The 231,815-nt window shown below is 41.5% G+C and overlaps 9 protein-coding genes and 1 non-coding gene across 31 annotated transcripts; 4 read left to right on the forward strand and 6 right to left on the reverse strand.

The window, feature by feature from the left end:
* Nucleotides 1-9,552: 9,552 nt before the first annotated feature.
* Nucleotides 9,553-40,851, reverse strand: PECAM1 (platelet and endothelial cell adhesion molecule 1). Of its 9 annotated transcripts, none has more exons than XM_033076957.2 (16): nucleotides 40,553-40,851; nucleotides 40,382-40,408; nucleotides 38,940-39,233; nucleotides 38,003-38,302; nucleotides 37,618-37,890; nucleotides 36,988-37,248; nucleotides 35,788-36,069; nucleotides 33,672-33,953; nucleotides 33,128-33,235; nucleotides 32,244-32,271; nucleotides 28,771-28,841; nucleotides 28,052-28,108; nucleotides 26,782-26,850; nucleotides 22,492-22,548; nucleotides 15,779-15,801; nucleotides 9,553-11,135 (listed from the first exon to the last, which is right to left on the reverse strand). In XM_033076957.2, exons 1-16 carry the CDS (start codon nucleotides 40,584-40,586, stop codon nucleotides 11,106-11,108), a joined length of 2,196 nt encoding a protein of 731 aa, XP_032932848.1. In that variant the 5' UTR covers nucleotides 40,587-40,851; the 3' UTR covers nucleotides 9,553-11,105. The 9 variants fall into 9 exon arrangements, with proteins under 9 accessions (XP_032932848.1, XP_032932847.1, XP_032932851.1 ...); XM_033076956.2 differs by having other exon boundaries at nucleotides 9,553-11,138; XM_033076960.2 differs by lacking the exon at nucleotides 22,492-22,548.
* A 7,340-nt stretch (nucleotides 40,852-48,191) lies between these two features.
* On the forward strand, nucleotides 48,192-53,347 carry MILR1 (mast cell immunoglobulin like receptor 1). Its single transcript, XM_033077079.1, has 8 exons — nucleotides 48,192-48,269; nucleotides 48,362-48,406; nucleotides 49,232-49,519; nucleotides 49,765-50,049; nucleotides 50,532-50,645; nucleotides 51,092-51,181; nucleotides 51,995-52,057; nucleotides 52,382-53,347. The coding sequence occupies exons 1-8, from the start codon at nucleotides 48,236-48,238 to the stop codon at nucleotides 52,432-52,434; spliced, it is 972 nt and encodes a 323-aa protein (XP_032932970.1). The 5' UTR covers nucleotides 48,192-48,235; the 3' UTR covers nucleotides 52,435-53,347.
* Nucleotides 53,348-53,828: 481 nt separating this feature from the next.
* On the reverse strand, nucleotides 53,829-58,883 carry POLG2 (DNA polymerase gamma 2, accessory subunit). Its single transcript, XM_033077078.2, has 8 exons — nucleotides 58,373-58,883; nucleotides 57,832-57,979; nucleotides 57,576-57,681; nucleotides 57,031-57,204; nucleotides 55,914-56,054; nucleotides 55,553-55,633; nucleotides 54,898-54,998; nucleotides 53,829-54,028 (listed from the first exon to the last, which is right to left on the reverse strand). Exons 1-8 carry the CDS (start codon nucleotides 58,881-58,883, stop codon nucleotides 53,863-53,865), a joined length of 1,428 nt encoding a protein of 475 aa, XP_032932969.1. The 3' UTR covers nucleotides 53,829-53,862.
* Nucleotides 58,884-60,989: 2,106 nt separating this feature from the next.
* On the reverse strand, nucleotides 60,990-68,318 carry DDX5 (DEAD-box helicase 5). The gene is made up of 13 exons (XM_033076701.2): nucleotides 68,179-68,318; nucleotides 66,622-66,787; nucleotides 66,379-66,475; nucleotides 66,161-66,294; nucleotides 65,973-66,038; nucleotides 65,393-65,534; nucleotides 65,155-65,315; nucleotides 64,861-65,033; nucleotides 64,565-64,675; nucleotides 64,304-64,365; nucleotides 64,166-64,225; nucleotides 62,682-62,906; nucleotides 60,990-62,152 (listed from the first exon to the last, which is right to left on the reverse strand). Exons 1-13 carry the CDS (start codon nucleotides 68,208-68,210, stop codon nucleotides 61,767-61,769), a joined length of 1,815 nt encoding a protein of 604 aa, XP_032932592.1. The 5' UTR covers nucleotides 68,211-68,318; the 3' UTR covers nucleotides 60,990-61,766.
* Nucleotides 68,319-71,861: 3,543 nt separating this feature from the next.
* On the forward strand, nucleotides 71,862-86,739 carry CEP95 (centrosomal protein 95). 2 transcript variants are annotated; one of them, XM_033076518.2, is made up of 22 exons: nucleotides 71,862-72,022; nucleotides 73,127-73,255; nucleotides 74,214-74,321; nucleotides 75,165-75,275; nucleotides 76,222-76,330; nucleotides 76,584-76,693; nucleotides 77,385-77,519; nucleotides 77,993-78,192; nucleotides 78,596-78,665; nucleotides 79,306-79,352; nucleotides 80,462-80,580; nucleotides 80,895-81,015; nucleotides 81,189-81,300; nucleotides 81,659-81,822; nucleotides 82,101-82,193; nucleotides 82,551-82,701; nucleotides 83,788-83,948; nucleotides 84,360-84,434; nucleotides 84,819-84,971; nucleotides 85,970-86,116; nucleotides 86,206-86,277; nucleotides 86,350-86,739. In XM_033076518.2, the coding sequence occupies exons 1-22, from the start codon at nucleotides 72,001-72,003 to the stop codon at nucleotides 86,524-86,526; spliced, it is 2,586 nt and encodes an 861-aa protein (XP_032932409.1). In that variant the 5' UTR covers nucleotides 71,862-72,000; the 3' UTR covers nucleotides 86,527-86,739. The 2 variants fall into 2 exon arrangements, with proteins under 2 accessions (XP_032932409.1, XP_032932408.1); XM_033076517.2 differs by having other exon boundaries at nucleotides 79,306-79,349; nucleotides 80,459-80,580.
* Nucleotides 86,740-88,289: 1,550 nt separating this feature from the next.
* On the reverse strand, nucleotides 88,290-147,004 carry SMURF2 (SMAD specific E3 ubiquitin protein ligase 2). 2 transcript variants are annotated; one of them, XM_033076519.2, is made up of 20 exons: nucleotides 146,621-147,004; nucleotides 120,191-120,229; nucleotides 118,517-118,625; nucleotides 113,344-113,373; nucleotides 111,636-111,769; nucleotides 111,385-111,450; nucleotides 107,695-107,779; nucleotides 106,353-106,436; nucleotides 105,038-105,240; nucleotides 104,792-104,876; nucleotides 102,566-102,724; nucleotides 98,637-98,847; nucleotides 97,092-97,195; nucleotides 96,060-96,174; nucleotides 95,618-95,796; nucleotides 95,042-95,179; nucleotides 94,696-94,816; nucleotides 93,140-93,341; nucleotides 92,154-92,229; nucleotides 88,290-91,884 (listed from the first exon to the last, which is right to left on the reverse strand). In XM_033076519.2, exons 1-20 carry the CDS (start codon nucleotides 146,670-146,672, stop codon nucleotides 91,785-91,787), a joined length of 2,292 nt encoding a protein of 763 aa, XP_032932410.1. In that variant the 5' UTR covers nucleotides 146,673-147,004; the 3' UTR covers nucleotides 88,290-91,784. The 2 variants fall into 2 exon arrangements, with proteins under 2 accessions (XP_032932410.1, XP_032932411.1); XM_033076520.2 differs by lacking the exon at nucleotides 113,344-113,373.
* Nucleotides 147,005-161,205: 14,201 nt separating this feature from the next.
* KPNA2 (karyopherin subunit alpha 2) lies at nucleotides 161,206-166,500 on the reverse strand. The gene is made up of 10 exons (XM_033076765.1): nucleotides 166,389-166,500; nucleotides 166,154-166,291; nucleotides 165,655-165,743; nucleotides 164,608-164,876; nucleotides 163,411-163,505; nucleotides 163,063-163,326; nucleotides 162,214-162,447; nucleotides 161,951-162,133; nucleotides 161,693-161,842; nucleotides 161,206-161,591 (listed from the first exon to the last, which is right to left on the reverse strand). The coding sequence occupies exons 1-10, from the start codon at nucleotides 166,461-166,463 to the stop codon at nucleotides 161,499-161,501; spliced, it is 1,590 nt and encodes a 529-aa protein (XP_032932656.1). The 5' UTR covers nucleotides 166,464-166,500; the 3' UTR covers nucleotides 161,206-161,498.
* Nucleotides 166,501-169,318: 2,818 nt separating this feature from the next.
* Nucleotides 169,319-169,391, forward strand: TRNAR-CCG. The gene has a single exon. It is a non-coding gene; the product is annotated as a tRNA-Arg (tRNA).
* C20H17orf58 (chromosome 20 C17orf58 homolog) lies at nucleotides 169,333-177,616 on the forward strand. Of its 4 annotated transcripts, none has more exons than XM_033077031.2 (5): nucleotides 169,333-169,705; nucleotides 173,018-173,623; nucleotides 173,728-173,808; nucleotides 175,121-175,312; nucleotides 176,544-177,616. In XM_033077031.2, the coding sequence occupies exons 2-5, from the start codon at nucleotides 173,149-173,151 to the stop codon at nucleotides 176,729-176,731; spliced, it is 936 nt and encodes a 311-aa protein (XP_032932922.1). In that variant the 5' UTR covers nucleotides 169,333-169,705; nucleotides 173,018-173,148; the 3' UTR covers nucleotides 176,732-177,616. The 4 variants fall into 4 exon arrangements, with proteins under 4 accessions (XP_032932922.1, XP_032932917.1, XP_032932921.1 ...); XM_033077026.2 differs by lacking the exon at nucleotides 169,333-169,705 and adding an exon at nucleotides 169,717-169,797; XM_033077030.1 differs by lacking the exons at nucleotides 169,333-169,705; nucleotides 176,544-177,616 and adding exons at nucleotides 169,717-169,797; nucleotides 175,887-176,365.
* Nucleotides 177,617-179,380: 1,764 nt separating this feature from the next.
* On the reverse strand, nucleotides 179,381-231,609 carry BPTF (bromodomain PHD finger transcription factor). Of its 9 annotated transcripts, none has more exons than XM_033076507.1 (32): nucleotides 230,952-231,609; nucleotides 219,011-219,833; nucleotides 212,361-212,584; nucleotides 212,006-212,206; nucleotides 211,325-211,513; nucleotides 208,575-208,739; nucleotides 208,244-208,419; nucleotides 207,002-207,357; nucleotides 206,599-206,730; nucleotides 205,920-206,049; nucleotides 205,086-205,221; nucleotides 204,401-204,622; nucleotides 201,722-204,116; nucleotides 201,369-201,493; nucleotides 201,027-201,155; nucleotides 200,576-200,726; nucleotides 199,746-199,788; nucleotides 198,040-198,292; nucleotides 197,445-197,606; nucleotides 196,345-196,493; nucleotides 195,967-196,090; nucleotides 195,168-195,391; nucleotides 193,801-194,023; nucleotides 193,155-193,468; nucleotides 191,851-191,933; nucleotides 189,798-190,023; nucleotides 189,030-189,373; nucleotides 185,676-185,849; nucleotides 184,600-184,792; nucleotides 183,611-183,695; nucleotides 182,852-183,038; nucleotides 179,381-181,372 (listed from the first exon to the last, which is right to left on the reverse strand). In XM_033076507.1, the coding sequence occupies exons 1-32, from the start codon at nucleotides 231,592-231,594 to the stop codon at nucleotides 181,336-181,338; spliced, it is 9,018 nt and encodes a 3,005-aa protein (XP_032932398.1). In that variant the 5' UTR covers nucleotides 231,595-231,609; the 3' UTR covers nucleotides 179,381-181,335. The 9 variants fall into 9 exon arrangements, with proteins under 9 accessions (XP_032932398.1, XP_032932403.1, XP_032932402.1 ...); XM_033076512.2 differs by having other exon boundaries at nucleotides 199,665-199,788; nucleotides 211,325-211,438; nucleotides 230,952-231,232; XM_033076511.2 differs by having other exon boundaries at nucleotides 195,982-196,090; nucleotides 199,665-199,788; nucleotides 230,952-231,232.
* Between the last annotated feature and the right edge of the window lie 206 nt (nucleotides 231,610-231,815).

The raw sequence follows: 231,815 nt of genomic DNA on the forward strand, positions 1-231,815 counted from the left end.
CTCAGTTCATTTCTTTATAATGCCCCCATTAGAATTTCACAGCTCAGGGCAGTTTAAAGCCTCTACTTTTGTGAGAAAAGAACATTACATGAGCTTTAGGGTTCTACATGGTTTTCACAAATCCCATTGCTGTCAGATCCTGGGGAAGACCCAAGAGCTGCAAGACAGCCCTGCTTGCAATTCTATGCTGAGAAGCTTTAAGAGGAATGAAGCAGCAGCTGAACCTGAACGTGTGAATCTTGGCAAACATGGGTTTGTGTGTGAGAGAACAGCTTTACTTTGGTTTGTTTGGTTGTTACCAGTGCAACATTAAATGCAATGGAAAGAAGCTTAGCATGGAAAAAAACCCAAACAAGCCCACCCAGTGTGTGCAGAGCCCAACAAGGACTGCCAGTGCTGGGGCTTCCCAGTGCTTCAGCTGGCTCTGTGGGTATGGGGGGAGTATGAGCTTCCTGAGCTTCCTGAAAGCCACATTCCTTCCACAGCACTTGTGTTCTGCTTGTCAAACACCTCAGTGAGAGTCTTCTCAGCACCTCACAAATTCTTTCTCTGACAGTGGCTTCACTGCTTCTTTGGATCTGAATTGTCTAACTTGCAAATTGCCCATCCTGTCCTCCACCCCATCCCTCCTCCCCACACTGATCCCAGCCCCTGGGCCTGGCTCCTTGCTGGCACAAAGGGGCACAGCATGGTCATACCCTCCCCTGGGAGCCTCCCCAGACAGCTCCCCAAGCTGGCTCCAACTCTGCTTCTCTGTTTCTAAAATCCCACTGGGAACTGCAAAAATCCTGAGCTCTTGTTGCTTCCTGTGCTAGAGCACATTATTCTGGGGTTTGGGTTTTTTTTACTGCTGTTTCATTTTTAAAGCTGAGCTGAGGATAGACCACAGAATCACAAGATCATTAAGGTTGGAAAATATATCCAAGATAATATTGAGTCCAACCTTTGACTGATCATCACCTTGTCAGCTAGACCAGAGCATTCATAACTCCTCAATTGCAAAAGCAGGCAGGTCTCAAATCCATTTGTAAAACAAAATATCCAAAAGAATGCTGGAGAGAAACATTAAAAAATTGCAGGAATTTAGTCCTCATTTGCCTTTGTGATCTTCCTATTTCCATCTCTCTATTTCTTTTTTTAATTTTTTTTTAAAATTAAGGTTTCTAGACTGCTAAGTATCTATGGAGAAACAGCTCTGTGCAACTGCTGCTCACATCAAGTCCTTGCACTCAGAGAAGACATTTCCAGAGCCAGAGGAAGTTCCAGCTTGCACCCGTCTCCAGCAAAGCCTCTGGTGGCTGCCAGGAGCTCAGGTGGATTCTCAGGACAGGCTAAAGCAAGGCCAGCAAAGTGTGCAGAGGCAGAGCCTGTCAAGGTGTGGTGGTGCTGCCAAGGTGACAGCCAGAGCTGTGTCTGTGTCAGGGACAGAGCTGTTCCCAGGGAAGGCGCTTTGCAAAGCAGCCTGGCTCAGGCAGTTCAGTGCTGGGAATTTGCACTGGTTTCTCTCAGATCTGCAGAACATTCTGGATGGTTCTCACATAGGTTTGTCTCTCCGTGACAGTGAATCCTGGCTGGGGAAATGGCCAGAGCACACCTGCAGTGATGCCACTCATCACTGGGGAAGGGGCAAGTCCCTGCGCCACCCAGAACAGCCACGTGCCTGCTGCCAAAGTCACAGCAAGGTTGTATGAGCTGGTATCTGTATTTCAGTGTACCTGGCAAATGTACAAAACTCTAAAAGCCTGAAATCTGATCTGCACATGGTGGAGAAGTCAATACCCCTCCCTCCACCGGGACCTTGGTGAGGTAGGATATTGTGGCGGAGTGCTGGAGCACTCCGGAGTGCAACCGTGGCAAAATCCAAAGCTGGGGGAAGCTTGAGGGATACAGTGGCACTAAGGCTGCAGTTTGTCTGTACAGGTATTGCACCACAAATCCTTGACAATAATATCAGATGCAACAGACAATTTTCTGGTAATCAGGAAAAGCAAAGCACAAAATAAACAGTGAGTCCTGACCTTTCAGCTACCAAATCATTCACCTATTTTAAATCTACAAGTAAATTTAGTTCTGACATTACAGAACAGCTGAAGATACATATTTAAATCAGGCACATACACTGCAAGTTTTCCACATGCACAGGAGCATTAACACCAGGCAGCAGCACCCTCCTGCTCCTGCCTGAACAGATACTATGGTTCTACTCTGATGGGCCTAATTTAAATGCTTAGTTAAGGGAAAAGAGCATTCACTATAGACTAGAAATGAACAGCAGCCTTTATATCCACAAGTCCAAACCAGCTGTCAGGAGGTCCATAATGTTTTTTGGGGGGCAGAAGGACAATCTCTGGTGATTTTATTGCCCCCTGTCTTCACAGGGAAAGTCAGAAAAATTAATCTGAATTAATAGCACCTGTGACTTGAAAGTTACACAAGTGGGTTTTGTTACTCACAGTTAAAGTGGCCTTCATTTGATTTAGCTTTCTTCATTTTCTAAGTAAGGTACACTAAATCAGATTAATGCCACTTAATTCTGAATATTAATATCTGCATAGGTCTTAATAGAATTTAACTAATCTGCTTTAAAATATAATTAAGCTTAGGTTTCCTGAGTGTCCCCTTCAAGGAAAGACTCACATCAATAGACTTAATGGGAATTGTTCCTCGATTGTGCTGGCATGAGATCAAAACATCACTATCATAAAAATAGCCACATCTTGCTTAGATGTCTTTGTTCTGAGAGCATTAACACCCGACCCAGAGCTGAATGTATACCTGCTGAAATGGAATCAGAAATGGCAGCATGAAATGAACTCTTAGTTACAAAAGAGGGATAAAACACAGAGTTTGGTTTCTCCAGCTGAGATGGAGAACAGGCATAGGTGTTCAGGGTCTTTGCCATGTTCTCAAGGTGTAAACAATATGCATTGTTTTCATAAGGCTGATATAATTTAGGCTGTTGTGCAGTTCTAGAGAGTGTAATTTCAAACCTGAATGTTGCCAGAACCTTTATTGACATGAACTTCATGAAGGTGTGAGGAACTGCTGTCTCTGTGACATTAATTTGTAACCTTCCACTGAGCAGCAGCATCTGCAGAATCTGCGCTGGAATAAAAAGTAAACTAAACACATCTAAGCTTTTAGAACATCAAATCCAGATTCCAGACAATATTAAAACCTTCCAGATTTGAGTGAGACTCACCAGCCAGTGCTGCCTTCCGCTGCATTTAGACAGAGAATTAATCTTGATATTCAAAGCTTTCCAAAACCTGCATGTTTTAAAAATATCGAAATTTATTTCTTTTGAAGTATGGGCTTGTTACATCTATTTAGGAACCTCTTACTGAAGTCAGATGGATCTTGAACCTCCCCTGGGGATGGTTTAGATGTCAGTGTTCATCCATTAACAGATTGGAAACTGTCCAGGGCAATATTGCAGGAAAACACACCATGTCCAGGCTTTCTTCCGGTTTCTTCCTCTGTTAAACAAGACTCTCTGAGCAGTTCTCTACAAATAAATCCAAGGTTAAATATGATAAGTAGGGCAAGGAATGCAGAGAAATTCAAATGGATATTAGCAATACACCCTGCTCATTGGTCAAAGGGGTATTTCTCTCTAGTATGAAGTAAAAACACTTGGGCAGTGAGAACCTCTTCTTGTCCCAGTTCCATCACTTGGCCCTGCTCCTTGTCACTGACAATAAGTGTGCAAAGGTCTTAATCTTCATCAGCACAATGCCACGTGCTGAGTGTGGAACCCCAATTGACACAGATTCAGGCAAAAGCTTGTGATACCCAAAGAGGTTTAATATTGCCTTTCACTAAATATTCTTTTGCATAAGAAACAACCAACTCCTCATACACAAGCTGGCAGCTGAAAGAGGAACAGCCACCCTAAGAAGGTAAAAGGGCAAATCTGGAGAAGCTGGTGCATTCAAGGTTTCTGCCAGCTGGAAAATGTAGGCTTGGAAGATGCAGGGAGGAGGGCAGTGCAGGGTGACAGGGAGCTCCCAGCTCCTACAGGAGCAGCCTTCTCTCCAAACCAGGCAAACCAGGTGAACCCTACAAGGATGACCTTGAGAATAAAAAAAGTGCTTCTGGATAAGTGCTGGCTAAAAGGATTGAAATTGCATGCAGAGAAAGAGAATATTGTCTGATTCCTATGATTTTAGAGGAAAGGGAATTTTGTACTTTCTTTGTAAATAAAAGGGCTGCATCAAAGTACCTGAGTGATCAATTTTCCCTGCTATTAGAAACAATCTGCTGGGCACAAAACCTTTTAAGTGCTTTGGTCAAAGACAGGACATAAAAGCTCCATTCATTTCCTCATGGAAAGGCAGCAACTTCATCCCTTTGACTGCAAGTGCACAGAGCTTGAAAAGCATGAAGGGGACATGTGCTGGGGACATGATGATGCTGACACTCCTCTGTCCTCAGCCTCATCTTTCACTGACAGAAGTACAAAGCAAGTGTAGAGCAGCTTTGTAATTTGTGCTTTGTGGAAAGCACCAAGTGATTTTGGACCAGTGAAATGACTCTAGAAGACACAGCAATGAGGAGCACACAGCCCTCTCCATGTTTGTATGCAAAGAAGAAAACACAGATGTGACCTTTGTCAGCAGTCAGTGCACTCATTAGTGTGTCAGAGATAATAACTCTTACACATGCAAATCTGACCTACATATGCTTAAAAAGGGGAAAAGGCAACAATTTTCTAAAGTCTCTATTATACTGTTAATGAGTATAAGCTGAAAAACTAGACTATAATGCAGGAAACTTGTAATTAAAAAGCATCAATTATCATTTTCTCTTTGCAGGGCACATTAGTCAGGTTTGCTTTCCACAGTCCCCTTGGGAATAAAGATAGACATGTAGGGCTGTGTGATTCATTCTGGAACAGTCAGAGAGCAAACAACTCAGTGGGAAAAGATCAGTTTCAAGAGAAAAAAAAAGGAAAAGGAAATGATAATTAAAGACACCCCTTTCAGCGTTTCTTGTTTGACAAAGCACAGGTGTGTGTCAGGTTGTTTCTAACAGAGCAGCCCTTACCTCCCTCCAGCCACGACTAAACTGGATTTCTGCAGTGTACACAATGTTCTGAGGCTCCAGGGCTGAGCCAGCTAATACCTTCAGTCATGCTGAACATACCATCCTTCTGCAGAGATCAGTTGGGCCCCCAGCTCCCTGGGAAGAACACAAATCTCTTCAGAGGGCTACAAATTTCCCCTCTCTCCTGCCTGAAGGTCTCTGACTCCCAGCCAGGGTGGACAGATCATCTGGAGGCTGTTTCAGACTCAGCATTCACAGGTGGAACCAGTTTTTCAACAGTGCCAATGTGTGCTGTAAGCCCATTTAGAGTAGTTCTTGCAGCCCTGAGGAAGTGCCTAGAAAATGTGATCCATCACTTTGTGTGCAAGGGCTGCACTGAGACACCCTTGGCTTTCTGTGCTTCCAGCTCTGCCATGGATCACACTGCAGAATCACAGCTCACCTCCAGCCACCTTTGAGCTTCTGCCTCCCAACAGCTGCTGCAGCTCTCAGCATTCCTAATAAGAATGCTCTTTAAAACTCCTGTTCTTTTAATCAGCATGAAGTTGAAACAAAAATATTTAAAAACCTCAAACAGTAATAAAATCAAACCTAAGCTTTGAGACCATGAGATTTTCATCATGCTTTAAATAATTTAAAATTATTCCAAAGCAATCTATATTTCCTATTGACAAGCTCATGTTAATTTAATAACCTGTGTGGCTGTAGTTTTCATTAATTGACTTATACTCTGACCACATCTTAATAGACTTGACAATTTTTTCTCCTATTACGCTCTCACAGCCTATTATCAAGCAGGGATGCCAAGCTCACCCCTTCCAGTAACACCATGATTCAGCCATGATAAAGATAAAGCTCTCATCTTTGTCCTATCTTTTTCAACTTCTCTCTCCCCTCTGCTCCTGGGACAGGCCAGCAGCCTCTTTATCACTGCCTTGGAAGCATTTCCCACACAAGGCAGAGTTTCCTAAGCTGGCTGCAGCTTGAACCACTCCAGAAAGTCCCACTGTGAGACTGGGAAGGTGGGGAGAGCCCCAGGGAGCTCAGGAGTTTGGTTCAGGTCAATGCCATGAGGACAGCACTCACCCAGGGCTCTGAGCAACACAAGTTCTCAGGAAAGACTCTTCTGCACTTGTAGTGCTGTCTCATTGATTTTCAAAATGAAATTGTGTCACAGTGGAGACTTGGCTCTGTGTGTAGTTAAAAAATGAATAAACAACAAGGCAGTGCAGAGGATTTAAAGCCAAGCTCTCCCCACGCAGAGCTGACAGTGCCATGTGGAAACAGGTGATTTCAGCAGTCACAGCTCCTCTGCAAGCACTCAGCAGGGCTTGGATTGTGCCAGCTGAATAACAGTGTAACAGGATGTTTTCTTTTGAAGCACACATTCCTAGTGCATCACACAGGCCCCTTGGTGCCTCAGGACTCCACATCCCCATCCAGGACTGACACACTGGGAGCAGCAGAAACCTGGCTCACTGGTGCCACTACCTGCAACTGGGCTTTTTGTTAATTTATATATATATTCTGCTTCTCCTAGTGGTCACCTGGCAATGACAAACACACAGGAATGTTTGGGACAAGCCACCTCCACAGCACTGATTCTGTCATGTTCCCCAGAGCAGCACCAACACCATGAATGTGGAGCTGTTAAGGTCTGGAGTGATGGGTTGTTTCTTCCAAACATCCCACAGTCTGGAGGATTTCTCTCCACCAGCCCTGCTCATTCCCCTCTTTCCTTTCATCTTCTTTTAATTTTCTTTCTTCACTGTAATGAGCCTTCATGCCAAGATCTCCTTTTATCTCCTGAATAAAACATTAAACCAAAAAGACAACTACAGAAAAATCAGGGCACTAACCAGAGGACAATGATCTGTCACACTCATCACTTCTGGTTTTGGTTCAGTGAAAAAATTGTTACATTTTTTATCATTGCCTCAAAGGAGACCCTGATTTCATCTCCCACTCTTACACTTTCAGGATTACACAGAGATATATTGCTATATATTCATTTCAGAGGCAGAATCATACAATCAGACAATACCTTTTGGGTCTGAATTTCTCTTAACCACGAGAATGTGGTCCAATCAGTGTGAGTTCCATTTCTAACAATCACCATTAGAGCTTCCCACACAGTCCAGATCCAGGCTGATGGAGGCACAGCCTGAGAGCCTTTGCAGTGACAGCCTTGCCCTTTGCTGCTTTGTGCTCAATCTTTCATTTCAGCTTCATGCTGCTGTTCTGCTTGTCATCAGACTTTGCAATGACTCTCTCCCTGAGGAAATTGTGAATTCTTTTAAAATTTAACTACAGTGATTATTTCCTGCAATGTTGAGAATTTTTTCAGGCTTCCCACTCAGCATGTTTGTGGCTGGTGAGAAAATAAATTACCAATATAAACATAAGTGCTCACATTTAGATGAAACCTCCCATGCAAACTACATTCTCATGACTGCTCAACTCTCTAATGGGAGCACTTGTTATTTACAGTGGAACATTTCTTAGTATGAAGGCAATAAACTCTACTTTTTGTGATTCCTTAGATATGTCAAATTGCTTATTACCTCCCAAATAACTGCAGAAGTGATGTTTATTCTGCTTTCACCTATTCAGAAAGGCCTTGAAATTCTAAACAACAAAATGTTCTGGCATTTTAAATCTGTACTGATATTTTATTGCATTCAGTTTGATTTCTAGTTTAATTGGGGGGGTCCATTTGATACCTCTGTTTTTCTCAAGCTTTTTTTCTCTTCCCTGTGCCTGCCCTCTCCTTGCACGAGATGGGCTGTACTCAGTTTGAGTGTCACCTCCCCTGACCCCAAAAGCTGGGACTCAAGACAGCTCATGATGAACTGCAGAACAAAGAACTTGAACCGAACCAAACTCACAAAGCAGCAGGTGGAACAACACCGCAGAAAAATAAATAAATGCTGAGATTTATCAGGAACTGCTCAAAGCAGTGCCCCAGCACTCACAAACAATTCACTACCCCAGGGGACGCAGGAAGAAGCCACGGTGGGCAGGTTTACACTGCATTTAGGACACGGCTCTTTAAGAGCGCCGGAGGTCGGGGAGAGGCTGACGAGCGCTGCAGGAACAAAAAATTCCCCGGCTCCATTTATCGCTCCATGGGAAAGAGGGGCCGGAGCCCGGCCGGAGCCTGCAGTGCCCCCGCAGCCCAGCAGGGGGCAGCGCCGCACCGGGACCGCGCCGAGCGGGCGTTAAATCCGCGTTAAATCCGCGTTAAACTCGCGTTCAGCTCGCGTTAAATCCGGGTTAAACTCGCCTTAAATCCGCGTTAAACTCACGTGAAACTCACGTTACACTCACGTTACACTCACGTTACGGGGCACAGGCTCTATACAGGGAAACTGGCGTTAAACCGGGAAACTCACGTTTCACCGGGAAACTCGCGGTGCCCCTTGGCTGCGAATGGAAAAGGAAAATAACCATGCAGAGGAGGATCAGGCATTTCTGTGTGTTATCTCTAAAGCCTCTGCTCTGCAATAGGAAAAATATTCCGAAGTTTCCCCCGCCTCGGGGTGGGTAAGGCTCTTCCCGAACGAGCTGAGTGGAAGCAGGGGAACTGCTCATATAGGGAAGGGCACAAGGGACCAGGTATGTGCCATCCCTTTACTCTGCTCAAAAAGTAAATTTTCTTTTTAAATTTAATTAATTTAATTTAATTATTTCATCTTAATTAAAATCTAATTTTCTATTTGCTGAGGTCAACTTGGTGACAACACAGAAATCTCTTTCCTGTTGTTGTTGTTTTCAATAATGTATTGTTTGAGCTTCAATCTGAGCTTTGATTTGTTCAGTTACAGATTCAAGACTTATTTCCCAAATACTTCCAGTGGGATCATGAGGCTTGTTTGGCACCTGCTCATATCAGAACTCCTTGTGTAGGTGTTTACTCGTGGGCCCATTTACCTCGTCTTCACTGGTGACGTCTGCTGATTATTGTGCCTTACTCTGAAATACTTTTGTTATCTGCAAGACAAAACAGAAGAGCTCAAAGCAGTGCACAGCACCCTGAGAAATGGACAGTTCACACATTTCAATAATGCAAACAACTTGTACTAGATAACTAAATCCAAAATAATTTAGGATTATTCCAGACAAGAGACAAGCTGAAAACCAGCAACAAATTCTTCCACTGCTGCTCCATCGTGCCCAGATGATATTCTGAAGCTTGCCAAACACCAGTGTTTTCCCAAGATTTGCTAAAGGCTGGGAAGGGTTTGTGGAGGAACTTTTACCTTTGTAATTTAGTAATAGACTTTTATGAATGCAAGCACTCCCCCACTCAGTTCTTAAAGCAATTTAGTGCATTTACCTGTTGTTAAATGGGTTCCTGACTCCAGATCTAAGAGCCTGGAATCTGTTGCAGAAAGGGCATCTTCCAAATGCCAATCCATAAAATGGATCTGTGGCTCATCATGAATAAAAAAATCTCACAGGCATTAATTCCAACATGAATGTGCAAGATCCAGTGCAAAGTTCAATTCAGAGTTTTCTTTATTAAAATACCTTTTCACATTTCTTATACTAATGCATTTGCATGGACACTCACGGGATGCTGAAAGAACATTTGTCAACAGAAGAGAGCTATGAAGTCAGTCAGTTGTGACAGGCTCATGATACAAACAACATTTGCACAGGGAACAATAAATTAGAGATATTAATCAGTACTGGAGCTTGAAATTTCAAACATTTGGAATGGAGGATATAAACCCCTTTTGTGCTTCTTGCTGGTTTTGCACCTTTGATGCAATGCTTAAAGGAGTAATTTTATATGTGTGTGTGTGTGTGTGTGTGTGTGTGTATACACACAAACCCATGGCCTCTTTTTCACTATTTTCTAATTAAAATGAGGACTTTCTTACCTGTGGCCCAGATGTTGTAGGAATTTAATTTGCAGTAAGAGAAAGAGAGCAACTGCAATGTCAAAGGCCAGCTGGTTAAGGGGTTGGGGACAGTATTTTTTTTTCTCTTTTGTTTTCTGTTTTTTTTGAAACTAATGCAGCTGAGATAAACATGGGCTGCAGGATTAGATCTGTGTCCAAACTGGATCTGTGCTAGTGGTTTATCATACTGCAGAGAAAAAGGATAAGTATGGAATTCCATACTGGACAAACTGGGCACAAGTACAACTTCAGATCTCTCCCAGAATCAAATCAAAGGAATAAGGATTGTACATAACAGGATTTTCAGACTCACTGACCTGGGTGTGTTATATCCACTCATTGAAGACTTATCATAGAACCATCCAAAATAACTGTGATGGACAATCATTTCTTGAAGAACCATCACATTAAATTAACCAACAAACATCAGAACTTTTAAAGGGGAAAAGCTATTTAGCAAAGACTAAAGACAGTTTGTGCCTCTCATAGAAGCACTTGGTAAAGTCTGAATCTCTGAACAGTTATTCAAGTTTTTAGGGAGCCCAGAGCTCACTCTTCCCTCAGGCCCTCCCTGCAGTGTCACATCCCTGTGGGTTATAACTGAGCTGGCTCCAAGCCTGGTAGCAGTCCAGCTGCTGCAGCACAGGGAGCTCAGCACCAGCTGCACCATCATGCCAAGGTGCATCCATGGCTGGCCAGGCTGTGCTGAGCTCTGTTCTGCCACAGTGGTGGCGCTGATAACCAACTTAGCGAGTTTAAAGCAAGCTTAGATATTTCTGTGTCCTACTGGTATCACAGTAGTTGCTGCATTGTAGAAATGTACTTCCTCAGCTGTAGCTCCCCCTTTGTTTCCTTAGAGCATGATGAATTGGAGGCAAAAAAGGCAAAATTGCATTAGCGGGAGAAATTACAGATGAGAACCTGGGTCAGGGGATTCTAGAGCCACTTTCCTATGAGAATTTTTATTTGTAGTTTTTTTCCATTAAATGCTTTAGGAACATCTCTATGGTTTCTCCTAAGGAAATAAACTTTGAAAAGACGAGTCTGGCAAACTCATAAATAACTGCTGCAAAGCCTTTGAAATACTTGCAACATCTTCTATCTTGGTTTGTTTTCTTCTCCCAGCTGATCTTTGAGGTGACTCTTCTAGGTAGCATCAGGATGCCCATATATTCTCTGCTGGCAAAAAGAGCAAAAAAGAAAAAACCAAGGTGTGAGTGTAACTGTGCCCCTACCCTCTGTCCTGCAACACATCCCTTAGAACCCTCCACAGTGAGCTAATAAATACTCACTGTTCTATGAGGAGATGTTGGTATTATCTTCATTAGAGAGAAAAAGAAATAAGACAATGGGAGATTCAGATAAACAATTACAAGCTAGACCACAAAACTGGTAATCACCAACATCTGTAAGTGGGTGCTTACTGATATAAGTTGGATTTTTAAGGGAACTGCTGGCACTTACACACCTGGAAATCAAATCCCTTATTTACTAGATGTTCAGCTGCCACAGTCAGACCTCAGTGTCAGTCCCAGGAGAATGAGAACCTTTCCCCAAGGACTGGTGTCTCACAGGGAGCAATGCAGATCTGACTTCTGGACATTGTGTTCCTGCAGGAGCTGTGCCAGGGGTTATCTCCAGCACCCAGCAGGGGCAGGGTCCTGGCACTGCAAGCACAGAGGGCAGACAGAGCAGTGCTCTCTACCAGCCGGTGGGAATGGGCACAGAGAGAGCCCAAACTCCATTGTTTTCACATTATATGACAGAAATAATTCTGTCCACTGGGGATTCACAACTGTCAAGTCTTTCCTGACATCAGTTGCCAAAGTCAGTCTCCCTCCAGCAAATTTCTGCTCAGGGTACATGGTGGCCTCTAACCTAACAGTTCAGCCTGTCAGCACCGAGGCGCCTAATTCCTTTTGTGGACTTACCCCAAAGGATTTGCCCCATGAGTCAGAGGAATTCCTGGTTTATAATTCAGTGTTTATTTCAGAGTATCACCTTGTTTTTCATATCCTGACTGCCTGAAATCCCCCCCCTCAGTTTTAACTGGACACATCCTTCATCTTCTTTTCCTGTCTCAAACTATTGTGCCATGTTGCTGTGCACAGTTAAACACAGGCCAGGTCCCCCTTTGGAGCTGGCAATGTGAATTCCTTTAACACTGAGAAAATACTTTTGGGATCACCTGAGTAAGATGAGAAAGTAACTGAATAACACCCAGCAATTCTTCCAAAGAGATGTAAATTGTACAGGTTTCTGTCTCAGAGGGCACATGCTGAAGTTAGACAAATAGGCAGCTAAAAGTACACAATGTCCTCATGTACTGCCAGTCCTCCTGAACCCCTAGGACAGAACCAAACAAACAAATACACAGACACGTCTAGGAGGTAGCAGGAGAGGAGGAGATATGAAGTCAGAACACACTGCTGAGGTAAATTTGACACAATACCAATTAGTGTTTGGCGAAGTGGCTATCTCATTGTCAAGATATTTCCTTCAATATGTTTTCAGAGACTGGGACCATTAAATAACTTAGAAAGATTGCCAGCTCTGATTTCAGGAAGGAAACCTCCTCCCAGTTCCTCTCTAAGTAATTCATTTCTTTTGCAAATACTTCCTATGGATTGCATTTAAGATACAAGTTTCTGAAACAGAGGAGATGGAGGGAAGCAACCCCTGACATAAAACTTCAGGTTCCTTTCTAAAGGAAACCTAAAGTTCTAAAAATCCAAAACATTCAGGTTCAGAGTACTCTGGACTGCAAATCAGTCACAACCTGTACTGCAGCTGAGCCCTTATATAGTTCAAGTAATTCAAACCTTGATTATTTTTCTAATGCGTCACCTTTCTCGACATAATACAAACATTTCCAATGCTCCTGTGTCAGTACACAGTGTTTACTAAAAGCCTGAACTCAGTTTTGTGATGGTCACTCAGTGAAGAAGAAACAAAGTTCCTACATTTCCCTGCTGGATTATATTTATTCTGATAGAAACAATGTGGGGGCAAATGCACAAAAGCAGGACTAGCACTAGCAGGACTACTCCACAGTGCAGTTTTCTGTTCTGTCTGTGACATCTGGAAGAGCAGTACAGAACTGAATGTTAACAGACTTTATCTGAGCAGTGGAACACACATTATTTGAATGTAGGGAGTTAAAAGAACATCGGGATCTGAAGAGTCTCCACCACCACTACTGAAATAAAAAGGCTGAGCATCCTCCCTGAAAACAGAGGTCTTAGCAAAATACTCCTCTCTGCTGTGGTCCTTTGTCTGACATTTCTGGAATATCTATTACTTCCTAAACAGAGTAGAATTCTACAAGTTTTCTGACAGGCCCCTCCAGCCAAGTGATCCATCTGGCACTCCCTGTGATTCAGATGCCAGCTGACCAGCCAGGCTCCTGAGGGCCCCTTTCCACTCACAAATAGGAGCAGCAGATCAAATGCAACTTCACCTCTGAGCCAAACACTTAATTTGGCTATCAAGAAGCAGAACAGCTGGTGAGGAAGCTTAAGCCACTTGATCACTTTATAAGAAGCATTTTCCTTTTCATGAGTAGGATCAACAGCTCCTGATTTGGACCAAACCTCTGAGATACATCACAGCTAAGCATGTGTAAAAATGAGCTACTGAAAAAAAAAAAGAGCTGCAAGGAAATTATGATAAAAAGCACCTTAGTAGCTCCCTGCCTCTTCTGTGTTCATCTGTGTGGCCTGTGAAGTGTTGAGAGGCAAATAAAGGGAATGGAAAATCCATGAAGAAATCCATCTGTCCAGTCCAATTTTAGGTCACTTATTTTGAGAAGGGGGTGCTGCTTTTGTCACAGGCTTTATTGGGAACAGAAGTGGGAATTTAAGAAGCAGAAGACAAGGCTCTGTTCTTTTGCTGTGTCCTTTAAAGCACTAATAATTTTACAAAATGAATAGCTACTATGTTAATACATGACAATGTCTCAGACATGAACTGAATAAAGCAGCTTCTAGGAAAACTCAAGCAAGATGCAAGTGTTATAAAACTGACTTTGCTCTGGGGTGTTTCTGAAAATGAGATTAGTTTTACAGAATAACTACTTTTATTACCCTTCTACTGCTAACACGAGAGTAATAAAGGGAACACAAAGAAAGCACTGCCCTCAGCTGACACTTTTCTTCCTTGAATCTGACATTACTTCACAGATTGTCTGGTTTAGCAAGCTTTAATAGCCCAATTAATTATGAAAGTGATTTGAACAGGGTGGCCAGTTTATTTTCACTGACTTTTTATTATACTTCCATGGGGAGGTATTTTACTCACTTTTGGCCACAGGAAAACAAAAAAAATCTTCATGTCCACTAGAAATTATGTAAGCTGTGGAAAAAAAGATACTAAAACCTCCTGCCTGAGCTTCCACCTCGTGTCTGTCACAGCCACCCTTGACCATTTTTTCTTTTGTGTTGGACAGGGACAAACTTTCTTCTGCATAACTCTCCCAGGAATGTCTGGAATAACCCAGGGGAGGGTTCAGCTCAACATATTTTTAGAAAACTGAGAGCAAAGAATAAAAACAAACCTTTAAACTAAGAGAGACAATGACACTATAAACTCTCCTGGCCTGTGTTAATATGAGTCTGTTTATTGTAACACAATCTGTGACCTTCAGTGCACTGCCCAGTGTCTGTAAATAATACAATGGGCTGCCTGTGTGTCCCATGGGGATGGGAGTGCTGATGGAGCCTTTCAAAAACTCAAATGGATGCCATAAGCTGGCGTAGATTGTGCTATTGTGATTCTTATTTATGAGTCTCTCCTTTTCTTCTTTTTAAGTAAAGCCCCAAAGTCACCAAGTGGGTGGCAGAAAAAACAACCGTCTGCTTAGTCTGAGTTGGATTTGATAGCATATCTAACATGCATAAAAGTCCTCCTGAGATGTGAGTTCCCAGATCTCCTGAGAGCAGACAAACAGCTCATTCAACATATTTCTTCCATTTAAAAAAAATCCATATTTTGTCACTGGCTTCTTAGCACTATGAAGCTGTTCACCATCTACAGAACCTTCACAAAACTCCACATTTTCAGCTGAGATCCTCCATATATGCATGGTACTATAGCTGTACCCAGCTATAGCTGTGACCCAGCTATGACCCAGCTTTGTACTCTGCAATAAAAACTGTTTGCCTTCAAAATTTCTTACAAGGTCTCAGATTACTGCCAGCCCTTGGAGTCATCCTACCTGCTCTTCCAGTGGATGAAAACAAACCCAGGAGGAAAGAGCCACAGACAGTGAATAGAAGGGACTTTTGCAAGTTGAGCTGATCATCCCTGCTGGGTTCAGCTGCTCCCCTTAGGGAGGAGCTCAGCTCCCTGGGCACTGCAGGCACAGGATGTGTGTGTGAGCAACCCAAGCACAGTCACTGGCACTGGGCACTGACAGCTGGGGCTGGAACAGCAGCTCTGTCCCCAGTGATGCATTTACTGGTGAGCAGTTTTGATGTGCAAATCTCCACAGCCACCCCTCCCCTCGTGCCATCCTGCCAGCCTCTGTGGCACAGACCCAGCGCTGTGCAGGTGCTGGACACAAACTCCTGAGAGATCATTATCTGTGCACCAGCACCACCAAACTCCAGCCCCTTCCACTGGCTCCTAAAACCATTCTATAGAGGATTGAAAGCCTGATTTGTAAAAATATATATATAAAAGGATTGCCCCATATGTGTCCTGCAAAGGTCCTGAGCAACAAGAAAACCACATCAATTCTTGAACACCATCTCACCAGATGCACAATCATCTCAACCCATGCCATTATATTTAACTGCTTGCATAAAATGCATACTTACAGAATGCCTGTTTTCCATAGAATCTGCAAAATAAAATACAATATATAAATTATGAAATGGCACCTTGCAGAGTGACCAGTTTTATGTTCCACAAAATACAGCTGTAGGTGCTTCAGCCACTTTGCTCACTTTGCAAGTAAAATTCCTACCTACATCTAAGGTTAAAGCTCTGGGCTTTAAGGAGTATCCAAGTTCTTGTTTAATCCATGTACAGGGGTGAGAGCAGACATTTCAAAACCCACATTGAACAGGACCTGTTTGGCAGCTTTCCTGATCATGTGCTAGAGCAGAAGTCTCTACTGAGGGCACAATCTGTTACTGGACAAGACAGTCTTCCTCTCAGAGGCAAGTTCTCATCAGCATTTTACTTCCTAATCCAATTCCTTGCCAGGAAAATAATGTATTGTAGAAATCCAGTAGAGGATATAATTTTCAGGGCAAAAATAACATCTTGCTAAGACACCAGACATTTTATTAATAAAAAGTTGCTTGTTCCTAATGAAAAACCTGAGGGCCAGCAAGCTCCTTCCTTTTAGGGTCAGTGAACTTTAATTGTAGGCTTTTTTTAAAAAACAAATGGATTTAGCTATTCAGAAATTTCACAGAATACATTTAAATACCAAAACATAAATATTTCTTTCCCCTCTCAAAGTAACTCCAGTTTTAGGAGACAACTTCAAGTCTTGTTAAAAGTGCTCATGTATGTGTTCTGTTGAGATATTTCACATGAGGCAAAAGAGCTCAATCTTGGACAGTATTTTCTTGAAAAGTGTATCATGTGAAAAGTGAATCCTGTGATTCACTGGAGAGAAGCTGTGTGAAGGAGCTGGACTCAGTCTCTAGGTTAATCTTGCCAGTATCTTTACATAAATGGGGGTTAGTTTGTATATGCTTTTTCAAATTACATATTTTAATTTTTTTTTAATATATAGCAAATTTAAAAATCAGTATTCCTTCCATAGGCAAAGCACATATGTAAATTTTGGAAAGTTCCCTGAAATCACTGGATGAAGGACATTATGTAGAGTAATGCTACCATTATTAGACCCTAATAAAAGTCTTTTAGAAACTCCCTTGTCAGTCAGCAGAAGCAACAAGGAAACTAAACACAGGTGAAGATCTCTGCCTTGGTACATTCAGAGTTTTCTACCCAGAACTTTTACCTTAAGCAAAGGAATAAAAACTGATCTGACTACAGCACCTTGCAGCAGTGCATGAACTCAATTTCAGTAAAAAACCACCTCAGTGTTTGACAAGATTGATCCACAGATGTTTAGACATAAGGAAACAAAATAAGAAGATACATGGGACACACACACAAAAGCATTTTTTGTGTCCTGAAAGCCAAGAAAAGTGCACAAAACCACTGCTGACCCAGTGCTACATCAAAGCTTGGCTTTAAGTGGACAAAACCATACATAAGGTTTATGAAGTGAGGCATTAACAAGCTGTCGTTTAGACTCTGTCACAATGTATTGTTCTCACAGGAAGGAGGAAATGAGAAATTTTGTGTAAATTCCAGACTTCAAACAACGGGATGTTGGCTACCCAAAGCTTGGAGGTCACAGTGACAGCGATCCTGCCTCCTTGTTACCTGTCACCCACATCCAGAGCACTGGGGCTGTCTAGCTGAGTGTCACAGCTCTGCCAGGAAATGTCACACTCTGTGTCTGGGAAGTGCTGCTGGAAGCCTGGGTGATTTCTACCAGGTACCACTCAGGGCAGCCAGCAGCTAGCCACTAATAAAGGCACAATGATAGCGCTTTTGCTGATTCTTTACTAATGTCAATCTTTTCACAATACTTTTATTTCATTTTTATTTTTTTTTTTAATAAAAAAAAGAAAGAAAAAAAAAGAAAAAAAGAGATGGTTTTACTTTTTTTACTAGTTTTACTGTAGAACTGAGATTTTTCATAACACCTGGCTTTCCCTTGCTGCCAAAAATGGGGAACTGAGAAATGCTGGATTATAGACACACAGAAAAATTGGTCAAACTTCTGTAGAAGCTCCATGTCTTAAGAAAGGAATCAGAGCTGAAGGTCTGATGTTGGTGATTTCTAAAATATTCCCAAGTCTAAAAAACATTGGTGGTTTTATGGACTTCTGATGGATCTAAACTCTTGCTATTGCTTCTAGCCGATGGGATTTTAAATTCAAAGAACACATTTTTACAGGAGTACATACAGCAGGAATTTAAGACCCTGTCACCCCCACCTGCTGTACCATTTCTTGTTGCTAGAGGTTATGGAGAGGAGAATATGTGCCTAAACAGCTGCAATTGCCAATCCACCTCCAAGCCAGCCCCAGCCCTGGTGAAAGCCGAGATGTCAGACTGAACCGAAGGTCTGTGCTGCAGACACACACAACGTCCTGCCAAGCCCTTGAGAGGAGCAGTAGCTTCCATCAGGGAATCTTGGCAGGCAGCTTGGGAACAGCTCTGACACGGGGCATGCACGTAATCCAGCTCTGCATTGGAGGTTCAAGCAAGGTCAGAAGCTCCCTGCATGTCTGTGCCTTACTGAAACCATCTGGCTTTGCCTGATTTTTGGCTGAAGCCATCGTAAGCATTTGGCTCCCGAATCAACGTCTCACAGATCCAGGCCTGAGTCTAGAATATGTCTAGAAACATAAATATCCAAAGAGTTTTTATATTGGAGAGAGGACAAGTTATTTGCATGGGTTTGGACTGCCTGCAACTATCATGTGCTCATAATACCTGAGTTCTGAACAACACAATGAATCCCCAGACGCTGTGAGTTCTTTCTATGCTGGAAAAGGATTCAATGGGAAATTCTGGCTAAGATGTAGGTGGTAAGCCTGAGGCTCAGTAGCAGGAAAGTATTTGAGCAGATTTCCTGATTGCTAAAGCTGATTTCAAATAGATTTGTTCCAAACCTCTGAATGCAATGGGGATTTCTCATGCCTCTTTCCACTGGGACGTATTTATTTTTCCGAAGTACATTGTTGGTTGCTGTAGGACTGTTAGAATTTCCTGTCTCCCTGCTGCAATTGCTTCCAAGTGACCAATTCATTTTTCCAGACTTAGCAGCATAAAGGCTGGCTCTGCATTTTGTTTGTTGGATTTCCACTTTGCAATAAGAAACTGGGAATTGTTATCTTGCAATAAGCCACAATGAGCTCAGCCCAGTGTACATAAGACCAGGGGAATGCCCACCACTGACACACAGCAAAGACAGAGTTCACTGAAGGAGCAAGAATATACCAATAACACAATCTTCCACAGGAAGTGTCCTGGAAAAACGTGAGGAAATCTGGGAGCTGGAGTTGGCTCTAATCCTTCTCAGCAACACGAACAGGACTGTGCTACCCCAAGAACTGGGATCAGCCTTGAGGGAAGGGCTGGAGCTGAGATAAAGAACCAGCGTGGAGATGCTTGGGCTTCCTGCCCCTGCTGCCTCTTGGGAAGATGAAAGGTGTGATGGAAATAAATCATGTGTGAAGGAGCCTCCACCCAGGCAGCTGAACTGGTGTGTGACACATCCTGACCCTCCCTGAGGAAGAGCTGCCAGCCTGGGCTGCTGGACTCAGCACAGCGAGGGAGGCAGCAGGGCCACCGCCGCTTTATCGTTCCTGGCAGTCTGCTGATTTACACAATTGCCTGTTTGCCTCAAGTTTTGGACTATATCACCTCTTTCTGAACAAAAAGCAGCAGCTTTGGGATTGGGTTGGATATTCCTGACTGACAATATGCTTTGGTCTTTTCACAGAGCAACCAAAGGAAGCAGGATTTAAGGGAAATTAGTTTATCCTGGTAAGCTTGAAGGATTTTTACACACAGATGTTACTGACCTGAATGGCACTGTGACATTCCCCAAACTGCCATTTGGATGTAAGGTCTGATTTCAAGCTGAGGCTTGAAGTTTTTGGTATTTTATACAAAATACTAAAGTAACAGCCCAGTGGTCTAGAAAAGGCTTTAAAACAATAGCTGTGTGAACATCCTGAATACTGAATTAAACTAATCTTTCAATAACAATGCAAGGACAACTTCTTATCTCACTGTTGCTTGCAGACACAAAGTGAGCAGCATCCTCCTTAAACTCTCATTACAGCAAAGGAAATCCAGCATCCAACCAACCAGAGACTGACATTATTTGACTTTCAATCAAAACATACCTGACTAGAATGGAATTTCACAAATTACCTCCTTTTCCCACTGCAAATGAGCTAACTGTAGTTAACCACATGCAGGTCTTTTGGGATTTGAAATGTGCATTTGACAGTTTGTTTCTGTCCATCCCTTATGTAAAACCACCTCCTGAGTCCTGGCATTCAGAATAAAACAGCACAGCAGGAAGGATGGGGAGTCTTATCCACAGTGTGGTGGAGGCACTCAAGTGGTAGAAGCAGGAGATAACACAGCCAGCACCAGGGAAATAAAAAGAAAAGGAATAATGACAGATGCTCAGCACACTGCCAGCAGCCTGGGGCTTGGGAAAGCTCAGAGAATTATTGGCACTATGGATTCATGGTGCAGATTTTGGATAAGAACAACAACAGCTATAGAACTCCAAATACAGGAGCTGGTTATGGCATCTGCCTTACTGGGGGGGGATAGCAGTGAGAAAAATGAAGAAAAATGTTTTAGCTCAGTCACAAAGAATTGCATCAGGCATAACTACTGACTGTTCTTCATCTTCCTCTCCAGTGCCCAGACAGCACAGACAGTGCACACACAGCCCCTTCATAGGACAAAATTGCTTATGAAGCACTCAATTCTAATTAAACTACAAAAGTTACCTACAAACAAAAATAATCAAATGTTACATAGATCTTAGGGATTAAATCTGTCAAACTGTGTAGCTGACACCAATTCCCAAACTCATGTGATTTCCCCAAGGACATGTTTGTCTGAATCATTGCCTTCCTGAAGTATGCTGTACTCTTGGGCTTTTGCTCAAAAATATCAAAGAATAGAATGGTGAATCAACTTCTGCACCCACTAGCTATGTTCAACATCTGTCACAATTGGCATAATTTAATACACTTATATTAATATATATTAAAGTGGACAGAATATTTCATAGGGATTGCCCACTGCATTTACACTTCACCACCCCACAAACACACAGGCTATCAAAAATCCAAGGCAGTGTTACATTAACTGCAGCACTGCATTGCTGGGTGATGCACTGCTTATCTAATTGAAACACTTTTCCTGTGTATCAGTCAGGAAAAACAGACATGATTGAAACAATAAACTGGTACTGTGTTTCCAAGAATAACTGAAGCTGTAGAATGTTATGCATAAAAGCAGGTGGACTGCAAGATTAAGGGGTGTTTGCAGATTTTCTGGCTACTTCAGCTCAGTCTTTCAATCATATCCCATTTTACTGCAGTTCCCACCTTATGGTATTACAGCCTTTTAAAATGCTCTTTGAATTTCAGCTCTGCTGTACCAACCTGGAGTTTAAACCCTTACATAACCCATCCTGGTGTGCCAAAACCAGGGCTGGTGAGTCACCCTCACACCTGGGCAGAGCAGGTGAGAGTATACAGCACCTTCTGCAGGGTTTTATAGATCCAGTTCACACTCTGGAGAACATTTCAGAACATTTGCAGCCTTGGGGCTTAGCCCTAAAATAAACTGTGTTTTTTCTCTTGGTGGTCCAGGATGAAGTGCCTGGCCACGCTCTTAAGTGTGAAAGATATTCTGATTTTCACTGCAAGGCTGTGAAAAATGAGTACAACACACAGGCACAGCACCAAGGATTCCTTTGCCACTGTTGTCACCCTCTAAACACTTTGCCTTAAACAGATTACCTAATCTCTCTGTTTATTCAGCTGTAAAATGGAGATAAAAATTGCCATTGAAGTCCTAACAAGGGAAAATTAAGTAATGTTTTCTAATGTACGTGGAGACACTGACATAAAAGATTCCCCAGAGACAGAATATTGTGTCAGAGGTGGGAAATGCCTTATAGAAAAAAATAGAAAATTAAAGCACAACAACCAAAAATTATAAATGGCACACAACAAAGCCTGAATGGGGACAAAATGTGAACGGCTTGCAGCCCTAATATTTACAAATCTAGACTTCCTACCACAAAGAGAGGAGAGGAAATCCCTTCTGATTGAGACTTTGACAAACTATGATGAAATAACCCACTTTTAACCCACTGCCTCTGAACTCATTAGTGCCAGAACATTTATAGACAGTAATTGCCAGCAAGCTGCTACTGCCCAAACACGTCTGTGCTGAAATGATCATATTGCTTTGAAGGCTTTTAGAGTCTGCTGTTGGAGGCTTTAAAGATATTTGTTGGAGTTACACCCAAAGCAAATGGGATATTTTATAGCATGTGACAAACATAATTAAGAGACAAATGTTTCTCTTGAGCAGTTTGAGATAAGAGGATGTAGAATCCTGATCTCTAGCAGGGATCTGGATTCAGATCCAGATGTATGGCCCAAATATTCAGCAGATCCAGCACAAATGGGCTGATGAAGTAGATGTTACAAATATTAATATCACTGATTTATGAGAAGTCATGAAGATGTCATGTAATTTATCAACTTCCGTGATTTTGTAGCTGCACTTTGGTATGTCCCTGTGTGACTTGCAGCACTTCCACTTATGCTCTAAATATTCAGCCTAAATATTATCTTCTAAAATATTCAGTCACAAATTTATCCCTAACCTCTACACACACACTTCCTTAAAGTGTTTAATTTTTCACTAGCTTACTTACCATTATTAGTTTTTCTGATTTCACTATAAACTGTTTCAGTCCCCTTCTGTTCAGGAGCTGGAAAATGTATTGGCACAGAATCAATTTATTTTCTTTTTTTTTTTCCTTTTTGTTTGCTTTTTTGTTTACCTTCTGAAAAGCTCCTTAAACAAACAGAACACACTTTTTTTACTTTCAGAAGCAGCAATGAGCCTGTGGAGTCTGTGAAAAAGCCAGCACAACCTCCTCCCCAAACCCAGCCTGCAAGGGTCTGAGAGAAGGATGTCTCCTATATAAAAATCATGATGAAAATCTGCTTCCCTTTCTAAATTTGACTTCAACATTTTAATAATCTTCTTCTGAACTTGAACCAATATTGCTTTAATTTCACAGAGACATCTACCACTAGAGAACAGTTTCTCTGGATCGCTTTGAAGAACTTCTTCAATTTGTTCTAAGGATTTAGGGATCCTAGCCCTGAGGAGATCTATCACTTGGAAGACTAACTACAAACCCTTTTGGCAACTAGCCTGATTAAATCTTAAGGGTAAAAAAAAATTAAATTGCTGTGCTTTGGGAAATGTCTCAGAAGAATATCTGCAGATTTCACACTGCACATCTTCCATTTATTGCGTCTGGGAAAGGTCTCCTTTTGGACAGAGCCTTGTCTAAAAGCCTGAAAACAGCAAGAATCATCTTCTCTGTGGTCAGCATAAACTTCTGGCTAGTAGGAGATTAGGACAATCTCCTGGATTTATTGTGTGGCTGTAGTTTAAAAATCCCTGGGCAATCAAGGTGCTCCAGAACTGTGCATTTCAAACCACTTTCATAACTTGCTTCATGGATCTCAAAGCACTTCAGAAACACTCATTCATTTCAGTTAAACTGAGCCTCCTAGAAAACCTCAGAATTCTACCAGTATCACCTCTGATTTTTGTGCACCTTCAACAAAAACCAAGAAGTTAAATTTTTCAAGTTAAATTAAAAAAAAAAAAAGTTGCTTCTTCTTCGCAAAAAAAAAAAAAAAGGAAAAGGAAAGAAACTCACATTTCTACAGAATCCTGTGCTTTAGCTATTAAAAACCTCCAACATTTAAAGAATTCAGACAAAATGATTTGTAGACTCAGAGTCATGACTTTTACTGTTTTGCACTGCCCTGAAGAACCCAAGTGTCTCTGGCACCACATTCTGATTTCCCAAAAACGTGTTCAGCATGCTTTAAATGCTGTGAGCTAACACGTCAGAATGCACTTGCAAAACTGCTATTAATTTAAACAACAGCAGCTACACTTCCCCAAGTGTCTAATCACAGCTTTCAAAGTTGCAGGTTCAGCATGAACTTTCTTTGCAAAATAATTTGAAGATCTCGAGGCATATTTCAAATGCTTACAGACTACTGCTTAAATGGTCAAAAAGTGAAGCAAGAATTAATCTTCTTGGAATTTTAATAAAAGGTAGCTCATTTTGTTTAGGACTATTTTTCAGCAGGTTACAGTCCTAAAACCTACTCCTATTGACTCTGTGCAAAGACTTGGTTGGAGGCATTTTCCTTAATTTGCTTTTTTTATTTTTATCATACCCACTTCATTATATTGTGATACAATGCCACTGCCCATGTTATTTCCTTTGTCAATCTTCCAAAAGTCGTCTTAGCACTGAAAAAATGTGCCAGAAGAAATTACTTGGATGATTTGACATTTTGTTCCCACTGATTTTATAATGTTGCCACCCTGCTGATAACTAAGCCAATATAAAAGTAAAATAAGGAGAACATTCTCACTCAGCCATGCTTAGCAGTTTCTGCCTTGTGACTTTAGGGATATTTCCTGATCTGACTTCAGCCCCTGCTTTTGGTTTTGCTCAGATTCACAATAAAGGGTCTAAATCACCTTGCCATCCTTTTTTTCAACAAAGCTTTAGAAAAGATAAGCACTATATTTGTGTCAAGCATCAAACTGGGTAAGTATTGAATTTAATAATTCCAGCAAGAAGTATTCCAGAAATTACCAGATAGCTCAGACTTGAAAAACAGGGTAACCCAGTGTTTTCAAATGTAAGTAATTCTTTACTGATAAAGGCAAGTTGTATATCCTTCTACAATAATTTCAACTTGTTTTGAAGTGACATTCAATCAATTCCAATTCCCAGAAGTGATATTAAGGCAACAGTTACAGCTTAGATACTGCAGCATTTATTGCAGTTGCCTTTCACAGTACACAGAATATGATTCTCCTGCTAACATTAGTATTGACATTGACAACAGTGGCAGGAGGAACAAATGATTGGAAAGATAAATTAAATTGAGGTTAGGCCAGAAAGATCAAAGAAATCTGCAGTTACTCAAAAGGCAGAAAGAATCAGACTCCATGTGTGAGCTGCAGGATGAGCAATGTGTGCCCAGAGAAAAGGTAAATGTGGTTTGCATTGTCTTCATTCAGAAAATAGAGGCATAAAAGGGATTTGGAGCAAGGTGATAATCTGAAAGTTCTGTTCCCTAGGAAGGGCTGGTCACACCCACAGGCAGACATGATAGAATATTATGACTGGAAAAAAACCCTTACAATAACACCAACGTAGCAGAAATATCAGTAACAGTCCTGTGGCCAAATTGTCTCTGTGGGTGTACATGATTATTATAAGGGAATATTAGAAACTTGGCTTTGCTTCTCTTTTCCCAAGAATAAATCTCATCCTGTTTTCATTGTGATAGGCAGTGCAAAGCTCAAGAAATGACTTGGTTTTGTACAACTCCTTCCTCAGAGAGGAGCATATGAAATACTTTCAGTGCAGTTTCCATGCCCATAACCAAAGCTCTCCTCTGTGTCCTGGGGCAACAGAGGAAATCGAGCAGGGAACTGCTCCTATCTCAGTATGCTCAAGCACAGCTCAGTCTTACAGAATCTCTCAGTGTTCTGAGTGCCATGCACAGGTCTGTAGCATGAGGCAGCACTCAATTAAAATAATCTGATCTCATTTGCACACCAGAGTAAACATTATTCTGTGGTTTAATGGGGTCCTGTCTACAGAGCACAGATACTATCTTATTACTTATTCTGATATACAGGAATAGTTTGTATATCAAGAATGGATATATAATGGAAAATGCTGTTTTTATAGATGTTGATCTTGAATTTAATGGGGCTTTTAATTTAAATAATGCACTATCATAACTTACTATTCTACACCATGGTGTAGATTCTACAATTGTAGAATTGTAGTGAACACTCAGGTGGAACAATTATTAGCCCTGTTCTGAAGAAGACAACAACTCCAGTCCTTCAGTGCAGAATTTAGCAGAGGTGGGTAAATTAAAACACAGGGAAGACTCTGTGATGAATGATAGCAGGAAGTGAAAACAGAAAGGACAGCAGGACTGGCTGTTCAGGAGGGCTTGGCTGCCAAGTTTGAAGAGTGAGCACTCTTGCCCAAACATCTGTGCTACCAGCTAAACAATCATGTCTTTGGTCTCTGGAATAAGTGACTAGTCCTTCCTACCAGGAAGAAGGAAATTTATCCATTTCTTCCTCATTCTGCTCCTCATTCAGCTGAAGCAAAGAAGCAAGAGCAGAGCATAAATCAGTCACAGCTACTTGGAGCTTTTTTGTGAATTTCTGAAAGGTTTATCAGCTTTCAACACAAGACCATAATGGCATTGGAGTTCTCCAGATGACACAGAATGACTGAAGAGGGCATTTGGGTGGATAATAAATTTCCAATGGAAATTTTCCATTTCTCCTTCAAGGTTGCAGACATGTACCTCAGCCCCATGCTCTGAGCTCAGGTTACTGCAGGGAGGAGGACAAAGTTATGTGGGCATCAACATCCTCATTTCTCTGTTTACAGTGCCACAAAATCCAGGATGGTCTCCAGGCCTCTCCAGACAAAGAGACTAAATTAACATTGGTCTCCCTTTCTCTATCAAAAGTGAATTACAGCTTTGACCCTTCAACCAGTTCCTTTAGAAAGGAGGAAATTGCATTGGTTTCTGTTCTCGCCATTATCTTACCCTGTGGCCCTCAATGAATTTGGTCTCTTTGACATGGATATTTCACAGCAGGCTGCCTTCTGCTAAGAGCCACAGCTCCAGCTGGGAGCCTTGCTCCACACAGACCTCCTGTAAATGGGAATGATCCCAGGGGAAGGACTGCAAGAACAGCAGCACAGGAGCCACAGCATCATGTAGGAACTCTACTGCCAGGAGACTCAGCACACAAAGCACAGCCCTGGCACTCCCAGGTGCCAATACCAGGGAGCAGCAACATCCCCAGAGTTACACCAAACATGAGCCATAGAGGCTGGACAGTTCATTACCTCTGTGAGGATCAAGCGAGGAGACTTCAACTTCAGTGTAATCCACCTCAGCACTCTCAAGGTCAGGTCCTGCCCCAAAAATATCAACAAGATGTTTCTTTGTAGGACTGCACGCTTCGTTTGAGCTGTGAGCCTGATCCTGCTGCCACTGAAATTAATGGACAAGTCCCAATTGACTTTGATAGGTGCAGGACCAGGCCCTACTGCTGATGGGAGTGACTCTGCTCAGTTCTAAGGCCAGCCTGTTCCTGAGGGTGGTCCCACTCAGGAGGGCAGAGCACCAACTCAAGGCGGATTTCTGAAACTGTGGGATGTGCAAATTGTGCTTGGAACTGCAATGCAACACCTTCAAAAGTGGCACATCACAGAATGGAGTAGGGAATCACCAGAGCTTCTCCCATATTCCTACTCCAGCTGCTCTTCCCTTTCTCTCCCTGCCATGACATCCTCGTTTTCTGTGGCTGCTATGGCAGGACACCTCCCATTCTCCACTTTTCTCACATTTCAAGCCATCTTTATGTCTTTCATGGCCTTCCTCATCACCTCTCATTCTCCAAAGTTTTGCTTTGCCAATTAGCACTTTCAGCAGTTTCCTCCTAAGCTGCCTCCAAGCCCCCCATAAAACACTTGGAATGGAACCCATCATCCTCCTCACAATGCTTCTCTGCCACAAAAGCCACAGAAATTATCAGACATCCGATTTACTAAGATCACTGACTGACAGGTACTGTGGTTACACACAGCTACAACAGACACAAGAAACAGCTGGTGCTTTCTACTCTGTTTTTCTTGGGGTGGGGATGGTTTTCTGCCACATTTCTGTAAGAGCTGGAAGGAACCACAAAAGTCATTCAGATTGAAATCTTGCAGAACTGATTTAGCAGATTATTTTATTCAGATTTCATAGCAGGTTATTTTTAGATTTATTTCTTAAATATTTCAAGATCCAGAGAAGTGAAGAAAGGACAGAGAAGTAAAAGAAGCACAAATCTGTAGAAAACCTTGGTTTTTAAACAAATCTGAATATTTGTTGTATAGAACTTAATATTATGAGTTGTATTTTTATACCACCCATCATTAGATGGCCTGGGATCCAGCACAGCTAATTACACTCCATAATTAAATTGATAAAAGGGTCCTATCAGTGTCATTTTGGACATGGGAAAAAAGGGATGGCCCTATCATTCCTACCTCACTAGTACCATTAGAAATAATCAAGATTTTCAATTATAAAACAATTTTAAAATCTATTCTTTAAGTATGGAATTACCTTTACTCTCATCAGTTGATTTCATGTGGTTTTCATTATCTTCAATGTAACCTGATCCTAAAATATGAAAGCCAAAGTTGAGCTGACAAAATATTTATTGTAACCAATGAAATAAATGAGTTTCACAGCTGCAACTCCTACTGTCATTATCTGTATTTCTATACAACATATTCTACTTTTAGATTCCCACCTAAGGCATTCAGGTGGGAAGAATGTGGCTTTTAAAATAATCAGATAACAAACGCCCAAGAGGCAACTTTGTCTATGTCAGGTGCTCTAAACATCATGTCCACCTGTCATTGTCAAGTGCACTGAGATCCTGCAATGAAAGGGGCCCAGGCAAGTTAACATCTCTGTACTGAGGCCATATCACAGGACCATGTGCCACAGCTCCAATTTCCTCTCTGAAATAATTTTCTTGCAGCTGTGTCAAAAGCAGAAAGTAATTTTCTTTTACCATGATTTCTCCATCTGTGATATTGTCAATTGATTGTCTGGGAGAAGTGTCTGAGCAGCCTTATAAACCAATCTGTGTAAGATGTGCTCATAAAAACTGTGCAAAGACAAAATGACAGAAGATACCTTGGACAATGTTATTGGTATCCCTCTGTATTCCCAAAACCTTGGGCCCCATCCAAACAATTACTATGAAGTTCAAAACTTTAAATAAATATGTAATTAAACCCACTTACTAACAGTCTTATAGCAGAATATCCTACCTGAATAGAAGTTTCCATCACTGGGCTGTCTTGTTAGTTTTTCATTTGTCAGGTTTGGAGCCAAGGCAGAACTGAAAAACAAACCAATAAAATCTGATGCAATTATCCAAAACCAGCCAATAAAACCAACTACACGATTCTGTGCAAAGATCAGTCACTGTCTGCCTACCACCTATTCTTAACCACTGAAACTAATGAAAATTTTGCCTTTGCTTCAGGAGAAGCACAAGGAAACTTCAAGGTCGAAAATGTTCCCTATTGCATTACTCTTCTTTAAGACCTCTGTATTTTCAATTTTATTCCATACTTAAATGCATTCAGATACAGACCTGACATTCTTGTATTCCACTTAGCTGGCCCTTTTTTCTATTTTTAGAGTATTTCCTCATCCTGTTGTTGTGTTAGCAGGTGGTACATGAAGCAGAACCATCTATTGTCTGCAGGTGTGTGCTGTAAAAAGCTATATTCATGTGAAGCAAGGCTTACAGAAATATTACACAAAAATATTGCACCACTATCATAAAGCAGGTGTCGTGGTTTAACCCCAGATGGCAGCTAAATATCACAGAGCCACTCGCTCACAACTCTGCCCTGCCATGGAGGGATGGGGAGGAGGGGTGGAGAAAGAGAAATCCCATGGATTCAGATAGGAACAGGTTAATAATTTGAATAAAGTCAATAATGATAAAAGCAATGAAAAGGAGAGAGAGAAAGAGAGAGATAAACCCCAAGGAAAAGAAGGGATGCCCTGAGCAGCCATCAGCACCTCCCGCGGTCCCGGGCTCGGCGCGGTTTTGCCGCTGGGGCCGGGCTGTGATAGCGACCAGCATCTGCTTTAGTCACACTTCAGTAATCCCACAACAGAAAGGTCTTCCAAGAGGTGGGACCAGACAGCTGCTTCATTTCCTCCACCTCCAAGGCTGCTATACTGAAAGCCCATCAGGATTCTTCTGGGTCCTTGAAGCACCCACTCCTGAGATAGTCGATGCCCATGGAACCTCTGAGCCATTCCCAGTGAGGGACACATTCCCAGTCAGGCTGGTTTCAGCCTCCAGCAGCCACCTCTTGGAATCCCCCTCCAGAAACACCAGTGGGCTCTGGCCCTCCACAGCCTGATTCCATCAGGGTACACTGTGCACCCGTAAGCACAGCCTTATTCTCCTGGGGCTGACGTTTCGGGCCACGTGCTCCACACGGCCCAGTGAACAAGGCTGTCCCTCTCTTCCACAGGGCTGGAGGCACAGCCCCTCTAGTCTTGGTTCATGGGTTTATGCAGCTTGCTTCTTATGAAAATGGAGTACAATTCCTTTCCATAGGATCAGCCCTTCCACTCTGTCTGAGGAACTGCCCACTGCAGCATCAACTTTCCTCCAAGAACCCCCTCTTGTGATTATTTTTCCTTGCAATTCATGTAGGGCTAAGGTAGAATTTCCATCCCACTTCCTCATGTTGTCTCTGCAGGCCTGCAGAAAAAAACAAGGTCTCCCCTGATGTGTACCCTCAATATCCTCCCTGACCAAAGGACACTTTCTGTTACCAGCTGAGATTCTGGACCGCGTATGTGGGGAGTAGAATCTATATCCTCTTTGAGTTGCTCAACCAGTTTCTCCACAGCAGAGACAAGGGAGAAAGATTTTTCTGTGTACTACTAAAGCTGGGGAGCCACTGCCTCCACCTCTTTGTGTCTCCAGTGAGTTGGTGTATGATGATGGTGCACTCTGGTGCACGAATTTCTGATACATGGTATTGGCACATTAGACTTCACCTGGATCTGTGAGGGACTGTGTGTTGTTTGGGTCATAATGAATTTTCTACCTCTAAGCATGGCTAATTCCCTGCTGTACTGGGTACCTCTCTCCATTATGGTCTACTTGCCTGGGTGAAACAACATCTTCCTTGAAGAAATACCTTTCCTTGACAAGAGCTGCCTCCAGAGCCTGAGGACTTGTGTTACTATTCCAATCATCTTGTCAATTCACCCTTCCCTAGAAAATGATCACAGCAGCTTGGCTTCCCTACCCTCTAATTCCCCATCACCAGCCCCATTATCCCAGGATCAGAGCAGCCAGGTGATAACATGCTTACCTGGATGATGGCTGAAATCTTTTTGCATATCCCACAGCTCACTCAGGGATAGGGATCAAGTGCCTCTTGTTTTGCCTCTTCCTCCTGTTCTTCTTATGACCCTACTCTGTCCCTCTTTACTAAACAAGCCATCTTTCCTGTGCATTTCTCTTCCTTTTTTGAGGGCCAAATACTACAGACAGGGGCTGGTCCTCTGGTTCAGCTGCATCACCCAGCCCTGGGGTGAGTAATCACAGTGCTTGCTGCCAGGGTTTGAGTGGCCACAGTGCCTGTCATGGGGGCTGGAGTAACTGCAAATAATTTTTTGATCCTAAACAAGAGCTGAACCATATTCAGCCACTTGCTGATTCCTACCAATAGGACCTTGCTGGTTCCAACATCCCAAGTGTATTCAAAATTTTCCTAATTCTTAAACTCTCTGGTGATTAGGCTGGAGAGGAAAGGGAAGCTGTGGGAAGATGTCTCTCCTCCATAGGCTGGTTGTCCAAGGAATATGGTAGAAGATGTAATTGTGAATAATTCCCAACAGGTGTCTCCCCACACACAGGTGAATGGCAGCGCTGAGACCCGACCAGGTGAACTCAAACAATACCCTGAGCCCTGCCCCGAAGGCAACAAACACAACAGGGAGCAGTAGTGCAAGCTGTGCTGGAGAACACAGCTCTGAGAGCAAACAAATCAACACTGAGACCAGTGGTTATTAAACCACGAGGAATGCTTGTAACAAACTTGTTCCAACATGCACTGGTCAGATCTGTTGTTAACTTCGAGTCCCAGGTTGGGTGCCAGAAAGGGCTGTTGTGGTTTAACCCCAGCTGGTAACTAAGCACCCTCCCTCACCCACCCCACTCCCAGGGGGACAAAGAGGATTGGAAAAAGGTAAAACCCAGGTAAGAACAGTTGAGATAAGAACAGTTTAATGTTTGAAATAAAGTAAAATATAATAATAATAGTAATAGTAATAATAATAGTAATAATAATAATAGAAGGAGAGAGAGAAAGGAGTAAAACTCAGAAAAAACAAGTGATGCTCGATACAATTGTTCAGCACCTGCTGACTGATGCCCAGCCCAGCCCTGAGCACTGACCAGTGCCTCCCAGACAATTTCCCCCCCCAGTTTGTCTACTGAGAATGACACTGTGTGGTGTGGAAGATCCCTTTGACAGTTTGGCTCAACTGTCCTGGCTCGCTCCTGCCTGGCTTCTTGTGCCCCTGCTCACTGGCAGAGTGTGGGAAACTGAAAAGTCCTTGACTTAGTGTAAGCACTACTTAACTAAAACAGCAGTGTTATCAATCTCATTCTCACACTAAATGCAAAACACAGCACTGTACCAGGTACTCAGAAGAAAATTATCCCAGCCGAAACCCAGACAGGAAGGCATCTTACCCAGACATCTCCATGGATGGTCCTTTAGCTTGACAGAGAAAAACAAAAACATCTATTAATAGGTAGTACAAGTAAAGAATTTAAAAGTAAAAATTAAAAACAAAAATCTAGTGATTGTCTACTCCTGTCAGAATAATTTCTCCTGGCTATGACAAAATTAATTACCTGATGTCTTTTATCCTGTTTATCTCCCAGGTCCCTTAACTCTCTTTCACAGAGAACCCTAGATCCCAAACCCCAGATTTTATCCTAGGCAACTGAAGCAATCTGGACATCCAAATGCTCCAAATTTTCCCAAACAATTTGCCATGTACAGCATATCACAGGATAAATCAGATTTACTTATTTTCTGAAATAACTAGATTTTAAAAAATACCTTAATGATAAAAGACAAATCCCTAAATGAAATTGTATTACAGAGTGGAAGAAAAAACCCTAATCCCATAAACTAATAATCTAACTTTGCTTCATGAGGACTAGAGAAGTAGCTCAATTGCACCTGAGTTGGGACCCCAAATCAAATTGTTACAGCTCTATAAGGGATCAGAAGCCTTCTCAGGCCCTGTCTGCCTCTACATTGCCTGAGACTGAATTTCAGACCTGGGACTGCGTGGGAACAGTGTCATTCTGGCCTGTATTTCATAACCTTTGCCTCCCTAGTGCCTGCCCAGCACTATTAGTTTTATGTTTCGCCCAATATGCTTGGAAAGCTTCAGCACATTTGCAGCCTAATTTTGGGTCACCTGGCATTTCTAAGTAGATTCTTTTAATTGTGTTTAGTCATCTCTGAAGCCTCACTCCCACAACCCTTTGCTGCTGAGACAAATGCAAGTTTAACTGTTTTACATTTGTCCCCAAACAAAGAGAAGGGAACCATTCATTACCCTTTTTCTTCTTACGCAAAAACCACCATAAAGCGACGGCTCCTGCTCCTGCCATGGCTGTTAGGACAAAAGCAGCAATGACTCCTTTCTGCCAAGCTGCTAAGATGACTGCAAATAAGAAAAACGTTTAAGAGAGTAGTTAAGTGATGGGTCAACACTTCCAAATTCTGCAGTTCCTGATCCTTCATTTTACTACACATCAACCTTCTAACACACTGGGGAAGATCTTGGAAGAGATTTGCGTGCCAAGCTCCCTAGAGAGCCTCTCCTTTGTGATCAAAAGCTCAATACATCAACAGCTTGTTTTAGTTTGCATCTTGCTCCTTTGGCTTTTGGGCATCCCCTAAATTTTTCTATGTAAGCTGGACAATCTCGGTTTATAGAGACATCTCTCTGTTTAACTTCTGACAGCAGTGGAACAAAAACCATTTGTAAGGTGGAATTAACCACTCCAGTAAGAGAGTTATACTTAGGAACTCTGAAATCAGACTCCCTCACCTATAAAGGTGACAGAAGAGGCATCAATTATCATTAATGAGCTCACCACTGATGGTTATTGGACGGCTCTTCACGTCCACGCTGGCTCGATTCGAAGCCACGCAATAATAGGTCCCTGTGTCCTTCCTCTTCATTGTTCTCTTGTGCCATATGGTTCTGTTTGAATATTCCCTTACTTGATGCAGAAGAACTTCATGATCAGTTTTTTTAAAAAACTTGAAGTCAATTGGCCAAGATCCTTCTTCCACAGAGCAGAGGAAAGCAGTATCACTGCCAATTTCTACTTCTCCAAACGGAAAACTGCCAAAACTGGCATCCCTGATTGGTACTACAGAGGAAAGCACAAAGAAAACAAATATTAGCACTGTTAGAAATAACTTTGATGACAAAATATTGTATTGCAGAAATGCTTGCTTTAATGCTTAGTTAAACGGAGACTGAATGCACAGTATTAATCTTTCTGAACAGCCTCTGCCAGACAGCATCCTCTAGCAAATATTTTTATACACCCAGAAATAGAGAGGGCCTGATAAAGAAACAAAGCAGACACAGGAAGAAATTATATCCATTCCACAGAGGTCAGTCAGTCTCTTTCCTTAAAATCCTTTGGATGCCACTCTGGCCCTAGCCTACAAATGATTTAATTTCCACAAATAATACACCCAGCAGTCCCATTGTGTAAATAATTATGGTGCAATTTATGTAGTTTTGCTTTCACAGTTGTGTAGAGTTGTGCTGTTTTATGCTAACTGTGTGGTAAGTGTATTCTAGTAACTTTTAATATACAATGGAGGATGTCAGGAGATAACAGATTGAGTTCTCCAAAGGCATAAGCAAATCCCAAATTTCAATGGTTACAGAGTATAGCAAACACAAGAGAGAAGTTACTTTACATTTGAACAAGTTGTAAGGTTATAAATAGTCAAACCATAGTTTTTAAGTCTGTTGGTTTACAAATGAAGTGTATGAGCATACATAGAACTAGGCTAGGAGTAGAGATTCAGCCTTTGTAATTACAGGGGTAGAAAATGGCTACACATTGTGGGATGCAAGACATGTAGAGTGTCAGCACCTTTGCAAAATGTTTGGGATATGTTTTGCTAAAATTCCCAAAGAAGAATTCTCTGGGAATATTATAAATGTGATTGGGGGAGGGCTATGGATAACACAAGGCAGATGTAAAGAAATCATTAAAGCAACACTGGTACAGAAGCAGAGGAAGGAAACCAGATTTGATATGAAAAGATGGTGGTCAAGCAAGCTGTATTTGTATTAGGAAGTGGATTCAGATATAAGACATGGGTAACTACAACTGAGCCTCTGACAGAGAGAATTGCTCTGGAACACAGAAGTCCTCTTCCAGATCTGGCACAGACAGAAAGGACACAATACAGAGAATTCAAAGTCACCACCTCACCAGTGGTGGATTGTAGAAGACTGGCCCACCATGCTCCAGAAAATTATCTTCTCTTCAGAACTTCTAAACAGTGCCACAATATATCCCAAACCACAGCTCTGACAGCTGGGATACACCAGTTCCAGCAAAGAAAAACCCACTTGTTAGAGGACTAAGATTATGCTTTGTGTTTGCTATTTTTATCTTGTTATTTTGTAATACCTTGACTTTACATCTCCTTGGATAAAACTCTGAAGAGTTTTATCGCCACTGTTAGTAAATGGTGGAACTGATGAATTTAGGGTGAGTCCTAAGGTGCTGTAGTGTGGGTGAATGCAGATCCTGTATTAAAAGCCCTGTTTGGGAGCTCAGCAAAAGGAGAGTGTGCAACAATCCAACTGACTCAGAAGAAATGCAACAATTCTGGATTTATCTGCTCAAGTCGTACACAACTCAGTGTCAAAACTCAGAAGGGAAACAGTCTATTAATGACAAATTTATCTTATTAAGACCAACACCGTTTGGGTTTAAACCAGGATGCAAATCTGAAAACTGCTTGGTAGAGAGAAATTACCTCTTCTTTTTCAAAGATCAAGAATTGACTTCTGCTCTGGTCCTGGACTACTCTGCTGTGACAGGCAACTATTTTAAGTCAAGTGAGTAAGAACTTGCAAACATTTCACATCTATTTTGCTTAGTCCACCATTTGCTGCTTTCAAAACTCTAAACATGACCTTAGACAAGAAGAAGAGTTAAACAGACTTACCTATCACTGTGATATTTACGATATTGCTAGTTTTCACACCACTGGAGTGATTGTTTCTAGCATCACATTTGTATCCTCCATTGTCATTTAGTCCAGTATCTTCATCCAAGAACGTAGCATATGTGTCATTAGTTACATTTTTCATAATTTCATCCCCTTTGTAGAATGTGAATGTTATTGGTGGTGTTCCCATTGCTGAATGACAGATTAATTGTAGAGGCTTCCCTAATACCACCTCTGGTGAACCGCTGGCAACTGAAAGAACTGGCTTGGAGACTGGAGCTAAAAGGTGAACAAAATTACACTGCATAAGGCCAAAAGACACAGTGTTATTTTGTAGAAAACATAAACATACAATATTTAGCTGGTTTGCACACACAGTCTATATTGGGAATTCTTCCTCATCAGTAGAATGGAAATGGGGGGACTTGAACAAATCAATAGTATAGATAACAGAACATATGTGACTTTAAATAAAGCAGCATACAGGGACAACATGAAGCAAAACAAGGAAAGGATCAGTGACACCGCGGTGGATCATCCAAACTCCAACCAAGGAACAAGTCTGCTCCTTGTATGACCTGAGAGGGACCATGCAGCTCCTCCTCAGGCCCTGCTCCAGCAGCACTGTGAACAATCCAGTTCATCCCTGTGACAGACTGGAGAAGCACTGAGCCTGTTCCAGGAGAGGGAAGGGAGCTCCAGTGAGTGTTCATAGCTGGTGAGCTGGTGAGGGGCTGTTTATAGCAATGAGCCCTTGGCTTTTCCAGAGCAGAGCCAACCAGACGACCTCTGGCTCTCCTGGCTTTCTGCCTGGAGGGGCAGGGGCAGGGATTCAAGGCAAACACTGACAGAACTTCAGATCAAAGTGAAAGTTTTGCTGAACATTCTTGGCCCCTGCAAATGGTAATGAATGAGAGTTTATCTGGTCCCTAGCAGAACCTAGGGACGAGCAGGAAACCAAACCAACTCCCTTCTCTGAGGGCCAGCCCTGGAAAATATGACTTGATTGTATCACAATACAGCAAATCCTCTGCAGCTAAAGCACATCCCACAGAAATGCATGCTGTAAGAACTAACAGACACCCTGCTAAGTTCATGGACTACAGACTGATTCTGTAAGTAGATGTAATTATTTGTAAGCTTCTGGTTTAGATCCTCCCCCTACCCTGGTGGTTCTAAACCTCTCTGTCAACTCACCATAAACATTGATCCTTACACGTTTGCTCTCCTTGACTATTCCTTTTACTTCAGCTTTGCAGGTGTAATTTCCAGTATCATTCACATTAACTTTAATTGTTAATTCTCTAGAATTCTTCAACAGGATGTCTCCACTGGGACTTTTCCGTACTATAGAGAAGTTGGCTCTCTGAAAACCATTAATGCTGCAACGCAACTTTAAATCCTTATTTTCATCCAACTTAGTCATAGAAGCAGACAGCGTTGGCTTGGGAAATAATTCTGCAAGAAAAAAAGAGATTCATGCAAAGTGAGCCTGGAAGAATATGACTACTGATCTCAAAGTATAGAGAATGAAGGACACACTGATAGTTTATAATTTGGGAACAAGACAATTGTGTTATTTTAACATTATTATATTTTCAGAATAGAAATTTAGCAATTACTTGAAACCACTTTTCACAGGTTGTTTGAGGATATTTTAGGTGGGAAGTATAGCTGGGCAAAAATCAGAAACTAAAATATAACTTGCCTTTAACTTACAGAAAATTTACACTTGGATCTGGAGTTACACTTGGATCCTGAATTCTGCCAAATTTAAATTTAAATATTAATACTTTGAGTAAAATCTAAGACAAACAGAGGTTTTACCTGACACAAAGACATTCAGTTTGGTGGTTTTAGACACCGCTCCTTGCTCCACCTTACACAGGTATTCACCACTGTCCTCTTGAGTAGCTACTGTAGAGTATTTCAAAGATTTCTTATCTCGTACACTGTTCAATATTGTCCTGTTTTTCTGAAAGATTATCTCAATGCCACGCATATCAGCTACCTCAGTTGAGCATTCAAATTCTATTTGGTCTCCCTCTGTAACGTTACTGGAGGAGGGCCTGGTGATCAGTTTGGGTTTTATAAACGGTTCTGCAAGAGAATACATATAAACACACAGATAGCTAGATATACATAGAAATATGGGACCCAATTTTATCTGCAGCAAGCTAAGAAATGTAAAAAGAAAAGTTAAGCAACTTACCCTTGACTGCAACAAGTGTGCTGTTGCTGTATTGTGATCTTTCCGATCCAGATCTTACTTGCCTCTTGCCATAGCAATCAAATTGTAAAATATTATCTCCCTCTTCGACATGAAATTCCACTTCAGAAAAATTTTGGTTTTTTTCAGGTACACGTTTTTCTTTAGCTGCTGAATTTGTCTTTATCTTCCGAAAAACAAACTCCAGAGGAGGCACTTCTTCTGGCAGCTCACAACGTAATTTCACAGCTTCACCCTCTGAAACTTCTTTTTTGTTAGCAGTCAGGATTGGCTTGGTCATTCCTTACAACAGAAACCAAGAAAAGAAACAGAACATTGCATATTCCTGAAATAAACAGTATCTTTGATGACTGTGGGAATGATTTATACTGATTAAAAGATGACCCCATAATTAATCAGTGCTGACAAATTCTTTCCAAGATGTTTTTCCAAGAGGAAAATGTCACCTGCAGTCAAGAGCATGTCTAGAAAGTGTGCAGATGGAGGTGCCTCTGTTCTCATAAGAGATGAAAGAACAAGACTGATACAACATTGTCTACAGAAGAGGCCGTGGCTGATGCTGGCTTTGGTGATGGCTCTCACACCCTGAGCATCCCCATATGTTATTTCCAGCATTTCCAGGAATCTCCCCACACCTCACCATGGTTATTGGGGTGGGCACAATTTTCACAAGCAATGCTTTCTCTAGTCTAGGGAACAGAGGCTCAGGAGAGTGGGGATGGTGGCACAGACTGTGTTCCTGACAGCACTGACCTGTTCTGGAGCCTTGGGCTCCTGATTAGTACCAAACCCTTCCAGTACTGTGATGCTGATGAATAAAACACACTTTTACTCTATATCAGTTTAGCACTGACTATGATTCATTCCCTGTAAGGTTCTCTCTCTGTGTCTCATCTGCCATGTCTGACAGAACACTCACCTGCTACCCAAACATCGATGGGGTTACTGAAACCCTTCTTTCCACCTGTTTGCACCATACATTCATACTCTCCTGTATCTGCAGATCTGGCCACAGGTATTTCATACCGAGCATCTTCTTTGTCTGATACAGTCATAAACACAAGCTTCCCATCCTTCAAAAATGTAAAATTATGCTTCAGCTGGAAATCAGTATTTTTGCTAATGTCAGCGTGGCAGATGATTGACATTGGAGCTCCATTCTTCACTTTGACGGACGGCTGAACCCTGATTTCAACTTTGTTGAAAGTAAAAACTTGATAGACAATAAAAAAGGAAAAGATATATTTATTTTAAATTAGTCCAACATAACACAGTTATCTCAAGCTGCTGCATTTAAATTACAAAAATTAATTAAAAGTTTACATAGGAATATTGTTATTTAAATTGATAAGTGCTTTTACAAATAAAGTTCATGGCACTATTTATATAAATATGTATGTGTATATAGAAATGTATGCACGTAGAAATATACTCATAGAAATATACATAGAAATATTTTTATAACCACAGCAAGAAAAATAATTTGTAGCTTAAATGTTCCAACTGTTAGACTCCTGGTATAATTGATATTTATATTCTCACATCTCAAGGAACAAGTATAGAAAAAGATGTATTAGTTCATTCGCTTTGTCTTCCTTTAGAACTTACACTTTTGGGCTATGCCCATTTTGGTCAGGATTTATATTAGAAATTGCATTAGATTGTATTAGAATTGTATTAGAAATTTGTACTAGATATGTGAATAGAAAAACTTTCCTACATCTAAAGAAGTCCCTTGTCCTGAACACTTCCCAGCTATTTAAAATGTGTCCTTGCTAGGGAGAGTCTGGGACATAAAATCAGTGAAAAGCTGCGAATTTCTTTGCATATGAATAATCCACATGACATCAAGGAGCAAACATTTCTCCCAGGTGATGGAAAAAAGGAAGCCTGCAGAATGTACGTGCTGGGAGCCAGCAGGATGATAAGAGTAAAGGTGTGCCTTTCAGAACACAATTTCTGAGCTCTGCTCAGACATGATCAATTCTTTTGCAAGACCAGGAGACAGTGCCCTTAACTTATATTCTATAATTTTATCCCTCCTTCCTTGTGGAAAAAAAAAAAGCTAATTTTCTGTCCCACCTCTTTTGTGGCTCAGTAAAGCAAATTACTCTAGGAAAGATTTCACCCAAACCTTTACTAAGGTATGAGCAGCACATCTCTGATTTAAACACTATACCAAGAAACACCAAATAAACCCCTTTTTTTTTATATAGCCAAATTTCATACTGAGCTATTTTATAGCAAATCTAAATAAACTCTGTTATAGATGTATACCAATTGAGGAATTAGTTAAATTAGTTATATTCAATTTCTACATAAAAACCCCCAGCAAAACAACAAAAATCCACTGTTCCCTACCGTTCGTCTGAGCATAAAGTTCTGAACCTGAGGGAAAAAAAAAGAAAAGAAATGTTATTTTCAAAGCTTACAGATTGAGGGACAGTAATGCAAAACTGTAAAAAGCCTCAACCAACCCCAGACAAACCAGAAACACAGGTATCCACCCAGAGATTTCGTTATCAAACTTACACTGCAAGAAAATCACCAGAAGAGCAAGATACATCTCGTTGCTGAAGAACAGACACTTTAGTTCCAAAATAAAACAATATTCATTATCAGAGGTGATGCCTCCAGGTACCCAAACCACGTTATGCTTTTTTCCCTTGTTGTTTTATGGAAACAGATAAAAATTTGCCATTAAAATTTGTGTTTTCCCAGATCTTCAGCAGAAACTGGCTGGATCAAGTAATCGTTCCCATTACTGGAAACTGGAAATGGCAAACAATGAGAATGTATCTGCTGCTCCCAGGCAGATTACTGGTCAGGAAGTGACTGGACTTTTCCTGAGGGCGCTACCAAATGCATTTGCTTTGTTTAATTTCTTAAGGTGTATTAAAAAAACAAAAAGTTCCAATGACATTATCCTGCAGTTCCTGTCAATATGGGTATTTTTAATCGTGATTAACCATTTAGGAACACAAATTACCTTTGCTACTTGAGCTCAGGAGATACTTGAGAAATATTTCCCTACATTCTAAGAGAGGACTCTTTCAGAGAATAGATGTACATAATTAATCATTTTCCCCCTTTACCTCCATTTCTAGGTTTCCCATTTTTGCTGTGGCAAAGAACTGCTTTTCTGTAGGTTACACAATAAATTCAAATTATCTCAAAAAGCAAAGGTGCTGTTGTGTGAGACTAGAGTACTGACAGGTGGATCTCTCATACTACCATCATATATCAAAAACATGGATCTGCACCAGATTTTATTTTATGCAGTGAGGACAGTGCAAAGGGCACACAGTCACAAACTTTAAACTTCTCAGGAAAAGAATCAGATGGAGTTTCAATTCTCAGCAGAAATCTGCAGCAGCACTGGCAGTCTGCAAGAGAGAATGCTTCTCTGCTGTCCAGGATATTCCTCTCAGTGTATCAGCCTACTTTTAAGCCAGACTTAAGCCAATTCCTCTAGCCCTGATACTGACTGAAGCCTATAGACTGATAAAATGAGTTGAAACCAAGCCCCTCAGAAAGTGTTTCTCAAGTTATGTGACCCAGAGTTCCCCAAGCTGTTATTTAGTTATTCTTGAAAACTGAGTGCTCAACTCTTCGTCTCTGTTCTTTCCCCTGTGGACAGAGTCAATGCTTTCCTTTAATTCCAGCAACATTTTCCATGTTTGTTAAAAACACTGCATAAAACAAAACAAAATACATTCACAGAAGTCCATAAATGAGACAGACATTTCTCATAAGTGTCACAGCTCATATGAAATCCCTTTCTTTCCTCCTGGGCTGAATGAAAGCTTTTTCCCCAAATTAGTATTTTAAAGCTATAAGTCTACTTTAATGATTGTATTACCCACATCAGTGTGGAATTTTACAAAAGGAAACAGAAGGAAAACACTCATCTATTTAACAATGTATGGGCTGCATACAGAATGGCACAATGGCCACAGCAATTAAGACTAAGCTGTTAACTAGCAATAGTGTTTGAAACAAGCACCAACAAAAGAGTGGTGGCCTGGCCAGCTGCCAGCCAGGGTCCCCAGGGACAGGTAAAGGAAAAGAGCAGGAGGACACATGGCAGGTGGAGAACAAAGGTAGATCAACTTTTGCTATTGGTAACAAAAAATAGGAAGGAAAGAGATTTTCCCCTTCCCCTTTTCCCCGTAAAAGAATTCAGCAGGACGTAAAAAGCTCAGCAAAACCACATCAGTCTTTCCCACGGGGGGACAAAGGTTCCTCTGAGCCCTGGAGGGGGAAGGAGAGGTGAGGGTGGGCCAGAGTCCTTCAGAGAGGGCAGCAGGGCTCAGAGCAGAGCCAGGCTCTGCTTTAGGCCAGCTTTAGGATGGAGTAGCTCAGGATTAAGGTTTAATGGTGCCAACGAGGCTGTTGCCAGATGTCACTCCCAAGTGAAGTCCATTTCACAAGATTCTAAAGCTGATTAAATAAACTGTCATATTCCTGACAAGCCTCAACATTGTCTTGGAGAGGAAAATCAAGCTGCTATTGACCAAAACCCAAGAATTAAATTCCACTGCAGGAATTTAGGCCAAAATAACATGAAACTTGAGAGAAAAACATTTCAAACACACAAGAACATTTTGAGACCATCTTCCATGCTTAAACTGGAAACCACTGGACCTAAAGGATGTAAACTTAAAGTACCTGTACCAGTAACACAAATGCTTATTTTCCTAACAGACATTTATTGCCATCTCTCAAGATACATATTTCTGAATTAGAAAAGATCAAATTTATTCTAATACACATCCTATAAAGAACTCTATTCAATCCCTATTATACCAGTGGGAAAAGCAGGATTGACCTCAGAAACGCAACACACCTTCTGAAGCAGCCAGAATAGCCATTATAATCTGACTTAATGCCCTTTGAAACCCATGGGAATCATCACATTTAATCTACTGCCAATGAATTGGACCCTTACACACTAAACCTCATCTGGGAATTCACAATCCCTGTTTCTACTGGCTGGATCCTCTGCTATTTGCTCACATGTGACATTTCCTAAGAGCCACCAGCTCTGGCAACTGAACAGAGCTTTGCTGAAATGAGAGGCAGAGTTTATTTCCCTAACTGGGGGAAAAATGCTGAATAAGATTTTCAAATTTTTCCCTGTGCAAATAGAATATTTTCAGCCAGTCCCTTATGACAGGAAAGGGAGCTCAGAGTTCCCAGCACACTGCAGTTGTTTGTTTCCATGTGCTGCCAGCAAAGAGCAGCCACAGTGATTATCTCCAGCACAGACATCTCTCTGATTTCTTGATTAAACATTTTTGGGCTCAGAAATCTTGTCACTGATAATGGAGGTTCCACATAATTTTGTGTGTAGGTGCACTGATTTTAAATACAGTTGATTGCTACAGAGGTGTATCTACAAATGTTTAGGATTTTTCTAACTTTATTTTTAAAAATTAAAAAAATTTTAAAATTCAGAAATCAATTCTATCTACACTGAAGTCAACACAAGTTTTCCAGTAACTAAATCAAGAACAGCTCTGATTTCTAATCCCTCAATTCTTGACACATATAATGGTTTAACTGCTTTGATTTCTTACAGCTGTGAACTGTTTTGCTTACTTATCAATTCCTGTTTCAGTATACTCACAGATAACAAACTATAACAACATTGCTGTTTTCACAAGTGTAGACAAATCCCTGGTGAGCTGGGAATGAAACAAGTTCTTTCTACATACATTTTCAGGGCATACTGTCTTCTCTTGAAAGTGGGATATTTGCATTAATTATTTTTGTTTTAAAAGCATCTCTTTATACCTCCCTAGAGAAGAATAAAAAATTAATTTTTCTCCATGGATTTGAATATTTACAAGAACACTAAAGAAATTAACATTGCCTTTTTTTGAGGAGTCTGGAAGTTCTACAATTTACAATTTACAGAAGCTCTGGATTGCCCAGTTTGTCTGGGTATAAATTACATTTCACAATGGCACCATCTGCTGGGAGATGAGCAAGGCACTGAAGCACACTGGGCTTCCCTCACTGCCCCCTTTCACAATTAAACATAGGGTGACTGATATCCAGCACCCCCTCCAAATGGCAACACAAATTAAACCTGGAAAAGCAACTAAAGGAACCAGAAGGCTGATAATGACAGAATATCACTGAGGCATTCAACCTAGAACTTCTACTTTTAATACAACAGGAGCTAACTATTACTGTTTGGTTTTACACTTCCTTGCTGACACAGTGCAACACTGAAAAGAGCACTAAAAATCTGTCTTGACTTGTATTTCACACAGCACACACTTCCATGTCCCTTAGAAATTCTTTCAGACAAATGAGAGAAATCCCTGCTCCCAGCGATGTGAAATAATGATGATTGCAATATGATCATGGTCTGTGGGAACACCTCAAACCTTCTCTGCAGTGTGACAGACTCAGCTCCTCAAGGACATTTTTAGCTGCTGTCCACTACTGGATGAACAAGTTCCTCAGCTCAGAAACACATCACACCCTGTCACTGTCACACAGTGCCCTTTACTGGCAATGGACCAGGATTTGCACTTGTTTTGCTTAACATCCAGCATTTCCAGATGCAGCTGGAAAACAGCCTCAAGCTCTACAGCAATATCCATCAGAGTATGAGCAGTGACAGAGGAGAGGTCATAACTTCTGCCTGCAGAGGGAATTAATCCTAGAAATATTTTTCCTTCTCTTACCATTATTTTAATACTGCTTGTTGATTCCCCAAGCATTATTCCACATCAGTTTCATGAGTAAAATTCAGTTGGTAGTGACTCAATGAGCTGATCCAAGTTGACAGAAAATCTTTCAGCAGTCTGTGCAAACCAAGAGGCAGAATTGATTTGCTCCTGATGTGCTGCAGGTGCCCACACACAGCCAGCCACTGCTGCTCCTCATGTGACTGCTGGCTGACTGCACAGAGGGACAGACACTCCTCAGATACAGCTCAGAGTACACCAAAAGAGGCTTGAAAAAGGCTGAAAAATACAGTCAGTCATGGAATATGTGTTCTTTATAAAACAGGTTTTTTCATTAAATATGTTAAGTATTGGGGGAGGAAGTTCTTTTATCAGAGGTTAGGAACCAGAAAAATGTTAAAATTACATCTGTGAGTAAGCTGAGTGATTAAGCTAACAGAGCACTCTATCCCACATTCTTACAGCAATTCCTGAAAACATTTGTCTGGAACACTTTTCAAGCAGTGATGTTTGAATTTATTTAAGAAAAATGCATTAATAACCCCAGTTTTCAGTGTTTCATCTTGGTTTTTTTTCTTTCTTATTCCATTGGTGGGAGATGATTCAGAGGACAGACATACCATTTAAAAATATTTCATCTTGGGGGATTTGGGAGCTGCTAGGTTTATCAAATTGGGTACCTAAAAGTTCGTTTCACCTGCTGATAGGTTCTTTGCAATCCACAAACAATGGAAAAGCATTCACTATGTCAAAATTCTCATTCATAACCAGAAGAAATTAAAAGCTACCTTAAATATGCAGAGAAAAGAGATTTTTTCCTCTTCTTCTCTTACTTGTCCTCCACAAAATCAATTCTCTCACAATCAAACACCATGTACTTGAAATAAACAGCAGACTTGCCCCCACAGCCTTTTTGAGTAGGAATGTGAAAATCCAGTATTGAGTGACCTGCCTTTTTGCAGACAACACAGAAGCCTTGATTTAATTCCTCACCAGACATAACTGTCAGTCCATGTGATTTCTGGGAAACCTTCTGCAGCCATCCACTGCAGCAGATGCTCCTCCAGAATGCAGGACCTCTCAGGATGAGAAACTGGGACTGGGAATAACTCTGCATCATAATTCTTATAATTTTGCTGAAACACACAAATTTCCTTGGAAGCCTGTGACAGAACAGACACAGTGTGATGCCATCACAGCCTCACTGCAGAACACTATCACACTATTTTCATCTCAAGTTAAAGAACTGACCTTGTGAATGAGAGCTCAGTTTGGCTTATTCCCTTCCACCTGCTCACTTGAGGCAGAATATTGTCACAGCACCAAGTGATACATATTTCCCTTTCTGATGTTTTAATTTACTTGGTTTGGCTGGGTGACTTCTGTTCTGTTCTGCAATGTTCTGCTCATTATTCTTCATTAAATGTATTCAGTTCTCCTTACATGTACAATCACATTAATTCCAGGCAGCAAATTTGCAAATCTAATAAAAAGGGAACTCCAAGCTCCCTCAAGTACGCTCCCTGCTGCTATAAAACTCTTTGTACACATCCTGAAAAAACCAACATCCTCTTCATCCAAAGGCAATAGCCAGCTCTACCTGAAAAACAATCCAGATGGAAGCAAACCTCTCACTTCCAAACAGAAACCAAGGCTTTGGACCAGCACTTGTCTTCCCTGGACATTCAGACACTCATCCTGAGGGAGCCCACACCCCATTAAAGCTCTGTACATGAGAGATTCTGGTGATACCGACACTTTCATTTTTTAGAAGGTCTGGCCAAAATCACAGCTGTGTAACTATTCCCCTTCACCCACACACAAAATGGAGCAGCTTCTTAGAAAAAGCATTGGGTTGCAGGTGAGCACCAGCAGCCAGGGCTCCTGTGAAGGTTTCTGACAAGAACAGGCTCACACAACAGCAAAAGGCACAAACAGCCCTGTCCTGTCCCCACCAGCTGCACTTTCACACGTGCTTCCTGACAGCTGGGAAAAGATGTTCCGCTCTTGCGGTTTGCTGACAGCGTTTCCACATCAGAAACATTTCTGAGGGTGGAGACTGCCTTAAAAGAAACTTAAGAAGAAAACAAACCCAAACAAGTAAACCTCCACCAAAATTTAAAAAATGAGGAGGAAGGAAGTGCACACAACGTTCTGTGAGGAAATTTTGCAATGCTGCACCAGCCAAGGATTCCGGGAGGGATTCTGTAGGACCCAGGGCTTTGTTTTGTTGCCTTCATAAAGTGGAAAGAAATAAGAAATAAGACAAGGATCACTATTAAGTCATTTTCTGTGTAAGCAATTGTACAACAGGGCCTGGAGTCCTGCAGAAGGCACTGCCCATGCATAGCTGACATTTACTTCACCCAGAGGAAAGAACATCTACTTGCCAAGACTGTCATTATGTAGCTTTGTATTACTGATTACTTCATCAAATTAGTCATCAAGTTTGTTTTTGTTTTGCAGTAGTGTTGAACTCAAATTCTTTATGAGATTTGTACCTTCTAGTACAAGATCTCACTTCCTTATAGCTTAATATTTGAAGCTCAACTGAAATATTTTATTAACAAGCTGGCTTCTATTGAGTAATAAGTATAAATACTTATTAACATCTCAAAACTTCTGTAGATTTGATACTTTTTAGACTGTTTTTTAAAAATTATATTGCTGCTAAAACCCACTCAGAGCCACTTACTTCCTTAGTCTCAGCTATATTATTACTTGCACTATCTCTAGCAAATATGTGTCTCTTTGATATGCATCAGTGATCTCACAAATTCCCTTACCAGAACAGTGCTAGAAAAACTACCCAAAAGGAGAAGGGTGGGGGTTGGCGTTTCCCCTGCAGTAACAAGTGATAGAACAAGAGGAATCAGCCTCAAGCTGCACTGGAGGAGGTCCAGACTACATATTAGGAAAAATTTCTTCATGGAAAAGCCTGTCAGACATTGGCACAGATTGCCCTGGGAAGTGGTGGAGTCACCTGAAGGGATTTAAAGACAAGCAGATGTGGCACCTGGGGACAGAGTTTAGTGGCTGACCAGGCAGTGCTGGAGGAATGGTGGAACTTGATCTTCTTAGAGGATTTTCCACCCTCAGTGACTCCCTGGCTCTGAACTTCAGGGCAGGATGGCTCTGGCACCCAGCTCACAGGAGAAACTGCTGCTGACATCAGCCACACCTCACACAGCTGGACACATCTACATTTACCTGTGTCCCAAACTGCTGCTCATATCAGCCACACCTCAGACAGCTGGACACAACATCTACATTTACCTGGGTCCCAAAATGCTGCTCCCCACCCCACTGCTCCCCTCTTTGCCCACCCCTCTGTCTGCCATAGGTTAAATGTACGCGGGATATGACAAAATTCTCCACAAAACATGAGTAAAGATCAGCACTGATCGGCACAGTTTCCATATTTAGAACTTCCTCAAGTTCTAGAGCCACTCCTCCATCTCCTTCAGAAGATCTGCCATGTCACTCCACCAGCTCTCTTGCTCAGAAAATGTTTTTTCTCACAATTCTGCTGTTTTCCTACAGTAAGCCAATGACATGTTTCTTTCATATTACAAATCTTTCTAAACCAGAACCATTGTTTCTTGTATGAAAGCTTTTCTTTTTCTTCTCTTAGCTCAAATGTCTCAGCAGATACAGAAAACTACTGCAAATGCCAAAGGTAGGTTCTCTTTTGTTGATTTTGAGGTATGTGCTGAGATTGACTGTTATCCAAACAAATGGGGGAGGGATTTAAAAACGTCCAAAAATTTCATGCCAAATTAAATCTTTTGCCTCTCTGTGCAGTGAGTCAGTTTAAAAGTTTCTATACAAAGTTAACCATTTCTTTGCTGACCTGTATGTAAAGCCAAAATTGCTTTAACTTGTTAAAACATTTTTTCTCCCATGGACATGTTGTAATTAATTTTAGTCATGGCTAGTTCAGTACCATTTTCTATGGAAAGACAAATTTTTATTGCAAATCCATTTGTGTAAGATCATGAAAGGAAACAAATCTGAGAGACCATCAAGGCCCTTACTGCTACTATTCAAATGTTCAATCTACTTACATAAGTTTAGTTCTGTCTGTAAACAGCCAGCCACAAATAAAATACTGCTTTTGCTTTCAGGTTCACATGCTAACTCTCAACTAATACATAAGGTTACTTTCTCCTACAATTAATACTCCACAATATTTGATTTAATCTTTCATACTTCTATTATTTTAATTGCTGCTGTAGTTCACAAGTATTGTTGTTGGTTCATCTGAACACATTTATGAGCTTTGTGTGGCTGTGCCTCTTTTGCACGAACACAGGCACTTTTCATCATGTGTGAAGCTGCTTTCTGGTTTTGAAAAGTAATTAAGTTGCCTGCTATTAGAGGTGGAAAAAGCATAATGGCCCATTTCAACATAAATAAGCATAGTCAACATATTTTGGGAAAGATCTGGGGCTTTCTTGGGTCATAGGTGCAGTCAACTCTCTCAAAAGTTTTTTCTTTTCAGAGATGCTGTCCAATCCCAAGCTTGTACCAGTTCAGGGGACTTTGAACGTGGTGATGAAGCAGAATGTGACCCTCTCCTGCCTCTCTCAGGCTGGATCTCCCCCTGTCAGATACACACTGTTCAAGCACAACCAGCAGGTATCTGCTGTGAACAGGTCAGACTCGACCCCTGCACTGTTCACGCTGACCATCAGCTCTGCCAGCGATGTGGGGGAATACAAGTGCAAAGCTGAATATAACAGCTCCAGTGGTGGAAAATACAGCAACAGCCTCACCTTCACCCTCATAGGTACGTCCTGCTGTGCACCTGCCAGCACTGGGAATTGCAGGGGCACACAGCTATCTCTTTTCTTGACTGAGGAGCTGAACTTTACTGCTGTTCTTCCCTCAGGAGCTGGCAGTGCTCTCCTGCCCGGGCTCACAATCTCTCCATCCTCCATACCCAGCTCTTTTGAAAGTGTCACTGCACTCCAAGTCTTGCCTGGAGATTGTCCTGTACTCTGTGATTCAGACTTTTCAGTTTTCTTTCTACAGAGCCAATTTCCAAACCAGTGCTGAGCTCACCCACCTCTCAGGCAAAGAAAGGCCAGAACGTGACCCTGTCCTGCTTCTCAGAGAACGGATCCCTTCCCATCACATATCTTTTCTTCAAAGGAAAACAGAGCATTCCTCCCCAAAAGACAATGCAGAAGAGGGAAGCAGCTGTGATTTTTCTATTTCTCGATTCCCTCAGTGACTTTGGAACCTATAAATGCAAAGCTAATAACAGCTTTCCCAATAACTCAAAATACAGCAACAGTTTCAACTTTACACTAGCAGGTATGAATGAAAAGGTTACTACTGTTGACAAACTGGGATCACACAACATTCAGAATGTTCTAACTATGCAAGTTTTCAGCCAGATATTTTGTTTGTGGTGTTCAAATTACAATTTTTTAAATTTTAAAAAAAAGTTGAAGTTTTAAAATTAATGCAAAACTATAGAATTTCATGCATCCTAGATAGCAGGAGAAGTTAAAATGAGGATGGAATATGTCTGTAACAGACTCACTTTTACAAGAGACCCCTGGTCCACCTTGGAGAGAGTCTGGTTTTGTTTTCCCCTCTGTCCTATAAAAGAGCTTAACTGGCACCAGCAGGCTGCCTTCCTTCTGCTGGGCCACAGAGCCCTTGGGACTCACATGAACAGTTAATCTAAAAGCTGAAAGAAATTTCAAGTCTTGATTTCAATTTATAGAAAATAATTAAAATATGAAAGTGTTTATGCAATGAAATGTTGTTTCTTTTCTTCTTTTTGGCAGAAGAAAGAAGCCATTCTCAACCCCTGATAATTTCTCTTGGGCTGATCCTGCTACTACTCATAATAGGATTTGCTCTGGCAATTCCATTTTTCATAATTCCTTTGTATAAAGCAAGTGAGTTATTTAAATGTCTGTTTCATTTTCCAAAGGTCATTTATGTTGTCAATATATTTAACTGTGTAAACATCCCATTTTCAGTAGAGCAGCTCCTGGTATTTTAGCCTGTTGTTGAGTCTCCTCTGAAGCAGCACTGGCAGCTTAACAAAACATTTGACAAGGCCAAATCTCTGAGCTGTGGTTTAGAAGATCTGGGGTGGGGGAGGCAAAGCAACAGCTAATGTGATACACAAAAACACTGGAAGGAATCTGACCTCACTGGAAAGGGAAATTATTAAAATGCCCTTGGTTAAAGAATAATTTTGATTCTGAAAATAACATTATCTGATATCTCCAAATATTAAAAAATGCATTGCAATTGTTTATTTCTAAGAAATATTTATAGATACACACATATGTATATATATACACAAACACACACATTTTTCTTTGACAATTTGCAGAAAAATTTAAGTCTACCAGGCCCTCAATTGGCCTTAGTCCAGCAGTGAATGCAGAGGAGCCTGAAAATGAAGTCATATACTCAGAGATTGGTAAGTTCCTGTCACTCCCTGCAGTCAGGCAGGTTTCTTCAGCTACTGCAGATCACTGGAAGGAGACACCTACTGACCCTCCTGGCAGAGGCACTATTTGAAATCCCTCAGAATCCATATGTGGCATAATCTGACAGCCATGCAGCCAAAACTGCAGCTGGTTAAATGAACTGAGCTTTTAATAAAAAAGAGAATAATGGCCATTTACTAACAGACAATACTGAAATATATGAAGCTGTAGCAAAACAAAACTTTCATAGCTCCTGTATTCTGTTCAAAATTGTTCAGTACTTCAGTTCTTTATTCAATCCTTCTTAAGTCTGGCAAGATTCAAAGTCAGTTCCAACTGAAATTATGAAGTGACAACAAAGCACTTTCAGTACTTGAATTGCAGAAAACACACAATAATGAAAACATTACCTGAGAGCCACAGTGCTCTGAACCTGCATGTTTCTGCATTTGCCTTGAATGTGAATGCCTATTTATAAGGGGAATAAAAACCTCCTAAACAAAGCAATAGCAGAGGCATTAATGTTTCCCATTTCTACATATCCAAATGGAGTTAACTGTCTCCAAACAAACCTGCCTTCCTGCTCATGCAGTGGAGCTCTCACTGCCCTGCTGGGTCAGCTCAGTGCTTGTGCCAGGTCTCAGCCTGCAAGGACACTGATAAGAGCTCTGTAAGGCCCATGAATGCTCCATGATTTATATTCAGTATGGAATCTCACTGCTTTGTTTCAAGATAATAGAAAAAATTGCCTGATTCAAGTTGTTTGCAATTGAGTTAACTGTTGTTCATCATCTTCAATCCAGAGCCTGTTAAACCAGAAGAAGAATACATCAACTTTTCTGTTATTAGGAGAGAAGAGGAAAAAGGTAAAAACTTCAAGCTGTAATATTGGGATATCTGGTGCGCACAAATACTTTTTGAGGGGACTTTGCTGGGTGGAGGCAGGGCTTAAATACTTGCAATTGCTTATAAAAATGCTTAGTTACAATGGAAAAATTAAATAACTTTTAAAGTGTTTTGAGGAGAGAAGAAGAAAAACCCCAACAAACCTTCCTATGGCAAACTCAACAGCCTCACTATGAAACCATGCTGAAGATGTTATTAGTAACCACATTGCTGATGTAATGTTAATTCTTATTTTGTGTACCAATACCAAAAAAGCAATTATGAATTGTTATTCTGGCTCTTAGCAGGGAAGAGGGCATGTTCTACAGTCTATTCAAAGGTCCTCATCAGAGACTGAGTACCAGGTATGACTTTTTTCTGATTAACTTAATCACATACTTTTAAAGAATTTTTCAGCCCTCAAATGTGCTAAATTCCAGCAAGCTGCATACAAAGAAATGATGTTTAGATACCAATTTCCTGGCCTAATCAGATTGTAAACAGACAGTGTAGCTCACTTTCTAAGCAAATCTCAGAGCCATAATATCTAAGAACTTCAACTTTTGAGATGAAGCAAACAGATAAGACTTAGAATTGTATGTAAAACTTTCACCTAGATCTAAGTTCCTGAACGTTTAAAAATTCTGCTAAAGTAGAAACTGGATTATTTGCAGACATAAGATAATCAAAATCAGTGTAACAAAAAAAAGAGAAAACATTCCTCCCAATATACCTTCAAGAATAGCAATTTCTCAGTTCAACAGTACTTCAGCTCTCAGGGTAGGGATAGGTTGCTAAAATTAATTTTGGGACAGTTGACTTCAAAATAAATTCTGTATCCTGCTACAGGCTGTTTCTAAGATGGTGCTGGGTTGCTTTAATACCAATCCATAGCCCCCTTATTTAGAATTCCATGAGTTCAGAAATCTCATTATGCTAACCTTGATTATATCCAGCATAAATCCTCTTCACTGCAATTATTATTGTTGCTACAAATAATTCATTTATAGCTAAGTGAGCACCATGTTAGTAGAAGATTTTAAGGCAAGTTCTTGTGTTTCATGACACTGATGCCTATCAGAGGCAGGGGCCTTGCAGCACAAACCTTCAGCACTCTACACAGGGACTGAACAAGCTGTACAGGCACTGGAAATCTAGACAAGATCAGAAATACGCAGCTTTGTATCTCTGCAAACTCTTCTATCTGATTTTAACCACTGTGCTTAGCTACAGGAAAAATATCATCACACATTAGTCTTTTTCCACCATTTTATACATATTTTGTCCACAAAAATGTTCATTAAAAAACGTTTAGAATTTATTTAAATCTGTTCCTCTGTTACTCTTGGTAATATATTTGTGGTTTTTTTATGTTTCTCATGTGCAAGATGAAGTAGCTCATGTGACTAAAATACATTCCTACAAACAGTACAAAGATACTGATGTTATTAAAGTATTTAAGATTTTGAAGTCTTTTATATAAAATATAATTTTCCAGCAGAGATCATAATTGTGTCAGCAATATAGAGGAAAGCTGAATTTTTACTTTCAGTATGATAGTAAAACCAAAGACATGAACAAAAATATGGTTAGCCTTGCTAATAGGGACAAGTTTTTCTCTTCCCTTTTTCCAAGGTAACCTGGAAGACCCAGATTTGACAGAAAACAGATGCACCACCAAGTTTTAGCAGAACTGTTTGCAGAGAAACCACAGAGTCCATGACGACGCTGAAACCAGTTCAGGAAAAGATGTCTAAGAAAATCCTTTTATTCAACCAGTTTAAGTTTACACATTTTTGGCTGATGTAACATACTTAATTAAAAAGTCCTTCAGCCTGGAAATGTGCATCATTTCCTTCATGGTGGTATCTCTGCTTCTCAGCTGGACCACTCCATTCTCTAGGGTGCCATCACTTATCAAGACCATGAAGGGAATACTCATCTCATCGTACCTGCAGAGAGAAAAACCCATCTGTTACTGCTTTTGGTGCATGGAAAAAAAATCAGATAACTTACATACAAATGACCACAAACTGTAAATATTTAGTTTTGCTGTATTGCACTAAGTCCAGTGTGACACCTCCAGTTTTCTTATTGCCATTCCTTGCTTTCCTGATTACATTTCTTTAAATTACTCAGCTACTTTAGTATATAAAAAGAATCTTATTTAGTAACCTATTAAAAGAGTATTTTTGTACAAGCAGAATTTATCTTTCTGACTTTGCTTTACTGCACATGAAGTTGCATTTCTTTTCTCTCAGAAAAAAAATCACTCATCAAGATGCTTTGACATGAGGAGCCACATGCCCCACATGCACTCCTGGTCAACAAATTATACATGAAGCCCCCAAGTGGAATAACTGTTTTAATGTCCACAAACAGTTCCATCATATCACTAATGGAAAAACTGTCAACTTCAAGATTAGACACAGTGGGTTGTTTGAAATAGTGCTTAAGAATGCAACATAGAACCAGACCAGATGCAAAAATGGGGATGAGGGTGGGAAACAGTTCTGCAAGCTTATAACTCATCTGAAGAAATTTATTTTCTATATGAGAATTTTTAAAAGGCATTTCACAGTTCCAGGGAAATAATAGCAACATGTGAAAGGCTTCTACTTTACTTAATTTAAAAAATCATCTGATATATGCTTTTCATAATAAAACTACTTGAATCCAAGTCTGTAGCTCAGGATCCCACACCTTTAATCAGTTACTGCATTCAAAGACTTCCTACTGAAAAAAGGTACATTTACAGCAGTCCACAGAACGTCATCTTTGACCTTCATGGTTTAATTCACAAAAGACTGTTTCTCCTTACTTTGCATAAAGATGTTCCAGAGACATGTGCACAGTTTCCAGATAACCTGGCCATACAGAAATTCCATTTTCTGTCAGCTCATTGAACAATCCTTGACAAACCTGTATTCATTTAACAATAAAAGTTAAAAGACAGACTTTGAGGGCTTGAGACTCTACAAAGAAACCATTAAAACTCTTAGCATGTGTGGTATTAACATTCCTAGCTGGTGTTAATTTGCTGGCTGAAACAATCTCAAATCAGAAAGCAGCCTGGCAGTTCTGTTTAAAACATGGCAGTGTAAGCTTCCTCCCTTCCACAGGGACTGCATGACTGACTTAAATGCAAACTTTTTAAAAGTCCTTCTGAACATGCGTTAAGATAATTCTGAAAGGTTAAGAAGCCAAGAGGGATGGTGTTATTTATTTTCCTTAATTTTGCATGGGACAGCATCAGCTGTATTGTACCAAAAGCAGTTGTGTCCACACAAGAACTGCCTGCAGTGAATTCCTTTGGCTGTGACCCACAAGCTGCAGAGTAGGAGCACCAGGAATTCTGCACAACCAGGAATCTCCAGGAGTCAAAGCAGCAGTACAATTTTCCTCAACAGTGTCTGAATTGTTACAGATTACATGGAGAGTAATGCTCAAAATTAAAATACTCTCTTACAACATACCTGCCTCAGCTCTGTTGTTGGACCTTTTCCTACATCCAAGGCTACTTTAACAGGTGCTAAGCAAGGATGAAGCTTAAGTACCTAATAAATTTACAAAAACCAAGAGATTACCAAATGTATTTATCATGCAATTCTAAACAGAACTAGGAAATAGCAATTTTTTTAAAATTAAGGTTCTAAACACACAAAAATGTTCTCACAGCACAAAATCCTGAAATAGAAGCAAGTTGTATTTTATGCAACAAGCACACAGCCAGCTACGTTCACATGGCAGAAATTACTCTATTTTGGCCATGCTTGAATTTACCATATTCTCTAAGGAGATTGGATTTAATTTCTCATGTTGTCTACATGAAGTTACCTTTCTCTGTGAATTTTTCTTTGCTGTTAATGGATTCTCAGCTAGCTGTAGAGAATCAAAGAGATATGCTAACACTCCTCGGTCCAGATTCCCATTCACAGACAGAACATGAGGGATGACATTCTTCCTTCCATCTCGGCCCTGAAGAGAAAAAAAATGTAGGAAAACATAAAGGATTGTCCCCAAAAGCTTTTTGCTTGCTTTAAATGTGTAATGAAACACTGAGCTCAAGCACTCATTACATTTAAAATACAGAGATTTGTTTAAAACATTGCCAGGATCTTAGCAGTGTATGTGTAACCAGGTAAGACTGTAACAGTGGGGAAGGCAAGTCAGGGCAGGATGGGATTAGTTTCTTGCTCTGCCACTTTGATCATAAATTTAAATCTATGCCAAATACAGTTGAAGCTCTGCATTTTCTTTTGGAGGTTTGTAGATTACTTTCAAGTGACCATGAATCCCCACATTCTGAGAAATCCCTATGTAACCCAGTTTTGTAGAAATAAACTGTAAAAGCAGGAAAGACGGACTGTCATGAGAAGGAGAAGGTTGCAATTTTCTGGTAAAATACAGTTACTCTTTTTTGTTACTCTGTACAGCCTAACTCCAAACATTGCCATTTATTAGAGGTTTGTCTCTCTTCAACATATTCAGTGAAGTTTCCCTCTTGTCCATCCCCCCTTTTTCTATAAAGCCATTTTTATAACCCATTAATCTACAAAAACTTCTATATACATGAAAGTGAACAAGTTACAGCAAGAAAAAAAAACAAACCTCACATTTACAAGCTCTTTTTGATGCAAACTGAACAGTGCAAAACATAGTCTGAGTTTGTGTTTACATCTAGTCACACATACAGGTAAAGGTTATGCCACTGACAGCTGCCTTGTCAACAGAGCTCATTTCTAATTTTGAATAATTCCTTGGTAAAAAAAAAAAGCACCAAACAGTATTTTATCAGCTTTTGAAAATGAAGGTCTGACTGCAGAGTATCAACTGTACTACTTTTGCAGTAAATGAATAAAAAGCCAGCTAAGCAACTGGATCAACACAGAAACCATTTCTCTCACACACTACCATCTTTATCAGGAATGATGTTTAATGCAACAAAGCTTACAAGTAATTTTGATCTCTCTCCTGGATACATCTGTAACAGTTCAGTATCACCAAGGTTCTTCAGTGTTTCTATTGTTTCTGTCCCCCAAGGAAAGCTGTAATGTAACTTAAATCCTCTTCTGCCTTCTTCATCCTGAAAGTCACTGCTGCTGAAGTTAGACGGGCCTACAGCAAACTGAAAATAAGAGGAGTAAGAGGTGATCATTACTGTGAATCCCACAGTAACTACAAAAAACAAGTCTGCAATGCAAACTGAAGTCTGATTTTCAGCAAAAGGTTTTTTGTAAGTTAAAGCCCAAATCTCTTGGTTGTTTTATGGAATTTTCATCTCGCACCACTGACAAACACAAAACACATTTGCCTTTCTGCAAGTTATAAACCACTTATTGAGTTTGTCATCCAGTTCAGTAGATTCTCAATTTCCATGAGAGATTTCAGTGCCTAGAACAGGCCAGTAATGTAAGGCCATAAAACCAACCAGGCTTTATTCTCTCCCCTGAGACATAAAGGAGCAGGCCAAGATTCCCCCAGGATTTGCTGCTTTACCTTTCTCCACCACTGGAGCCTCTGGCGTAGCCAGTAATCGAGCCACTGTCCTGCAGTTCTGGGAGAACTAAACCATGCAAGCAATGACGTGGTCCTCTCGCCTATTCTTTAAACAACAGCAAGGGCAGCAAGTTAACACCTTGGGAAATGACAGGGGAAAAGCAAGAAACAGCATTCAAAAATAATCCAAAAGTGAAACAGTAGGTATGAAAAGGTATTAAGGTATGATTAGATATAAACTCCTCTATTACTCTACCTTGTACAGTTTTTGTTGTGTTGTTCGTTTCCTGGAACAGAATGTTCACTTTCTGGAACAGAATGAAAGCACACTCCAATCTGAGCAAGGCCACAGGGCAGTCTTCTGTTCACCAGCTCTAAGCAGCTGACGTATTGTGCCAGAACACCTACAGAAGACAAAGCCCTGCTTTTAGTGGCCACAGGGAAGTTTTTGATGTTTTAACTCTACCAAGAACAAATGAAGCACATATTATACACGTGCTGTTCGTACATGCAGTTCCACTATCTTTACTAGCACTGATGCTTTGCACACATGGGCTCAGCAGGGGGTTCCTCTGGGCACGTTGATTTTAATGTGCTTTTCCCCAAATTACAGGGAGCACATCCACTGCCCACTTTGTGCTGGTCGGGTCCTTGAAAACCACACAAATTCACAGTCTACAGAAGGAACATTCCTGGCGCACCAACGCAGCTGGAAAAATCCCTTAAGTGCAGCTGCTTCGCTCCCAGCAATTAACTCGTGCGCAGGGTGCAGGCTGAGGGGAGCGCCCGGGACCTACCGGGCAGGAGGCTCTCCCGCAGCACCCCCGCAGCCCCCAGCACTTCTTCCAGGCCCGGGCCGCCAGGGCTCTGCCCGCAGCCCTGGAGGGCTCCGCGCAGCGTCTCCGGGTGCAGCAGCCGCAGCCCCTGCGCGTCGCTCGGAGCGCCGGGCGGGCCGTGCAGCGCGGCGTCCACGGGGAACACCTGCTCCCGCACGGGCAGCGCCGAGTCCCACCACTGCGCCGCCAGGTTAGCGCGCAGCGCCGCGCCCAGCGGCCCGAAGCCGGGGTGGCGGCCGCTCAGGTAGGCGCTCCAGGGCAGCGGCCCCGCGCCGCCCCGTAGGAAGCGCCGCCGCCAGCACACCTCCAGCAGCTCCGCCCCGCCCGCCGCCTCGGCAGCACCGCCGCCCTCCGAGTACGGCCGCGCCGAGCACCCGGCCGGCTCCGCCCGCTCCGGGACTCGCCGCCGCCTCGGCTGTCCCAGGGCGGCGCGGCCGCACCAGCGGCAGCCTTGGCGGGAGCCCAGCGCCATCTTGCCGCTCCCTCACCGCGGGGCTGGCAGGGGGAGCGGGGGGGAAGTGGAGGCAGCCATTGCGCACGCGCAGCGCCCTGCGCGGGAAGCGGGCAGGAGGGGCGCGCACCCACGGCTGCCGCGCATGCGCAGCGCGACACCCGCGGCCCCGCCGGGAGCGCGGGCCGAAGGTCAGGGACCGTCCGAGGTGAATTTTCTGTCCCCAGGGTGAATCTTCTCACCTTTTGTAAACGTAGTGATGCCGTCAGATAACTTCTGCTAAAGGAATTGACGGCTTGGAGCTGAATTTTCTTGCCTTTTGTAAATATAACTAATACTGTTGCTTAATAGCAATAGAAGTTGCTTAATAAAAGAACTTGCTTCAAGCATTGGGAAAGATCACATCACAAAATAAACATTCAGTGGGTAGGTAGAGAATGTGCATTAGGTAAAAAAAAAAATGTAACTTTTTGCTCGGTGGTGTGTTTGATACGTGGAATCAACATTGAGCCCCTCGCAGAACAATGTCTCTTTTATAAACCAACATCGGCAGCAAGGCCGCCGTGCCAGGGGTCGCACCCGGCCTGCCCCTGTGGGGCTGGGAGGGGGCGGTGGGACCGAGCCTGCCCTCGCCAGCTGCACGGCGACATTCCTGGGGAACAGCCCCTCTGGGAACAGCCCCTCCGGAATCCATCGGGCACGGCAGCACGGCCGAGCACACAGAGGCAGCAGGCAGAGCTCGGGCGGAGGCGGCACCGCGGAGCCGCTGCCAAGAGCGCGGGCGAGGCCTCCCCGCTCGGGGCGGCGCTGGCGGAGCGCAGGCGGCGCAGTGGAAATTTCCACCCTCGCTACTGCAGAGCTGGGGGCGCTGTGCAGAGGCGGGGCCGAGGCAGGAACCATTCCGCGAGCCGCAGGAGGAAAGGCTGGGGCTGGGATAATCCCCGCGCCGCTCCGGGCAGCACAGCCCCCTCCCCGCGCCCGCCGCTGCAGAGTTAGTAGGGCACTGGGTCAGCGGCAGGAGCTGCTACTCCCGCCTGCACAAGCATTTGCCATGAGTAACACTGGCAGTAACATCAAAGCTGCTTAGTAGAGCTCCTCTCTTTTCTCTATGTGCAAATGTTGTATTTTCCCCCTTAGGAAACACTGCTCCACGCCAAGGGTCGTTTGGAAAGAGTGTAAAATACACAGAGGAAATCTCTTTCCACGGTTTAGGTTTTGTACTGCTGTTAAAGACTCTCATCTCTCAATTTCAATTCACAAGCTGTAAATGTATTTTTTTAATACTAAAAAAAAAAAAAAAAAAAATCACCTTTAAAAAAGCAGCTTTTCTATGAATTTTGTTTCAGGCAACTGACCTGGAAACTTAGGCATTAAGTCATACTTCAGTGGTAAGTAATCTACTTCCTTGTTTTTCACCCCTGGTGACACTGAACACTGTTCCAAAACAAATAAACGAGAAAAAAAAAAATCTCTACTCCCTCCCCCAAAAAACCCCAAACCAAAATACATTGCCACCTGCCGTTTTAGACCGCAGTGGGGTAGTTCCAAGCCTCCAGCTGGAGTTCTCAGAACAGGAGTGAAGGATCACAAAATACTGTCAAGTGACAGAACCTCACAGAAAAGGAGGAAATAATTAAGAGGTAGATTAGGCTGCATTAGAGAACATCACAAGCTGAGCCTCAGAGGGAAGCAGTAATCAAGGACTGAGCACAGACTAAGCAAAAAGATCTTAAAAAAACAAACTTAACTCAGGTTCAAAATAACAAAAAGAATGTTGTAGATTCAACCTTAAACACACTAAATGTTGTTGAACTTAAAACTCATCACTGTTACTGATAAACAAGAGGGAGAACTGGAAGTTAGCATTAACTGGAATTTTAATACACTGTGCTTGAAAGCATTAAGCACTTTAACCCTAGGATCAAATACTATTCCAGTTCTGCTCAAGGAAATGCTGTTGCTTTACTCAGCATGGGCAGTGCTTGGAGATTAGAGAGAGTCATTTGCACATATTACAAGTCCTTAAAAAAAAAAAAAAATCAAACAAAACCATGAGGTATCTTCATGGATCAACAGCCCAACTCCCTCCCACCACACTTCCATAAAGAAATCACTGCTCAATACCAGTTTAAGTATAATTTGAAGTTTTAATACTAAGATCTTCCCGTTTCTCTGAAGCTCAGAAGCCTGCATGCTAACTCACAACGCCTGGCAGCTGTGGGTACACAACACTCAAGCCTGGTCTGCACATATGCTCGTGTGAAGGCGACGGTTACGGTGCTGCAGAAGCTTCCTACGCTTGTAGCAGCTTGTTAGCAACACCACTACAGAGTTTTGATCTTTTCCAAGAACTGGCCCTACGCTAGTGAGACAAGGAAGAACACTGTTTCCAAATACTTTCTTAGAAGCCAGCTTTAATTTTCTTCCCCATCGAAGCAGAGCCTGCCATGCTAAGCAATCTAGCCCAATCAAGGCAAGGCTGGTATTTGTATAAGCTTAAATGTTTAATCAAACACAGTTGAGAAACCTTTCTAGAATTTAATATAAAAACATTTGACATTTCGTTAATGTAAAGTTGTGCACATGTTGAGAAAATTGTCATCTGAAAGAAAAATCGGTCTTCAAATATCTTTATTGGAAGGCCATGCACTGCCTTCTGTTACTGTATTTCAAATCACTGTACATTTACTTTGAAAACACTGTCTGCATTTTCTAGTACAAAAAACTAAAAATTGTTTCAGGAATGTAGAGAAATATTCAACTTAAATAGCGAAAAAGTGCACCATAATTACTGCTGCACTGCAGTCATTTCTGCATTTCCCATTTCTTAAATAACTATCCTGTTTTGATAACACACAATATAAAGAGCAATTATGAAAAACTGAGACATTTAAATACACTAAGTTATTGAGAATAACTTGTGGGCATGGGGTAACCTATCATAGGAGCAGCACCAGTGGCAGGGTAGGCATACTGCTGCTGGTTCATGCCATTGTGCATGTTGGCAATGTTACTGCCGTACTGCTGCTCGTAGCCGTTCTGGTACGCTCCTGCAGGGTTACCGCCGGCCCTGAAGCCGGCCTGCATGCCTGCAGCTGCAAAGCCATTCCCAAAGGGAGTTCCATTGCTGAAACTCTGGGCGCTGTAAGCCCCGTTTTGGGTTTTTGCTCCGAAGTCTCTCTTGCCTAGCGCACCATAGGTTCTCTCAAAGTTCTCCCTCTCTCTAAAACTACTAAATCCACCCCTTTTGCCCGCAGAGTATCTGTCACGTCGGTCACCTCGGGAACGACCTAGTGAGAGAGACAAGACAGTTATGTGTATTATAAAGGCTCTTCAATTCAGCTAAGCACCATTTATTTTCTGTCCCAGCAATTCAAACCTACTGTAAAAGCTTCCCAGGTGCTTGCTGGACTCCAGATAAATAAAGCTGTCTCACTTTTGAGGAGTCATACACTCTCCCCATTAACACAAGTCATGGCATCAAGGTAAAAAGTGACTTTTAACTTGCCAGGAGGACACTTGGGTCCATCTCTTTTTCCAGGCCATAGGAGACAAAGCCACAACACTGAGTCCATGAGTGTTTTATTTCAGGGCCAGTAAGAAGTGCCTCTTTGACCTGCCCAGCCATGGGTGCACCATAGCACAGGCTGGGAGCATTTGGGTGCTGTTTTTTGGCTTTTTTTGTTAACACCTTCTGAGGTCACAATTACTGGTAACTAAACCACCTTCCACATTTATTTTGAAGAGAAGTTGGAGGTGGAATCAGAAGTTTCCATTTTGCTCTGAAAGCTATACACCGAGATCAAGAACAGCCCTTACCTGAACCTCTGTCTTCAATCAGCTGAAGCAATTTGGGGTTGATGGCTTGATTAGCCTCCCGAAGCACAGAGATGAGGTCATTTACTTGCTTAATATTGTTAGGAGTAAAGAATGTGTATGCTGTGCCTGTTTTGGTACTGCGGGCAGTTCGTCCAATTCGGTGGATATAGTCCTCTGAGGAGTTAGGGTAGTCATAATTGATGACAAATTTCACATCTTCCACATCTGTAAAGTGTTGCAGTGTGGCAAAAAACGAGGTACAAAGTTTTGCACACCACAACAGCCAAATCGAAGATAAACATTAGACAAGAGTATTTTAAAGGGAATAATGGCTGCAAAGAACAATGTTAGAATCATCCATTTCTGCAAGAGTATTGTGGAAGAGAAAAAAAGTTACGCACACTCCGTCTGATCCCGTTCTCATCACCCACCCTGTGATCCAAAACCTTACCATAAGGAGTGTGCATTTGCTTGTCATTCCCAACTCAAGTGTCCCCTTTACAAATCATCAAGTGACATCTGAAAGCTTCTTGCAGTAGGGCCACTAAAGCTCACAGCAGCCTCTTCATGTGCTCATTTGAGGACCTTAGAGTAAAAACATACAAGGTCCTTCACATACACACTCATTAGAAGCTCAGAAAAAAAGGGGCCACACTGCTCGTCTTGCCAAGACCTTTGAACCGCAGCTGCAAGAAAAACATACCTGTCCCCCCAAAGTCACCAAGTTGTTTTTATGCACTGTGTCTCGTCTAGGCAAGCGCTTCCAAGAAGCCAGGGTTCACTTGAGAATGTGTCTCTCTCTGGCAGGTCTCGACATGACGACTATGTATAGGTGGAGGAACTTCGACTTTCAAAGGCATTGAAAAGCCATATTGCTTTCCTGCCCCACTTGTTAAAGTGAGAGGTGGACTTTTATTCTCAGATTTCATGTGCCAGTACTCACCAATTTGTACAAGGCTTAGTGCATTTTAAAGCTGCTCTCTCCATTTCATGGTTGAAAAAAATTTCTTTGAACATTGAAGTTTAAAATTATGTTCTTCAACATTTCAAAAAAACTCACTGAAATTCAAAGACCCACAGATCACAGCAGACAGTATGCACAAAACTAACAGTACTGCACCATGGCAAATCATGCAAAGCATGGAGAGAAGAGAAATACCAGGGCAAAGTGAACTGTGAATGAAACTGCTTATTTCATGAGAGAACAGTTTATGGGGTAGTAGTTTAAAGGATGATCTTTGCCTTTTGAAGATTACTGGCACACAATGCTCTCAAGCTTTCACCTCTCTATTTGACTGGAAGCAGCCAGCCGATCATTTCCACTAGTCCTCCATCCCCCTCGAGTCCTCCGATTGTCATGCCTAGGCCTTGCCACAAAGACTGCACCTTTATGTGAAGAAAACTTAGAAAAATGCAGAGGTTAAAGAAAGCAATAGACTTTCTTTAAAAGCTTTGGGCAACTGGCATTACAGAGTTTTACTAACCTAGACCTCTGGATGCAACATCTGTAGCAATCAGGATTGGTGCTTTTCCATGTTTGAATTCTGTAACACAAGAAGTAAATAAGTTTTTTCCTGAAGTAGCACATGTCAGATGTTTGCAGAAATTGCTGCAACACTCACCATTTAGAACCCAGTCCCGCTCCTGCTGACTTTTATCACCGTGAATACCCATCGCTGGCCACCTGAAAACACAGAAAGAACTCAACTGACCCAAGAACACTCCTTCAGTGGTTTCATTAGTCTAAGACTGGGCTACTGGCAAATTCCAGTCTGGTCATTTTAACTGACAGCTGGTGTCTGAACAGTTTTGATTCTTAGCTGTGGTGTCAGAGCACACTCAGACTACTGGGGTTGCTCAGTGAAGTCCCAGCTATTACTCACCCATCTCTCCTCATTTTCCTGGTAAGATCATCACAACGCCTTTTGGTTTCCACAAAAACAATTGTTTTGTTTTCCTTCTCGCTCATGATTTCTTCCATCAAACGAATAAGCCTATTATTAAGAGATTATGGTTAGAGCTTAGACTGCTTTCTACTGTAAAAGTTTAAACTGATTTCTTGCCTGAAGTTATTGTGGACTACTGTCAAAAATCCATCAAAATAAGGCATTCATTCGTTTATAGTCTGTAAAGTAAAACTGACAAAGCACAGAATGCTTTGGCCCCAAGGACTACTTACTTGTCATCTTTCTCTACATCATGACACACATCCACAATCTGAAGAATGTTGTGGTTTGCACTCAGTTCCAGTGCACCGATGTTGATGTGAACATATTCTTTCAGGAAATCTTCAGCCAGCTGCCTCACTTCCTTAGGCCATGTGGCACTCCACATAAGAGTCTGCCTGTCAGGCTGAAGGATCAGACCAAAGGAAGATCAGTACCCAGGCTTGCACTGCCCCTTGCTTTAAAAAGGGTAGTGGCAGCAGTGTATATCTGCTATAGTGATAAATGTATGAACCACTTATACTCACTCTAATCTGATCCACAATTTTTCTGATCTGGGGTTCAAATCCCATGTCAAGCATCCTGTCAGCTTCATCAAGGACAAGGTAAGTACACCTCCTGAGATTGGTCTTTCCAGCTTCTAAGAAATCTATGAGTCTTCCAGGTGTTGCAATGCAGATTTCCACACCTAAAACCAAGCAGTCCCATCAGCTGAAGCAGTTTCCACAGTGCCACAGACAGAGATGCACCAAGGCTGATCCATACCTCTTTCCAGGTCACGGATTTGTGGTCCCTTTGGAGCACCTCCATAAATACATGTGGACTTCAAACGACACGCTCTGCTGTATTCAGCAGCTACCTGCTGCACTTGTTGGGCCAGTTCACGGGTTGGTGCCAACACAAGACACTAGAAATAGGATGCCCAGCTTTTAGTTAAGATACCCATTGGAAAATCCTAGTCTGACAAATTTTGCATGTGAAGTTCAGTGCCAGATTGACTACAGTAGATTTAAGTAGCCAAACCAGCAAACCAAATTAGCTGGCATCTCAACTGCCACCAAATGTTCACCAAACATGTGAAAAACACCTGAAAGTCACTAGCTTCCAGGGGAAGTTTCCAAAATATAACCCAAAATTGAACAACTATCCCTGTTCTGTACTATTTTTAGGACAACCCAAACAGAGTTTATAGTATCTGCTTGGGAAACTACCCCAACAGGAACAATTTATTCACATAGAGAAACAGAATGTAGCTATGCACTCTTATGAGCATGGCCAATTAAGATTGTAAAATACAGTCACATTCCCTAGAAATTAAAATCCCCTTTCATTTAACAATACTCACAATAGGTCCATCTCCTCGCTCCAGGAATGGCTGATGATTTATATGCACAATGGCAGGCAGTAAGTACTGTTTGGAAGAAAGAAAAATCTCATTACAATCTTTTCCTGTAAGTGCCCACCCCACACTAGGCTGGGCCATACTGTCACTGCTGAAATTCAGCAGTATTCCAGCATCTAATCAACACTTACAGAGAGTGTTTTGCCTGATCCAGTCTGTGCCACTCCAACCATATCCAGTCCACTCAATGCAACAGGCCAACCTTGTGCTTGAATAGCAGTTGGTTCAGTGAAGTTCTGCCTCTGAATTACTTCCATAACATTTGCTGTAAGAAACAATTCAAACATAGAGATTCAGATGTTGCCCTAATGCAGCCTGAAGAACAACAAATAAGCTGGTCTTCACTTACCAGGGAAGTTTGCTTCATAAAAGTTGATAATTGGTTTTGGACAGTTATGGCCCCTAACTGTGACCTCTTTGCTCGCTCTGTACTGTTCAACTTCTTGCTGCAAAACAAAACATCCATCTTTGGAAATAAGCTCTGATACCAAAGCTGTATTTTAAGTTACCCCATCTGTGCCTGCTGGGCCCATGACCCTGAACATGTTTGCACTTTCTGTTTACTTTTGCTCAGGCCAGATCAGGTACATACCGCAGTACGTCTAACCACATCCGGATGTTCTTGGTAGAAGTTCTTCTCAAATTTGGGCAGCTCATCCAAGTTCCATTTCTTTTTTGTAAGTTTCTCTCCAGGGTTTCCAAATTTCTTCCCAGAGAGAGGTCCACCTCTACTTCCTCCAAAACGAGGGGCTCCAAACCTGGGCAAAAAAGAACACTATATACAATGCAAGAGAAACACTTTGGTCTTCCAGAAGGACTTCACCACCATCTCTGCAGTCTACCCATTAACTTTACAATTCAGGGATATAAATTCTAGCTACTGAAATTTCAGGACACTAGAACTTCAAAAACCGTATTTTAAGCTGCAGATGCTACAATCTGCCTGACCACAATTCTTATACGCAATCTAAGCCAACGTGTCTTTCCTATTTCCATACAATGCAATCAAACAGCAAGTTACAACAAGTAAAGTAAGGCATTAAAACCTTGGCACTACCCCGTGATCAAAATGGTTTCCCGTCCTAGTGACACTCCTATCGCTGAAAGCAGGCAGGGGCAGTTACGAAACACTGGCAAAACTTTCCCGTAAACCGTTTTTTTTTATTGTCCCAAAAGACAGACTTCTTTTAACAACGACATTTTATGAGGCCATGAGCTTTATTAGCATTTCAGGTTCGGTCTCTCCGTTCGGAGAAGGCAGTTCTCGAAGCCCCGAGGCGCAGCTCGGAGCCGTGCGCTGGATCCGAGCACGGGGCTCCCTCCCCCGCCACGATCGCTTCCCAATTTTGGCCGGGCGGGCGCTGGGAACGATCCTTCCCAGTACAACACAGCGCTCCCCGAGCGGCCGCTGCTTCCTGCCAGCGCTGTTTCCTTTGTCTCTCATTTCTGTCTACGCCACATTTTCCAGCCGCTGCCATTTTAGAGCCGGGGCTGGGCGGGGGGAGGAGGAGGAGGAACAAAGGCGGCAGCAGCAGCACAGCCGGCATTTTGATTCCACTCAGCCACCGCATGGCGGGGCCGGCCATTAACATCCGCTTACACAACACAAAGCCGAGCCGGCCGGCTCCTGCCGGCCACAGCGCGAGCCTCGGGAGGGGGAAGGGAGGGAAGGGAACCGCCCTGCCGAGAGCTCCCCAAGGCTTCGGCACCGCCAACCCACTGACCCACAAACCTTCAGCCCGCCCGCCGCTCTCAGCGGGGGGAATCGGGCTCTGCAGGGACCGGCCATGCTGGGGTGGGGGGGGAGTGCCCCCAGGGGGGTGAGGGCGAGTCGTTTTTTCCCCGCAGAGGGAAAAAAAAAAAAAAAAAAATTTCTCGGCGCTTTTCTCAGCGATCGCACACCCGGGGGGGTGGTGGGGTGCTCCGAAGCGAAGGAATCAATACAGTCGCCCGCAATCGGTGGCCTAAAAAAGCCCGATGCCCTCCCTCGGCCACCACCCGCGGCGGGAGCGCTGAGGGAAGGGCTCAAGGCCCAACCCCCGCCCCGCCGCCATCTTAAACGTCTGAAAAACAACCCCGAGAGCCCCACGGGCAGGCTCAGAGTCCGGACGCTGGCGGCGGCTGGCGCCCGCCCTGCCCCCGGACTCACCCTCTATCCCTGTCGCTGGAATACCCGGGCATGGCGATGGTGGCGATGGGCGAGGCGATTCCGGTCACTTAGAGCGGGTGGCGATGGGTTGCACAAGATCCGGCGCCGCTGACGGGGGCCGCTCACTGTGGGCGCCCGGCCGAGCGGACACCGGTTATATATGGGGCAGCGGGGCCTGCCGGGAGCCGGCGCGTGACGCACGCGCAGGCCCCACCCCCGCCGTTATGTAAGCGGCCCGAGTCGGGCGGAGGCCCCGCCCCCTTCCGCCTGGGCGTGGCCGCTGCTCGTCCGGCTTTGAGCTCGCGGCCGGAAGTGCCCCCCCCCCCGCCGAGAGCCCCCCTTCACCCCCCCGAGCGCGCCTGCGCGGGGCCGCTGCGGGCGGGAGCCTCGTTCTCGCTGAGGGCGTCCCGGCCTGAGGGGGACGGAAATGGAAACGGAGAATTCTCTCTTCCAGCCTCCATAAGTGCAGGCTTTTGGCCGCCCGGTGCGTTCAGAACGCAGCTCAGCTCCTCATAAGTTTCGGCAGGCCAGAGCCAGACTCTGATGTCTGCAGTGTAGTCCCCCAGTTCTCACAGATGTGAAAATTCTCCTGAAATAGCTCGAAAGGAGCCAGGGCTTTTAACTAATAAAGATTTTAACTAATAACTGATATTTCACGTTAGATTGGACCTTTGCCCACCTGTGACTTTCGCTCTCATTAGGAGCCAGATATGCAGATCCTGGAGACCTGGACACTAAAGAACATCAAACCTTCTCAGGCCAGCTCTTTTATGCTGTTACCCATCGCCTTTAAAAATGTTTATAAACATATATGTAACCAGAGTATTTATAAACATATGTCTCTAAAGTTACCCGTGTTATCTTTTTGAATTCCACACCAAGGCCAGTAACCTGAGTCAAAGGTCATCTGAGGTGCAGCAGCGCTGAAAAGCTGCTCAGAAGGCAGCAGATAAAAACATTCAATACCCCAAGAGGACACTGCTGTTCACCCATCCGGCTTTGCCAGGCAAATGTCCAGCGACCTGAGGCTTTATACACCCAAAGTCTGAAGCACAAACACCCGCAGCCACCTGCTCCAGGCAGAGAAGGAAAAAATGAAAACAACATAAGGAAGAAGTGCCGTAACAACACTCCCGGTTTATATCCTCCCACCTTCTAGCAATCTGTGCTTTAAGGCTTTTCTGGGCCAAAAATAACTATCTGATGGCCATTTCTTCACATTTTGGTTCTATTTATGCTCCTACCTTGTAAGATACCGTGACACTGTGTTTTACAGTTTCAGTGTACGCAACCTGAAAAACATTTACTTTCATTTTCATATTCAATATATTGCCAGACAAGAACAAGGAGCACAAAACAATTAGTTAGTAGAAATGGTGAGTAATAACTTCCTGTTTATTTATACTTTTTGTGGACATTAATATCTTCTAAGTCACCACCTTTATAAACCAAAGCTGCAGTGTAATTTTTCTTCCTTTTAAAGCGACTACACACTTCTAATTCTTCTTGCCATTTTTTTTCTTTATTGACAAGAAATTCACAGCATTTAAGATCTGGACCCCATACAGATCTACATAATGAAAGTATAAACATGTTTTTGATTTGTTGTGTATTATTTTCTAGCAATTTTTAAAAATTGTTGGTAAGACTAGAACAAGGTTTGCAAAGACTACAGGTCTGCATGATACTGTGATGCCTGGAAAGGCTGACCTGGGACAGGGAGTAGATAGAGCAAAAGGGATAAAATAGATGTTTATTGAAAGGATCCACCTTGAGCAGTGCAAGAGCCTGGCCAGGGCTGCACCCAAATCAAACACAAGATGGATCCTGGTCATGAGTTTTAAAATTTTTTTAAGTTTTGGTTCATCTTCATATTGGGGTCAATTATCCAACCACAGCCCCAGGCTATGAAGTCTCAGCCCCCTGGCCTTCCCTTTCCATTGTTTCTGTTTTTTGGGTACTGGTTGTCCTTGATTCTCTAGCTGGGAAGGGATTGTTTTGTCTAACTACCCTGTGAAGAGAACTTACTAAGGCCTAATAAGTTTCAGAGTTACACACTAAGCAGCAGAGATTTTAGAAAAATATAAAACCTAAAACCCAAGGCATTATTGTCCTCAAAAATAACACCTAAGTCAGGCTCATTTTGTTTATGAATAGCCACAGCTGTTCAACCCTCAGCAATTTGGAATTCCACCTTGCTCAATCATTTTTTGTTGTAATAAATTTTTTCTTTCAATAGCACTCCAATTTGACTTGTTTTCTTAATACTGTTCCAGCAAATTTCTAATAGAAAAATCTCTCCGTTTTTTTTCAGTATAGACTTACCTATTACGGCTTGTGAAAAAAATTTTGTCCACAAACACCCCTATTAACACTCTCCACCTTCTGACCCTAGAAGCTTCCTGTTCCTGATGAGTCTGAAAAAGATTTTTGCAAAGGCTGTAAAAATAAAAATTATCTTCTCTTGTTCTATTGCATTTATCCTAACACAGCTTAATTTAATTTTGTTTGTGTATAACTTTGTGGCTCCTGTTACAGTGCTGTTTATCTTTCTAAGGTTTTAAAGAATTGAAAAGACTAAACAAAAACCCAGTCCCTGCCTTGTCTACACGCAGCTAAGTCTGCAAACAACTCCTTTCAATTTCCTTTGTAAAAAAATTTCCTCATTTTTCTGTTCCACCCTCCTAAGTTAACATCATCGATTTTCCCGTGTTCTCTTAATTACCAGTTAAGCCAAAACGTGGAAACAAATCAGCACAGCTTTGCAGAGCTGTAGCTGTGCATGTAGCAAACTGAATTGCATGTTTGCTTTAGTTTCGATAGCACTGATCCGTGTTTGCTTACACACAACAAAAGCTCCTTTGTGTTCCTAAGGTGGTGTGTGCACTTGGGTTTGGATCTACAAATGACACCCATGAGCTGCTGGAGCTCATACCACTGAGGTTTAATTGCTGCCAGTCATTATTTTTACAGTCAAAATTGGGACCTCAGTTGCTTTTGTCATGCTCAAAGAGTTTAATGATAAAGGGCACCATGTTTTCTTTCTTACAGGAAAACCCAGAATTCCCGAGGAGTATGGACTACTGTTGCTCAGAAAGGAAAATAATAGACTTTCACCGTCCAATCTGTCCAGAAAACTGCATGCTAGCAGCTAACACAGTAAGTTTCATTTCTACATCTTATTTTTAATAAAGGTTTTAGTTCTCCTTTCATGCAGAAATGCCTTTGGGTTACCCTGTCAAACCTGTATCATGGCAATTAACTCCAACACCCGGTAATGGACACACCGGCCAAACGTCCGGAGCAGCCTGCAAGGTCAAGCGCTGGAACTTTCCCCGCTCCACCCCCGCCCCAGGCCGGCCTTTTCCCCACCTATTTTACCGAGAAATCGCCAACAGCCACCTCCCGTTCAGGTGACGAAGGCGGAACCTCACGGAACAACCCCCCCCTCCCTTCCCCGCCGCCATTTTACACGGCCAGCCGCGCTCGGGCTGGCCCGAGGGGCGGTGCTGGTCTCGGTCCCGGCCGGAACCGCGGGGCCGCACCGGGGGCGCCCGTCCGGTGACCGGGACGCGGCAGGGAATGGAGCTGCCGCTTGGCTTTGGGACAGGGCTCTTCCTTTGCTCCCCGTTCCCAACCCCAACCCCGCCCGTTCCCAGCCCTGTTAGAGGCGATCGCCCCGCCCCGCTCCCGTAACGCCGGCCATGACCGACAGCACCGGAGCCTGCCGCCGCCGCCCCGCCCCTTCCTGCGGCACCTGCCCAATGGGCGCGCAGGCCGCGGTTTAAATGGCGGGGGCGGGCCCGGATCGTTGGTGCCGCCATGGGCAGCGCTGAGGGCTCAGGTAGGGCCGGGCCCCGCGGGGTCCGAGCGCGGCTCGCTGGGGCCCGGCCCTGCGGGGGCTGTGAGCACGTCCTGCTCCCGGAGCAGTGCCCGGCCTGGTGCCCGCAGAGCCGGGGGAGCTGAGCTGAACCGAGCCGGACGCTTCCTTCTCCCTCGTCACGTCCCGCTCTTTAAAGCTGTCGTTTTCTTGTGTTACGGCTTTTCAAGCTCTTTGCGTTAACCTCCCCCTTCCCCTCGTTTGTCTTTGTTCCTTTCCTGGCGACGCTTTTAACAGATGAACAGCAATTCAAGTATTCCAAGACAGCCTGAAGTGTTGTTGCTACTTTAACCTTTCATGCATCTGAAACTTAAAATAAAGTGATGTCTGGAGCTGATGGAAGAATAGAGGGGTCGAAAGTAACACTCTTGTATACAGGGGATTTAAAACTGTACAAATCAGTTTCTGTTGTAGTAATTCTATAATTTTTCCTTCCAAAGGTGACTAATGTTTTCTCCAGTAAATTAAAGTTCTTAATAATTGTTAAAAGTATGTGTCCTTCAAAGCATTTTGATCTCAGGACTCAAAGTTAGGGAAGAATCAGAATGTTCAGTGCACATCTCATTGTGCTCAACAGAGCACTTGGCAGGACCGCCTCTGTATTCTTCTAATCCTTAAATAATTAATTAAAGTAGAATTTACTTTTCATGAGGAGTATTTGCATTAGCAGTGATGTCATAGAGAACCTGGATTTGTAAGAGAAGCTCATGTTTCCCAAAAAAGTACCTGTCATTTCTGATCATTGATAAATGGTGTATCAAAGCTTGGCTTGTTAAGATCTTGAAGATTCAGAGTTCCTATGAGACCAGATTCAAATTTGGTTTTCATTGCATGAAAAAAAAAATTAACCTGCCCAGCCTGTGGTACTTCAGTGCCTGACACTCCCAAATCCAGTTGGCTATGACTGCACTTGAACAATGTGTAATATTTTGGATGAATGGGACAGAGTCCTGGGTTTGACCACCTCTGGTGGAGTCAGACACTTACAGTGGTCACCTTTCACTGTAAATAACAATGTCTTTATTTGTGTCTTTCAGTTCTGACATTAATTGTTTTTCTTCTAAACAGATTGGGTTGATGTTGCCAATGATCTTTTCAGGACCTGTCACATAAACCAGCACATAAAGCATCTCTCAGAATGTAGTGCTGATGTGTTTGTTCGTCTTTATGAGTCAATTTTAGGAGAAAAAGTACCAGGTAGGAATGGCAGTTGCTAAATCTGATTTTTATTTTTGTCTCTGTGTATGTTGTTGCTAAATAAAATTAAAACTTGTAAAACTTCCTACAGATGTAGGGATTTTAAGTATTTGTGTCTTTCCAAAGACAAAGATATAAGATTTTCATTCTTTAAGAAGATTTAAGTAATTTTGGCCAATTTTATTTTAACTTTGGGCTATGAATGGCAGCTATGAGGACAGCCACAACAAAACTACTGTAAATTAGGCCTTGAAAGCCATCTGTGGGATGATACTTTTGAAGAGTGTGAGCTGGCTCATTTTATCTTAGAGCAGTGTAACACTGAAGGTCTGCTCTCATAAAATGCTTCATACTTACAGCCTGCTAAGAACTGAGCTGTGATTTAACCCTACTTTAATCCATCTCCACTGGACTTCAGTGACAACAGCTAAGAAAAGGCTATACAATTATGTATTTGCTTTGTTTATAAACTGTTCGGTATAGGAAGTTTCAGGCTGCTAATTGCAGAAGATTTTAAGAGCACTGAGATAACTGGCACCTATTGAAGGTAAAAGTCCTGTTAAATGCAAGCACAGAACTAAAAATAATGTTCCCAATTAAGTAGAATCATTGCAGTGCAATTAGTGTATGACAGGGAAAGAAGCCCTAAGACAAACTGCAATTCCAGTTTGATGATCTGAACTAGGTGTGTGTGCTGGGAGTGAAGGAAGGGAAATGCTTTAGTAGTCTCTGTTCTTGAATTTAATCCTGATAAACTCCTCACATCTTCCAAAGGGTATTCTAAGTTTGTGCTCAGTATCTATAAAAGATTTGTAGGACTATATGATATTTGGGCTTTTCACCAAGGACACAAGCTACTGAAAAAATATTAACTTGTAAGCAGAAATTAATTTCATTAAAGTACTTCCAACAAGCTATCCATTTAAGTAGTCTAAAATCTATTGTTTACGTTAAATAGATTTCATTGCTACTCCCAGAAGCCAAGAGGATGATGCACATAATGTACAAGCAGTAATAGATTCTCTGGCATTGGATTATTTGCAGGTCAGCTTGTCTCACATCACAGGTAAGTACTTGGTTTAATGAGAAAAACACATCTGAATAGCTGTGTGGTTTAATTTGAATGCTTTAAGAAACTGGTGTTACACAGCTTGCTTTGGAATATCTTCTTATGGTAGTGGATGTCATCAGAACACTGACCCATTGCCTTGGACATCAGGTTATAAATTGAAACAGCAAGCAGAGAATAAATAAGAGAAAGAAATGTTGAAGTTGACATCCAGCCATTCTTCATTTGGCTGCCAAAATATTATCTGAAATCTGTCACTGGCTCAGGCTTGGATGCTGGGTTTTAAGACACGACCCTGGAATTTCAAACTTGTTATTATATTTCTAAAAGTTGGTGAGTAAAGAGTTGAACTTTGTTTATCTGTACATAGATAATACCTTCCCTGAGTATTCCTGTGTGTGGTCTCACACAGCATAACCTGTGAAGAATGAAATCTGTTTGATAAGAAGTATCTCTGACTTGGTGCCTGTACACAGTGGCTGGTGTTTGCAATTCTGCTGCCACTGCATAGACTGCTTCATGTCATGCTGTAGTTTTATGTATAAGAAAAATATTAAATACCAATTGTCCCTGAAAATATCCCAGAATATTTATTTTGTGAGTACGGAAGCAACTACTGCATCAATAAACTTTGACTTATTACAACTGAAAATATGCAAATTTAGAACACTTAAAATATACTTTATTAGCTACACAGCCATAAATAAGTGACCAGGTATCTTCTGAGCTGAGACCTTTACAAGAATTTCTAAGCACTCTTCTACAGAAAATGCCTGCTTTTGAGAGGTTTTCCTTCTGTGAAGTACTAATTATTAATATGTGTAATTACCTTCTCTTAAGGTGAGAATATTGTGAAAGGAGACAGGGAATCTATCAAAAACCTCCTGGAAATATTTGATGGTTTGTTGGAGTATCTTAGAGAAGTCAGTGAAGCTTCTTCTCAGACTGGAGGTGAGATGTAAACCCAATGTGTTTCCAATGTAGCAAAGATTTCTTTGGGTTTGTTTTTTTGCTGGTTTGCTTTGTTTTGGTTTTTATTTTGTTATTTATAACCTTGACAATGGAGAGAAGGACAAAACTGACCCTAGAGGAGGAAGTTTCAGGGGCAAAGATGAATATTTGCATTCCTTGTTTTCATAAACAGTAATAAAATAATTTCTCCCCAAACTTACATAATCTTTCTGCTTTATTCTTGTCGTAGAAACCTACTTCAGACAATTCATCCTTTGTTAGTTGCTTTTCAATTTGTAAATCAGATGATTTAGGATTAGGATTCAAGGAGGGAAGTGTTTGCTTTAATTGGAACAATGAGCAAATGTCCCTTCTACTTACTAGAAGATAAGGGGGATGACAGCCCTCCCTGGGAAGTGGGTCTTGGGAGAGGGTTTGTAGCAGGGGTTATTTTGAGGAAATTGGGAAGAGAAGCTGCTCAGCCCTGCAGAGGCATCTTCCTGGTCTTTCTATCTCAGAGCTGATAAGAGTTGTCCAGTTGTCACCACTGACTATTGTACTCTGTGAGTAAGAGGAGAGCACTTGGTGCCCGAGTTCCCTCCTGACCTGTTCCTAAATGGACAGAAGAAAGAGGAATGTTCAGTGCCTGTACTGCCTTTCCCTTCCCTCAGGCTGTCAGCCTTGTGTTAGTGCCTCAAATTTTCTAGCTGTAAGTCCACAGATTAATTATTTTGAAGAAGAAAGGTTTATTCATAAGTGGAACAAGGGGATATATGGTAGTAGTTTAATTTTTCAAAATTTACCATAAAAGTTGTCATCATTTTAGATAAAACACTGCACTGTTGATATTACACATCAACTGTTTTGATTATATTGGAAGTAGTACTTGTTAGTTTATAGGCAGAAGTAGTTTTCCTGAAAATAATTACCTCTTGGTTATTAACAGCTGAGCTAAATGTGCTGTCCAGTGATGAAATTCAAACTGCATCTCAAGAGCAGCTGGAAAGCAGTACTGGTCAGCTTACAGAAAACACACAACTCTCACCAGGTGAAAGGTAAGAACAATTCTGAATATTTGCTTTCACATGGTGATTGACTGTGTATCTGTAGAGAAATTAGTAGGTTTTTATAATATAGACACCTACTGATTACATGTGCCACAATGAGCTGATGTGGCTGTGCCTCCTGCTCTGCTCTGCTCTGTGGCAGCAGGGCCGTGTCCTGCACGGCTCCTCGGCAGCTCCATCTCGTGGGCTGAATGGGCAGAGGCTGAGAGAGGAAATATTTGATGGCTTTATGTTCCCTTAGGTCCCAGTCAGAATATTTTATTCTAACTTGTGATACAGATGGCTCAGAATCTACCAGTGAATTAATTAAACTTGGAGATACTGCTTATTCATTTTCCAAGAGAGGGGAAGGTGAGTTTGGGTGAGAAAAAATTTTAAGACTCTTCTGTATTAAGACTTCCTGGCTTTTTTTTTGTTTCCTTTTTTGAAGTTACTTCTTTCAGATAAATACTATTTAAAATCTTTGTTTAAAAAAAACCCCAGACAGCCCACAATGAGCAAATACATCTTGCTGTAGTTAAAATTCCTAGATGTAAATATTCCAGGCATTATTTTTCATGTACTACCTTATTAGGATAAAGGTTTGTTGTTTGAGTTCTAATTCAGTTCTTCAAAAGCATTTTCTCTATTCAGTAGAATAGAGGAATTCTGAAACTTTGTTTCATTTGTAGGAGTGTAAGATGTATTTAATAAGTTCATTCTTAAAGAGTTGTTAGGAGTGTGTGCCCCTTCAAAACTTCATGGATGGCTCTAAAATGAATAATGTGATGACTCAAATAAAGCTCATTCTTATTTCTTTTTTTCTATAAAAATATTACAATTATTCCTATTCTTATTGGATGATTATTCATCAAGTAGAGGCATAAAGAAATATTATGAATTATGAACATTTCATTGACTGGAATTACAAATAAGAATTTAATAGACCTATCTTGAGCTTAGTATGGATTGCTGACAGCAGAATTAAAATTGTCCATGTCAACAGTTCATAGCAAAATGCTTTCTAGATCTTAATTTATTCTTTTTAAACATCCTCTTCTAGAACTTCAGATGCCTGGACTGTGTCTAGCAAAAAAGGACACAGGGGTAGAAGAATCTGAAAGCTCAGAGGCTCTTGCAGCATTGCCCCAACTATTCTCAGAAAGTGAAAGGGGGATTGGAAAGGAAAGGGAAGATGGTGAGTATTGATTCTTCTGACAGCTCATCCACCTGATTTTGATTTGGGGGTGTAGGGAACTAGGGTAGTGTGCAGGAGAGCTTTAGTCATGAATGGACTTTGTCATGTTTTGAAATAAATTCTTACCAGAAATGTGATATTTTAGTCTCTCAGAATAGGCAAATTTTCATTATCTGGGGTTTTTCTGCTTAGCTAGAATTTGGCTTCAGCTAGGCTGTTTTTAATTTGTGTTGTGGTTTATAGTCTTTGCTTTTGTGGTTCAAAACACTTAAAAAGTCCTTGTGGAAGATCATCCCATCCAAAATCATGTTCTCAAGGGTGAAAAATGTTACAGCACTGTCCTATGCAATCCAACAAAGGTGGCAGCTCACATTGGCTATTGAGACACTTCCCTTTATTATGTACACACAAATCACAAAACGTGTTCTGCTTTCCCAGATAACACTTCAAGTTCTTTGTATTTGCCTCTTCAGGAGGGATGGAGTCTGTTCCTGCTGCTGAACCCCACAGAGGGAGTCAGAGTGCCAGTGCTACAAAACTGGGGGAGCCCATCCAGCAGGCAATTCCTCTGCTGCCCCCGTTCCAGCCCTCGGATCCGGCATGGAGAGATTACCACAGCTCAGACAGGCAGGCAGCAGCTCTGGCTTGCAGTCAAGCAGTGAACATTCCTATTGTAAGGGAAAACCTGCTCTTTGATTATTTCATTTTCTTTTAGTAACCAATACTGCTTTCATTTGAAAACCTCCTCATTTACTTGCAAAATGAGAGTAGCTGGTTCCTGAAGAGCACTTCTGAATGTGTCAGTTTATCTCAGTTCCAGGAATTTTGGATTGTGGATTCATTCTTCTCTAAATGTTCAGAGAGGAATTTAGAGGGGTCTTTATTTTATACACATATACATACACATCTCCACAGTCAATGCAACTACACAGTTTACAGTAAACAAAATAATTATAGTGATTTTTATCTATCTACAAAATCAGCATTGATTTCCATTTGCAGACAGACCTAATGTATTACCTTCCTACCAGCACTCACCTGTGAATTTATAGAACACATCTTGCTTTTTATTTCAGATTGAAAAGTCACTTACCCAAAAATCTGATGATGTTTCTGATGGTCTTCCTCTATCAAGAAAGATCCCTGGTGAGAGAAAATTTTGTATCCTTTAGGATAACTCTTAAGTGTTATGATGTTGTATTTATTTTTACTGGCACCACAAGAAACATTGTTTTGAATTTACTGGTGGATTTTTTGAAATTCAGACACAAGTTCATATTTCTATCTCTGCTTTACAGAGGAACAAAAATAGGTTACTTTTAATCTGTTCCTTCTACTGGAAAAAAAGTAATCCATGTCCCCAATTCAACTCCTTTCTTAGTTAATCCCGTTAAGATGGGCCTATACCACAGAAATCTCTTCCAGCAGATAAGTCCCATGGCTGAGCTTAATCTGAGCAGAGAAACATGGACCAAACAAGCCAGTTTCAATTCTAAGAAAAAGCCATTAACTGCTATTATAGAAAAGGTTTAGAAGCTATTTTTTTCAGTACTCATTTTCTCTGTTGCCTTGGAAACACTGCTTACCTTTTTTAGTTTCCATAGCATTCCCATGACATGGAACATTGAAGACTGGAGAAATTACCAAAATGAATGTCACAACTGGGTAACCACAGTTGCTTTGTCATTCTATTGTCTGAATAATTTAGATCCACAGACCCTGGCTCACATCTTTTTTTCCTTGTTGCCCACACTAACTCACACTTACCTGTCATCTGCTTCTGCAGTGGGAAAAATGCTGGGAGATGATGCTGAGGACAATGTGACAAAGGTACATGTTGCAGTTTTATTTTTGGAATTTTAATCAGTATTTTTTGATTTTTGCTTGATTTGTCTGTTTTCTTGTGGCACTTCTGGGCTTATTTCAAACCTGCTTTAGACTTTCCTTCCCCAGCATACAATCAGTGATGCAGTGTTGTTAGACTGTGATTATGTGCAGTGTGTGAGTCATGTCAGTTCTTAGTTCTTCCTGGAGTTGTTTGCTCCAAAATGTACAGAGCCAGCACACACAGAGTTCTATTTATCACAGCCAAGCAGCTACTGGTTATCTTGCTTTTTAATCAAAAATATACAAAGCACAGGAGTACAGTCATGTTCTTTCTCTGAAGTATATCAGCATTCTAAATTAATAAGAATTTTGGGGGTTTTGGCCACTAAAACTTAGATTCACTCCCTTTTAAAGATCCATTAACTGCTTATTATATTCTCTCCTTTTATTTTCTTGCATTGTCCTTTGCTTTTCAAAAACTGAATAATGCAAAACCCACAAACTGATCAGCAGTTACCAATCTGTGCCCATAGAAATGTGTCTGTAAAGGAAGTTTCTTTCTCTGGAAACACAATTTTGCCTTCTGCAACCACAAGAGGTACTCACAGACTTTGCTTGTTCCAATATTTAAACAGCTTTTACATTTACATTGTCTCTGAAACTCATTTTCCATTGGTGCATTTCCCAGTATGTCCATGCCAAGCCCAAGTTACTCCAGTTTGAACAGAGAAGTCACCAGGCAGAACTGAACCAGTGCAGCTAAATGGCAAAAGGACAGGAGTGTTCTCTTCTGGATCACTGTGAGCTGCAGCTCAGCCTGTACTAAGGGAAATTCAGCTTATTTCCACTACCTGGCATCAGTCCCAGGAATGTGGAGATAGTCATTACCTTAGCCTAGACCCTGTTCTGGTTCAGTGCTTTAGCTGTGAACTGATCTTCCATATTTTTCTAGTCCATTTCTTTAAGCATTAGTTCTCTAAAGCAGTATCTGCAGTCAGGAGCCTAGAAATAGAACTATTTTTATATATCTATACTCACAGGGTCTGGGATGGTTCTCTTACAGCATCTCTACTCACATGATTTATAAAACCTTCATTAAATCATTTTCCTAGATGCCTCTGGTATGTGAGTCTGCTGCATCAGCCTCCTCTTCTGAGGAACAGCTCTCACTGCGTGCTGAACAAGTAACACAAATCCCAAGACCAGAATCACTACACTGGCCCAGAGCAACAAGGCAAGTTCAGATTTTTGGTACTGAACCACACTGGCACTTTGATTTCCATGGTCAGCCAGTCCCCACCTCCCTTTTTACATAAGATCTCTCTTTCCTTGGCTGTGTGACAGTGAAAGATTAATTCTAACAGAAAGATTTCCTGTTTCTCCTGACATATACTCATTTTGTTAAATATGTTTATAGGTGTTTACACACTCTACTCTGCTTAATCCTATGAAAATGTGCTTAGGCAAAAAGTGAACTGGAATTGTGTGAGATAATGCTCACTGTCAAGTTTTTAGAACAGAAATGAAATCTGTCTGTTTTCTGTTTAGCAAGTATGAAAATTCCACCGAAGATTCACTTTCCTGCAGAACAACAAAGGAGAAGGTGCCTATGCAAGAGTTTCACAAAGCATCAGAAAATCTGTCTCGCAGGCTACATGAACTAGATTTAGTAAGTGCAGTCTCTTCTCTCTTGAGCTGAGCAGTGCACCTCAATGACAGTGGAGAGAATATCAGTGCAATATGGATGAAAAGGAAATCTGCAACTAATACCTGACTTTAGTTCATTTAAACTTGAGAATTGTCTATTGAACCTGATCCCCACAAAAAAAATCTGTCCTTTAGATGTTGAAGAGAGCTTTGGGTCAGCACACAGAACAGGAGCTGACAGAGGAGGACAGACTGTCCCAGCACAGTGACAGTGTCATGGACTATGGCCGAAGGACATCTGGGAGAGGTAACAACCCTTGTGCCAGTATTGGGATGGAAACAAATATAAAAGAAACCTTTTCATTTAAAGCTGCTACACTCAATTAGTTAGTTACTAAGTTTTGTATTGCTAGTTCTGTTTTGATCCAAACCTGAGCTACAGTAACAGAATTGCAACCAAGTTTCTGTTTAACACTTAAAAAAAAGTGATAAAACTTTGCAAAAAAAAAAAAGGCAAACAGCTGCAATTAAAATGTATAGAAAGTGGAGGGGAAGGACGGAATACAAGCTCACAGGACTGTGGTTCTGAAATGAGGGCCTAGTCACAACACTTTACTGTTTTTTTGTGTCAAATTAGATACTCAGTGAATGATCTTTCCCTACAGATACATCACATCCGAGCTACCCAGGCAGGCCACGATCCCTCTCTCCAGCCTCACCCTCATCTCAGCAGCAGCAGCGTAAACTGAGGAGTAGTGCAACAAGCCAAATAAAGACAATACACAGCCACCTGCAGGAAGAAAGGGATGAAAGAACAAGAAAAGCAAAGGTAATTTTTAGATTGGACCTCATGGTAATTCTCACCAACAGTTACACTAAAACCACAACACCAGAACACTTTTATGTAATGGGGGCAGCTGGTCTCCTTTAGTAATCATATGCTGTTTTATCTCCAGCCTGCTGAGGAAGAGACTTAAACCCCAAAAATTTGCAAAAAAGAGTTTAAAGTGGAAGAAGCTGCTTTGACCCATGCAGCAAACAAGTTAACAAGGTGGCTGTATAGCCTGATTATTTCCCCTGACAAGTCCTTTTATTTTTGTTTTCTAGCTGGTCACTAAAGCTTATGAAAATGAGCTGAGAATTTTTGAAGCAAGGGAAAAGCATAGAATTTCCAAGCTCAGAGAAGCTGCCAAGGAAGTGGTAGGTGATGCACTGTTGGGATTGCTGGTTGTGTTTTGTTTGGTTGATTTTTTATTTTTAAATTTGTCTAGATGGTACAAAACCTCCTTAACTTCCAGTGTCATAGTTACAACACTGTACAACTGAAGTAGTAACTTACTAAAGTTAAGTGCTGCAGAAGAGCTGAGGTTATGCAATAATGAGATTTAATCTTTATTTGAACCCTGACCTGCATTTTGGCCTTCTGGAAAATCCACAATATGTCCAAGTTCTCATTCTCAAGTCTGAAAGACATTTAAGTTCTGATGGCCAAACTGTGTTCTATCAGTGTTTCCCTTCTCATACCTGTTCTTCATCTATTTTACATCTGCTACTAAGGAACAAGAGTACAAAGAAAGCGTCTTTCAAGAACATCCAAAAGTGTCTCGGCCAGTGAAAGTTTATTCTAGAAAAACCACACCTCAGTCTTCCAAATCCAGCCAGTGGATTCCAAAACGAGGGATCATGAAGCCAAAGCAAGCAGCTCCAAGTAAGAACTGCAAAACTATACTTGGTGGAAAACTGGCATCTTTTGAAAGCATGTATTGAACTCCAAGAATAAAGGCACCAGTCCAACATATACCAGTCAGCTGTAGAATTTTCCCTTCTTCTGACCTCTATATGTCTGGATTTTTGTTAGGGAAGATAATGCTTTAAGTAAATGTAAACCATCCGTGCACAGTCAAATTGTGACCCATTTGCTACTTCCTTAAAATCCCTTGGATTATTTTCAGGGCTTTTTTCCATTGCTGCTACCCCTGTGCTTATTCCACTACAGTCTAAGCTCTCCTTTTGTTATTTTTCTGAGCATGTATGAGATTTAAAATTGGGCCTGTGGCTTGAGCTGAGCCACATACAGGTCACAGAGCAGGATCTGGCAGGACCCTGCCACTGTGCTCTTAATGCTGCCACTGCTGAGCAAGTGATGCTCCAAGAAAGCCAAGCTGCAAATCCTAGGCCCAGTTTTGGTAATCAGTACTGTGCATGCCTATGGGTAAGATCACCAGATAATCCCCTGCATACCTGGATGTTGCTCAGCTATACTGCCTTATTTTTTTTCCCAATTTGGTAAATACCCTTTTGTTTCATCTCCCCATCATCTTTTCCTGACAAAAAGATCAAAGATGTAATGGGAATGAGCTGGTTGCAAACCAGTTTATTTTGCATCTGTTTACTTGGCCTAGATCTGTCATTGCCACTGCTGTGCTGGCTTTAAGTTGCTGCAACCAGAGAGAGAGAGAGCAAGCAATGACTGATCAGTGATGGTCATAACCACATGAAGAAAGGAGATACCTGTCTTAGTTGGATGTGGTGGTGATAGGGAAATGACATCTGAGCTATAAAATCAATTCTTCAGAGAAAACAACAAAAGACTGGGATTGCTTTCTCTGCTGCTACACTGGCAGGATGATGAGTCCAGCTGGGCTTAGCTTGACATGGTAACAGCAGCATGGTCATTTTACACAATGTTCAATGTAAAGCATTTCTTGACTTAGGCTGACACTGTCTGGATGAATTTATAACTAAAAGTATTCTCCAAGAATTTATTGCTTATTGCTCTTTCTTTATCTTACAGTGACAATAAGAGACAATGACCTCCTCTTGCAGCTCCTGGAGGAGTTTCCTCACCTGCACATTTCCACCCGCACTCTGAACAAAATGTGGCAGCAGCAGCTTGCACAAACTCTGCACCTCAAGGCACCTTCTGCCAGACCTAGACCAAAACTCCAGAATGAAGTGAGTGTTCTCATTCTTACCTGTCAGCAGAGATTCCCTGACAGGGCACCTGCACACCCACAGCACAACGTGGCAGGATGTTCTGGGAGCTTGGTTAAATCGGGATGTACAGATCTACATACATAGGTTCAACTTTTCATCAGCTGCTTGAATATTATGGTCTTTCTTTTATACTGGTTTCTTGAGTACTGCCTAGGGTTGCTATTGCTTTTTTTTAAAGCATTTTGTAGTTTCCACTGCTAGTTCTGAACAGTATTTTAGTTTAAAAGTGAGTTATGAGATGTAAAAGTTGGTTAATTTATACAAGACAACCCAAACCCCAAAACATGCAAAGGGGCAATATTTAAACCTGCTACATAGGACAGCTTGTCCTGCAGCATGATGCTTTTTTTTTTTTTTAAAAACCTCCAGGTTGAACAAGCCTTGAAGAAACATGAGCTGCTTGCTGCAATTATTAAAAGAGATCAAGATCACAGCAGGAGACTGGTACGTTCTTTGAAGATTATTTGTTACCTAATGCAGAGATTTCACTTGGAGCTATCTAGAATGCATATTCCCAGATCATGGAAATAGCTTTTTGTCTTATGACAAGTTTATGCTTTTTGAGTAGCTATGGTCTCAAAATGCCACATAATCTGTTGTGCAGCTACTGGGGTAAAAATTGCAAGGAGGAGAAACCTGAGGTTGTTGCAGCTCCCATGACACGACTTTGCTACATCAGATGCTTAATGCTTTAAACCTAACTGCAGAGCTGGGGAGTGGAGAAGGTCCTTAGTAAAGCACCCTAATTAGCAATAATTAACAAAGCTTTGCCTGCAGGGGTGGCTGTTGGCAGTTGGGTGGTCTGACAGCTGCTGATCTCCCTTTTAGCAAGAAATCAAGCAGCGAATCTCCCGACAGAGATGGGCTCAGAACAAGGTGACAGAGAAGAGGCAGCAGGTGGCCCGGGCCAGGAAATACTACGAGGATTACAGGCTCCAGCTCCGGGCCAAGCTGCTGCGGGCCAGGACACGCGAGGAGAAGGTGAGGATGAGGGGCCTTGCTCTGCAAGGGTGGAATTCCTTCCTGTCGGGACTCCAGTGCTGAGCTCTGGTAGTTCTGTGCTGCAAGTGCAGTGACCAGAGCACTGAGCCAGGATGAAGTGGTTGATCAGTCAAGGCCACAGATGAAACTGTTCCTTCTCTGGAAATGTGGATCCAGTACAGGGCAAACCACTGTGAAACAAGAAAGGATGATTTATGGGGCTAAGAGGAGAGAAAGGGTGAAGTATCAGTGTGGAAAAACAGGGCTGGTAACATGAGAAATTGGGGAAATGAGTTTTCAGAAACAGTAGGATTAAGAAGTTGTTCCTACAGTCACCATCCAAAGAAAACAATCTAAATCTTCAGTCGAGGGAACTGATCAAACAGGCAGCTTTGTTGTTCAGTTGTGTTGTTAAGCAGAGTGGACTTTGTGACAGATATGATCTAATCAGGGATGGACATCAGAGTGAGGGAGAGCAAGGAGGGTTGCAAGAGTAGGTACACAGTTGTCACCTTTCAAAATAAAAAGCTAGAAGTTTACTGCATAATCCACTGGTAGGGATTTGAGAACTGTTTGCCTCAAGTTGTGAGCTACAGCTGGTAAGTGTTCTTGTGGAGGAATGGAAAGCCTGAGTCCAGCCTGGATTTCCTGCTGCTGGAAACCTGGATGAAGGTCCTGAAGTCAGACTGCAGAGTACAGGGTGGGTTGTAAATCACAGTGCATGTTCAAAGGCCCTGGCTTGCACAGTTGAGTCATCTGACTAAACTGACATGAAAAAATTATTTTATCTATCAAAACTTCAGCTAAATGAGTAATACAAATCCAGCTCAGCTGTATGTGCACCACCATTTCTAGGTACATAGTTGTGCTTCCTCATGGGCTGTGGCCTATCCTCATGTAAACACCATTCCATCAGCAGATAAAGCAGTTGAGAAATGTAAATGTATACTTCAAGTTCCTGGGAAAGTTTCAGGTTTGCTTTTGTTAATTGCTGGCAGATATTTAAAAACTTGTTTGAAGAAGGCTTAGAAATTCAGAAGCAAAGACTGAAGGACCTGAGAGTTTATGCTCAAGAGAAGCGCGACGAGCAACGGCGAGAGCACCAGATTGAGCTGGAATCTCTGGAGAACTACTACAAAGATCAGGTAAAGCTTCATCTGGATCAAGCTGATCATATTTTTCCATTCAGAAGTCTTTTTTTAATTAGTTCAACTCACACACACGTTCTGTTTAGTTTTCCATGCTAGCAGAAGTTATAGCTCAAGAATTCCAAGAAATCCAAACCAGAGAGAAAACACAAGCACAAGTAAGTATTCTTAATTTTTTCCAATTGCCTTTTCTTTTTACATGATGTGGCTAATGTCAGCATTTTCTTTAGATGCTACAGAAAACAAAAAGAGAAGTGAGATCAAAGATGGAAAAGGAAATACAGCAACTGCAAGCAGCAATCATGCACAGTGATGATGACACCTTTTTTCAAGAACTAGAAGCAGACAGACTGAGATCCAGACTTAGGATGGCTTCTTTCCAGTACAGCCAAAGCCACTCCTTGTAAGACTTGGGTAAATGTCACTGCAATCCTGCCTGGCTAAGATGATCAGAGTCTTTGAGAGCTGCTATAATAGGAAGATGGTGTGAGGCTGTTTTGCTTTCTAAAATATCTGTTCTATCTTTTTGACCTGTCAGGGGCGTAGCTGCTGGGATCTGAGATCTCCACAGCACTTTTAAGATCACCAATAAAGTTTCTGAACTACTTTTTACCTTCCTAGCAAGTCTGGGGTAATGTTGGACACTACCCAGAGGATGTTAGGATGAAGTCAGAGACTTCAGTGAAGTTTTCCTGGTGGAGCAGTTGGATGCTGAGGCTCCTCTGCCTCTGTGCTGAGGCTGTTGCTGCTAAGCCAATCTAACACCATTAGCCAGAAATCATGGATTGGAAAGGTCACAAAGCACAAGAAGATCTTTGAAAGAACATCAGAGGTTCAGGTTTCCTATGAAAGGCCAAGTTAGAGAATGGCTGCAATAAACCTGGGATAAATAACTGGGAATTTAAATACATTAAGCAAGGGAAGAATACTTCCTCTCCTCCTTCAGTTGTGGTTGCAGTGTTGGTGTTGCTGGCTTGATAAAATATAAAGGAATATAAAATACTCTTTCTGTGCTACACCTGCACTGGGGAAAGTAATTTGAAATAGAAAATAATGCAGATTCTTCTAAAGCTGTGCATTATAAGCTTCTGCAAGGGAAGGAGCTGTGGACAGCATTCCTAATCTTCCACAGTGCCACACTCACAGGTTACTCCATCTTCACACTGACAGAACCAGAATTAAAGAATGATTAAATATTTCACCAGTCAGCTTTTAAGGTCTGCTTCCAGGGAGAGCAGGAGCTGACAGCAGGCACTGCACCTACTGTAGCATCTTGCAGTGCTATAAACAGTGCAGTGCCCAGCAGGAAATCCTGGTTTCACCTGCCAAACACTGTGGAGGTGCCAAGAGAGGGATGAGGAGTTAAACTGAGAACAATTACATAAACCAAGCTGACACTAATGCAGTCCACTACTGCTACAGTCTCCTCTGCCTGACAAAAGTACAACTCTTAAATAGTTTATTGTGATAGTAGAATAGTTCTTGCTTAAAATTGCTGTGTGGGAAGTGATACAGGAATACTGGATTTAATTGTACTGTACATACAATATTTAAAGGTTGCCATTAGGGGACTCTGAGGGACCTGACAACACACAGAGGATTTTTTTCATGCACTGAAAAAAGAGAAATGGGGAAAAAAGCCCACGATATCTGAAGGAGCTTCTTTTACAGATTAAACAAACCAGCCAGCTGTTACAACATAAGATACCTCACTGCAAAAATACAGATCCAAAAACCACACCAAAATCTCTCTACAAAACCAGAAACACAAAACCCTGACCTATCCAAACCTCTTCAGGGAGTTGCTGTAAGTCTGGCTAAGTTGAAGAATTTAAGGGACAATATTTATCAGCTAAGTTGATGAAATTCAGCAAGTCTTCACCAAATTTGCCTTTATTTCCCTCAAGGAAGATGGTGTAGCTTTACTGAGTTTTGAGAGGAGACATCTGTTCACCAGTGCTGAGATAAAGTCCTTGCCAAGACATGCCAGTACCTGAGAGCCAGAAGTGAGACCTGCTGGGTTTGACTAGAACATTCAGCACACTCCTCACTGTAGGTAACAGCATGGAGGAAGTCACCAAGTTTAAAGTACTTTCTCCTGAAACAAAGTCAAGTTACTTAAAAATGACATTGTTACATTTTACAGAGTTAATTAAGAAAAACTTAAAACTTTTAAAACCATTGATGCTGTGACAGTGCAAACAGCATACAATTTATTGCTCAACTTCTGCATGGGTACATACATTAAGTACTTAAAAACCATTTTATACAGATTTTTTTTTGTTGTTGTTAAAGCTCATGTAACAGCTGGGTGAAAATACAATGATACCAATGCTAAAACACTCTGTAATAAATACAATGGAAATGATAAACTAAGAACTGTCAGTTTGTGGAAGAGTAATTACACTTGTATAAACTAATTACAACTACAGACAAAGCTCTGAGGATGTGTAGAGCCAGGAACCTACTACATAGTGTAAAGTACAACAAATGGCACCTGTTAACTGTGTGGTGCTGTTTAAAAAGATGCTACATCGAGCTGGAGGATGGTGCTGGGACAGGAGCAAAGCTTGAACTTCCATCAATGCAGCCTTTTAAACACACCTGGAGTTCAGTACAGATGTAGTGTTGTTGAACAGGAATTTCAAAACAGCTTGTGTGCTCTGGACTTTAGTACAACACAAAAATTTGGTACAAATAAATCAGTTTAGGGAAACTGAACCTATGTGCAAAAAAAAAAAAAATTAGAATACATACTGTACAAAGCACCATTACAAAACTCTTTACACCGAGAAATTAAATCCTCTGAAACTCAACTGTGAACTGTATATTTGAAATCTACAAAAGTCACTGTTCATAATTAAACATTCATAATGAAAAGCAACAGCATAAAACCATGATATGACATCTCTCTAAAACAACTAAAGACTGGATAAAGTAAAACCCAGTAAGAGGGACACATTGAAATAAATATTCACATTAATCATGGGGTGAAAGTCCAAGGTTAAAATGCAATATTAGGCTTAGCACCTTTTTGAGGGGAAAGTAGCTGACATGTTCTTGAAACAAAATTTTGGAAAGGAATCAACCCTTTACCACATTCAGATAAACATCTGACTGGGTGATGAGGTGCTTCAGTTAAAGCTCTCGGTCTTTATGAAGGTAGAAAGGCACTCAAAATACTTGGTAGATTCATCCTCATCTGCCAGCTATGGAAAGTTCAATGCAGATTTTAGTTTTGCCTATTACATGTTAAATTTACAATATCTGTGGCAGTTAAAAAAATTTCTCAATGCCATACCAAAATGTTTAGTAGAAAAACAGATGTACTGCTAAGGCTGCTGTGAAAATAAATGTAATTATCAGCTGATCTTGGGTCTCTGTTCTGCAGAGCTCATCTCCTCCCTCCCCAAAGATGCTTTTATGACAGCAAGGTGACCATAACTATGCACTCAATAAATCCACCAGCCAGATTTTATGTTTGCCATGTTCCATGACCAGGGAGGCTGTGGCCACAGCCTGGGCAAACACAAAAAAAATTTTGAAAATCACCTCTATCAGTTCTATGACACTGGGGTCTCTCCTGTGAACAGTCACAAGAACCTGTCTGTAAAACCCCTGCAGCAGTCACTCACACAGACCTGGCAGGGGCTGAGCAGGGCATTTGGGCAGGGCTGGAGCCAGGGGCAGCTTCCCTGGTAACAGGCACCTGAAAGCCCTGAACTGGGGAGCCCAGCACGGATGCAAAAGCACCAGCCCTTCAACAGGAGTGCAGGAGTCCACTGAAATGGAAAGAAAAGGCTCTGATGTGTTTCAAACCTGGCTGTCACAGCAAGTCTCTTGGCTTTCTGTTTGCATCCTTAAGTAGCCTCATCCAGCAGCCAGCCCAGAAAGGGAAGCAAGTCCCTTGGAAGAAACCTGCCAGCAACAGCTGTACAAAAAAAATAATCAAACAACGTGGATTTGGCTCACCAGATTCCCACCACAATTCTATAAAAGTAGTCCCTTGCCCACTATTCTAACACACAACATCCAGTAGTAGTTTACTCACTGTGGCAGTCAGACTTGGCAGAGCAAAATTTAGTTCAGGCTCCACAGAACAGACAGAGAATGAGCTGCTTCCCTGTGACTTACACTGCAAACATGGAACAGCTGCTTACATCCCATCCTTTTAGCATTTTCAATACCTTTGACTTTCTTCTCATTGGCAGCAAAAAAATAGTGCAGATTTGATGATTAATTGTAACCTAAGTTACAAAAACACAACACTGATTGGAAAAAAACCTGCTACTTATTCCAAATATTTTCATGGCTGAGAGGAGAATGGCACCATTTCTGAAGCAGCCTGATTTACCCACACACCACAAGCAGATCAGACAGATCTCAACTGAGAATTCCCAAACTAACATCAAAGTTCAGTTCCCTCTACTGGTAGTGCATTTTATTCCCCTTTGAAGAGATCAACCCATGCTATAAATCATATATATACTTACTTCCATCCCTACAATCAATAAATTATGTGCTCTTACAACCTCATTTCCAAAGCACATTACACATATTTCAGTCAATACACCATTTTTCCCTAGCTGTAACTTAAACCCACGTGTCATGAGCAGCTGGACAAAGATTACAACGTGTTTTACCTGATAAATCTTTAGGATCAACAAATACAGAATATGATTTGGCTGCATTCAAACAAACTTTGGTTGACTGGACAGGATGGATTCTGGAACAAACTGCTGACAGGCTTCTGCTGGCAAAGCCCATCAGTGCTTCAACAGCTGCAAAATGCAGTGTTTCAATTTAAGGTCAAAAGCAACAAAAAATACTCTTGACAGACTTGTTAGAAAAATGCTGTTTAAAAAAAAAAAAAATCAAAACATCTACTGTTCATTAAGAAAAGGTTATTCCACGTGTAAACACAAGGACTGTACCAAATAGTCTGTGTCACTCACTAGAAATTCTGCTGGAGGAATCTGACAAGTGATATAAATAGGACCCCAAAACATCATATTCGGAATTCCTGCTTGAAAAATATAAAAAAAAAGCCCCTGTGGCAACATTTACCTGGAATTTACATTGCAGAATATAATGGTTTGCTATAAGAAAATGCAGTTAACATGTAAGTGGCTTTCATTAAAAAGATTAATGATTCTTTCAGCCAATTTTATGCAAAGTTAGAATAATCCAAAATATTTTTTTCCAAAAATAGCAGGTATAAATGCTGTTCAGTATCATACATTTAAAACAGGCTGAAACGTGACTTGTACCGACTGCTGAAGTTGTGTCTTGGTATCTGAGAATAGAAATCAGGTAGGCAAATATAATAGATTACCTCTTACAAAAATAGTAGTAGTCTTTAAGTATAGAATACTGCTTAACTGTTGAAATGTAGGAAAAGTCAGCATTCTGTATGTTCAAGATATTAGTTTTTAATAGCAGCTGAATGATCCTATGGCAGGAACCACAGAACCTATTTTCTTGAAATAAAAAATTAAAAAACTTTAAAAAAAAAAATCCAAAAGTTGTCCTTTCCCTCCCAGTGTCCTAGTGTAGAAAAGGGAAAGTTTCCTGTATTTCAAGCATTTCTTGAGTCTTGGCTGAGGGAAGGAAGGGCTTTCTGGCTGACAGGAGTATAAATAGAGTCTGGGAGAGGCTGGGAGGGTCATTCCACAGCAAAGCCACAGGTCTCCTCGATGGCCGTGAGCAGCTTCTCGTAGAGCTTCTCGTAGCTCTCGTACGCGGGAATGTCGATCCTGTTGAAGCTGGGGGGGAAGCACAGAGGTTTCAGCTCTCCAACCATCACTGCCAGGTCTGTCACACCTCACTGAGCTGCACTGCTGCCAGCACGGCTTAAGGAGATCACAAAACTTATTCAACAAAAGCCATCTCCAGTTTTCACACCTCTGCTGCTCCCCAAGGGACAGCTCTGATTATGTCATAAAAGACAAAAGAAGCAAGGCTGCTCCAAATACTCTGACAGCAGATTGGTCTTTAAGCTACAGATCACAACAGAGAACTGAAGAAGTCTTACCAGGTATGAGCCTTCGGCAAATTATTAGTGCTGGCATCAATCTGGTGTATTGTGAAGAGTCGTGGGCCTGCAGCACCTGAAAATCCAGAGGAGATCTCTACTACTGTGTGGAATAACATGAAATGTCTTTGTTGCACTGCAACAACCAGAGAGCAACTAAAATACAGAGAGAAGCTCTGCACCAAGAAAGAAGAAATCATAAACAGACAGGAAAAAAACTGCCAAGTCCCCATGGCTGTGGGACAGACTCCTTGCCCACTCAGACAGCCCTGCAGTTACTTAAACCATGGAAAGGTAAGGAAAAAAGCACTGACAAGGAAGAATAAATCACCTTTTTCACACAGTGTACTACATAATTCTAGCAGTTTTTAATTTATCTTCTCTCACTCCTCCTGTACAACAGAATTTACACAGTTTTACCTGTCCCTGTTTTGAAATGTCTTGAACAGTGGCCAATTCCACTGAAATCCCAGAGAGTCACAATGTCAACTCCTTATAATTTTATTAAATTAATCCGACTACTAGAAATCCCCTCAATGTCTCTGCTAAAGAAAAAAGACTGCAGCACAGCCATCATTTAGACTTGATGTGCACTGAAGATGCCACAAAGGACAGAAGAGGTTACAGATGTCCCAGTCTGAGCAAAACTGGAATCCTGGTCTGAACAGCCATTAAAATTACAATTCAGAGGGTCAGTGTTTCTCATGGGGACTCTGCTGTTAAATAAGAGTCTGAGCTTGAGCTGTGTTAGTGCATTTCAATCTAAAAGAGCCCCCAGAGCTGTGCCAATGAGGGCTTGTAAAAGCCAGGAATTAAAATCCTGCTTCTGGAACCCCTCTAACATCTGAGCTGATCACAGGCTCCTGCCATAGAAGGAAGAGAAACAAAAGAGCCAATTGCACCTGCATAAGAAAGTACCAGACAAACATACAAAAAAGAACTCCTGTGACTGCAATCAGACCATTAGATCGCTCTTCAGCAGTTACCTTGCAGTGCCTTGAAGCCCTGCAGAGGCACCCGGGAGGAGCCGGTCACGAACTGGAGCAGCCGCGCCCTCCTCTCCTCGTCGAAGAGCTCCACAGCTTTCCAGAACCATTTCACGATGTTGCTGTCCGGGGTACAGTGTTTTAACCTGGTATTTGCCTTCCAGTCGTTAACATCAATTTTTCCCAGTCCACAAATGATGAGCTGTAATTTTAAAATAGATTTATAATATGATTTCATCATTGATCACTATAAAAATGGGTTTGGAGCCAGACAAATTATGAAGAAATGATTGTGAAAAATGCACAGATTTTATACCAAAGGTAAATCATAACTTCTCCCTCAAGCAATGCAGAAATGGATCTTTCTTGTTTTTTTAATTTTACCTCTCTACACAAACCATTTTTCAAATGGTCTCAATTCAAATTAAAAAGAACCCAAACAAGCATTTCAAGCTTAGACAAAAGTCAGTGTTTAACTGACTTGACCTGTCAGCACAGATCTACCCCTGTATGACAGTGCAGGAATAATTCACATTTGACCTCAGTATTTCTTTCAGGAGCATGGCCCAGGGTGCAGTCTGGCTGGTCCAGCTCTGGACCCCCAAAAGGAACTGGGGTTGTTCCTGTGATACCACACAAAAGACAGAGCAGCCTTTCCTGACACTGAGCTTTCAGTGCCCCTGAAGGGAGATCCACAACGGATCGTGTTAAGCTCAGCAGGGATGTGATCATAATTCTGAAGACATTTTCATCACTAAGAACATCAGGCCTTCCCCTTTCTTATTCTAGAGCTGCAGAATAGTTCTGGGTTAGCAGCATGGCTGGATCACTGCTGGGAGTGAGAATATTCAGGATAGAGGAGGAACAATCACTGATGTTCCAGCCCAAGGATCACAAGCACATGTGAATTATTAACCTGTGGCTATTTTACATGGCAAACCCCTCAGCTCCACAGACTGCAATTTCATTTCAGTTTAAAGCAAGCTTGGGATCTACAGATTTGCCTTCAGAGGATACTGTTTGGATGCTGATCCTGACATTCTGTAGCACACTTGTTTGTGACAGGACCTTTCCTTCTGCTGGATTTAAGGGGCCAATGGAGTCTGGCAAAACTGAGCTCTGCCAAACCCCAGGTGCCTGACACCAGTCAGGGCAGTGCACAAGGGCTGGGAGGGAGTGCTGGGAGTGCCAGACTGTTTTCCTGGCAGCATTGAATTTCACAGGAGGAAACTGCCCCGTGGGAACTCTGCACCAGGACTCTGCTGCAGCTCTGACACAGCCCGAGGTCGCTGCAGGTCCTCAGAAGGCTCAAAGGGGTTTGAACTTCACGGGAGGGGCTGCAGCCACTTGTGCAGTTGCTGTGAGCTGTCACCTCCAGGAACACTCCCAGATCTCTTGGGAGGCTCGCACAGCCTCGGTGCTCCCTGAGCTCAGCCCCTGCCCTGCCCCTAGCCCAGGTCAGAGCACACCAGGACTGCCGGGACACAGCCCCGCCTTCCTGCGCCTCCCAGAGCCTCGGAACACTTGACGACACAACACAACACTGGTGCACTGACCTCTAACTCCTTCTCATCAAATGTTTTCAGCAGATGTTGTGGGATTACTTCATTAAATCCCTTTTGGAGCGCCAGGAACTGAGCTTCAATTCCTCGTAAAAACCGCCAGTTCACATAAAGTCTGCGAGCAAGTGCAAATTGGGTTTGTGGAGGATGTACTCAAATACAAGAAACCTGCAATTTATCCAGCCCCAAAACACGGACCCACTGACAGGATTACACCAGAGCAGCGCACAACCCCACAGCAAAACCCAACAGCACGACACTGACAATTACTTCAACAAGTAACAGTTCCTCCCCACCTGAGGAAACAGAAAAAGAACCCTGGAAAAAGCCACTGATGTACCTGACATATTCCTTTTTGTTCTCCTCTGTCACAGGGATGCTTTTGCCATTGGGTTTCAGCTCATGCTGAATGATCTCCCCGTAGGCATTGTGCTCCACACAGAACGTGTGGTCCAGGACCCCGGTGATGTCGTTCTCACTGGTGCAAAGAAAGCAGCAAATGACTGAGGGAAAATATATTCTGCAAATACATTACAGCCATGTTCTATCTGACAGAAGCACAATTTCCTTTTTCAATGGCATTTCAAAGTCCTGCCTGGAAGCAGAAGGTGAACATTTTTACAGTACAGTTTTACTATGTTACATTTTAAAACCTTTATCAAAGTTTCAGTGTTATGTTTTAATAATTTGTTACTGTTAATAATAGGTTAAATTAATATAAACTCTGCCCTCCCCCACCAAAACTTGAGCAGCTTGAGTATTTTTAGCCTTTAAGAAGCTGAACTGGGCAAGAAAGGTATTTCTTAAATCTGCCTGAGCAGGAGATCAAAATACACCTTATTTCCAGGATTTAGGACCATTATCACATAACAGAGACAGCATTCCAACATCCTGAGGCACCCTACAGAGTACATACAGTATCCAGACTAAGCTGTTATGGAGATCAGGGTCAACCAATTCCATGTCATCCAAAGTAATTGGCTTCCCAAGCAACTGCTTGTAGAAAGGCAACGTGAAGCCGCCGTCGATGTAGTGCCCGTGGAACACAGCCATGCCCATGATCCGGCCCACAAAGTGGAAATAGGACAAGTGCTCCTGCAACAGACACAGACAAAACCATTCAGCTAAGTAAGCTGAGCAGGAGACAACATTTCAACACCCACAAAAGAAGAAAACCTCAAAGAACATATTTGAGATGGTTCTTTGATCAAAGAACAAAAAAGAAGCTATCATATAATTGTACAAATTCAGCAGTACCAATTGTAAGAATTTGGCTCCCAAGTGTTGAACCCTCTGCAGGTGAGGGTTTGATTTGTGGTCACAAAACACTGATTTACAGCACGAGGCTCCAGCCCTACCGGGTTGACGGCGGAGTCGGGGTTGATCTGCAGGGTGTAGATGTCATCCCGGGAGTACTGGAAGAGCCCATAGTATGGATTCAACATTTCATGGGACAGCAGGTACAGCCACTCCCTAGAAAATAAAATAATTTATTGGAACTCTAGAGACAAATGAATTCCTACACTGAGATTCTTTTCAAAATTGTCAGGTTTTTAAATCTTATTATTAAATATAAATGTGAAGGAAGTTATCTCTGCACATGCTGAGATATGGCTGAAATCAGAATTATTTTTACTGGCTCAGTAACCACACAACTTGACAGCTGATGGATTTCCAGCTTTCCAGGATTTTTTCTTCAGGTTACTTATTTCCAAGAGAGTTTCTGAGTGTGATTCTCCTACATCCATTACACACTAAGACAAGACATTATGTATTCACTGGAATACAAAGTTGTTGGAAACAAAGCTTTTGATATAAACCATATTTAAGGTAATGGATGTATTTAGTTCAAGTTTTAATTATGTGTTCACAAATCAGTAAATAATGGTCTGAGAACTGGGCATGTCATTTTTTTATAAGGGAAAAATAACCTCAGCCTATTGACAGGCTGAAGCTGCCACCAGCTGCTGGGTTTTAACATTTTGCTTCCAACAGCAGTGACAGTTTGCAATAAAGCATATTTTTTGGTTAAAATTGTGCCATAAAACCAAGTATTTAGTGGTATATATTCTCAGATATCCAAACTTCACTAACCAAAGAAAAATATGTCATTTTCAATAGATACCAAAACCTCTCACATATGACAGATGTTTGACATGATGTATAACCTGTGTTTTATTTCCAATAAACGAGTGAATTTTGACGCAGTTTTTCTTTTAAAATACTACTTAAAGTCATATATTCTTCTGACATGTAGTCTGTTACAGAAAGAAACATAAATAAGAATAATGTGAAAGCAGCAGGGCTGACACTGGGCTGGTTCAGGATTCAGAGCACAGGGATGCTTGGCAGGGCTGGGTGCAGGAAGAGACAGAGGAGCCACTGTTTACCTGGCAACACCTCCATAATCAAGGCCTTCCTCCCCACGAAATTTTATCATTAATCGTTTCCACAAGTCTTTTGGCCTCATCTTCATGACTTGCCTGTAGGATTCCTGTAAACACACAACACTTCCTTTTATTAACTGCTGTGTACAGAGTAAAAGCTGCTGCTGTGTATTGAAGGGAGTCTCAGACTCCTGAGTCCAAAGGGAACATTATTTTTCCAGATCTTCATCAGTTTCTCAAACCAAAGATTGTTTATTCATTTTCTCCAAATGTGATAACACTTGTCAAATAAAATAATGAGAAGATGAAAAGAACCACCTCCCATTAAATTTCCAGGGTGAACAGTGATCAGAACATTCTCCCTCATTCTCACATAACTTTATTAAAATTTGTGTCAGTAAACTCCTTTTGTTTTCCATAAGGGCTCCTGGATTTTGCAGCCTGAAAAGCCAACAGTGGAACTTGTACTCTGGGTAAAACACATGAACCAGCATTCAAGGAGCACCTTAAGAATGGAATCAGCAATGCCATCCCAGCAAATCCACAGAATTATTGTTCTGTCAGTAAGAGCTCACCAAGGAAACACAGAAAGCAAACTGAAAGTCAGAACAAATGCTAAGGAATTAGAGAAAAGAGAAAAGTCTGGTTCTTATTTATGTCCAGCATCAGCCCCAAGCTCTGCCCCTACAGGACAGAGGAGGCAGGTGGGTGTGTGGGCACCCAACACACTGGACTGAACAAGAACACAGTAACCCTGCAGCCTTCCCTCCCCTCTTCTTTCAGTTGCTTACAAACTGATCTGATTCCCCAAAGGGAACACCAACACAAATCTTTCTTGGCTGGAAAAAAACTGTGACAACACAGTGGGGTGATCAAGTTAGTGGGTGGGGTAACAATGCAAGAGGGATGGGTGGGATGGGTGAAAGTCCTCAAGAAGACAAACTGTTCTCTAGAAAAGACCAATGAATTATAACTGTGTTTTAGTCAATTCAAGAGAATGATTCTGCTGAATCATTCATATCCCAAAACAGAATGCAGAGACCCCACTGTGGGCCTCTCCGGCCATTCAGAAGCCCAGTTAGTTTGTAAAACTGGCATTATTCTGGACAGAGAATTCAGATCGATGGTAAGAATCCCAAACTTTGAAGAGGGATCCTATTCAGTAGTAGTTTTACCCAAGTTACACTGTATCAAAGAGCATTCATAATAGTTTAGAGTTGCATTTGCAATATCCCCTCTCAAATACAAGGAAGAAGTGAGACAGGATCTTCAGATCCATCAAGTGCTCAGACTCCTTCCCCAGTCCCTGACACAGGCTGCACATCTCCAGCCACAGAGAAAGTTTTCCTTGATTTAATCTCTACAGGGTAAATGCATCAATTCAATTACATGACTGTCTTGGTATCCCCCTGGAATGTTTCCTCTTCACACGGTACAATCCCAGTTTTAACTGCAGCCTTCGAGGTTCCATCTAAGCAAAGAACTCCTTTACACACAGCTATGAACAACCTCCCCCCGGTTAAGCAATGGCTCCAAATCTCGAGTTACCTCAAAAATCTCCTCCCTGGAGACCTCGATGCGACAGTGGCCAGCCTGAGGCTGCTGCTGGGACAGCTCCTGCCGCAGGATCTTGAGCTTCTGCACCAGGTCCCGCTTGTAGCGCGGCACCGTCAGGCACTCGGCCTCGTCCGGGAGCTGGCACAGGGACACCACCTGCTGCTGCTGCTGCTGCTGCTGGTCCTTCAGCTGGTTCTGCCGGCTGCAAACACACACAGCTGCCTCAGGGACCCCAGCCATCCCTGCTCTCTCCTCCAACATTCAGCCTTTGTACCTAAACTGCTTTCAATTTTCTGTGATTATTACTGTGATTACACTGAAAACGTCTGGGGCCAGTAAAGAATAAATGCAGAGTGATTTTATCCTGACTAAAGACATATGGGTCTGTCTTTCTTGGCAACTTTCAGTTGTTTTTAGGGCTTGTTATTTCTATTAGTGCTACTCTACAAAGTATGCAAAAGGTTACAGCACATACAATAAGGTATTATCCATACAATTTTACTACTAAGCTGCTGACACTGAATTTCTCAGAGACCATTTCCATATTTCCTTTGCGTGTTTTCCCTTCCTCCATTTTAAAATTCAGGGATCTGCCAAACACTCTGCCTCTAATCTACAGTCAATACCATAGTCTGTTTTAAATGGCTTGTCTGGAAAAGAGTAAGCTTACAAAAAGATGTTTGTACTGGCAGCTTGGCAAGGACCTTGTCCCTTGTACCTGGCCTAGTCTGGACCACAGGAATGTGGGAGTTCACATGGAACTAATTGGCACAGATAAACAAGTATTTTTACTAGCAATTCTAAGAGATTTTGTAAATCTGACTTCTTACTAGGAAAAGTAAATGGATCATGTTGCAGAGATGTTCTCTCTGTGTCGTTTCTTGTACACAGTGAGTGGATATTTTTATAGCTTTTTAATATGGCATTCCCAAGCAACACAGGATAAAAACTGTATTTTTAAAGCCTGAGAATATCATCTCTCTGTGGAGTACATGAGAATACCCTACATTTACTGGATAAATAAGAAACATTACAATTCAGAATGTGTTTTTCAGTGGAATGCTAGTTTTTTTTTTTTTTTTAATAGTAAAGATCAAAAAATATTAGCTAGAACCAAGCACTATTTTATTGTATTTTATAATTTCAGCCTGTAGTCTGTTTTGAGACAAGGCCTAGTAGAAAACTCTCCTAACAACCAAAATTCACCTCCAGACCTTTCCACAGGGACACCCAGAAAAACACAAATCATTGTAATAATTTAGATACATACTGGCTATGGTTCCAGGCTCTTTGTCATTTGTGCCATGTGCATGGCAATTTTCACTTGTGATTAGTTTTAAATACGAATCTCATTTAAACTGTATTAACTTGATACATAAATTAAAGCAAAATCCTTATTCTATCTTCTGAACTTTCTAATTCCATAAGGAAGACAAAGTGAAAATATTCCTTGTATAACACTGCCAGAGAAGGCCATATTTATAAACTAAAGTGAGCACCCTCCATACCACCTTGAAGGGTAAAAAGTCACAGCTCACCCCAGCACAAAGCTAGAAAGAGTCATTCTTAAAGGAAATGTAATCTCTGAAATGAGCATGAATTTAGCATCAAATGAAACCATGACTTTTCTCTTCCCAGTGCTTCCCAAAATAAGGAAGTACTAGGAGGAGAAAAATAAAATGTCATCTTCCAGATTAGACTAAAAATAATCAGTGCAGTATTAGCAAAACAATCTGCAGTGCTTAAAGTCATTAAATCTCATTTCTCAGTTTGTTTTCACAGCTGAGTGACTATGCTTGATTCCATACAGTGCTTTAAGGATACAACTAAATACTTTACAGGTGCCATAACTCATCAAAATTATCACAAACTCTTGGTCAATGTCTTACAACAGAACTGGGTAACAAGTCTGATTATTTTCATAACTTATAATGTCATAACTGGAATAACAAATGGCTTTACTCAGCTCAATAGAAAAGTCAGTATCACTGAGAGTAAACTTTTTCTCATGCCTTTGAACCTAAAACTCAATCTCACTCATCCCACACAAAGTCTAAACTTATTTCTTAGATAATTTACAAAATGACAGGCCTAAGGCAAACTACTTTTTTGTTTGTTTTTTAAAGAACAAATAAGGAGGTGGGCTCAAGGCAGGGGAAACTTTCACACATCCTGTTTGGTGTAATAAAAGAATAAACACCAAAAATGATTTATCAGGCAGCAGACTTTGCTGATGACACTGCTGGGTGAGTTTCTGAAATCCTTTCCTAATGAAAGACAGATGGACAAATGAAAAACTTCAGCACACTGCAGGAGAACTCTAAGTTCAAATAAATGTGAAATGATTCCGTGATTCTGGAAATTAAAAATTGGATTTTCCAGCTAACAAAGGTAGCTCTGTTATCTGTGCTCTACAATCCACATAGAACTGGTTACAGTGTCCCTTCTGCTATTTCAAAATAAACCCACCTGAGAAGTCCAGTTTGTCAAATACAGCCCAATTCACCGAGTTTTCTACAGTTTCAGAATTGTACTGCTGTTGCTAAGAGGGTCTGAAGTTTTTCTTGAAGTATCTAAATCTGAGTTTACTTAAGGAACTTCTCTGTGTTTCAAACATGAACATGATCCTTCACTGCTGATTTTTTTCAAGATCATTTTGTTTTCAAACCACCTATTTCAATTCAGCTAAAACGAGTAGTGATTTGTTTTAAACTAAAAAAAAAAAAAAAAAAAGGCACCCAGAGTGTCTGGATGATAGCAGCTTACTAAACTCCTGTAACATACACATATAAACCAAATGATTTCTCTAAACAAAACATGTATTTAGGCTCCTCTCCCTCTCGGGGTGTGAAGTTCAAGTGTATATTGGGCAGAGGCTAGACAGCTTTTGTGTAATGCATAAAAGACATGCTGACTGCTGGATATGACTTTCCATTCCTCAGCTTTGTCTTTTCAGTGCTTGTTCCCATTATTCTTTCCTTCAGCTTTTCTTCCCAATGATTCACTTCCTTACAGGACTATTCCTCACCCAGGGCTGCCTGGCTTTCCATCTAACCAACTCTTCATTGTTTCTTCCACTTAACACCTACTCAATACTTTACAGGTGTTTCCCAGGAGTATTAAAAGGTGTTAGCAGGAGAAACAATAGAATCAAACTCCCAAGTACCGCGGTCAAGCCGTCTGAGAGGAAAAAAAAAATAAGAGAGAAAAAAGAAATATTTGCTTTTCTTGATTCCATTTTCAGTAGAAAATCCCCGGTGTGTAATGAGGGCCTAGGGAATAAAACACGAGCTATAATTCTTTTGAGCTTCTCCTTCTCTTTTTAAAATTCTGAGATGAAATTATGATACCAAAACACGAAGGCAGAAAATACGCGGTTCTATTTTATCCTTTTTGTAAAAACTCTTGAGTTAAATTATTGGGGCCTTATTTTGAGAACACATCAACTAGTCCTACTCTAAAAGTGAAGGCAAGAGTTGAGTTATTTCTCCTTTACTCAAGGAGAATAGTTGGGCACTTGGGCACTGGTTCCTAACTCATCAGTATTTCACACCACTGGCTCATATGCAACTTCTTATTTTAAAACAACTTCTTCATAACTGAAAAGAGAATGAAGTACAAAGAAAACAAAGTGTCTCTGTTAGGGAGAAAAAAAAATAATCTATGGGCCAATCTTTTGCATCAGACAGCACTTGCTTCCCTTCCCCTGTGCATCACAACAGCCGCATTCCTGCCTAAATGCTCCTGCAAGAGCAACTAAACTCATCTCAACCGTGAAACAAAGCAAGCTGGTGATGTGTCAAACTCCTCAAGTGATGTGTCAAACTCCTCCTGGAGTGGCAGAGAGCATCCTGGTCCAAAGCCAGGAGCCCTCGCAGTCGCTGCTTCCCCTCCACCCGTGCCAGGGGCTCCAGACTCACTTCAGCACCAAGTGCAGGTTTGCAGAGAGCCGCGGGTCCGTGAACTGCGTCGTTCTGTTGTTATGGTCAACAAAATAAACCCTGCCTGTTGCTGTATTTCGGATCTCCCATCCAGGAGGCAGTGGACCAAGCTCTTCACAATTGATGTTGCTAAGATCCCTGTGAAAACAAATATAAAATGAAAAATACCTCAGCAATTGGCCTCCGAGCCAAACAAGCGTAAATGTAACAGAACAATTCCATGAAGTCTGAGAAAATGTATTGTTTCAGAAACTCGATCTGTTCAGCTGGAATCTCTACTCCCAAGGTACAAGCCCACCACAGCAAAAACACACACCCTAGAGCACATGCCATGGGGAAAAAGTTCTTATTAAATAACCCTCATTTTTACAAACTAACTTCAGCTGTTAAATTAATAAAGGCTTCAAACAAAAATAGAGACCATTGCCATATTTGTCAAAATGGAATTGCAGTTCTGCACCAATTCTGACAAAAAACATTTTTTAAAACAACATTAGTCACGTAAGGAGCTGTGAATCACACTTTAGAAACTCATACAAAACAGAACTGTATTTCTGAAGAGTTGTACTTTCCATGAAGAATTACACATGGGATGTGCATGGCACTGGCTGTTTTGCCCCAAAACCCCATGAGCCTGTGGGAAGCAAACAGCTCTCTAACAAACTATTTCAAATCAAGGATCAGATGAACAATGACTCAGCTCTACCCTGAGCAATGCAGAGGTGGCTTAATAGGTCTCAAGAAAAATTCTGCTGAAATTAGGAAGATGTAAATTCACTCCAGACCCTCACTGAAAACAAATGCTGGTCTCCAAAAATGTACACTGATTACTCATGGATGCAATTCTCACCTCAGACCCCTCACACTGTCCAGTGCAGCTCTTCCCAAAGGTGTTCAGCTCTCCCAAAATCATGGGAGCTGAGGGAGGAAAGAGCCAAGGGACAGAATGCCTTAAAAGATGCAGTCTGCAGGGATTCCAAAGACTTGAGGAGCCACTCATGGAAACATGAAGATGTGGGATTGAACTTCTGCTGCTTTTCCCCAGGAACACTCTGCTGCTGTACTGCAGGGAGTACTTTTGCTGGCAACATGACTGTGGCTATTAGCCTCAAAATACAATACTTCTTAGAAATGACATAAATTCTATCCTCATGCAAACAATTCTTGTTCTCAGAGACACTCCTGCTGTTTGTGCTGCCACACCTCAGGGCAGTGCTGACTTAGACTGCACACAGAACTATCACATCCCACACTTAAGGATTAGATCTTTTTTTGTTTTGTTTTGCAATAATACACTAGTCACTGTCTTCCTACACAGCTCAGCCTCAGCTCTGTAGGCAGTGCATCAAAGCAAGGTACAATCTTCTAACACAAAAACAGTAACAAAATAATAACTCAAAGAACAACCAAGTGTGGTCTTGAGGTATTTTGTCCTTCCTGGGACACCCATTTCCATGAGAAGGAGCACAGGAACACCAGCAGCAACTGACAGAGCTCCTCTGGCACAGGCTGCCAATTTCAAACCACACAAATCTCACAGCACTATTCGTGGACTTTAGGAGGCAAGTGTTTAAAACAGGATTTATTATCTTTTACAACAGGATTTCTTCGTTACTCAAAGGACAATCAGAAGCCACCAATAATTTTCACTATCATCCTTTCCTTTCAAAGACATGAGCAATAATTCCATGCACATTCATAAACATGTACAGGTATATTGTGTAAATAAGGACACCGAATTTAAGACTTAGGATTTGTTTTCTCCCAAGTACTGGGATAATTACAACAGGAAAAGTGATTTGACTGTTTCAATCCAACCCAGTTTTCACTGAAGCATCTTGATGGAACTTCTTTTGTAAGTGTTCAGATTCTACTGCTTGTTTCATTATGTTGCAGAGTACTAAAATCTGGACTTGGCTCTAATTCATATGTGAAATCTAGAATCAGTGAACTATACCTGCTTCCAAAACCCTCCTGTAATTTATTTCCTGGTTTTCCATTTTTTCATTACAATATCAACTTGAAGAACTGGGGAAGACAGTTCATTTTGTAGTATAGTAATTCATTTTAATGAATGCTAAAATAATGTATTAGGGGCCAAGAATCAGAAATACTAGCCAGAGAAAACTTGGAGGAGAGCACTGCTTTTTGATTTGAATTTGATTGATTTTGAACTGAAATATTTAGAGTTCCATAACTTCTTACCTAGGTACTCTTGGATCGTGCCACGTGCTGACACCAGTTTGAGTATGCAGAAAATAGACCTGACCTTGCTGAGTTGTCCTTTGCTCTGTGAAATCAAGACAAATTAATGAATATAAGAACAAAAAATGCAGCATGAAGACTCACAAAGCCTGATTTCCTTCAACTAAGGAATGAAAGAAGAAGAATGAAGACAGAACTTATCCCAGTTTCTTGAGACCCCACAATGAACCCCTTGGGTTCCCATACCATATCCCTCAGGCAGGTCAGGAGGAGTGTGCAGGTGTGTCCTGCTCATGTAGTTCCTGTGCCTCTGGGAGCGGACCCTCCTCTCGGCCAGCCGCGGATCCGCCGCCTGCCCGCAGGACGCGCCGTTGGTGCCGCTGATCGGAGTGTTCTCGTCCACAAAGCAGCTCAGGGGCCTCCCTGGGCTCGAGTACTCGGATGCTGGCCTGGGGACAGTGGGGAAACCTCAGTGCTGAGGGACATGGGCCACACTACACATCTGGGGACACCTCAGTGACCTGCCCAGCAGGACAGCTCCACTGGAGCAGGAAGCTCCTGCTCTGTGCTCACCAGAGGAACCAGCAACCTCCTCACCTCCAAACATTCTCACCTTGCCTGTGTGGGGCTGAGGAAGTGATCAGGCCTTGTTATTCCTTCTAGCTTTTAAGGAATGTTATTAGCTGAGGATGGTGAAAAAAGGCTAAGCAAGAATAAAAGCAGTTGTTCATGACAGCATCACTGACCAGTGTGATTTTGTATCTCAATGCTGCTTTCAAAAGGATTTTAAATGGGTTAAAGGGGGATTGACAAGGTCATAAGAAATCCCCAGCACAAATCACACCTTTTGCATTTGTTTTTCTACTGTGTCTTGAGCTCAGAATGGGTATTTCAACATACTAGGAAAAACAAAAATAGGAAAATAAAAAGCTGTTCAGTCCTTTCACTCCAAAACTGCAAACATGTGTCAGAGCTGACAGTGTTAACAGTCCAGATGATTTAAAATCAAATATATCCATGCAGAGACCAGAATGATATTGAGAATGGAAGAGAACACCTGCAGGCACAGACAGTTTGCAGGGGATTCTGAAAAAGTGCAATGACACAGCCTGCAACACAGGCAACAGCAAAAATGGCTTGAGGAACAGCTTCACAACACACACCTACAGTGATCAGAACAAGTAATCCCAATGGTTTCCAAACACTCTGCAGCAATCAGCTCTAACTGTTCTGGGTTACAGAGCAAGGTCTGACAACTACTCATGGTCTCCATTCTTTACCCCTAAAGATGTCTGCAAAATGTAATGTCTATTTATAGAGCTCTAGCACAGCATCTTTATGAGAAAGCAAAGATGTTACTAGCAGGGCAGGAAAGGAGTCAGAATGATCTTCTGAGTTAAATATTAGGCAGACTGAAGGAGAAGGATGCTAAAGAAGGAAAGCATTCAGCTTGTGCAGTGACTGAGAAGAGGAATGAGCAATCCAATCCCCCTGTGAGAGCCACCTGGAATTGCTCAATAATCAAACTCCATCCTACCCAGTGTCCCAAGGAATTGCTCACCGTGTCGGTCGCTCCCACTGAGTTGTGCGTGTGATGTGGTTTAAATACTGGATCCTTCCAGAAGCAGTCCTGCGCTCCTCCCACCTGCAGTCCAGACAGCACAGATAAGGCACTGAGTGCTATTTCCAGGAAACCAGGGCACAAAACATTTCCAACAGAAATGCCCAGCTCAGGAAGAATTACACTGCTATGAATCACGTCAGCTGAACAAGGTGACAGGAAACAACTGAAAGCTGAACTCAGAAATGGTTTAACATATTCTTCCCTTGGAACCAGGCACATCATTAACAATATCACACCTTCATATTCAATAAGGCTGGAATTCTAATTAAATCCAAACAGCAACATAAAGAAACTTCTTGAAAACATGTTTAATTATGCACTTAACTTCTTTTGACCACTGACTCTAACAAATGCTTTCACAGCATCTTCATGCACTACTTGCTTTCATTAAAAAGTCAGCTACAAATAATGTGACTTTTGAATTATTAGTAAATTTGCACTCTGAAATACACAAGGCTGTAAAGCAAATTTTGCAGTTACACAATTAAGTGAGCAATATTTATGCAAGGAACATTGTGAAGTCAAAATTTAGAAGCATTTTCAAAAATGTTTTTGACTTATCTGGACTCCAAATTAACAAAACTATGCTGTTACAGACTAGGATGATGATTTGCATTTCAAAATTCATCCTCTGAAAACTCATTTTCTCCTGTCTTTACCTGCCAAGAATAACATTCAGAAAGTCTGTGTTTGCTCTGAAGAAGTTGCTGACAGCACCAGAACCTAAACCAGAGTATTTTCCTGTGTTTGCAAAACTGTTTTAGGTGATAATGATGTCATTAACTCTCACAGGGACAAACCAGAATTCTCAACCCTGCCTTTGGAAGGTAAATACAGCAAGAACTTGGGCTGCATTACCTTTTCCAGTCACGTTTTCTTCACTAAGAGGTGCATGAAGAAGAAGTGATCCATGTTTATCACAGTGGATCTAGTGCTGCAGAAGGGCAGCCAGGCCCTGTGGTCACTTCCTTGCTATAAAATACTGCATGCATAAGGCACTTTGCTGTGATTTAATCTGAAATACATGTGTTCTTGGACAAGTCATTTTTCAAAGCATTTCTTTATATATGTCACCTCCCCTTTTCCAAGTGGAGATAAGACAACAGCCAAACTATCAACTGCTCTGCGTACCCCAGCTGGCTCAGCTCCTGCTCTGAATGCAGCACTGCAGACTCTGAGTGCAAGATTTAAAACAATTTATTTGCACATGATTTCTCACTACTGCAGAAGTCTGTTGTGTGAGTGTATCTGTGTTTACATCACAGTGATGTCAGCTTACCCATCCGGCAAATCGTTATCGAATAACCGACTGCAGTCCACAACTTGTCCTCCTGTGCCTATTCGGTCTCTGGACTGAAGACTGACTATTGGGATAATAAAAGAATTATTAAAGATGTGGCATCTGAATGCAAATTATGGTTACATTTGAAAGAGAATTGGTACAACCTCAAAGACTAAGCTGAGACATGTTCAGGATATTTTTTCCTTCTCACAAATCAAAAATAGTTGCACAGGAGCTCTGCTTTCACACATGGAATTCTCTACATATTACTTCAAACAAGTTAGCTTAAGGAACATGAGTGCAGAAGACAAGGCAGAAAAGGAAGTGAATTGAGAAATTGCAATGAATTTTGTGTGTTGAGAAGGAGTGTGACACTCAGTGCCACCTCATGCACAGCTGGGACAGGGTCAACAGGAGATCTCTGAACAGGAAAAGCTAAAATAAGGAATTCCTCCCTGGTTTTGGCTCTTACATATTTTGTGTGCCCATGGGTAACACAAAGCCAGGCAAAATTTAACTGCTAGAAGCACTTCAGATTCGGTTTATTGGCTGCTTTCTAACACCAGTGCTAAGTCAAATGCAACTCACACAAAGCACTCTGAAAAGCCCTTGCTTGCACTCACCAAAACTCCTTCACTTTTAAATAGTATTTTTTTTTTGCATGATTCACTGTAATGGGTATTTATGCCTGAAGCTTTTGTACTGCAATTATGAAAACAAAGATTTTTTTTAGCTGCTTTTGTTCCCAATATCACAGTTTGCAAGTGTCCAATCTGATAATTTATGACACTTGTGTTCCTGCAGGGTTGGGGTGGTTTTTTGATGTTTTGTTCTGCCTTTAACAATAAAACAATTGCTTAAAAAGCTAAATACGTGCTGTGGCCCACATTTCTTGAGGTGGCATTAGTGTACCTCTGGACAACTGTCTTCAAGTCCTATTTCTATGCAGTGAAATGATCTTACAGACCCTAACCTGGATGTAACCAAATTTTTGTAAAGATCAGAAAGTTTAAAAAGTTGGAGCAGAACTGGCAGATTTTGCCTGAGTCCCCAGCATGTTTTGAAACTTAGAAATCAACAGACCAGCCCAGGTGGCCCTGGAGTACCTGCTGCATTCCTAATCCATATTAACCCCGAATCTTCCATGAACACTAACATTACAAAACAACTTTAGAGGGAAGGCACCTTTAAATCCAACCAAACCAAGATCTCACACGATGTATTTACTCTGCCACAACCCCACACATTACAGGTTCACATCATTACAGGTAGGCAAGGTTTGGCAAGCAGAACACACAGACAGAAATGAACAGAAACAAAGGCAATTACCTCCTCCTTGCCTATGTGAGGACCAAAATTTGTGCACGGCTTCATTTTGTAATAAGTAAGGGCTCATTTTTTTCTGCACTGCCACATCAGAAATAAAGTGGTGGCACAGAAGAGCTGCAAGATTAAGACACAGTTCAGGTGCCCCTGGATCCATTGCTGCAAATGCCCCCTTTTCTTCCTCTCTTTGAAGACAACCCAGGAATTTAAGATGAAGATCCCCTTGGTGCTTGTACTAAGGCATACCCACTGTGCACTTGGTTTACAAGATTATCATCTGCTGAAGGCATCAATTACATTTTAATACTGGTTTCCAATCTTGCATGGTCTTTTAACTTAAGAGAGTATATAACTGAAAGAACTGAGAGCATATTTATAACTTATTCTGTCTTTTTACTTATTTTTAATCCAGATTTCTCTACCATCTAACTACTGTAGTGGAATTACCTAGTTTTATTCAGGCTCATTCATCCACCCAATAAAGTTGCATTAGCAAAGAAAGATTAAAATGTAAGAAGATTAATAATGACAACTTAAAAAAAGACAGGAGTCTCTGGAATCTTACCAAGGATGCATTAAATTAAAATAGAACCATGACTGAGTAAACTTGACCTTTCTGATGATATCAACAGAGAACAGAACACACAGATTTGCTCTGGGTCTCTGCAGTAACCTGACAAGGTGGATTTTTGCAGGTTCAGTGCAGGATCCAACAGCTCCTGGTGTTCAGGGGCAGCCCCAGCAGCATCCCAAGAGAGTCAGTGCTGCTTTGGCTTTTTGGCTGCATCACTTCTCATGAGTACATCAGCTAAAGCCAGCCTGGCAGTCCAGTCTATGCTCACACTGCTGACTAGTTCTGATTACTTCTCCTTGACCAGTTCTCCCTGAAGTCTCTGTCATTGCACACTGCAATGGATTTGCCACAGGCCTCCCAGACCTGCTGTGGGGAGGGGTTTTCGGGTTGGTTTTTTTCCCCCCTTTAATGAAAGGCAGCATTCCCCAGCAATGCTGACCAGGATGTGAGTTCATACTCTGGAGGGCAGCATGAGAGCACAGTCCCTGCTCCATGGTGTGAGCAGAGTGGAGCTCCCTGCTCCCAGCACACCCTGAAGCTGCTCTCCTGTGCACCCAGCTCAGCCTCCTCTCCAAAGGCACCCACAAACAAAGCTGCACACACACAGGGATGCTCAGGGGACCAGGACACTGGAGCAAAGCCAGCAAGCAAACCAAACCCACAACAAAACACACCCCAGAGAAGTGACTGACTCATCCTTCACTCTTCTGTGCAAGCTCATGGAGAAAATTGAATGGAGAACAGCCTGAAGGATCAGCAGTGCACTTAGAACTCCACATTTCTACCATCATTTAACTCTCCTGTGCCACCACACTGACCTTAATGCAAGCACTTGCAGATCAGATGGAGATAGACAGTTAAAGCAACACAAAGAGGTAAAGTCATAGGTGCTACTCAACACTCAGAGGCAAACACACACATTTGCTGACTGATGTTTCAGTGGTGCTCCCTGGCTGACAGAAGTGCTGTTTGGATATAATTTCAACTAGGAATTGAACATAAAACTGAGCATAAAAATTCACTTTTCTTTCCCTCATGTCCAAATATTCTATTCATCTTGCTGTATAAATAAAGAACTTCCTTATCCTGACCAACTTTTGACTTACATGATCTATTAGAAATGCTACCTTCACAAAGAGCTGAGAATGCACCAAGAAGAGTGTTTATGAAGTTTTTTGTGGATACTTGCTCTTCAATTTGCAGGTTCTTTTTAATTCTGAAGTTATTTACAGTTGATAAGTTCACACAATGACAAAGAACAGTTACTGAGGTTGGTGACAGACTTGTTAATAAGCCATGAAAACAGAAAATTAATTGATCCCAGACAGTAATTTTAATTGCTTGTAAGCAAGAAGCTTCTTAGGTTTTTCCCAAAAACCAAAGGAAGCACAGTTTTGCTTGGAGCTCTCCATGGACAAGAAATTTGTAGTCAGTCTTTCACAGAGAGTTCACACTCAAACTGCCACCATTCTTTACAGTGAAATAAAAAACTTCCTGATTTTTTTTTTAATTCTTATCTATGGTCTTATTTTCCCCAACACTTAATATAATATTTTGTTTTGGTTTTTTTTTTTGTGGTTTGAGCATTTTGTTTTGGTTTTTTTTGTTTGTTTAGTGTTTGGGATTTTTTAAAATTCCCTACCTACATACTTCTAGCCTGAGATCCAAATGGCTCTGGCAGTAGAAAGGAAAATTCAATATAGAAAACTGACATTGAGAAGATTATTTTTATAGCTATAGAAATTAAAGATAAAAAGAGAACTAAAAGATAAAAAGCCTTTACTCACCTACTATCTGTCCTCTAACAGTATCATTGTCATTTGGCCCAAGCTTGCACAGATCCAACCTCTGATCTACAAAATGAGGGCACAAAGTGGAAATCATATAACGAAACAAAACACCACCACAAACTACCAAACCACCTGGAATATACAAGCTTTATAAAATGCAGCAAAAACCCAATTTACTGTCATTCTTCAGAAGCCTGTGCATGCAAGCTTGGGCTGAAAGAGAAGAAACTTGTCCTTAGCTTACTTACAACCAGTGTCTTTAAGGCGGTTGATTGCATTTGAAAGAAGTCTCACACAACCCAGAAAACCAGCTCCCTGCTTTTTATGAATTTTCTTGTGATTCCACACGCTGATTGTTATTGAATCCGACTTCCCAATATATCTGAAAAACGTGGAACAAACAGCACTGTCAATGGCACTTACTGAACACTCTGATGATGCATCAGAAATCACCTTGGGGGAAAAAAGATCATCAACCACTACATGAAAAATTTAACACACTGTAATGGCAAGAGAGAGCAAGTCATCTGCAGGTAAGATGTGCATTGTTCTTCAATGGAAGCATGTCTCATGGAGGAGCTCACCAGAATACAAACTGCTCTAAAAGCCTGACTGTGGATTGGGCATTCACGTGAACCAACCAAAATCTGTTCAAACAGCAACACCAGCAGGCTGCAGGCTGGCCCTCGACCACAGCTCTCCAAGCAGCCACAAACATGCTCAGCTCCATGCTCCAGCCCAGCCTGTCCCGAGGGGGGCAATGCTTGTGGCATCCCAGCAGTGTGTAGGAGCAGCAGGAGCAGGGACAGGAGCAGGGAGGGCTCTGGGGCTGCTGCTCCAAGCCCCAGGAATGCAGGGATCCCCTGCAGGTGCTCCCCAGCACTGTCAGGCCAAGCCACAGCTGCAGGTACCTGAGCCCCAGGAGGCTGGTGAGCCTGGGTAATGTATGTCTGGGACAACATCACACATCACAGCCATGACAAGCAGCCCCCACAGGGTTCAGGGGATGTGCCTCATTCCCCTCCTGCCCCTGCTCGCTCGGGACTCTCCTCCAGCATTCCCATGGACATGCTTGGCAAAACCTGGATCTGTGTTCACTGCCTTGGGGAAACCTGGACACTCTAGGCTGTTTTACTTTTGCTTTTTTCATTTGAAGCTTTGTTTTCAGAGGTAATTACTTTGTGAGCTCGTTTTTCTTTTCAAAACTTTCAGAGGACAATTTCAAAACACTCAAGATAAATCAGTGATTGCCAATAGTGAATTATTATGGCTGTTTCAAGTTGAGGGAAAGGAATTTGTAACTATGGCTTAGACCCCAAGAACTGCTTGCAGCTCTCTCTTCCCAGACCACAAATTCTGGCCTCAGTTTAGTTCCAAGTGCTTCTTTTTTGCTTGTTTTTGAATGAAAACTGATCAAACAATGTCTAAATACATCTCCCCATTGACTGTGGCTTTATTGGCTTTTAAACATCTTAATCTTTTCATAAAGATAGAAATGATACTGTCAAGGTTGGCAAACCAAATAATTGAACTAACTGGCATGGCTTAAAATTACAGCTGTGATCAGGTTAACACTTCTCCCATTTTTCCTTTTCCAAAAAGCAGAACTCTTACAACTTCTTTTTCCCACCTGCAGACAGCAACTGACCCAAGAAGTAGAAGACAGAAAAGCCTCATGGTTTAAAGTAACCACTGCACATTTACACAAAAACAAAACCAAACCCAAACAAAACACAAACTTCACATTAAAAAGCCCCCAAGTTTTTTGAATAGTAAACTGATTGTGTAACATAGGTCAGATTTTTGGCCTTACAACCTTGACAATGACAATTTTGCATAAAGGAACGAGATGAAGATGGCTAATCACGTGCACAGTTGCAGACTACAATGCTTTATGTACTTAAAATAAATTCTTATGAGAACAATTTAGGTGCACTTAAAAATAAAGACTTAGACCTGTCTTGAATTTTCCAGTTTTCCTTGTTGCTTTAAAAAAGTCAAAGGTATATGGTTAAACACAATTTCATAACAGAACAGTTTGAATAATATGTAGAACAGCTGAATACACAACACAGTTTCCAAGAATTTCTGTAATGTTTCAGGGTGAGATTCTCATCCTGTAATGTTTCAGGGTGAGATTCTCAGGGTTGGGATGAACAGTCACCATCCACACCAAAGCAGGTAAGGACTCCACATTCCACTATAAACTACTCTTGAGTTTTGCACCCAAAAACCTGGGCTGGTTCACACTTTTAAAGGAAATAAGCAAGACAAGCTGCATTTTTCCAAATAAAACTGTCTGTTTTTTTAATAAAGGAAGACAAGAAATAGTTAAGTAATGTCTAGTTGGCTTTACAGCAAAATGTTTCATCTACATTTCTGCATCATTTCAGGCATAAAAAACCCATGGTTGTATTTAGAGAGTGACAGTAGGACGAGTTGACATTTCCAATTCATTTGGTGGATAAGTTACATTTGTTTTACATCATCTGGCAATAAAGTTCCAACATAAAAGCCTGAGCTAGGAATTTTATTTTTTATCAAAAAAGAATGTTCCAAAAAATAAAGAGCAACAAACCAAACCAGAAACACAACAACACAACTCCCCCATTTTATTGGATGACTCTCTCTTCCTCCTCGTAATTAAAGTTCTTGGAGCTTATATTGCTTTTTTTCCTCTATCAGCAATATCTATTCCACAGCTTCAGTACTTCAACAGAGATAAAGGGATTAGTATTAATGAAATGGAAACACAAAGATTCAATTGCATAGATATTTTGTTGACTTCCATATTTTCTGAACCTTTAAAATTAGGGCTATGTTTAAGAACTGTATGTTCAGAAATTTTAATCTCCCTACTTTCAGCACTTCCACTTCTAAGAAAAAAAATCAAATTCATGCCTTAATAGAAACCTCTCAATTATTTAAATAAAAATTTAAAACACAGGGACAATTGTTATTTTGTCTACCACTGAGGAAGGTTTGGTATCAAGTGACTTTTCATCCCCATGCCATTACATACATTTTCCCTGAAGAGTTCACGTCGCTGGAGAAATGTGGAATGAAGAAAGTGGAAAAAATATTCCTGAAAAAACACACCTCTTTCTGATCACAAGCCAGACATACTCCCTCCAGAAAGAGAAAAAAATGCAGCATCACGAGGTATGGACTCAGGTTTGGAAGCCAGGAATTCCCTGTTTCTAATCCATGCTGTCACACAGACTGCTTTTATGACCTGGATGAATTACTTGGTTTGTTTCTCAATTTCCCATTTCTGACTTTTTTTTCTAAGATAATCTCAGTGTTCTGTTTTGAGCTACCAGTTGTTTTCAAACTGGGGAGAAGAGGGTGTGAAGAGATGGAATGAAAAATTGCACCCCAATTTTTTCTCTTCCATCTTCATTCACTTCCTTCCTGGCATTGCTCATCTCTGCAGCAACTGAAGGGTGTTTGAGCCTCTGGGATGGCCACCAGCACCTGCCAGGGGCTGTGGCTGAGGCAGGGATGGGGCAGGGATGGGGCAGGGATGGAGCAGGGACATGTGGTACTCACTGCCTGCTGCAAAGGGCATCAGCTTCATCCAACGGGCCTCAAGCTCCAGAAGGAAAAAGCAGTTTTCCAGAAGGAAAAGCAGTTGCACAGAGTTGTTTGATGACTCTTTAGGAGCTAATCTAGGATGGGATTGTCTAAAGCAGCACTAGGCAGAGCTGCTGCCCTCTCCCTCTGAGAAAAATCCAGGATCCTTAGGGTTTTACTAGACAAAACAGAGTCAGAGGACTGGGGGAGAAAAGTGATTCTGCCAGGGCAGCACAACAGCCTGGACATGAAGGCACCAAAGAGCACTGGAACCTGCAGAGAGGAAATTTTGGGAAGAGGAGGAATTGTCTGTGGGAGTTGGGTGAGGTTCCATTAGAGAGAGATCACAAAAGAGAAGAGTCCAGCAGGAGCCTGGGGGTGAGGACTTGAAGGGCACAGCCTAAAGCTGGGACCAGAAGCAGGTTTTGGGGGAGATCATGGTACAAATACCTTTCAGAAAGAGGGGATGTGACCTGCTGTGCCTTAAGGGCAGAGAATCCTGGAGAGGCTGGGCAGGGCAATGCAGGAGGGGGGAAGAAAGGAGAAGGAAGAAAAAAAAGGGGATTTAAATTTCTGGACTGCTGATTTAGGTAGTTTAGCTCTGAATGCAAGAAGTCTGTAAATGTGTCAAGTCTGGTTATTCAAAAGTTCTGAGGAAAGGCCTGAACAATAGGGAAAACACAAACAAGACTGAAAATAAGGAAGGGGAATACATCCAGGGCAAGCATGGTATTTTACTGACATTAAACTACATCCAGACAGCAACTATTTAGCAATTTCTTTCTGGAAAGTCTCCCAGATTCCCCCTCTCTACACACACCCATCTAGGCTGAAGAATCCAAGCAGCCAATTCAACCACTTCCTTTTCACACTAAGATGTGAATTAAGAACCACATAAGGCAAAAGCCAACCCCTTTTTGCTCTTTATAATATTGCAGAAGTCCTTTTAAAAAATTCTCATACAACAGAATATCTGCTTATACTGAATCAGGTTAGCAATGCACAAAATTCTCTTGGAATTCACAATTTAATTCAGACATTACTGCATAAATGTATTACAACAACTCCATCTGACTCTGCCATTTACATCTGCTATCACATGATATATGAAAAAATTATTTTAGTATCTGGTGCAGATGAAAAGCTGAGACCTGACACTGAGTATATTATAAAGTAAAAAATTACCTTACAATAACAGCCAAGCAGTGAGTTGTTGTACCAAGGAGATTTAATCTTTTACTGCTGTTTTAAATAGAAAGTGAAGATAATGTGACTGGTGTTTATACACAGAAATACATCTCCCTAGTATAAGGAATAACAGGTGAGACTATAAAAGGGGTTAAATTTTTATGAAGAAAAGTTGGAGAGGGAAAGGATTATTTTCTAATAACAAGGCCTGACACAACAGTAAATTTTACTCTGCATTAGAAATACTGGATATATTTCTGTCATCAGGGAATTCAACAGCAAGAGTTGTTTATCCTAGAGGACAAGATTTCATATTGAAAATAGTATACTAATTCAACAAAATCCATTTATTAAGGGAACTTCTTCTCTGAACAAGAAAAAAACAAACCACTTCACACAGGTCTGAATTCCTTTAAACAATTCAGCAAGAGATGCTTCAAATCTGCTCAAGCAAAACATTCTGCCAGAACCCCCCTTTTTCTTTCTGCTTTTTATAATATGTTGTGGATTGTAATCACAGCCTTGCAAAGACAATACAGTATCCAGATACAACCATGGCTTGTTCTATAAAACAACCTAAAAATACCTCCTCATCATCCTTCCTTAAAAGTTATAACCAGAAAGGAATTTTTTTTCCAAAGATTATACAGTTTTTTTTCCATTACTCTTGTTGCATATCAACATCCTCCCTCATTTCCCATGTCCTCTGCTCCTTTTCTCCAGAAGGGAATCAAATCATCATCCCATGGAGCACTGAGCATCCTTTAGAGCAACTCCAGTCAACTCCACTGTCCCACAGCACTTCAGAGTGGCCAGGACTGGGGCAGCCACAGGGAACCAGAGACTTCCACACTGAATTGTGCCATCTGCCACACAGAATCTCACAGAGCAGAAAGCACCAAACCATGCCCACCCTCCTCCTGCAGGGAAGTCCCTTCCCCAGCTGTACAAAGGTTACACAAGGACTTGCACTCAGCCATGCTGGCAGCACTTTCTGCTTCTATCCTGGAAAGCTGTGCATTAATGCTCATTAACAGAGCCAGCTAACTAAAAAACAATCCAAGTCTGTGCTTGGTTTCAGGGGTTTCTCCTTAGCTCTACTCTGATCCTTGGAGAGGACAGGGAAAGGCAAAGGTCTGAAACCTCCATTCTGTAAAAATCAACATTTTGATAGATTTAGTACCATTAAAAAACCAAATTAACTTAGAATTCTTCCAATAGAAAAAAGAGCCATTTGCTCTACATGAACTTAAAACTTGGTTTTTATCCATTTCTCTGATGAATATAAATTACAGTCTCACATGCAGAATCTAAGCTTGAACTGGGTTTGGATAATAAAGCTAAAATATTATTATTTCAGTTTGTTAAGCAGTGAAGAAAATGTTCTGTATCCTGCACTACCACACTATGAACAATGACTCCACATATTTAGTCCTGGATATTCACATAAGGAGTAGATCAGGACATGACTTTAAACCAAGCCTTCCACATTCTGCTGTGAGACCCATCAAGCTGCTTTTCTTCACTGGGAAAAAGAGGCACAAGAAATTGTCTGTGTACCAATACCAGATTTGCTGCAGGTTTGGTGATGGCCAAAGTTAACATAAATATGTTCAAACAGTTCCTAATAATATAGGACAGGGAATGGAGCCATAAGAAAAAAGTCAGAGATGAGAACAGGAGCATACAATGATGCAAAACAGTTCATTTCTCTTCCACAGCTTTCATCCCAAGGAAAAAGATAAAGAATAAAAGACAAGGAAAATAAAGCATGCACAGAGACCTACATAAAAATTAAAGCTTTAATAACTTATATTGTACAGAAATATTCTATGCTTTAGAAAGAGAGGAAAACTATGACATATATGTGCCATACTGATTCTACTGCTCAAAAGAACCAAAAGGTGCTCGAGTGATGATAACAATAATTCAGAGTGAGAACAACATTTGGAACAGAAAATGACAGAAAGGAGAGAAAACTGAACAAAAGGCACACAGAGAAAAAGATAATTGCAGCACCACAACAGAAAAAAAATTGCATCAAGAGAAGAGCAGTTTGAGGAAAACAGTAAATTACTTGCTTCATTTTACAGAAGTGTTAACATGAAAATACCACAATAAAACAATTCTGTAGTCCATGTAAGCATGCTGCAGACATCAGCATCACAAAAAAAAAAAGCACAGTGTTTAAATTTTGAGGTAAATAAGAAAGTGGAATTTTGCTACATGTACTTTTCACTCAAACTAATAAACTCTGGGATACTTTCCAAGCTGTACATAAGAATGGGATAATGAACATGTGACATTGTCTGTGTAATTTAGAGGATTTCACTTCAAACCTTTGGTTATCACTGTTACCACCTACAGGTCATAATGCTGATTCCATTTGGGATCAAGTGTATTCTTCACAGTATCTGTAGAATGGCATTGGCCAGATCCATCCACCACAACCTTAGCAAAGGGATCAGGAAGTCCTAAGAGGAGGAAAAAAAAATAGAGCTACAAAGCGGATCAGGATGCTTTGAAGTCCTTTATCATTGCTCAGTTACTTAATCTTTAATTTGTAGATTTATTTGCCTTTTATTCATAAATGAGACCCCTTCTTAAAGAATGGGAATAACATAATGTATTAAGCCAAAGAAATGTGCAAGTTAGCAATTTATTTCACTGATATGGACTAAGAAAAAGTTGTGTAAGTCAAACACATTGGGGGAAAAAAAATCTAAACCCTTTAATCTTCCTAATTTGGGTTAGAGTAAATTCTCAGTATTCAAAGAAGCCAAAGGCAGAGAAAAAAAAAGTTACATTCTTTGTATGTTTAAGATCAAATCACAATTATGATTTTGGTTGATATTGGTGTAACAGAGAATTGCCTGTAACAGGTTGCTCTTGCTTTTAGGATCCACTTGGTGTACTTCTGGCTTTGTGCCCTGTTTGCTGCCAGATCTGTACCTCAGAAACACTGAACACAGGTTCATCTGAACACCAAAAATCAGTGTAAAGATGGTGCTGAACCCCAGATCCAGGGGTGGAAAAGCAGCAGGAACAGAGCAGCCCCAGATCAGCACCTCCTGCTGAACTGACACCAAGGGATGGTCCCACCACTGATGCACCAGCTCCTGCCCTTTTCCCCTCACACTCATTTATTCCTCCCCTCATCAGTGCTGTGAGTCAGCTGGAGGAACCAAGGTGGGGAAACATTCATCACATCTGCTGAGGTGCAATTTTGTCCCAGCTGCTCTTCCCCAGGTGACTCAGGCAGAGCTGGTCAGGCAGCAGAGGGCTCGAGACAATTGCCACAGCAAGCACATGGGGACAAAGGTGTGGGACCTTGGGACATCTGTGCTTCAGCACCACACACTGCAGATCCTCAAGGATTTTTTTTCATGCATGATCAAACTGTTAAATACCCAAGAACTTGCAATCAATACAGAAATTCAGATATAAGCAATGTTTTAGAAATTCTGGATCACTGCCTCTTTAATTTCTTTCCAAAGCTCAGGTCTGCTCTTGGGAATTCTTCCTGCTCCCAGGTGGGAGGTGGCAGGCAGGTGATCTGTGCATGCAGGACACAGACAATAGCATTCCTTTCTGCCTCCTTCATCCACTTCTTAGCACTTCTTTCAAAACATTATTAAAATTAATTAAAATATAATTTCAGTGTACATCGGTGTTGTGAGGTGGTTATTAATAATTAAGGAGCACATCTGTTTGCTTGACAAAAAGTTCTTATATGAAAAACAACTTAATAAGTATATGACACTAAATATGAAAAACATGTAATTTGCCTGAGTGGTAAATTTGTTTCCCACTCCCATAAAAACAGAGAGAGTGTGTCAGTGTTTTAATTATTATGATGATTCTGTGATGAGCGTCACCTAAGACAAAAATAGATGCCCTGAAATAAAACATCAAAGCCTTCAACCCCCTTACTGCACATATCTTAATATAATGATAATATGCAAACATTGGACTATAAAACTTGCATGATATTTATTCCATCTATAAATAAATGTATAAAACTATAGCAGCTACTTACGGAAAAAGTCCTTTTTCACCAAGTTTTTTGCACACAGTACTGCAAGAAAAACAGAAATACAAAATTAAGTTACTGATTGCCAACTTAGAAAAAAAAGTTATTTTTTTTCTGTCCAGCACTTCAGAAAATCCTGCTTAAAATAAAACAAACATAAATGAACTGTGCTCCTTCATCATTTATATTGTCACGTGAATTAATTCCTGCAAGCTGAGCTGGAAGTGTCACCTTTTAGCATCTACCTGTAGGCAGATTGCAGTGGAAGTGGGATGGCTGTGCTTTCCTCAGGCAACAGTTTCACGTGGCAGTTTATTTTTTTTTCCCCCTCCAGTGTTTTGCCAGCTGTGACTTCACTAGAGAGGGACCTGCAGCACTCCTGGCTGCTTCACCATAATTAGTGCTGGGACACAAGCAGGGGCTCATGATCAGTTCCACAGCCCAGCAAAAGCTTCCTTGGTCATAAAAAATACAACATCAGACAGCCAAGACTTTTATGTTATCCTGCATGGTAATAAATAAAAGGTTTTACCTGAAAAGCATTTGGGTGGAGCACATTAACTTCTAAAGCCAGAGTTTTGATGGCTCCAAAGATATCTTTTATTTGTAGCAGCTGATAATTGTTTCAGGTTTTTTTTGTTTGTTTGTTTAAATTAAAAGGAAGGAACATTTGCATTTGTCAACTAAAAATACCCAGGGGAAAACAATCTCCTATGAGAATAAATTTAAATAAACAAATAAATAAATAAAAGGTCAAGGGGGACAAATTTCATATAAAGGTGCCAAGGTACACAATCAAGACTTCTCTTCACAAACTGCATCACTGCTCAACTACTATGCTTATCTATTATCACAGGTTTAGTAAGCAGGAAATATTAGATTCCCCTGTGAAACATTAAAATATTTACTGATAACACAAAAGGATTCTTGGGGATTGAGCAAAAGCATGAATTCCCACAGCTAGTATTAAAAAAGAAAAAGGGGGGGGGGGAATGGGAAGAGTTATTTGGTTGGAACCTGATGCTGCAGGAGATTCCTCACTATATGATTCCCTTGGATACTTCTCCTATGAGATCGTCAATATTTATTACTGCCAGGAAATGCAAATACAGAGAAGTGAATCCAATAATCACATCCCACAGGCACCACCTAAAACCAACCACCATTGGTCATCCTTCCCCCCCAGAATATCCTTCCACTGATCCTGCAAGGCTCCTGATCTCTGATTTCTGCCTGAATAAAAGCAAGCAGAGGCAATCCATGATTGACACCCAATAATTTCAATCTGAATAGTCAACAGTAATAAAATACCAATAAGAGAGTTAAATGTTTCAGGTATTTCTGATATCCAACATTTGAGTACATATAGGAAAGAGACTGTCACATCACTGCTCCCCAAATCAAACAAAGTTCTTTGGATGGTGTAATAAAAATCCAGTTACCAAAGGCTTCCACATGCCCAACAATCTAAAGTTTACTCCATACAGAACATTGAGAACAACTTAAAGGCATTTGGAAAAAAAAGAGATAATAGAAAATTGTTTTTGCAGCTCCTTAAGGTTTTATTACACCAAGAATATTTTCAGATGAATGATAACAAAACACACATCATCTGCCCAAGATCTGCAACAGGTTATTGCTCACCAGCCACCTTTCATCTAGTGGTGAAAAGCTTCAAGTAAAATAGATGCTTATACAGACAGCAACTTTTTAAAACATCTAAAAAAGATACATTTATTGTCAGTTTTACCCATTACAAGTAATGAGAAATGTCAAGTGAAGCTGAGTGCTTAAAACCCAACAGTTAAGTCAAAATTCACCTACAGCACAGCCACACAGGGTGCTCCTGAAACTGTACAATGTCCAAGACAAGAGAGGTTCAACTATTCCTGTGAGAGAAATTGTAAGGTTAACTAATTACAAACACTTCTTTCCAAAAATAAAGCAAGCCTGCCAATGCAGTTTAACTGAAGTCTCATTTTTATAAGTTTGGGCAGAGCACACAAACTCATAACTGCTTCCCCAACAATTAGCCATGAGTGAACAAACTAATATTTTTGGCTCAACTTTTCTCTCTCTAGTAACCACATTTAAGGCAAGTCAGATGTCGACCTACTCTGGCTTTGTCAGGTTAACAAAACAGGAGAGATGCTGAGAAAGCTTCCATTAACAACACCCTCTGTGCCAGGTATTTCTAGGTAAAAAACCCCATGTCCCAGGAGCATCAGCTCAACTCAAAGTGAAACAATTATCTTCCACACACAGAGATCTCATCTATCTCAGGACTTTTTTTGGACAAAACTTTTCCCACTGGTGGGAAAGTACCAGAGTTCATGCTCCACTTTTCTAACAGTTTCAACACTGCATTAAAACCTGCTCTGAATATTCTGATAACCAGCTGATTAATAGCTCCTTGAGAATAAAAGCTAAGGAAGTTTGGTTTCCTATGGATTTATGTTTCACGGTTCACTGAAGGCTGTGGCTGAGGCTTTTCCCACTGGGCACTCACACAGACCCTCTCCCACGCAGGCTCTCCCCTGGTCCAGCAGTGCAAGATCTGCTGCAGCTTTTTCCTCTCACTTCAGGTCACTGCCAGGGTCTCCTCTTTATCCAGGCAATGATTCTCACAAAACTCACGGGACTTCATTATCTTTGAGTCCTCTATCCTCGGTTCAATTTCAGCTAAAGATTCAAAAACCAGGAAGAACTAGAGGGAGATTTCTTTCCCTTGACAAAGCCAAGTTAAAGCACTGATGATTCTGGACCCAACGCTCATCGTTATCAGATCCACACAGCCCCACCACTAATGGATCCTCTGGAGGAACAAGGGCACTGCACAAGGTTATTTATTATTTGGATGGGCTTGTTTTAATGCCCTTTTTGTTACAATTTTTTGAAACAATAAGTGAAGCTATTTAAGCTTGCACTAGAACTAGGATGCAAACCAATGGCTGGATATACTGAAAGAAAAGAGGGAGGTGTGTTGGTCCATAAGTGCATCATCAAATGACATTAATGGCTCCTAGCACACGTGTGTAGATAAAGTATTCATTACAGAATATCAGTGAGTCAATGGATAGCTATGTTTCTGTTTATTACACACTTCCTGGGTAGTCTACAGAAAAGAGAACATTAATATTCCAACATACACGTGCCAAGACAAACAGCACATCAATTTTACATAGTATACATACATTAAATATTTTTTTTATCATGCTTTATGATCTCATTCTAACATATGTTACTCAGGTCTGCTCACAGAAAGATGTAAAGAGCATAATATTATAAGCTACCCAGTCTCCTTCTATGACAGCTTTGCTACACAATTATTCACAAATATTCAAAGATAGGAATTAAGTGAATAATATTTGCCAATTTCCTTTTTCTGATTTATTACTCCTGTGACTGACAAAGAATGATTTACTGAAAAAAAATTAACTGTTATAAGTAAATGCAAAATATTTAATACTCTCAAATCCCTGTAATCTATGTGTTAGCTATTAAAATTTACACACAATTATAGAAGGGAGGAATAATTGGTTGAACTCACATAAAAATTGAAAGGAACTATGACTATTGAAAAGGTCAATTTTATAGAAAGATAAATATTTCCCTCATTTTCTGAGCTCTGTTTATTCTTTTTGCTAGTTACTGAAGAACTCTGTTTACTTTGGAACCATTTTTAGAGAAAAATCAAACTTTTAATGACACCAAGCTGTTGTCAGGGAAGGTGTCCTATGTTATAAATTACCACTGTTTTTATAAGTATTAAAAAGTATATTTATTTCAGAATAATAAGTATATCAGTAACACCAGGTCTCCACAGTTAGAGGGAGAAAGAACCTGAAGTGGAAAGGGAGCTCCTTCGTTGAAAACAAGTTAAAAGTGATAAAGATCTAGGAGATCTCACAGAATCACCACCTCTCAGACATGAGCTCAGAGTCTTCAATGATCCATTCACCTCAAAGGCTGGGTGACACCGGAATGAGGGCAGAGGAAGCAACATTAGGAGCAAAGAAAGTGTCATGTTAATTCAAGGAACCCAGACATTTAAGGGCTGTGTATTCAACCCTTGTGGGTATTTCCAGCCTGTATCAAACTGTTTGTACCAAAGTTGTTCACCAGGTTCACCTCCAAAACAGGAACACCACTACTTTGCTTCACAGGTAGGTTTTAGTGTTACATTACCTGCATGTTTCTATCTGTTATAATGCACCTCTTGATTTATGACAAATGACAAAGTTTAAATGTGTTTGTACCCAGCAGGTACAAACACCTCAGGGCTACAGCTGTAGACAATCATTTTACAAATATATTAATCTTTAAATTCCTATGTTAAAATAATATTGCTTAAACCATCTTGAGTAAGTAGTTTTTTAATGTATACATTTGAGACACACCCATACTATCAAAGAAAGTTTAAGGAAAACAGGTAAGAAAATAAAAATAATCATGAATGCCCATGGAAGTGAGCACACCAGCTGCAGAAGGAAACTCACAATCAACACATTTAAGTCTACACATGGCTCAGTAGAACTCCCCCATCCCATGCCAGCCATCCATAAGAACCCACACTGTGTCAACAGACAGCCCTGAGGTTATGGGGAGGAAAGCACTCGGTCCAAAGCTAAGATTATGTTTCCTAATCTTCTGGCTTTCCACGTGTCATCACCACAGAAGAACAAGTTCAGCCTTCTGAATCCAACCAACAGTTTTAACATTATCATTCCTGTTGGTTTTTTCCTTCCCCGAGGGTTTTTCTCCCAGAAAAAGCACTTGTTCAGGAACATATGTAACACAGGGGAGGCGACAGGCTGCCTATCAATTTTTACCACAATGGCTCATTTTGAAGACAAGTTTTTCTTCCCCTACAGAAACACCATCTTTTACAGAAAGCCATTAGTGCTGGCTTTTGTGATCAGATCCCAGTTGTTTGCATGTTCTACGCGGGGCAATACAATCACTGAAATAAGTCCCAGCTGTAGAAACACAATGCTGTGCTGTTGCTAATGTGTGTTGTACTGATAATGAATGGTCGTCTATGCTTTAATCTGAATAAAGCTCCCAACTGCTCTGCCTCTCTTTGCCAAAAATTCCCCTTCCTCCTCCAGACTGTGGTTGCATTCCAATTACACTGCTGATTGGAATGAGCCTGCTTGGGGGAGGGAGAGGGAGGAAAGCAAATGAAGCCACACTCACGCCCCTCCTCGCCTTCATGGCTGCCCCTGGGACCCAGAAATTGCTTGGGTGTTTGAACCTAAGGCTGACATGATGTACTTTTCTCCACGTTGTACAAAACTCTTTGCAAGTTCACTTATTTCTTGTAGAAAAGCCGTTTGTGACAGGCAAACGGCGCACAGTGCACAGGTTCCAGTAGGATGGCTCAATACTTCCAGCGTTTTTAAACAAATTCCTACTGGTTCCTAATGGTTTCTTCTATATTTTTCTGCTCACATTCCCTCCTTGGACCTGCCTGAATTCCCACATGGGAAAATATAAAACAGGAGGTCTTCAACTATTTATTGAACAAAGAGCTGTAAATAACGCCGTATGGATTTTGCAAATACAGCTGTTGAGGTAGTAACTTCCTCAATTAAGGTTCTGAAATAAAATTGTTTACCCCAACTATTCACATGAAGTTTTATTTTACAGTTAATCTCTCTGAGCAATTTTTTTAAGGCTCCATTTCCTTTGAAAGGTGCTTTTTCTGCAGACAAACAAAATGTGACAGAACACGACCATAAAACTAAGAGTTTACTTTCGCTTAATGAAATTCCTGCATTTTTTAAGATTGCAGTCAATTGCTGTCAAGAAGGGACACACAAAGGCAGGTGAACCTAACAAATACTGTATTTTGCAGGTGCACAGGGGCTTGGAGTCAAGGTCTTGCAGCATGAAATGGGTCAGAACACAGCAGCTGACCATTATTCCGAGCAGGATCGGCGATCGGAGCGCGCTGGAAGGTTTCATGTTGCACCCAACAGTTCAGGGGGCTGCAGCTGTTCCTCCCTCCAAGCAGGTCCAGCCAGCACAGGGACACAAGGTAGAGCAGGAAGCTGAACTGGCTTAACAGAAAATTAACCTTCTGGGGAGACAGATTAGTTCACTGCTGGCTCTTAGGGCTGCACAGACTTATCCTGCAGTCACGCCATCTGCAAACCTGCGGCAAAGGAAGTGGCAGAAGCACAAGGCTGCAGAGCAGGGAGGATCAGCCAGGCTGCCCTTCCTGCAGTTGTGCTGGAGAAGTGCACCCCAGAAAACAAAATGCACCTTCAATGTTTTTGTTTTTATGTAGATATATAGTTTTTCCTCCTGCCTCTGATTTGCAGCTCCAGAAGTTTATTTTATTAAAAATAAAATTAAGTTAAAAAGCAGATTTTGCCACCAGCTAACACCCTTCAGGTTTTCAGACACAGAATCTTCTCCTTAAACATTCAGCTTTTCCATTTCCCAAAGCACACTCAGAAATGCAGAACTAAAACACAAAAAAGCACTTCTCTTGCAAGTACACACACAATTACTTCCAGGCTGCTCTGTTTTACTTACAGACAGCTGCTCCTTCAGGGTCTCACAAAGCAACAGAATTCAGAATAACCCAATGAGCTCTAAACCAGAGGCAGTACAAAACATGTATACACACAGAGAGTGGCAGGATCATTATTTTCCCCAATACTTCACTGTAAAATTCAGCATCACCCAAATAACACTCCAAACTCCACCCTCTCCAGGGCCCAGTGCAGGCAGCACAGGGAGCTGCAGGTGCCATATGCCAGCACGTGGAAGCCCAGTTCACCCAAGGACATTGGACACTGATTTCAGACCCACTCTGCTCATTGAGACTCTGCCCCATCCCTGGAACTCTGGCTCTGCAGGAAGAGCAGCAGAACAAGCAGCCAGGTACACCCCAAATACCATCACTGGGCTGCTTCACCTTTCCCTGATGGGATTTAGGAGCTGCATCACACGATCCCTTCCGCTCCCAATGGCTCCTGGAAGGGATGGTGACATCTTCAACAGGCACACCTACAGTTTACACTGGTAGGAAATTAATTTCTACATCTCTTATAGACTTACACACTTTAAATTGAATGCAAACTTAGAATCGTGTACCAATTCTGACTCTTACTAGGAATATGCATTAGAACAATTCAAAAGTACTAATGGATATTTAAAGTGCTATTTAATACCAACATGTCAGGTTACAGAAAAATATTCTAAGTGATATATAAAAGCATCACTGCTAGACTCATGTCCAAACACAAGGTAGACAGCTTTAAAATAAACTTGATTAAAATATGCATTAGTATAAACACAGTACTAGAAAAACACTTTTAACAAGAATTTTCTTTACTAATTGTTACAATTCTAAATTTTCCTATATACACATTTCTGTAAGTTCAACACAAGCCAGATGTTAAATCTTAATATACTACATGTAAAGTGAAACTCATTTCCAAGGATCACATACATTATAAGTATTGCCAGTTAGAAATCTGTGTCTCAACAAATCAGAATTTTTCCTGTGGGACTAAACAAACAAAACCACACTAACCAGCAATATGCACATCCAGAAGTGACAAATGCCCTAATAATGCAATATAATTTAAACTATAGCAAAAGATGCCAGAATCTGACACAAAACCAGTCCATTTTCTGTTCAACAGATTCACTCAAAGTTCTCCACAAGAATAGGCTGTGCTGTGACTAAATTTAGAATTCCAGACCCATATAACTTGTGTAACTCAGAGAAATGAAAACATCACACATTTATCAGAGAGAACAAAGGTGCAATGCATCACTGGATAGAAACAGTTAAGCCAATAAATCATTCATCTCATGCAGTACTAAAATTCTGGGAGAGAGTCTCCAAGGCTATTTGAAATTCCTGTAAGGGAAGGAGGACACGACAGCGACTCCAGACTGCAGCAGTCTGAGCGGGGACGGCTGAGCCACTCGCGGCCACGGCCAGATGGAGCCTGCCCAGATTTGCCATGTTTAGACTCCTGTTTTTACATCACGATGTCTACTTCACAGCATTGTTTCACTGTAAACAAAAGGCTTCCTTTTCCACTTCTCCTCCCTTACTCCACTCCAAGCCAAAAGTAAAACAAAACACAAAACCCCCCAGCCCATTGAATTCTTCCTCGGAGCAGCTCGTGCATTCACGTTTCCTAGATTCATTCGCGATGGGCTCGCTGCCACACACGTCACCCACCCTATTCATGTGTCCAGTTTATTTGATGTGCCCCTCAAGAGGTAAAGGAAAGAAATTATGCTGCCACTTTTTCAATGAAGATAGCAGCTCTCCCTAGGCACTGCAAACCCTACCAGGAAGGTTTACAAGTCTCTTTCGTGGAGAGTCATGTTAATTCAAAAGTTAAGTAAGTGGACATAAAAAAAGTTGGGTTTGGTTTGCTCATTTTTTTTTTTTTTTTTTTTTTAGTTATATACCAAATGTGTAAATTAAAACTGAATTATACAAAATAAATCATGCCCATCTGTGTAAATGAGGGCATCAGCCACGGCTCAGTGAGAAAAAAGCAGAAGTAACACATGGGAAATTTAAAGAAAACAAAGGCTATTGGGAATATCTGCATTTCCTGGTTCAGTGTGGATGGAGCCTCTCAGACCAGCCAGGATGTTTCTAATGCATAACTTTCATACACTGTAAATTCCATTTCTCTTCTCCATCCTCCTCCAAAATGACCTAAGCATCCCATCTCACCCATTTTTCAAAATCTGAAAAATCAACCACTACTGTACCATGGAGCTGTTGGACAGATACCACTTACAGAGACTTAAAACTGTGCTGTCACCTGGGATGGGGGGAACAACATAGCTTTAAATTAACAACCATTAGAATAGTTCAAAGGAAAAAGTCAGCAAAGATCAATTTTCAGACCAAGTTCAAAGTTATTCCTTCTGTTTCTCATATTGGTGACAAGTATAAAATTGTATTCCAGTAAACAAAATCAGAGTGGGAAACAGAAATCCATTAAAAAGACGAAAGAATCCTGCAGCTTTGTTGTTATGTTTGCTATAGCAGTCTTAATTATTTCTTACCCTCCTGCAATATTAAAAATATATTCCATAAAAAAAACTTTAGAGTTTACATTACCAAGATTAGTTAATCTCAAACTGCAGAGGTGGTTTTTATACCCAAGTGTGAGTGAAGTAAACTCAAATTCAATTATCCAAGAAATACTGGAATAAGATCATTTTTAAGAACTTAGGCAAAGAAAATGGGGTCACTTTTATCTTAAACTTTTACAATTGTGCTAAAAATCTTACCTCAGTCCTTAAAGACTTCTTTACAATCCCAGCAGTTAGTTTTTAACCAAAAGAGAAGCAATTAATCCAAAATTATCAACTTGTAGAATACTTAAGGGAGCACAGGATCCTTTCTCTGATGAGTAAATAAAAAAGCAACATGGAAATTCACCCATCTATTTCTCAGTTTGTTTTGACAGGAACAGGAGTGGGGGGAAAGCTAAGGGGAGAAATAAATGATAGCTCTGCCTGATGTATTTCATGCACCTCTGCCAAGGCACTGGGGACAAACTTGCCAGCAAGGAGCAGAGCTCTTGGATTTGTTTCACTGCAGTAAAACTCTCCACCCTCTGAATGAGCTGTAGGAGAGGCAACAACAAAAGAAATTCATGATCTAATTACCAACCGGACAAAAATGCCCTGAATTTTAAAAAGGGCTCAGACAAGAGGCACCTGCAGCTAAGTCAGGCTCCGGGGTGTCAGGGATTGTGGATCCCAGCAGTGTTCCAGCTCTGCTGCCAGCACTGTCAGGACATGGCCACACGTGTGATTGAAACAGGAAGTCTCAAAACTCTGTCTCTGCTGCAGACACAATCCTTGGGGAACACCACTACTGCTGGGGCTTTTCTGGGAAGAGGAGAAAGGAAAAGAACCAGGAAAAAAAAAAACCTCCAAAAGTATGGACATAATTTATCCTTCCCAAGAAATTCCCATGCCACTCCAGCAAAATGCTGTACATATTGGTTTTATCAGTACTACCAAAAGGATTGTCAGATGCTTTTTAAGAAATAATTCCTAACTCATGAGAAAAGCTCAGGCAACAACTTTTATTCAGGAGAAAAAAAGAATTCTGGCATTTCAAATACATATTTAAGCATTTACTAAAACATAATCCTCTAATAAGTAAAACAATGTTAGAGTTCAGGGTCATGATTTTGATACTATCACTAGCAAAAATCATTAATTAAGCATCTGCCCTTAATCTAAACTCCTAGTTCAGCACAATTTTGTTTTATTACTACACCTGATGTACTGACATGATATTATATGGGGCAATACAGATGAGTAATGTACTCTTATATCCTCCTGCATTATCATCAATATCCACAACCTCAGACATTCTGTCTCCTCCACAATATGTGGATCCTGCCTCTTTCTTATTTAGTACAGTTGAAATATTCAAGCAATATATCCCTATATTCACTTTTTTTTGGAATATTGGTTTTAGTGGAATGCTTTCAACTCTGGAAGTTGCCTCTCTCTCTCTGGAATTTGACAGTTTGGCTTCTGCCAAAAATAAAACAGGGTCAGCAGGAAGGTGTGTGGACTATACACACACACACCTTTACCTGATCATGTCTCTGATGATGGAATTCTGTCTGTACCTGCAGAAATGCAACATCATCTAAATCAGGCAAACTCCAGCTGCTTAAGGCAGCACAGATGGAAAACCAAGACAATGCCACCATGAAAACATCATTAAAACTCTTGTGTACCTCAGTCCAGTCTTATCCCCCATCACACACCCATGGAGCCTCATCTCCAGGAGATTATTACATCATTAGCTATATCACTTATAAACTGATTAAGTTATTGCAGTCTTTTTACATGGACAGATTCAGTTTGGTTTCTTTGTTTAAACAGATGTGTCCTACAGAACAAATCCAAACAGTTTAAGAAGCTGCTACTGTTGAAGAGAGATGAGCTAACTGAATGAGCAATCTTATTTATTTCAACTGAAGTAAAGCAACTTACAGCAAAACCTTGGTTTCATGTTTAAATTAAGACAAATCAGTACAATTTATATAGTACTGTAAGAAATAATATAAAAGGGAATTTAAAGAAACAGAACACTGAAAGATTCAGATTATCTAGCTCACCAACACATGAAAATAAGGGATCTTGTCCAAAAACCATTGCCATGCCATTTAAACTAAAACCTCAGAAATCTTCTGGGAAGATGCAATGCTCAAGAAGTAAAAATACAATATTTTTATTGTGGAAAGAAAAATACAGAGTAGAAGATATTAAGCAGGGAAGAGTGAAGATTAAGAAAGATAATGGGGAGGAGCTGAGACTGAAAAGAGGAGTGTAAGGTGATTACATGAACACAAAAAGTGTAACACTGTGCACTCCTAGCAGTACAGCAAATGGATAAAAACCCAAGAAAATATTCCTAACAAGTTTTTCATTACAGAAGGCAGAATGGTTTCCAAGCACCAGGAGCATCCAAGTATTTCCATGGACCTCCAACACCAGTTCTGAACTTCAGACAGTGCGAGTGGACATGATGGGGATTTTAAGGGGGCACAGAAATGGAAAATCCTCATTTCCCTGCAGCCTTCCTCTCTAGGAACCCTTAACCTCTTGCAGTTCTGCTCACAGTGTTACACTAAATAACTTCTGATTTCTGCCATTTCTTACATGGCTGCACAAGCAAGGGAAGAGCAGACCCAGCTTTCCAGAGGAATCTTTACATATATTTCCTAGACACTGCTACTTAGACATCTCAACTGCTAATTGAGTGCTATCCCAGGGTACCCAAATAGAATTATTTGCTAAACAAATATATTAACTTTCCAAGTACAATGCTATTTCCTCTCACAACTATCTTCTGACATCTCAATTATTTAATGCTAAACACCTTCCAATGACCTAATTCCTTTAGTTTCTCTATAATTTATGTATCTTAGAGCCAATATGACAATTTATACTAAAATAAGACCAGAGATATGCTAAAAATCTGATCAGTTATACAGTGACAAAGAGGGCAAAGGCTTTTTCCCTTTTACACTGCTTCATTCAACTTTGTAAACTACCTCCTTTCTGCATTAACTAAATTTAAGAATATATCCTGTTCATCTTCCAGCACTGAAGACTATGAATGGCACTGTTAAAGTGATGCAAGCTTTTCAAATACTAAAAATCAAAATGCAGTGGAACCAGCATCCAACATTAAACAACATCTCCAGCTAATCATGGATTTTCACTAAATATAAGCAAATAAACTACACTAAGTCAATTCAGGGAGTTGTGCCTGCACTTCTGGACCACTAAAAGGTGCTGCTGCTGAAGGGTCACAGGACAGGAGTGCATTTTAGGGTGCACACAAACATTTTGTCATTTAACTAAAAATAATAAAAAAAAATATACCTAGACACATTCAAACTTATAAAAGAGAGATTAGAAGAAACAAATGAGTCTCACAGATTTTGCTCCTAAATACAGACTGTTCTTCAGGAGACAATAAAAACCACGGGATTGGAGAAGATAAAGTGTTAATCACATATTTGGTGGTTTATGAGCCAAAGCAGTCTGAGGTTTAAACTGCTTCTGCTCAGTGCTCATCCCATTCAGAGACGATGAATCATTTCCCATTTGGCAGCACTTCTGCCTACAAGGCTTGTCTTCTGTGAGATTTCTCCTGTAGCCTTGTAATAGATTTGCTAATTTAGTACACCTGACTTTGAGCAAAAGCTATTGTTGCCAGCTGTCAGACTAGACCTCGTCCTGTTTATCAGACACATCTCCACCAGCCCTGCCTGCCCCAGTCACAGAAACACAACACTCCTCACTAATCCCAGGGCAGTAAATTACTTTCTAATATCCTTGTTTTTCTTACTCTGCCAAAATACCAACACATCACAGATTTAAAACAACAGCAAAATCAATTTATCCTCAGCAGCTGGGCTCATACCAGTTTATCCAATAACCACATTTTTTCAAGTAATTTTTACTGTTCTAGTCATCCTGTCCATGAATTTCTGAGTTCCAGCAGCAGAGGTTTGACTGTTTTAAACAAAAGTAATATAAGCTCACAGGGAGTGTATTCTAGTTTTTTAGGCAGGCCTCCACAGCTCTTTGAAAGATAAATCAGAGCAAAACAAAGTATTAAATGCCTTACACATACTAAAACATTTCCTCATTTCCCCCAGAGCTTTGTGCATGCAAAAGAAAGTGCACTATTTGCTGTTTATAAATATTTGTGTGGACAGAAGCTCAGGGTAGGGGCAACAGAAAAAATGTGGGGAGAATTGGGTGGGTTTTGTTGTTTTGGGGGTTTTTTGTGGTTTGGTGTTTTGTTGTTGCTGGGTTTTTTTTTTTTAATCCCTATAGTGAATCTGGAAAACATATGAAAAAACAATTTGCATATGATATTTTTATGCCTAAACAAAATCTACCAGAACTTAATCCTTTGCATTCCAGATTGCATAAATCAGTTCTACAGATGCAAAAAGAAGCAGACCTACTCTTTACAGGTTTCACACAGAGTGTTCACAGAAACACATGCCAACGTATCAGATGCTCTTTTGGTACTCTTATTCTTCTAAATGTTTTAAACCTCAGTATAACCAACCAAAATATGAGAAAGCACACTCAGTGATCAAAAAATACAGAGTATTGACATTGCTCTCTTGTGTTCTCAGGGGGCTGTCAAGCCACTTACTCATCTCTATAATTCAAATCTGGCTGCTGAATTCATGCTGAGCAGTCAAGGAAATGCACCTGGACTCTTCCACCTGGGACTGACTTGAAAGGCCAGACAGAAACTGTGATTCAACATGCAGACCATTTACCATGAGCAGGCTCCACACCACCCTGTGGTTACCTTCTGCTATACCTGTTAGCAAAATTCAATTCCATCGTATTTGCCTTGTAGAGTAGCAGAGGATCCCCTCTGACCCTTTTCCTCATGACAAAAATCCATCCAACACTCCACTGCAAACCCCCTGCCCTTGCAAAGGGAACACAGGTCTGGGAGCTCAGCTGCAGAGCCAGCACCTGCTCTTCCAGCTGGGACAGAGAGAAACCTGGGAAAGAGAACAAAATCTTGAGATTTTGGGAAACAGAGGTGAAGTCAGAGCAAACAACACACTCAAGAAGCAGAATTACTTCATTGCCTTGCAATAGCTACACAGCCAGTCTGGTCCCATGTAAAGCTGATGTTCTTGCAAGTCAAAAGGCTTGTCTGTCTGTGTGTGTGTGTATATATATATATATAGTTTCACAAGGTTTTTCATTATAACATCTGAAATTCTGAATCAGATACTGTATTTCAAGTATTATTCATCTGTACAACTTAAGCTAGCCCTGAGGAATCACTACAGAAAAATATTTGCCAGGAAAAAATAAGCTAGAATATATGATTCATTCACTTGTGAAACAATAAAATGGTTCACTATAACAAAAATAACTATATTGTAAATACTTCAATTAAAATGTTAAAAAATACCCTAGCCAAATACAATGAAGAAAGCATGCCCTTAGAATAAAAACAAACCACGAAATGTGCAAATGTGTGCAAATAACAAAACATCTTGCTGGATAAAGGTAATTTTATGAAATGCAGTTAACACTGATGGAAATGGTACTCCATGTTTTAGGGATTTAATGGTCTTAGAACAGCAAAGACACACCTCAACTCTCAAACTTAACTATTCTTCTGTTAAGCTGATAAATAGGTATTTATTTCAGCAGAAAGTGATGCATGTAGTGTAGATCTAAAAACCAAATAGATCCTGAATATCCCCCTGGGAAGCAGACAAGGCTATCACTGACCTTCAGTCATGATAAAAGGGATCAGCTGAACAAAATCATGCATTTAATAACTTTATAATTGTCCAAAGCTCAAAGAGGAGTGAAAATGAGCCGTTTTTAGAAAAGAAGTCCCATAGGATCAGACTTTGTTTCGGCCTAGTGTCAAACACTGGGGGAAAAGAGAAGCACTGTTGTGCATCAACAAATAAGTGTAAAAGATGAAAACTGTCTGAAAACCTCATTTTCCTTCATACTTAAGTTTATCAAGTTTACCTAAAATGAAACCTTGCAGTTTCACATTTTATCAGTTCATTAATTTTTAGCTTTCTCAAAAATAAAACTTCTCCATCTGAATGCACCCATAACTTCTCTGTCTACAGACCTCTAAAAGAAACTTAGAATTGCACATGTGCCTGTCCCTTGCTGGAGATACACCTGCCCAGTACAGGTCATTTCTGATTTGTTCAAACTCTTTTGCAGGCTCCTTTGTGTGTGCTTCATACACACAGAGAGTGAAGATCAAAGTGTTTCACAACACTGGCAACTCAGTGTAAACAGAGTGCTAAATCAACCCCCTGACACTGGAAGATGCTCTGGTGCAAATCCAGTGTGGATAAAATGTAAAATTAAAGGGCTGCCCTCTTCTATACTCACAGAGAATGCAAGATCCACCACAGTGTACAAATGATGACTGCCACAGGTCATAGCTTTCTCTGTCTGCTTGATATTTAACATATTAACATTGATTCTAACTGAAGAAGCTCAGATCTTCCATGCAATGAACACAGCAACAGCAGATAATACTTCTCTGAAACTCTGTAACTTCTGGAGTTGCATTAATTGTAGCTCCAGAACCTTTGTGAAAAAAACAGCATGTAAATGAGCCAAGGAAACTAAAACCAGCATGATTAAATTATTAACAGCAAGTTTTCTGACCCTTTTAAAGCAAGAAAATATTAGCATTAATGAAGTGACCAAGATATTCTTAGAATCAAGGATCTCTTCAAAAAAACTTCTCAGGTTTGCTAAAAGCTGAAGAATTCTTTTTGTTCTACATGTAAGGAGCAACCTTGATCTTACCTGCAAGCCTTTTTAGAATTATGTTCTGAATCATGGCCACTTAGAAGCCAGCCCTTAATTCCCTGTTTCTTCTGTATAGTATCAAGGGGATGAACATGTGGAGCAAAGGAACAGATGGGAGAAATTTGGGGGTAGGTGTTTTTTCCTGTTTATTTTTAAACTTCTGGCCTTTTCCCAACTGTAACCACTCACATTCTTTGCATGTTAGGCATCTTGAATTCTTATAAAACCCCTCTGCTGTAGATGACCCTTTCCTCCCAATACAACAGATGACCAAGAGAACATCACACGTGCAGCAACAGCATTCCCTGGTAACAAAGTGTTAACGAGTGTTGAAGGGTCTGGAGCAGCAGACTCTGGGCTGCTTTTTGACCCTGTGTCACATTCAGTGTCACAGCACCAGAGCCCAGGTAGCAACAGATCCCCAGCACCTCGTCCTGCCAAAACCAGACTCCATCTCACTCCCCTGAACAGCTCCTTGTTCCAGGTTCCCTTTTCCTCCACCCTCATGCAGCTTTTGCACCCTGTGCATTCCAGGTAGTGCCTCTGAGTTCAGCTCCTCACTAAAGCTGCACCAAGCCTTACCTGGCTGACACAGCCACACCTGCCTATTACCCTGGCCCTGGGTGACAGAGCCTCTGCCCCAGAATGAAGGATTTCTACAAGAACAAAGCATTTCTAGAGGATGTGCAATGTATTTTTAATCCTTTCTGAAACTGGTTGAAGTTGAGCAGAATCTTCCCAAAATAAATTTGGTCTGATTTAGCTCCTCAGCATGAAAAATGTCCGTGTTAGCCGGCTGCTAACAGCACTGAGCAGTGTCTGATAATGGGAAGTGCTAACTGGAGCTGGCATTATTAACTCCAGCTCGGTATTCCAAGTTCAGCCAGAGTTATAAATTCCACTGATGGCAAGTAAAAGGCCAAGATGTTCAGACAGACAAAGCAATTCCATGTTCAAATGACACAAAGTAGAAGCAAGAGCTACCCAGTCCCCACAGTGTTGAAGAGACAAAGGAACAATCCAAGGGTCAGGGTGACCAGGGACAATTTTCCTGTGCATTTACTGCCACTCCACTGCAGTGACACAGGGTGGGAGCACAAGTGCATCTCCAGGCATGGACCACACTGCAAAGAACTGTTGAAATGTGGAGAGTGAGGTTACTAAATTCCAATAAACTTATGAAAAATGTAAAGCTTTTGAATGGGTCCAAAGTCCTGCTCAGTGTAGATGAAGTTACATTATGCTGATACACAGGAAATAGCTGACTGATTCTACAGGATGAACAATTCACCAGAGGAAAGGAACTTTCAGGAAAAATGATAAATATTGTAATGAGGAAATCCGAGGCACGTATTCACAATGCCACATTCACATCTCACAAATGAACAGAAATTTCTTCATGATCCCCTGGCCACAGAAGCAAGTGAGACACAGACAAATATAAATATACAGGGTGTCCCCCCAGGCAGAATAACCACTTGCTGTTTGGGAGGGGAACCAAGAACTTTACTGTCTATCCTTGTAGATGGGACTACAGAACTTTTAACCTCCTTTTACCCCCCTCATAACAGCTACTGAGAGAACACTGTGAACTGTGGGAACTGCATGAGGAAGGGAGAGGAGACTACACAAATATTTTATGACAAGCCAGGCACGACGCACGTACTACTGAAAATTACTCTAAGTCATTTTTTCCTTAAAGGCCTTCTCTTTTCCTGCTGCAGAAGAAAGCAGAAGCCAACATTTTAAATCATCTTTCAACCCAGTTTTTAAGAAGAAATCCCAAATATGAAGGATGTTCACAAAAGGGCCACAGTGTTACACGACAGCACAACTTCAGAATAAACCTTGCCCCCCTCACATTACTACAATTACAAAGACTTAAACCCTTTAACTTTTAAACAAAAAGCTGAGATTCAACTATTTAAGGTAAATTGGAATTTTTGCATAGCACCTGGAATTCAGAGACAGTATTTGCTTCTCTAAGAAACCAGGGGCACTTCCCCTGTGCAGCAGCATTAGTAAGCTTGGAGAGAGGACAACAGCAGTTTTTCCCCATTCCAACATCCTTGACCAAGAGTTTATTAAAACTGTCTGTGATATATCAATATATATACATCTCACATATATACATTTGAAGATTCTGTTCACCAACACCCTGTGCTTCACCAAGCATCCAGAATTGCTGGTTAGATATTTAGAAATGCCACATGTATGACCCACTGGAAATTATCAAAGATGGCACATCGATGATAAATTTTTTATCATTTTTTCACAAGCTTCATTTAACAAGAATTTTCTGCAAGAACAGTATAAAACATTTTGAACTTTCTACTACAATCCTCTAAATAAAAGCCCTAGAAAATATCTGCTTTATCATGCATTATGCCCTTCTTTAAGTCTGGGCAATTTATGTGTCGTACACTGTGCACTCAGGCTTAAAGAAGGCAATCATTTTAAATTTCATACTTGGTACTGCTGAGCAAGTGCTCTCAGGTCCTTCACATCTGTTTAACTGAAGTACTTAGCAATGGGTATTTTGTGTCCTTTAAAATATATGTATTTGTATTATCAGGATGAAGAGAAATGCTGATTATCTTCAGATTTCCACACTGACAATGCAATCACTGAATCATTACAGTGCTGTACTCAGCAACAGAAATGCACACTTCTTTACATTTTAGCCCAAGCTGAATGTGGAGCCCACATTTGTTTTCTGCTGCCACTATAAAGTGACACAAAACCTGGGAAACTTACAGTCCCTTCATGTCTCTGTGTCAGCTCTTGAACAATTGTACCTCACTCTGTCCTGGTTCACCTCTACAAATGTCCCCTTTTGCCTCTGAATGACTTCACCTGCACCAGCTCTATCCTTTGAAGCTGCTTTTATTACACCTGATACCACCCTTTATAAATTAAGACAGAAGAACTTACTTTGCTGCTAAACAAAAAAGAGGACACCTAAATATTACTGTAACTAAGCACACTGCTATTACTCATCTAGTCCTGCACACAATCTTCTATACAGAGCTATAAACTATTTTATAATCCACCAGGGAAAATAATGGGAAGAACTTATTCTCTGAAAATAAATATTTATAGATATTATAAATAAATAATTTCAGAACAAGGTGAACATTTTCTATTCAGAGTCAAATTGAAGGACTATTTGCAATAAATGCTTGGTACAATTAGTGCCATGAATTTCTAATCCCGTGCTGTTAAGCATGAATGTAATTCTATGAATTTTATTCAGACATGTTTAGTTCTTTTGCATGCTTGAGGATTTTTATTTTAAATTTTTTTAACCAGCCATGCCCATTAATATCTAACCCAGATACATCTTTCATCCCTCACCAGTAATAAAATCAATTTTAGTACATTTTACATTTGTTGCATTAAAAATACCGGCATCTATTAGATTGCATTTTACTAAAATGAAACAAGAAATTACTAAGTATACTCCATACACTTTTCTCATGTCCTACAATATGCACAAAGCAGGAGCTTTACCATACATAATTTTAGAAATGTACACCTGGTCTTTATCTGTCTTAGAGGAATCTTCAAGTTGACCCAAGTTCAGAAAATTCCTCTAAGTATTACCAGCACAGATTCCACCTTCAATTAAATACAAGCACAACTGCATCTATAATTTATGTATGCATCTATATATAAACTCCAAATCAAATGGTTAAGCATGTTAAAAAGAAGCATCATGACAGATATAATTAGTTATTACTCCATTTAACTCCATCAGTAATGTTAAAATCTGGGTCAAGGCAGAATGAAAATGCCACCAAGAGCCTGCTGCTCTGTGAACCTGCCTGAAGCCAGCACTCATTTACACATCCACCCACCACAGTCCTGTACAGCCAGAGAAAAAGGGGAATGACAAGAGCTGGACTTTAATGGATATATATGGATTTATTCCTCAGCCCAGCCCATCTGACAGCCAGGATGGAGCAATGGACATGTGCATGCCAAAAATTGGTGCTGTGGGTTGGAAAGCTTTACTATGGCATTGTCACTCTGATGTTTGTGGCAGGATGGCATCACACACACTGGCTGAAGCATGACTGGCACAATCTGGGTGCACAGTTTTACTGTGACCTGTAAATTACATAGCCTGGACATTCTCTGCATATTTGAAACAACTCAAATGAATTGGTTACAGAAAGGAAGCATTGAGACCATTCCCCTGACAATCCCACAGCCATGGAGTGACTCTCCCTTTCTCCAAGACAACAAGCCTTGTAACTTGGGTTAAATACACACTGGCCAAGAGGAATTCCACAAAATTACCAACAGGATACAATCACATGCTGCTACTTTTTGTTTCACTTTCAGAATTTTTAAAATGTTAGTAACACTTCAAAACCAGTATGCATTACTCACTTCCGGGGATATCAGCCCTCCTGGTCTGATCTGCCTCAGCAATAGCAAGAAAAAGTATTTTGAAGTGGAAAAAAAAAAAAAGCAATTCCCGAGAGTCTGGAGGATGCTAAAATACAGCTGATAGTGCAACACAAATATGGCATTTGAGTGATAACTGCACACAAATCACCAAAACTGCACAGTCTCAGAAGGCCCAAAATAGAACCATCTTTTCTGTGGATTTAAACTCAAAAGAAACAATGTTCATGGGCACAAAGTCAAAAGATAGTGGATCTAAATCCCAGCTTTACTTGGTTTATCCTTTTTATGATCTTGAGCATGTCTATTCTCCATCCTGTATCAGTCTCCCTCTCAAACTCAGATGATAATGCTTAGCCAGTTTTGTCCTGAGCTTTGTTATCAACAGACCAAGACTTCTTTAAAGTTACAAGCAATCTTATCTATGCTTTCATTGGAAGTACTTAAAGACGAAGTAGCAAGAAAAAGCCAACTATTTGCTTCCTTGAATATATTACTGACAAATGCCCCTCAAGATTGTGATCCTATTCCCCAAACAGGAATGTGTTTTGCTAACAGACACACACAGCAGCTCCTTTTCCATGCACTGTCTGACATCACTGAGGTGAATTCTTCCCAGCTCTCAGGAGTCACTGGAGTGATCTCAGCCCTGCACGTGTGATGAAGCATTTACATTTCCTACATTAAAGCAAGCACATCACAGCCTGTGCAGTAATGCACTGTGCCACTCAGCCAAGTCAGGAGCCAGCTCACGTCATTGTTGTCAGCAGAGCAGGGAAGACACCCTAAGGAATCATCCACCCTCTCAAACATTGCAAGAAAGGTCTGGTGAGATGGTGAGATGTCATTCTAAGTAAGATGGCAAAGCATGGAAGCACTTCAAAGGCCATGAGATAAACCAGAACAAAACATTAAAAGCTGTCTTCTTTCAGGGATCTACCCATTCACCTTACAGACACAAAGACAAAATGTTTTCATCTGGGGCCTGATCAGATTTTTTTCAATGTCTTCAACAAAGAAAACAGAATTTAGTTTGTCACCACTAGATGAGTTTCTCAGCTTTGTTCATTACAGGACAGTGTAAACTCTTTAAACCTCACTGAAAACTACAATTCTAAACATTACTTTCTAATATTCTACTCCCAGGAATTCCTTTTTTTCCCCCCCCTGGCAATAGTTTCAACTTTTTTAAACATTACCATTAGGACTGCCTGCAGATCTCCCATATGTCTCCCACGTATGCCCCATATGTTACCTACACATGGAAATCCCCGGCTAGCTTCTATGTGATGCTCTCCTGATTGTACAGCCACAGGTGAAGAGTGGGTTTTTTTGAGCTAAATTTAAATCTTTTAATTGAAGCCCCCATATAACTGTTTTCCTACAATTTCCTCCCCCAAATTCTTTCTGATCTTTGTCTTCCTTGCCATGATACCATTATGTACTCTTGAACACAGATATCTGATTTTATACTCAGATGAATAAAACTTTGTTACACAAGCTGAACTCATAGAAACAAACAGCTGAAACTGCTCCATACAGCTGCTCAGTTGTTTATTACAATTCTCTGGCATCTGTATGATCCACAACTGATTTATATGTATATAAATATCTATAACTCTATACTGTGTATAGAAGAAAGCATATATTTACACACACACTTCATCCTTTGATGAAAATATTGAGGGCCAAGCAGCCATCAGTCCCTGGACATCCCATCAGACACATGTCTATTGACTTTGTTATGACTGCACCAGTTTAATCCACCTACTATGTAATTTATTGATTTGGGTTTCTTAATGACACATGGCTTACAAAAACCAGTACTTAAGTCAAATACACCTTACATGAAGGAACTCCATTGTTTTATTGTTGACCAAAGCCTATCTAACTACAGGCTGCTGGTAGGAGAGGCAGTCCTGCCCTCTTTGCAGCTTCTTCAATACAAAAAATAATTTTTTTTTTCCTGGTAGGATTAGCTTTTAGCTCATCCCATGGCTACACAGTTGCTGGAGTCAACACAAGGGAGGGCCCAGAAAGAGAAGCCAGGGACTACAAAGAGAAAAAAGAAACAGTACTGAGATTTTAAACTGACCTAAAATGGCACTACAGTTTCAGTCAACTGTAAAACCACTGCCTTGCTACATAAAAATATAGGGAGCTACTTATCAATTATCAATCATGTTCCCAAAGTGAGCCTCTGTTATCCATAAAATTCAGTCCTGCTTCCACCACTACTGATGGAAAATTTAGGATTCAGGTAAACCACTGTCTTCAATGGGATTAATTTAAGAGTTATATTTATCCACTGCAAAAAACCAGGTTTGAACGTTCCACAGTTTTACAAAGCTCAGGAATATTCTGTTTTTTTCTAAATATTCAGTATGTTTTGCAAGAAATATTATTAGCATTACAACCACAGTTTCTGTGGCCTGGTAAAACAGCAGCACTTTCTCCTTCAACACTTCAACTTCACAGTCCCAACTTTGTACTGCAGACAGTAAAGCAGCAAGAGAGAAGAGAGAGAGGGACAGCACATGAGATGCTGATCCATTTTCCACAACACAACACCCAGTGCTTTTATTTCCCTAATCAGCAAACCCTGCAGGAAAGCTGGAAGCAGTAAGAAGGAGGAAAAACAAATCCAACAACTCTTCAGGCCTACGTCTGATTCTGCACCAGCAAAACTCTTCCAGCTCATTCCAGTTTTATCCATGGGACATTTATTAACACTTTTTCCAGCCCAGTGTAACTGTGCTTTGTGGGTATGGGAGTATCTTTACTTGTTAACAATTCTGAAACAAACACTACCTGCAACATATGAACTAAATAAACTTCTGCACCGAACCTTTACTCGATATATTCTAATGCTCACAGAATTTTGTGGATTTCAAACTGATTTTAGAAAGTATCTGCTTGATAAAAAAGCCTTATGGGCTTCAGAGAGCTGTCATTGATCTCCTAAGTGAAAGTAGACACTAGACAATTCATATACTAGGACATAAAATATTTACTGAAAACAACAGTCATTTCTCAGTTTTCTATAGAATGAAAGATCAACACAGTTCAACACAGGGGTGGAAGAAATCATAGCATGTTCTGGCTGACAGCATAGTGTATTTACAAATCCACATATTCAACACAACACTGAGAAAAATCACACTAGGAATGGAAGGGGATGAGTGCACTTGCAGCTTTTGTAGAACTCAGATTTACTCAGGTTAGGACTAGATTAAATGGTGGCAAATATGTGAGAGACAAATTTGCCTTACACTTCTTTGCACATTGTTAATACAAGCTGCTAGGATAAATTTCACAGAAGACCAGTGCAATTCTAGACTTCAACAAATTTAAATTACACTGCCTGTATTTTAATTAGAAACAAGGATTTACACCTCCTGCTAGAAGTATCATCAGAAGCCATGACACTCGGATTTTAACAATTATCCAGAGATTTTTTAGCCCAAGATTATGTGAACTGTACCAACATATGGATCACTGAAGACTGAAGTGAGATTTGCAACAAACGGCTACACCTTGAAACAAAAGAATAATCTAAGAAATGTACAACACAGATGCACTGGAAACTAAATAAAAACTTACTAGAAATATGCCACCGCTGTGGTTTGTCTCTGTTGTGGAACCCAGACCTAAATAAACTGTTAAACACTTCGTGTAAAGGTATGCCAAACATTTCTCAGAACTTTCTTAAGGTCCCAACAAAGAGTCAACCTTTTTTGCAAAATGAGGCCTAGGTTAAATATTTTATTTGGCTCCTCAAGATGGACTGAGAAGTTGGGCACTAGCTCCAGATCAGTTCTTGGACTAACATCAAACATTACCCTGTCATTTATCCAGTCAGTCAAAACAATGTTTTCCATCTAAACCTTTAATGTTTATGTCCTGAAAAACTGCTAATTGAATCCAGTTCTTGAAATCCATTTTTTTTAATCTATACCATCTAATTTAGAGATAATGAACAGAAAAGATAAGTGTTGAACAATGATTGCAGAATTAATCCTATAAACATTCAAGCCAAAACAGAAGACTGCTAGTTTCATAGAGCCAAAGAAAATTAAGATTAAATAGCATTTGTCAGTTTGAGAATAAATTTTTAAAAACACTGGATATACAGATTCTTCTAATTCCAAACAGTTTTAGAACTCAAGAGCCCTCAAACTGCTTTTCCAATCAAAAAGGGTAATCAAAACCACACAAAACACTTAAAACTATTCCTAGGCAAGAACTGACAACATGTCAGCTGAATTAATAAAATTCAATGTTTTTGTTAAACATGTAAAGCTTCCTTACAACAAATGACCTTATGTGAAACAACTCCCAGTTAGCTAAAGCAGAAAACACCTCAAGTTGTTCAACTGGAGAGACAGGCCAGTGTTTCCTATAAGCTTCCAACAACAGAACTGGTACTCAGTGCCTGCAAGAGCTGCTGACCCTGGAACAGTCCTAAAAAGAGAATTTTACCTTCATCCCATGCTCTTTCTAAAACACAAAATGACAAAAAACCAAAACCACTCCTTAGGGCTGTACCTGCTTCACCTGGGGGGTGATCACAGAGTGTAAAGCCAGCCTGGTTCTGCTCACAATCACACTCCCCTCAACACACTGAGATTTTCACAGGCACAGTTTCATTATGTGCTTAATCCTCAATAAAAATAAAATATGAAACAATTTTGAACACAAAACACAGAGGTGAGAAACACAACTCCCTGGACAGTATATATTTCTTTTAAATAACACTGCAGACCATTTTTTATGTTTCAAAGATAAGCAAGTCTGAGCACTCACTGCTCAGGGAAAGAAAGTATTAAAGCACTGCATCAACAGAGTAATAACCTGAGCAGAAAGCTACAAAACACTCGGTAAAAACAAGGCAGCACTGTTCCATGCAGCAGTCCCAGCTATGCTCATTTTAGGAGTTTTATTTCCAAGTGGAATATAGAGACACTCACAAATCTCCATGAAAACTAGATTAGAAATCTAGTCCGAGTAATTGCAAAGTAAAACATAAGCAGATACATTTTACTTTTCCTGTAAAAATAACGTACTTGGAAAAAGCAGTATGGCAACACCTCTCTTTATTAGGCATTAAATTGGAGATATTTCTTACACACCTAAAGTAAATATAACAACTCTTTTAGTATTTTTAAAAATGTTTCTTTTGCAAGTTGCTTAAAAACACTATATAAAGATGAGCATTTTCAGTGGAAAGCTATTCTTTTCTAATTGCTTACCTTCATGTACTGATGCTTCAGGACACACAGTATCACTTATGTGCTGGAGGACTTAGCAACACTTTGAAGAAAAGAGCTAGTTTCAAGTGTCCTGATTTTTTTTTAAAGAAAGCTCCAGCAGAATTTCCAATATTTTTTTCCTCTAAACCTGTTTATCTGGGATTTTATACGGAAAAGGCATGGTTTTAAGTATTTAAGACCAGATTATTTTCCTTCCTAGCATGCAGGTGAACCGTTTTAATGGTGTTTTAAAATATCAGAGGTCAAGTGGTCTTCTGGAGGAGGGCAGCACAAGGCACTTCACCCAAGAAGTGTGAACAATCATAGAATCGTGAAATATGCTGAGCTGGAAGGGACCCACCAGGATGATCGAGTCCAGCTCCCAGCCCTGCACAGGACACCCCAAAATCCCTCCCTGTCCCTGAGAATGTTGTCCAAAGACTCCCTGAGCTCCGGCAGCCTTGGGGCTGTGACCACTGCCCTGGGGAGCCTCTCCAGTCCCCAACAGTCTGAGCTGAGGAAATCGCTTAAAAACCCCAACAAAACAACAATAATAAACAAACAAAGAGATCAAAAGAAAGAGTGTGACAGCCTCTTTCGAGTTTGCACCGAGAAGACGAAGGGAAAATCAACAGCAAAGTTGGGGTGCGGTAGCTGAAGTTCGCCCAGGCGGCTGCGGGGCCCGGGCCGGGCGGGCGGCGGAGCCCGGACACGCCGAGCCCGGCCCGAGGGGCACCGAGGGGAGGGAAACCTCGCCCTCCCCTTCCCTGCGAGGCCCGAGGGGCCGCTCCGGCCCCAGGTTCAACCTCAACGACACCCGGAGGAGCCGCTCCCGCCCCCCGGCCGGGCTGGCCCCGCGCCCCCGGCCCAGCCTCACCTGTCAGCCGCAGCTTGACGGGCCCGTTCCGCCGGGCCCCCGGGTTGGACATGGCCCCGGCCGGGGCTCCCCCGCCGCTGCTCCGCCAAGGGCTCGGGGGAGGCGCGAATGGAGCCGGGCCGGGCGCTCAGGGCAGCGGCGGCCGCCGGAGGAGGAGGAGAAGGAGGAGAGGCCCGGATGTGCCCAGCGTCGCCATGAGCGGGGCCGGGGCCGCGGAGGAGGAGCGGAGCCTTCCCCGCTTCCCTCCGCTTCCCTCCGCTTCCCCGCCCCCGGGCCCGAGCACAACAAAGCCGGGACGGAGCCGCACGGACGGACGGGCTGGCGGCGGGCTCGCCTCGGCTGCTCTCGCTCCGTCCCTCCCTCCTGCCCCGGGGAGGCCCTGCCCGCCCCCCGCGCCCCGCCTCGGGTCGGCCCGGGAGCCTCGGGGGGAGCGGCGTCAGGTGGCGGCGGCGGCGGCTGGGGCGGCCCTGGCCGGGGAGAGCGGGGAATGGGAGAGCTGGGATCGAGAATGGGAGAGCTGGGATGGGGAATGGGAGAGCTGGGATCGGGAATGGCCTGTGCTGGGATCGGGAATGGCCTGTGCTGGGAGAGCTGGGATGGGGAATGACCGTGCTGGGAGAGCTGGGATCGGGAAGGATGGGGGAATGGCCGTGTCCTGAGGAAAACTGGAGTTTAGGAAGGATGGGGGTATTGGCTGTGTCCGAGGAGCAGTAGGGAGCTGGGAAGGATGTGGAGATTTGCCACGGCCTGGGAGAGCTGGAGATCGGGAAGAACGTGGGTGAATGGCCCCGGTGAAGAGGAGAGGATGACCGAAGTTGTGTGGGAGTTGGGACGGGAAAATCGAGGGTACAAATGGGAAAAGACATGGCAGGAGAATTCAGGCTGAAACGTGTGGTCCCATATAGAGTGCTGCTGATCCAGGGCAGTATTCCCTGTGGACAGGGTGTGACAGACCAGCCCTGGAAATTGTTAAACTTTGGACCAATTTGGTTCTTATCTGCACTGTGTGGAAATCGGCAGTTGGGTTCTATGAACTGCAATTCGCAGAATAATACTTAAAAAAATAAAAAAAATTAAAATTCCTTGCATCCATGCCATGTGGCTTAATTTAACTCCCACCCTGTGGGAAAGGTGACCCTTTCCAGAGTTTTCCCACTTCTGCAACACACTTCCCATGAGGGGAGCTCCATCGAAGTCGTGGGCAGGGCCAGAGGGGCTCAAGGATGAGAAAAGGTCCCAGAAAAGCTACAAAGGTTGCCACAGTCAACTCTTGCTAACAACCTTACTAATACTCTGCTCGTTTGGTCATGTCACTGCTCTGGCTTCTTCCTGCTGGGGTAACCTGTGAAGTGTTATCATGTGGGTAGTCAGATGAGGATCCAGCTATGGATCAGCATGGGATGCTGATCATCCCAGCATGGGGTGAGAAGATGAGAAGATGACCTGTGCTTCACTGAGTTCATTGTGTGGCTTCTACACAGCCCAGGAGTTCTCTCTCTGCAGCTGTGTGGAGCTGAGCTGTAACCATGCCTGGAGTTGTCCCATCCTGAGCCTTGTTAATTCAAACTATGATTTTTTTTTTTTCCACTGAAGGCCTTGCAAGTGCAATGTGGTTCTCAAAGCTTTCCTTCCATAAAATGTGACATCTCCTACACTGTACATGAAGACTCACTTACTTTTCCTCCCCAAATGTCTGAAGTGCCAGGTAGAGATTTCCTGTGCTTCCTGCAGTGGTGGCACTGCTGTTCCCATATCACTTCAACAGGGAGCAGAGGAGCCCTGGGATCCCTTCCTTGGCCAGGGCTGTGGCTGTGCCCTGTGCCATCAGCTGTTTAACACAAAACCAACAAATGTTAGACACCAACCTCCTTCACAGCACAGGCAGAGCACAAGAGAAAGCATTGGTTCATTGGTTCAGTGCTTCTCCACTGGTTCAGGAGAAGAGAATTTGAAACAATTAAAGTCTAAGCAGCATTTACTACAAAACATTAAGACAATTAATCTATGGATTTAATGGCTTTATGTTGCACTGAAACAGGTTAAAAGTTACTTTGTAATGGTCATGTAAATTTGCACATGCCCCAAAGATATTCTAGGTGTCCAGATTCCTGCATTAAAAAAAATTTTAAAATAATTTTTTTTTTTTTAAATCAGCATTTTTAATTAAAGGTCAGACTATTAAAGTTTCAGTCTGTTAGAAATTCACATAGGTCATTATCCTTCTCTTAAACCAAGCATATAAAGCAAATGCTTGATGGTTTGCCAATATCACAACATTACCTGGTTACCTGGCCACTGCTAAACTGAACACAAAAATATAAAACTACTTTTCACATACTTAACGTATTTCTAGGTTTTTCCTAACATCATTTCTGGGGTCTTGCAGTGTGCTTTGGACTAACACTCAATAATAGTGATATAATTTGACAACAGTGTTTAATGTTATATTAAACATAGAATTCTTTCTACATTATCTTTTTCTAAAGGATAGCTAGTGTGTCAGACATTAATTGAACTGCCAATATTTTAAAAAACCCATTTAGATTAAATACTGTATTTCATTGTTCAGTAGTTATATGAACATTTTAATGCTTTCATTGAAAGTGTTTTTTAAAGGTCATAAAGCATACTTAGTTTCAATCTGCTTTTCAGAAAGCAACTTGCTGAATTAGAAAATTTTCAAAGATTTTTAGACAGGCTACTTGCTTTTCAGTGAAAACACTGATATATTGCAAGTGTTAGAGCATTAACTGACAGTCTGCATTTGGGTCAGCATATAAAATGTACTGTCTGCAGGATGGCTCCTACTGCTGTGCATTTTTCTTTAATACATGCCATATTTGATTTTATTTACTTAATCTTTAAACAACCAACATGACTTGAGCACTTCTGCATCCCAAAAGCATCAGTGACACATGGGACAGTCCTGCAGAGCAGGTGTGTGTTTAACAGGGGGTGAAGAGGGGCTCCAGCTCCCATCAGCCTGGCAGGGCTGGGTCTCAGTTAGGTCAGGACCAGGTGGAGAGAATGAGCCAGACCAGGCTGCCTTGGGGCTCCAGGTGCCAACTGCTGCTCCCTCCCTTCTCTCTCTGTCCCTGGGTGTCCCACAGGTGTTTGTTTGTGTGCTGTCCTATCTCCCACTTCTGTTGGGAAATGAGGATTTTCACTCACTGTTCCCCTTCACTGAGTAGAACTGCCAGGCAGGATTTAAGCTGAGCAGCTCCATGAGGGACAGTGCAAGATCTGCAGATGAAGGGAAGCCTGCCAGAGCACCAGGAACTGCAGCAGTGTAGGGACCAAAGATGCTGACAGTCCCTGATGGTTGAAAGTGCTTTCCCAACCAAGGAATCCCACTGGAATGCTGTGATCCAGAGGTTCTTGAGCCAGCACTATTCTCCAAATTGTCAAAATATTGTCAGATTAACAGAACCGATGTCTCGCTGCTCCTGCTTTCTTTCGGTTTTGGAAGCCAAGAGTTTGCAGTAAATTGTGTCTTTATGCAGTTCCATTTGAGGAGGTTTCATTCTGTGCAGGGCTGATCCTGTGAGAGGGTCAAGCAAATATCATCAGAGCTGCTGACAAGAGCCCCATGCTGCACTGCAGGCTGGTATCACTGAACAACACATCCTTTCAGGATGAGGTAGCTCGCTGGGATCCACAGGGACAGGAGTGCCTTGCATCACCCTGCAAATCATTTTGGATGACAGCCTTGCTGCTGGACTTGGCAATTCAATCCAGCCTTCTTCAGCCAGAGCTTCACAGCTGAGCCACCCTCTAAAGGATTGGTGGAAATGTGTAGAGAAGGGGCAAGGTCAGTTATCTTTAGGACACCAACAGGGTCGTTGAAGAATGCACAAGGAGAAAATAATATAATAGTTGGTATCATTTGATATCATATCAGTGGTATTGGTGTCATATGAGTGAAACATTTGAAGAAGTATTTTAAAATTTCTTCTGTTCTATGGCTGCACAAAAAAGGGCTTTGATTTCTTGAATTTACCAAGAGAAGAAGGAGAAGGTTTTGCTTTCACAGATAGTTCTCAAAGGATTTAGTGGTTCTGGAGACTGGGAAATGTGTACAAACATCTTTAACCAAGTAGAGTTCATTTTCAAAAGAGGATGGTTGTAGTTAATTTTTTAGAGGTGAGGTCCTCCCCATCTTTAAAAATGGAAGAGTACACTGGAAACTCACTCCTCGGCATGTTGAATGTGTTTGAAACAAATCAATATTTAAGAATTACATTCCGTTTCTTGCTGTATATAGGTTTAATTGTGTCATTCCTTCAGCAGTAATGAGAGCTGGCTGGCATTACATCACATTCTTCCCCAGCTTCTGTAATGGTGTCAAGAAAGAAAGAGAGCTCTGCCCCTATTATTACCATTTTGTGATTCAATTAAAAGGTTAAACTATTTTCCTGAGACAATTTCTAAAAACAAAGATATTTTAAATTATCTGGATTGTATTTACTTCTACTAGTCATCATTTACTAAATTTCCCAGAGCCTGACATAGTTGAATTATAAACACCACCTCTGGAGATCATGAAGTTAAAGATGAGTTGATAAGTAGAGAATTACACCTTCATTTCCTCTTTCTCTATGATGTATTTCCATTGTATGTACAACTGATAAGGCTAAATGCCTATTTTGCCACCTAACAGTGTAGTTCTGAGAAATAAAGTACAATAGCAGATTACACCCAGGCAACCCCAAAAATGTTTAAATTTATCAGGTTTAATTTGATCTAGAAAGAGATACATTTGAAATATTTATCAAAGTCTTTGCCCTTTCTTATCACATCAGTACTTTTTTCTTTTTTTTGGTGAAGGTCTGTTAATGTAGCAAAAAAATTAGAAAAATGAAATTGTGAAGAATGATGAATGTTTCTATCAGCAGTTTTCTCTGCCTCTCTGTTAATTTGCCTGATTAACTCCTACCCTTTCAAAGCATTCTTCAACACCTTTGCTTGCAAAGGGCATTGTTCTCCTGCTCTGCCTCTTTGGCACAGGTTTTTCTTCTAAACCTTCCCTAAGCCAATCATAACTTCTTACTTCCTGAATTCATTGCAGATCCATCACATTTTTTGTCCTGTTCCTGAAAGGAATTCTGTCCTCCATGAGGCTTTCTGTTACCTTCCCTGCTGCTCTTCTGTGCTAAAGGAGAAAACCCTACTGCAGTCATGTATAAAATGCTTCTGCATTTCAGGAATCAAGATGAGGAACAGAAAATTTCACTTTGTACAAGATTCCTTTTTTCCCTTTGCAGATTGTGAAAGTTGTCAGACTGGAGGATTATTTGTGTTGCTGCTGAATGGAACAAACTGCATTAAAGCATTGAGATGCACATGCTTAAATATCTGGTTTTACTCTGTCTCTGTTGCTGCTCGGAGACAAAGAGAGTTAACCCAGCAGTGGAGGACAAACCTATCAGAGCTCTGGGATGAAGAAACATGTCTAGACAGGGGCTCTGGTTCTCACTAAGGCTCCCTTTGGCATGCAGAGACAATGTTTATGCAAGAGGTCAAGAATCAATCCATTTCTCAAGCTGGAGCTGGAGATGAAGCTTTTCAGGAGAAGAAACTAGGAAGGAAATCTCCACCCATGCGCTGGCTACCGCGACAGGGGACAGCAGCTTGGAGCAGAGACACCGTGGCCCTCTGAGACAGGATGTGTCTTGGGGAAATGATGTGTCTCTGAAGGGAAATGACTGCAGCTGTGGCTACAAAAAAAAATGCATGAGCTTCCATATCACAGGATTTTCCAGTGGTTAGTCACTAAGATAACTTCTAAGTCCATCCATCCAGAACAGATTAGTAACTGATGCACAGATATTCCATGCAGTTCTCTAGCCATGTTATTTCTTCATCATGTCCTGCAGGACAGCACTAGCCTAATGTGACTTTAGCAGAAGAAGAAAAGGGAGATTTTAGAAACAGGAATTGAATATGGAATAAATAGATGTGTTGCATTTTATTTCTAGACAGAGGCTGAAATCCGCTTTCTGAGAGGGGTAAATCAGTCATGAAAAATCATGTCCTGGTGCCTGGGCAAAAGGCTGGAGGTGACACCCATGTGCCAGCCCCTTGTCTAGCTCATGTCAACCCTGTTCTCTGCTGCAGGATGTGTCTCAGCCCAGAAACCAGTGGCAGGTGCTGCACAGCATTTTAAGAGCCAGCACATAGGCTAGAGCCCAGCTTCAGTCTTCAAGTACAGTGATGTATCTTAGGTTTAAAATACATTTCCTGACTTAATTCAAAATCAGTGAGACTGCTGACTTGAAGTACAAAATCAGCCTCCAAAAGTCTTGGGCCAAAAAAAAGGTCTCTGTCTGAAGAATATTTCCTTTATTCTTCCCTGATTTCCACTTATTTATCCATAGGACACTACCAATAATACAATTTCTTTCCCAGACTCTTGGACAATTGGCTTTGTCAAGTGCTTTGAGAGCTACATGCTAAATATTCCAACTGAAATTACTGAGGTCTCCTGAAAAACCACATGTTCCCTTGTGCAACTGCCCTGTGCAACTTTCTTGTGTTGTGAATGAAGCAACTGTAGAATCTCATCCTTTGATTTCCTTGGCTGATGCAAAACAGGTTCCTAGAAGACCTTACAGAAGAAGACAGTAGGAAACAGTGTCCTCTGAGTGACATGCATCAAGAACTTAGTTTACTACTGTGCTACAAGGTCTGTCTGCAGATATTATCTGATTCAACTTGACACCATGTGTATTGTCCCAGAGCTCAGATAAATGAAGTGTTTTGAGGAAGAATCTCAGCCCAAGTATTTAAAGAGTTGACATACAGCACTGTTTTAAACCAGCCACATTATTTAGCCACTAAAGGAAATGGTCTCCAATCTTTCTTATTGCCTGTGACCCAGCATCAATTTGAAATAATTATTTTGTCATCTGCAAAAGGTGAGCTGTAAAGTCACCTCTGTTGCAAATGTCTGAGTTTTAATTATGGTGGTGATGCTGAGAGCAGGGTGCCACTGCCAGGGATGCCAGGAGCTGACTCAGCCCTGCTGCAATAAATTCATCCTCAGCCACTGGTGATCAGCAGTGATGCACTGGCAGGTGACTGCCTTGTTAAACCAGCCCTTGGTCTGCTCAGGTAACACCCAGCTTGCACCACAAACTGCTTAATGCTTTGGAAGAAGTAACAAATGTTCTGTGATGCACCTTCCAGCCATGGCAAGCAGAGAAGCTTTCCTGGCTCTCCAAAGGCCCTGGAACACTGTCTGATAAGCTTCGATAAATTGGCAAAATTAGCCAGTTCTCATTGGCCATGACTTATCCAAAGATCCAGAGATTAACATTCCAAGCTGTACAGAATTCCATGTGTCATGGCTTATGATGAGGTTTAAGAGGAGCAATTGATCCCATTGTAACCTGCTGCAGGAACTGTGGCTGTTACAGAAAATGCAGCTACAGAAAGGCAAGAGGCTGGCAGCCAACCCCTCCCATGTTGGCAGGGAGAGCAACTTGGGGCACTGTGAGCCACTTAAAACAGCCCCCACCTCAGAGTTCTGACTCTCTCTGTTTCTTCAAGCTAGTGGAAGTTTTTCCAAGTGTCTCACTCAAGTTACTTCCAAAGATTTCCATTCAAGAGACAAGATTAATTCCAGGAAATGTATCAAGTTACAACAGTTTTGTGTAGTCCTACAGGTAGCTGAAGCTGGAAGGTCCAAACCCAAAAATAGCTCACAAAGCCTCAACCAACCCCATGGGATGATTATTTTCTACCATGAGGAAGCAGGCACCAAGAGTCAGATGAGCTGTCTCAGGCTGTGCAAACCACATCTACTCACAGTTCTGGGAATTGCTGAAAGGAGCCTGGGCTATCCAGCTTTGGAAATGCTTTGCTTTGTCTTACATGAAGTCTGGAGACATTTATAAACATGCTACGTGAAAGCTAAATCCATAAATAAGCTCAGTCATGATACAAAAGCATCTGCAGGCTCAATAACTCAACAATCCTTCTTTTTAAAATGAAATCCTATTCCTAAAACCTTCTGAACTGCAGGAATACCTAACCTATCCACAGGCTGTACTGGCTTCTTTTGTGCTTTCTTTTAACAGAATCACCCACAAATCCACAGTGAAATCAATTTAGGAGGATTTAAGATAAAGTTATCTCTAAAAATACCTCTAAAATATTTCATTTTAAAAGTTACAAAGCAGGGTTTTACACCAGATAAGAGCAGCATAGATATTTAAGTAGGTTAGTGGGTCTAGTGAAGTGCTAAAAGTAACCCAAAGCAAAATCTGTCACCATGGATCTTGATCATTCCTTTATTCCACTCTTGAAACCCTTTAAAATAGAACTGTAGGAAAGGTGATTTTCTCCTTTTCTTTTTAGCTTCAGAATTCAGGGGCAATGTGTCTAATTAAGCAATGTGTCTAATCAAAGATGGGAGGGCTTGGCTCTGCAAACAGACACATCCAGTCCCTCTGTGCACAGGTTCTCATTTACTGACTGCAAAATTCAGGGGGTTTTGAGCAAATGTCACCTCTCATTTGTCCTGCAAAGCACTGCACAATTTGGTTGCTACAAATTAATTTAACAAACATTTGGATTATGTTGCTAGAAAGACATTATGTTCCAATTTGGGTGGGTTGGCTATGGGGAAGTAAGCTTACCCTTTAGTTAAAATGGTTGTTGTTGGGGTTTTTAATGTAATGTTTATTCCTGGGTTGCTTTTTTCTGTTTGTAGCTACAACACACTGAATTCTGTTGACAGCTGTAAATCCACTGTGCAATACAGCAGATCAAATTTTGTGTTCTGCAGCAGAATAGAATATCTGCATGTGCAGTTTTAAAGACAGTTTGGATGAAAGCTGCAGGAGTGGGCTAATCTGATTTTTCTTAAGTAATTTCTAGGATCATTTGCTATTAAAATTGGGTTTATTAAAAATTGTTAGGTCCCCATGGTCAGTCTCCCTCAATCCCCTCTGTTTTTCCTTTCTGAGTTAGTTTACATCTTGCAGAGCTGTTACCACTCCCCCTCTGCTTATATTTTCCTACTCTAATCCCTGTCTGGCCCCAGACTGCAGGTGTTGATACACACTTAAGTACAGATGGAGTAATAGCTTCAGTTTAAGTCACTACATAAAACAGTATTTGTACACAGATGAAAAATTCCTGCTCTGTTCAAGTTTACAAAGCAGTTCTTCAGAAGTGGAATCTGGCTGTCCTGTCTGTCCCATCCCCCTGCCCTTATTTCCCTGGATTGGTAATGTTCTCTTTCTTATATGAACTGCAGCAATGGGGTTTTTTTAGCCATTAGGGGAAAGGAAATGACATATGGAGAGAATTCAAGGCCCTCCTCATTCCTAGAGAGTCTGTCCAGAAAGTCAGTGTGCTGAGCTCCATCCAAGTGTTGTTTCCTGCTCAGAATTGGGAAGGGGAGCTGGAGGTAGGAGGAGAGATGGATACATAACATTAAATTGCTGCTTCTGATTAACAGCACATTCTGCACATGATTTCACAGTATTGCTTTGAACAGAACTGAGCCTCTGCAGCCCAAATATGTGTAGCAATCCACTGATGAAAGAGCTATTTTTACATCTGTTTCATATAGTGGGTAAAAATGAAGTGATTGGGATGGTGGAAATGTGCTTTGGAGATTACTGAAGATTTTCTGATAACTTTGTACCTCCAATCTTCCATATGCCCACAGAGCATTATTAATACTCCTGGTGGTACAGCTATTTCACCACTGTGAAGCTGCACACAAAGCAATCTGTTACAGAGAAAAAATTAGGCAGCTTTCCACTATTTTATATATAAATGTATATATGACCCCATGAGTTATGTATACAAAAATAAATAAATCAGACCTTCAAAAGATGACCCCATGATTTTCATTTCACACTGCAGTGCAAATTGAGGAAGATATGAAATAAAGGAGAAGGATTCCTCATTACACTGCCTCTTTTGTTGAGCTCATAGTTGTGATCCAAACGCCCCCACAGTGAAGTCAGTGCCATTGATTTTGCTTTCAGTGTGTCAGTCAATTGAAACATGATTTACACATCACCTCTGGAGCTGACCTATTGTTTTATTCAAATGATCAGCACAACATTTTAATGTGGTCAAGCAAGTTGTGCTCGGTAAGAATTCACAGGATTTTTCTCCATCCTGCTTTATTTTTTTCTCTCAGCTCCTCATCCCTTTAAATCCCAACTTCACTTCCCTCCCAGTAATGACACTCCCCAGGGCAGGGGGTGAACTGCAACCTGGAAAGGGGCCATGGCTCTTCCACGAAATCTTCTGGCTTCTGCGGAAGAGTGTCCATTTCCTGGAGCCAGTCTGAGACAGACAGTGCTCTGCAGTCAGGAGCAGGACTGGAATCCAGTGACCCTTAATCCATAGGAAGTGCTATGAAACTCACAGCAAATCAATTCTCCCTCAGCTGTCCACAGCCTGAGTTTCTGCCTGCCTCGTGTCAGTGCCATTCCCTGCATCAGTGAGAAGTGTTTTACACACACCATGGACAGCTTTGCATGCTTGGAGTGGGAATGTTCTTGTGAATGGTTTTTCCTGAAATTTCCAGTTTCAGGGGTGCACCCCTTCCAGCCTAAGGAGGGGGTCCCCTAATTCCCTCTTAGGCTTTTTTTCCTAATGTTCCTCTGAAGGCCAAAGGGTTAATGTATTTCCTGTCAGGTTTTAAGTGAAAGCCTTAACATTTTCCTCTATGGGTCAAATATAACTAAACACAATTAACCTTCATTAATTACTTCTGTTTTCACTAACAGTGCCTCTTCCCCAATTTACACACCTTCCAAAGTTTAGACTGTACTTAAATCTACATCCTACCTTATCACAACAGAGCTGATAATCCCACATTCAGCAAAAGGATAACAGTGACCAGAGGTGCCATGGATTAACTACAGGGACAGACATAAGGATTCCCAGGCTCCAGGTGAATTCTGCCAGCAGCTCTCTGAATGTCTGTGGAGAACTTTCCTGTGTCTCAGTTTGCTCTGCTGTAAAACAGATTTAGAAACAGAAGAGATATGTGAAATATTGTTGGGTAGTGAATTCCTTTTCCTGCAGAACTACAGCTGCATCTTGCTGCTGATACACCACTGTGGTTCTGTGTGATTTAAATCATTCTGGATGGAGTAGCAGGAAGCAGCTTTGCTTAAGAATATTTCAGTCTAATTCACAGGAGAAGAAAAAATAGATTTCTACTGATTTAACCATTTCTAGTTCTCCCAGAGTTTAAGCTGTTTTTCCTGCAGGGGGAAGTGAACAGATGTGCTGCTGAGCTGCAGGGCTGCAAAGTCCCAGCTCTCCTTCCAGAGCCTGGCACCTTGGGGAACAGCAAAGGGAACAATCAGCCAGGCAGCATCTGCTGCCATCAGAATTTCAGAGGCAGTTACGTTTGCTGAGATCTCAGACTGCAATCTTGCCATCACTCCACAGATAAAATAGCATTAGCAACAACTGCATTCCAAGCCAGTTGATGTCAGCAGGGGTCTGTTATTGTTGCTCTCAGCACAGAGGAGTTGGCAGACTGACACACAGGCCACCAGACATTGATTCCAGCCCTTGTCCTGAATGAGGCATTTAACAAATAAGAGGACAAGTTCTTAAATCTAACTGGGCCATGCCCCCCCCCCCCCCCCCCAAAAAAAAAAATCCCTCCCAAAAAATCCAAACCCAACAAAATAACAGCCAGGAGCAATAACAATTCTCTTCTTCCTTTTTGCTCCTACCATTTTTTTGGAAGTTAGAGACACAACCTCATGGGTGACTGCGATCCTAACCTCAGAAATAGTTTGCATTTTCTTAGAATAAGAGGTGACTCACCCAGTCACTTACTCATAATCATTGTAGATTGTTGCTTGTGGAAATACATGCTGCCAACAGTGCTCACTGGTGGATAGGCTGAACACATTTTTCTTGGATAAAAACAAAGTCTCCAGCCCCAGAGTTAATTATTAAGCCACTGAGCTGTCAGGCATCTAAAGACTTTGCAGTGTTCTATTATTAACTCAATATATTGGATAAATCTGAAACAAGTAATTCAGAAATAAAAAAAAAAAGAGATAAACTATTGAACAAGTGTTCTGCATTTACTATATATAGAGAGACACAAAAGCCGAGTTACTTGCATATGCTAAAGAGCAATTAAATAGTTGTGTTTTGCAGTAAGAGTACTTTGATTTTACAGGAGATTTTAAAAGGTTATGTCTTATATTCATTGTTTAACCTGGCCAAACTTAACTTAACTTGGGAGTGAGAACATTTATGTGCTGAGTAACCAGACTGAGTGTCCCGAAGCCGGAGCTGGGTGGTTTTTATTCGGAAAATGGAGCTGATGGCACCTGAGTGTTCCCGGCGGGATTATCCCACCTCCGGCACCGCCCTCTGCCGGCCCCTGCGCTGCTCTACACGCTACAAAATCCGGGATTCTGAGTCCTTGGCTCTGCCCCTACCAAACCTCAGACAGCAAATAGGGGTAAGCAAAGCTGACTTTGCATAATTTCTTTTATAGAGGTTAATTCTTTCAGTTCTTTACAGCTATATAGAAAATCATTTCTTTCTAACTGATGCTTTTAGGTCAAGTGTGGAGGTTTGGCAACAGAGCAAAGGACACAGGAGGCTTCACTGCAGGTGCAGAAATACCCTGGTTGGTGGCTTTTTCCCCAGCAGAGTAAAGGCTCCAGCACTGCAAGGAAGGTGATCCTTTCCCCTGTGCACAGGTATGGCAATACCAGACTCTGGCCCCAGGAGAGCTGTGGTGGCTCTGTTCTGGCTTTGGCACTGCCCCCAGTGGCTTCCAGAGGCCCTGGGTGCCACCTGCAGCCTCACACTTCAGTGCAGGGCCAGCAACAGAACACAGGCACAGCTCAGCCTCTTCAGAGACACCCACAGTAGGGCTTAGCACATGCTACAGCTTTTTTGGAGTTAAAAACAGTTAAAGGGGGACAGGCCAAAGTATGAAGGTCATAATGAATCAGTTGAGGATGGTGTGGTTTTTACAAGCCAGTCAGGCTCCTTTGTGACAGGTAAAATCTGCAACCCCTGCTAAAACATCAGTGACAGCAATGTGTCACCAGGACTGTTCTGAGCTGGATGCAGGAACTCCCACATCTTCAATAGCCCAGCAGGACAATGATTATGGCAGTGACTCACAGATTGCTCTGCACAGAACAGTATTGTTGCTAACAAGATGTACAGGACTGCAGATATAGACAAATTATCTGCTGCCCTTTGTAACGTTATCACAACCCAGCAATACCCAAGCGCCAGAGAGGTCCCAGGGAGGGATGTCATCAGCAGCCTCCAGTCAGAGAGGGAAACATTTACCAGTAAGTGTGGGATAGGGAGCAGCAGACCTGCCCCACACTAATGAAAGCAAGAGTGACTTCATCAACATTAGCAATAGTGCATTTAAAGAGCTCTTTGTTAGAGTGAATTCTTCATGAAGCACACCTGATCTTCCATGAGAGTTACACCCAAATCCACTTTTCTACACATCTGCACTTCAAAATAAACTTGGAAGCACACAAAAGGTGACTAATACAGGAGACAAAACCAGATTCTTCTGTCAGGTTCACCTAGCAGAATAAAGGGGTTGTATTTTTTTTTGTATTTGAGTTTTTTATTCCCCTCCACCCATAAAAGGTGGAAGCAAAGCCAATGGGAACTCTAGGAAAACTGCCTACATATCAAAATTCCCCCCCTACCTTTTATTAATAAAATGACATGCTGTAGTCCAATAAAATTGTGTTTATGAAACATCTAGCCCTGAACTTTGGCCTCTCCTGCCCCATCATTGGGGCTAGAGACACTCAGTGAACTGAGACAATAGTTATTCCAGCACATTTGACTCTTGGGAGGTTCAAGTTAAAGAGCTCAATCCAAGTTTTTCCAAAGAGCTATAAAACAGAAGTACAGTTCTGCCTCTTCACTCAATACTCTTCCCCCTCCAAACCCCACCCTGCACAACCCCTTTGAGGGAAAAAATGGGTTCCTGTAAGTAATGACTTGAGAAGTTAAGCACAGCTGATTCCAAGACAAAGTCTTCATTTTTGCCCTCTAGGGCAGAGAACTGCTTCAAAGCATTTCCTGTGCTCTATCCTAAGGGTACCTGAACATGTACAGAACTGGTTAACTGCTCTACTTACCTCCCCTTCAAACTATTACTTACAGTTAAGTAGAAGTACTAATCTTTAAATATTTCTCCAAGAGGCTGAAATTAATTTAGCTCAGTTATGCACAGGGTAAAATGAATCAGATTTCTATAGGAAGTACCTGGAGAACAGCAGCAGTTCCTTGGTCCTGTAATAGAAAGCTGCTGTATGCAGAAATCAGAGCTTGGGGTGACCAAGCTGCTTTAAATCCATCTTCAGCATTGAATCTCTCATTGTTTAGACCTGCATTCATGCCATTATCTATTTTTGACTAAGTCTACTTACCCCATCAGTCAGCTTTTAAGAGACCAAGTGACACATCAATTTGATGTACTGATAACACTTTATTGAACTTCAAGTAAATCTTTGTTAAAAGCCTGTTCAGTGTATTTATTACTGCAACAGGTCATGTAGAAGAGGTTGTAGGGAGGCCTGCAGAGCAGTGGCTCAATGCTTTGTGAGGGGCCTGAATTGCTCACATGCATTTTTTCCCTGGACAAGGACAGAAACAGGAAGTATTTACAAGTATACCTCAAAAGAATGAGGTTCACATTTAGAAATTCACAGATACATATATATAAAGTTTGAACTGTTCAAGTATGTTTCAGTTGGACAAAGTGCTACAGGACACAGAAAAACCAGTAAAGGCAAAAGGAACTATTAAGACAAAGAGGTGGCAGTAATTTGTGTGCTAAACCACTTGTAAGTGGTTGCAGCATATGCAAGAGTTAAAAGTTGAAAGAATTTGGGGTACTGTCCTGGATTTGGAAAGTGTAGCTGTCAGCAGTAGAGTCTGGTACAACATTCTGGTCTTCCTCCTCCTAGAAGGAAAAAAGAAAGTTGAAATAGCAGTAGCATTTGAATCTAGTAGTCAGTGCTGAAATAGAAAATAAGAGTGGAGAAGACCCCTGAAGCTACTTACTTCTGCTGAGAAATATTTCTCAATAATGGTGGATGAGGCTCTGTACACTTGTTCATTTTCATGTGACTGGAGAGCTTCAATTCTGTCTAGACCCCCACACTCCTCAATCATAAGGCAAAGCTTTTCAGTCTCATTAATCTTCTCAGCAGCCTGCAACAGAAAAGTGTGGAATAACCTCCAGAAAGACATATGGCAGCAGCTACTGGAGAGCCATTAGCAACAACAAGGACAATAATCAAGTATACTGCAACCACATACCAAGAAGATGTTGGAAACTGCATCCAAGATAACGAGCACAGTTTTGCTGTCCTTAGTTGAGAGAAGATTCAGTAGGGGTTCAAGAACACCAGCCTGAACAAGGTACACGATCTGGTCAATTGTTCCACCACTTGTATAGTTTGTCACAGCCCACACAGCTTCCTTCTGAGATTTGAAATCTCCCTGTGAAGGTAAAAGCAGAGTGTTTGAACACAGAGAAGCAATAAAAAAGGCTCAACATAGTAAATATAGTCTTTGTTTACCTTCCTCAGAATACCAATGAGATAAGGCACAAGCCCGTGGTCAACAACTCGCTGGATCTGATCCTGACGTCCAGCAGTGATGTTGGACATTGTCCAGGCTGCTTCTTTCTGAATGTTGTTTTTATGATGAGAAAGGAGACTTGGAAAGACAGCCAGTGCTCCTGAGTCAATAACAATCTGTGTCTGCTCATCAGTACCAGTGACAATATTTCCTATGGCTCTTAGTGAAGGAGTCTGAAACAAAAGTGAATGGAAGACTTACGAAAATTGTTCAAAACCAGATTAGATTATAGCAAACACAGCTATACTTATGGCCATCCACTCTAATCTTCCCAGTTAACAGCATGACCTGCTATGTACAATGGTGTTTGGGCTCCTCATTAGCATTCCACAGGCAGACACTAATGTCTGCATGCAGAGACTGCACCTTCCAAAGCCAATCTGCAAACAACCACCCATGACAGAGCTTAGGCAATCTACCTGCTAAATACTAATGCAGTTTTATTATGTTCTAATTACAGTGTGCACAGAACACACTTGTGAACACTGCCCCTAGAATTTGGATCTGCAATAGCCCTTGAAAGGCAAGCTTTAGTGAACATTGACTGTTGTGCTGGCCTGTGGTGAGGTAAATGCAATGATTATATAAAGCAGCTTGATAGTCATCACCAACAGCAGCCTGTCTCGTGTGGGACAACACCCAGGCAGAAGAGAAACTGATGTCTCACTTCACAAAAATTAGAACAGGCACCTGACTCATGGGTGAAAAGAACCATTCAGTTCCACGGACACTACTGCAGTTCTAGCCAGGATTCAAACCAAGCAATGGCAGCATATCCCATCACTTACCATTATTGGCAGTTCACTGCATCCCAGGAGTCTCACAAGTTGTGGCACCAATCCAGTTTTCACAACAACTTCTATCCTGTCATTGGAACCATCTGTGAGGTAGGAAACTGCCCAGCATGTGTCTGCCAACACCTCAGGGTCATCGTGGTGCAGGAGGCGGACCAGAGTGGGCAGGATCTGCTGGATGGCTTCTATGGGAGGTGCAGGATTCTTATTGCGACACAGGTTTGAGAGGGTCCACGTCACGTTGCGCAAGTACCCAGACTGCAATGGTTGAGATAGATGGTTAGCAATGGTTTTGTTAGGTTCTACTCAGTACCTGTAATTTGAATCACTCTGCACACTTACAGCCAGGGAAGAGAGGTCAGGAACAGCAAGGAGACTCAGCAGTGGCTCGATTGCACCATATTTAATAACCAGGTCTCTGTAGGCAGAACCATCCCCTGGAAATAAAAGAAAAAAAAGCCAGGTGAAGACCAGAAAAAAAAGGGAAATGTGTACACAGAACCACTGTGTGTTAAGAGGATTCATACTTCTACTCCTTAAGAAGGGCTAGATAAAATAAGAAGGAGCAAGAGGACAAAATAACTACTGCCATTATTAAGTCACATGACAAGCATGTTCAATCAAGCAACTGAGCTCCACCTTTTGTGTTGGAAGAAGAGGTAATGTAGGTTTTCTATAGAGCTTTTCCTAAGAGCTCCTAATCATGCAAGGTCTTGCATGTTTCTTTGGAGACAAATAAATCTAAGCCCTACACTAGAACAGAGCTTTCCCCACTATATGGGACTTGAAATGCATTATAATCATCAGCTGCATAATTGGTTGCTACAGAATAATGCTAATGGCATGTTAGAGTTTGACTGAGAATTCTATTGCAAGGTATAATAAATAGCCTATAATTGATTTTAAAACTCTAAGGACAAACATGAACAACCAAACAAGGTTTTTAGACAAGATAATATTTTTGTGTGAACATTCACAGTTCTCTAAGGCACAGCCATTGGAAATCCTAATACAGCAGATAAAATATTTAATTATTTATCTTGACCATTTTTTAAAGACTGGATCCAGCACTGGCAGATCAAGTAATCCTGAGAAAAGCATGAGACACTTTAGTGTACCAATACTTATCAGCAAGCAGCCAGTTCAAAACAAGGAATATTGTCTATCACCTATACAATTATTTGAGTCCCTGCTTCCTGCCTTCCCCCATTTAGTCAACACACAGAGCAGAGCTCATTGCTGAGTCACAAAAACACTGAGATGCTGACAAAGGGTTTGTGTTGTAGCATGGTTAGAAATCCATCAAACCTGAGCTGAAATCTGGAAGCAGTGCCCACAATACAGCCCACAGGTTGTGCCAGGCATTGCATGAAGTCTGAAGACAGCTTGCTGCAGCTTGCTCTGCAATGCAGGGCATGTCATGACTGGAAAGCCATCGGGGCAGAGCTCAGCACAGGGCACGGCACAGCAGGAGTGTTGTCCTCCCACCTCAGACAAGGGCACAGGTCTGAATTAGAGCTGTGCTGCATGTTGACATACCTGCAATATTCCCCAAGGCCCACACAGCCTGCTCACTGATGTGAGTGTGTGGAGAGGCCAGCAGGGAAATGAAGGCTGGAATTGCCCCTCCATCCACCACTGCCTTGGTTTGCTCTGACGTGCCAGAGGCGATGTTGGTGAGCGCCCAGGCAGATTCAAACTGGATGGGGCTGCAGTCTGCTCTGCCCAGGAATGAGACAAACTTTGGGATCAAACCAGCCCGAATTATATTGTCTATTGGGGGTTGCTTCTCTCTTGAGAGGAGTTTCCTAAGGAAGGAAGCAAACATGAAACATTATTTTTGCCTGCAGACATCTGAACAACAAATTAAAGTCTTAAAAGTACCATATAAAAAAAGCTTAGTGTTGTCTTAACATTCAGAGAAGGTAACACAACACACAGCATGAAAGAGAAATGCAGACAAGCTGAACACTGGCTTCCTAGGCCTCTTAACACTGGGTTTGGCATGTCTTCTCTATGTGAGAGGTTCTGTTCAGACTCTGAAGTAAAGCAAACCTGCAGGAGTCATAACACATCTGAATGCTAGAGGCTTCCCAGCAGAAAGAGGTTAATGACTGCCAGAAGCAGCACTGCAGCAATATGCAAGCTTATTAAAGGATATTTTAGATTTGGAGGGAGTAACAAACTTCAGACTTCAAACCCCAGTCATCTTACTGTTCACATTATTCTAAGGTGGATTGCCACACTCATACATATCAAAACTAAGTGTTCACACAGTTTAAAAGGTACCTTACTTTGCTATAACAAAGGGTTTACTATAATTACTCCTTCAAATCTAAGGTGACTACTGTTAAATTTGCCACCACTAGAGCAAATTACTTCCTATTAAAATACTCAAAAGCCACATGGTTTAAATAAAATTATGCCTAAGTTATGGGTACCTCAACATTGTATATAAGATGGTGTCTGTTGAAATACTGCTTGATAAGAAAGACAGAAGCAGCCAGTTAGGCTCATACATCAATTCTCTCACCTTGCCTAGTTATTGGCTTGCACAGCTGAATCGGTTTCCTCTGAAGTTCTTACCTGGCAGCTTGAGTAGCTTGCAGCTGAAGCTCCATATTATTACTATTAACTCCTTTGACTATTTCTTCAACTGACCAGTGTGCCAAAACCTGTACAAGAAAATGTTACATGAGTGTTACATGACTAGGACAGGCATGTGTATTCCTGACCACAGAGAGCTCTTACACAATAGCATGAGCAGGCCCCAATTTACAGCCATTTCCCTTAGTACCACTGCCATGTGGTGTTTCAAAACCTCAGCAGCTACAGCTCCATCTAATCACCTGAACTGCTAAAAGCTTTTTTAACCAAGTGCTTCATACCAGTTATGCTAGGCTTAAAGTGTAGCTGCAGCCAGCTGTGTGCAAGAGTGCTGTCCATGAGAGGTGATAACAGATCCGAGTTGTTAATGCAGATGTGTTAAAGCTGTCCTGCCCTTGAGAAGGGATTCATGCTGGCCTGGCTGCAGGACCTTAGACTGTAAGACCCCCAAACATGTCTATTCCGAGTGCCCACTCACCTGGTTGCCTCTGTTTTCCTGAAGGGGAGAAGTAGCATCATCTGGTAAAGTGCTCACATTTCTTCTTTTAAGCATCTGGTCATCTTTCTTAGCTTTCCTCAGCTCCACATTGACTTCAATGCGCCGCCTCCTCATTTCCTGGAGGATAAACACTCAGAGTAAGTTCTTGGCTTTCAAAACTTAAATTTTAAGAGACAATGGCTGGCTAAAGTACTAATTGCATCGGAGTACTCACTGTGCTGTCCTTTCCTTTGTTCTTGAATCTGTTCAATCGAGCTGATGGCGTGTTTGCATTCTCATTAGTAGACATCTTGCCTGTTAGATTTTTGAGTGGGACAGATAAAAACAAGTCTGAAAACAGAACAAAAAAACAGCAAGTTTACTCCATGAAAGTTAAGTTTTAAAAACTGGATCTATACTCGAGAATGAGAGCCACTTGTTTGCATTAATACTGTAACAACATCTGACTTGATCAACAGCTGTCTCTTTAAACAGCCAGATGTTACAAGAAGCTCCAGCATCAAGACAAAAGCAGAAGACACAGTCACACGACTTTAAGACACTTTAAACCAAGTACTATTAGTTGTTATTTTCAGAAGCAAGCCAGATTTTCCTTTCCACAGACAAGACACACGCGTTGTTAAATACTATTTTCACTGTCACGTACCTGTGTTGCACAGGATCCCACCCAGCCCCACCCCGACCTTTTTGGACGAGAACAGCGAGCTCTCGCACTGGGAAGGACCCCGGGGAGGGTTTGCCCGGCGGGTACAGCCAGCAGCACATAACAACGGCTACACGGGTAACGAAGAAAACCTCTGCACCTCGGCTACCCCCAGCGTGACCCACTGCATAAGAACTGGCTTCGCTTCAGCCACAGCCCCGCCGGAGCGACAACCCGCGCTGGGATAGACCAGTCCTATCAGCCTCAGAGCAGACAGCGGAAACGCGGGAGGCTCCGGAGAGAGACTCCGGCAGGAATCGCCCGCGGAGCACGGCCCTTTCCAAAAAGGCAGCGCAGGGCCCGCATCCTCGCCGCCCCACACCCAGCTCCCGGCCCCGCACCTCGGCCGGGACAGCACCGCTCGCTCCACTGCTGCCGCACGCTGCCACTGCCCACGGCCGCCCCACGCGGCATTTAAATTTCCCGCGGCCGCGCGCTGCCATTGGCCAGTTCGAGCCAAAGCAGCCTCCTGATTGGTCGGTTTGAAAGCTGCCCGGCTGGCGATGACGGGGAACGCCCTCCCGGAAGAGCGGGTCGGACGTGACGGCTGCCAAGGCCCGGTACTACAGCTCCCGGCGTGCCCCGCGCCGCCCCACTGGGGCTTGCTGGCACTACCCACGCGGGGCACGCCGGGAGCTGTAGTGCACGGCGCCGGGCCCGGTGATACCCGGGACGGGCGCGGGGGATCGGAGTGAGGGAATTGTGTCCCTGGAGGGATCTCGCTCTGAGCCGTATGGCGTTGAAAAATCCATTCCCTCATGCAGAGCGCAGATTCTGCCTCAGTAATCAGTAGGGTACCACAGGCTTCCCCTGGGACAAGGGCGTGTAGTCACAGAAGGAGGGGGAACGGCTTCAAACCGAAAGAGAGTGGGTTTAGATGGGGTACTGCGAGGAAATTCTTTCCTGTGAGGGTGGTGAGGCCCTGGCAGAGGTTCCCAGAGAAGCTGTGGCTGCTCCATCCCTGGAAGTGTCCAAGGCCAGGTTGGATGGCGCTCCAAGCAACCTGGATTAGTGGAAGGTGTCTGCCCATGGCAGGGGATGGAACTGGATCAGCTTTAAGGTCCCTTCCAACCCAAATAATTTTGTGATTCCATGGCTCCATGCCTCACTTATTGTCTCTGAGAAATGTCCACAGAAATACAAAGAAAAGGGGATCTGAGATTGCAGTTGAAAGCAGTTCTATGGCCATCAGGGCAGATGAAAACTAAATTATACAGAATAACAAAAGAAAATCATTCCTGTTCCCGTGGCATGGCCTGCAAAGGGATGGGATTGTTTCCCATGGATTTGGCCTGCTCATGAGGGATGGAATACAAAAGAACACCGATTTTCACAGGAGATAAAATTCAAACCATAAAACTGTAGGGGAAACACGACTTTGACAGCAGCTCTGACATTTCGAGCACCTACAAGGTATGACAGAGAAGTGTCAGGTACGCACATCAATATCTCTGTGTGCTAATCCATCACATTAAACCACTTATACCAATCTGTAGGTGCACACAGGTGTGGAAGATGTTTGCTGAGGAGGAGGAATACCAGTGACATCTCATATAGCTGGTTTTGGGCCTTACAGTGGTGAGTTTTGTGAAAACCCACAAAAACAAGAGCAGGGAAGCAAGAGAGGAGAAAGCACAATACTAACAAATGGAGATATTAAACAAGAGTAAAGACAGGAAAAAAAGGTAGTTCTAAAGCAGAAATGGAGGTAAAACACCTGTTTTCCTGAAGGAAGGGTTGGCACGAAGAAATCCCATTGGCTCATGAATCGCTGGTCTGGAGCAGTGAAATCTGGGCGCAGGGATGGGTGTTGAGGGCAGGGCTGGCAGTGCCCGAGATCCCTGAGGGGTGTGTGTGAGGTGCTGAATGTGGTGTGGGCTGTGAGGGACGTGACAGCTCCGAAGGCTCTTACCAGCACAGTGAAGCGACAGAGAGGTGGAGAGAGACTGAGAAGTTGGGGCAGGACAGCGGCCAAGCTGCAGGTGAGGCTCTGGGGCAGCGGAGGGTGCGTGTGAGGCGGGCGAAAGGGCCGTGAGGGTCACAGAGCCCTGAGGAGAGGGGTTCACTGAGAAGGCCGAGCGTGGAGCCGCCGGGACGGGATGGAGTTACCGGCCGCAGCACACGAGCCACGGCCGGACCCGTGAGGGGAAGTTTAAAGACGCGGGACAGGAGGTGGCGGTGGCCGAGGGGTCCCTGGGACAGCGGAGCGGCCGCGCGCGGGGTCTGACAGCGGCGCGCTCGCACTGAGGGCGGGAACCGCTGTGAGGCGCGGGCGGGGCCGCGGGCACGCGCTGAGGGGCGGGGCCTGGGGGCACCGCCACCAATGGTGTGCGAGGAGAGAGGGGCGGGGCCTGCCTGGGGAACGTGACGGGCTGCGGGGGGCGGGGCCGGGCGCGCCGGGCGGGGCTCTTACCAGGCGGTGCGCGCAAGCTCCGCTGGGTGACCCAGTGGCCTAATGGATAAGGCATCAGCCTCCGGAGCTGGGGATTGTGGGTTCGAGTCCCATCTGGGTCGTGCCTTGCTTGTTTTGTGACGGTGCCGCGGGTGGCTCCGGTGCCTCCCCGTGCCCGGGATCCGCGACTCTTTTACCGCAGCTGCCCCGGCACCGCGTCCCGCCTGGGCCGCCGCGGGGATCCTGCGGGTGGGTCCGGTTCCCGTGTCCGGGGAATGCCCGAGCCCAGACCGGGGCATGGTGCTGTCCGTCCCTGTTCTGCCCAGCCCCGCTGGGAAAGCTTTTCCTCCTCTGCTGCTCGAGCATCCCTGGGCCGCTGGAATGCTGCAAATAATCCAAACACCACTACTGTGCTCTTGATGGCCATCCTGTCCAGGTAGAGTATGGGGAAACTTCAGACACTGACTAAATGAATGAGGGTTGAATTGCACCACCAGCTAATTCTACAGAAAAATCCTTGGAATACAGGTCTGTGTGTCCATCCATCCATCCATCCATCCATCCATCCATCCATCCATCCATCCATCCATCCATCCATCCATCCATCCATCCATCCATCCATCCATCCATCCATCCATCCATCCATCCATCCATCCATCCATCCATCCATCCATCCATCCATCCATCCATCCATCCATCCATCCATCCATCCATCCTCCCTCCCCGCTCACACTCCAGCTTCTCCTGCTTGCTGCAGGTACCTGCAGGTCACCAAAGCAATGTAGGAGGAGCCCTCCTCTCCCTCATCCTCAGTTTACATTCCTATTCCCTTAATTGCTATCTTGGGATAGTTCTGGAATTAAAATGTTTTGAATAACAGAGGAAAAGAAGGATTAGTAAATACTGCAGTAGAAATGTAGTAACTCCTTGAGTAATAGATGTGCTGAAATGTCGTTTATTTTCCTCACTTTTCTGGTGAATTTTCTGTATCTTCCTTCACCCATCACTGCTGGAGCCAAAGCCCTGAGCTTTTGGGAATCCTATTGAAATGCTTAATTAAGGCAAGACAAAACAAACTGCTTAAACCAAGCAACACTGAATCCCATGCCGCAGGCACTGCTGAGGATTAAACTTTCTGTCTGGGGTGGGTTTTCGTGCCTTTATGGAGTTTTTAAGTTGTTGATTGTCCCTTAAAGTCATGAGCAGCTTCCACAGCACCCGGCAGCAGCTGGTGAGTTAAAACTGTCACAATGGAAATCTTGTGTAGCAATAAGGTCACTTAGAAATAAGCCTTCTTAATTCAGTAATCCAAATCAGGGCTGGCTTGCTGTGTGAAAATTTGCAGAGTTCTCCAGGATGGCAAAGAGAGATTTAAAATAAAGCTGTGTGGGATCAGCAGAGCTTTCCCTCGGACTGGACAGCCACTACTGCATTTTTCAGTCTTAAAAGAACCACTGAAACTTGCTCCTGAAACTAAAAGAGGAGATTAGCAGCTGCATCACCCGAGGTGGCCAGAAATCCCCAACTATGTCCCATTGTCATGCACATCCTTTACAGACCCTGCATCCCAGGGAGCATTCCAGCATCTCCCAATTCCCTCCTTAGCCAGGAAAACCAGGCTTGTTCCCTACAGAGTGCCATAGGAGAGTAACACTCTCTCCAAAACACAAATCTGCTGCCGAAACCACGTGTGGGTGTGTTATTCCCAGGACACAGGTGATGCAGCCAGGGGCTGTTCCGATGGGACAGCACATTCCTCCCAGGCAGGGCTGGTGGAGGCAGCAGCTTGGTCTTGCTCCAGTGGGTTGTCCAGCACTGATTCCCGTTTCCCCTCAGGCTGCCTCTCATTAGCATGAATCGGGGGAAGGGCATAAAAGACTCCAGTTCATTTTGAGTCTGGAAAATCTTTACTTCAAAATGACAACCAAAGTGTTCTGGCTCTTCTGCTTTGTCATTAGATCATCTTCTGGTAAGTGTTACCTTCAGACTGGGGCTGGGCACATCTGCCTTGGGAATCAGGGGAGGATAAAGGCATTCCTACAAACCCAGCCTGTAGCCTTTTCAGCAAGTAATGGCAAAAGAAACATTTCAATGCGTTTGTGGGACGGGAATGTAAATTGCAATATTTAATTTGTCAGCATTGGGAAGAATAAGAACACCTGGCAGAAGCAGGCTGGTGCTCTGTCCTGCCAGACACTAGTGGCAGGTGAAGCTGGATTTGCTTCTGCAGCTGGGATTTTTATAATTTGTATGTGACCTTTCTCTTTTAGTCCCCTTCACCTGTAGCTCCAGGTGCCTGCCTGACTTTAACATGTTGTGTGCCTACAGCAAGCTATCCTGAGTGGATTTATTTCGGTTTTAGTGCCTCTCTGACAGAACAGAAATAGCATTTGCATCTGTTCCACCGGGATTTGGTTATGTTGCAGTCGTATTTCTTAGGGTGTAATAACTAGACAGGAATATGCTGGTACATGAGGAGGATCCTCAAGGTCCTGAACAGATTGAGTAGAGAAAAATGAACTATTTCTTGATACAATCCGTGACTGAGGAGGCGTGATGAAGCGGTAGAAGAGTTTATTTACACACCCCAGTCTGAGACACCTGCTCAGAGGGCACAGCTCCACACAGAACCATCTCCAAACCCCCCTTGCCTGCTGCTTTCGGCAGCTTGGACTCCTTCCACCCCTCTCTCCATGGACATTCTTTTGACTTTACGTGTGGCCAGCCCAAATATCAGGGAATCTTTCCCATGACAGCAGCTGGTGAGAGCACAGGGGGAGAAGTGGCAAGGTCAGCAGTTGAGTCAGTTATAGGAGATAAACCAGGACGTTGTTCATCTGTGTATGTCAAATCTCTCTTTTCACACAAGGAGCTGGGATCAGCCTCCTACACAGAATAACCACGGCTGTGAGCACCAGACAGAGCCTGTGTGTGGGTGAGCTCTGTGAAAACTCTGCTGGCTCGCTCCAGGCATGCAGGGAAGGGCTAAATGAAAAGGAAAATAGACTGCCAGGGGAAAATTTCTCTCCTGCCAGGCTAAACATTTTGGTCATTTTGCTTTGTGAGATTCAAGAGAACAAGGTGAAGGTATAAATGAAAGTGTGGGTGACTGCTCAGCTTGTGTGAACAGTGCCATCAAGTTATTTTTACCCTGGATTCCGAGACACTTCCTCTTTCTCAACCCTTATCCTCTCAAATTAAGCAAAGCCTTGAAATAATTGTTACTTATCAGCACCAGTCTAATTACTGCTACTATATGCTCAAGTGAGAGATCCAAAACTGTGGATAAAGACCTTTCCAGCAGCATCCAAAGCCCCAGAAGATTCTGGATGACATTGTCAACAGGCATCCCATGGATGGGAAAACCAAATAGTTCTGCTGTCATGGTCTTTTAAACAAGCATCCCAAATGGCAACATGAACCTTGTTTCCTAAGATGCTCCCTGGAGATTCAGGGGTTTGAGAAAAGGGTTTGTTTTTAATTTGCAACAATAATAATGTAAAAATGCAAATCTCTTGTTTTGTTCACACAGCTGCATTCCCTTCAACATCTGAGTAGAGGAATGAGGAACTACTGTGCTTCATCTAGTGAGATGGGATGGATGCTTAATCTATTGAGCTATTTATTAGTTTTTTGTCTTATTGTTGAAGGTCTCACTTATGGATTAGAGCCTCCAATCTTCCCATTCTGAAGCACTTGGGAAAAAAGTCTTAAAGCACTGATTTTCTTTCTGTTTTTTTGCCTGTAGGATCCCTGCCCTATGCTGATAAACCCAGCCAGGCTCTGAGCAAGGATGTTTTCAGTTCAGCAGCTTCTGCTGATGTTCAGGTGAAAGTGCCAGCGCGGGGCACGGGCAGTGCCAGCAGGAATGCCCTGGGAATGCCTCCCCCCCTCCTGCAGCAGCCAAAGCCCCCAGGAATCCCCTCCCTCACCTCTGACAAGAAGAAACGTGGGGAGCCTTCCCTGGAAAACAGCACAGGGCTGAGGAAGCCCCTGGGGCAGCACAGAGGGGTCCTGGCCCTGCACAGCCCCACCCAGGGGGGCTCTCCCAGCCCGCTGGACTCCGGCCAGGCCAACAGGCAGCACTCGGACCGGCGGCTGGCCAAGGCTGCCAACAGCGTGTGGGCTCGTGCCCTGCACTCCCACCCCAAGGGCACATCCCTGCTGGAAGCTCATCCTTTTCCAGGCTCTGCTACAGTGGAGTCAAATGATCCCAACACGCTGCACCACTTCAACAGAGCAGGGAAGGCAATTCCCTACAAATACCCCGAGCCCTTCACCAGGATCCCCAAACCCTCCTGGGTCACCAACCGCTGGTCACCCAGCTCCATGGACCTGGGGGTGCTGAGGAAAGGTAAGGCACAGGCTGCCCAGAGCTTCCCAAAGGCTTTCATTCCAGATGGGATGAGAGATCCCCCAGGGCCCGTGGCTGTCCCTCAGGCTGTGTTCCTGTTGCAGATGGTGACAAGGAGCAGGTGTGTCTGAGCCAGTGCAGGAAGGAGCAGGATGAGGTGGAGGCTTTCTGTGCCAGCGAGTTTGGTAGGTGGTGTCCCCCTCAACCCACAGGGACAGAGCACCTTCTGTCCACTTGTCACTGATACTGCACTTCTACTTTTAAAATACTGTGATTAAGATACGGTAAGTATGCTAAATAATTACCAAGTATTCAAAAATGACCCATCACAGCTCTTCATAAACATATTTGCATGACCCTTTCCCTACCCTGTGCTAGTACTGCCCTTTTTTCTCTTTTCTTTGGAGGAACAGTGTCCTTGGGACTGATCAATAGAGCTGAAAAGACCAATTGTTTTAGATACTCTCAGATTAAATATTGCAGCTGGGTTATTTATCTCTTACTGTTTAGAGCAAGTTTGATTTTGGAGATTGAGGTTTGAAATTCAAATGGTGAACCCAACAGAACTAGGACTGTGATCCTCTCTCTAGAGAGGATTCTTCTTGAAGTTCCTCAGGATTCAGTGTCTTTAGTCCTTGTATTCACATTGATGCAACTAAAGGTGGCAGGAAACAGCCTGGTATTTTTGTGCAGACTGTTTAAGGACAAGCATTTTCTGACTGAAACCCTGCCTTGTGCTTACAGACTTGTGAAACAGATACCAACTTTTTCTCACAGTATTTTAAGAGATAAGCAAAATACAAACCCAGTGGTAACAGATGTTTCCATTTGTAGAACATAAACACGTTAGGAGACATCTGTTTTCTCTAAATGGAGAAGCCAGGAAGTGCTTTCTACAAATGCTGTCCTGCTTTGGTTTTTACCACTCTCACACATTCCTGTCCCACATGGGCTTCACAGCAACCCGACCTCTGTGTGTTTTAGCCCTTAACCAATAGCTCTGCTCCTAAATTGAAAGGACAGGTAGGAAAAAGTGAGCAACAGATGAGCCAAAGTTCCACGGCAGCAATCAGAGAGAACTTCTCCTTTCTTTACATTTACAGTGCAGATGAAAGAATAAATGACTGAATCAGAGTTCTTCCCCTGAGGCAGGTGTAACACCAGGTGCAGAAGCCCACTAACATTGTGCTGTTTTCCCATCTCTGAACTCAGCTCAGCACCTGCCAGAGCCAGAAACTGGGAGAACAGCATGAGGTGCTTGTCTGAGCTCCCAACACAACCTACTTGGTGCCCTTGTCTCTTGGTATGGCAAGGGCCTTTTATTTCAAAAGCCAAAGTGTTTCATTACCAGCTTGGCTTTGTAGTTCATTGGGAAGTTTTAATTTGAAAATTTTACTTTGTAAGGTAAATATGCCTGCTTTTCATATATCAGGATAGAAAATGCTACTAAGCCCACTGCTTTCTCCTGATTCTATTTTTCCCTCTCCCTTAAAACAGCAGTGAATGGAATTGTTTATAACCTGGAAAGCCTGGGGAATGGAGTCCAGTGGATTACCCTCTTGGTAGACAGTGATGGATTGTACAAGATGAGTCGCCTGTATGTCACTCCTGATGCTGCCTTCTTCCGAGTTCACATCCTGGTTGTGGATACTTCAAACTGCAGTAAACCATGTCCAGACTTTAAAATTGGTAAATCATTCCAGCTAAATCCATTCTGCTATTCCTCTGCATGCACTGCAATCTTACTCTGCCCTAATTTAATAGGCTTAGCCTGGTTGTTGGGAAAATTTGGAAGAAAAGTATTTACTCAAAGTTGAGGCTTTTTTTCCATCCAAGTTTCTCAAAACTTTCACAAGAGAACCAGCTGCATGAAGAAGTCAGGTACCCTTTCTTAATTCTGTCAGCTCCAAAATGATGCCAAGTTATCAGGATTCCTAAAACAATACAAGCAAGAGCTTAAGCTGGTGCCTTTGTAAGTCATTCAGTCTTTCTTTCAAGTGCAAGTTTATAAAAAAACAGCATTTCCCCAAACAGTAAATCATCATTTCCATGCCAGCACCACCCCCAGGTCCCAGCAGAGCTCAGGGTGCCCAACATTCAGGATGTTTCCATAGGCCCAACTCCACATCTGTTCCCAACCCCGGTGCCATTAGAGTAACCCCCATTCACTTCCTGTGGCTCAGCAGCCCTGTTTGTTGTTTTGGTTGTTGCAGGCAGCAGGTACAGGTGATGAGCCCTGTTTGTTCTGTTTTGGTTTTTGCAGGCAGCAGGTACATGGTGATGAGCCCTGTTTGTTCTGTTTTGGTTGTTGCAGGCAGCAGGTACAGGTGATGAGCCCTGTTTGTTCTGGTTTGGTTGTTGCAGGCAGCAGGTACATGGTGATGAGCCCTGTTTGTTCTGTTTTGGTTGTTGCAGGCAGCAGGTACACGGTGATGAGCCCTGTTTGTTCTGTTTTGGTTTTTGCAGGCAGCAGGTACATGGTGATGAGCCCTGTTTGTTGTTTTGGTTGTTGCAGGCAGCAGGTACACGGTGATGAGCCCTGTTTGTTCTGTTTTGGTTGTTGCAGGCAGCAGGTACATGGTGATGAGCCCTGTTTGTTCTGGTTTGGTTGTTGCAGGCAGCAGGTACATGGTGATGAGCCCTGTTTGTTCTGTTTTGGTTGTTGCAGGCAGCAGGTACACGGTGATGAGCCCTGTTTGTTCTGTTTTGGTTTTTGCAGGCAGCAGGTACAGGTGATGAGCCCTGTTTGTTCTGTTTGGTTGTTGCAGGCACCAGGTACAGGTGATGAGCCCTGTTTGTTCTGTTTTGGTTGTTGCAGGCAGTAGGAACACGGTGATGAGCCCTGTTTGTTCTGTTTTGGTTTTTGCAGGCAGCAGGTACACGGTGATGAGCTCTGTTTGTTCTGTTTTGGTTGTTGCAGGCAGCAGGTACATGGTGATGGGGCACATCTACCACAAGCGCCGGCAGGTGCCCGCCGAGCTGCTGCCAGCCCTGCGCGGGCGGCTGCGCCCGGGGGATGGCTGGGTCGGGAGCAGCAGCAGCTACGTGAGGAGATTCAACAGAAAAAGGGATCTCAGGGTGAGAGCAGCACGCTCCAAGTGTCCATAAGGCTCCAGGAGCTCCGTCCAGGATGTGGGAGCAGCAGGATCCACCCTCAGAGCACACCTGGGCATGGGCAGCGCTCCCGTCTAGAACCGCAATCCAACACCGGCTTTTGTGCTTCAGCAAACACGGGGTGCCCCGAGCAGGCACCCCTGGTGAGGTTCAGCACAGAACTCAGTCTAGGGAATGTTAACTGGCTGTGAATTTGCTCCAGCTGCTTTCAGAGCCACAGGTTATTGTTGCTTCCCCTGCTGCAGTGTGCCCTGAATAATCTGTAGCAACTGTAATGCAAAATTCTGGCAGCTTCGTCCTTGGTACACAACAACTGCACTTTGAACCCTTCACCTTGAACACAGATGATACCACAGCTTTATCTACACAGGATGTTCACTGTGCTTTCACAGTTCTGCCTAAAGCATCACATGCATTTGATTTCAGAGAAACCAACACCACTAAGTACCATTTATATCATTTTTGTCTCCTCAACCGTGTCCATGGTATTTCTGAAAATTACACCATTCTTCCAGCAGAGCTGGAAGCATACAGAATAGAGTGTAATAATATGAGTATATGAACACACTGACTGAAAGCAAATCAAGAACTGCAAAACACAAATGTCCAGTTGTGTTTACAAGTGATGGCGCAGGGAACGCAAAATGAGCACGGGCTGCACACACTGGGTGTGCACGGACACTTCATCCCACAGCTGTGCTGAATGCCATTCCCAGGAGAAATATTGCCAAGCTTGTACTTGCACAAGAGTAAAAGTTATTTTTAAATGAAAAAGACAATATTGTAGTACCTTTAACGTGGTGGAATTGAGATGTTTGTTGTTCCCAGTCAGTATTCGCAGATAAGTCTGTAAAAGAAACTAATAAAATGCTCATGAGATTCTGCTTTCAATGTCTCCTGGGTTCTGGAAAACCCAAAAAGCTTATTTGTAATGATGTCACACAAAGGCACCTCCTTGTGCAACAAGTTGGCTGAGGATTTGACACATATTTACATTAAGAATTTTTTACAATGCAGTACAGCTTTAAACCCCACATACACAGTGATATGATGTGACCTGCCACAGGGAGCAGTGCTTCTGTAGAAGCTTTTTGTGTTTTGAAACGAGGTAGTTCTGACACACTGTACTTGTCACACATATCTGCAGCTTCAAGCAGAGCAGGGGATGGGACAGGCTATGCTGCATCAAGTATTCCTTGACATGGAGCCAAATACCGAGAACAAACATCCCATATTCAGGACCCAAAAGGCTCTTACTGGAGGATAGAAATTACTCATAGCATGAGTCCACCTAAAAAACACCATGTCTCACTTTTGGTATGTGAAAGACTTTGCAGGAGCACAGCATGGATTGATGGAATTTTCCTGAGAAAATCTGAGGGGCTTTTGATTTGGCAGAACTGTTCTGGCAACAAATCAAAGCTCCAGAGTGACTGGGAGGGACAGAAGGAGGAAGGGTTACATGTGCATCTCCAGTTTCTTTGTTTCTATTTCCAGGGGAAGCCCAGGGACTAAGCAGCAACTCCTCCAGGCATCCCCTGCCCAGAGCAGCAGCCCAGCCCCATTCCCCTCATCCTGCTCCAAGCCAGGGGAATGTGTGTACAAACCCAACCTCCCTGTGCCTGCCTCTGGGAAGAGACAAGCACAGCACACAGTGCTAAGGACATCCCAAGCCTGAGTTCAGTGCCATAACTGACACAAAACACTGGGATACAGATGTTGCTCTGAAAAGCCATTTATCCCATGTTCTCTTCCTGTGCTACAGTCCTGTTACCTTTCCCTTCTTAATTGGAAGGTCCCTCCTTAAAATGCCACAGAATGAGCAACAAATCCCTGTGTGTCACAGCCCCACTGAGACAGGGCTGGAGCAGGAGCAGGACTGTTGTCACCAGGCTCATCACATACTAAACACACCTCCTGAACAATTCCTAGATTGCTATTCCAAAACCCTCCCAGCAATAACCACACTGGGAACTGCATGGCACTCACGTTCAGTGGTAATTTTGGTACTGCACAGTCAATAATTTCCTTTCCAGCAGGGTAAGTATGGAAAATCCTGTCACCATGCAGAAATCTGGGTGTTCTCTGTTCTCATTCCATCTGTCCAGGGATTTGCTGAAGGCTTTAGGGTAAGCCCAACTTCTTACTGTACTTTAAATCTCCATCAACTTCTGCATGAACTAAATTGAGATTGAGGACAAATGCTTCAAATTTGAGGAGACAGAAAAGGAAAATCAAACTGGCACAGCTCACATTATCAGTATCTTACAACATATGACCATTTCAATACAATGGTTGCAATAATTTATAAAATACAAAGAGGACAAGGACTGAGCAGAGATCACAAACCTTATGAACTTTATGCTTGATGGGAGGTGGGGATTAATTACAACCAATGTAACACCATTTAACTATAAAACATCACCACTACTAAGAAATACCTTGACCTGCTCAATGGCAACTGAACACACTGAAAGAGGCTCTCATGGAATCACAAAATGTTTTGGGTGATTAATCAGCAGCATTAAATTATATGTATGGATTATTTCCCTGATCAGCCTGATTCACAATTACATATGATCTGGCAAAGCCAAGACCTATATCCAATAACATTATCAATGTTTCATTAGAAACACCAACAAATCCATGTCAAACACATTACTTTATTTGTCTAGGATGATGTGTCCTATAAGGTACAAAAAAGTACTCTTCAGTTTGCCACAATTTGTTAAAAACAGCAATCTATTGCCTACAGGTATGAAAGGTTTAAATCATGTCCATATGGATTTAGGTAGGAATAAATAGTACAGAAATGCTGAGAAATTGGGATGAGATGCAGGATATGTCCCAGCGCTGTTAAAGGTGAGATTTTTCCTTGTCCCATTAAAACACAATGCTTACAATATGCAGCATTTTCTTAAAACTTCAAAGGACAACATAACCTAAATGCAACTACTCTTCTTTGACTTTCAGAAGCATAAATGAATTATTGTTTCCACACTGAACAATTAGTAATTTTCACAGATAGGTTAAATTACAATGTTTGTATGTACAAAAACACACAGGTTTTTAGTAGATAAAATCCCCCCAGAAGAACCTGAACACCTGAGCTGGAAGTGTAAGAAAGGGTGGTCAGTAGCAACATCTTTTTTAAGAAAAACAACAGAGGAGGTTCTTGCATAGCAAGGTGTGAGGTTAAACCCAAAAGGAGCTTATCCATAAATCAGGTAAATCCCAGACCACTGCAGAACACAAGTTGATTGTGAGTTAGTGCAAAATCTGGTCAGCTGGGTGAGGAGCTGCAGAGAAACCAGGGCTGGGAACTACAGACAGCTACCAGAGGAAGCCACTCACACACACAGAAAGGAGGAAGAAAAGCTTCCTCATCTGTAATTTGCATCTTCTTGGGCTGCAGTTCATCCCTCAGCAAACACGGAGGCAGCCCAGGAGCTGCGCAGGGACACAAGGACAGCTGGCACTCACTGAACACTGCCAGAGCACTCGGCACAGATCTCTGAGCTCTGGTGACCTCACAACCACCTCCTGCCCTGGCACAGCTGATCAGTCCTTCAGGCACAGCTGGGGGAATGTTCTATAGGGACAGCAGGGCTGCAACACGCTCAGGTCCTGCTCCCTGGCCATCCCCACCCCTGCTCCTGGCACTCCCTGCACAGATCCCCAAAGTGTCTCACACACGTGGCAGCACACACTCAAACACACCTACGGCTGTGGGGAGAACAATGATCTCCATTTATTTTGTTTCATATACATCCATATTTTGAATTTTAATACAAAAGAAAAAAAATTAGAATCTGACAAATGTTTACAAACAAGATACCTTCAAATAGATTTTACTCAGTTCAGTCTGGTGCAGAGTAAATGACAAATTGTACTGTTTGTTATATTCAAGGCAACAGAGTCTGTAGTCCATGACCACTCAGCCCAACTTTTATGCAAGCTTGTTTTTATCTACCATGAATGATAAACTCCTTGTTGATTCCCAGTCCTGTGTGTGTGCACATGTGTACATAGCAGCTCCTTTCATAGAAAGAAAAGACATCTAGAGGTCTTCTTGTACTTTTACCTACAGGAATCATGTTAAGATACAGAATGGATTACATGGAACCGGGGCTGGATTTTATAAGAAAAAATAATTAGCTGACAAATGAGGGCAGCAATAAAAAAGCGTCTTTTTTGCAACAATAAATAAATACAGTCAAAGTTTTCTGTGTGGACTTTAAACCAGCTTCTTCACTGAAGAACAGACGTGGCATTTCCATGGAGTTAATCGTGACCCCATTTACTGTATCTTTTTTCTTGCTCTCTTTCTCTCTCTCTCCTTCAAGAAAACAAAGTTTTCCTGCTTCTGCCACAATAGTACAACAATTTGATCTTGACAAGAAAGTGGTGCTGCTGATTTTTATTTCTTTGTCCTTTGGACAAAATAAGCCAAGAGTATTATTTGACTGTTGTGACCAATAAAAACGCAGTTTACATCAAGTCTTGTCAGGATAACCTGACTAAAAACATCTGGCTCCTTAATTAAAAATTGTCAGACAACCAGATCCAGCTCGTGTGTTTGGTTAACACGCTGAACTCTAAGAAGCTGTAGACTGCAGTTTGTTGTTATGGGACCTGCAGAATACAGAAGAAAGTGAAGAATTAAGCACCCTTCAGTCAGTTTGGAGAACACAGTTGCTGCAAGGTGTTGCCAAAAATAAATCACAATGAGGGAATTACCACCATGATGTTTTCATTTATTTTTTTATCCCCTTCCAAAAAAATTGTAATTCTCACTCTGAATTTAAAGCCCATTTTCTCCTCCAGAGTACAAATATCTCAGCACTTGTAAAATGCAGTGTGTCACTGGGATATTCCAAAATGCCTGAAATCAGTTTTACTCACATATTTACATAACAGTAGTTCCATCAAAAGGAAATCAAAAAGACATTTTTAGTTGTGAATATTTATAATAAGGTCTACTTTGCTTAAATTTATTCAATAAGTCTTTGGATTAACTTACTAGAAAAAAAAACTTAACAGGCATGTTAAAAACACATTTTTGCTAAGCAGAGTTCAGCAAAACTCCTCTTTGACATTCACAGTTTTATTAGTGACTTAAACTAAAACAACAGAATACAAGGTTTCCATGGTGAATTTTTCCTTTTTCTCAATACAGTATTTGAGGAACGGAACAGTTTTTTGTTAATACAGTTATGTTCACCAGTGTGACTGCTGGCAACAAAAACAACATCTACTTTTTAAACAAATTATCTGGATTTTTAGGGCTGTTTAATGTCATTGGATTGTACAATAAAAGAAAGTGACCCCAACATCCAGTTCTGATTCCAGTTAAAAAGTTCAGACTAAAGATATCACAATCTGCAAGAAAAGAAAGAAGATGGATGGAATAAATGAAAAACAATAACAAATAAGATGCAGCAATGAAATCAGTGTGCAAACACAGGGAGTGCTGGGGACCCAGTGAATGGCAGTGACACAAACATGGGTTGAAAACCACCTGACAAAAATCATTATTACAGTATTGAATTGGAAAGAAAAATGCACATCCTTTTTCAGGAATGTCCATGTAAGGGAAACGCTCTTCATCAGCCCTTCTTAAAAAAAAATTTTAAAGTTTAATTTTGAATTATGTTTCATTTTTTGTACCATACTTCAAAACTTACTTACTCCCCTGCTTCAAAGATGGTAAATTATAAAAAGATGAGGGAAGGAATAACACTGAATTTTAATTTTAACACTATTTTAATTTCTTTATAAGCTTCACAGCAGGATTGTCTCTTATTAACATGAGAAGTATTTACTGCAGAGTAGAACATCAACACAACTCACAGATCAGAAATTAAGTTATCTGCAGCAGTGAGTTGAAGTATCACTCAAATTTTGCAAATTTATGATACCACCCAAATTTTTAACAGCTCCTTCTGTATAAATATTCCCAAGTAACCTTCACAAAATCACATTTAAACCTTAATTTTGACAAAATTTTTCTAGGAAAGCGCTTGGAGCGGCAAATTCCAGTGCAAATGCAAGCTTAAAAAGGAGATTTCAGGGGTCAACACAAAACCTGTGCTTAGGAACACTCCAGCTTACCTGCTTGCCTTAAATCCTTTCAGTTTCTGTACAAAGAAAGACTCCAGAACCTCTGCACACTGGTAAAAAGGGGAGTCACTTGGATTGTAGTAACGGCAGTTATCAAAAATTTTGGTCATGTCTGCCACAAACTCCGTGACCTTTTTGTAGTAGCGTTTCAGGATTCTTTCTTCCATGGTAGCAAGGTCTTTAAAGAAACCAAAGATTGTTTAAATGAGAGACTTTCATCCTAAACAGAAATCTACATCATCAAGACTGTGGGAAACAAAGCATTATCCAGGTTAGAGGCTTTTCCAGGAGTGCTGGTTGTGACTGGTGACAGCAGCAGGTCTCCCTCAGAAGAGACACTTAGGTATGAATATGATGTGTGCAGGTAAATTCAATAAAATGCAAGAATCACCATAGCATCACCTCCTCAGCCTCTGGAGTACACACCCCAACCTTTGGAGGAAGAGCTCATTGCAGAGACAGAAAAAAATTGTCCTCTTTAAATAAAGAAATTTAAAAACATGAATTCTATCCTATTTCTGCACTGATTTCCACATTTATCTGTGAGACTGGCAGTATTAAGGGTGAAGGAACAAGCCTAGAAGTAGATAAAACAGCCCTCATGAACTTCTGAATATATCAGTGAGAAATCACAGTGTTTCACCTGCCTCACCTGTGTATTTTGCAAACTATGGCTGGAACTGGTCAGCAGGAAATGAACTTGCTATTGCAAAGCCCAAACCCGCTCAGGCTGCTCTCACCAACACTTACCCATTGGTTCTTTGATGACACCATAATAATCTGGTGCATCGTTGGGATCTACTGGTTCTAGGAATGGCCATGCCATCTTGTGAGCCTGCCAGGGAAACAGGAGAGAATGAAAACATAAAATGAAGTTAAATTAGGCACTACCAACAGGTAAATATTTTCATCCTTTTATCTGTTGAGATCTGGAGTTGAATTTCAGGAAGAAGGGCAGCATTACATGAAAAAGGAACCAGTTCTCATCTGATGACTGGGTAAAGTTTTAAATGTCAGTGACCCAGTAGTTGGGCTTCAAAACAGGAAACTGAAATTCAGACATAACAGGATACTGTGCTGAACAGGCTGCATGGAAAAGAACAGAATGAATTTACTGAGAGTGCTTTCAAGTACCCTGAAATTAATATGCTTTTATAAATGCATGCAAAATACAGGACAATGCAAAATTACTTAGAGGATTTCTGTTATCATAATTTTAAGAACTTTATCAGAATTCTTAAAAATTCTTTATAGTTGTAGCAGAAAAAGCCTATTTGTGAGTGACACACAAACCAGAAATATCAGGTATTATTCGTATTATCAGGATGCCATCATTTACATGCTAATAATGAACCCCTGTGAGAACACTCCTGAAATCTGGTAACACTCAATTAAAATAAGGAAGTGTGGATCACAACCCACAGAAAACTGATCTGAGAACAGAACACTGCACCTTCCATACTCTGTGCAGTTGGGCTCCCACTCTGCTTTTTGGGGTTCTAAATCAGTTTCCTTTAAAAGCCTTTCACTGAAGGGATTGTTTAGTTTCACCCACTCAGGAGCAGTGATTTAGCTAATTACTGTAATTATTCCTCAATAACACCAAGCAAGTTTGCAGCTGACACAGCGGCACAGCTTTGCCATTCCCTCAAATCTCAGAGCTAATAAGGAGAAATCACCCTTTCCTCCCAAACCCACAGGGATTTCACACTCCCTGGGGCTGCCACCCTTGTCCTCACCTGCAAGGAGCGCAGGACCCTCCTCAAGCCCTCATAATCTTTGTCTGTGAGGGGGCTGAGCACAGTCATGGCATCCTCTGTGGACTGGCACTGGGGACACACGTACTCATCAATGAGATCTGCCTCGCTCTGCAGGATGCCCACGCAGCGCCCGTGGTACCAGTTCTGACATCGGTCACAGCCAATGTAAAATCTGCAAGAGCCAAACCAAATGTCAGTGCCTTCATCTCTTTCAAGTCCAGGTTACATTTAAACACATAAACCTGCCATCCCCTGCACACAGGCAGATATTTGGCATGATTAAAAACAACAGGTAATGTCAGATTTCAGTGACAAATTCTACTCCGACTGCTTTTGTATTTACAGACCATTTCAAAACATGTTCCTAAATTTTAAACTTTCAAGCAATCAAGATTACAAAAATAATTCCTCTGCTTTAGAGATGAAAGGAACAGTGTAAAGCCAGAAGCCTCACCCAGCCAGTATCCAAACCAATTCAAGATGCATTTTGCACAAACTGGACTACAACTAGGGCTTGTTTCACTCCATACAAGCACTTTTCATATTGAAGCTTCAGCCTTGAAACTGAATACAGAGGGAGTATTCTATGACACAAAGCCTTACAGTAAAAGATGTATATAATTCACATATGTATAAACATATACCAACCATATACCCCCATACTAAAATTATGTTCTCCAGACAGATCAGATTAAAGCACAAAAAAATCCACTAAACACAGTATTTGTCTTTTAGTCTAACCATCCCATTAAATAAAATTTAAAAAAAAATTAAAATAAACCCCAATTTAAAGTACATGGCGTTTTAGTAGTTTGTTATTAAAAATAAAAACCACAAAACATTTTAACCACCCTGAGGGACTTCACTTTTCCTAAACATTTACTGAACAGAAACATTCAGGAGGGGGAGACAATTACTGGAAAGCAATTTGTATTACGAATGAATACAATATATGCAGAATAACTCGTTTTTTACTCTTTGCAAGGAACAGGAAAGCACAGTCAGAGCAGTTTTGCTACCTAGACATGGAATAAGAGGTTCTTATCCGAACTCACTGCGACTCATCATAAGGTGTTCTGCAGATACAGTACAACTCCTCACTGCTGCCCTCTTGTGCCCGTTTACACTCATTACAGATGTACACATCCATTTTCTTAGCCTCCTTTTCTGTGATTCCAACACATTCTCCATGATACCAGTTAGTACAAAGATCACAGCCAATATAGAACCTAAAAGTGTTCACAATGAAAATGACAATGTAATTGTCATTTCAAATGGCATGGCACTTTTCCCTGCATTTCTGTCTGATGTGCTGGGCTACTTTCTGTCTCAGCTTCCCTGCTGCCTATCCTTACAAACTAACATCTCATGCTGCAGCTAGACTGGCAGTAAGGTCACTTGGGTCAATTTTAATTTTACAATTCATCAAAATGCACATGTATTAATATGTACATATTAATATGTAACCAGACTTTGACAAAGCTATGGGCTAAAAATCTACTGTCTTCAACGTGTGTGTGAAAAACTGTCAAAGGCACAAAAAGACAAGGCCAAAGGAAAAGGTTTACATTTTCAAAATTGCAGCTCAAAAGCCACTGAAACATTTCCTTAAGCTTTGAAAATGTAGGTCTCAGTTAATTTAAAAAACAAAAGCAAAGCGCAAACACCAACTAGGAGTTACAAGTACACTACAAGAACATGCAACCAGCAGTGTGTAGGTACATCTTGGTGTAACATGATACAAAGAAAATGGGGTCAGGCCATGATTATCAATTTTAAATCTTGGTGGGGTTTTTTTTTTGGGGGGTGCTGTGCACTGAAAAACTGGTAATAAACTACTTAAAACTGTGACAAAGTGGAATTTTGAGTGAATAATGTCTCCTCTCAGACACAGCTGTGTGACAGAACCAGGTATGGTATGACACAAAGTGAAGGGAACCAGGGACAGAATCATGGGGATGGGACCTTGCACAGAATGATGTGACAAAAGTGTAAAATATTATGCCAGGATGTTTGTAACTCGTGTATGGATCCCTCAGAACACACCTATGAACCAGTGACAACCAGATGGGCGACGCTCACATCGTTCTCTCTGCCTAAGCAAAAGCAAGTGGACTCAGAACTTCCATCCTTCTGGATTTTGGAGACCTCAACCCCCTGCCAAGTGCTGCTGTAGCAATTCCTGCCATCCTGTCAGGCTGCAGGTAACACCCTGGAGACACCACAGCTCCAACAGAGCAGCAGCTGCCCCATGTTCCACAGGAAGCATCTCTGACTTCCTGGGCCTCTGCACACATCCTGGACACTCAGATCCTGCCTTTTCTCTTGTTTGTCAGTCAGGCAAACCCTAAAAGAAGTATCACACAACCCAATTTCCATAAAGACATAGATTCTGACAGCTATCAGCAACTCAGCCTGTGCCCCCTTCCCAAGAGGGGCTGTGTCTGCTCCTGGGGATGTGGGAGCACATTTGCATCCAGGTGTAGATGCTAAACCTCACCACTGGAATGTGGAGCAGGTGCCACATTATGATTTAACAAATAAGTTGGAATCTAAGTAGGAATCTTAGAAAGATATCCTTACTGACCATCCTTGAAAACAGTATCAGCAAATCCCTGTAATCCTGGAGTAACATGAGTGAGAACTAAACATAAGAGATTTGCAATAAAATACACAGCACAAAATAACTTACAGGGTTTTACTAAATCAAAGAAAATACACAGGGTATTCATAAAATACCACAACTTGGCTTGTCAGGTAGCACACCTATCTTTTCTGAAGTAGAAAAGAGACACCAGCACAAAGAGGACGATCCAATGCCTACAGATACATGAAATAAATAAAAATATCTCAGAAAACTGTTTTAAAACTTGACTAATTCCCTTCCAAACAGCAAAAGGATTATGTACTTCAACAGTAAAGATATTATTCGTAGGAACATCAAATTTAGAATTCACCAAAAGCAAAGCAGCAGTGCTCAATCATATTGCTAAGGATACTACTGAGTTACTAACATTTCATCTTCTTGAAATTTTGTTCAGTGCATTGAAGCACAGTTCTCAATTCAAGCTACCAAAATTCACTCTACGACCACTGGAGTCAACACAAAGTCTGACAAACAAATCCCTTTGCTCACTCACTAAGTCCAGATGCAGTAACATACAGACCTCTGGTATCACAACCAGAGAATAGGCTCCCTCCTAAGTACACTGGGTGACCTAAAACCTGACACAGACACAAAGATAAGTGAGGCTGCGGACACCCCTCAGAGGTGACAGTGACATAACAGCCAGAGCATCACTCTGCTCTTCCTGCAGCACTGGCAGTCCAGGGAGCAGCCCCATTTCCCACACTGAAGTCATAGTGCAATGGTCAGAGCTACTCAAAACCAAGGTGAAAAAAACTTCAAATATCTCAACTTTGTTAAAAGGCATAATTAAATCCCAAAAAAGGCTAGAAGGAACCTCAAGAGGTCCCCTAGTCCTGGCCCTAAACTTGGAATAAAGAGCCATGACCCATGGAGTGAAGGCATCACCCTGGATCTACGGTTTCCCTGTTATCAGCCCCTAAGGCACCATCAAATCAGTTCTTATTTCTGGGAATTGTCACTTACTTGAAATTGTTCTGAAGTCCAATTTATCATACATACATCTCTACACAGCCCTCAGATGTTAACCAATAACTACTGCTGTTAGTCACCTCTAGCTTAAACAGCAACATGCAGCACTATCCCCTGGAATCCACTGGATTCTCCACTCCAGCACTTACACCATTTCTTCATAAGCACTGTAAATACTTTTCCTCATTCAGAGCCAGAATCAAACTACAGAGAACTGCAGTCTTCACTTTGACAGATGCTTAAATATTCATTTTTATCAATCTTGGCATGCAAATAATAATTCATGGAAACCATTTCTCCCTGAAACATTGTCCAAAGTGAACTGCAGTCCAGTGACTCAGAGTCCCCTTTACTAGGCACTGCCTTACAAAAAAAAAAAGTCATTTATTGGAAGACGGTACCAAAGCTATTTCTGAAGAACATCAACTACTTCTTCACAAGAAACTGCTCAAACCAAATTCTCACTTGCTTCTGAGGCAGAGGCAAAACAGCAAAAGAAAGAGTAACAGAGTAGAGGGAAAAAAAGAAGAGAGTATGTGCATGTGAGACAGGAAGGTCACACAATGGAGACATGCAAACGAGTAAAATATAAACCAGGCACAGTAACAGTATCAATCGAGGATGTTAATATTTGTAACTGCTAGTGGAAAACAGAGACTTTATTCTCTAACCTCAGTGATCCCTGCAATAACCTGCCACTAGCTCCACTTCTAGCACTAGCTGGTGCTAAGAGCTGACACTAAACCTAAAGCTAAGGACATGCAGGAGTGGCTGTGGCACCGCTACTCACTTGGACTCGTCGTAAGGCGTTTTACAGATGCAGTAAAGCTTTGTGTCCTTCTTTGTTTCCTTTGAGGTAGTAGAAATCATTTTCTTTTTCTTGGACTTGGAAGCTGAGGAATCTTTCTCCTCCTCTCGTTTTCTCTTCTGGGAGGAGACTGGCACGGGGACAGTGGTGGAGGAGGAGGAGGTGACGCTGGCTGCTGGCAGCTGTGGCGGTGCTGGTGGCACTGGTGGCGGTGGTGGTGGGGCAGCGGCGGCGGCCGCGGCGGCTGCGGCTGCTGCAGCAGCAGCTGCTGCCTGGGCTCTTTCTTTTTCTTTCTTAATTTTAGTCAAGTCTTTCCTTAGCTCCTCCTGAAGTGTATTAAATGAATAAATAGAAGGAAGCACTTTGTGTGATTATTACAAGACAGGGTTAAAATCTAGGCAAAAATCCCCAATCTTAACCAAAAGAAAACAATTAAATCCATTTAAACATGCATCTTTTTCATGTTCTGAACCTACAATCCACATAATATTAAGGGATGACACTCTTGAGCTACAGTGGCCCACTGGCTGTAACTTATCAGAAGCTGTTTCATGAAAGAAGGTAATTTCAGTCCGGAAGAAAACCAAGAGGCCCACAAAGCACATATGAATAGCTTCAGACAAATCTACGACCACAGCTTCTTCCTGTAAATTTCCTTAAAATCTCACTGAGCAAACCGACAAAGATTAACACAGAAATGCTGCTCTCCCCAGCTTAACATCAAATAAGCCTTTGAAACCCTGTCCTTACCTGCACTTCAATCTGTAGATCTTTGTCCAGAAGTGCTCTTTTTTTCAGTATTTCAGCTTTCAGCTGCTCTTTATGCTTGAAAAGCAGAGCTGAGAGCTTGGTCGCGTTCTGTTTGCTCCGCTTCTGCTCCACGCTCTCTTCTCGCTTCCGTTTCTTAGCTGCCTGTTTTTCTTCTTTGTCTATCTTATCCAGAATATATTTCATCACTTGGTTGCACACAATCATTCTGGGGAAGGAAGAAAGGAAAAGGACATTGTGCTGAGCTGCCTGTTTATTCAGAATAATGCAGAATCAATTCTCCAGTCGCTGCAAGCTCATTATTGTATTTCCTAAGATGTACAAGGTAAATTTAGCAACACCCAATGCTTCCACTCCTGCTTATTTACTAGAGCACTGCTGGGAGAGATCAAGTCCCTTGTTAGGCTCAAGAGGGCCAGTCCCAATTTCACTTAAATGATCTGAGTACTAATTGTTTCTCCCCTCCCCCATCCGACTCCCAACAAAGCTTTGGCTTTAGTAGGATGAGAGAGATTTTCACTCAATTCAGTTTCCACAATTTGTTTGAAAGAGCTGGATTTTTATTCTGATGTAGGATGGAAGTGAGTTGGAAGCCTGTAACTTCTTCAAAACCAAACACTTCTATGCTCCAGTGACCACGAAATATGACCAAGATTTTGTGTTTTGGCACAAGGACTGACAAACACTTTTCACTGTATAGAATTCACTATGAACAGTTCCCAATTTCTCCACTAATGACAGCTCAAGATTAGTTTTCTGTCTGCTTTTTGTACCTTCAACTATAAACCTATTTTCCTGCTCACTTGTTTTGCACCTTTCATTTATTGTGCTTTAAATTTCAATTAGAAAATGAATGTATTTTGATTCTTCTGAATTTACTTTTCCCTTCCCCATTCTTTTCCAAAACCATTAGAAAACCAAATGCTTCTCGTTGCCAGAGTGACCATGAAAAACAACTCCCACTGAGCTGAGAGGAAACAGCAGAATTGCAATGGCCAGGACAAGCAGCTGCTGGCGACTCTGTGGCCTCAGACATTTTGTCCTTTGATAGTTATCTGGATTTTGATGACAAATAGAATATGTAGATAAATATTTGTAGGGTCACATAATTTTGTTTAGTTTGCTCTTTATACCTGCACTGTATCTAGTTGTTTTAGTCTGTTTTTCCCACAGACTAAAGGTCCCCACATTGCATTTTTGAAGAAGAATAAATCAGTGAGATGGAAAGGCAGCTGCACCACCAATCAAGCTAGTTAGAACTATTTTTTTCATCTTTCACTTAAATTGGACTTTTTTCAGTCAAAACACCTATTTGGCTGTCTGACACCACAAAATGAAGAGCATATCCAATACATCTTTTTCCTTATGCAACTGTGAACAGTAAAGGAGCGGCACCCAGGGATAATGCTGTAATCAACTGAGCTTGTGATTTGATGATCAGAATCTCATAGAACATACTCTTCTTTTTCTTAGTATCTGACACACACTTGTGATTATCTAATTGGAGCAACTGCATGTGTGAAAAGGAGTCAAAATAATCCCAAGACAAATGACAAACTCTCCAAAATTCTGTTTAGCAGCTTCAAGCATAAAATCTCTCAGTTTCACAATCTGTCTTCCAACTCTTCAGCTCCTTCTGTAGAGTGGGATGTGCAGGGACAAGAATGGAAACACATGGCCATGATAAAGGACAAACAAAACCCAGGCTTGCTTTTTTTTTTTTTTTTTTTTTTTTTGCAGAAGCATTAATTCTTCATTCTGTGCTCCTTTACCTAAACTTAAAAACTGTGGCCAGCTTCAAACACAGTATGTAACATTACTTTAAAAAAACATATTATCAAAATAAAATCGAGATTATGCAAGATGAAATAAAGCTCATTATGAAAGTTACTTTTAAAGAGTTACTCTACCCAATTTTAAATAGCAACACTTCTTTAAGCAGGTTTTTACAGACCAGCATTTCATTATGATACCATTAAAAGATGCAATAAATGAAAAAATTGACATCTATGAATGCATTGTGATGCACATTCACCTCTGATTTTCTTCCCTCTCAGCTGGAGTCAGTGTCTTCTTCTGCTTCAAATGTTCTATGACAGCATTCTGCTTCATAACCACCTGTAGGATGATACAGAATCCAAAAGAAAAGATGAAAACTTAGCCAGTATTTCACATTATTATGGGGAGAACCAGGAGATTTTCTAAATTAAAGTGTAATTTATTTCACTGAGTGACAAAATGAAGCTGATTTTATCAGGGGAGTAGTGCTTGTTTAAAACAATTATTTGAAAATTGAAGAAGAAATTTAAAAAGAACACCACCACCCCCAGAGTAGGATATTTTGCTTATGTCAGGTTTGAACCCAGGGACTAAATGTAAATTGACTGTATTTCCTCAGTGAGTGGTTGTTTTATTTTAAAAGTGGTAAGAGGCCCTTAGACATATTTTTAAGCCCCGCAGCCATCCAACAGCATCACATTTCAGATACCTCTTTGGAACCTCAGTTTTCAGGTAATGAAAGTACTGCACGTGTGCTCTGTCCATCAGCTCTGCTAGCTCTGACCTATCTTTCCTGAATTGAGAATAGAGATGGATTTGTCCCAGCAGCTAATGGTAAACTGAAACAAGGTGACAGGAGAATGCAAACATGGTACAAGTGACTTGATGTGCTGAATTAACTCGGAACATGTCATTAAATTGCCAATAGCAATCGGGCACTATCTTTGAAAGAAACAAACCAACTGCCTATCAAATGTATTAACCTTGTTAACAAGAACAGGCATTTCAAATTAGATTTCTTTCATTCATTAGGTGTTAATTTCCTTCTGTTAACTTTACCTGTTTCTGGATAATGTCACTTTGATTAGAAGCCTGAAGGGTGTGCTCATGTTTAATTTCTATCTGTTGCTGCTTTTTCTTCTGCTGCTGCTCCCTGAGCTGCTGAACTCTGTGCATCTGCTCCTGCACACTAGCTGCTTGCATTGTCACCACACTGGCAATCTGCTGAGCCTGTGCTGGGCTACTGTGCTGGATCTCAAGAGATAACTGAAGCTGGATCTGGGGCACGCTGCCCTGCTGGGCTCGTATCTGAGCCACAACACACGGCTGCAGCCGAGACAGGACTTCCACTTGCTGCTGGAGCTGAGGCACTGCTGTAACACTTGTTGGAGGCAGCTGAGGATGAGCTGGGCACTGCAGAAGAACCTGATTTAAAGTTTGAGTACTTGCAAGGGTTGAGCCTGAGGTGTGAACCTGAGGCTGCGATTGCTGCAGCAGAGTTGGGATTTGTATGGGAGCGTGGGGCCACATTGGACAGGGTTGTCGGGTTGGAGTTTGCACCTGAGCTGGATGCTGAGCCTGGGGCTGGCCTGGGGACAGGCCTGCGGGTGGTGACTGCATCGGGCCTGGCGCTGGAGAGAGCCCCGGAGCCTGCGCTGGAGACTGGGCCGGAGATTTGGAGGGCTGAGCTTCGGGAGCGGCTGCGGAGTCCCCGGGAGCCTCGGGCTGGCTCGGGGCCTCGGGCTGAGCGCCCTGGGGCTGAGCCCCCGTGGGCTGAGCCGCGGCCGAGCCGGGCTGGCCCTGGGGCTGGCCCTGCGCCGCGGGCACGGCCGGTGCTGGAGGCGCCTGCAGAGCCGGCTTCGCTTCCCCCGCAGCTGTGAACACACAAACCAGGAGTCCATTAACTGCAAAGGGCACCACTATGAGCCTCCATAACCCAAACCCTCTGGAACTGCTGCAAAGCCCTATGCAGGAACTCAGACTCTGCAATGCACTTCCAACAAATCTACTGCAGTAACAGACAAGGCACCGCTGCGAGCCTCCATAACCCAAACCCTCTGGAACTACTGCAAAGCTCTGTGCAGGAACTCAGACTCTGCAATACACTTCCAACAAATTTACTGCAGTAACAGACAACCTCCAGCAGCATAAATACTCCCATGCAATTGAAATTGAAGTTTTTTTTGCTGAACAGAACAATGCTTACCCGAGGTTGAAGTAGAAACGGTGGTTGTAGTTGTGCTAGCTGTAGTAGCAGCTGCTGGCAGTGGGGTGAACAGAAATCTCTGAATTGTACCATTTGGCATAGCTGCTTGCATAAGCTGCTGTCCTGGACCAGGTATTACAGTCACACCCTGAGGGATTAATTGTAACTGACCAGTAGTTTGACCTTGTCCCTGAATTACCACAGTTAAGCCTTGACTGCCACCCTAAAAAAAAATTAATATCGATGTATTAGTGACATAATTCTTGGACAGACTTTGCTGAAAATCAGAACAATTAGGGGTTTGGATTTCAGAATTCAATATTTTTATCACCTACCATACTCCTAAAATCCAAAACTAGCATTTGAGATCACAAAATGCTCAAGGACTCTCAACAATTCTATCGCCAACAGATGACTGAGTTGGAGTTACACATTTTGTGAACCCACAGAACAAAACACACCAACTCTGAGTCTTGAATGCAGAAACTCTTAGAATCACAGAATGGTTTAGGTTGGGAGGGACCTTAAAGTTCACCCAATTCCACCAACACTTTCTACTATCCCAGGTTGCTCCAAGCCCCCTCCAACTCGGCCTTGGACGCTTCCAGGGATGGGGCAGCCACAGCTTCTCTGGCCAAACTGTGCCAGAGCTTCCCCACCCTCATAAGGAAGAATTTCCTCCCAATATCTAATCTAAACCTACCCTCCCTTTCAGCTTAGACTCTAAGTCTTGTTCCAACAAAAAACCTTATCTGGCAATGAGCAGGCTGTACATTGCAATGATTTATATGTATTATTTATATCTATTTATTTGTAGATATTGTGGTAAATCACAGAAATTTATTTTTACCCAAAAACTGACTCTAAACTTATTTTTTACCAATACACCTTCATGATCTGAGCAGAAATTTTAAGAACTTTTTCCTCCTCTGCTCACAGATGCTGCAACTTTTTCTCTGAGATTCTGGACAGCATGAATCAAAACTAAATCTTCACATCAAATCAAAGTACAAGTAATCAAAATTATGATCTGAATGTCTACAAAACAGGCTATACAGAATAATTATGTCCCTTACTGCAATAAAGATTTTTTTCCATGCTGCTGCACACTCCTGATGCCAGTTACCTCACAGGGAAATACAACAGGAAGCAAGAGTTAAAACTTTACTATTAAAACTACTCACTTTGTATTAATTTATTCTATCTATTTATTATTTAAGCTGCTTTAAAAGTCTGTAATTATGCCAGTGCTCATCCTAAATAAAGCCAGACACATAAATGTAAGGGCACAGGCACTACACTGCTGAAATGCAAAGACTGGGTGGGTGTTAGCACGTTCCCACACCCAGGGCTGCCCAGTGCTTTACCTGTCCTTGTGTGAGCTGGGTGAGCTGGGCCATTGTCAGCTTCACCTGGCCCTGCTGAGGGCGAGGGGGTGGTGTTGGGGTCTGTGGCTGAACTTGTTGAGGGGTTGTTCCAGAACTTGTGATGGTTTTCTGCCCAGTGCTGGAAGAAGCTGTGCTGGTACTAGAAATTGCTGTTGACACAGGCTGACCCCTGATTATCTGAGTCACCACTTGCTGTGTCTGACCTGTAAGAGAGGAATTTGAGCTAAGAAACACATTTTCAGCTTTTTAACCATAAGCACAGCAAACCTCCAAGTCACAAATTGCAATGGGGTGTGATGGTGATCAGACAGGCAAAGCAAACACTGCAGTTTGCACATAAGTTTTCTTTACAAACCATTTGTGGGATTGAAAAATGTCTGCAAAATATTTCCTGTTTTAACTAAGGTTACATGCATATGGAGTACTTCAAACACTGAGCTTCTCTTTAAGGAAAAAAACATACAGAAAAAGGCTTTCTCAATGCACAATTACTCTATATGTTTTTAGGGGTTTTCAGTTTTCATTTTTCATTTTAGTTTTCATTTAGGGTTTTGCATTTTCCCAAATGAATGGACTTAATTTTAAGTACTACATTTCCCAGTGTCAGTGACGAATAACATTGACAAAGCCTCCAACAAACACATCCAAAAGCTGAAAAAAGCATTAGTCAAGCATCAAAAAGGGATTTTTGCATTGGGACACAATGACACACAAGGAATTCATGAAGAAACAAACCATGGATTTCACACTGGGAATTGAAATATTAAAGTGAACCTACTGGCTGGCAGAATACCTTGTTGCACCACTACAGGTGTTCGAATGATGGTCTTGCCAAGGGTGGATTGCTGCAGTGGCGTCCGGATCACCGTCATCCCGGGCCGCAGCGGCGTCCCCTGCACTACCTGGGCACACCAAACAGGACACACCTGTCAGCCTGGGCAAAAAGTCCCTGCAACATGCTCTGAATGGTTTTCCACATGTGTTTTAATTTTCCCAACTGAAGGGAAATGTTGTACCTCTTTGGAATAAAGGATCCATTGCTGAGATGAGCCAAAAACATTGAAAAGTGATTAGCCAGAACATTTAGTACCTGCCAATAACTTGAAGTCTATGCACCCACATTTTTTTGAGTTAAATAACCAGAAAAACGTTTTACCTGTGAAGTGCTTGTTGTTCCTAATGTTCCTGTGGTGTTTGGCCTAATGGTTACAGTTGCTGTCCTTGGCTGGAATGAAGTAAAGGTTTGACTTGCACCTGTAGTTGATGGAATGATACCCAATACCTTTTGCTGAACTTGAACCACACCTAATTAAAGAAAAATTGAGAATTCATTAATGACATAATGGCCAGCAAAAGAGGTAAATGCAGCTCCAGGGTAGCATTTAGAACTCAAGTCTCCAGATTTCTAGAATACCTTTAAGCCTTTCAACATTTCCTGGGAAAGTCTTTGTCATATTGTAAAAAGAAGCAGCATTATACTTTGTCAATAGTCCAACTACATTTTAAGTTAAGAAACAGATATTTTAGAAAAGATTAAGGAAAGTGTGAATCTTCACAAAGATCAGTTTGATGGTAACTGTAAAGAAGTCCTTGCATTGACAGGGTGCCACAAATTAGTCTTATACAACCATTAAAAGCTATAATATAATTAATTTCAAATGTAGGAGAGCAGTTTAAACACCTTTCACCTACAACATTGTGGTGCTGAAGAAAATGGGCAATGCTTCTCCTGTCACCTAAGAAATTTCAATACAAAATCTGCAGTCTTCATGATGTGCTCAGATGCTAAATATAATGGAGACAGAAAATTGAGCTTTTCTGTTCAACATACATTCACAAATCTCAAAATATTAAGTTCTCTTCTTGAGGCAAGAAGCAAAAATTCTAATCTTAGTCTGGAGCCAAACTCCTGCTCTTCAGTGAAGAGCAGCTGTGGGCATTAATATTTTTGTGAAGAAAGCTGCTTTGTTGATTTAGATAACCAAAAAAAAAAAGCATGCTTCATTCCACATTGTTCAAAATAAACCTAATTTTGTGCTAGGAAATTCAGAATAATTTATAGGCAAAAAACTTGCATTTTTCCCCTTACAGACACAAATATGCAACACAGGGGAACAAGCTGTAGAAACTTGTATTAATATATATAAAATAATTTTCCCCCTTCACATCACAGTTTATTTCAATGGGAAAATAGTGTCAAAGGAGAATTAAGCAGCAAACTGGAATACAGTTTTTATTCAGTTCCCTTTGCCCTACCTCCTTGAGTTGATGGCACATTGACGGCAACAATCTTGCTGTTTGCAGGGAGTGGCAGCTTAGTTATCACTTTCCCTGCCATCGTTACTGGGCTGCCTGAGAGCTGGAAGGTCTGCCCTGTGCTGGCAATGGTTGTGGCTGAGGTGGCAGCTGTGCTAGTGGCTATTGAGGCACACAGAACAGGCAGGTTTAGAGCAGAATAATTAGTCAATGAAATGACTGTTTTTTAAGTATGAAACAGCAAACTACAGGATTACTTTTTTTTTTTTATGTGTCATGCTTTCTTTGGTAAAAGTTCTTTTTTGGAAACAGCATGTTACACTGTAGAATGCTTTCATGAATGATTACTAGTACAAAAACTGTCAGTAATGAATGAGACAGGTCAGAAATGAGACTTCCTAGCAAGTCAGAACAAGGAAAACTAGACAGGTATAGTCTCAGAAATGTCCTTCTGGCATAGCAAGAGTTAAGAGCAAAGATAACCAAAAATGTAATAATGCTGCATATCAGGAGAAGATGTGATGTGTATACAGGATGTGATGCATACACAGGATGAACTCCAGCAATGCTCCTTCCATGACAAATGACTCCTTACCTGGTGAAGACTGGCCTTGCTTAACCCAAGTAGCAAAAGTTTGATGGAAATTCTTGTTCTGTTGGAATGTTACTGTAGCTGGAGACCCCACTTTAGTGGTGAGCACGACTTTGGTTCCCGTGGGGACAGGGCCTGTCAGAGGGCCCACCACGACTTTCTGAGGTGTGGAAACTGGGGTTGCAGTGCTGCTGCCTGTGGTGGCTGCAGGGACCACACCTCCTGCAGGGATCTGCTTCTGCTGCTCCAGCCGTTTCTATTTAGGAAAAAATGGAATAAAGAGATAATTAGTGTTTTCAAATTTTACAACATAAACGTTGTCTCTACCCAGTATTGAGAAATAAAGGCCTGTGGTAGGATTTTAGTTCAAATTGTAGAGGACTGAAGAATAGGCTCCTTGACCTCCAGAACTACAAATCTGCTTAAGATATGCAGCCAGAAATTTTCCTTTATAGCAACTTTAAAATCCTTTGCTTATGTTAATTCCATTGCATGTTTTACTGTTAAAAAACCCTCCCAATATATTAATTTGCTAAGATTAATCAGAAATATTTTAAAAACTTAAAAAAAATCCATCTATATTTGGCTTTGACCATGTGCATGCATCTATGTCAGTAATTGGTACATCACCATCTACACAGTTTACTATTAGTAGTCCTAAATTTAGAGCTTCCTGCACTGAGATCCTGCCAGTTACAGAAAAAAAACCAGACTGTATCATTCTGTTTCACCATCGAGAATGCAATTTTAAAAACCAGTCTTTTAAATGTAAATCCAGTTTGCAGCCTGCTTAAAAAAATAGGTTCAAAATCCCTTACCTTACCCAGTGACCTTCTGTGCTGTAACTGTTGAAAAAGCATATTTAATCTAGAGAGCCCCTTAGTGAAGGGATGTATCAGTAGGCTCTGCTAAAATGTCAACTAATCTAACATTTTTCCCCATGTTACTGGAATTATCTTTGTATTTACCCAATTCAAATTTCAGCCCTATATTGCAGTAATGCCCACAAATCAGAAACACTCATTCACTACAAATGGTTTTTTGTCAGGGAAGATGTAATGAAAAAGGAATAAGCTGAGAAAAAGCACAGCTCTTAATAATGTGTATGAAATATCAACATGACATCAGGTTTCCTAATTTTAATTGCATACATTTAAATATAAATACATACACATATCTACATATATTTAAATAAAATAATCAAAGGGCTTAACTCAGATGATTTAAGATAATATAAAATCGAAAGATTCAATTTGAGTGAAGCATGAAATGCAGTTGTATTCCCAAATCAGCTGTATTCCAAGGCAGCTTCCCACCACACAGAACACTGAGAGCCTTACCTGGAGGTGGATGCTTCCCAGCCTTCTTTAAAATGGAAACAAACTAAACCTTTCTAAAGTGTTATAAATGACTTGGGGAAAAGCAGGCAATCCAGAACAAACCTTTGCTTTAACCCTGTTTCAAAATAACAAATGCATACAGTGGCAGCAGCATTGTTTGATGGCTTAATCTGCACTTGGAACTATTTGAGAAATGGTGTAAGCAAGGGCTAACTTCAATTCCCAGGCTGTGATGCATGTGCTGAGCAGTGCAGTTGCTGACTGCTGGGACGACCAACAGCTCCCCACCTGCTGGGCAGCCAAACGTTGGTGTTTTAGCTGAGCCTCCAATTGGGCCTTGAACTCCTCTGCCTTCTTCTGTTCACTAACCTTAGCCTGTTGTTCAACTGCCTGTGCCTTTTCCTTCTCCACCCTGCCAAAGACACAACCAAAAGTAAGTTATATCACCACATTAAATCCAACCATCAAACTGCATTTTGTTTTATCCAGTTTAACTGTTCTCCTAAGAGCAACCATTGAGACAGATGATCACTGAAAAACTGGTTGTGACTTTAAAAATATTTTGAAATAAACTACTGAAGTTGCATGCAACATCCCTGAAATATCCTGATGCTACACTACTGCAACACCTTACAGGAAACTTATAATCAAAACTGGAATTTATAATTACATCTGAGACTGCAAGGAACCCATCTAATAACATACACTTCAAATTATTCTTTCCAGGAGACTCAAAACTGTTGTTCCAACTGTAAGCACATGATACTGAAAATATGCATCTTATGACTTGAGTATTCTCAGGCTCAATTTACTTGTACACAGTCATTATAAAAGTATTTAACAAATACTGTACAAAGTCATGCCAAAAAGAAGCCTACATCCTTTCCATGCATTACAGTAATAACTGTAATAATAAGTAATAATTTTTAGTATTTAACAGTGGCAAATGCATAAGCATGGAAAACTTAATATTAGTTCTAACTAATCTGAATCTGAAATATCTGCATACCTTAGTTTTGGTACCAGCAAATAGTTTAACTTTGTAATTTTAAGTTTGACTATCAGTATCAAAAGGCCTAGTAAAAGCACAACACAGATATGTTTCTAGTGATCACAGTGACCAGGTTTGTGCTCTCTAGGGGAACTTTTATTTAACAATCACACAAATGAAGACTACTTTCTTTAAAAGCTCACTTTACCTTTCAGCAAATGCCCTGATCTCCCACAGTTCCAACTCCTCCTCTGCTACCCAAGTTTCCATTATAACAGGGCCTGTTTGCTTGGGTGTTTCTGGCCTTTTTGGCCTGAGGGCACTTGATCGCAGTCCCTTCCTCTGGGGTGTTGGAGTTTCTTTAGAGAACAGGCAAAACACACATATTAAGTTGTATTGTAAAATGATATTGAAGTGTAAACCAAGATTTAGTGATGTTTTCAGGCCCATTTTATAAACAGGGAGGCCTTTCAGCTTCAGATAAATCATGTCCATTTCTTAAATGCAGCACTTGTTTCCTGCAGGTAAATTAATAGTTCATGGCAAGCTGCATTTGCTCCCTTGATGGGCTGAATTAGCATAAAGATCCAGTTACCTTAAATTCTCTAGATTACAGGAGTGGAAGGAGGGAAAATGTCTAAACAAACAAACAAACCAACCTTTTGGAGCCTCTGGTACACCAATGGGACAAATGATTTTTCTTATACAATACTCTGACCGGATCCCATACGGACCAACGTCTCTCCGCTTGATTATTTCTGTTGTTGTAATTTCAGTTTCAGTTGTTTCTGCAACAAATTAGTCCCAGTACATTAATAACAGAAACAAATAAAGCTAAATCTCCAATCAACCCAATGTACTCAAGGCAAAGAAACAGTAAACAGAATTCAAATGCCACAGCTGACAGCGAGCCTTTAGAGGAATGTTTTGAAGGAGTGTAATAGTCAGAATTTACAACAAAAGCTTTTGCAAAGAAAACCAGAAATTTAAAATAACAATACCTGTCCTCGTGGTTCCTCCCCCAGGTGGAGCTTTTGCTGCCATATCATCCCACTTGAGACATGCCCACAATAACCTCAACATCAGGCTCACTCCAGCCAATGATTTGACTGTTTGGAGTCGGTACCTAATGACAGAATATCAATTATATTTTAAAATAAATTTAAAATACCCAACCAAACCAACAGGACAAAGGCTTTCCATTCTACTTTTACTGAACAATATAGAAAGCTGAATAATAAATAGCAAAATTTGCATACTTGGGAAAAAAACCCCCATATATATCACTAGTATTTTAAAAATCAATTAATTTCATCACATCCTAGACTTTTTCTCAAAAATATAAAGTATGTACCTCCAAGTGATCCCAAAAGTTGGTCTTGGGGATGGATATGGCCAGATATCCAAGGCAGGCTTCGCATTGTAATTGAAATAAGGAACCTCTCTGATCCCTCCTCTCCTGGCCAGTTTTTTTAAGTCATCATTGGGTAACACAAATATGCTTTTCTTACTGCTTTTGGTAACAAATTTCCTATAAGATGGCAAGGCAGTTCCAGAACGAGTTTTTTTGGGTCTTGTGAATTTCATTAACTTCACTTTGTCTTTTGTGGAATATTCTTTGCTGACAGTCATGGAAGTCACCAGTGTGCCCTCAGGGGTGGTCAGCGAATCGGTGACTGTTGTTGTCACCACAGTTTTACTGTGCTCCTGGACAGAGATGACATCAGAGTTACTGTCTGTGGCTGGAGTACTGAGCTTGGTCACAGTGGTGGTGGTGGTGACAGTGGAGATGGCACAGTTTTCTGTAGAGGAGACAACTGTGCTTTTCTCACTGCTGGCAGCTCCAGTCTCTGCAACCTTAAACACCGTCTTGGACTCCGTGGACACAGTGGAGGTTGTGGTAGTCACTTCAGTAATAACAGTTTTTATTTTACTTTCTCCATTAATATTTTCCATTTTATATGTCTGTACCCCATTCTGGTCAGCAAAGTGACTGCTCAAGCTGGATTCCTCACATGAGGTTACAGGTGGCCGAGTAACTTTCTTCTCCTCAGTTGCTTCAGTCTCCATAGATTCTGTTTCACTGTTCAGGTTATTTTCTTTGCAGACAGGCTGTGCTGGTGGGAAAGCAGAGCCAACATTGGCAGACCTCTCAGGAGAAAGCTGGCTTTCTTCAGTTTTCTGCACATACTTGGGACCTTCATCTGGTGGCTGAAGACTCTCTCCAGACTGAGGTGAACTCTGCAGACGTGACTTTGAGTCCACGTTATTTTTATCCTTTGTGTCCTCCCCCATGATGTCACCATTCATGAATGGTTTTACTGAAGATTCCTTAAAAGTCAATGGTTTTATTTCATGCTCTGGAAAGGATTTATTAATATTATTAACTTTTGGTTCAATATCCCCCCCTGCCTTAGCTTCACAGGTATTTTTCACTAAGCAGCCATCATTTGATAATGCTTTAATGTCATTGTCTTTTCCATTCATTTGAAATGATGATTTTTCTGTCTCAGTTTCTTCATCTTTATTATTCTTTTTGTCACTAACAATATTTACATTTGTCTGATCAAGATATTTGTTCATGGCACCTGTTTCCACTCTCAGTTCCTGACCTTTCTTTTGACCATTGGCTTCTGTTAGTTTAGAGCTCAGTAAATCCTCATTACCATCCTGCCCATCCATATGGTCCAGAGTTTGACCTTCAAGGTTTCTTTCAGTAATCAGCCCTGTTTTAAATGATTCTGGATCTTTATTAGCTGATTTTTGGTGAAATACCATCTTTTCAGATTTACTTTCAGTCTTTACAGGAGCAATTTCTTCCTCCATTTCACTTTCTTGAGAGGACATGGTTTCCATATGGCTTTTTATCACACAATTGTTTTCTGGATCTTTACTTTGCTGTTCAGCATTCCCTTCTGAGTCTGGTTTTTCAAGAGTGGCTCTTCTACAGCTGCTTTCAGGTACCACTGGCCCTAAGTTTTCAAGTTCTTGCTGAGACACTCTGGTAATAGGTAGCTTTTGTTTCAAGGGTTTTTCATTTGTTTCTGAAACATCCCATTTGATTCTGCCTTCTGCACTGCTTTGTTTCAAACCATCCACTACAGAGCTCTCAGACTCTCCAAGAGCCTCTTGTCCTTGACACTCATCAGCAGTGGAAGTTTCAGGGTTGTTTTCTCTGCCATCATTCTGAATGGAGCTGTCTCCTTCAGATGATTGAGGGGAGCCTTCATCCAGCAGCTGCCCCTCTTTTGAGAGCTTGTTTGACACAGGTAAAGAATTTTCATCTTCATCCCCAGTTTTGGTACAGGAGATGCTGCTGATGGGCAAACAGTCTTGTTCTGTGTCCTCAGCTTGGGTCTTGTCTGAAATGTAGCTTTGCTCTTGGGAAGAAGAGTCAAACTGGCTTCCTTCTTTTCCTTTCCTCGTTTGTAGCTCATCTGTGTTTTTCTGGGGGCTCACAGATCGAATGCCCCCAATTTTAGCACCAGCCTCCAGCTTAATCTTTTCTAGACGTTGCTTTTCTTCCAGTGTAAACTGCTTGATTCGCCGCTCCAGGAGCCCATCTAATTTTGATGATTTTACTTTCCTTTTGTAGCAAGTCCTTAAATGAAATCCCTCACTGACATTGATTATATCCCGTTTACAATGACTTTCCTCATCTTTTATGGAGGATTCAATTTTCACATCATCCACATCCATGGGTTCTTCTTTGATGACTTTATCATTTTCACCATCGATGTCTTTTTCCACTGTGAAGAAGAAGTAACTGAGTCAGTGAGCTCCACAACAATGAATACAAATTATATTTTTACATTAAGTACTAAGAAATAAATGGACCTTTTAGCATATTAATAAATTTCAATTTAAAAAGGAACAAAAGCTTCAGACACCACTACAATGGATAACAGGCAATCATTTAAGACATTTAAGATGTCTTGACAAAATCTGTTACAGTTTTTCACTAGTTATTTCTGAGGTTCTGTGTTTTTACTCATGCTATAACATGAGTTTCACAATAACAAAAGATTATCACCTGTGTCTTTTGCATGATCTAAGTCTTCAGAAATTGTGTCAACTTCTAATTTGTCTTCATGCAACTTTTCTTCTTTGACTTGTACTTTCTCCAAGGTTTCTGAAACATCTGCTTTGTCTTTTGCTTGCAGATCTCGAGAATCCTTTCCTTTGTCCTTCTCTGTTTTTACCTTAGTTGGACCTTTTCGTTTATCCAAGGTGCATTTTTCATCTTCGCTCTTTGCTGTTAACAAATTAGATTATTTCAATTATCCAAAGTATTTTTTGTACTCGGCCACATTTGAATGCACATTAGTTTACCTCTCAAATAATTTGCACATCATTAGTAAAATTCAGAAAGAATTAAGCAGCCAGTGGTAACACCATAGATTAAACAGTGCACTACTGAATAGATATATATACCCCTTCAATATTTAGGATGTTATTTTTTGGTTTTGATGTTCTACATAACTTTTATCTACCTTTAATTTAAACAAGGCTACACAAAGATGCACAAGTATTACACACAACAAAATTGAAACAATTTAATATAGCTACAAAATGTGACAACTGAACAGGTTACACTGACCAAGACTACTAGATATGCACAGAAGCTTTGCTGGAAGATTACTCCTAAATTCTCCTTAAGAAATATCACACACAAATTAACTGCAGTTTTAAAAAATTAAAGCAATGCAGACACTTACTTGATAACAATTTTCTGTAATTTGCATTAGTATTTCCCGGCAGTTTGGGCATAAACCTGTGGACATGGGTTTTACTAATCCAGCTCCAGCCACCATATCCTGTTACTCTATATTCTTCTCCTTTTTGCTTCCAAACCTGTAAATATTTTTTAAAAAGTAATGTTACTGATGATATTTGTTGCATTACTAATGTTTACATTTAAAAACACATTTTTACACACTTTTCCAAGAAGTCGAAGCATATTTGTGAAATGATGTACTAGAATTGAAGATGTATTTGCTGATTATTAAATTGAAACATTCTATCATAGAAATATGTAAAAGCCTCATTTAATATAATTCTGAGACTCTCTTTACCTAAAAGCTGGGAGATGATATGAGTTTTTGAATCAACCTGTATGCTTGCTACAACAAGTGTGGAACAAAGAACTATTCCAACAAAAGCAGTTAAAATCTACAGCAGGAGAACATAAAGAGGTTTCTACAGCAGTTCCCATAATATTATACAACCTTCCAAAGGCTGGATTTTCCAGGGAGAGGGAGTGGGACAGGGACAGACACACAGACAAGACTCCAAAAACCCTCTAGAACCTTCCATTAGGAAAGGCTGCATTGGCAGACCAGTATCTGTCACTCAGGCAGTGGCAGTGAGAATGACACAGCTCAAATTCAATTTACACAAAGATAATGTGCTTGAATACATGGCCATGGCTCCTACTTCCACACAGGAGTAACACAAGGACATGAACACTCTAAGTTTAAATGAAAACAGAAGAAGAGTCAGAAGTCAACAGTGTACATTTTCTTCATTCTTCCCACAAATGAAACCCTCACCTGGTGTTTGACAGGAAATGTGTATTTCACCCATGTAGCTTGCTGCATTGTTTCTTCTTCTTCTTGTTTTCTCTCTTTTTTTTTCACTTTCTCCTTTTCTTCTCTTTCTATTGCTGTCATTCTGCGTAATCTAATCCATACAGATTTAAGTGTATTTAAAAACAGGATTGTGTAAGCAAATATAAGAAGTCAACAGCACATAATACCCCTTGAATAAATTTAAATATCTGAAGTTAAAATGAATGCCCTGAATGAAACTGTCAGGTTTTAGGTATTATTTGTAACAGGAACATCACTTTTTTTGCTATTTCAGTAAGGAAAACACAGATGCAATTGTGTCAAACACCAGACACATCTATTTTCTGCTCCTATGACAAAATGAGAGACAAAACCCAGACTCCACCGAACTGAGAGTGTTGAAATTTACTCTTCTACTCTCCCAGAGTTTTAGCAGCTTTGAGACTGTGGCTCAGCTAAAACAAATGCAGGAGCAATGACACTATAAAAATATTGTCATGGTTTTTCAGTGTTTCTGTTTGACAAAATACACTTCTACACTTCAAGTGCTGAATGACTATGTCAATTTAAACATAATTCTTACAGGTTTAGAGGAACTAGCAATTGCAAACCAAAGCAAAATTCTCATATTCAACAGTATTTTAATATTTATTAATTTTACCTTGTATGCCCCAAGGATTCCCGCCAGATGGGCAGCATGACAACTGGTTTGATTGCACACTCCAATATAGCCAGTGCTAGTGCAAATTCTCTGGGTTTGCTGCACATCTGAACAGCCTTAATCCAGTTAGACCTAAATTGGAAAAAAGAGAATGATCTGAAACATATACATGCACTAATATAACTTGCCATTTTAAGAAGATTTAATGGTGGGATAAAAACTCCTGTAGTAATACTTTACTCAAATGTACAACCCTTTCAGCCTCCACCATAAACACTCATGATTGTAGTGAAGCACAGTGCTTGGAAATCACAGATTTGAAAAAATAGTAACTATTGCTTATTAACACTGCTAGTAAAACCACAAGTAAAACAAGAATATGTATTTCCATTTAATCATTTACCTGTGGGAAGCCCAATTAGGGTGAAGGAAGGATGCTGGGATATTGTTTTCTAGCTGAATAATGGTGAGCCTCAGGGTGGATATGGTGAGAACTTTGGAGCCATGCACAGACCCATTCCACTTGAACTCTCCAGCTGGAGTCAGGCAGAATTTGTGTGAGAGGTGTCGCCTCTTGTCGTGGTCCTCCCTGTGCTGGTGCTTGTTCAAAGCGAAGGAATTGGTGGCATATTGATTGTGATAAACACGGTACTTCCCCTCCTGCCCCAGTTTGAAATAGTTGTTCATATTTCCTTTAATCACAACATCCTTCTTGGTGTTCACTCGGGAAACTTCGCCTTGAGAGTTCACCACCAGAACCTTGGGAAAGAAATATTGGAAACTTTTCACTGAATCTGTAAAATAATTCCTTCTATTCACTTATTCATGATTTAGGTTTCAAATGTCTATCTATAAAAGAATTAAAATATCCTGCAGCAGTTCGTAGAAACAAATAACGCTATACCCAATACACCAATCTATGTACTTAATCACTGCCTGTCTACAGAGTTAGGATATTCCCAGACCAACCTTAACATTACAAAAATCCCCATCTAGGCTCCTCAGACCAAACAGGAACCTGTTCTGCTGCTCTGATTGTGCCTATGGAGGGAGAGAGCTTCACTAAACTCAGGTAAGCTCTCTGTGAGCCCCCTCCTTGGTACATCACAGAATTCAGACATGTAGCTTAGCAAACAAGTGTCCTGGACTTTGAGAACATGGTATAGATAACATCACTGGACTAATTTGTTTGTCAGTAAATTCACTAAGTGATGACTTACATGGAAAACCAATTAACAAAAATAAAATCAATATACCAAATAATATGCAGACAATTAACTGCAAAAAAAGTGACAACAGTTGGCATTTCCTTCCTGGATAAACTGGGCTATTTAAAAAAAAACAGAACTAAACCAACAAAAAAACCCAGTCACACAAAACAACCACACCAGTGCACTGGGTCACTGTCATCACTCTGTAGAGAGCACCCAAGAGAGCAAAGCACAGGGGCGAAAAACTTCCTGTGATATTACAATTTCACCATCTGTTAATTTATTATTACTGCCTTCTTTTTTTTCAAGTATGTCCATTGACTGAAAAAATAACTTTTAAAACTTTTCAATAAAATTTAGTATTCTTTACAGAAATTATCATTTTTTCATAACATTTTTTGTACTTTTTTGAGTTTTCCAAGACGTGCACAAACCTCTCTGGTTTCTTTATATAACTTATTTGCTTCATTTGCTGCTGCAGCAACCTGCTGGCTTTTCATCTGGCTCAGTTTGCTATCTGGATTCCTCAACCTGGTGAGCATCCGTGTCGAGCCTGGCGTGCCTTTCCCTGCACCTGGAGAATCACTTCTTTCACCATTGGATTTCTCTCCTGCCCAGGAAGAAAAAAGGTTTTTAAAACAAGAATTGGAAGTTAAAAAAGAACAGAAAGGTTAGTGAAAATATGCATAAAATGAAAATTGGAGATGCCATTATACTTATTATTCTTATCATTATTATAATTATCATCATCATTAGTGTTATTACCTAAATCCTCTGAAGCCTGGGATCCCCTCTCTGCATTTTCAGCATCATCAAGAGTTTTAATGGAGTCGTTGTGCCCAGAGCCCAGCTCGCTGCCACTGCTGTTCTCAACATCTGCCTGTGGAGGTGCAGCAGAACCACTGCTGGGGACCATCTGACCTGTTTCTTCTACAAAAGAACAACTTCAGCTTTAGTTTTTTCTTTTGAATTGGATCAATGTAACTTTTTAAAGTTTTTATAAAACAAGGCAGACGAACATTTTTGCAGGACTGGAGGAAACACATAGAAAATATTAATTCCCTTCAGAGCACTGTATCCATGAAATTTTTTTGTTCTGTTTCAAGCAGTTTCAACTTGTACATCTCTGAAGAACTGAAATTTGTACCTGTATTTAAAATATATTTGTATTTCATCCAAGACAATTTTTTTCTAAAGATGCACACACAAATAGGCCTGAGACTCTTTTGCATTTAGAATTCATAAAATTTGGCCTTCCTGAAGCATCTGATTTTCTCTCCTTGAATTTTCTTTTGCTTTAGTTATTCCTGAGAGTACACACCTTCCAGTTTCCCTTGTTTTCCACTGAGTCTTTGATTGTCTCTTCCTCAACTCCTTAATTCCCAGGAATCCCACAGATTTCTGTTCCACTGACACCACTCTAAATATCAGCCCGCTTAAAATATCAGCCCCTTCCTGATCTGAAGAGTCTTGATGTGGCTTCAAATGTGGTTTTGGTCCTCAGCTGTCCCTGTTCCTGTGTCCTGACAGCTCTGGACTTTGTTGTCCTGTTGTGCTGCCCCAGTAGGAATTTTTTACTGAATATCACTGAATTCCAGCTACCTCAAAATAAATCTCTCCACCCTCCCAGTAGGAACAAGCCCCAATCCCTCAAAACAGCAAACCCAGCAATGTCTTCTGGGCTTAGTGCCAAAGGGAGACAGTTCAGCTGTTTAAAATCTACAAGATCTGCCTCTTTCTAGGGGATTCTGATGTTGCTAAGAAGCGTGACAGAACAAAACCTGAGTTTTTTTTTTTGTGAAATATTCACTCCTAGCAGAAAGATGGATCAGGTAAATATTCTGGAATTCTTGGAGGATCCCTAAGCTGAATGCATCTTGACTTCTGACTGTGCCAAATGGGTGACCACCACTGTTTGATCTATTTCCCCTTTTACTAAGAGGAAAAATGGACCTGTTTCTATGGCTGCTGCTTGGAACAGAGTGGAAGCACCCAAACCAGACTCTTAATAAAGATTGATATGCAAATTGCATTTAACAAGCATGGTGGCATTCTCATCTACCTCTGCATTTTACTCATATTTCCTCCCTCTTTGGGGGATAACTGCCTCACCAATCCTGGTTCAGTACCTCTCCTTCTCTCTGAGAGTCTCAAACTGAAATTTCATAGCAAGAACACAAACATCACTGTGAATATAGTGAATTAGACATGAGCAAAAATCCTCTCCACACACACTTTGCTACAAAAAAAAAAAAGCCTGCAAATATACAACTCACATAGAAGCTTTGGAAGGAGAAAAGTACTTGTGAAAGTATAATAAATAATGATAAATATATAAGTGAATCTTTAAAATAAAATACAAACCCATAAAGTTGTCTGAAACAAAATTATGGGATATGTATCTTTTCCATTAAACCACTACATAGTTATTTTAACTTTAAAAGGGAACAAAAAATAGGAGAACTGGCAAAAATATTTGGTCATGTATCTAAAATATATGGTTTTTGTCTCATACATGAGGACATTTCCTGTACTTAAAAAGTGTATCATGAGGTTTGCAGCTTACAGATTAATCTTAGCTTTCATTTTGTCCTCCTGTAGAGAAAGTTTATTACAAGGTTTGGATGCATTGACTTTCATAAGTTGAAAAGCTGCAGACTGACTGCATGGAGAACTATTTCTGTAGGAGAGAAAACATTTACTACTCCTTTTTAAAACATAACACACTGAGTATGCTCACATCACACATGTTTAGATTTTTAAGAACTGAGAATAAAATCCTGATCATTTTAATGGTGAGCAGCTTTTTAGAACAACATTTGTTAAGTAGTAAATCCTGTAACAGAATATAATTCTAAATGCAATATAAGGTAATTCTAGAATAGTACACTCATAGTTTATGTTACATCTAATCAACTCCCACTTATTCCTAAAGCAAAAGTAAGTTTGTCTGGTTTTAAATAGTTTATATTATTACCTTTGAGTCACTGACATGGCAGAACAAAACATGTTGAAGTACAATAATCTTGTGCTTATAATTCTGAAATCTGTTTAAAATTTTCAGCATGACAATTTTAATCTTGACATTTCAGTGCAATGGTTTATTCACATGAATGAAAATGCTTTGTTAGTAATTTACACAGTAAATGAGAGGTTAAAATAATAAACAAGCCAGCAGCAAATCAGAGTTGAAATAAACTTTGAGGATGCTAACAATCATTACAGATCACTATGGAAAAATAAAATATACAGAAAATAGAAAATAAAAAGCTTAGCCATAGTTGTCTTTGGAAGGCATGGAAACAAATGCTAATGTCACGGAGGACCACAAATTTCAAGCACTAGTTGCAAGAAAATTAACTTTGAAATGTTAATAATGACAACGTAGCAGTAAAGGATGGCACTGCAAGCAAACAGCATGAGTGATATACGCTGGGAATGGTTTTAGTGGACAAATCAGAGAGAAAAACAGATTCCCCAAATTACAGAGGCATTGGTAACAGTGCCCTCTGTACCTGAGAGTTCCAGAGGGAGCTCTGATGCCACCTTCTTCTCTGCCACGTTGTTGCTATCAAGGGTTTCTGACTGACACCCCACTGCGTCCTTCCCTTCAGAGCAACTATTCTCTCCTGCAGAAGGATTTGTGGTGCTGTCATCAGTGCTGGAGGTCACAGAGTTACTTTTATCCCCAACGACTGTTGCCTCTACAGTAAAACGCACAACAAAACTTTAGGGATGTTCTTTATTATGCCTTAGGATGTCATTTGGCATCATCCATAGAAAGCAACTTCAGCAGTTTTGTTTATTTGATAATGCTGAAAAACAGAGCTTTTCCTTTCCTTTTTTTTTTTTTTGCTATGAGATGGTATTGTCTCAGAATCAAAGAACAAACCAATTGTGAGTAGGAAAAAGTTAAAAATGAGGTAATGTAGCTTACTACAAACATGTTGATCACAACCTGTGCCACCTGTACCTCAAGCAGGGTATCTAGGAGCCAGCTGTATAGAAGTAGGAAAATGGGTGAAATTACTTAATAAGAACAACTCCAACATACAAGCACAAAGGAGCTGACAAATATCACCTATTACAGAAATACCTTGGAGAATCATACAAAGAAAGTATTGCATTAACACTGAAGGAAATGTGGGGTTCACTTCATTTAAATGGAGCTGTTAAAGCACACTCAGTTTCTTTACCTTCTGCTTTCTCTTTTTCCACATCTTGCTCACTGTGTGTTTCCTCAATTTTATCCTGGTCTCCAGATTCTTCCTTGTCTCTCTCAGCATCTGTCTGGTCATTATCAGCATCACTTTTGGCCTTTTCTGCTTCCTCATCTCCTGTGTTTTTATCTTCCACTATTTCTCCTTTTCTTGCTCTGATAATGTCCAAAATTTCATCTACAATATAAAGCATGTTGTCAGCACGGAACAACAAACCACCTACAGAGCCACGGAGCACAAATAACATGACATAAATCCTGCTTCTGATCTGAGATAAACTAGATTTGATTCAAAGTGCAGCATCTATTCCCATTACACACAATATTCCTACCATTTGCTGCAGAAAGGAAAGACTTGTTGCTGCCCCTTGCTTTGTTTGTAAGGTCTTCTGTCACATCCATGTGCCGATGAACTTCTTCACGCATCTCATCCAGGGTTTTGCATAGGTCAGCTTCCCAGTAATCCTTGTCCAGGCATTCAATCAACTCTGCCAGCTGGATCTTTGTGCTGTAGTACCAGATTTTCTTATCCTTCTCACTTTCTGAATCTTCCTCTCTGTAGGAGTATTTGAAAAATATTGATTTTAAAATGTCTGGATGAATGACAAAAATTGTTATCAGCCTGCTTTGTGCAGAACACTACAAAATGTCAATACCTGAGTGTGAACAAATAAATCACATTGCTCATATGCACCCAGTCTAATGTCAATATTCCTTCCTTGTTTCCTTCCCTTTCTTCATCCCCTCAGTTCTCATGACAACTTCCTCAGGAAAGCCTGAGGTCTCCTTAAAACTGGTTTGTCCCATCAGACAACAAGGCTGATTTTCATTATATTTAGTATTTCTGCAACCAGTAATTTACTACTAAATCTGAAATAATCTGTAAATCCAGAAATCACAATTGTTGTTTCTGCCAGTATATTCAGTAAAAAACAGAGTTAGAAAATTCAAAGTATAGACTGTTACATTCATAAAATATTTTATATTGGTATTCCTACAGCATCCACCTGTGAGAGCACCAGTAAGGGGTGAGTCATACAACAACTCCTTTGAAAAAAATCAAGGGATTTCCACATTTTTAATCTGCAGTACTCCACAACCCCATGAGCCCAGAATTACTGGCGCCAACAGCACCTCAGCAGGGCCCCAGAGCCAAGGGAGCTCCATCAATATCCCAGGTAACAGACTCTCCTGGAGGCTGCAGAGCACAGGGAAGATGCTGCAAGCAGTTCTGTAGCTGCTGGATTTCAGCTTTGATCCATCCTGTGGAGCAGCAGCAGCCAGATCCAGGCTGGCATGAGCCACTCATTTCCACAGCACATCCCAGACTCACTGAGAACTCTAATCCAGAGCTTCCCAGCAATGGGAAGCAGACTGTAAATCTCAAAGATCTGTCTTTGTGGGGTTTGTTGCAGGCTCCTCTCTACTGGCTCCCTTCCCGTGGCTTTTATATTAAAAATGGTCCAAATGGGTTTCAGGGATTCAGAAAGACAAACAACCTTAAGGCAACTTGATCATTGTTGATCTACTGCCTCCCACTCTGTATTTGTGAAACAATTAGTATTTGCAACTCAAACAGAACACTACTGAAACAAGGCGGTTGTGAAGTTAATAATGGCAATATTACACAAAATTCAACTATTAACTTGTCACAACCATTACTGCAAAACAGACTTTTGGTTTTGATGATAAAACCTGGTGTACTCCAAAGAAATTTGCATCTTTCTCATAAAGGCCTTTACTCATGAAAAGCAACTAATTCTGCTTTATCCATTTATTCCTCTAAACTGCCAACATTCCATTAGTTTAAACCACACCAACCTGTTAAGCTTGACAAGTTTTCTCAGAGAACAGCTCATTTCAGACTGTCACATACAACACACCAAAATGTAACAGCTGAACACTGACAATCATTTGACTCTATGGAATATTCTAGGCTTGTAAACTTCCATGTTAAAGAAAAATTACTGTTTAAACCATGTTTCCTCTTAAACCAGGAGTTATTTACCAACAACAATAGGAATGACAGCACTTTCATTACTGGTGGTGAACAAAAGCCACAGAAGAGGAAGATAAAGGCAAATACCCAAAAACCCAAGATGGAAGGGGAGATGAGAATGCAAGAATAGGGCCTTACACAGTGAGAGGAAATAAAAGGATGAAATGAAAAGCTTAACTAAAAAGGACAGGGAATGGGTGCCTTCTGAGCTTTCCCTGGCAAGTGTCCAAAGGAAATGGCAAGTGCAGGACCCTGGCAGAGCAGCAGTTGTAAGGCTGCTGTGTTCCTGACAAACATGACTGTAGAATACGATGCTGTTATTACCCTGTTTCTTAACTGACCAAAAAGGGAACTTGAACCTTTCATTCTGAACCCCTCTGTTGTAGCTCTGTTGTAGTTACAGGATTATTTGCTAGAGAGATAATGCCATTTATACATCCTCTTATATGACCTAGATATGCAACAATATAAATGCTTTATATAGAATCAGAGTCACTTCGGCTGGAAAAGACCTTTGAGATCAAGTCTGACGATATATTCTCATCACTCCATGAGGAAAGGCTGTGCCTGCTTCCATCTGCCAGACAAGCAACTTGTATACACTGCTTCTATTCTGATGGTGATCATCCAAGTGTTTTCTCATTTTCATGTTTCTCCCCTCCATGCAGCAAATCTGAGACTGCTCCAGCTGCACTAATGCACCCAGGGTGAGCATGTGTGTCACCTGAACATCCCCAGCAGCATCTGGTTTTTCCCTTCCCGTCAGACCTTTCTATTCTAGGTTTGCAAGGTTCCACTGGACTGAAAAGCAATTACTGCTGTTTTCTGTTTCCCTGGATAACTCAAGAAAAACCTTCAGCACCAGTGAAGGTTTGCTGTATTGCAGGCAGTAAACCCCAAAGCTCAGTGTGCAGAGTTGAGACATCAGACCACCAAGAGCATTGTGCAGAAAGCACCTGAAGCTAATCCTCCCATGTGTGATTTGAGTCCTGCCCATTAAAGAACTGCTCAGAAAATGTTCTAGAAACAGACAATGAGGTTATCCAAGGCTATTTTAATACCCTTCTACTTCATTATTATCAGGGTTTGAGCATAAAGTTTGTTTTGAACTGAAGATTATCACAACGTTAACAAGAGAATTTCAGGAATGGAAGAGTTTTCTCTTGAAGAAGCAGAGACAGAATGTGAAATGGCACAAACTGGTTGGTCTGTGTGCTTACACCAGTCACATCCCTGGCCAGACTTCTTTCCAAGATGTTGATGAGTGCCAAGGGAAGACTTGGAGCTCACAGCAGAAATCATTCCATGCAATCCATTTCTGCCAGCTTAGGTAAGACTTAAATTAACAGTTACATAATTTCAGCTAACTTTCCCTTAACATCTTCTTGTGTTTATGAAAGGGACACACTTTTACTCTCTGAAGAAATCAGAGGGGCTGGATGATTAAAATACAGAAAGATGCAAGTCTGCACAAGGACCAGTTCCCAGCGTTTTTCTCGGACAGTCCAGACAGATTTGCCAGCTTGGTGCTGGACAGGTCTGCAGAGACTCCAGGGGACTCAGCTGAGTCACACACAATATGTGAGGCCAAGGAGGGAGAAAAGAATCACATGACTATTTCCTACCTCTTTCAGCCTCCTTGGCTGCCAGGAACTATTCACTGGCAGGCTGCAGAGACAAGTTTAAAGACTGATAAAAGCAACATAGAAGATAACTGAAACTTTTGAGTAAGGCAATAACAAAATATTTAGTACTAGTAGTGTTGGAGATACTTCCTGAATTCCATGATGATACAGTTGGAAACTGAAGAATTCAAGAAATTGTTTCAAGCTATCTACTCAAATGAAGACCCACACCCATGTTAATTAACTGGAGAAAATAGAGCAGGACCCCCTAAGAACATAAACAGCATGACAAATCTTGTAGAAAAAAAAGCTGAAACTGCTTTTGGCTGTTGAGGAAGATCCATACAACTCAGGAATAACAATGTGTGTCCTATTTCTGCTATCAAAATGAATGCCAAACAGTGTTTCATTATCTTCTTTCACAGATAATTGATAAATCCAAAGCATCTCAATATTTCTATAAAGATAAACTTGTTAAAACACTGCAGCAGTTTACAAGGACAATGCAAGTCAAAGTCCTAAATTTCCTGAGTTAATAACTTGCAGAAATAATCTTCACAAGTAAAACAAATGTAATTGACCCAGAGGCATCATCCTCAATTAGTAAACAGCTTGAAACAAAAACATCAGGAATTAATTTGCTCTTGGTCTTTTTGTTTTAATCTTGTTGATATTTGTTCATGAGGAGACTTCTTCAGTGTCCACTTTTCCATCTTTGTAAAACAGAAAAGATGGAAAAGAGAAACAAACCCACAATCAAGGGCTTAAAATAGGCAAGTGATGGAAATAAAAGTATCAGGCAGCAAGTCTACAAAACCCCTCAAAAGGTGGGGAAGCCAGCAGTAGGTTGGATTTATGATATTTAAAAGGGGAGAAGTAAAAAGCCCTAAAAACCCTTTTGAGAAATGAAGCCACCAAGAATTCAGGATTTCAGTTCTGCAATCCTCCTGGAGAGGATTTTTAACTGGTATTTGTGCAGATTATTTTTAGATCTATTAGCTTCCTCTGATACATTTGATCACATGGCATTGGGGAATATACTCTATTCATTTTAATGAAGTTGATGTGATAATATAATTTCATGAATCTCTGGTTTTAGCACTTGGCAGTTATCCCTTAAGTTACCCTTCAGTTATCTGAGATAGCAGGTGTGGTTTGATCCTGTTCAATGTGTGAAAATAAATAAATAGATAAGTAAATGTATGCAAAAAGTTGGGTTGGGATACAGCATGCTTACTGAATTTAAAAACTGAAAGTATGGAGTTTAATATCTATGTGAGTTATTAAAGTTGCACTTTTGAAGTTATGTAGTACTTTTGCCCCCTTATGATATAATTTGCCCACAGAATATCTAAAGGAAATGCAAAATACTGGTTTTTAAAAACTCAATACATTTAACTTTTGAAGAGGTCTCTTCTACGTGCAGTTAAAATTATTACCAACGTGCCAGAAAAACAACTGTCACATGTGCAGATTTCAAAGGACCACAAAGCACCTGCATGATTCATTTCAGTTTGAAATATGTTGAAGTATTGCCTGCATCAAAACCTTCTGAACATCAAATACTCCACTTCACAGGGAAAAAACATTGTTTTACAGATCGAGTTTGGTTAAAAATAATTATCTATCTGCCTATATACAGGGAGGAAACAGTCTGCCCATTTAGCTCAAAATCAGCTCCTGGGTGATCTAGATTTTTTAATGTTAATTCCCAGATCTCTGCCAGTACAGGAGAGCAGTGAAGACAAACCCAACTTTAGAACTGCCTTTTCCTCAAGAGTTTGAGGGGAAAGACACAAAAACAAGGCAGAGGAAACCATAAGTTATTAAAGCAGAAGTAACTAGAGCAAAACCAATCCCAGTTACGTTTCCTTCACAACCAGGCATTTTGTGAAAATCAAAATTTCAATACATTTTCTGAAAACAAAAGGTAGGAAATTCTGTATGAAGCAATGGAATAATTGGGATATCAACAGCTTCAGGTTCCTGTCATATCCTGGTGAACCACCTGAATGATCCACCCCCTGCTGTGGAGCATGTGACTGAGTATAAACATGGAGCATATATACAGGAAAAAAAAGGAGAAGAATATAAAAAATTGCCTGCACCTCTGAAAGGTTACTTGGCACTACTGTGACATTTATAACCCAGAGAAACTAAAAAAGATCAAACATGGACTCTTTTCTTAGAAATATGAAAGAAGAACACAGGAAACAGAGCAGAGATAATTATTACTTAAAGCATTAGCTGACAATATCCCGGAGAAACAGCCCCACATTTTAAAGGAATACCATGAGCCCTTAGAAGTGTCTTTGCAAGATGTAACAACACCAGCAGATCTCTTTTAAGCCTCTTTTAAACATGCTGGCTACTATCTTAACATTCACTGTAACCTGCTTTGTACGAAATTCTGTTAAGGTGCCCAGCTGTGGTTTATTTTCTCTGTAACACCGAATGGAAAAACGTGTTTCTGTGTTTTCAGAGCTCTGCTAAAACCTCTATTTCTCCTAATTTAACAATAGCACTGATTTCACTTAAATATTATTTCTCCTCCATTATGAGAACTATTAGATAAGAACAGTCTTTTTTGAGAAAACCAGCCATTTTCCTTTGAAAAATGAATTTCAGATTCAACTTCTCAGATAAAATCCAGGGCACAACGCTCTCACTAGCAAGGGTTTGGTTCCTATTAATATTTTGAGGTACAGTTGTATCTTGAGACCAACCAGCAACAGGAAATTGTGTGAAACACACACACAGTACCTCCTCCACAGTACCTTCCTCCAAGGGAAGTCATAGCATGCCTTGTCATAGCAAGGCATGACTTGCTATGGTGACTTTCTTTGCACTAAAGAACGTTCAATGCAACATTTTCTGCATTTCTGGGAAGAGTGAATCCCTTTGAGCATCTCTGAAAGTTTCAGCTTCAAAGGCAGAGCATCAAACTAGTACCAGAATTTGGCAGCCAAGCACAGCTTAAGCAGGTGACAGACCACAAGTAGTGTCCTACACACCATGTGATCATAAGAATCACCAAACTTCTCTTCAGTAACTTCTACAAGAAACTGGGGAGTTCTCATTAATATTCCCTTTCTTTTCCTCACATTCATATATTTTAGGCACATTAATATTAAGCCTGAGGCCCTGTTTTTATGTCCTTTTTATGTATAGATTATGAGAACATTAATTTTGGATAAATATGGATTATTTACATGGTCTTTAGTAATCCCCTTACAAAACATCAAGCAACGGCCTTATCTAAAGAAAGAACAATTTTAAGGTGGCAACAGCAATTTCCATGAAGCATTAAAAGCACAATATTATTGTTCAGAAATCCTGCAATGATGAGTCCACTTACATGATGATTCTCCTGTTCAGGAACCAGTATTTCCGCCGGTGCCTGTCGTATCCAATGGGTTCGTGTCGGATGTACGGTTTGTTTTTTTGGATTTCAGCCACACAGTCAGTCACTCCAGGCACCTTATGTGCCACGCAGACCTCGCACTGCCACTCGTCTTCGGGCACCTCCTCCAGAGGGGGCTTCACACACTCCAAGTGGTACACAGCCGAGCAAGTCTCACAGCAAAGCAAATCCCCAAGTTTGTGACAAACCCTACAATGATCATCATACTGAATAACACCTTCTGACATTAACTCCTCACGTGCAATGTTTGTGGTAAGAAACTGATCCACTAAGAACTGCAGAACTTTGATTTTATTCTCTACTGGTCCATAAGGATAGTCCTCTGTCTCTTGGTAAGGAAGAACATGATGGTATTCCTTGTCACTCTCACAATATACCCGCAGAACCTCTGGCCACGTCATTCCATCTATGAAATACAAAGTGGAATTAACGCTATCTTTGAGGTCAGCAGGTCCAAAGGTAGTATTTGAAGTGTCTTCTTCACGTAAAACTGCTTTTAACAGCACTATATGCATCTCTGCCATAAGTGTGCACTGCTCTTGACTTACCAGAGCAGCACAGAAGTCCTCAAAACGAAAAGGAGAGAGGCGCAAAACAGTGCCAAAGTTCCTTAGTACCTCATAGATGGCAATAACATTCATTATATGCTCACTAGGCACCATTAAGTCCTCTGAGGATTTAGGAAACTCCAAGGGTGGGATATCTTTTTCTTCCAATATTGGAGAACGAGGACGATGTGCTCTTTGTCTTCTCCTACCTGGAATTAAAAAAAAAAAAAAAAATCAGTAAGAATTTTGCTGTTCACAGGTTAATGTGTTTAAACATCTATCATCAATCACTGTGTTAGCGTTCTGAACTAATGCAAATTGATGTTTCACAAGCTTCACAGTTATATAAATGTGTTAACTCAGCTAATCATCTTATACTTTAACTAACAGTATGAAAATAAACACAGGATATCTGAAGTTTTGCTTTAGACACATACAGGAATTGCATTTCCCATACAATACACATCTACTGAAGCTTTAAAATGAAATCTAGAAATGTAATTGTTTAAACTACTTAAAAAGAAAGACATTTCCTGCAGTCAAAATAATATAGTTTCCTCATTTTTATTCAACATGTCTAGTTTAAACCAGAAACATCAAGCTCCAAACAGATATTTTGTATTAAATGATTGCAAATTATTCTCCTATCCAGCAAGGGCATCCAGGAAAGCTCATTTCAAGCAGATGTCTTAGTACATCAATTTCAACCAAATTAAAATACAAAAGAGAACCTAAAGCGTGCTGCCCACTGCCTTCTCACTAGAATATTTCTCCTGACTACCTACAAACTGAAACCAGAAGGGAAGTGTGATGTTTTATGAAAATATTTCAACAATTCTCAGTTTCTCAAAACAAACAATTCCCCCCCACAAGCCACCTTCATGTTTCAACAAAATAGGAGCCATATCCACAGAATGAGGAGGCAAATTATGGAAGGATGAAGCTTATCAATAAAAGCTAATCTAAAGAGCTGTTTTACTACCTAAAAGAAAAGACACTGAGTATAATTAATTCAGTTTCAGATGCCAATTCAGATAAGATGTTACACTTCCTTTGCTTGGATTCCACTATCCTTAATGCCAAACAGAAGGAAAAACAAATGAGGAACGTTTTTGTATATGACACTACCTGAGAGATGAAACATTTTAATCTTCTATAAAAATAACCAGCTACATGAAACTATTTCTCAGCCATCAGTTAAAAGTTTTAGATTCACTCATTAAACTTATTTCCCTTTACAGAAAAAAAAAAAAAAACCAAGTTGAGAAAATCTCATAAATCATCATTTAGGTTTAATCCAAGAACTGAGATGAAAACTGGTTTTATGTGCTCTTACTAAGCATACTAAGGTTCTGGTCAAAAACGAAATTTCAAAATTATCCACTGTCCATAGACAAGTGTCAGCAGGATGCATTTCATGCACAGAGAAAATCCTAAGAAAAACTGCAGCTATCCATAGCAGCCATTTCCCACACACACTTCATTAAAATGGGAAATGTATTAAACTTAGTGTGTTCTGACACTGAAGAGTGACACAACCAATAATCTGGAATTTAAAGATTCCCATTCATAATTTCTTAACCAAATTCTGCACATTACAGACCTCCCCAAAAACTGGTTCAAGGAAATGAAGAGACAAAGTGAACTCCAATCAAGTTGGATGTTACCATTACATGGAAATGATTCTCTGTGGCATTTGTTCAACCCTCCCTACTCCCTTCAATGCTCCCAGAAATACAGCAAATAAATCTAATGTGGGAGAAAACCTGCTAAGGTAGATCCTGCTGAACCTGAAACACCATCATTAAAACATTAATGCATTGAGAAGGGGGAAAAAAAAATCACCAGAAAGAAAAGTTACCTTTAAGAAACATCTTGACGCACAACAAATGATTCCAGAAAAAAAAAAATCAACCCTTAGACTGGTATGGCAAGAAGGCACCAGACACAGCTCTCCCTTTCCAATGCTAAAGAATTAAATCTTATACAACAAATTACACACCCAAACAATATTGAAGATGAACTGCAAGATGTTTCCATTACAGCAGTAACAGGTCAACCTCATCTGTGCACAAAAATAGCTTTCCAAGTTTAGTGAAGCTCGAGTTCTGACTGTGGAAAACGAAGGAATGCTTCTATGACTGTCTTCCAACATGCCTCTGCACTAATCAGTGGAAACTGTTTAACCATGGCAAACACACAAAGACAAAGGGGTTCCAGAGCCAGGCACAAAATAAGTGCTCTCTAGATTAAACTCAACTTTTCTATCACCATGATCCAAAATCATACATGCATAAGCCACAGCTGGTTTAATTAAAAGACCCCAAAGCAAAAGAAGACAAACACAATAAACTACTTTGGGGTCCTGAAGCTTTCTTCAACACTGCAGTCCTAGCTGGCCGTGCAACACCACCCTACCAGCACAGAACAGATATTCTGAAATCACTGATGGCCCTCACAGAGTCCAAATATCACAAAAGCCAGCAGAGCTATCAACCAGGACTCTTTCTGTAGCAGAAAAATGTGTCTGTCACACAGGAAAGCCATAAAACAGCCCTTCAAGAAAGAGAGCAGCAAGGCCATTAACCCTGCTTTACCTGAATTAATGAGAAGTGACAAATCCCCCCAGTAATTTTAGACAAAGACATTGCTGGCAAAAATGGACTCCAAATATCAATTTTGCTGATATCTCTCACATGAGATAACCATGGTATGGAATCACAGAAGCATTATGGTTGGAGACATCTTCAAGATCAAGCCCAATCATCACAGTCCCACCACCATGTCCTCCACATGCACACATTTCAGAACACCTCCAGGGGTGGTGAACTACATCAGTTTCCTGAGTTCCAGTGCTTTACAACCCTTCAGCAAAACAGTTTCCTAATACATAATCTAAACATCTACTGGCGCAACTTTAAGCCACTTGTATATTTGTCACAGGAGATTAATAGGGGAATAAAAAAAAGAACTTTAAAACAAGGCATTCTTAATATGTTCTGAAAAAGTTAATCTCTAACACTTCCTGTTACAAAGGAAGCACATTGGTACAATTAAGAGATCTAGAAAAAAATGTGTTATCAGTATACAAAGTGTCATAACAGCATAATAAAGAACTGCACTTTGGTGCAAGTACAATGCAACCCTGTGGCTGTGTTAGTCACACCATTCCATCTCCTACTTAAAACAATTTATGTATTTTCATGTTCACTTTGGTATAAGGAACAGAAATTTCAAAAGGAATAATAAAGCAGATGATAGGAAAAGCAGACTGCATTATAAAATGTGTGCTTCATTTGTGTTAGGCCTCACAGTTGCAGCACATTATGATATTGTGCACCTCAATATTCCCCATCCACACTGGAAACCACACATCACAGCTCAAGAGCTCAAATAATTTCTCTTTTTGGACACTGAACAGCTCTGAACAATTCTCAACTAAATATAAATGGGTTTCCAGAGCTAAAAAAGGCAAGTATTCAAAGATGCAGAATATTTTAGAAAGAAACTGTATTTTTCTTGAATGACTTGATGGCACATTATTTAAAATCTTTCTATGCTGGCTTTTTTTCTTTCCAAATTCACTTGAAATTTGTTATTAATATTCTCTGTACTGGGGATAAAGAGAATTTGAAGTTGAGAAGAGAGTCACAAAGTGTGATTTGAAAATTCAGAAATTACAAGTAATTTGTACTCAAATGTATTACTGGCCAATATACCAACTGTGATCTCAAGAAACACTCAAACACCTTTAAAAAAAACCCTCAAAAGCCCAAGCCAACAAACCCAAGCATTCTAATAATCTCCAGTGAAAAGGATGGACATTCTTTGCCAAGGCACTCATAAATCTTGAAGCATTGCAAGTGGCTGCACAACTGAAATTAAAAGTGCAGGTCAATGGAATATGATATAATGATGTCAAAGTGCTACAGGTCTATTTTTTGAGCTGAAATGCTGGTATTTTACTGGTTGGGTGGATAACCTTCCTACACTGCTGATTTTCCAGTGCTGATAACCCACAGCTCACGCTGCTTTGGAGCAGTTCCACCTCCTGTGTGAGGGTTTTTGAAGATCACAGTCCATGTTTACCCAACTGTGCCTCATAAACACACACAAAAAAAAAATCCCTCAAACATTGAAAAATGTCTCCCTACAATAAATATACACAATTTTTCAAGTTCTTCACTTTCAAGGACAATCTTCTTTTTCATGAGGCAAATGGGCCAATATTTAAATTTGACATTCAGTAGACACAAAATCCCCACTGCTCAACAAAGAACTGTGGCCACTTCAAACACTTTAGTTTAAATTATTTTAGAAATACCAGATTTGACAACCTCTTTTTTTTTTTTTAACTTGTTGTCATTTATTTGTCAAAGATTTGGGGGCCCCCAGGGAATTTTTGTTTCAAATAGAAATTGCAGTATATATATTTTGTTTAACCCCAAAACCATCAAGAGGATTGCAGAGGAGATGCACTGGCTTGGTTACTTGGAGGTTACTTCTCCTTTAAGCACCACCACCTGACTGAACAGACTTGGAACTGAATTTTCATGTAACTACTCTAAATTCAAGAAATCTACTCTCAATTTACCCATGCTGAAGTTTCCCAAAACATACTCAAGTTTTATTACATGCAAATTAGATACTTCTGAGATAGTTTCTGCAGGTTAACTAAGACTCTGAATCAAATTTCACTTCCAAGTTTGAGGCAGTACAAAGGCAGAAAATGTCCACTTCTACACCACTCAAATTCCACAGCTTTATTTGGTGGAAAAAAATTGATTTGCCAATAATCCCCTGCTGCCACAGCTGGAATATTGACAGGATCCAGATCCCCTGGAGTGTCTGAGCACTGCATTTCTATCTAGTACAAGTTCCTTTTAAATGACAAGTCCTTCACTGGTTGTCTCTCCCCAGGTGTTGAAGCAGTCTGCAGTGGTTACCTGTCCCTATTTTGAATTCCCTAGTTGAAGAGCTGCCTGTAATTAAGATGAAAGAGTAAACAATTCTATTTCCATGGCACATTTAATTATAGATACTGATAATTGCACTCAGGATGATCAACTAAAATAATTCATATTACAAATATTTAAGCAAACACACTAATGATATTTGAAATAAAACAAAGTTACTCAAGTAACAGTCTGAACACCCACAACCAGAATTTACTTTAAAAACCCAAACCATTGCTTTATTTTTTTTTTTATTTGCATCTACTCAATCTACTTGGTTCAAATGCTCACCCTTTCAGAATTTAGAAATGAAAAAGAGTTTAAAAGGACCTTGTCTCCATTTTCATTCACAGACTGAAAGAAGAAAAGTCACATCTACTCTTTACCACAGGAGAATATAGAATTTAAAACTACTTTAACCATCTTTAACATATTTGCTTGTTTATGTAAACAAAAGTATCTGAATTAACTACAGACATCAGTGTCCAGAACACAGAAAGATTGTATCACAACCAAATACCATTCAACTTCAGTTGTATTCAATCACCATATATATGCAGGCTAAAAAAAAAAATCACAAAAATCCAGTTTTGCCTTGTCTCACTGACGTTAAACATCTCTCCCCTCCAGCAAACACAGCCTTTCAGCCCAAAATATTTCAGGTACTGAACTGGTGAATGGAGGTCCTACAGAACAAATATTCTGCCAGAACCACTGTCTTGTTGTCTTGTTTAAACAGGGACAGAGTGGTGGTTGCATTTTAGGTCTCACCTCAAAAATAAACACTGGCCCCAGTCTCTCTTGATTTGAAAGTTCACAACTGGTCTCATTTCACTTCTCTAAGAACTTTCCCTTCCTCATCATTTCTCAGCACTTGGGCTCTCCAGCACAGAGCTCCTGCTCACAGTTGCCATGGAGAAGATAAGCTTGGTAGGAGTATTGGGGAGAGAAGAGAGACCAAGGAGTTTCAGATACTTCAGCAACCTGTCACAGGGTTGGGGAAAATACAGAACAAACCCCACCACACCCCAGTCACACTCCACTAACTGATCCCAGAAAAGACTTTCAATTTTTCCCCAAAAAAAAGATTAAAATTTTGGCTTCAAGTCCCACAAGCAGAGTCAAACCACACTCCTCTTAAATGAAAGTCCATCTTTAGTACAGTAGAACTGGACTGGTTTTGTTTTCCAGATTGTGAGTCACTGCAAAAACTTCTCACCATAAAGAGCAGCTGGCAGTTCTATATGATGTCCTGGGAGCATGAGCTCTCTTTAGAGAAGACGCCCTCCTCCATTTCCCTTCCTTCTGGAAACTTTGCCTTTTGACTGCCCTCAAACTCCCTGAGACCCTCCTATTTTGGTTTGGTTTTAATAAACATACACTTGCTGTCCCATATTATTGCTCTGCACCAGGCACGTTTCAAATACAACAACACATGAGGTTTTGTTAGATATCACTGACTAAACTGGAAACAGTTGATGAAAATGTGTAAGAGAACCTTTTTTTTGTTCTTTCTCTCACAGCAAAATGCAGAAAGTGGATACAGCTGCATGTTTGCCACAGCAATATCCAAACTGGTTCTTTAATTAAAAGCAAACCTCTTGGGAGAACATTTGCTCAGCTTCCACCAAAGAAAAAACAGCAGTAAAATGAATAAAATAAGAATATATTATGAAAAGCAGTGCCAAAATAGAAAAATCTAAACGTTTTTCTTGGGATGGGCTGAAATTAAAGGCTTTGACTTTTACTTTTTCCCTTTTAAAAATGCCAACATGATAATCATGTCTCTAATATTCACAAGTCAAAAATCTCTTCCAGAAAAATTTTCTAAAGGCATACGATGCATTTGTAACTACTTGTAGGTGCAGCTCCAATTTGAATATTACTCTGCAGTAATCACACCTAATCCAAATTTATTTATTTAGTCTGGAGAAAAGAAAAAATCAGCCATAAATTAAACTTAAAAACTAAACTAACATTAAAAATGAGGCATTCCAAGCATCAAAAAAGCTTTGGAAGTTGAAACACAAATTAAAAAATCACTGGTCATTAGACCAGGTCCTGAGAGCAGCAAATATCACACAAATTCTCACATGTGTTCCTCAGTAAAGTCTGACTCCTGCATTGCCTTGTACAAAAGTAGGACTTTATGTTCTTTTAAAACTGTGAAACTTTTGGGTGCTTCTTTTTTCAGTTTGCATACCTGTCAGCAGTACACTTTTAGATCAAACTAGGGGTTTTGACTGATTTTACATTAAGAATTTACTTTCCCAACATTATGTCCATCAGCACTCCCTCAGGAGCCAGGACTACAAACCCTCCTATGACCTATGGAATCATTTTAACATTTGGGTAAGTAATGCAAATGCAAGGCAAAGCAGCAGGTGAGATCACTCTGAGAAGGACTCAGAGGCACAACCTTTTTGTGCCTAGAACCCAGGCAAAGAAAAAAACCCAAGAAAACCACAGACAGCACAAACAAAATGATTCTCAGGAACAGTTAGACAATTTCTTGGGACACACTCATGATAGGCTGTAACTAATTTAAGCAGTGAGCCCTAAGAGCCAGCCCCAACCTAGTAAAATCCACATTTATTCAGCTTACACCTGTTCTGTGCAGCACAATGAGCACTTAACTGAACTTTACTGCAGATCTACAAAAAAAGTTGCTCAATAAAGCCATCAGCAGCACACCACCTTTTACAACACACATACTTGGATAAAGGTGAGGTACTTGTGCTCAGAGCTCTCAAACCTCTCTTCAGATAAGCTGCTGATTTACAAGTCAATGCAGCAGGATCAGCCCCAGATTTATTCCTTTGGCCTTCTATACAATTTCTTTGTTTAGAATAATTTTTCAAGACTGAAATGATGAACTAGTGATCCTTCCCTCTAGAGCACAAATCACAGTGCAGATCACTAAATGGTAAAGTAAGAGAATATGAGGTTTAATTTAGAGTAGTGGGTACCCCAGATAAGATGTTTGGGAGGCTGGGAAATCTTTTCCCATGGCAAAAAAGAGGATGCATATCTTAACGTTGTATCTCAGTGTCTGCACTTGGACAATTCTTTAGAAGTACAAAAACATGTTCAGATAAAAAATAACTACAGACACAGCAAATGCAGCACCTGGTTCCCAGCTAAACTCCTTCACTCTAAAGATGAAAGCACACTGTGAAGTAACTGGTTAACAGAAACAATGGTCAATCCCTGCAAATGCTCAGACAAGCAAGATCCAACTAAAAGTATTATTTAATGTATTTTAAGATAAATATTTTGTCTCCCAACTCCAGTGTTGTGTATTTGTTTGTCTGACAGACGGATGATGATCTCATCTGAAATCTAGATGTATAACTGCTGAAAACTAGTTTTCTGATGAAGAAAAAAATCAATAAACAAAAAATGAAGGACTTCTAGGAATCCTGATTAGACCCTTCCCTTGAAATTCTGCAATATATTAAATACTTAGCAACTACAATGCAACAGTGACAAGTAGAATTTACAGTGGACAGGGAATGGCAAAAATAAAAAACAGGATACCTGTCCCAACAGTTCATCCACCTGCTGGGGATGCAAAGGGATGAGAGGCAAGGGACACATACACACACAGAATCCCTCTATCAAAAGTACATCCAGCAGAATAAAAAGAAATAATTGTTATTCACCACAGTATGTTTTTACTGTACTATGACTAAGCGGTGTATTAAAGATATAATAAAGATATTTCATGTTTTCTGAGATTCTGCTTCTTTAAATAGTTTAATAATATTATTCTATATTATAATAATATTAATTTAACAGCAAGTACTCCTACATCTAAGTTCAAGATAAATCATAAGCTCCACATCAGAGCACAAAACCTGAAGCTTTCTTGGCCAGAGCCAATGCTCTGTGATCTTTTAATTCATTGTTCAAGGTAAGTCAGAAAAAACTGTAGCAAGTCCATCCCCCCATTTAAGTGGGATGTGATTTACGTGTAAAAGCTTGGTTGGCAGGAGAGTTTGACTGGGATGGCAATTATTCAATACCCTGCTCTCAAAAACACTCTCCAGCCCCTAAGAGTACATCCTGGAAGTGGCTGGAGGTAAGGGAAGAAGGATTGTTCATCACCTCTTCTGGTAAAAAACCTGCACAGTTCTGTCAGGAGCCAGTTCAAGCCAAGGGAGGAGATGCCCTGCCCTGCTCTGACCTCCTCTCTGCACCAGCCCCTGTCCCACACAGAGATCCTGACCAGACACAAACCCTTCCCTGCCCATCAGTGCTGCTCTGATGCCTGGCATCTCCTGATCATGACCAGACTGAGATTTCCATCAGTGCCAGCCTGCACAGCCACGCTCCCAAAGCAGGTGTTTGTCCAGGATGAGGCACAGACTGAGCTGCCTGAATGAAAAGTTTGTACTTTCTTTGCAGAAGGGCAAAAGTGTGTCTGGGAGAGAGGGAAGCACCTTTGGCAAACACTGAACTAATGAGAACCACCAGTAAATTGCCAAAATTTTTAACTCTCAAAAACTCAGTATAGAGCAAAAGCACCTAAGGATAAAAATGCTCACACTTGGACTTCTCTTAAGAAAGTTAACTGAAGTCATCCTGACCAAGTGAGAAATAAACATATAAATTATCAAAATGGTTTCTGATACACCTAAATACCACATAAAACCTGTCTATGCCTGTACAACAATGCACACAGAGCTATCTTCTGATTTGCCAAAACACTTAGCACACTTGAAAAATGGCATACACCCATTCTCTGCAGAACTCATTTTAAACCTGGATGCTCCTGTAAAAAAATATCATCCTGTCCTAGCCAGTCAAAATCATAAAAATATTATTTCTCTGACATAAGCACTCACAAAAAGGTAATAAAGTTAATAAAACTAAGCAGAAAATGGAGAGTTAAAAGTCAGAGTATTTTAGAGTTTTTTTCCTTCTATGAAGCCAGATCTCAATCTTTATTAAAAAAATTTCAATTTGATTGCAGACATTACCACAACAGGTAAACTAACATCTTTAAAAAATTATTTCTAAATAAATTTAGTAATGCATGTACTTATTTTGATTAATTTAGGTTCTGGTGCATATGGATATAAAGCTTAAAAAAATAGATAAACATACAGAGCTTTTCAAAGTACTAATATGAAGTCACAGAATGAGCTGATAGAATAAAAACAAATGACACATTTAGCAGCCAGTACTTTCCCCTTTTAAAAAGTCATCAGCTAACTACTCAGAACGACATTCCTTTTTTAATTAAGATGCAATGCAGTCACACCAACAACCTGTTCCTCCCCTCTTCCAAACTGGCCAAATACTGGAGCAACAGCAGTCTGCCACCCTGTAGCCCAAATCATACCAGGTTACCTATAAGCTGAACTACTCTCCTAGTTCAGAGACTTAAAAAAAAAAAAAATCTTAAGTTTGAATTCAATTCTGGAATGAGTTCAATTGAATCCAAAGTGCTTAAGTTTAAATAAAATAATTTTTGAAGCTTGGTGAATGAACCAATGAAGGGCAAACAGAAATGCAGGCCTTAAAAATTTCCCAAATTTTCCACTAAAATTAAAAAAAAAATCACAATTATGTTTAATTAATTTTAACCACAATATGAGTTTTAAAGGTTGCCATATCTTAAGATAAACACAGTATTTAAGACCTCTGACTCAACTGCCACCTTTTAATCTTTGTGTTGAACTCAAACTAGGTTTATATCCTTGCAATGAGGCCCTGTGCACTTTTCCCCAAACTATAACAATGCAATCTCCATTTTGAACAATGCACCTCATTTCCCTCCTTGGAAAGCTACTTTTGTCTTAAAGCCAAGAGATGCTGGATCCAGTTCTAGCTCTGATCTCAAGAGCCTGAAAATTCTCGGTGTTTACAGCTTTTTGGTTTTTTAAGCCACTTCAACTTACATGTGCTTCCTTTCCTTTCAACATCAAGTTGTATTTGCAAGCACAAGCCAGCCTTTCCTGTATTTAATTGAAAAGACCTCTTTGCATGGCATGCCTCTCGTTTCCCTTGTTTTTAAATTTAAAAGTGAATGCTCCACGACACTTTTGACATTGTTTGCAACACGTCCTGGTGGATCGCGCATTTCTGCGGTCACCAGGTTCCCCATGAATATTTGCAAGGCATCCCCTTGTTTCAGAGAGTGCCGCCCGCCCTCCCTGCTCCTCTCCGTGCATGCGTTTGTGAGCATCCTCCAATGCTCCCGGGTCCCCGGGGCTGCCAGTGGTTATTTGCATCCCCCTCTCCCTGGGAGTGCTTGCGGGCATCCCTCACATCCTCGCATGGGAGTGCGGACCGTATTTGCCAACCTAGAGGGAGCATGTGGGGTGCCCTCGACTTGTGTGAGTTCGCCCACGGACTCTCTACCTGGGGTGCTGCTGTAGGTGCTGTGGCTCCTGAAGCTGCTCTCAGTGCAATAACTGGCATCGTCTTCATCCTCCATCTCTTCGGGGTAGTCAGAGTCGTCGTCGTCCTCCTCCTCCATTATCTCCTCCTCCTCTTCCTCCTCGGAGTCCTGGTTATCCTCGGGGTCTCCCTCGTCCTCCTCCTCGGACACCATGCTCTCCTCCTCCTCCTCCTCGCTCTCATGATCGTCGTACACCACTTTGCTGATGCTCCTCCTGGACGAGGCTGCCCTGCCTTGGCTGTTGCAGCTGCCTCCTGCGCCTCCTCCTCCCCCTGCTCCTGCCGCCCCGGCCCTGCCCCTGCCCTTACCGCCGCTGCCTCCCCCACCGGGGGTGCTGCTGCCGCCGCCGCCCGCCTTCCTCTTGCCGCCCCCCCTGGGCGAGGCGGCGGCGGCGGCGGGCGACGAGGCCTGGGCAGCGCCGGCTCCCTTCTGCTTGGGCCCCGCCGTCTCCGCCTGGGCCGCGGCCGCCCACCTGCCGCGGCTGCTGCCGCGCTGCCGGGAGCGCAGCCCGCCGATGGGGCCCGCCGGGGCCGGGGCGCTCGCCGGAGCGGCGGCCGCCGCCGGCTGCTGCTGCTTGGGCGGCCTGCCGCGCCGGCCCCGCATCGCTGGGCGCTGGCCGAGGGGGAAGGGAGGGGAAGGGCCGCTCGGGAGGGCGCTCGGAGTCCGGACAGGCAGCTACGGGCAAGCTCCGCGCCCCGCGGAGGGCGCGGGCCCGGGGCGGGGGGGGGGGGGCCGGGCCGAGCGGGCCGCGGCTCAACGCGAATCGCCGGCGCCCCGCTCCGGATCGCCGCCGGCCGCCATCTTGTTCCCCGCCTGCGCCTCGG

This window comes from Catharus ustulatus, chromosome 20 (genome assembly GCF_009819885.2).
Source record: "Catharus ustulatus isolate bCatUst1 chromosome 20, bCatUst1.pri.v2, whole genome shotgun sequence".
Taxonomy (NCBI): domain Eukaryota; kingdom Metazoa; phylum Chordata; class Aves; order Passeriformes; family Turdidae; genus Catharus; species Catharus ustulatus.

Bases quoted from the DNA above. Each gene is read 5' to 3' on its own strand.
- PECAM1 (XM_033076956.2), bottom strand. From the start codon at position 40,586: ATGTATCTTGCTCTTCTGGTGATTTTCTTGCAGT. The intron at 32,272-33,127 runs GTAATGAATGGT...TTCTCTGTCAAG, and splicing joins TTTGCGTAAGAAGAAAAAGG to CTAAAGGACCATCCATGGAG. The intron at 28,109-28,770 runs GTAGGATATTCT...TTCATATTTTAG, and splicing joins TGATGGAAACTTCTATTCAG to GATCAGGTTACATTGAAGAT.
- MILR1 (XM_033077079.1), top strand. From the start codon at position 48,236: ATGTTTTTTCTCACAATTCTGCTGTTTTCCTACA. The intron at 50,050-50,531 runs GTATGAATGAAA...TCTTTTTGGCAG, and splicing joins TTTCAACTTTACACTAGCAG to AAGAAAGAAGCCATTCTCAA. The intron at 52,058-52,381 runs GTAAAAACTTCA...TCTGGCTCTTAG, and splicing joins TAGGAGAGAAGAGGAAAAAG to CAGGGAAGAGGGCATGTTCT.
- POLG2 (XM_033077078.2), bottom strand. From the start codon at position 58,883: ATGGCGCTGGGCTCCCGCCAAGGCTGCCGCTGGTGCGGCCGCGCCGCC. The intron at 57,980-58,372 runs GTAGGTCCCGGG...TGTCTTCTGTAG, and splicing joins GCGGGAGAGCCTCCTGCCCG to GTGTTCTGGCACAATACGTC. The intron at 54,999-55,552 runs GTATGTTGTAAG...AAATGAATACAG, and splicing joins CAACAACAGAGCTGAGGCAG to GTTTGTCAAGGATTGTTCAA.
- DDX5 (XM_033076701.2), bottom strand. From the start codon at position 68,210: ATGCCCGGGTATTCCAGCGACAGGGATAGAGG. The intron at 66,039-66,160 runs GTAAGTGTTGAT...TCTTCCAAACAG, and splicing joins GATCAGGCAAAACACTCTCT to TACTTACTGCCTGCCATTGT. The intron at 65,535-65,972 runs GTGAGTATTGTT...TCCTATTTCTAG, and splicing joins AGCGAGGAGATGGACCTATT to TGTCTTGTGTTGGCACCAAC.
- CEP95 (XM_033076518.2), top strand. From the start codon at position 72,001: ATGGGCAGCGCTGAGGGCTCAG. The intron at 81,301-81,658 runs GTAACAACCCTT...CTTTCCCTACAG, and splicing joins CCGAAGGACATCTGGGAGAG to ATACATCACATCCGAGCTAC. The intron at 83,949-84,359 runs GTGAGTGTTCTC...AAAAACCTCCAG, and splicing joins GACCAAAACTCCAGAATGAA to GTTGAACAAGCCTTGAAGAA.
- SMURF2 (XM_033076519.2), bottom strand. From the start codon at position 146,672: ATGTCCAACCCGGGGGCCCGGCGGAACGGGCCCGTCAAGCTGCGGCTG. The intron at 107,780-111,384 runs GTGAGTAAAGGC...TTATCCCAATAG, and splicing joins TGTTAGAGGACAGATAGTAG to TCAGTCTTCAGTCCAGAGAC. The intron at 93,342-94,695 runs GTCAGTGCACCA...TTAAAATTACAG, and splicing joins TTGATGAGAAGGAGTTAGAG to CTCATCATTTGTGGACTGGG.
- KPNA2 (XM_033076765.1), bottom strand. From the start codon at position 166,463: ATGTCTACTAATGAGAATGCAAACACGCCATCAGCTCGATTGAACAGA. The intron at 163,327-163,410 runs GTAAGTGTGCAG...CAACCATTGCAG, and splicing joins CTGACCTCTCTTCCCTGGCT to TCTGGGTACTTGCGCAACGT. The intron at 162,448-163,062 runs GTAAGTGATGGG...CTTTTGTTTCAG, and splicing joins GCAGTGAACTGCCAATAATG to ACTCCTTCACTAAGAGCCAT.
- C20H17orf58 (XM_033077026.2), top strand. From the start codon at position 169,743: ATGAGGGTTGAATTGCACCACCAGCTAATTCTACAGAAAAATCCTTGG. The intron at 173,809-175,120 runs GTAGGTGGTGTC...CCCTTAAAACAG, and splicing joins TTTCTGTGCCAGCGAGTTTG to CAGTGAATGGAATTGTTTAT. The intron at 175,313-176,543 runs GTAAATCATTCC...TGGTTGTTGCAG, and splicing joins ATGTCCAGACTTTAAAATTG to GCAGCAGGTACATGGTGATG.
- BPTF (XM_033076507.1), bottom strand. From the start codon at position 231,594: ATGCGGGGCCGGCGCGGCAGGCCGCCCAAGCAGCAGCAGCCGGCGGCG. The intron at 200,727-201,026 runs GTTGGTTTGTTT...TGTTCTCTAAAG, and splicing joins TGTACCAGAGGCTCCAAAAG to AAACTCCAACACCCCAGAGG. The intron at 183,696-184,599 runs GTGAGGACAAGG...TTTCCCTGGCAG, and splicing joins GGGTCCTGCGCTCCTTGCAG to GCTCACAAGATGGCATGGCC.